The 265,464-nt window shown below is 31.9% G+C and overlaps 7 protein-coding genes, 2 long non-coding RNA genes and 1 pseudogene across 9 annotated transcripts; 2 read left to right on the top strand and 8 right to left on the bottom strand.

Moving 5' to 3' along the window:
• The first annotated feature begins 27,631 nt into the window (after positions 1 to 27,631).
• LOC143049019 (organic anion transporter 3-like) lies at positions 27,632 to 37,055 on the top strand. Its single transcript, XM_076222836.1, has 8 exons — positions 27,632 to 27,945; positions 29,813 to 30,237; positions 31,865 to 32,098; positions 32,513 to 32,644; positions 33,162 to 33,244; positions 34,638 to 34,755; positions 35,863 to 35,935; positions 36,472 to 37,055. Exons 1-8 carry the CDS (start codon positions 27,640 to 27,642, stop codon positions 36,670 to 36,672), a joined length of 1,572 nt encoding a protein of 523 aa, XP_076078951.1. The 5' UTR covers positions 27,632 to 27,639; the 3' UTR covers positions 36,673 to 37,055.
• A 16,406-nt stretch (positions 37,056 to 53,461) lies between these two features.
• LOC143048881 (uncharacterized) lies at positions 53,462 to 55,008 on the bottom strand (annotated as a pseudogene).
• Positions 55,009 to 61,246: 6,238 nt separating this feature from the next.
• Positions 61,247 to 62,578, top strand: LOC143049958 (uncharacterized). The gene is made up of 2 exons (XR_012970375.1): positions 61,247 to 61,550; positions 62,390 to 62,578. It is a non-coding gene; the product is annotated as an uncharacterized LOC143049958 (long non-coding RNA).
• LOC143049957 (uncharacterized) lies at positions 62,039 to 68,111 on the bottom strand. The gene is made up of 8 exons (XM_076223739.1): positions 67,468 to 68,111; positions 66,327 to 66,792; positions 65,284 to 65,854; positions 64,713 to 64,902; positions 64,269 to 64,514; positions 63,730 to 63,901; positions 63,200 to 63,351; positions 62,039 to 62,816 (listed from the first exon to the last, which is right to left on the bottom strand). Exons 2-8 carry the CDS (start codon positions 66,329 to 66,331, stop codon positions 62,629 to 62,631), a joined length of 1,524 nt encoding a protein of 507 aa, XP_076079854.1. The 5' UTR covers positions 66,332 to 66,792; positions 67,468 to 68,111; the 3' UTR covers positions 62,039 to 62,628.
• A 3,945-nt stretch (positions 68,112 to 72,056) lies between these two features.
• Positions 72,057 to 74,213, bottom strand: LOC143049020 (cerebellin-3-like). The gene is made up of 3 exons (XM_076222837.1): positions 74,114 to 74,213; positions 72,964 to 73,127; positions 72,057 to 72,502 (listed from the first exon to the last, which is right to left on the bottom strand). The coding sequence occupies exons 1-3, from the start codon at positions 74,116 to 74,118 to the stop codon at positions 72,108 to 72,110; spliced, it is 564 nt and encodes a 187-aa protein (XP_076078952.1). The 5' UTR covers positions 74,119 to 74,213; the 3' UTR covers positions 72,057 to 72,107.
• A 2,281-nt stretch (positions 74,214 to 76,494) lies between these two features.
• LOC143049450 (complement C1q tumor necrosis factor-related protein 3-like) lies at positions 76,495 to 78,644 on the bottom strand. Its single transcript, XM_076223079.1, has 2 exons — positions 78,563 to 78,644; positions 76,495 to 76,859 (listed from the first exon to the last, which is right to left on the bottom strand). The coding sequence occupies exons 1-2, from the start codon at positions 78,642 to 78,644 to the stop codon at positions 76,495 to 76,497; spliced, it is 447 nt and encodes a 148-aa protein (XP_076079194.1).
• A 13,086-nt stretch (positions 78,645 to 91,730) lies between these two features.
• LOC143048882 (E3 ubiquitin-protein ligase rnf213-alpha-like) lies at positions 91,731 to 179,850 on the bottom strand. The gene is made up of 80 exons (XM_076222751.1): positions 179,559 to 179,850; positions 178,609 to 178,710; positions 177,704 to 177,805; positions 176,320 to 176,512; positions 175,122 to 175,415; positions 173,903 to 174,543; positions 172,629 to 172,779; positions 171,654 to 171,874; positions 171,221 to 171,373; positions 170,764 to 170,943; positions 168,611 to 169,217; positions 168,039 to 168,192; positions 167,097 to 167,233; positions 165,905 to 165,979; positions 165,588 to 165,694; positions 164,426 to 164,567; positions 163,600 to 163,798; positions 162,590 to 162,833; positions 161,977 to 162,123; positions 161,253 to 161,527; positions 160,671 to 160,839; positions 158,637 to 158,782; positions 157,066 to 157,263; positions 155,588 to 155,710; positions 154,261 to 154,612; positions 152,575 to 152,840; positions 151,946 to 152,028; positions 151,259 to 151,392; positions 150,746 to 150,838; positions 149,476 to 149,628; positions 148,358 to 148,518; positions 147,503 to 147,725; positions 145,817 to 145,987; positions 144,937 to 144,999; positions 143,945 to 144,054; positions 142,912 to 143,049; positions 141,054 to 141,216; positions 140,706 to 140,782; positions 140,006 to 140,138; positions 139,308 to 139,415; positions 138,527 to 138,612; positions 136,213 to 136,392; positions 134,871 to 135,003; positions 134,267 to 134,440; positions 132,948 to 133,084; positions 130,479 to 130,689; positions 129,792 to 130,170; positions 129,382 to 129,523; positions 128,170 to 128,510; positions 127,022 to 127,188; positions 125,207 to 125,425; positions 124,525 to 124,733; positions 122,208 to 122,307; positions 121,726 to 121,826; positions 120,872 to 121,048; positions 119,079 to 119,336; positions 117,309 to 117,429; positions 115,846 to 116,126; positions 115,468 to 115,579; positions 114,531 to 114,647; positions 114,124 to 114,234; positions 112,455 to 112,508; positions 111,325 to 111,525; positions 110,660 to 110,783; positions 110,343 to 110,377; positions 109,566 to 109,660; positions 108,426 to 108,585; positions 107,595 to 107,784; positions 106,999 to 107,102; positions 105,977 to 106,034; positions 104,829 to 105,013; positions 102,586 to 102,727; positions 101,780 to 101,863; positions 100,493 to 100,685; positions 99,607 to 99,826; positions 98,539 to 98,613; positions 97,261 to 97,461; positions 96,579 to 96,668; positions 93,863 to 94,062; positions 91,731 to 93,454 (listed from the first exon to the last, which is right to left on the bottom strand). The coding sequence occupies exons 1-80, from the start codon at positions 179,643 to 179,645 to the stop codon at positions 93,256 to 93,258; spliced, it is 13,641 nt and encodes a 4,546-aa protein (XP_076078866.1). The 5' UTR covers positions 179,646 to 179,850; the 3' UTR covers positions 91,731 to 93,255.
• Positions 179,851 to 184,344: 4,494 nt separating this feature from the next.
• Positions 184,345 to 192,721, bottom strand: LOC143049959 (uncharacterized). The gene is made up of 3 exons (XR_012970376.1): positions 192,423 to 192,721; positions 186,053 to 186,306; positions 184,345 to 184,545 (listed from the first exon to the last, which is right to left on the bottom strand). It is a non-coding gene; the product is annotated as an uncharacterized LOC143049959 (long non-coding RNA).
• Positions 192,722 to 193,285: 564 nt separating this feature from the next.
• On the bottom strand, positions 193,286 to 197,649 carry LOC143048883 (uncharacterized). The gene is made up of 6 exons (XM_076222752.1): positions 197,201 to 197,649; positions 196,402 to 196,620; positions 195,154 to 195,404; positions 194,522 to 194,565; positions 194,018 to 194,176; positions 193,286 to 193,478 (listed from the first exon to the last, which is right to left on the bottom strand). The coding sequence occupies exons 1-6, from the start codon at positions 197,475 to 197,477 to the stop codon at positions 193,286 to 193,288; spliced, it is 1,143 nt and encodes a 380-aa protein (XP_076078867.1). The 5' UTR covers positions 197,478 to 197,649.
• An 8,538-nt stretch (positions 197,650 to 206,187) lies between these two features.
• LOC143049960 (lysine-specific histone demethylase 1A-like) lies at positions 206,188 to 233,340 on the bottom strand. Its single transcript, XM_076223740.1, has 17 exons — positions 233,183 to 233,340; positions 231,493 to 231,724; positions 229,873 to 230,006; positions 227,975 to 228,053; positions 225,130 to 225,222; positions 224,368 to 224,474; positions 223,618 to 223,699; positions 222,682 to 222,776; positions 219,900 to 220,042; positions 218,803 to 218,893; positions 217,256 to 217,390; positions 216,612 to 216,685; positions 213,129 to 213,277; positions 211,275 to 211,370; positions 209,497 to 209,699; positions 208,109 to 208,433; positions 206,188 to 206,570 (listed from the first exon to the last, which is right to left on the bottom strand). The coding sequence occupies exons 1-17, from the start codon at positions 233,267 to 233,269 to the stop codon at positions 206,356 to 206,358; spliced, it is 2,340 nt and encodes a 779-aa protein (XP_076079855.1). The 5' UTR covers positions 233,270 to 233,340; the 3' UTR covers positions 206,188 to 206,355.
• Positions 233,341 to 265,464: the final 32,124 nt, after the last annotated feature.

Genomic DNA, 265,464 nt, shown 5'->3' on the forward strand with positions numbered 1-265,464 from the left:
AAATATCATTATAAAATGCTATATTTTTTATTGAATGCAATTAGTAAGGCAATATCAATCTTCGAAACAATTTTAGCGAAAGTATAGTTCAACTGTGCATGTGAATCATGCATATTTATGATAAATTGACATTATCATAAACAGGTAAAAAAGTGATTACAGCGAAAATGTTCCGTAATTGCGTTGGAATATTCATGAGTGCGTAAAAATGCAAAAAATCCAGAATAATTCAGTAATAACAATATGTTTTTATTGCGTTATGAACTTGAAAGTACTAGATATGATTTTGATTTGAAAAAACCATCAAATCAGATACGTAAAAACATCTAACAGATGTTGCAAAAAATGGGTCATGTTTTGAAGTAAGGATAAAACTGTAACAAAAATGTTGTTTTCTCTATAAAAAAAAACCAAAAAAAACACACACATAATAATACTCGTCAGAATTGAAAATATTTCTTAACTCTGATATAATTTTTCAAAAATTGCCCCGCACGATATTTTTACGACCGGGCAAAAAATGAGGTTCAGATATTCAACTATCGCTTGTAAAATAGTCAGCTGTGTAAAAGGTGGTTGCATTACAACGAAATGTTTTCTGAAAATGTAAGAAATAGTTATTTACGCAAAAATAAATAGATCAAAGAGGTAGGGACAATTTAGTCTGTATTTGTTTTGAACAAATAATCAGATTTATAAAGTTGTCAAATCCTGTTTGAAAATGAGTATTGAAAAGTATATATCATACGATTCAAATATGGTTTGAAAAATTTACACGTATCCAGTGCTACATATTAATGTGGAAGGCATCTGGATACACATTTGTAAATCACACATGTTTTTGTCAAATTTTACATCAATGGACGTTTCTAACTTTCCAAAAGATTTTTGGTTCGGTAAACGATGTCTTTCTCATACATTTTGGGTGAGATATAAATAGATTTCCCAAACCTGGCCAAAATAGAGCTCTATTTAGGCGTTTACTGTGGGAAAACTGATGATGCAAGAGCAATTGAAAAGTATCTACACTTCTAAAATAACGAGGCCCAATTTGTTAGCCGGTATAACGTTAAATAATTCAACTTTATATATAACTTATATAGGACAATGGTGTTGTTAAAAATTACACCATTCCAGGCCTTTTTGTTTTCTACATAATCAATAATACCAATAATTAACAAGTTCCGGGTCGAATCCGATACCGATACCATTAGTATATGTCGCATGTAGTTTCCGTTACCTGTTGTCTTCTGTAAACCCTTTCTATCAGGAGAACCTGGAATTCTTCTAGCAGTTGTTTGAATTTATATTATTAAACTCTAGGACACTATTTAACAAGTCTGTTTTCTTCCACCTTTATCAGATGACAATACTAAAAATCAAGGCCAAAAATAAGGCATGGGTACTTTAATTCAGTCAGGGACCCGCGGGTGTGTTCTATAGTCTCTTATAAAAAAAAGTTGACAAAAGCAATAGCACAACAATGCCGATGACCATACTGCTTAAAAGTTATTTCTAAACAACAATCGTACGTATACATTTTAAAGAAAGTATTTGTTAAACTGTGATATTTGAAATATACAAACAAATGCACAATGTTTTAATTTCATTAATTATCTTGATATATGCATTAGAAGCTTGTTTTTTTAACTGTTAACCTTTGCAGCATATTAATAAAAAAAATGGAAAAAAATCATGTACTTACAAAATCTAAAGCTCTTTCAAGTCAACAATTTTCGGAGTGTTCCACATAATCTTTAGCATGTAATAATTTCCCAAAATATACCTATTTTACACATCTACGTTTTAGAATACGCCAATCCGCTCATTGTTACCGCGTGAACTTTCAATATAGTAATATTGTCTTTTCGTAAATACAAGATTTAAAGATGTGTCTGTGCAAATTAAGATAAAAAAGAAAATATCTTTACAAAATAGGTTATCTGTGTAATCTTACTTTATTTGACAATATTGAGAATAAGTGATCTCGTTTTTTACACATGTATTTCACAGTAGGTTTAGTCTCCGGTTGGGGTGGTTTTTATTTTCAGTCATTTTCTCTTTTTTTCGAGTGAGTATGATCAAAAATGTAAACAAACAGACTTCCTTTCTTGTAAAACGTTTAAAAAGATGTTAGAAATAAAGGCAACAGTAGTATACCGCTGTTCAAAACTCATAAATCCATGGACAAAAAACAAAATCGGGGTAACAAACTAAAAACTGATGGAAACGCATTAAATATAAGAGGAGAACAACGACACAAAATTAGAACCTTATATACATGAGCATAGAAGATAACATAGTATTTGTGATAAAAATATATTATCAACCCTCAATTATTTTATTTTATAAACGTTTAATTTAGTCTTGTGTGCTTTATACCAAAATATAGATTACAGCCATTTTTACTCACATACCAATGCAAATGTCAACGGAAATGCTTACACTGAATCTTTACATACTAAGATTACAGACACTTTACAAAAATATCTTGTTTTTTTTCATAGAAAAAGACATTTTGCATAGTAAATTCATTTTTATATGTCCGTGTTTTTTCTAGTGCGTCCGTGATTTATCGAGTGAAAAACAAAATTCCTATGGCTTAAACTTTAATATATCACTGCATTCACGTTTAAAAAACAATGAAAAAGGTTAAAATAATGCATTAAATCAGTTTGATAATGCTATATTAATACGTTCATTTCGTTAAAAGGCATCGTTTATTTGTATTCAGAGATCTTCATGTTAGCGTACAGATATGGATTCATACAGTAAATATTTCGTGATGTAAAACAAACACTTCAATTCTCAATTTTAAACTTTGTGCGAGTTCAGACATGTTGGATTGAGACGTACGTACACATATTGTGTAACGCGGGTAAATGTGTGTTTTTTTTTAACAGAAAGTACATCATAAGTGTTTCATTTACTATTTATCTTGATGGTAACATGTTTAATCGTTCTAGAAATTGAAATCTAGAATAATATTCAAATGCTCCTACGCGAAGAGGTCACACAGAAATAAAGCACCACCGTACTTCATTTTCATCATAAACACAAAGAATAAAAATTTACAATGTATATTTCATGTATTTAATAGGTGTACTCATATTATATACACATTTTTTATTTTTTTATCATTTCTAAAAGATAGTTTTAAAGCTTACAGATTGTATATTTCGTTGTTTTTTTTTTAAATACATTGGATAAGTCCCCGCGTTTAACATCAGCTCAGTAGTCAGTAATTTAGTGCTGGCATGATTTATAAAAAACCTTTTCAAAATTGTTTACCTCAAATGGGAACTGGGGAATAGAAATATGGCCATTGAGGTCCTCTTCCGACCGGTAGTAAAACTCTTGCTTCAAGTACGCAGCCACCTCTGATCAGAATGGGACGTGTAGATAGAATGTCACGCTCACTACACCACTACACGTTAAGAACCATTGCAACAGTACTTTGAGGGTTCCGTAAGGGGGTCTGTTGCAAGGCAACATTTCTGCCAATATCCAATATACCCTCGTTTTCAGTGACAGTCTAAATTTCCCAACCTTCATCCCGAACGTCCTCTGTTACGGGACCTACCCATTGGATTTATTGTTGATTTGTTCTGGTCATGAAAATGCATGAAATATTTTTCACTGCACGTTCAAGAAACCAACAATCAATAATTCAACAGTGTCGGTTTACAAATTTAAAAATTATAAAGAGCCTAAGGTTTCAAGCAAAGTTGAACTAAGATTAATTTGGCTATTTATTAGGTGCTTTTGGTTATATGTCTGCAAATATTTCGGTTCTTACACATCCTTGGTTTTCAAATATTTGACTTTGAGCGTTACGTGTGAAGGTAATCCAGATAAGCGCTTCGGACGAATGAAGTGATGTTTTCATTTTTCATTAAATATTCCATTCAATTCAAATAATATTCTTTTATTTTTCAATTTATTATTTTGTTTGGGGAGGGGGGTGTTCTTTTAATATTTGGGTTAACATTTAGTTTTTAAAATTTTTTACTGTTTTTTCTTAGTTTTCTTGCTCCTATGTCACGGTCATATATATCATTCATAAAATATTCTTGACTGTAAAAACAAAGGTAGCATGAAATGAAGTGGAAAAGATTATGAGTCCCTGTACTCGGTTCTATAGACCGTTTTAAAAAGGACACAGTGATTTCTTATATATCTTAATACTGCAAGTTATGGCAAAATGTTTTCAGAATAGTTCAGAATAGGGATATCATTAAATTGAAATGAGTTAAATTTGATCAACAAAGTAATATGCTTTTGTAACTTATTAAGAATATATAACCCGGATATTATAAACATGTTAAATAAATGTTGCTCTCGAAAAAAAAAACCACGGAAAATATAAAACACTGAATTGTAAGTAAACTACATGGAAATTGTGCGTCGTTCGTGCTCAAAACATATATAGCATTCAACCAGTAAAAAAATAATTTAGATTGATACGCGGGCAATTTATTCGCATATCAATATTAAATTTACATAAAAGTTCTATAGCCTGCTTTTCTCATTGACGAGATCCAGTTTTCAGTTTTCAAGGGAGGTAATGTTTTGTCACTAGATTACCCACTGAAAAAATAATAACTTGCGGCAAAACAACATGTACAAATAAGTATTCTTTAGCTTTGTAAAAAAAACCATGCTCTGTTATCCAATAAAATTAGTTTTCACATGCGTATATTGACTACGGCAGAAAAATGAATTTTATTAAATTGGTATGCATTTAATGTATTTCATTAACTTAAAACACTTTCAAACACTAAAATGATACACATTTTGTTACTAATACTTTTACAATGACAACAATGTGTTACAATTCGAAATTGATATGTTTGACCTAGATACCGCAACGTTCATGTTGGCTGTTCTAACTTCAAAACCCCTTTCATCTATCCTGTTAAAAAGGCATGTATATAATACTTTCATTGAAACATATGATCTGACAATAAATATAAAATAAAGTATAGGTTATTATAACTGTTGTACTGAAATGACAAAATTGTTTCATATTTATGATAAAATGGATTGACCCTAGCAGGGAATCGAACCCCATTCTCCTATTTAAAAAAATAGGCGTAATTACCAATATACCACCGAAGTTTCCAATGCATTTTACAAATACAACAAGATTGTCACTCAGTTTTAATTTTAATCATCATGTAATACAGCATTTTAAATCTTCAGATGCACAATGGCGTGCACTTTCATCAACTTTACAGGGTGTAGCTACCGCAAGTATAGTCCACATAATTATGACGTCTGGCAAGGCTATTTTATTTTTTTTTCTGGGACGCCACAAGGCTATTTTAATTTTTTTCTGGAACTCAACAATGCTATTTTATTTTTTTTCTGGGACGCCGTCTTAGGAAGGCGTCCAAGAAAAAAAAATTAAGATAGCCTTGCCAGACGTCGTAATTATTTGGACTACCGCAAGTATAAATGAATCTCTGTCAAAGGGCCCCTCCTGCCAAGTCTAGAATGTCAGCACAACTTTATCAGATATGAACATATTTACCAATGCTACCATAACCGGCGGAACATTTACGATTAATTTAGTAACTATAGACCTACCGATTCTCCTTGTGCGTCCACCGCTATTGACAACTGACTTGAAAATGTGCGTGTCAGAAATTGACTTCAAACGAAAAGACGGTTGAATTATAACTTTTCTGTTATATTGTGACACAAATATCGTTTTAGTTAATAAATTTGTTAATTTCTGTTTCAATTGTGAATTTTAGAAAAACAACTTTGCGAAATTAAACTGGTTTGAACTAGTTGGATACAAATCGACAGGGAGGTTGATGGAAGAGCCTACACATATACTGTACACTTATACACAGCGAACATACAAATTACCGTAAATGACCTAATCATAATCGAAATAATTGATTATCACTCTGGCAAAAATAATCACGAATATAATGCCTACCCATGTTAAAACTACAATAAAGTATAGCTGGCATCAATTATTTCTTAAATAAAGTACAATTCTTAAATAGGTACTGGAGTTTGAATTACGATTTTTACCCATGTCTGTGTTGTTGGGGTAAAAAGCATGATACAAAGAGAAACTATCAACAATAACAAAAGGAAAAAAAGGGAAACAAAATCAGCAGCAGTAAAAGATCAATCAACTGTAATTCTAGTCATGAATATATTCTAGCGTAATACATTGGAGCTTGGCTTTCTAATTTCCATAAAAACATACTGCATTCTATTTCAAAAAATGAAATGCCGACTAGCGGTATTTTTAAAATACATTGTACTTATTCAAGACGAGAAAAAAAAAATGAATAAATAATAATACAATGTATAATAGTGCACAAATATAACATTCATTTCCTTTTCCTGTTCTGGTAATTCAAGATATATTTGGTTGAAATGAACTAGAAATTACCAATTGAGGGGAACTAACTCCGTAATTTGCTATCATTCTAACCAAAAGTTATCTGGAGATTACTCGAATTACCAGACACACAGAAACAAAAAAGCTACCATTCCTACCTCAAGATGAACGTTACTTCAAATTGGATGATTAAGTTGGTTTGGTTTTTTTTCGGTCAAATTTGAAATTCTTCTAAATTGCCTGACGTTTACAAACACTTAAATATATATAGCACAGTTCACACAGATTATAAAAATGAATAAAACAAATTTTCATTTTTGGAAAACTGCATGGAATTTTTCAATTTCAAACAATATTCTCAAGCTTAAATTTATTAAAAATTTTCGTTTTGCCTTATTCTACATGTGTAACTTCCAAAAATTATTTTTCGAATAAAAAGAAGCAATTCACTATTCAAATTCAACATGCGTCGGTGTAAGTTATCACATCGGTGAAATATAATTGTATTTAGTACAATTAAAACATGTGTTACGTAGCCAAAACAAGGAGATGCAATATTCGGAAATAATGATAATTTCAGATATATGAGAAGGTATATTAGACATGTAATTACAATGTTTAAATTAATATTTACGGATGGACAATCAAGGTGGGTATGGTTGTCCTGCGAGAGAACGTTCTATGCTGGTGATTTGGTCCTGTCAGGTGCTGGTGGGTCCTGATTCTGTGCTGGTGGGTTTGTTTACATTGTATCAGAACGGCAATAAAACGACTGTTTTGTTGCTTAATTTTTCTCTGATACGTCTTTAGTACCATGCAAAGTATATTACAACAATATTACATTGCAAAAGTCCTGCAAGTTCGTTAAACGGGAATGTCCTGACGAGGTGCTGGTGATAAGAAAAACGGTCCTGGTTCTGTGCTCCTATGTCCTGGTTCTGTGCCTTTATATTTTAGTTAAAAGTGGCATATATTCAAGATCAGTGATGCTGTACTGTTATTGACTAATTAACTGTTGTCTGCTTTCTTGAAATTGACATTGTTGTGAATCTGTTTACTGTTATTATGAGAGAAAAAATACCCCTATTTTTTTATTTTTTTTTAAATTAACTGTAATCTTATTTATTGGCCTGTTAATGGAACCCTTCTTGCCCCCTTTTAACTTAAGATAAGAAAATATGTTTACAATTTTCGGGATTGCGATCATTTTGCAAGATCACCAAAATACGTTGTAATTTTTACAATACTTATATAAAGTAGATGATGTGTATGTTTGTTGTCAATGGACAAATTTCCATAAGAAACCAAAGGAAGTCTGTGTTAACAACCATACGTCATCGTACGACCTTCAACAATAACCCATAAAATAAAAATGTAAAAGGTTTTACATAAAAATGGAGAGCAAAAATATATAGAATTTTTTTTTTTTTTTTTTTACATAAATAAGGCCGTTAGTTTTCTCGTTTGAATTGTTTTACAGGGTCATTTCGGGGCCTTTTATAGCTGACTATGCGGTATGGGCTTTGCTCATTGTTGAAGGCCGTACGGTGACCTATAGTTGTTAATGTCTGTGTCATTATGGTCTTTTGTGGATAGTTGTCTCATTTGCAATCATACCGCATCTACTTTTTTATAAAACAATACAAATCTACACACACAAAAAAACTGGCTTAATTTCAACTGGTTATCAACCCGAATCGCTATAATTAGATCATATATAAGCTCACATGTGTCGAGGGGTTGTGTGAGGTTCATGTATTGTCTTGGCGTCCGCAATTACAAAAAGATCTTTTCTGAAATTACTTGACCAAATGTTACCAAATGATTTTTCAAGAGTGAATCTAGGAAAAACATTATTCATCAACAAACATGACCACTGTCTGTTAAAATGTATTCGAGTTTTTAGTTACAGCCGATTCCATTGAGGATGTAGGCAAAGGTAATATCTTTGGTTAGCTTGCTTGTTAGCTAAACCGTGACTTTTCTGTTCAGCAAGCAAGATAACCAAATATATTCCCTTTGTCTACACACTCTTTGAAATCGGCTTTAATATTGCAATAGTTCAAGCAATTAGGGCAAAACTTACCGAGTAAAAAAAATCAAAAGGCTAATGTCTATCTACCTTGCACATATCAGAAAATTCAGATCAGATAACGAAACTGGGTCCAGCAACATTTATAAGCAATTTAAGATTTTGACCCCACAGTTTCCATTCACCACAAATATTCTCGTTACAACGAATCATTTTAAATCCAAAAATACCAGTTGCAGCCTTTTGTTTATCTATTAATATATGTATACGGATAAAGTTATGAAAGACAGCAGGGTCACCAGGGTGAGGAGTCCATGCCATCTGAAATAAATGCTAAGCATAGATCTAGAAAGCGACAGATAATCATGACATTAAAAAAACTCTCTTCTTTTCGACTTTTTTCGAACAAATTGACACATAAAATGAAATACATAGTATTGTGGAATTTTTAACTTGTGTTCAATTCGTCGGTTACATTTTTTACTAGGATAACAATCCTGTCAAGTATGAGCTGGGTAAAATATTTCAGAAAAGAAGATGAAAATGTGAAAGTTTCCGTGCGTCAGGTGCAACAGCATACAAACAGCTAACATGCCTCGTCAGGGTGGAAGCTAAAAGTCCACGAAAATTTGATTTAAAACCTTTATTCGTTCCAACAAAGTTATTGAGATTTTGTTGAGGATTTAACCATCTACGACAACAAGAATTTTTTTTTTAGAATTTACAGCTCTTCTATAAATATATGCAAAGCAAACTATTGATCAAATTGCTTGCTATGATTGTTTGGATGTTTTTAAACGACAGGTAAGTAGTCTGTTTACTATATACTAGAATTTGTTTGGACAATAAACATTAACTTCAATTCCTGTCAGTTTATATTTGTCAAATCAAATCCCAGTATGTATTGAAACTCCGCCTACCTATTGTTTGAAAACATCCAAGCAAACATAGCAAGCAAGTCAATCAAAGTTTTTTTTGCATGCTTTTATAGAAGAGCTGTACTATATAATGCAAAGAAGCGTTTAAGTCTTTCGCCAAAAAATACTATCAATTTCTTTTTGTCCTATGTAAACTTCCGTACCATTCATGATCATTAAATTGAACTGTAAAATATTTCTTGGTACCTTCTTAATTCCTTTATAAGTCTTATGTAAATATAATTATGAAAATAACTGTTGTGAGCACAAGATTCACTGCACACTTTTAAAGTTCTGCTTCATCAAACATTAAAATGTGAACTTAAGTTTTGAGACTTTTTTAATCGACACGATTGGGATTTTTGTATATGAGAACATGGTTTATCTATTAGTTGAAAATGCGGCTTTGAACTAGCTTTCAGTACCTGCGAGCATTCGTTGTTCAATAATTTGTGTCTTTGTGTTATTTTTTTATGTGATAAATTGTTGTGTTGGTACACCACTGTAACAATGAAGGAGGAAATGAGGAGGTTTGGTTGGGTGGAAATGGGGAGGGGTATGCAGAGCGCTTACAAACATGTCTATGCGGCATGGACTTTGATCATTGTTGAAGCATCAATGTAAGGGGTATTTAATATCTTAATAACACTATTCTTATTTTAGATACAATATATTGTTATCTTATATTGACGAAAGATATTGCCCTTTTATGTAATTATGTAATACAATTTACGATCATTCGAAAACACATATTAAACAGCCAAATGCATGCACAAGAGCTAAAATAGGACTCATAGATCCTATTGACAACAATTATCTGCCCAATTTTATTGATTTTGTAACATTTGTTTCAACTATGACCAACTTCTTATCCAAAATCACCAGCACCGTATCAGGACCCACCAGCACAATGACAGGACCCACCAGCACAGTATCAGGACATGAATATATTGATAAAATGCTAAATTTTAATAAATTGCAATGTTTTTTCACAAAATAGTTTTGTCGTGTGGATTGCGGTATAGAAAGCGGACTCTATGAGCATTTTTGTTTTATTTTTTCAGTTCTAGATTTTCTGAAAATGAGCATTTTTGTGTTACACTTACTGAAACAGTGTAGATGATCAACTTTATAATGGTTTATATATGAACCCATAAGAAACAAAATTGAAAAATCTCAACTGTTTTCTCCCATTTTTTATGAGTGAAAATGTAAAAAATCATCATTTTCGACTTTGTTTACATTTTTTCATTGATCACCAGCACCCGTCAGGACCGAATCACCAGCACAGAACGTTCTCTCGCAGGACAACCATACCCACCGTGACAATAGTATCATTTTAATATAGATAGCCTAGCTATAACCTATTAGAAGATACAATCAACAACTCATGTTACTTCATTTAATTTACTGATGATTATGTATAACATATAAAAAAGATATACATACAAGTTTTTTATTTTTTTTTTTATTTTGATACAATCATCAATCTTTAAGTGTAATTATTGTCAATTTTTTAATATATCTTGTGCGTAAACAACACAACCTGTTTCGCCAATTCTTTTAAAACCTTTTTTTTCAAATTGGAAGGATAATATTAGATTGACTTCGATTGACAAATACGTACCCGAATTCGTCAATATATCTGATCAATGTACGTGTCCACACGTGGGTTTATGATTCACGACTGGGAGTTTTCATTTTCTTGCTTGTGACAGTCCTACAGACAGTAGTTGGTAAGTTGAAATTTTAAAGATGTTATGTAAATATTATCTGTATGTAGATATCCGAAAGGTTTGTTAGTTTTACTTCCTTTTTGAAATTAAATACTTTTGAAAATTTGTGCCTTTGCACTAAATGATCATATAATTATAAAATCAAAATTATTCCTAAAATAAAGGTCAAATTAGAATAGAGGATGTATAAAATTTAAACATCGGTTACGTACTATTGCATAGATCGATATTTGCTGAGTTCTAATTATTATTTGTTTTTATTCTTTACTTTGATTGTTTTATAGTTTTATTTTTGTTGGAAAAAGGGGTAAGTGTTGGGGTCGTTGTTCCAAGTAAAAAAAATATTGGTTTACAGACTAGCAGAATATGTTTCATACATATCAAGTTTATAAAAAAAATAATACATAATTTACGCAGGGTTTTTAGAGAAATATGATAAACATTAAAGACATTAAAGTCCAGCTCTCAGCTTACAGAGGATATAATGTTATGTGCACAACAAAGTGTATCATGTTGATATTACAAACAAAACTGTAACTTTCTATTCATATTTTTCTTTTCCTACTGACTGTATATTTTTGTCAAAATATATTAAAATTGTTCACAATTATCATTTTATTTTCGGAAATCAATTTTCTTTTATCTTTTACACATTAACACACACTACTTAAAACTTTTTAAGGGGTTACATGGAATAATATATAGACAAAGCAAACACTCATATATGATTCCATACATGCGCATTGCTTTCGTTTTTATATTTATTAAATGCTTTTTGCGAGTTTAAGGTTCATTATAACAAATGGACAACAATTGCTGTGTTTAGAGTACAAAAAACTACTCCGAGTACGGACTACATTCATCTTTCTTTGATGGTACATGCATACTCTATTTATAAAAAATATACTGAACATTTTATCCCATTTACGTATTAATATTAAAAGTAGTGCATTTCAGTGAAGAAAACAAATAACAATAACTTCTACTTTTTTCCGCCCTACAGACTTGACGAAGTCTAATGGCAATTGGTCACGAAGTCTTGTGGCAAGTGGTCACTTTGTCTAATGGCAAATGGTCAGTGGATCTAATTGCAAATGGTCACAAAGTCTAATTGCAAATGACCAGTGAATCTAAGTAGACATGGTAACCATTTGCCATTAGATTCACTGGCAATTCGCCATTAGACATGGTGACCATTTGCCATCAGATTCACGGGCCATTTGCCATTGGACATAGTGACCATTTGCCATTAGACATAGTGACCATTCGCCATTAGATCCACTGACCATTTGCCATTAGGTTCACTGACCATTTGCCACAAGACTTAGTGACCAATTGCCATTAGACATAGTGACCATTTGCCATTAGGTCCACTGACCATTTACCATTAGACATGGTGGCCATTTGCCATTAGATTCACTGACCATTAGACATAGTGACCATTTGCCATTAGATTCACTGGCAATTCGCCATTAGACATGGTGACTATTTGCCATCAGATTGACGGGCCATTTGCCATTGGACATAGGGATCATTTGCCATTAGCGACATAGTGACCATTTGCCATTAGACATAGTGACCATTCGCCATTAGATTCACTGGCCAAAAAAGCAAAAGTGTCGGACAAAAAGCAAAATAATTGGACAAAAAGCAAAACGGACAAAAAGCAACGGACAAAAAGCAAAAGTGTCGGACAAAAAGCGAATTGCGGACAAAAAGCAACGGACAAAAAGCAAAAGTGTCGGACAAAAAGCGAATTGCGGACAAAAAGCACCGTATCACGCGTCTGGCGTATTAAAATTTAATCCTGGTACCTTAGATAACTATTGACACAAAAATGTATACACCACTCTCAAAATTTGCACATTTCATCAAAGATCTAGACCAAAATTATCTGCTTCTTCGAAATCCAAGATGGCGGAAGACACCCGAGCCACCTTAAACGAGTCTATTACTTAAAAAAAGTAATTGTATGTTGGCGTTAAGCTAAATTTTCTTGGTGTCGAATCAACATTTAGTTTTTTAATTATTCTTGTATTGTAAAAATAATTGCGAATAACATAATCACAGATAACATGATTAAAACTTGCTCCAGACGCGCGTTTTGTCTGCAAAAGACTCATATGTGGTGCTCGAATAAAAAAGTTTAAAAAAGCCCCCAAAAAATACGACGATACCATTCTATTTGCACAAACACGTCTTTATGAAGATTCTACAATGTCAGTATATTGTGTGGACCCCTAAAATGTTAACAGCCTTTCAGTAAAATAATTTGTAACGTTGTGTTCATTTTCAATATGATAAATATCAACAAAAACATTTTAAGCAAGATTATTTCATAAGGGATAAGCTTTGAAATCTAGCTCAAACATAAAACTTGACTTCTTAATTTGTTCTGTTTTTTTCATGGTTGTTGATCCATGTATGAATACACAGTAGTTAGTATTCATAATTGTATAAATCAATTATATCAGGTATTTTCATATTTTTTTTTTGGTTAGTGCAAATCAGTAAGATCACAGGCCATCTTTGACACACTTTCTAGTTATATTGTCATTTATTGTCTTTATTCAAAATAAAGTATAGAAAACACACGGTTAATTATCACCGGATTACACATGGAAATTAAGTTGAAAAAAAATAATATCGTTTCAAGTAATGAATTACTTGAAATTATTTTTTTTACTTATAATTTTTCTACGTTTGTTTTCTTTCTTAAGTACAGTATATTTTCCTTGAGAAAAATAATAATCATCATGCATACATATTGGAGGATAACCTAAATCAGAATAGAAACTAATGAAACTTTGTAAATTAATGGAAGGTTCATGGAAAACAATTGTAAGGTACACCCACTATCACTCCCACTTCTCTATAAAACGTAATTTGCAGGAATTTATATTATTTGTTAAATTTAATTTATTCTTATTTACACAGTGATTGATATGTACAGCACATTTACTAATCTAAATCAACTTCAAGCAATGTGTATATGCTAGTTTGCAGTATTTGAGATTGTCCGTAAAAAGTAATCTATAAAACAAGACTGTTTAAAAAATTCCAGACATACGAAATAACCTTTAAAACTTACATGCACTGGCACAATCAGTGTTGCCATTTTGTGTATCGAAAATTCACTTTGTTCCAGCTGCACACGTATGGTCTGCGCATTTGCAAGCCAAGGACTGTAAAAGACAATATTTAAATCAAAGTAAAGGAAACAATATACATGTTACTTATATCTCTTTAACATTAATATTGTATTTTCATAAAAGTTTTCTATTTTTTTTTTGTCAATTATTTTTGTAACTATTTGTGTCTTAATTCACTCACAGAGATAAAAAAAAAAGTAGTTAATAGTATGCTGTTCACCGGAACGATTTAAAAAAAGTGAAAGTTAGTTTATGTAATTGATAGGCATCAAAATGATTAAATGAATCTATATATCAGACTTGAAGTTGTGAGCCATTTATAAGCATTCTTAATGTGTAACTAACATGTTATCAATATCAGATTATGCCTCTCAGAATTCGAGCATCAGAGAAATCACAATGTGATTGTTTACGAAAAATTCGACCTTTAGAAAAAAAAACCGAGTGCAATAACTTCAGAGTAACTGGGACACATTTCACGGAACAAATCTTAGATAATCCTATGTTCAGCTTACCTTATGCCAATTTGATATGTCGCTGTTGAAACATGTTGAGTCGTTATCTGTGTCGTTGTCACCGGAAGTAGAGCTTACAATGTCACATAAATTTTTGCTTGATCTGTAATTAATAGATGTGCATTCTGCCGTTAATAGACATTCCTGTCCAAATTCAAGAAGTGTCTTTTCCTGGAATCTTAAAAGAACCCCTGTTTTAGAGCATTTACCCCACTTTTGCAGTCCTACACCGGAAATGCTTGTTGTTTTACATGTATTATCATTCGTCGAGCATAAGTCATTCATACTCAAGCCTGTAATATTTCCAAAAAGCATAAATACAGTCATTGTAACAAACCGTTTCTCCGCTCCATTTTGAGCTTAAAAACCGCACCAAATATTGCTTCTCAATGCTTGGAGTACAAATAATAATGAAATTTAATAGGTCTGCTAGTAAAACAAATACATCAAACTGTTGTTTTACGTTTGCCATGCATTCTGGTGTTAAATTTTTTTTTCTAATAGTATAAAATCCCTGTAGATATAACACATAATTAAATCATGAATAAATTTCAAATTTTACAACCGTAGAAGCACATAAAAGATATCAAAATGAAAGAGGAGAAAAGTATTTAATTTACTATTGATTATTATACTTTAATTGCCTCGAGAATCGTTAAATTTCTTTGAAACATGATCATAGGATTGTTCAAATTCGTTTTAATTATTTGTAAATACCTATAACCACTGTTTGTTACTTTAGCGGTCGCTTATATCTATATTAACTCATCATAGATACATGTATCAGGACTAAATTTTGTATATACGCCACACGCGTCTACAAAAGACTCATCAGTGACGCTCGAATCCAAACAAGTTAAAAAGGTCAAATAAAGTACGAAGTTGAAGAGCATTATGGACCAAAATTCCTAAAAGTTGTGCCAAATACAGCTAAGGTAATCTATGCCTGAGGTTGAAAAGCCTTAGTTTTTCAAAATTCAAAATTTTGTTGACAGTTAATTTATAAATATAACCATATCAATGATAATTCATGTCAGCACAAAAATTGCTGACTAATTTGCTGGTGGTACCCTCGGGGAAATAAATCTCCACCAGCAGTGGCATCGACCCAGTGGTTGTAAATAAACTCATCATAGATACCAGGACTAAATTTTGTATATACGCCAGACGCGCGTTTCGTCTTCAAAAGACTCATCAGTGACGCTCGAAAACCAAAAAAGTTAAAAAGGTCAAATAAAGTACGAAGTTGAAGAGCATTATAGGACAAACGTCATTCATTTCCACTCATTTATCAGTATTTCTAAACACAAACATATATTGTAACAAAAGTGTAAGTCGTGCATAAACGACGTATCAAAATAAATCCTTCGAATGTTTTGCGCTAAACCGAGGGAAACACATCAACTATAAAATGGAAAACAACTAAGCAACAGAAACACCAAAGTGCAACAAAAAATATGAAAACAACAACACTGTAACAATTACAGAAACGAACAATTAGATAACAACTGCAATTTTCCTGACTTGGTCCAGGACATTGTAAGAACAAGTAGTGGATTGAACCTGTTTTTTTGGCTAGCCAAACCATGCGCTAGTATGGTGATGTAAAAAGAATCGATGCTTTGGTATATTTAAAAAGTGAGCTCTCCTACAATCACAATCATGATTGTGTTGTTTGTTAAAAAAGTAAAATCCCCAAAATACTGAACTCCGAGGACGTAGAGCTTACAATAGTCACATATATTTGTGCTTGATCTGTAATTAATAGATGTGCATTCTGCCGTCAATAGACGTTCCTGTCCACATTCAAGAACTGTCTTTTCCTGTAACCTAAAAGGAACCACTGTTTTAGAGCATTTACCCCACCTTTGCATTCTGGTGTCAAAATGCTTGGCGTTTTAAATGTATTATCATTTGTCGAACAAACGTTATATATATTTAAGCCTTTAATATTTCCAAATAGCATAACTACAAACATTGTAACAAAGGCATTTCTAACCTCCATTGGGGACTTAAAAACGCACCAATATTGCTTCTAAATGTTTGGAGTACAAATAATAATGAAATTTAAAAGGTCTGGTAGTAAAGCAAATAACTCAAATTGTTGTTTAACGTTTGCCAAGCATTCTGGTGTTAATTTTTTTTCTAATAGTATTGAATCCCGGAAGATTTAGAAAATAATTAAATCATGAATAAGTTACGAATTTCACAACCATAGAAGCACATAAAAGATATCAAAATAAAAGAGAAAAAAATTATTCAATTTACAATTAATTATTATTCTTTAATTGCCTCGAGAATCATTAAATTTCTTTGAAACATGAGCGTAGGATTGTTCAACTCCGTTTTCATTATTTTTAAATATCTATATCCTTACTTATGTTACTTTTACGGTCGCTTATATCTATATATGACCGTAAATATTCTTGACCTTTTACACGTAACATCGTTTTTCGGAAAAACGTCATTCACATTTCAAGTATTTACATGTATCAATATTTTCAAACAAAAACATATATTGTAACAAAAGTGTAAGTTTTGCATGAACGACGTATCAAAATAAATTCTTCGAATATGTAGCGCTAACAAGTTAGACTTAGTCTATCACAATCATATGAGTAGATAAAAGATAGAAAAATTGAAAACAAAATTCATTATAAACAAGATAAACAGATATTATATTAATCACATTTTAAGTCCCGCAGGTATCCTCTTTGAAATATGTTTGTTCAATTTCAGTTCATTTTTTTTTTAAATCTCTACAGTCGATCCTTTGTCGTCATGGTTTTTACATAATTCTGTTTGACATAGTGTCCCAATTCACGGCTCGTTTGAAGTTCAAATAGATAAAGGCATCAGTAGTAGCCTGCTGTTCTTAAGGCTTAAAGCGATTGAGAAAAAAACAAACAAATCCGGGTTATTAACTTAAACCGAGGTAAACACATCAACTATAAAAGAAAATACCTAAACAATAGAAACACTAAAGTGAAAACAAAAAACAAACGACACTGTAAGACACACATAAATAAACAATTAGATAACAACTGCCATTTTCCTGACTTGTACAGGACATTTTAAGAAAAAAGTGGGTTGAACCTGGTTTTGTGGCTAGCCAAATCTTGCGCTTTTATGGTAATGTAAATATGATCGATGCTTTGGTATATTTAATAAGGGATCTCTCCTTTTATCTAAATTATGATTGTGTTATTTGTTCAAAAAGTAGAATCACAAAATTCCTGAACTTCGAGGAAAAGTTACAACGGAAAGTTCCTAATCCTTTGGCAAAATCAACAGCTCTAGGACATTAAACGAACGGACACCAACTGTAATATTCCTGACTTGGTAAAGTCATTTTCTTTTAGTAGAAAATGGTGGATTAAATCTGGTTGTATATATACCATGAAAGTACTTTTATTCGTGGGGAACCAATTTTCGTGGTTTTTCGTGGATGACCTTATCCACGAATTTAAGTTCCAACGAAATAAAACAATCGTTATCCAAATCAAGACATGGAAAGATCCCCATGTAGGTTTTTTTTACTGATAATATGAAGTAGAGAATATATAGAATATCGCCAAATCTGAGAAGACTATAATAGTAGTCACAAGGAAAACATACCATGAACTATAACTGCAGGCAGGATTGTACCCATTTATTCTTTATAAAACTAACTGTACAACTTTTGATCTTTTGATTCTCATAAAAAATATTTTTGATCGATGAAAGTCAGATTTTGGGTATTGATATGCTATGATATACTGTTTATTTTATATCTTCATAATTCTCATACGGATGGGAAATAATAATTTCATGCTTGGCTTGCTTTTGATAAGTATTATTTTATCATTCAAGATACGTTTATAGCATTTGTTTCTGTAACTGTTTTCTTAAGGTGACATGTTTATGGCCTTATTTACACCTTTGGTGGTCTTTAATCTGTTGATCACGTTATATTTGGTAAATTAGTGTCATCACTACGATTTAAACCGGTCAATGTTTTCTTTGCAATTTCCTTCAATCCAGACAATTTGTAACCTTTGTTTCTAATGGATGTCTTCAATTTTTCGATTATTTTTTTTAGAAAAATAATATCCACGAATGTAAGAACCCACGTTCATGTTAATATTGCTAAAAAAAACGAAAATGAATACCCACGAATTAAAGTACTTTCACAGTAGCTTAACCTCCTACTTGTATGACAGTCGCATAAAATTCCATTATATTGACAACTATTGTGAACAAAACAAACAAACATAATAGGTAAACATGTCAAAAATAGGAGTACAGCAGTCAACATTGTATTATATTCTTAATCACTATAAAAACAAACAGTTACCATGGCACAACAACACAATGACGAGAAGAATATGTACAGAGCCATGCATGTAATTTGAAACATAGAAACACAGAAAGGCATATAGACAAAGCATACAGATTTTAAATCCACCACGAATCATCTTCTTGTGCGATGGTGAGTTTATCTACAGCTACTATTGATGGATGATAACTTCGCGAGGTTATCACCAACTAAGTAGTCAGCACCTCAATGTTGGCATAAATTATCATTAATATGGTCATAATTAATTATAAAGTAATTATTTACAAAAACTCTGAATATTTTCGAAATGTGAAGGATTTGTATACCAGTAGATTAATTTAGCTTTATTTTGCATACACTTTTGGAGCGTCACTAGTGAATCTTTTAGACGAAACGTGCATCTGAAGAACACAATTCTAATCCTTTTATCTATGATGAGTTTATTCGTAAAAACTTAACATATGAAGTTCAGTGAAAATGTATATGATATCAATCTACCAATTCATGAGTGACTTTTATAATCCAGGTTATTTCTTTTGTCGATCATCGTCAAACATAGTCAGCCTATTCCATAAGCAAATTATATTTACCGTTGCATAAACTTTTGTATTCAACCTCTGTTCCCACACAATGCTAGAGTGGGGGTGAATCTGTGTATGCTTATATAATACTGACTTGATCTATTCTGTACATTACCGAGTGTCTGATGCTTTCATTTTCATACATCCCAGATGCATAGGAGTAACTAATAAATCTAATAAAAAGTTGTTCACAAGATTGAAAGCAAAGTTCCTTGAAACTGTAGATTTTCGTAATAATTTTACCCACAGCTCTTTCTGTACCTTGACACTTTCTGCACACAAACTTCAGTTATCTCCACGACAATGTTATACATTATCACGATAACCCGTTCTTATTCAGGTTGCATGAAGAATGGTTAATGAAATTGATTTGGAAAAGAACATGATTTGATTGTTGAGATTTTGAAGGTGCCATTTCAGATGATCAACTTTCAAGATTTATTTCAGAGAAGCTGAACAAATACAGATGTACTGATGTACTGATGTTGGATATTCAAGACACTTAAGCTATCATAAAGAGATATAACCTGTTCTCAGTAAAAAGAATGTTTTTATGTTTAAAATCATTGACATTGGAAAAGTCACTCATTAAAATATGTTGATAATATTGAATACATTTGTTAATAAAACCATTAAACATCACGCTTCCTTCACGTTTATTTCTATTAATGAATATGCATACTTATCTATTGCTTATAAAAGCAAATTTCCATTATTGAAGAGGACAATTTATGATAGATATAAATTCTGTTTATACAAATTGCAGATTACCATATGTAGGTTTTATCAAATCCCAGTGCACTTGAAGTCATTTTCATTCAGTGCTGCTACATAGCTGAAATTTCTTACTTTCTATTACTGGACTTTTGCTCTGATTTTTTTGCTGATTATAATATATAGAAGAGGGACGCAAGATACCAGAACTTGTAGATTGAAAAAAAAAGTGACAACGCTAGAGCTAAAGATAAAAAGACAAACAGACAAATGAAAGTACAGAAAAACAACATAGAACACAACAGGTACCAGTCTTGTATTACAACTCCTGTTTCCGGTGCATGTCAAAACATGGAGGGAAACAAAATAGTCCATTTTTTTCTGATTATTTTTCTGGACTCAATTTTTTCTGTTTGAATATAGGTTTATGCTGAATTGAAACATAGATATAGTTCTTGCATCTTTAAGGGATATCAATCCAGGAAAGTGGAAGGATATCATGTTTACTGGAAGTGGTGCGGCTTAGTAAAAACAGCGAACAGAAAGTAGCAAAAAAATGTTTTGACTTCACGGTTACGTAACTTTTTATTCTTCGTGGCATAACCCACTTTTTTGGGATCAAATTTCAATTTCACATTAGTACATACATGATATGAACATGAACAAAATTCTATGTAGCATTTTTAATTATTTTATTTTCAAAGATCAGCTAGTTTGCATGTAAGCCTATGGAGCAGTCAATTACAAAACTGCAACCTATAGGTGTTATCAAATGCCACTTCTTGATATATTTATTTATCTAGTATGCTGTTTAGTTTGTTAGTATGCTATATCATTTATTGCCCCCATTCAATGCACATAGAGGTGCTTTCTGATTGAACATTGATTGTTTAGATTTAAAAATCAAAAATAATTTAATTGAATTATATTTCCCCATTTTTAAAGTTTTGTATTCATTAGTTTAATCATGAGCTGCATTTTGTTCCATATGATATTCGATTGAAGAGCTCATCAGATCTCATTATTTTCTCTGTTATTGTTTACATATTTCCGACTTTGAACACTTACTTCATTTGACATATACTATTGGTATCTGTATTAGATTCGACCCATAACTTGTTAATTATGTTGAAAACAAAAGGTCCTGGATGGTATAATTTTCAATCAACACTACTGTCCTATATTAGTTATACTGTGAGAGTACTTTTGTTTGGGGGTATCAATTTTGTTGGATTGAGCAAAAGGTACATGTTCACGTGTTCTTAAATTTATGAATTTTCATATTCTGATGAAAACAAAATATGTAAAAATCCCAACTTAAACAAATATTTTTGAAAATAATCATGTGTTGTTCATTTTTACATACATAATCGTCTTTCATATCTGATTCTTAAATAAAATAATTGCTTTCATAAATGAGCTAATTATTCATTTCTGAATAAAAATTGTCTCTTTGAAGAAAATTGCATTTTAATTGTTACACACATGTCATTAGACATTGTGACATTTATTAACCCGAGATTAAACAATCAACAGATTAACGATCATCAAAAGTATTAATTAGACCAAAATCATATAATTTAACGAAAAAGGTTTCATAAGGGTTCATTCCTCCTATTCCCACTTTTTATAGATTTGGTAAGAAAAGTTAAAATTTCATGTAGGAATAGGGGGAAAAACAAAAGATTATTAACATACTATAAAACAAACATTAATTTGCAGTCAACCCCACGCTGAAGTAGTCGATATTTTTTTTTCTTTTTTCAGGGGTTGACAGAATTTACATAATTGTTATGAATTTTAACTTCACAGTTCGTATGCAAGCAAATATGATAAACAATGATTTTATACAGTTTATTTCACATTAGATAGGCTTAATTTCTGATCTTATTTCTGTGTACATACTTCTAAAGCTACATATTTCACCTATATCAATATTAGGAAATCTGTACGAACGATTCCATATATCATTATGTTTTTTTTTTTTTATAGCTTTAGTGTCTACATTATCAGCAACGTCATTCGTCACGTCATAATGTCTGAGGAGATGTAATCAGCGACGACGTCACAATGTGTGAGGAGTCGTTATCATGCTTGCTTCCTTTTTTAACGATTTTTTTTTATAGTATGCTATAATTAAAAGATAGTTTGTAAAATGGTATAATAACTAATATGGTTACATACTTATGTTTTGTATGTGTCTGTGTCTGGGTGTATGTCTGTTGTTGAATTTTACCTAGGCTGATACAAAGACTGATGACATGTAAAAAAAGAAATTCTGGACCTTTTATAGTCTACTAAACGGTTTAAGTTTTTCTCATTGTTCAAGGCCGTATGGTTGCCTGTAATTTCTTACATTCACTTCATTTAAAATTGTTTGGATAGCTGTCTCATTGGCACTCATACCAAATCTCCTTATTTTATTTTCACATACATTCTATGCTCAAGTCGTTGTTGCTATAATTTTATGACCCACACCTGTTTGTACAGTTATGATTTTACTCCTACGCCTTCAGCAGAAACAAAAAAACAAAAGAACCTGAAATTCAATTCAAGAGCAAGTCCAACTAAAATTTTAAAAATACGGACACACATAACATACTGATGAAATGTTTTTCTAGACAGATGACTCTTTGTGTAGTATCTTGATATTTTACATTGATTCCTCCCTTAGGCAAAGTTGATCATATATAAAATTTGTTATGAAGTTCACCGCACTTTATTACCGTATCATCTGTTACAGTAATTATAATTGTCAGATCAGCAACTATTACATGTCTGCACGTTCTTAAATAAACATAATTAAATAGATCAATTGATGATCTTACACATATGTTTTCATTCTGTAGTTAGTGATCTCTTTGGCAAGGTGTTTTAAACTTAATGTATTTATTCATGATTGAAATTTTCAATATATATGATTAACAAATGCGGATGTGGGATATAGAGGGTGAAAAGTACAATCAAGGCAAAGGAGGGTAAAAAGTGGATATTAGAAAAACTTCAAAATGTTTTGTTTTCCCTTCTTTTGATTATAGACCACTTGTAAGTATAATTATCACACGTTACGAAAAAATAAAGAGGGGTTGGAAATGAGTACCAATAGTCACCCCCGGTATCTTATCCAACATCGAAAACTGTATATAACTATAAACTGATCGTTAATACCAGGATTATTTTTTACCTCAAAACATATCTTAAAATCAGTAATTTCAATGAATTTATTTGCTTCATTTGAAAATGCCTGGACCAAGTCAGGAATATGATAGCTGTTGTCCATTCGTTTGATTTGTTTTATCATTTGATTTTGCCTTTTGATTAGGGACTTTCCATTTGGAATTTTCCTCGGAGTTCAGAATTTTTGTGATTTTTCTTTTTAGTTATCTTATGAAAGACGTGATGTCAAATGGTTGTCTTAGAAAGCTGGTATACTGTTGAAATTGAAATACTGAAAACGCATGTTATTTGATTGTTTTATTTTAGATAAATGACCACTTTTTTAAAATAACACTTTTGTGTTGTATTGAAACTAAAACAAGGCTTGATACTTCTTAACTAAAAAAAGAAAAAAAAATATTAACCAAGGTGTATATGCGTTGGGGAAACTACTCCGTTTCATTAGTCATTAAGGCTAAGTTAACTTTTTATGCGTTGTTATGTTATTTTACATTACAAATGCATTCCTTTTCAAATCAGGTGTTTGTTAATCACCATTTAAAGAAGTACTGCACCCAAGATTTATCCTGTGTTTAAACGTTGTACAAGGTTACATAATTAGAAATAAGAGAGATGTTCTATTGAATAAACTAGCTTTCCCTCTTTTGTTAAATTGATAAATTCAATTTAACCTTTATCGTTCATCGAGCGAACAGAAATTTTGAAAATCTTTGATATTCAGATATTTTCCATTTTTTTGAAGCATTCATTTGTGACTAGTGTACACGTTCGATACGCATTATAAAGCAATTGAAAAAAACATATCGGGTCATCATAAAAAGATATTTATTTCAATGTCTTTCATTGTGTAACTTCCCGCACTATTTTTAAAGAACGACAACCGTCTCTCTTATATAATAAGAAGTTACATAAGTCTGGATATAAACACCAAAAACAGATCTCAGTAAGTATTTTGTTCTATCCAATTAAGAATTAATTGCATTAAGTGTACACCATATGAACAACGAAATATGCTAAGGTGTGTTTTTCTACCGCATCTACTCTTAAGGGTCATTCCATTACGGTTTTTTAACACTCAAACCTTACATGTTTCTTTTAAAAATCTAAAGAGATTTTAAAATCGGACCGGTATAAAATGAAATAAATTTATCTTTTTTGTCAGAATATGGCATACCAGTTTTTGGTGGGGTTCGTGTTGCTCAGTCGTTAATTTTCTATGTTGAGTCATGTATACTATTATTTTTCTGTTTGTCTTTTTCACTTAGCAATGGTGTTGTCAGTTTGTTTTCGAGTTTAACTGTCCCTCTGGTATCTTTCGCCTCTCCTTTAAATTTATCAAACTTGATGCCCCAGAGAGAAAAAAGCAATTTACAGGATATAGAAATATATAGAACGAACCTATCAAAATATACATACAAAGTCAGCGAAAGGTACAACAAATTAAAGTTGTCTCAATCAATGTTTTAGAAAAAATATCATCTGCTGAAAACTGATGAAATATGAAATAAATCTATAACTGGTTCAAGCATGTCTGTTTTTTTTATTAGTCTCAAACATTGTTTTGTAATGTAATTTCGAAGGGATACAAAAAATTCATCACTTTCTAAGATGTTTGGTGATTTTAATATTTGTGACTGTCTTTTAATACACGTGGCGCAAAGTCGCAAAACATGTCTTGCCGTTTATTTAGAAATTAATTAGCAGTTGTCATATTGTACTAGCAGTAAATTCCACTTACATAAAGCTTACGAATAAAATTATTCAAAATCATCCAATGTATTAACGGTGAAATTATAACTGCCAATTAGGTGTTTTGTTCTCAAACAGACCGCTATTCTACAGTTTGTAATGTGTGTAATCAATAAATTCAGATTTAATTTTACTGTGTTACTTCTTTGTATTGTTTTACTGTAAAAAAATGGTTAGAATGACATATATTAATGGCTTGGTGACTGTATTTTTTTTTTAAAGGAAAATTACTTTATTTAATTTTTACTTGACGCTTACAACACTCGATTTTTCCTTCATTCTTTAATATGCAATACAAGCCTTATCTTCGTGTTGATCAGACCCGTGATCATATATGCACAGTCAATATTTCCATGAGTTCACATGGGTACATCTTTACTTTAAATGGTGTATCTTTCTATATTAAACTTAAAAGAAGATACTTTTGATTGGACGTGGGAGTTTAAATGAATAAATTTCCATACTAATTTGCGTATTTGTCAGCTTTTATTTTTCTTTTGTAATATCTATTTAGGTCTCAAACATGATGAAGCGATTTTCACATGAAGAATTCACCAAATTGACAATGTTTCATTCGACTTCATATCTATCTTGTTCTTTTAGTTGATACAATGAAGCAAATATGAATCGTCAAGTCATTTTTTTTTTTTACAGAAATCACGATATTTAGATATTTTACATTTTTAAATCACTCGTTGATGCATCCCCTTGGCATAGATATTAAAGCAACCGTATATATTTGTGTCATCATATCAATTAAGTTAACATTTAAAATGAAGTTCATTTTATACATTTTTTTATAGACAAGTACGTGAGTACGACAAGCATGGTTAGCATATTTTATTGATATTCACGAGGTTATTCACGAGGTTAACGTTTCTATTTTTATAAATAGTACGACACGCTTGAAAAGGAATAAAAACAAAACACATTGTTAACTAGTTTTAGACAGATTGATTTTACTTTGAGATTAGTTTAAGCTTTTTATAGAACATTGAACATGTTGAATGTTATCAGCTAAATTCGTAAATACTCGTACATATATTATCATGTAAGTCCCTTTATATTACCATATTAGCTACAAACGTAGCTCTAAACGATTGTACAATAACCGCATTATTTCGACTATAAAATGTGATTTGATACAAATATTTCAAAATAAGATGAAATAATTAGGTAATGTGAACATTTTAAGAAATATTTAAGTTGAGGTAATCACAGTAAATAAGCTTTTACAGACTTTTTTTAAAAGATGTTTGCATTAACTTGGACATCCTAATCGCTGACAGAATATTTTCTTAAATCCTTTTATACTTGCTAAAATATCTATTATTAACATGGTGTGTAATCATCTTTAAATGCTTTACATTGATTTCATATAAAAGCTATAGATACCTTTTTAATATTTACTTTCATCTAAACTATGTAAACCAAGTCAATACATTTTCCCTAAAAATCTGTATTATGTATATAGAGGTTTCAGATAAAATTTAATTTAAGTTATATGTTAAAGAAGGGCGAAAGATAACAGAGTAAAATTCACTAATAGACCGAAAACAAACTAACAAATAAAACAAATAATAGAAAACAAAAGAAAATGTCAAAAGACAAATAATAGAAAACAAAAGAAAAATGTCAAAAGACAAATAATAGAAAACAGAACACAACATAGAAAACTAAAGACTGAGCAACACGAACCCCAACAAAACACTCGAGGTAATTCCAAGAAATCATTTACTAATCAAATTGTGTGTGTCATTCATCAGTTTGATGTGTACTTAATTAGCATTTAAAACAAAACAACGAATTAAGGTTATCATCATTATGTTGTAAGCTCGTATATCGTTAATACTGACACAGAAACACATTTTCTGGGATATAATTTTGATGAACCATCGGTAAGTTACTTTGTGTATGTTCTTCGGCACTTTTGTGTTACTATTATTTAAGTTCTCTTCCAATTTGAATACAGGTTCCACTTATACAAACCTCGGATGAGTTCGTTTGAAATTGGATGCCGTTTGTGTTTCGGGACTTTCGAGAAAAAAAATTAACAATTGTTCATCAGAGCCCGTTCAAGTTTGTAAAGTAATTCATAGTGATTATTGTTGTCTGAACGAGACCTTTGCCTATAACATACTTGTATTTTTGGTTAGTATCTGACGTACATTTCTACTGCAGTTATAATCTTGCGTGGGACTTCGTTCAACCATTATAATTGAAAAAAAGGATTTGTTATTGTGTGAAAAATTGTCCCATTATCAATCAAATCACATCTCCTCATCTTATAATTTTTCGCATAACGATTGAATTGTTGGTCATGAAATATCTTTTTCAACTGAGTATATATCTCTTCTTTGTTGTAGATCAGGACCCAAATGACAGACCTAAATGAATATTTAGAAGAAACTATAGACAATATTGGAGGACTTGGCCCCTTCCAATGGATAATTATAGTTCTTTTATTTGGAAGCAACATATCAGATAATTGGAGTAATTTAATGATGGCATTTGGTTCGGCTGTTCCGAACTGGAGATGTGACCTGACTACATTAGAAGACCCGAATTTTACTATAGCAGATAATTTTTCAGACTTGAAAATGTGTGAATTTAAATACAATTTTAGTTCTATAAAGTGTAAAAACCGGCTTTATGATCCCGGTATGTCCACTGTTGTCTCAGAGGTATGTCATTATACTCGGTATGGCAGAAAATTACTAATGTATAAACAGTAAAACTATAACTGACAATAATTTTTTTTCTCCTCAACATAACAGCTGTTCTACAATAAGTTATTTGTGACTTGAATGAAATTCTATTCATAGTTAACCCTACGTTGTTACTTCAGCGTATACGTAATGCTTTATTGTGTCTATAATTAGTGTAACATTTATTAATGGTCTAGTGATTGCTTTCTGGTGTGGAAATTTTTTTCATAACTTTTATTAGAAATAATTTTATTTTTTTGCAACTGGGGCTCACAGCTATTGATTTGTCTCTTCATTGCTAAATATACCCATACAAAATTTTTATCATAGAGGTAGTTGTCAAATCCCTTCTCCTATGAACATTAACTTTTTATAAGTTTAAGTGGGTACATTTCAATTTTAATGTTGGATTTTTCTATATTTAACATAAAAGAAGAAAACATATTATTATTAGACGTGGGAACTTTTAAATATATAAATTTCCATTTAATTGTACATAATTATTTTCGTATTTGTCAGCTTTAATTTTACTTTTGAAGTTTCTATTTAGTTCCAAAACATGATGGTGCCATTTCACATGTAGAATTCACCAATTGATCCTGTTTATTAGACTTTTCATATTTCTTGCTGTTTTATATTCGGTTAATAAAATCAAGCAAATCTGAATCGTTTACTCGTGTTTTTTATGTTGTAAATTCGTATATCGTTGCGATCAAGTGTTTATTCATCTTTGGTGAATCACTCTGTACCAATCAATCAGAGATCCGTCCATCTGTTCGTCAACACTTTTGTGTTACTATTCTTTGTCAGATCCCACTTCTGATTTGAATGAAGTATTCCAGTTATAAAACCTCGAATTAGTTCGTTTGAAATTGAATGCCGTTTATTTTTCGGGACTCTCGGAAAACATCATATAAATTATTGACGCCATAATAGCGTCTTTATTTGTTCATCAGAGCCCGTTCAAATTTGAAAGTAATTCATAGTGATTATTGTTGCATCGACCATACCTTTGACCATAACATATTTGTATTTTGTTAGATATGAGATGTACATTTTCTACTGCATTTGCAATCTTGCATGGTTCTTTGTTCAACTATCGAGATTGATAGAAATTATTTGAATGTTTTGTTAAAAGATGTCCCATTTTCAATCAAAACACCTCTCTCCATTTTATAATTTTTCGTAAACATTGAAGTTTTGGTCAAACATTGTAAATTTTATCTGAGTATATAACTCTCCTTTATAAATCTTCCTTAAAATTAAAGATGTTTCGTCCCCGAGGGTATCACCAGCTCAGTAGTCAACATTGCGGTGTTGACATGAATATCAATAATGTGGTCATTTTTCTAAATTTCCTGTTTACAAAACTTTGAATTTTTCGAAACACTAAGGACTTTCTTTTCCCAGGCAAAGATTACCTTAGCCGTATTTGGCACAACTGTTTGGAATTCAGTATCCTCAATGCTCTTCAACTTTTTACTTGTTTGGCTTTATAAAAATTTGGATATGAGCGTCAATGATGAGTCTTGTGTAAACGAAACGCGCGTCTGGCGTACTAAATTATAATCCTGGTACCTTTTAGGATCCCGTTTAGTATACTGTTGTCTCAGAGGTATGTCATATAGACTCTATGCGGAAGAATGATACCTTTTAAATGAAAGTTGATGTTAATCCGAAATTTTATTGCACAAGCCCCGTTATTGATATTTAATTACAGCATTTCAATTTTTTTCAGAAATGACATTTTTATATAGTTATTTCATTATTTCTTAGAGTATTAACAAACATTTTCAGAACTGTATGTTATAAATCCTGTGAGGGTGCTCTTTGTCTATTTCAGTGGGACTTGGTGTGCGATAAGAGTTGGGTTCCATCCACCATTACAACGTTACAAATGGGTGGTTTAATCACTGGTGGATTTGTTTCTGGTCACGTGGCAGACGCTATTGGGCGTAAAAGTACATATGTTTGTGCATTACTCGCAATTATATTACTCAACGCTACGGCTGCTTTTTCACCCACTTGGGAAATCTTTGCAGTATTAAGATTTTGTATTGGTTTTGCAAGTGGATTTACTACTTCCTTAAATTTTACATTTGTTATCGAGTTTTCACCACGACAATCAAGATCAATGCTTAGATTTCTACCGTGTAGAGAACTGTTTGGCATGCTTTATGCATGTCTTTGTTGGTGGCTGCATGATTGGCGATACATCCAGATAGGCATTGCTTCCGTGGTTTTTCCATTATTTCTGGGAATTATTTGGTGAGTTAACAGTATGAATTCAATACAAAGTATTTATGGAACGAGAAAATTGTAGGATTGAAAAAATATAATATATACAAAATGTACACAAGAAGCAATTGACGTTGAAAAGATGTTAAGGATTCCTCTTGCATAAATTATTATCACGTGCTATGTGAAAAGATTTATATTTCAATAGTGTGTTATTTATCCTCTAATTTGGTTTCGGTTTTAGCAATGGCGGTGCAACCTTGTTTTCGGCTGTTGCGTTAGAATGTCCCTTTTGTATCTCTCATCTCATCTATACACAAGTCTCGTCCAATTATGTATCCTCAGGCTAATCAATTTATGTAGGAATCATATAATATAATCAACACAAATTTACGATTACTGTAAACCAACTTATTTTCGCGGATACTTTATATCGCGATAATAGACCTCTTTGCGGCGATTTACTTTCGCGACTTTGAATTTAACTTCATGTAGTCAAATAGAGAAAGTGTTAGTTTTTTGCGACGATTCATATTAGCGTTATTTGCTCAGTCACGAAAGTCGCAAAAAAAAATCGCTCGCGAAAATAAGTTGGTTTACATAATTTTAACAAAGTATGCCTTTCATTACTTCAAACATATCGATATACAGATAGATATTGTTTATCGTTGAATCTGTTAAAAAGTGCATCTTTCAAATGTGAAATTTATTGTATCTTAAAATATGGCATTAAAAAAAATGGAATTTGAACATTAGATTATTTAGGCTGAATTTTCCACATTGTTTAAGATTTAGAAACACAGGTACTTTTGTGTAATGCCAGTAACATTACTAAAAGTTCTATCATTAAAGTTGAGAATGGAAATCGGGAATGATTCAAAGAGACAACAACCCGATCAAAAAGCCGATTGCCACCTATGGGTTTTCAACACAGCGATACATACCACACTCCGAAGCGTGCTTCAGCTGGCCTCTAAACAAAACAGTGCAATCGTTCAGTGATAATGGACGTCATCTCTAAACTCCGAAATATATAAAGGCTAAAATTTAAAAGCAAACAAGACTAACAAAGGCCAGATGCTCTTGACTTTAGACAGGCGCAAAAAAATCTAGACAATATTGAAAAACGATCGAACAGCAATACGCGCAGTAAAACTCAGTATATAAGATGTCAGAATAGGTAACAAAATAAACTAAGCAATATGACAATGAATATATAAATTAACTATCAGTTATTTACATGCCAGCTCCAGACCATAATTTAACGGATTGAAATTTGGTGTCTTTATCATATGAATATCACGATACGTCAGTTTTCAGTTTCATATTTCAAACTTAATTTAGGTAGTAAACAAACTTTACTGAAATTTGTTAATGAATTGGATGAATTAATGAATAATGTTTTCCCTATTTGAATGGTTTCACATTACTAATATTTGGGGCCCTTCATGTCTTGTTGTTCGGTGTGAGCCAAGTCTCCGTGTTGAAGGCCATACCTTGACCTACAATGGTTTACTTTTATAAATTGTTAATTGGATGGAGAGTTGTTTCATTGGCACTCATATCACATCTTCCTATATCTATATGCGTTTACAAAAGATGGCATAGAAATACTACTCTTTCTCTGTCTTACTCATACATGAATTATATTTTGAAGGTTTGTACCTGAAAGCTTTAGATGGTTGGTGACACATTGGAAAATACGGAAAGCATACGATGTAATTAAAACAATAGCAAGCATGAATAATAAAGAGCCACCAGAGTATGACAAATTCCACGAAGAAGTCATACAAGTAAAAGATTTGTTGTCTGAAGAGAAGAAATACAGTGTTCTAGACCTATTAGATAATCCTCGTCTTTTAAAGATAACACTTTTGCTAATGGTTGCGTGGTAATTATACAAACTCGAAAAAGAAATACACAATGAACTAATTTTCCTTGTCTTGCAAAATACAAAAAGAAAAACAAATCAGCTATTCATGTCTTTATCGACTATCATCGAAAACAAATCATGGAAAATATTTTGTTATTCCTTAAGTTTTTAATATAGTCATTCAATGCAAACTAATTTTCTATATTGTTATTTATCTTCCGATTCCTAGATATAATTCTGTAAATGACTTTAATCCCTTTTTCACTAATCATCTGTTGGATATGTTGAAAGTTTTTTTTCAAATCGTTTGGCTTGTTGCATCATTAAGGGAAGATTTATTGTCTAAATGTACATATGGAGAGTAAAGTGTATAGTGTATCATAAGTTGTATTGTCTTAATATTGGAAACATGGGCTAATATATTTCTCGTAGGTTTAGCGGTGGATACGGAACATATGGTATCTTTTTTGGAGTTCAACAGCTTGGAGGAAATATTTACTTAAATTTGATACTCCTGAACGCCATTGGTTTATTTCAATTGACTGGATGGTATTTTGCTAACTGGTAAGATACTATCAAATTGTTATCTGGAATGGTTCGGACAAATACTTTTGTGGTGATAACGAATGAATGCCCAAATGCACTTCGTTGTATTCGGCCGTCAAACATGCTGTGCGTGCAGTCCTCTACTGGCTTTTTATGTATATATATGAGTATAAAAATGCATATAGACAGTTAGTATGTAAGCGCTGTTCTGATTTACCTCCCATAGGAACACTAGAAAACAAATATTTGAAAGCAACGGATGCATATGAACCAAAATGTGTTAATACCAATATGATAAAAAGGGACGTTAAATAATAGCCTAAAATTCATTCCATTAATTTCGATGTTCTGTTTAAACCGTCCACTGATTTATAGAAATTTAATTTTTCACCATTTTCTGCACTAAACTACTTTTCACAACGAAACATCATGAACCTTTATCTGAAAAAAATATCATTTACATTCAGTTTGATTATATCAGTTTATGGATTTAATCATTATTATTATGCTATACTTGTTTCTATTATATTCTTAGTATTGGAAGAAGATGGACAACTTCAATGTTTTATATTATTGGTGGATGCTCAGGGATGATCGTAGGCATATTACAAGCCTTAGGTAATGTGAAATCATTTTAATTTACCGTTAAAAATGTAAAAAATATACAGGTGAATAATACATAAAGAGACTGTTTGCAAACGTATAAATTATTCTAATTAATAGGGATGTTCTGGTACCTAACAGAAAACCCTGGCCGTTTTTGGCATAACTTTTTTGAACTTTTGCTTTCAAACTTTTGTATCTGGGCGTCACTAGTAAGTCATGTACGGACAAAATGCAATTCTGGCGTATTAAAATTTTGTTGCCTTTTGTTAGCTATTATTCGTGTGTTTCTTTGTCAATTGTGTTCTTCTATTTATTTATATTGTAGTCCTGTAATGTTGTGTTGTCATTTTAATGTTATATTTCACATGGCCACAAAACCAGGTTCAACCCACCATTTTTTCCTTTAAAAATGTCCTGTACCAATTTAGGAATATGGCCGTTATTATATTATAGTTCGTTTCTGTGTCTGTTACATTTTAACGTTGTGTTTCCGTTGTATTGTTTGTTTTCTCTTATTTTTGAGTGTGAATTCACATTACTATAAGTCGTGTCACGGTACTTATCTATCCCAAATTCATGTTTTTGGTTTTGATGTTATATTTGTTATTCTCATAGGATTTTGTCTTATGCTTAGTCCGTTTCTGTGTGTGTTACATTTTAATCTTGTGTCGTTGTTCTCCTCTTATATTTAATGCGTTTCCCTCAGTTCGAGTTTCTTACCCCGATTTTGTTTTTTGTCCATCGACTTTTTAACAGCGGTATACTACTGTTGCCTTTATCTAAATTTGGGACACCACAACAGACCAAAACCCGATTCTTTCGAAAATGTTGGAGTTTAAATAAAGTCAGACGACAATGAAAACATGAGATCCAGATTGCCTAGGTACATACTCGCAATGTGGAGAGGTCCAACTAGTTTTACGCGCACGAATCCCGATTTTGCCTCATAACGTAAATGTTGAACACATGATCATAAATTTGTTCATCATAGATGCGCAAAATAATTACCATTACCATGAACTAGGAAATAGAAAGGATGTAATATTGAAAGTCAAATTGAATTGCAGATACTAGTATAATATATTACACTTGTACGTGTTTATTTGAATAATTTTATACATAGCTGTATAATATATAGATGCATAAAATATTATTTAGATACTACCAAAAACAAACAAAATGCGCTTTATATGTTTCTTTGCAAACACAATTGCTAATGTAAACATTTACTTTGCGTAACTGAAATTAACATCCATTCTCAACTTCGTACTTTATTTTGACTTATTATCTCTTTTTATTCGAGCGTCACTGATAAAAGTCTTTTGTAGACGAAACGGACGTTAGGCGTACAAAATTTCAATTCACGTATCTATGACAAGTTTATGCATACGTTTTGATGTTTCAGATCTAGAAAATAAGGAAATATTTGTAACAATTTTTGCACTTCCCTCAAAATCATTTGTGACTGCTGGCTGGGTATCTGTCATGCTGATAACGGCTGAAATATATCCAACTGTAGTAAGGTATGACTGATTAAATGTTAAATTTGATACAAATGTTATGTGTAATATTAAATGAAACAGTGACCCAAACAAATATTAAGATAATAACACTTGTGTAAGTTTATAACCCATCGGTATTTCGACATATTCTATGAAATATGTTAGCTAAATGACTGAACTGCTGGGAATTAAAATCCAAAATATGTTTAACAACTTTAAAATATTGATTGGTCTCCCGGTTTGCTACACAAAACCTCTGTCTAAATTATCAACATTTATGTTATCATCAATCAAAACCAGGCGTCAAAATTACATTTAAATACTTACTATGAGGTGATATGATTCAGATGTGAATGTAACAAAAAAAGACAAAATATCTAGTAAGAGTCTCTCATCTCGAACAATGATAAGAACATATAACTTTTTACAGAAGAATTCCTCGTTTTCAACACAGAAAAAAATAGTTGGAAAGATTTCGGTATGTGTATTGCTTGGTGAAATTGTTTTTCAACAGGTAATCGACATTCCTATTGGGTCTGCCTGTGGTGCTCTGAAAATCATTGCTCACTTGTTCTTTTTTCTAACAAGAAAGATTTCAAACGGGTTCTTCTGAAAAAATAAATATAAAAAGAAGCTAACATTAACCTTTGACATCCAGTTCTGCTATATATTGAGTATGTCTTTACACTGAATAATTAATAGAGGGAATGAAAGATATCAGAGGGACAGTCAAACTCATAGATTAAAAAAATAAACTGACAACGCCATGACCAAAAATAAAAATATCTCCCAATGCATTTCGCATAAACGAAACAAATGCAAAGACTGCTAGATGACAGTCTTTCTTTAACAACAGACAACTGTCCTGATACGCAGTCAATTTCGAAAATACCGTACTGTCATCTTAAATCATGTGTGCGGAATAATAAGCTACGAATACGACTTATGATAACAATGGTCAAGAACCAACAAAGTTGATGGCCATTGTTTGTTGCTTGTAGAAAATATTTCAGTGATTTTCAACCCCTACAATCTCAATAAGCAGAAAATATATTGAAATGTTACAACTATTATTTCTTTAAATCAACCTATTTTAAAAACAAAATTGTAAGATATCGTCTATTGTAGAAACATTGGTTCTGGTTTGCTGAATGCCGCGTCTGGAATAGGGATTATGGTAGCACCAATTGTTAGTTTTGCTGTAGGTAGTTTGGAGTATCATTAGAAATAAGTAAATGCTGTTTGCTGATCTTGTTATTAACTCTTTGTCCGTTATTGCTGTGTAAATGCATCTGTAAATTTCGTGTCTTTTTATCTCAAAACATTTGTTAGATTGTAAAATCTCTAGTTTTTTGTAATAGAGACTGTTTTCACTTTATCCACATCAAAATGTCGTATCGATATCTTCTTACTGAAACTAAAATAGATTTGTGAAGTCAAAGGGCAAACCACAACAAGACTAACAACAACAACATTATATAGTAAAGTGTCAACACACTTTCTCTAAACAAAAAAGGGAAGTTCCTTTAAAAATAAAGCCATTAAGAATTACATCGTCAGCCTTTAACAGTTCTATTTAGAATAATATTTAACATAAACATGCGACGAATATTTGGTTCTTTATAAATTTAGATGAGTTTCAGGTCAACATTTTGTTAGGTTTAACAATTGGTTTATTAAATTAAACGAGCAACTAACACCTCATCAAATATTTAGGGCATTTTCGTTATTTTTCAGAGCCAGAAGATTCCTGGATTGCTTTATCTAACATTTGCCGGTCTCATGTTCCTATCGGCGTTCCTTGTGATTTTGTTACCAGAAACAAACAATAAAGCTCTTGAAGACACTATTGACTTTGACCCCAACAACTCTATATCGAAGAAAATAAAAAATTCTTTTAATACAACAGTGCAAAAAGGTTATGAATATCTGAAATAGAGATATTTGACCTCAAGAACGTACTTTGTTTGTTTGAGAAAAATGTGTTCATTTTTTTTTGTATTTTACTTGTAATTTCATTATTTCTGTGTTTAATAAATTTTATTAAGATATGTTCTCAAAAAATAAAAGATACCACTCAAACCAACTACAAGTTAAAGTTGATTGAAATTAATGGGCAGTATGCGATTTTACGGACATATAACGAAAGCCGTACACTTTTAAATTTTACAATAAAGGTGTTTGCCAATATATCCAATCTAACCAGGAAGTGACATCAAAAGTCCTGCATCGTATATCCATTTATATATCATGATATTCGAAACGAAAATAAGATATATATTCTTGCACGATATATAAAGGACATACTTCCCGTCTTTGTTAGGTGATCTTCTTATTTTCCAGTAAGTTGAGTATAATCTTGTGGTAAAGATATATTATTTTTATGATACTCTTTCATGTGCTGTTGATTTAAATTTTCAAATAAAATGTCCAGCCTCTTCGAGGTCGTTCTCAATATATCATTCATATTTTCAAGTTTACCCACAGAAATTCAATTTCTGCTAACTTGTATTTTGTTTGGTCCAATAGTTAGGTGTCATGAAATGGAGTTCCTTTATAAATATCAGTTTTAAATTGAAGAAAAAATGTGGAATATTTTTTTTCCGCTGGAATAAATGTAATAGTACTTGTTCTTAACGGAATAAAGGCTACAGAATATTTTCCCAATAGGAACAGACATTTTACCTTTGTTCATAACAACGTTTTCAGGAGGAACAAATGTGTGTTGGCATTGCGTTTAACATGCAGTTACAAAAGAGTTCACCGATTCATATTGCATTGAATACTTGACAAGGACGATAAAAAGAATTGCTTTTAAAATTTTGAGGATTTCTGTCGAATGCATTCTTTTTTCTTTTATTAGTATTTCAGAACCTATTGATGGTTGAATTTAATCTTTTTATCATAAAAATGGTTTTAGTAATCAAAAAGTTTATTGAATATGCTTATATCAACTGTGACGATGTTGGTATTGACTAAAACGCTTTGATTTTTCTATTGCTTTAATTATCTTTTAAAACCGTAATCGTCAAACAAAATCATTTGTGAAAAATAAATGATACAATTTAGTACACTTAAAAAAATACAAAAACATGGACAAGTAGAAGCCAAAGAGATATTGAGCTCACAAGTCGTAGACGAAAAAATGTATATAAATAGGATGATCAACACGCACAACACTTAATACCGGGGTTGATCGCAGACCACGTGCGCTCGAAAGGTAATCAGGGCTTGATGTGACACCGTCGTGTTGGTCATCTAAGTATAAGTTCTGAGATAACTCTTATTCGGTGGTGTCACGTTCTGGTGAAGTCTGGCACTCATAAAAGAAGAAAAAAGGCTCTGTGGTTACATCTTGAGAGGAAATAACGGCCAAATTATTTTGATAGTTGAATAGTTTTTAATCCTATGATAGACAACATCCGACGACGACAACAACAAGCTCCTTGCTTGGAATTGAGACATAAAGAATGAGGTCACATGTTTGTGGCTAATGCATCCTCTTCTCAAAAGAACAATGACGAAACAGCATTGCATGTATTTACAACAAATTGTACTATAATCTATAATAAAATTCTGAACTTCCTTTTGACTTCTTGATCTCCTTTTCTTAAACTATATAAATCAGTGACAAGTGGTATATCAAATCATCAAATTGAGTTTTAGCAACTTCACCCCTTAGAAAAAATGATACGACGAAAGAAAAGAATATTCAAGACAGTGATTATTAATACACGTTTTTTTTTGGTGTAAACGCCAGCTTAAACTTTTGAAATCGGGTTCATGGTGGACGAGCGGTAATCAAATTACTGTATCACTGGCCTATTAACACTGAGGTTGTGAGTTCAAATCCCGCACGTATCCAGTGCGGTCGAATCTAATCTTGATAGACTTGAATTGTTAGTTTTCCTACAGAAACCCTAGACTTTTCTATGCAGGAACTCCGATTTCCTGCACCAAAACTGACTGCCATGAAATATCCTAACGGTGCTGAAAGTTACTTTATACTCAAATAAATCAATCGACCATCAATAGAATTATGACATTGACACGAGAAAAAATTGTCATTGTATCACTATTTGCTGTAGCTAGTTGTCAAATAAAAGACTATGGATAAAAGATTTTTGTTATCTTTTATTATGCCAAATCGAAAGTGTTTCAGTTTTTGTAGCACTCTGTACATTCTGCTCACATTTTTTTTATACCATTTGATTAAAAACCGCAAATGAGTTTCATCAAGCAAAATATACATGATACACGTAGAAAGAATGTATGTTAGACACACATGTAAAAGATTTGTCAAACTTACAGTTAATGAGCCCTCTAATGTTGTTTCTCCTAACAAAAGGTTCATTAATTTTCTTAATTGTAATTGTTCTTATTTTTTTCTTTATATATGTTATCAATAATAATTTTATTGTATGTACATACAATTTATACGTCATTCAGTCCTACAGATAGAACTATTGAAGTACATGTACATGAAAATGCAATTTGATAGGGACGAGATATAGATTATTAAATACTTGCCGTCTGTTTTTTGCTTTCCAAACAACAGCCTGGCAGATAGCTATATATAGATTGAAAGTCCCGGATGTTAGTATACGTACCGAAAATTGCGTTCGACTCAGGAATCATTGCCTTTGACATTTTAATTTTGTTCGTATTTTTTAAACTGCAATGAGGAAATACCCTTTTCAATGTATGTGTTTATGTGCCGTGTTTTAATAATTAATAATAATAAATTATAATTATCCAATGGAAAATCAAAATAAATCAAAAATGAAAAACATTTAATATATATAAATTACAAAATAAAAACACAATAAATACAAATATCAAATATTACAAATTTGGCGTTACGGGCAACATGCTTATGATTGATATGTATTTAAAAACTAAATAAAATACATACATCAATCAAGCAATTAAATTCACATTATTCGAGCATCTATCGCTGCAACTGCAATAGACGATAGAGTGTAGATGTATAAATGTGACTTCAAATAACTTAGACCATTAGGAGAAAGTTACGAGCTTGATTATACATCTATCAGAAACATAACTCGTAGGGTTTTGAATGAAACCTCAAGCAATGTGAACTTAATAGCAAAGAGAGCCTTTAAAAGAGAGTATTGACAAGAGCTTGAAGCATAATTCGAAGAACACTTGTTACTTCGAAATATTATACCTCTCTACGCGTGACATGTTGAGCGCTGGCCCATCCAATGACAAACATAGGTAACTCAGGTATATTAATACCTACTCTTAATTTTATGCCTACATGTTGAGCGCTGGCCCAGTCCATGCTTAGAGGGTATGGGCTCACTTTGCAACCTGAGATGGATAACTTCGAGTGAAAAAATTATTTGCACACTAAAACATGTATCCAAAAGAACTGTCAAATGGACAAACAAATGATTCGTTCACCCGACGAGAGGGTTGCCTAATTATCCGTTTTATTCAGGGCTGCCTGAGAACTCAGGTAATAATTTTGTGACAAGTAAATAATGGGTAAAATCCATTATTACATTGCCCAAACGAAATGTGTTACACATACATGCTGCCATTGTAACGCATTGAGTATCCCCAAAATTATTCCGAGATAGTGATTGTGCGAAAATAGTTATGTGTACGGTAAAAAACATTCGTTCTAAAAATAATTAGAGCTTGATAATAAACATACAAAAAAAATAATATATTTATAAGAAAATACTTGACATAGTAATAAATTATAAATAGCCATCTACTAATTCAATAAAGAAATAATAGACCCAATTTATGAATATGATTTCGTAACATTCAATAGATCTTGATGCCTGTTATCTTTCAATTATTATTTAACGGGTGTTCCGTCAGATGTCCGACGCACCCAAATCTGAATATGCGATTTAAAAACCATTAATAGTATCTTTAAATTAAATGTAAATGGTGTTTTATGTAAAGCTAATGCTGATGTAACCAATGAATCACATATTTATACAACTGATCTTGTAGACAAATATGATTGATAATACGTTGATGAATAATTACTCTTTGATAAAAAAAAATAAAAAAATGGCAGTCAAATAAAACAATTTAAAACTATTACTTTGACAGTCAATTAGTTTTGTCTGTATATTCGGAATAAAGCAGGTATCCGAAAACATCTCGTTATAACTGTAGTTCATTGTAAAATAAGTGCGGATAAAAAAAAACCTCTCTGTAAAAGTTAATTCATATATCGTAGCACACTCGAGTTGGTTAACACATGTCATACTATTTGCTAGATGAATAAGCAGATATCACTAGGAAATAATGCATGTCATACTGTGTTGATAGAGGTTATAGAAAACAATGTGCAACTGTTATGATACCAATTTCTTGAAGAAACGACCTTTCAATATTGTCGTGTTGTGTAAATAATCTTTGATGTATGAACGTATTATCAGGAACGATGTTGATTTCAAGCGATCTTGTTCCGTTTATATTAACTCAGTGTCTAGACTAAACAAGTTCAATTGATGTTAGTTCTTTGTTTCAAGTAAACTCGTCATTAGTATCGCAGATCTGGTAAGTTATGTGAGCACCAAACGTTTTTCTCCGTAGTCGAAATATGAAAATAAATAAAATACTGTTCAAAACAATGTATAAATAGCATATATCCTTAAACTATAAAACATTATCATAGTTAATCAAGCTACATAAATATGAATATCTATATATGTATATATATATTGCATGACTGGGACGATTATAATCAATTTTCATCCACACAACTTCTTTTCTATATACTCAATGTTGTAATTGCAGAAAACACAGAGAGACAATACAGGTGATTTTTATAAGCTAGAAATATCAACATTTGTTCACCGTATTTTATAGTCGTAGATCTGTACTCCTTAACCTTTCCCCATCTGTAATGCAATATTTAATTGTACAAGACAAAATGAAATGGATAAGGTCAATGCATGTGTTGAGAAAAGATGATGCTGTAGCTTTGTTCGTCTTTATCACTCCTCGTTCATACTTGCATGTCTATTATACCTTTCTCTATAGTTGTGATAAATGAGGTGAATAATGTTGCGTGTGGCATCGGGGAGAAAGTATAAAAAAATAATTGTGAATGGTCATGCGTATATGAACCATTAATCATAAAGCAAATATATATAACATGAGCTGTACATAAGCATACGTGAAAATGAGTTAACTTGTAGCCAAGATCCGAACATATGCTGTGAAGTGTTATTCCAAGCCATAGAATTTATGATAAGAACTTAATAAACGTTAAAGGTAAATGGATACAAATAGTGTATGACTACAGGATAAACTTCTCATATGGTAAAGGGCTTTGAAAAACAGGGAACAAAACTATAGTATACAACCTGATGCAACTCTCTGTTTCATAGTTCGTTATCTACATCGTATACAAGATCCAAATAATGTATGCCACTTCTAGGCCATGTCAATGTGTATGTATGATATATTGAGATGAAATATTAAGAATGTAATCAATAATTATGATGAGTGTTGCCTCTTACTCAAATAGTAGATACATCACTGGGGTAAAGCTGATGACCGTAACTGCATTTACGGTCATCCCAAGATGTCGGATGAAAATTTAGGTCAGAATTTGTATTGTCTTTTTAAGTGTTTTTGAAGCATTTTGTTTTACAGAGCATACCTTGGTACGATGTAAATTTGTAAAAGAATCACACGGAATCAACAAATTTCTATCAAGAAAAGTGTATGAAACAGAAAATTGAATTTGAAAAAATCGCTAAGATGACCGTAACAGGATCAGCGATTCATAACAAGAATAACCGTAATTGGCTAAAAGATGACCGTAATTTGTGAAGGATGACCGTAATTTTTAATGGATGACCGTCAATTCTAAGAAATATTCATATTTGTATTCATAACTGTTTGTTGAGTTTGTCTCAATAGGGGCTCGTTTAGCGGTTATAAAATATAAATATGTTTTATCAATTTCTTTTCAACTATTTGCCGTATTTAGAATTAATGACAATGATAGTAAATTGCATATTTCTCGTAAATAATTAAATATTTATTGATAACAACGTTAAAATTTGAATACAAACCTTTTTTTTTTATTTTTCCAATCAGGGTCCCAAAGCGGGCATTTATCTCATTGGCACTCACACCACATCTTCCTATATCTATTTACAATTATCAATAATGAAAGTATATATGCAACAAACATTGTACATTATGTAACGTGACAGATATTATAATAGACGAATGAAAATAGTATTAATAACAAAAATACATTAAAAGTTCTTTTTCCCCCTTCCATCCTTATTATCATTATTATTTCTATGTCCAGCAATGCACCAAAAAAAAAAAAACAAACATTAAAAGTAAAGTTTGAACAAACTTAAATTATTATTTATAAAGATGGGCATTTGTTTATCGGTAGGAGACACCAAGGAACGGTGCTGTAGGATATACTGTTGATTGCGATAGGCAATAACAGCAATCCTCCCCGTGTCAGAAGCAGATGAACAAAATAAATAGAGAAACTGAATCCTGTCACTTAACAAATATTTTTTTTAAATAACAACAATAGCTAATTTTGCGAAACATGGAATATAAATCTGCTATTTGCAGTGTTTAACCAGGAATATACACAACTCTTTTCATACAGCTCAGTTTTCACAAGACAGCAGCCTTAGAAAATTCTCTTGGGGAATTTAAGTTAATGAAATTGGAACATGATTCAGATGTGATATAAACGGTGTCTGTCTTCGTTATATTTTGTGCAATAAAAGAGAAAATGAACTTCATTTTCAATATTACCAGAATTACATTGCTGACATAGTCTAAAGTTTGGAGGAGTACCCTGGTATCGTTCTATTTCAATCTGCAAATGGTCAGATGACATCCTCAATTTCGTTAATGATCTCCTACGCTAAACTTTTGTTATGATATTTATAAAGATACTTTTCGAAATCATAATTATCCTTAACTTTTACATAAGTGCGGAGCTCTCCTGATTTCTTGGTCAGTTGATCCTTCCAAAATTTTTATGAACGTTTCTTTCAATATTTTTCCCATCATTTAGATTTGCAAAACCAGGAAAGAGTTTTTAAAATGTGTTGGAGAAAGCCATACCATGACGATTTATACTTAGAACATAGATATTTGAATGCTGGTAATAAAGGAAATTAGTCTAAATTTTCTAGTCTAAGCCAATAATTCAAAATAGACCTCACTAATTAAAAGTACAGTCGAAACCGACCAAGTTTCAGATAAGGCTGCACAATTTGTATTTTTTTTTGAAGAATGAATTTACAAAATTTACTAGCTTTTCACAAGTTAAATTTGAATTAATTTTATCTATGCAAATTAGTTGGTTTCCATATCTAAATTATTCCATGTAGAAGAATAAGCTTAATAGCATGATCAAAAACATGCATAAAGTACTAGTTTTTAAGGATTTAGAGATGATATGCCTATTTATATTTATGGTCTAGAGATTTTTCCAAATAGTTGGGAAGGTCATTGATGAAAATCTTGAACAGGTTAGGACTAATGTTATCTCCTTGTATAACTCCAAACTGTGTAGGTAAGAATATAATACAAATTGACAGCGGTACGACGAAAAGTTGAAGAAAACAAACATTGATTAAACATCAGATTATCCAGCAAAATCAGATTAAAATCTCAACATCTGCCTTGAAATATACAAACAGTTCCTTGACAATACCGGATACGATGGAACTAAAATTTATTCTGCATTCAGTTGGTTTGACTGAGATTAAACATTCCGACATTTAGTAACAAATGAAAAGCAATAGGTTCAGTAAATATTCCATTAGATAAGGATTTCAATACGGAAATGAAGTCTTTGTATCGCCCTATCTCTTTCAGGTTTGCTTCAATGTTTGGCAATAGTTCATAAATATAAAAAAAAATATGGTATAATTGCCAGTTAGACAACTCTCCAAAAGACAACTCTTCACTGGAGACCAAAATGACACAGAAATCAACAACTATAGGTCACCGGACGGTCTTCAACAATGAGCAAAGTACATACCGCATAGTCAGTATAAAAGGCCCCCTAAATAACAATGTAAAATAAATTCAAACGAGAAAACTAACAACCTAATAAAGTTCATTTTTAATTTCGTTGGACACCCTTCTTGGACATAATCGCCACTGACTTTAAGATTGGAGGAACATCTTTTGAATGCTATAGTTAGTTCTTCTAAATTTATAATTTTGTTTTCACTTGTATAATTTAGATTTTTTACATTACTATATACATTGTACATCGGATAGAATTAGAAATGTAAAAATTGTTGAACAATCCAACCCCCTTGTATATATAAAAGGTGCCCTCCCATAATATATATACAACACTATCATGCAAAGCAGGTGCAACATATATACACCTGTTTCCTTGAGTTATACTACAGACAGGTTAAAATGTTTACATTGTAAGCACATTGTCTACAGTATAGCTCATGTTCAAAGCTAGCAAGATTCCTCTTTCATTCGGATACGATTTAATACAGTTGGTGAACTATGTATTTGAAGCAAGTCTTATATTCATCTACCTATAGGATAATGCAGTCTTATAAATACGTTTTATACCAACACAATCAATTATTTGATACAAAAAAGGTAATACAAATACGGTTATATATTAGAATCGATGGTCATCATTTATAAATTACGGTCATCCTTTACAAATTACGGTCATCTTTTTACCAATCACGGTCATCCTTGTTTTTTGTTACGGTCATCTTGAAAATATTTTACTGACGATTTACGGTCATCTTAGCAATTTTTTCAAATCCAATTTCCTGTTTCATACACATTTCAGGGTAGTAATATGTGATTTCCGTGTGATTCTTGTATACATTTACATCGTACCAATGTATGCTTTGTAAAGAAAATGGTATAGAAACACTTAAACAGAGAATACAAATACTGACCTAATTTTTCATCCGACATCTTGGGATGACCTTGAATGCAGTTACGGTCATCAGCTTTACCCCAGTGTACATGTATGTGTACGTCCGCAACAATGAAGGGTAGCAAAATAATAAATTTATTATGCTATAGTTAATCCAAAGTAAATCATTTTAAGGTGCATACTAACGGTAATATAACGAGAGAAAATACATTCATATTTTTTGTTGAATATGATAATCCAAATATGTTACACTCATCAAGTGCACTGAAACTTTTTAACTGATTCTTGTAATCAATAAGTGAATTGTATGTTTCGATTATTAAGCAATGAATATGAGTATTTATTTAGTAACTACTAGAACACAACCGTGATATCGCGGGTCTGTGACGGAATTAAAGAATATAACTATGCGTAAGCCTTATCTTAGTATTGGTATTGTCATCTGATAAAGTCATGCCGATTATAAGATGCACAGTTTTCTCTGCTTTCAACATTTTTCTGTTTGAACCCGTCGACCTGGAACTTATCAATTATTGGTACTATTATTTATTTCGAAAACAAAATGGCCTGGAAAGGAGTATTTTTTAATCAACAGCATTGTCCTTTATGAGTTATAAATAAAGTTGAATTTTTTGATTCGCTGTTTGACGCCATTCTGGCTAACAAATTGAAAACTGTACATGCTGTACCTATACGCCTTATTTTAAGTCCAGATTTTTATTATTCGTATTGTCATCTTAGAAAGTCATACTGATTAAAATACTACAACCGGGAACAATGTGACAATGATTGAATTTAGTTGGGTCAACCCTGTGATTACGACCCGTGTATATAGCAAAATCTTAAATACAGCGTTTGGTGGTGCGCCTGTCAGACGCGGAACGTACAGATAAGTTAATAGGTAACAGGTGAATATACTATTGGTTTCGGTATCGGATTAGACCCGGAACTTCTTAATTATTGGCAATATTAATTATGTGGAAAACAAAAGGGTCTGGAGTGGTGTAATTTTTAATCAACAGCATTGTACTATATTAGTTATATATACAGTTGAATTCTTTGATTCATCGTTTTTACGTGATGACGGCTGACAAATTGGACCTCGTAATTTTAGTATTATAGATGCAAATAGCCAAGTAATATGAACCACATTTAGATTGCCTTCAGAAATTAAAAAATGTACACGTAACTGACCTGTCTTAGAAAAATAAACTTATACCAGTTTAATCATTGAACTGTTCAAAACTTCTGTATGCCTCCATCCACATCTTCAAGACTGTATCCACCTATTCTGCAGCAATAGTCGATGAGTCGACCAATAAATCGACTATGACCGGAGATCGATCCCTTACTATCCATATAACTTGTTTAATGACGAGCCGTTTTTGTATGTTACATATACTAGTACACATTGTTTATTCGTTAAATGAAAACATGTAAACGATAGTTATTGCACTAAAGATATGAATAAAAACACACACACTATCCATTTTACTTTACTAAGTATCAATAAAGGTACTTTAGAGGCATATTCAGCTGTGAATATTTGAGAATGTAAACGTCAAATGTCATATCCACAATATATTCCGCGATCTAACAGCGATATAATATAAACGTAATAAGTATTGTTGTGCAGTTCGTGTACATCTGCATAGGTTCCAGTTAAAATGTATATAGAAATAAACTTTTGAAATTAGCGCGAAAGATCAACAAAGTGTTCGTGTAACTAAGTCCATTTCTAAAAAGTAAAAACACAAAAATACTGAACTCCGAGGAAAATTCAAAAAGGAAAATCAAAAATCAAAAGGCAAAATCATAAGTCCAAACACATCAAACGAATGGATAACAACTGTCATATTCCTGACTAATGTAGAAAATGGTGGATTGAACCTGGTTTGATAGCTAGCTAAACCTCTCACTTGTATGACAGTCGCATCAAATTCCATTACATTGTCAACGATGCATGAACAAAACAAACATACTCAAAGAGTAATAAATAAATTTGGTGTTTTTACTGTCTTCTGATTGGTTACAATTATTAGTTTATTTTCAATGATGTCAATTTTGATGGCAACACGCCCACTCTGACGTTGTGTATTCATACGCCAACATGTGTGTACGTTGTTGTTGTTAATATAAATAATATAAAAAGTTCTTTGCGCCTTTTTTTTGATAGAAATTTATTTAAATCGCGGATTATTCAATGTGAAGAGTCAAAAATTAGTTTTATGGTTCAATAAAATCAAAATAAATAATAGCCATTCATTAAAAAATGTCAAAAATAGGGGTACAGCAGTCAATATTGTGTTACGATCTTAATATCAATATAAAAACAACAAATGTAACGAAGAAGCACAAAAAGGCATACATCAAATTTAACATACTCATATTGCTATTCTTCTACGACTTAATTTATCTATGTAAAGTCTACCCGTAAAGGATAAAAGGTTTTCAGTACTGGTGTAAAATTGCGCGTTTGAAATTCGCACAGATAACATAAAAATAATTTTGTCGTTCGATTGACGGCATACATAAATGCAGAGTCATAACAAAAAACAGACTTAACAGTAGAAGTAATAATAATTAAAATAAAATAATTGTGTGGTTCAAAGTATGATGGGATACATAAGAACAGTTTCACGTCAAATGTATATCATAAAAAACAGACTTAACAAAAAAAGTAGTATTATTGAATAAAATAGTTTTGTCATTCATAGTATGTCAAGATCCATAAGTAAAAGTAATATTGATAAATAAAATAATTTTGTCGTTCAAAGTATGATGTTTTATATAACCACAGAGTCACTTCAAAAGAATATCTAAAAAAAACTGACTTAACAGTACAAGTAATATTAATAAAGACAAATAAAAGAATGCTATAACACGTTATTAAGATGATAGCCAACGTCAGTACGCAAAATCTATACTTCAAGACCATCTTGTATTATTTGTGAAGTTGATACGGAATATTTATCAACAAGTTCTGGGTATCTTCCCATGCACTTTTTTAGAAAAAGGACGAGACGTTCTTTGACATACCCTGGTTCATCAACTTTCTGCTCAGACACTGGTGACGTTTTATAAAGTCTGAATAGGAGCTGCAAGCTCTTGAATACCTGATAAGTTGGGAAATGTATATTCCATATGCAGGTGAAGTTGGTATATTACTACTAAGGTGGGGGAAATTAATAATTTCAAAATTAAAATCGTCTCGTTTGTCATAGATTCTGGTAATGAGATGACTGTGTATGTCAAATTCGAGGTATAAGTCTAAAAATGAGGCGGAGGAAGCCGTGTCTGTAGTCTCTTTAATTTCTAGTTCTGGTGGGTATATTAATGGAACCCAATCAGAAAGTTCGGATTGTTAATGGAAAGAACATCGTCAATATGTCTGAAAGTGAAATTAAATAACCTGTCTTCTTAGATCTTCTTGTTTTTGACAAGTGTCTGAAGGAACTCCGATTCATATGAAAATAAAAAGAGGGCGGCAAGGAGAGGCGCACAGTTCGTTCCCATAGGAATGCAGACAATTTGTTGAAACAGTCTACCTCCAAATTCAACAAATATGTTGTCAATAAGAAACTCCAGCATACTGATCACTTGTTCCTCTGTGTAATATGTTTTACCCTTTTGTTCCTTATTAACAAAATATGGCTTATGGTATCCCAAAGTGATAAATTTATAGCGTATGCTACCATTTTTATGATGAAAAGCATATATTGTGGATTATTTCTTTTAGACGGTTTTTCAATTTCACATGGGGAATGGTTGTATACAAGGTTGAAAAATCAAAAGTTTTAATAGAACTAATTTCAGAAAAAGACCGAGATTTAAAATTATCCAGAAGTTCTTCAGAGTTTTTAAGAATCCACATATGGTTAATACCACTACGTGAGTAAACAGTTTCACAGTATATCTGAAGACCCTCTTTAACTGCGGACAGAATTTTAGTCAATCTAATGGACAATTTCTTTAGTAGAACAAGCAGATGAGCCGGCAATGCACCACTGTTTGTACGGAATTTTGTGAAGTTTAGGTATCCAATACAAACAAGGTAAGTCCTCCGATTTGTTGTTCAATGCAATGTTCATAGAAGCCATGAAGGACTTATGATTCGCCAAAATCTCATCCTTGTCAAATGATATGTTTTTGTATGTGGGATTACCTGAGTGCTCATTTATTCCTAATTCTTTTATAAGACACTCGTAGTAATACGATTTACATACAAAGACAATATTATTTGAAGCTTTGTCCGCAGGAACAACAACATACTTATCTTGAAGAGATGATATACATTTTACAGCCTCTTTGTCACTGAAAATGGACTTAGGTCGATCATTCACACGGTTTTTCAACTTATGAATGCGACGTTTTATCAGAGACCTGATTGTTTTGACCCATTCTGACAAAGTGTCCAGTTGAACTTCTTCTCGTTTAACCCATGCTCTAGCGTAGTTCTAAATGGTATTCATAGTTATTTTAAAGTTATGGTTCCAATTGATGTGTTGGGGTTCTCTAAACTTAGGACCACGAGAAATCACCTTTCGGAGATTTTCATGTTGAATTATGTTTAGATCCCCAGTAATAACATGGCCAAAGGGGCTGTAATTGTAAGGCGAGTGGGAACAGTCACATGTCAGAGGTTTTTTCGGTATTGTTCTAAATCAAGATCCTGTAATGCTTATTTATAGTTAAATATTTTGGGTGCAATGGTTTTTGTGTAACTGTAGGATACAATAGGAACAGACTGATTTTGAAAATAAATAGGAATTAATGTTAGATATTACTTCCTTTTGATGTAAAACGTTGCTGATGTTGATTGCATCAATTCCTCTATTGGTAAAGTTAACAGGAAGGCATTTCCTCTTTTCCTCATGTAAAGGTTCAGATCTTAAAGAGACGGAATAGAGCTACATCACAAATTATACTGACAAGTCTGTATATTGGAAAAAATGTATTGGTGCCTCCTTTGTCAAGTGCATAATCTCTCAAACATTTTAGAAAATTAACCGGCAGTGAAAAAAGAATAGTTCTAATGTAATGTAATCCTAACGGATGATGTAGATGAGAAAGAAGGTCATCAAAGCTTCCAGAGGCCGATCTCGATTTGGAAGATTTTTTTACATTAGGCCGATGGTAACGTTTTTGTCCATGACTACGTTGGTTTCGTAAGGTAGTATTAAATAAACTCATTACATTAACATCACTGCAGGCTGGACTTGACAAATTTCCTACTCCTTTGACATTATCATTGCACCAATATGGCATTGCAGTACCTAGTTCCCTTATCTATAAATTTCCCCTATCTTTTTGAAAAGGAGTACTAAGTACTAGACTATTTGTGTGGTGATAAATTTTCTCGATGATGCGTACTTTCATAGATAATGAAGGATCATGGTCCGGCTGGTTAAAATGGTTACAAAGAACCCTGAAATGCGGATCTTTATTATCAGACCGGTGTTGATTCATCCTTTTACGTAAAGTTTGTCGAGTTTCACCAACATAAAGTAGTCCACACAAAGTACATTACATTCCGTACACTACATTGTCCGTGAAACAGTCCAGAGATTTAGTATAATACGTTTTTCCTGTTAAGTTACTGGTGAAATCAGGAGTGATGGTACGTGTAACGTGTAGTTGAAATATTCAATAAATACAAATAAACTTGTTACAAAAATAAACATGCATATCTATCCTATACAAAGTTTCAACTGCTATTATAACAAAATTTCAACTGCTACTATAACAAAATTTCTGATAGCTAAAGACGATGCTAGGAAGGAGTAACCTCCTGTTTGACGCGTCTGATTATAAGATTACATGACAAAGTAGAATTTCAAAACACTGCGGTTAAACAATTTGCAGACATCATACATAAGACAAGAATAAGAGATAAAGATACAAATGGCAGCTGCAAGGAAATAAACACTTACATAAACTTTAATTAATGAACATTAATACACATTTATAAAAAGACTTGGAAAGGCAATTCCATGGGTGATTATGTGTGTGTAACAAATACAATCATGTGGATCTAGTAAATTAATCATTTTCGTTTTTACCAAATTATATTATGTGTTTCGTGTTGCTCCATCTTTTTTTGTCTGTGTAGCGTTTTTTTTTTACTTATCTTTTCTTTCTTGTCGTTTGTTTCTTGAACGTAGTTTTGTTTAGTTTTTTTCATCTATAATGTACTTTTTTTGATTAATTCACGCAATTAAGAATGTCCAATAGATTCAATTATTTTAATATGATACAATGTTCTATCCCTTTCTTGGCAAACACATTGACTTTAAATACTCACAACATGCACAATGTTGTTAAAAGTCGGGAGAAATGAATGACAGATCAACTTTTTTCATCGCTTCTCTGCTAGTGAGTATTGTTATAAGGAATAAGGTTTACAGAGTACAGTTTAATGGACACCGTTAAAATGCGGCGTAAAGGACATTTTCATTCATTTATTTGATAACAACAACAAATTGCCAAGGTCAGTGATAAATGGAATAATTTAATAATAAAAATGAATCTAAATGTGTATATATCTAATTGAAATCAATTAAATAAACACAATCCTCTTTAACTAAACGAATATCATGAGAAACAATACTTTTTTTTAATCGGGCTTTATATCACCAGAATCTAACGAACTTACGTTTCATGTACGTTGAAATTACCGACAACTGAGACTACTATATTTAGTATATATTTCCTCTATTCTAGAGATTTGGTGTATATGAGCAATATTTCTGCGCATTTTGCCATTTGAAAAATATAAAAAACTTTTAATGACAGGTTTTCGGCGATGAAGTATTTCATACAATTTTTCTTTGACATCTTAGCCTAAAGCACAGGCATGACAGGGGACAATTAACTACGTATAGATTTCTATTGAGCACTATTTCCTTTGTGCAACTTCAAAAAATTATGTGACATTGGCGATCATTTAAGGTTATTCTGGTCCTGTTCTTTGATTTCCAGAAATAAAAGTATGAAGAAAATGTCCAATTTGTTATAAATAACATATAAGCCTGTTAGATTATAACAATGGCCAATTTCAGCTTTCGTTGTTGAAGAACACAAATCTAGGTTGCATGCTAGCATAAGGCAGCTTGAATAAAAACTAAAATGATTACTAGGTACACTTGCATCAATATTTCCAAAACTTTAGTTTTCTCCTAAACACTCTTTGGCACAAACATATTGTATGATAATAAACCTACTTCAGTTATTAAAAAGATCAATAAAACTTTATAAAGGGCATTCATTAAAGAAAAGCCTTCAGAGAGTATCAGAAATGTTTTCTAGTGTAACTAATTATCAAAGGTACCAGGATTATAATTTAATACGCCAGACGCGCGTTTCGTCTACATAAGACTCATCAGTGACGCTCATATCAAAACAATTATAAAGCCCAACAAGAACATTATGCAGTGAACATTGCTCTATCACTGTAAATAAAGGCAACATTGGTATACCGATGTTCACAACTCATTAATCGATAGAAAACAATCCGGGTCACAAACAAAAACCGAGGTAAACGCATCAAATACAAGAGAATGACGACACAACATTAAAATGTAACACACACAGAAACGAACAAAGCATTAGACAAAATCCGATGAGAATGAAAAATATAACATCAAAACTAAATACATGAATTTGGGATAGAAAAGTAAGTACTGTTTATCTCAAATGCTGTTTAATCAGTAAATAAGAACATTATTGAGAAACAAATGTTCCTTGAACGTTTATAGAAACATAGAAAAAATAAGCTCTTCTTAAGCGTTATTATTTTTAAATTTAGATTTTGAAGCCACTAAAGGTTGACCACTTATCTCCGATCATGTCTATACCTCTGCTATGAACCCTGATAGACGCTTTGCCATTTTGCGTCATTTATAAAACAACAATTGACTAGATGGCATGTGTGTAGATATCGCTGAAGCTCCTGTATGATTTCTTGCTACAACCGTGTCATTCAGGTTAAGTTGTGTGACGAAATCCTTGGAATGGTCAACAAGACTTGTCCAGGTAAAGTAGTAAAGACCTTCTACAGTTGCAGTGAACACACTAGTTGACTTATCGTATCCTCCTCCGAGGTAATAGTGTACAAAACAACAGCGCCGTTACCAATATTCTGCAAATCTTTGGGAATAAAAAAGCTGAAAAACAACCTTTCCAAGAACTATATAAAAATTATGAGGATTACATATTAATTTTGCAGTGTCAGAACAATAACAGTGTACGTGTTTTAAATTTTGATAATCTCTAATTTAGTGAGTACTAATTTAAATATTTGCACTTTTTTTTTATTCCCGGTAGTAATTTATTTCAAGTTGAATAGTGCGTTTCGCTTAGTATTTGTACATTTGGGTTGGAACTAAAGCAGTACAAAATAAAATGAATAAGTGTCTTAACGGATATGTCAATTTCTCATTGAAAATTTGCACCAATCAACATGTGTATGCACAAGATATGTGGCTTGCAGCAAAGTAGGAATTATCCCCCCCACTCCCACCATCATTTAAAGAGTAAAGAACGTATTATGGTATTATCAAAAGTTTTCGGAGATGAAGGACTGTGGTTGCAATTACACTTTCCATCTTTATCTTCCACATGTTTTGAACTGGTACTCAATACTCTTCATCAAACTGACATTTCCCGAACATGATTTGTGGCAGTTTCCGCCTGATGTCAGGATGCATGTTAATATTGCAGTGAGGTCAGGATTAGGAAAGCTACAAAACTAGTGTTTTCAAATATAAAAATAGTTCATATTTATACGATTTTTATTTAAACAAAGTGTTAACTACTGCAGTGCCCATATTAGTTTGTAACATTTTCTGAAACTCTGTTTGTACATACCATGTAATGCTTCAATGCATAATTATGTTAGCAACATGTTTTAAAATATTTATAAATACATCCAATTTTACAAATTTTTTCCTCCAATGAGCTTTTACAAAATATACACATCGTAGGTTTTTACAGACCATGAGAGACTTTTATCATTTGAACAACAAACCATTTTTTTTCACATTAACATTAAAGGCATTTCTTATCCATACTTAAATAATTACAAAAAGTCCTATGTAAAAATCGTAAAATCCTCTTTTATGCAGTGCACATTAAATCACTTAAATTCACAAAAAGGTAAAATATTGACCTATATTTACACATTTTTAATTTAAAATTAAATCTTTTGTGTCAACTGACAAACTTGTTATAGAACGTTTATAAACACAAATCTGAGGTCAACATCGACATTTTTTTTACGTGAAGTACCCAAGTATTATCCAGCTTATTAACTTGCATACCACTCCACCCATGGACAAATTTACCTGCATTTTAACACCTGTTGACGTGTCATACCTTTTTAATGACAATAACTACTCCATTTGTAGATCTTGATCAGAGTTCAATAAATAAAACTATTGATACAAAAGATGGAAGAACATTCCACATTTCTTTTTTTAAATCCTTTAATTTTTGGCACACAGATATTGTTTAATTGACATAAACTATTCCAACTATTAGAAAAAATACATTTTGATCTCAGATTTTACATTCAATATATGAACACTCACACCACATCTTCCTATATCTCTTTAAATTTTGTAAGCTGGAAGACTATTTTTATGTCTCCAAAACACTCAACAGTGATGTCAAAAGTAAAAAAGTAAAAAAAAAAAAAAAAAAAAAGTGCCCAAATGAATTCTCCAATTGAAACACCACTATTCTCTTATCTAATACGTAATAATTATGTAACTGTAGTCAATTTCATCTTACATTTATATATAAAGCTAAATACTTATTTGTAGATTTACTCATTTATAGTTCTCAAAAAGGATTCATTTCCATCACAGTGTTTTTCGTAAGGTGATGTGATTAAAATGAAGTTGTTTACCTATTTAGTTAACGTCAAGTGGTTATTTTTTTGATGTTTTAAAACAACAAATAAATGATAAAACGTGAATGATGCAGAAACTCAACAATTCAATATATAAAGATAGAGGTTTACATAAGGTTACGACAAACCTAAATATCTTTTCAAATAGCAAGCAGTAATTCACTCGATAAATATATAATGAATATGACCATTAAGTACAGGCACAGTAAAATAACAACAAACATCGTATGATTTACGCAGCACGTTTTATTGTTTTCTCTTTTCAAGCTGTGAAATGCTAGAATAAGTTTCTGTCATTTCTATATAGTTTCGTCATCTTAAATTTCTTTTTTTATTTCAATTTTAAACAAACAAAATAATTCACTTAATGTTTGTTATGGAATTCAAGAGTTTAATTTACTTCATTTTGAATCTTTGTTCCTGTTATTTGAATATGTAAAACATATAATAAAGTAGACAGTTAATACCACCGTGATCATGCAATCTAGATATAAAAAAAGTTTATTTAAAATAAATTTTTGGCAGAGTTTACAAAAAACAAACAGCTGTTACGTTTTCCCAGAATAGCAAGTCACGACATAAAAAATAGATAAAATTACGTCTACACAATTTATAAAATATTAGGCTTATTTTGACACTGTAATTGCCAAAAATAAATATACTAAATATTTACCCTAAGTTTAGGATCTAGCTTTGTATCGCGCATTAAGGAGGGGGGCTTTCCACATTACAAAATACAATACGAAGGACGGAGTTGGAGCCATCTTTGTTATTTATGTCGATTGTAAAGTCGCCTCGTTCAGCTATAACTAACAACTCCTCTCATTCAAATTTAGTTATAGATGTTGGGTTGTTTTTCTTCTTCTTCTTTATTAGCGCAATATCAAAAAGTAGACGGAATAATGCACGATTAAATTCTAAATTGATTTAAGAAAAAGGCATTTAATTTATTACCATTGTTAAAGAAAAGCAGCGAATTCTCTTTTGGGACATGTCACATACGTCAGACAGTATGATCATACACTAGAATGAAATATAGTACATTAAAAATGGAATTGTTTAACCAATGCAATATTAGTACTAAAGACTAGATAATGTGGCTAAAGTTTGATATTCGGCGCTTTAACACTGTGTTTTGAAGATTGTGTAATTCAGGTTCACATCAATGGATATTCTTTTTATGTGAATGTGACGGTTATGACGGCTGTATGTTGAGGTTATATATATATATGTTTAAAGGCTATAGAGACGTTTCAGTCACTTAGCAAGTTCGACCATAATGATTTCGACCAATGTTAACTCTAACACACTATTACATGATGTTTATAACATTAATATCAACATTGAGAATGATTGAGTGTAACTGTTACGACCAGGATGGGGCCACTTCAATACTTTTGTGGAAGGGACGACCAGCGTAGACACAAAGTAACCCATTCTTTTTATATCTATTCATATATTTTGTGCAACAAAACATATATTCTCAAGTCTAATTGTAGTATTTGTGGGTGCCTCTGGTCCCCGTTAATTTGTATGTTTTTTGTTCATTTAAATATTTCAGACTTTAGTGGGACGTCCATTTCCACTGGAACTAGTACACATTTTATTAGGGGTAAGCTTAAGTCGCCTCTGGCTGAAGAATTGTCTTGTACGTAGAACCGAATGCAAATTTTTCGAACAACTTTATAGCAGTTAGGGAACGCGTACGACCATTTGACTTTAAAAAAAGGGAGGATGGATTTTTCTTGAAAAACATTCTGATCCCCAAATTGATGAAAAAAAGTTCTAGTCAAACAGACCATAAAAAAAAATTCTGAATCCAAAGTATTCCCATTGATTATAGTGTTTAATTTAAAAAAAAATATGTGATTGCTATCATCGAAAAAAACTTAATAAAAACGTTTGCGCGAAAAAAAAATCCCAATCAGAAAAAAAACCCTTCACCTTTTGAAGTGAAGTAGTGAAAGCCATTATGAAAGCCATTTTGATGATTTGCAGTAGTTTAAAGATGTCTCAATTACACATTAGAAAACGTAGGCAGCGTGCTTACTGACGAAGAAAAGGATTGAGATGTCCGGATTACTGCGTTTCGATCTTTTCTTTTGATTTCATATGGTATTTCTTCTCCAAGGAGTATTTGACAAAGGTAAGGGGTAATTATCTTTTTTATTACTAACTGTATTATAACGGATCTGACATGCTAGACAATGCAATACAATTAACCTCACACTTTTTAGTAATTTTAGCATTTATGAGTGAATCGTTGTTTGAGTAAAGACCAGTTGCAAATATTTATGTGTACGTCCTGTCGATTCGGGAAGATAATTTCAAATGAATTATTAGTTCGGCAATGATGATGTTTTGAGAGTTGATAAGGGGTTAATAAACTACGAACAGTTTTTTTTATAACAAATAAATATATCAATTAAGACAAATATTTCTGTAAACAACTTATAAATAATTGTTATAAATCTCAATTTTATTCAAAAATCGTTTCGTTCTTAAATAACATGGTAAAACTAAACATAATTACGTTCCCATTGATAAAACGTAATGTTTACAAGTAGTTTAAATGATTATCATGTTTTCTCTTCATGCAATCGATTGTCAATATAAGCCTTGTGTATGTTAAGTGTACACAAAACTAGGAGCTAAAAATGAAAAAGACAAACAGAAAAACAATAGTACACATGACACAACATAAAAACTAAAGAATAAACAACACGAACCCCACCAAAAACTAGGGGTGATCTCAGGTTCTTCGGAAGGGTAAGCAGATCCTGCTCCACATGTGGCACCCGTCGTGTTGCTTATGTGATAACAAATCCGGTAAATAGTCTAATTCGGTAGGTCACATTACTGAAAGGGACGGGGATGTGGTTACGACGTAAGGAACAGATCCGATATCATTTGTTAAACGGTTATTCATAACGGTCAATCAACTCGTGATAGCGTCCGTAAAATTTACGAAGGGATGATTTCAACTTCACCATTTGGAATCTTGGTTTAATAGATTCCTTGAGAGCAGCAACCCTCTATCAAGAAATTCATGATAGGAAATGCAAGCACGGGAATATCGTATCAATTGGGAGATATAATAACCTTCTTAAATATTTGCTTGAAAACATAGTGATTTGCAAAACTAGCTTCCTTAGAGAAAAGAAGTTGGATTATGTTCTTCAAGAATATTTTATCTTCTTACAGAGAAGTTGACTTATATACTTAAATTTCATATATTTGCCAATGGTTTCTGTGGCTCATTTGTTAGATGAACAATTTCACGCAAGAAAGATCGCGTGTTCAAACCTCACTGCCGGGGTGAAGAAATAATTCCCTCTATTAAAGGAGACCTGACACGATTTTCAAAATAAACAAAAATCAATTACGGTTTACTCACTATTAAACTAATTACATGTTTTGTAATCACCGCGTCCCCTGACCTATGAATTTTTATTAGAAAGGCGATCACGTGAATTGATGACGTCACTGGCACTATCTAGGTCAGACAGTGGTCAGCGGTGTCAGGTACACTAACATAAAACCGAGTTTATTTCAATGTGAACACGGCCTAAGTTTCAAAACATTTGGTTTAGACAAACATAAGCCTTTAACTTTCCTATTGGTCAATCTGACCGATAAGCGAAATTTTAAAGGAGTAGTTTGCTTGAAGTGTAGTATTGTTGACATTTTTTGACGGACAGATGTGGTTGAGGGCTCAAATCAATGTTCAGAATACCAAAAACCGGATTGTGGTGCCTGAAACCAACACCTTGCAATGCATTATGTCAATTTGCCCTGTATTGGCAAGACTATTTTTTGGGAAAACTGTTTTATTCTTACTTTTAAAAAGATTATTTTCACAGAATATCATAAAACAAATTGTTATTGTTTTTGTATTAACATGACAATTTTGATTACTATGTCGTGTTCTTTTAAAAGTCTACTATTGGAACTGTAATTAAAACCCTTACACATAGAAAAAAATCTGATTCATAGAGTATCAACACTGAAACAAACTGAAATCACACGAAAAATTCATGTTTTCTTTTGTCGGTTTTTATGGCAAAATAGATGAAAACATCAAAAATGTCTTGAAAATTGTTAGCGGAGTCGTAATAGGAGTACCACAACTTTGTTTCTTTAATTCTGATTATGAGGATGTTAGATATTATATCGCTTAGACGAAGGAATATTGACAAATCGATGAAAAACAACGAACATTTCTGAATAAAAGAGGGACGAAAGATACCAAAGGGACAGTCAAACTCATAAATAAAAATAAACTGACAACGCCATGGCTAAAATTGAAAAAAGACAAACAGACAAACAATAGTACACATGACACAACATAAAAACTAAAGAATAAACAACACGAACCCCACCAAAAACTAGGGGTGATCTCAGGTTCTTCGGAAGGGTAAGCAGATCCTGCTCCACATGTGGCACCCGTCGTGTTGCTTATGTGATAACAAATCCGGTAAATAGTCTAATTCGGTAGGTCACATTACTGAAAGGGACGGGGATGTGGTTACGACGTAAGGAACAGATCCGATATCATTTGTTAAACGGTTATTCATAACGGTCAATCAACTCGTGATAGCGTCCGTAAAATTTACGAAGGGGTGATTTCAACTTCACCATTTGGAATCTTGGTTTAATAGATTCCTTGAGAGCAGCAACCCTCTATCAAGAAATTCATGATAGGAAATGCAAGCACGGGAATATCGTATCAATTGGGAGATATAATAACCTTCTTAAATATTTGCTTGAAAACATAGTGATTTGCAAAACTAGCTTCCTTAGAGAAAAGAAGTTGGATTATGTTCTTCAAGAATATTTTATCTTCTTACAGAGAAGTTGACTTATATACTTAAATTTCATATATTTGCCAATGGTTTCTGTGGCTCATTTGTTAGATGAACAATTTCACGCAAGAAAGATCGCGTGTTCAAACCTCACTGCCGGGGTGAAGAAATAATTCCCTCTATTAAAGGAGACCTGACACGATTTTCAAAATAAACAAAAATCAATTACGGTTTACTCACTATTAAACTAATTACATGTTTTGTAATCACCGCGTCCCCTGACCTATGAATTTTAATTAGAAAGGCGATCACGTGAATTGATGACGTCACTGGCACTATCTAGGTCAGACAGTGGTCAGCGGTTGAGGTGTTTTAAGAAATTGAACGATAGGTAGTATGGACAGCTGTGACAGTGAAATTCCCGATGTTTCTAGATTGGTAGATATACGTCCGTATCAATTCGAACCAATAGGCAACGAAATTAATCCCGGAGAAGACGGTAATTCATCATCAGAGACCTCGGACATCGACGACTTGTCTCAGGCCGAAGACAGACTACTGAACACCGACTGTTCGTATTTATTCATTTTTGTCGTTTTGTTATATTATTTTTTTTTAATCCAAAGTTATAATTAAGTATTCTATTTTTATATACAAAGTAGGCATGAACTATGCGAATAATTGAACTGAAAGTCGTTTACATGTACGTGCGCCTCCCTTCTAAAATCGTACAATTTTTGTTGAAAAATAGACCGCTCTTATTTGGGTCAACTTTTAATATAATGTAGAAGATTGTAGGAATATTATGCGAGGGGGAGGCTTTAAAATATAAATGAATCTGGTCATGCAATGTCATTGTTTTGTGACTTGTCATTCTATTTCGTATCCTATCAATATTGAAGAAGTTCGGTAATGTAAGTAAAGGCCTACATGTTGTTTTCGGCTTTTATAGGTGTGACTGTGGGAATTGTGAACCCATGACAACATCTGAAGAATGTACATTTTGTTCGAATGTATCAGCAGTAAGTTTCCACATGCAACCAGAAGACCTGCAGTGTATCACAGAGCACGAAGTGTTTGTTGCTAACTGCCTCAACAGACACGTTTTACAGATTAGCATGTATGCTTACCTGGAAAATGTATAACCTTTTGATGACAACGAGCCAATAAATGAGTAAATATTTTTTTTTTTTTACTGCATTAATCTTGACCTTGCATATTCATTTTCAGCCTTTGTGATAACTTGCATATTCGTTTACAACTTTCATGATAGCTTAATTGTACATTGCTCGTGTCGTTATGCTGCTGTCTCATTTTAACTGTTCATCGCTAGCTCCATAATTTCCAAACAAGCGATCTGTCATGATGCAGAAAAAATGTTACCCACTCCTTGACTGAATCAAAGACACTAAATATTCTCAACAGTTTGGCCTTTTAATCATGCAAACTCCAAATTATTAAACCAGTAACAAGACAAAAAACTCAAAGCTCTCACATAATTTGATATAACGTAGCACCACGAACATAAGTAACTGTCAAATGTCCTAAGAAGTGACCATATGAATCTGTTGCATACTTTTAGACATCAAAGACCTTATGAACTTGGGTAGATGTTTGTCTCATTGGCATTCTTACCACATCTCGTTTTCAATTAGATGTCATTATGCATAAATCTCCATAAATAATTCATTCACCTGACAGAATCCAAGAAGACAAATTCCATCAGACTATAGAAGTACAACTCTTTAACAGTAAATTGGAAAACAATGTTTTTTTTGACAAATTTATTAACATGCGTCATAATAAAAGTTATATACAATTGATACAAATAATATTCTTATTTATGGTACAATTTTATATTTACAATGACGATAATATTTTTATTAATGCAACATTCATATATACAAATACAATCATAATTTTATTTATGCAACAATGTTATATTTACAATTATCATGCTTGAAATAAAGATTATAACAATCGTTTGTTTTAACATGAAACTTCTATCTACAGGAGGTTCCGCTTCATGGAATACAGACGTTTTGTTCAATGGATTTGGCATAGACTAGGACGACACAACAGAAAGATATTACCAGCATGTGTTGTGAAAAAAATAAGAGATACTTTCCCATCAGAGACATATTCTGGTTTTAAATATGCAATTGTATGACAAATTCATGTATTCAACTATTAAAATTTTAATACAAATTCTTTATTACTTTTCCTGCTTGGAAAAGAAAATTGGTCATTATTTACTGTGTTTGAAATCGCGATCTGTGTCTTTGAATAAGGTCGACCTTCCTGAACGGGGTGAATGTTGATGTCATGTGATCTGGATGGTGATTGTTGAAAACACGTACATCATCAGAAGCAGATGTATAAGATTTGAACTCTTCTCTTCTTCTCTCTACCACAGCCTGTTTGATGAGCGACACATAAACTGAAAAAAATAAATACTACTATGAATAAACAATAATTATTATTGTCAAATAATAAATAGAGACTACTAAGCTACAACCTATTTCTTTTATTTGTCAAAGAAGTGTTGTATGATATTCTTATACATGTATAACCAAATTACTGAATACAGTATCAAACTAACTTCCTTTATCCACAGCTTGGATTAACTGTCCTGGTTTAAAATTGCTTTTAAAATCTCATCAAATAGTGTACTACTGAAGATACTTTAAATTTACAAATAATAATAATAATTCTTTATGAAAAGAGGGGTACACAGTTAGCTATAAAGCTAATCTTCCCTGAGGCCCTCAAATGGATATTTGGTGCAGTAAAGTTTCCATAAATGATATTCTAAAATTTTACCAAATGTTGGTGCAGTCTTCTTTGGCTTGACCACTGCCTCAGTACCCTTTTTGGCCTTTGGGTAACACATACTGAAACGCTGTTCCCCAGTCTTGGTTGTTGCTTGCTGTCGCCCACTGTTCTCGTTATAATGAAGAGCAGCAATACTCAATCTGTAAATATGAATACAAAATTTAGTCAGACAATATATCTGAAATTTGCACAACTATTATATTGTGTGTATAAGATTTAGAATGGAAGTACAACATTTGTTTTAAAAATTTCTCTTAGAAATTGCACCGTTGTTTTTATCAGATTATAATCCAGGTACTGCTCATAGTATTGAACACAGTGTCGCATGCATTGGTAATACAATAAAAATTTAAAGCTTACTATACGGTACAGGTTTTGCTTATTGTTGAAGGCTGCACAGTGACATATATATATATAGATAGTTACTTTTATGTTATTTGCTTCCAGTGGGTAGTTTATTCATTGGCAATCATGCCACATCTTCTGATTTTTATCAAAATAATTTTATCAATTATTACCTTGCAAGCATTGTTGGGTAGAAGAAATGGGTGCTTTTCGGGCAGAAGTGGTTCACCAAGGAATGGAACACCTCCAATGAATATGTCTGGTAAACAGGTGATAACTTGGGTACATCTACCATAAGGTACCTGCTTTCCACAATGTCTTTTAGCCTCTTGTATGGAACTGAACCTAAAACATGAATTACCAATAAACATAACATTTCATTTCCTAATCATTTAACTATATTTACTATTCAATGTTCTTATTATTTTTAAATATGCCATTTAAAGTTTTTTGTACACATTCCTCGTTTTAATTTATGTGTATCGTATCAAATTACTTTCAAGTTTGAGATATTGCTATATTGTTTTTCATTGTCATATCGGCGTCTTTTATAGCTGACTATGCAGTATGAGGTTTGCTCATTGTTGAAGCCGTACGGTGACCGTTAGTTGTAAATGTCTGTCATTTTGGTCTCTTGTGGATAGTTGTCTCATTGACAATCATACCACATATTCTTTTTTATATTTATGAGAATAAAAAGAACAGATTTTACCTTCATTCAACCACTGCCGGTCTACTGTGATGGGCTGATGCTCACATCTTGGATAAAGTATGGAGTGGTTCTCATGTTTGTTGCTGATGTGGTTTACAATTGACCGCCATTTTGCCAACTTCAGGTCTCCGTTAGTACCGCAGGAAGACGATATCCAATAGATGTGGTTGACTATTGATTTGATCCATGGACGAATGTCCTTACTACCCGACTTCTTTGCAGCAGCTTCCAGCTTCTTAGATATTCCTGCCAAATAAACGGGATAATGTAAAAACAGATTTTGAAAAATTATTAATTTGAGTTGGTAGTTTTAAAGATACTGTACAAATTTTAAATTGAATAAATAAAATAATAACAGTTTTTCGTACATAGTATTTAAATCTTTATATAGGTATTGTTGGCGGTAAATGGCAAATAATAAGTAAACAAAAAATCAATAGTTACCTTTAGCTACATGCCACACATCAAACAGGTGGTTTGTTTTGTCTTGCTCAGTGCGCATGAACTTCTTGATTGAAGAATGCCTGTCTGTGACTAAATCATTAATTTTGATGTGCATCATGTTCTCTAGGTATCTGATGGACCTCTTCAAACCTTCCAACTCCATATGTGCAGAGCCTTTCACTTCGTTGCACTGTAAAAAAATAAGTACATTTTAAAACATGAACTGCTTTGGTTTAAAAATATGTATACAAAAATATATTTATTGGCCACAATGTAAATACAACAAACATAAACAATATTAACCAAAAAAAACCATTTTTTTTTGTACTGAAAGAATTTGTAAATTTCTCACTTAATTCATATAATGTGTATGCCCTTTATGACCCATAATTGGACATAAAATATTTTCTTCTTCTATAACAAATTTGTTTTTTCGCCTGCTCTCATTAGTTGGTGTTAACCCAGAATATGCTTTTATCAGATTCTTAGGTTATCGTCTTTTCCAAAATTAATACTAAGCGACAGCTTATTTTTTTATCCGAACTGATCATTTCATCTTTTTTCAACATACCTGTACCAATTGGAAGTCTAAAATCTTGCTGGTCTTTAAATCCATCATGGTGTATGATCCGTACTTTGCCGAATAGCCAGGAGAATCACATCTTGCATCCCCACTAACAATAACTTCTTTGTCATACAGGTCTGCGAGAAGTGCTGTCTGCTCTGCATCCCAGGCCATAGATGCAGATGGAGATATATACAAAGTCTGTAGTCTGTTGTAGGTTCTTGAAGGAATGGTCTGCATGTTGAGGTGTTGAAACATCTGTAGAACTTTACTAGAGTTTGACCCGCTACACAGGATGGCAGTCGCTGTCATCAGATTACCCCATGGTAAGTTGTCATGGCAAGACTGGCTCTTCCAGATGGATACATGCCCATTCAAACAGACTGTCTTGGTGACAACCATGGAACCTTTGGTATTCTTTATAAGGGCAACAGCTTCTCCAGAGCAGTAACGGCAAACAGACAAGAGCTCGGATAGTGCTGACTCACTCACCATAAACTCTTTTTCTTCAGCTGGGGTAGCCTTGGAGGTGAGTTTGTAGTTCATTTCAGACTCAGTATCTGAATCATCATCAGAACTGGAAAATAAAAAAAAACATATTTCTAAATAACTGTTTAGCTCATTGAATTTTTGACAATGTTAAATATGGACTGACTGGTTTTAAAATATATTGAGAAAGGATGCAGTCTGAGAACACGTTCAATATGATCTACTTATATCATATGGTACCTTGACCTTTCGACTGAGTAAATATCCTAAATTGATATATTAAATTTAAATAGTTTATTACGCAAATAGACTTCTGACTTTGTAGTGTTGGGTCTTCTTATTGTTGAAGGCTGAACTGTGACGTAAGTTCAATTATCAATTTTTACACCTTTAGGTCGCATGTATATAGAGCTGTCTCATTGGCAGTCATACTAATTAATTATATGTTTCAAGATTTAAAATAAATATTTTATACCATGCAACCATTTCATTATCATATTGAAAATATTCACTGATAGTAATACACTAAATTAATCCAACAATACAACTTATAAATATACCTCATTTCATCATCTGTTGGATTGTAGTCTGAGTCATCGCTATCTTCAGGTTCTGCAACTTCATCATCACTGTCACTATGGTTTTCTACTTCTTTGGGTGATGGTTCATCTGTGTGTGTGTTGCTGTTGTATTGAAAGTCTTCTTCTGGATTGTTTTAGCACCTGTTATCTTGCTGTCTGTCTGATGACCCCTGGATCTACGTTGTGGATGTAATTTCACTTGTAGCTTTTTGTTAACCATCCTGATTGATGTGCTAGGCTTGAATGGTGTTTCCACTGACTTGGGCTGAGGTGTTTCAACTGGCTTGGGCTGTGGCGTTTCCACTGGCGTGCGCTGTGGTATCAATTCACCTTCACTTGGAGTACATGAAAGAACCTCTGTGTCATCCAACTGAACAGATGTGGCTGTGTCTTTTTGCTTTGGAGTTGGTGTGCTCACATGACTATCATATGCCATTTGCAGAATCTATAACATAAATTTTAAAATTAGTGTTGCTAATGTATTAAATAAACATAAATGTGAACTTTAAGACAAACAAATAAGTATAATGATCATCATTTAAATTTAACATTTTATGATGTTAAAAAATTAAAAATTATAAAACTTATATTTTTTAAAAATATCTTATTATTCTTCTTTTTCATTATAATATTAATTATATCAACTTAAGAAAATTTGCCAAACTGATTTCACACAGTAATATAAATATTTGTAAATGCAGCTGTGAAATGCTGTGTCTTACAATACAAGATTCACCCGCTACCTGTTTACCTGTTAAATTGTATTTCACTGTATTAGAATTATTTTACTGTAATACACAAACCCCTATAAAAACGTGTTACTCTTTCCCAACGTGTAATGAAAAATCGAGTACCTGTAAAATATTTATCGTGAAAATTCTGTAATCAGGTAAATTTAACTAACCGCTTGACCACCTGCGAACAACGTGATCAGCTGATCAATGGCGCGTGTACACACACCTGAGGCGTGTTTACCTGAATCGAAATTAGTAGTGAAGCTGTGTGCAATGATTAAATAATTAAACACGGTCAATGCTAAATGACTTATAAATTATCTGACTTATACATATATAATAAAAACATGAAAATATAAGATGCCGCTGACAAAAATAAAACTTACCTCTGCCTTTCGGCGTTTCTCAAAAGCACCTCTCCTGATGGGCATGCTCAGCTTCTCGCCATCTTGGATACCTGTGTTAGGTACAGGTACATCGGGCTTTGCGTCGGGTAGTAGGGTTAGCTTGTATGTAATTCCAAGTTGGGCCATCAAATCGGGGTCTTTGGTAAAACTCTGTTTGGAGAAATGTGCCGAACATAATCTATGATTTGGTCCAGGTACAAAGTTCCACCTTCTGCAGAAATGTGTCCACGCCCTTCGTAGTTGAACATCAGTTGGGAAACGAAAAAAACTTATCCGTTGCCTTTTTTTGCCTCATTGTTGCACCCATAAGCTGCACAATACACCATGGCTGGTTTGCATGTATGTCAGTTTCAAACAAAAACGTAATTGGATTTTTTTTCTAAAGATGAGATGAGTGATTGATGCTGTCATTCAGAACTATCGTACAGTGCCTGTGACGTCACAGGCTCGAGAGCCTCGTTATCGCAATGAATTTTCGCATATTCAACAGGTCAACGAGATGTCAATCAAATTGACCTATAATTCCGAAATTGGTAACAGGTAGTTGAAAAAACCTTTACACAAACATATTTCAAGCCAAAATATAGAAAAAAAAGCAAAAACCCGATTTCATGTCAGGTCTCCTTTAAATGTAGCTTCCTATGTCAAATTATCTTCCTATATTAAATGTAACGTAACCTACTTTAACTTACTTAACTTTACTTTCAATTTCAATTAAGACAACTGAAATGCATGATTAAGTTGATAGAAAAATCCTCCCTCTCTTCTTTCTCCTCTCTCTCTGCTTTTATTACATTTTTAGCTTGGGTACTCAACCATACCAGATTATCATTCAATGTTCACTGAACATTCTTTCTTAAAGGTTCATTCTGTAAGCAGTTTTGAATAACACATAATTTACATAAACTTCGACCATTTATTTGACATTGACGAAAAATATTGCGACTTTTTGAGAGATATCACGTGATTAGAAAAAGCATTATTTTCCTTAAATCAAATTTTCTGGAAACTTTGATCAGTATCTGTCAGATAAGTCTAAATTGGCCTTTAAAAGAGCTTTTCATCGAAATGTACAATTGATTGAAATTAGACAGCCTTTATTCGGATAGAAAAGATAATAAAACTAGAGGCTCTCAAGAGCCTGTGTCGCTCACCTTGGTCTTTGTGTATATTAAACAATGGACACAGATAAATTCATGAAAAATTGTGTTTTGGTGATCATGATGTGTTTGTAGATCTTACTTTACTGACCATTCTTCTTGCTACAATTATCTCTATCTATAATAAACTTGGCCCAGTACAAATGTAGTTACAGTGGAAAATAAATTCTAAAAATTTACAAAAATTTATGAAAATTGTTAAAAAATGACTATAAAGGACAATAACTCCTTAATAGGTAAACTGACAATTTTGGTCATGTTGACTTATTTGTAGATCTTACTTTACTGAACAATATTGCTTATACAGTTTATCTCTATCTATCCATAATAATATTCAAGATAATAAGCAAAAACTGCAAACTTTCCTGAAAATTACTAATTCAGGGGCAGCAATCCAACAACGGGTTGACCGATTTGTCTGAAAATTTCAGAAAGAAAGATCTTGACCGAATAGATTATTATACCCCATGTCAGATTTGCTCTAAATGCTTTGGTTTCAGAGATATAAGCCAAAATCTACATTTCGCTCTATGTACTATTTTTAGCCATGGCGATCATCTTGGTTGGTTGGCAGGGTCACGCCACACATTTTTAAAACTAGATACCTAAATGATGATTGTGGCCTAGTTTGGTTAAATTTGGCCCAGTAGTTTCAGAGGAGAAGACTTTTTAAAAGAATACTAAAATTTTAGAAAAATGGTTTAAAATTGACTATAAAGGACAATAACTCCTTAATAGGTTAACTGACAATTTTGGTCATGTTGACTAATTTGTAGATCTTACTTTGCTTTATACAGTTTATCTCTATCTATAATAATATTCAAGATGATAAGCAAAAACTGCAAACTTTCCTTAAAGTTACTAGTTCAGGGGCAGTAACCCAACAACGGGTTGACCGATTTGTCTGAAAATTTCAGGGCAGATAGATCTTGACCTAATAGATTATTATACCCCATGTCAGATTTGCTCTAAATGCTTTGGTTTTAGAGTTATAAGGCAAAATCTACTTTTTACCTCTATGTCCTATTTTTAGCCATGGCGGCCATCTTGGTTGGATGGCAGTGTCACGCCACCAATTTTAAAAACTAAATACCCCAATGATGATTGTTGCCAAGTTTGGATTAATTTGGCCCAGTAGTTTCAGAGAAGGAGATTTTTGTAAATGATAACTAAGATTTACGAAAAATGGTTAACAATTGACTATAAAGGGCAATTACTCCTAAAGGGGTCACCTGACCATTTCGGTCATGTTTGACATATTTGTGAATCTTATTTTGCTGAACATTATTGCTGTTTACAGTTTATCTCTATCTATAATAATATTCAAGATAATAACCAAAAACAGTAAAATTTCCATAAAATTACCAATTTAGGGGCAGCAACCAAACAACGGGTTGTCCGATTCATCTGAAAATTTCAGGGCAGATAGATCTGATAACTAATTTTATCCCAGTCAGATTTGCTCTAAATGCTTTGGTTTTTGAGTTATTAGCCAAAAACTGCATTTTAACCCTATGTTCTATTTTTAGCCATTGCGGCCATCTTGGTTGGTTGGCCGAGTCACCGGACATATTTGTTTAACTAGATACCCCAATGATGATTGTGGCCAAGTTTGGTTTAATTTGGCCCAATAGTTTCAGAGGAGAAGATTTTTTTTAAAGTTAACGACGACGGACGACGACGACGGACGCCGGACGCAAAGTGATGGGAAGGGCCAGATTAGCTAAAAAAAGAAACAAACGATAAATGCGTTTTTTCCATTTGTATAAGGGTATTTTGTGGTAATAAGTATTGTAAATCAGTTAAAGTGACACCACCAACATTTAAAATTGATTTGTGTTTTGTGGTAATGAGCATTTTGTAACATTTGGTTGATGCAAACGAAATAAAGAGAACGGCAAAAAATTCAGCAATTTTTCCATTTGTAAAGGAGCATGACTCAAGAACGGTTAAAGTGACACAAGCAAAATTCAAACTTTATCTGTATTTGTGGTAATATGCATTGTGTACAAGTTACATAACATTTGGATGAGGCAAAATAAATTATGAGAATGTGAAAAAAATCTGCATTTTTTCCATTTGTAAAGGGGCATAACTCTAGAACAGTTAGAGTGACACAAGCAAAATATAAAATTGGTCTGTATTTTGTGGTAATAAGCATTGTGTACAAGTTTCATAACATTTGGTTGAGGCAAACTTATGTTAGAAAACGGAAACAAACTTTGACACGTACATACAGACGGACAAGGGAAAAACTGAATGCCCCCTTTGCTACTGGGAAACTTATTTGCCGGACTGATGGATGGACAGACAGGCAGACAGACTGACAGAGTGCAAACATAAGACTTAAAAATCTCATTTACTTTATTTAATTGTTGCTATCGCAGATTTTATTCCCGTAAGAAAATGTCTTTGTTTGATGGAATAATTTCCAATTCTTTAGTTTTTCCAACTTAAAACACTTTGAAGTCTAAGGAAATAAACAGTTTGAAAATCCTTTAGAATATAAATTCATGTACATTTTCATTCCCCTACACAATATTTCGAAATCTTCAAATGGTCACAAATTTTAATTTTGCACTGATCTTCTTTGCGGTTTTGGGTGGTTATAATTGTATCAAATAATAATGATAATGTGATTGTGTTTTCTGTTATGCCAGGCTTCTTCTTTAGAAAACTGTAATTACTGATCTAAATTTTGTTAACAAAATAATGTGCTCAAAAATAAACAGCACACCGGATTTCCCTGCAGAGGTCAAATCCTGAACAGTGGAGCAAGTGTAGACACAACATTTTAGCTTGAAACAGCTCTGAATTTGAATTGTGATTGAATATTTGATACAACATGGGTTTGTTATACAAAATACATGTGATGAAAGAACTGAAAAATTGGAGGTAATTGACCTATACCAATTATCCAAAATATAAGATAGTTCATTGCTGAAATCAGCATATCAAAGCACCCAAATAATTCAATTGTTAATGAAAAACTTTTTGATTAACGAATTTCTGTTCAAATGGAAACATCTCAAACTTTATTTCCATAAAGCGATGATCTAAATCTAAAATTAAATATAATTCAAATGTAAAGGGGTATGATGTTGTATTTATTTTTAGATTATAATCGATTATAATCAATTGTTTTCTAATTAACATATCAGTCAAATAATAAGTGGGTCATTGACAATTAATAGATGTCTCTGTTATCTTATCGCTTAGTGTATAAATCATAATCAAACTTTATATAAATAGTTGATAGTTCCCAATATTTTTGTTTTCATTTGTAATATACACTTATCTTATCTTAATTCAAACTTTTAAACGCCCGTCGCCTGTGCGGTTTTTTTTTATTTGGCTGAATTTTCTAGGATTCCAATATAATGGAAACAACAGTTCTTGAAATGATTATAGGTGAGAAATAAATGATATAAGTAATTCTTAACGGTCAATTCATTTTATTTAGATTTTGAAGCCGCTAAAGGTTGACCACTTATCTCCGTGCATGAATAAACCTCCGTTTTGAATCCTGATAGATACTTTGTCATTTTTCTTCATTTGTAAAACAACACTTTGACTAGATGGCATGTATGTAGACATCCCTGAAGCTCCAGCATGATTTTTTGCTACAACATTGTCATTCAGTATTAATTGTGTGTAGAAAGTCTTGCCAGGATAAGTAAGAACTGTCCAGGTAAAGTAGTAAAGACCTTCTACAGTTGCAGTGAACACACCAGTCGACTTATCATAGCCTCCGCCGAGGTTGGTAGTTACTGTGTCGTACACAACGATAGCACCATTACCAATGTTCTTCAAATTTCCCGAATTGAACACAAGAAAACCAACTTTTCCGGAACCTAATTAAAAAATTATGCGAATTATATACTCATTCAGCATTATAAGAACAATCACAAGGAACGCCTGTTTTTAAATTTATTTTAATAAATGCAGATATTAAACCGTATTTAGGGGTATTAAAATTATTTACTAGTTTATAGTATTTTGACCTTTTATATATTCCAGGTAAAATTTGTTTCTAAGTAAGTTGTGTCATCTCCTGCTTCATATTAGTACAAGACAACAAGAAAATTGCCTTCAACTCTTTTCTGCTATTTGGTCTGGTTGCTGTCTCTTTGACACATTCCCCATTTCTATTCTCAATGTTATGGAATATTAATAAGTAACTTCGAGTCAGTACAAAATTAAAGCTGTGAATTAATATAAAAATAGGAGACTATAAGTAAAGTATAGACTTTTGATATGATCCCTTCCCTATCTTATTTGAAGAGTATAGAATTTAATTTTTATATAAACTTACTCGAAGTTGAAGGACAGTCACACTTTCCATCATTGTCTTCCACAAGTTTTAACTGGTACTGAATACTTTTCATGATATTGGCATTCCTTGAACAGGATTTGTGGCAGCTCCCACCTGACATCAAGATTGAGGTCAGTATTGCAGTTAGAATGAGATTAGAAAAGCTGCAAAATAATATTTTCAGCTTTTAAAATATTTCATAAGTTTTGTCTGAACATAGTTTTTAGACCTCTGCAATACCAATGATTATGAGAATTTCTAAAACTCTGCTTATATATATAAGTTTCCACATTTGTTGTTCTCAAAAAGATGCGTCCTTCACAATGTGTTTATTGGGGTAAAGAATATTTGATTCAAATGAAATTGTTTGCCTTTTAATTTACGTCAATTTGTTTATTTTGTGTTTGAAAATAAATAACAAATAATAAAACGTCAAACAGAATTATGTATATTTTTACCATGAGCAATCTCTAAATCACTCGATACAAATATAAACAACCTCTGACGAAGCTAATCATTTAGTACAGGTACTGAACTGAAATGCCAACAAAACTACGTCTTTAAAAAAAACAGATAGTTAGATACATAGAATACACAAAAAGACTTTACAACTTCTCTTCATTTTCTGTTGTTTCTGTTGTTTCTTTCGTGTTTCCTTTTCTATTTTAAACATCGGGCGTTGGACACTTCCTGTGAGAGTGTCTTGCAACCTTTTTAAAAACTTTGGTTAAACCTATTATAACATATGGTAGTGATATATGTTATATGGACACTAATATTCAATTTTTATATTATTAAACTCCGAGCTTACAAAAATAGCTCAACACCAGATGATATTCATTTTAAACCATTAGAAACTTTCATACAAACTTTCTCGTGTTTATACTAAATACATCAACACCAAATGATGTAAAAGCAGTTGTTTCTTTAATTAAAGAGTCATTAGAAATGAGGAAAGGATACCAATAACTGTTTTTATCATATCTATTATAATAGTGTCGAGTTTTCATTATGTTTGTTTTGTCTATGCATTTACAATAACCAAAATTGATTTTTGTTTCTTTTGCAAATAAAGAATTATAATTCTATTTCAAATGCATAGAACATTCATATGTTTCATTTTCTAAGTCAGTTAACATTTGTTACTTACTGCATTTTGAATCCTTGGTATTGATGAACCGAAACAAGTGCCTTGCTCTAGTTGTTTGATTGTGTAATACACTCTATGAAGTTATAGTTCACTTGAAGACATTTTATATCACCATAATGATGCAATCTAGATATAAAAAAGGTTATTCGAAATCCATTTTTGGCAAGAGTTTTTACAAAAAAAACCAGCTGTTACCCTTTCCTAGAATTGCAAGCCACGACAAATGATCAATAAAATTTCTTCTGCTAATTTATAAAACTAAACGCTAAAATTAAGTATACTAAATATATACCCTTAGTTGGTGTCTTCCTCGAATGCCAACGTTTTATATGTAACCTATCAATTGAACGCAAACAAAGTTTTGTCAATTGATTTTTATATAACATATGGGTTTTTATAACTATTTAAATGTTTTATAAGTATTAACATGTTAAATGAATAATTATCGAACTTGATTATATTCTGATCAAATGAACAAATAAAACATAGTAATCAAACACGAGATACAAATTTTCAAGAAATTCCATTAAGTAATATGGGAGGATATTACAGCACACACAACTATGGAAAGTATTATTGTAGAAAGTGTACACAATAAAATTCCAGACAATATACACATGTTGACCTGTTCAAAATTTCATTCTAAGAGAATCCATATTTGCAGTAACAGCACAAAATTATGTTAAAAAACTTTGCAAAGAGGAACAAGATTTTTATCTACCTGTAATATTAATTTACTATCTGTTTAATTAGTATCATTGTTTTGTTATGCATGCGATAACTACTTACACTTATTCCTCGAATGCCAATAAAATTTTACAGGTAAATTATCGGTACATCAAAAAAATGTTGGCATTCAAGGAATAGTCTAATGGCTAGAATTGTAAATCGGAAAGCGAGGGGGGACTTTACACATTAAAAAGAAATGCAATGCGGGGTACTGGGGTTTTTATGTCTCTTGGTTTTTGAACTATATCTAACGCCTCCTTTTATTCAACTTCATTAATATATGTCGGGTGTTGTTTTTTTTCTCTCGTTATAAGCACAATATTAAAAGGTGAACAGAAGAATGCACGATAAAATTCTAAATAAATTTCAGAAAAAGCTATTCACCACCATTGTTCCAATAATTTCAAAGCAGCCAAATTTTTTAACGTATCACATACGTCAGACTTCACAGTACATTTAGTCCTATAGACAAAGCAGCTAAAGCTAGACACTGTTTTTCGAAGACTGTGCATTTCTGGTTTAAATCGCTGGATGATCCTATAAGGTTAATATGGCGGCTATGATGTCTGTATTCAGAATTTATATATATAAATGCTATGGAGACGTTTCTGTCATCTTACCAGCTCGACCATAATCATGTCGGCCAATTCTAACTCGACCACACTACAACATTATTTTCAAAGGTATATACTTTCCACTGCAGCTGAAGATGCAAACTTCACGACAAAATTCCGTTTCAAAAAAGATTCCTTTTCAATAAAAAAAAAACCGGGCGGGAAGGGGAGTCACCTACTTTGTTTTGAGTGCTAGCTATAGGGACGAGTCGCTTGAATATGTTATAAAATTGAGAATGAAAACTGGGACCTTGTCAAAGCGACAACAACCCGACTAAAGAGCAGAAAACATTTAACCCAAGACAACCAATAGGTTTTCAATACAGCGATACAATCATTCACCAGATGCGGGATTCAGTTGGTTCCTAAACAAAAATGTGTACTAGTTCAATGTCAAACTAAACTCCGAAACATATAAATGAACAAAAAACTTAAAAGATGGTCGAAGGCAAGAGACTTCTGCAAATGCTACAATTTCAAACCTAAGAATATATGTTTTGTTACACAAAATATTTGAAAAGATATAAAAAGAATGGGGTATCTGGTTTCTCAGCTGGTCGTCCCTACCACATGATTGAAGGATTGAAGTGACACCGTTTTGGTCGTAACACTGAATGTTAATATTAACGTGTAAGTTCTGGTGACATCATTGTGGTCTCATCAGATGCTCCTCAACAGGAGGGAACTACAAAAGAAGAAGAAGTGGCGTTGATATGCAGCTGATTTTTTTTTTATATATTCGAGCCTTTGAAAGCTTACTATAGGTTATATGTTATATGACAAAACATTCATTTGCCTTTTAAAATAATTTGTAATTTATTTATAAATGCTTTCATAAAAATTATCTTGCTTCCCATTTTCGCTTACAATCATTAAACAATCAGCTAAATAGAAATGGTGAGGACGTAAAAATTTTCATTTGCTTTTAAACAAATGTCGCTGAAATGTTTATAGATAAGAAATAAATTAAATAAGTCATTCGAAACGATCAATTCATTTTATTTACTAGTAGATTCTGAAGCCGCTAAAGGTTGACCACTAATCTCTGATCATGTATACACCTGCGTTACGAATCTTGATAGACACTTTGTCAGTTTTCTTCATTTGTAAAACAGCACTCTGACTAGATGGCATGTTCGTAGACATCCCTGAAGCTCCAGCATGATTTTTAGCTACAATAGTGTAATTCAGGTTAAGTTGTGTGTAGAAACTTATGCCAAGGTGAACAAGAATGGTCCAGGCAAAGTAGTAAAGTCCTTCTATGGGTGCATTGAAAACACCAGTTGACTTATCATAGCCTCCGCCGAGGTTTGTAGTTACTGTGTCGTACACAACGATAGCGTCATTACCAATGTTTCGCAAACTATTCGAGTAAGATACCAGAAAACCAACCTTTCCGGAACCTAATTAAAAAATTATCGGAATCATATACACATTCATCATTATCAGAACAATTACAAGGTATGTCTGTTAGGGTCTATTTACAGTAAATGGGCTATGTCGCAGACTTTGGTAAAATCTTAGACTCGTTGAACTATAACTGAAAATCAAAAAATTGGTGCATGTTTAATAATGAAAAATAACCATCGGTCACCGATCATGAGTCGACTTCGTTTTTACGGTATATATTATTTAAAATATTGTTCTATAGGTGAAAAATACCCAAAAAATTCGAAATAAGCGTACCGTCATCGCATTATATACGTCGATTTTTGACGATATTTGTTACTACTTAAATAACAGCGTGGTAAATACCACAAAAGAAGGCGTTGACGCCATGATTAATTCACATTTAATTAAAACGGATATGCATGTACCAACAAACATATAGTTTTTAAGAAAAATTCGGTGGAGTAGAAATTTAAGAATCAATGATTTGAGACTAATTTAAGAACTTTTTCATTTCTTTTATGTGCTTTCTATACAAATATTCATCTTTTTTGAAAGAATTCACTCAGTAGTATTTCAGACCATAAAAGAGATAAATGCATTTTTTTTTCAATTTTCAGTTATAATTCAAGCTGAAGTTATATGCAAAATTATTCCGAAATCTTTGACATAGCCCATTTATTGTTCCTTGACCTCAATTCAATAAATGCAGGGATTAACACTAATTTTGTATACGCATCAAGTGTTAAAGGGGCACTAGCTGTCAAATTCATGGTCACCGATTTGACTCAAATTATCATATTTGATTTATAACAATGTAAAACACTTATCCAAATTATCAAAAGTCTAAAATAAACAATTTACAGAGCATGGGGTAGATAATATATAGGTTCGTTTCGTGTGTATTTTAGTCAAGACGCCATCTAATTAACTATCGATTTGACCTCAGATGACCATATAAGCAATGTCAACATAAATAAAGATTTGAATAGATTAAACCAACACGTGCAATTGAATTTTTATAGGTCTGTTTGATTTTATTTTATAGATCAAAAATAGATGTTTCTCATTGTTTTTAACCGTATAAGAATGATTTTGTGTGCATCGAATTAGTAATCAAATGATTGACCGTAGTTTCACTTTCATTGTTGACATTTTTTTTCTTTAAATAACCAGTACACGTACAATGCATGCGTTGTCAATCTCTAGCTAGGGTTTAAATTGAAGTTCACATGAATACGGATTTAAAAAGGTCGACTCATTCACTTGCAAGTGAATTACTAATTATCAATGTTTCTTAGCTTAATTTGACAAAATTGAACCTTTTTGGCTGCAAAAAGCGGATTGTTATTTCACTTTTTCACTTTCATTATTGATTGAACAGAAAAAAATCAAACTTCAGATTTTTTATATATCTCGTAGCTAGTGCCCCTTTAACTTTTTTTCATATTCCGTGTAAAATTTTGCTTCAATGCAAGTTGTGTCAACTCCTGCTAAAATATTAGTGCTTGTGTGTTTGAATATCAATACGTAACTTCGAGGCAGTAAAAAATCCACAGATCGACAACACGAAGATGTCTATACGGTAAGGTCAATCTTGGCCCCTCTAGAAAAGCTGTAAATGAAATACCCGAGACTTATAGCAAAATATATGTTTAGGTTACAACCCCTACCCAATTCTTAGATTTGAGAAGTAATATCGTTAATTCAAACTTACTTTGAGTTGAACGAATGTGGTTACAGTCACATGTTCCGTCATTATCTTCCACAAGTTTTAACTGGTACTGAATACTCTTCATCAGACCGGCATTTCTTGAACAAGATTTTTGGCAGCCACCTCTCGATGTCAAGATGGAGGTCAGAATTGCCGCAATGACGATAACATCAGCAAAGCTAAAAAATAGAATTATTGAATTCTAAAAAAACATAGTATTTCTATAACTTTGTTGTACAAGTTCCTTTTTGGCTTACCCTCTGTTTGCATACATGTTCCAAAAGCCAGTTCTCAAAAAAGTGATTGACATGCGGGAAATTAACAAAACTGGGAGCATATGAACATTTGAAAGTGTTGGGTCGAAATAAACAATTCATGTAAACAAATTAAAGGTTAACATGATTTTACAATAAACTAATTTACAGTTTTGTCATGAACCAACCTCTAAATCGATCGATACAAATATACCAGCTGCTGACGAGGCTGCTTGTTTGATGCAGGCACATTGGAATGCTTCGTGCGTCACCTTAAAAAGTTGAAAATTACGCGCAAAAGAATAAGCAAGAAGCCTAACGTGTTAGATACTAAAATACATTTAATTCTGTCATGTCTTTACAGTTGATTTATTTTATTAAAATAAATAAACTAGAGCTCTCAAGAGCATGTGTCGCTCACCTTGGTCTATGTGCATATCAAACAATGGACACAGATAAATTCATGACAAACTTGTGTTTTGGTGAGGGTGATGTGTTTGTAGATCTGACCTTACTGAACATTCTTGTTGCTACAATTATATCTATATATAATGAACTAGGCCAAGTAATTACAGTGGAAAATCTTTTCGAAATTATTTATGAAAATTGTTAAGATTGACTATAAAGGGCAATAACTCCTTAAAGGGTCAATTGACAATTTCAGTCTTGTTGGCTTATTTGTAGATCTTATTTTGCTGAACATATTTGTCTTTTACAGTTTATCTCTATCTATAATAATATTCAAGATAATAACCAAAATCTGCAAAATTTCCTTAAAATTACTAATTTGGTTTCAGAGTTATAGGCTAAAATCTACATTTTACCCCTGTGTTTTAATTTTAGCCATGACAGCCATCTTGGTTGTTTGGCAGGGTCATCGTACACGTTTCTAAAACTAATTACCCCAATGATGATTATGGCCAAGTTTGGGTAAATTTGGCAAAGTAGTTTCAGAGGAGAAGATTTTTTAAAAAGAATACTAAAATTTTAGAATAATGGTTAAAAATTGACTATAAAGGGCAATAACTCCTAAAGGGGTCAACTGACATGTTTGGTCATGTTACTTATTTTGTCGATCCTACTTTGTTGACATTATTGCGGTTTTCACTTTATCTCTATCTATAATAATATTCAAGATAATAACCAAAAACTGCAAAATTACCTTAAAATCACTAAGTCCAAAGCCGGTAATGTCGGCAAAAATTAGTGGAGCAGAACGAAACTTAAATTTGATCTGTAACTCATCATGGTTAACTCACATACAAAAAATCAGCCAAATATCTGAAAGCGTTTGGATAAAAAGTCTGTATATATAACTGTGATTTTCAACAATTTTATTTAGGGCATTTAGAAACAAGAAAGTGTCCAAAGTACACGGATGCCCCACTCGCACTATTATTTACATGTTCAATGGACCGTGAAATTGGGTAAAAAATCTAATTTGGCATTAAATTAGAAAGATCACACCATAGGGAACATGTGTACTAAGTTTCAAGTTAATTGGACTTCAACTTCATCAAAAACTACCTTGACCAAAAACTTTAACCTGAAACTCAAACTTTCATTTTCTATGTTCAGTGGACCGTGAAATTGGGGTCAACAATTTAACTTGACTGTAAAATTAGAAAGATCATACCATAAGGAACATGTATACTAAGTTTGAAGTTGATTGGACTTCAGCTTCATCGAAAACTACCTTGACCAAAACCTTTAACCTGAAGTGGGACAGAAGGACGGACGAACGAACGGACAGACGGACAGACAGACGGACGGAAGAACGGACGCATAGACCAGAAAACATAATGCCCCTCTACTATCGTAGGTGGGACATAAAAAACTCCGTATAATGTTTTTTTTTGCGGAATGAAGGAATGACGGAATGACAGAATTTCGGAATGACGGACAAGGGTAAAACTTTTTGGCACCGACATCTTGGTTGCGGGGCCATACAAAAAAGCTGTCATTTTTGACAATTTATCAAAGTCCAAAGCCCGTAATTTCGGCAAAAATTAGCGGAGCGGAACGGAACTTTAACTTGAACTGTAACTCATCAGGATTTACTCACATACCAAAATTCAGCCCAATATCTGAAGACGTTTAGAAAAAAAACTCCAGATAATGGTTTGATGTGGAATGGTGGAATGACGGAATTACAGAATTACGGAATTTCGGACAAGTGTAAAACATTATGGTACCGACAACTTCGTTGCGGGGCCGTAAAAAATCCATATAACTGTCATTGTGAAGAAATTTTCAAAGTCTTAAGCCTGTAATAACGGCAAAAATCAGCGGATCGGAACGAAATGTTAACTTGATCTGTAACTCATCATGGAGAATTTACATTCCATAGATCAGGCCAATATCTGAAGCGGTTTAGAAAAAAAACTGTGTATAATGGTTTGTTGCGGAATTTTTCAAAGTCTTAAGCCTGTAATAACGGCAAAAATCAGCAGAGCGGAACGAAATGTAAACTTGATCTGTAACTCATCATGGAAAACTTACATTCCATAGATCAGACCAATATTTGAAGCGGTTTAGAAAAAAACTGCGTATGATGGTTTGTTGCGGAATGACGGAATGACGGACAAGGGTAAAACTATATGTCCCCGACCACTTAGTGGGGCCATAAAAATGTTTATGAGCATATTACAGATGTGTGCGGTCCTAACCTTGACAAAAGTTAACTAAGAGTTAACTTGTTGACTGCTTTTTAAGTTAACTTGAGAATTTTAGGCAGACCAGCAAGTTAACTTCGTCTACGGTGGACCAGACCTACGGTCCGCATTTTTATGACTGCTGCAGACCTATCGACGGGTCTGATCCAGACCAGACCTGTGGACAAGTCTACTTTTGACCAGACCTGTGGACATGTCTGCCCCTGACCAGACCTGTGGACAGGTCTGCTCCTAGCCAGACCTGTGGACAGGTCTGCTCCTGACCAGACCTGTGGACAGGTCTGCTTCTGACCAGATCTGTGGACAAGTCTGCTATTGACCAGACCTGGGGACATATCTGCTTATGAAATGTTATCGTTTTTACAACTTTTCATATCAGACTTGAGCTTTATTAAAATATGTATAAACAACATTCGCATTGTTCTTCCCCAGAAGGCCTCTGATAGCAAATTTCTTTACTCGCTATACTCTATACTAGACACTATCATAACAACACAATATTCTTTCTTTTTTTTATTTTATATATTCTTATATACATTAGTCAATTACATAGAGCTATCATATTTTGTTAATAAGAAGGCGAATAGAAAGGTTATCCAACGCATCGGAACAACATTCTTATATCATGGGATATCAACATCTTTGTCGACGTTACTTCATTCCCCGTTTTTTACCTGTCTCTTCCTAATTTTTACTTGACATGCTTTATGCATTTATACATGCATGGATATTTCATTGTTATTCTACTTGTTTGGATTGGATTTACTATTTTTTTTCCGCAGAATATTCTATCGAAAATTATACAGTTGTACCATGGAAGTAATATTTAAAAGGAATAACATCGACTAATTAGCATGTATTAACGGCCTGCAGAGCCCTGTACTAAAGTCATATGATTTTATCCAATTATAGTCTCAGCGGTATGACCCCTTTGGTTACTATCTGTGATACCACGGTTGTAAAATGGCATCTGGAATTTCTTATAAGTCACGTGATTTTATCGAGTCCGGTAATTATAAAGTACCTGAGTGTGTGAAATCCGAGGTTTATCAATAAGAAGGTGGCGCTGTATCATATAAAACCTGTACCTTCAGAAAGAAGTCGTATGATGTAAAAAAAAACTTGAAAAACGGCCGAGAATTGTTCAAACTACAGCAGTTTAGCATGGAAAATTGTATTTAATTCAGCATATTTTTGCTTTTTACCGTTTGTTTTAAACTTTTTAAAAGGATTTTCCGGTTAAAAGCGGATCCTGAGTTAAACAGTTAAATATCGATGAATCGATCAGGTTTCACATGATGTTTACCAAAATAATGTAGGCACATCTAGACATACTTTTTTTTACTGTTGAAATGTGCAAAGTTTATCGAGATTTAAAAAAAGGATAGTTACTTTCAAGTATTAAATTTATGTCATTACATTATTGAAACTGGACAACTAAAATGTGGATAATATTTTCGTAAATATATATATTTTTTTTAAATGCTTATTGTGGAATGCTTGTATTTATATAACAAGCTACAGCAAAATTATAACAAACCGACGAAATGGGCTCTGTCTTACGGCAAATTCACTTTTACACAATTTAGTTTATGTATCAAGAACTTAAATTGAAGGATAGAACCGTTTAGAACTGTGAATATTTTAATTGACTAATACACTAAAGACTTAGATTTTTCGTATTTAATAAAGGGGGTCCAAACGTATTTTTTTAACGATCATCTTCTTAACTTACGGAAATGGTTTTTTTAACTGTCTGTAAATATTAAAATTGAAAATGACCCAGCCTTGTTCTCCAATTTCGTATGTGATAGCTGTCGGTTTAAACTATTAATATCAAACTAACCAAAAATTGGACTAAAAAAAAGATTGAACGAATGACTCTATTCGGCAGGCTACATCAACGGAATGTAACGAATGGACTATTTGGGTTACTTCGCACGTACAGACGATAAAAACTTGCCTGTTCGTAAATCTCCATGAACACGAAAATGCCGATAAGCGTCAGTGATTTGATCGATCACATGCGGAGAATCAACTTCCATGCCAGATATTGAACCAATTAACGAGTTATCGAAAGATGGGCGGAAACGCAGATGAAACCTTTGAAGTGACGACGATGTTATTCCTTTCAATATTACTTCAATGGTTGTACAGTGTCCGGATATGTACGTTGTGGTAAAACTACCAACAATCTCGTCAAATTCGTCAGATTTGTCGAGAGATTTGTGCACATGAATGAAATAGTTGTCACTTGACGTTTAACTATAAACAAAATCAATCAACCGACATAATACATTAACAGTATACTATTCCCAGAAGAGAACCTCATATACATTTTTTTTAAAAGCACAAATGAATTCAGACATGTCAGTGTTGGTACATATACTTGGATGATGCGGCCTAATAGTTGTTTTTACACATCCTAGTGACTGTTCAATATTATGAATACAGAGATAAAACGCTGACATTCTCAATTGATGTGGAATTTTTTTTTGCATTAATTGTTTTCCTTATTGCTTACATTTACCGTCTTACTAACATGTTCACAGGAGTGCCAGGAGAAGACATAAAGGCGCCATCCCAACAGCGGTCATTTATTTTATACATTGAATCCTGACATAAAAAATATGGCTTGTTTACTTTGCGGGTATATAGATTTTTAAATTAAAGTGCACATACGCAGGTCAGTTAAATGATTTTGCTGTATAAGTTAGCATGAGGTATCAAAACGACTGAAATTTTGTTACGTATCAATATTTTGAATAAAAGGAGGACATGCTGGCATCGGAAATTTATGCAAACAAAAATTGGTTGTTCATGTTGTTATTGTATTGCAATATAGCTGTCCATTGTATTATACATTGAATCCTGGCATAACAAATTTGGCTGATTTACTATGCGGGAATAAATGGTATATAGATTAAGAAATTAAAGTGCACAAATGGTCAGTTTTAGTCAATGCGGTCAAATCATTTTGTTGTACCAGTCAACATGAGGTACCAAAACTACTGAAATTGTGGTACGTATCAATATTTTGAATAAAAGGAGGACATGCTGGCACCCTAAATTTATGCGACAAAAAATTTGTTGTTCATGTTGTTATTGTATTGCAATATAGCTGTCCATTGTATCATACATTGAATCCTGGCATAAAAAATATGGCAGATTTACTATGCGGGTATTTAGATTTACAAATTAAAGTTCTCATATGGTCAGTTTTGGTGGACACGGTCAAATTATTTTGTTGTACAAATATGGCTGAATTATTATGCGGGTATATATGGTAAAGTGATTTACAAATTTAAGTGCACATATGGTCAGTTTTGGTCAATGCGGTCAAATCATTTTGTTGTACAAGTCAACATGAGGTATCAAAACTACTGACATTTTGTTACGTATCAATATTTTGAATAAAAGGAGGACATTCTAGCACCCTAAATATATGCGAACAAAAATTTGTTGTTATTGTATTGCAATATTGCTGTCCATTGTATTATACATTGAATCCTGACATAAAAAAAATATGACTGAATTACTATTGCCTTTATGTATATATGGTATATAGATTTACAAGTTTAAGTGCACATATGGTCAGTTTTGGTCAATGCCGTCAAATAATTTTGTTGTACAAGTTATCATGAGGTATCAAAACTACTGAAAATTTGGTACGTATCATTATTTTGAATAAAAGGAGGACATGCTGGCACCCTAAATTTATGCGAACAAAAAATTGTAGTTAAAATGATGCTTTCATTTTGTATAGTAAATTCTATCCTGAAATTAAAATATTGCTGATTGTGGCTACATAGATTAAGGACATATAAATAACAAGGACGTATATAACTAACATCTAAAATATGTCCTTTTATAAATATACATATAAATAAAGTGCAAATATGGTTGAATTTGATAGGTATTGGAATATATATTCAGTGCCCGTTATCATGATAACCAAAGATCGTATTTTAATTTATAGATTGGCAGATCACAGATAAAGCAACGTTTTATGCGTACTTTATTTTCAAATATTTGTATTAAATCCTGTTTATGTAACGGAAGTATTAATTTTACTTTATTTTCTCGATGTTTATACTACGAAACAAATATTTTTAAAAAATCGATGTAGAGCGGTCCTGGTTACAAGTTAACTTAGTGTTGAGCAGACCAGTCAAAAGTTAACTTGGGAACAGGTCTGGTTTTGATCGGATTTGTCAAAGCAAAAGTTAACTTATGTTAACTTTGTGGCCGGACTGGTTTCGAAGTTAACTTATGTAACTTTACGACAGGCCTAGTTTTGAAGTTAACTTATGTCAGGAACATATATATTATGATATATATTATAGATATACTGTTCCCAGTTTATGTTAACTTTAAGATAGGACTGGTTCAAAGTTAACTTATATCAATAGCGGACCTGTATCGAAGTTAACTTTTTGGCAGACATAAAAACAGTCCTAGGACCAAGTCCGCTTTTTTATAGCATATTACACGGAACAAACTATATTCTAATAATAATAGTTATGTTATATTGTGCACACTTATATTTCATTGACTAGCATTAAACTTAAATGCTTTACTACAGGTGATATATTTTGTTTTAAATGTATTAGCGATACACTTTGAATAGGTAATTACAATGTATGTTGTGTATGCCGTGTTATCATTAACATGACCGGAAACGTTTAATTTTATTAAACGTTACATGATTTATACATGTGTGTTTAATTTGCAGAAACATAGTTTAATTAAGTTAAGCTTGGTGATAGAAGCTATCAAACGTTTTTAAAACGATGTTTATTTTGTTAAGAAAGCACACATCGTAGCTGTTTTGAGTTATGTTTTTATAATCAACTTCATTTGTTTTGATGCAGAAAAATGTATCAAAAGTTTAGTTAAGACTACGCAGTGTAAACATTTTGGTATTCAATTTATTTAAATTTGAGTAATTTATCTTATGTTAAAGTCATACATGTTTAAAAATTATCTGGACTTTAAAGACTTGATGTATGTATCTAATCTGTATTTATGATTATAATAGTTATAGCAATGCCAAGAGGTAGAGGTAGACGTCGCCGACAGGACCAGGTTAGAGGTCCGGAGCTTCGGGTTAGGAGGGCTCCCAGGGAAGTACAACAGTCACAACCAGTTGTGAGAAATGTGGGAAGGCGTCCGCCAGCTGATGTAGAGCAAGAAGCATATATAGAAAGAAGACTGCGGGTTGATGAACCCGAATTAGTTGCCATGCGACCTGTTCACATTCGAGTGAATAAGCCGCAATTGGCTGCATTAGGTGAGGTAAATGAAGTTTATGATTAACCTCTAATGTTACCGGGCTTTAATGAAGTTGACATATTTATAAGCCAAAAACTTAAGGACAAAATTTGAGATTTTGAATACATTGATTTGTCTCTTATGCACCGTAAGAATTTTAAAAGCCAAACAAATAATGAAAACACAATTAGCATCAATGAGGGTATGCTAGTTATTCAAAACAAAGTAAAAAAAAACATACTGTTAGTTCTGTTGAAGATTGGACTGATTCATTTATTACCTATGCCCAGGTCCTTATCGAAAGGTATCCTGGAAAGGCAAGTGAACTTTTTTCGTATATGTCCATAATAAGGGGTGCAGCAGCTGATCATTCTTTTGAAAAATGCTTTTCTTATGACCAACAATTCCGTTTAAGGGTATCAAGGGATCATACAAAGAAATGGTCATCCATAGATGGTTTTTTGTGGTTACGTATTTTAACTGCCAGTACTCCAAAACAACAACACGCTGATGTTAGTAATAAATGCTACGATTTTAATTTTAAAGGATTTTGCAATAAACGCTATTGTAAATACAGACATGCATGTCTCAAATGTGGTTTAGATCACTCTTTCTTAAGATGTCGTCGATTTATTGACAAGGAAATTGATACTGATCCATCTAGGTATAATATGAATGACATTGCACCTTTCCTAAACAACTCTGATAATAGACAAAACCCAAAAGGAAGTTTTAACAAAAGATGATCATATATTAGTTTGTCTTACAATTTGTTCACATTTGTATAACGAAGGTAATCTGGAGTCGTTGGAAATATTACGAGGGATTTCAACGAATTTGGGTTATCTTTTATCTGGTATATCGTATTCCTAAATTGACTTCTGTTGGTTTCTTTCGAATATTTAATAACTTGCTGTACAGGTTAGGACTGCACCCATCTGTAAATGTATTTTCATGAAAATAGTTAATAAATAACAAATGAGTTACATTTAATTTGTTTTGTGTTCATGACAATAATTAAAATATCCTTTTCCTCTGAAGGAGTAAAACATTGATAATTCGCAGCCGATTTCGACTGTTCCAGTATGCTTTGCACAAAATTTTATTTTCCAATGTTTATTCATATCTGCATGCTTTATAAGATATTGGTGAGGTTTCATGATGCTCAGTCTTAATATTATAACATAGTTCTTCAAATGTTTAAAAGAAAATGAATGCTCATAACACATTATTTGATGACTTTTTGTGGACAAAAGCATGATGACTTTCCGTAGATTTAACTTTTTCCAGTGAAAACTTTATCTGATGATGTGCGTACATCTTATGTATATTTTAACATTTCATGATCTTTAATACCAATGTAAAGACGTGTATTATGTCAAATCATAAAAGAAAAGAAATATTGTTAAGTCCCTTGTACTGTATAAATATATTTAATTTAAATAACATTTAATTGACCAGTATTTTTTGAATAGGTTATAGGTTATTTTTGTATGTATGAACTCTGTGTTTTTATTTTAAATAGATATGAAAAATAATTGAAACAAATATAGTACGTTACTTTTTTTCATATATAACACAAATTCAACAGTAGAGTAAACAAGCATTATAAAATGAAACAAACCAGACAAGTTAACAACACTTAAGCAAATCACACATAATTGTGGTAAATTAATTAGAAGTTCACTGTATACTAATAAGAGTCTACCAAAGTTTACTAATATATTCAACGTGAATAAGGTGGGAGACTGTATCGCCAAACTGTACTGTTGTGATTTCCTGGTTGAGGTATCTATCTATAAGATCTTCTTAACTGTTATTGATTTCGACATTCTTTCGTTTTTGGGCCTCTCTCTTCCCACTCTTCCCATTGGCTGGTCAGGACGTAGCTTCCTCGTGTTTCAGTAGTTTTATGAGTTTAAAAATGTTTGGACGTGGGTACTGGAATGTTTCTCCCTATAAATCATGTGTAGTTAGCTGTCCTTGTGGTGTGTAATGGTCCAATCAGTATTGTGCTACATAGTCTGTAAAAGGAGTGTATTTAATGTTAGGCCACACCAATTTAATTTCTTGTTCTACGGATTTTTGGACTCCAAAATTTGGGGCGAGCGAGCGATTTGAAAATTTTAATAAAAAAATATTTAATTTGAAAATTTTTGAGGCGAAGCTTGAAAAGTACAGGCGAGCGATTATAATTTTTTTTGTAAAGATAAAATAATAGGTTTTGACATATTAAATATCACTTGTACTTTGACATTTCTTTAATTTCTGAAGTATTTTTTCCCTGTTCACCAAGAAATAATTAAATCTGGTCTATGTATGTGTGACTGACAATGAGACAATTCTCCATCCAAATCATAATCAGTTTGGGGGCAACCCCTTAATGTTATAAATATCTCTTTTACATGTTTTATGAGGGATCAATATAAGTTATAATATATTTGTTTGTACAAAAGGGCTCATATTTTCTCATAGAACTATATATCTATCTGGTATTAAAAGGTCAAAACATGTCCAAGAATTTAGTAATATTCCTGGACTTGAACCATGTTAACACATTTACTTTTAACATTTTAATATTGTTCAAAATAAGTGGACCCCTCTTTAAGAAAAATTTGTTTAAAATATGATGCAACTCTCCTCTTTTTGAGTACAAAATTCTAAGTGTTCAAAGGTTTTGTATAGAAGAACTATACAAATCCTTGGTATTTCTATTTTTCTTTTCTACATCAGTAAAATGACCCCTTGTCTGAGGCAGGGTTGTTCGCAACCTGATAATAACAAACACAGGTCGAGTACGGCCTTTTACACAGGGCTTTGATACAGACCAAACAGGAAGCAATAAAGGACCCCAAAATTATTAGCGTACACAATTCGAACAGGAAAACCAACGATCTAATTTATATATCCAAACGGGAAAATACCAATGAACAACATCAACAAACGATAACTGCAGAACGACATGCTCCTGAATCAATCAGGACAGGTGCATAAACATGCAGCCGCTATGGATAGTTTTGTTTCGCCAGCATACAATATAATTGCAGTTGAAGGCAAATCATTCAGAAGTTCTTTGTAATTTATTCTAACAACGATCATTTTCTGATAGGGAATATAAGTAAGGGGGAAAGAAACCAATTTTTTGTTCTTCACGGAAATACCCGCTGTTATAACTTTTTATCGGAGCACTCCCAGGTTTCATGCTGAAACAAATATTTACGCAGTGTGGTGGGGTGCTTTTATGTTTAAAATCGTTATATACAGGTTAGACTGTGATAAATTTAACAAATGTTGATATCTTTTTAAAATATTTTCACAAAAAACGGTGCGGGAAATGGACATGATTACAATTCCGGATGCGGGAAGCGGGAATATAAAAAAAATAAAAAAATTCTGTTTTGAAAAAAATAGGTGCGGGCGGGTCCGTCGAACAAGGGATCAAATTGGTGTGGCCTTATTATCATAGTATCAATCAGATCTATGTCGGAGAGGACATTAAACTTTGTCCACCTCAGCCGAATAATAGCGGAACTGTGTTCTAATTGATCAACGTTGTTGCCTTTCTTGAATAAAACCTGAATCCCTGTTCATTGTGAATTTCTCCAGATGCATTCTGTTTATCCGAGAGAAAAACAGTGGTTTGCATTGATATAAGAACACACATATTATGCTGCATTTCACTGCAGTCATTGTAACAAAAGCGATTCTATCCTCAATTGTGTCCTAAAAACGCCTCAATATTGATTCAAATATGTTTGAGAACGAATTCCTTTAAGATTACAAATAATAATGAAATTTATAGGGTCTGGTAGTAAAGCAAATACGTTAAATTGTTAACGTTTGCCAAGCATTCTGGTGTTAAATTATGTTTTCACCAATAGTATTATCGATACTCCACAAATTTAAAAATAATTTAAACATGAATAAGTTACAAAATTCACAGCTGTATAAATAGATGAAAAATATTAAAATGAAAGAAAAACAACAACAACTAAATCTGCTATTGCGTAAACTAATAAGAAACTTGTTTAATGGCCTCGCGGTAATCGTTTTAATTATTTTCAAATATCTATGCAGAGGCGGATTTAGAGGGGGGGCCCAGGGGGCCCGGGCCCCCTCTTTTTGGGAAAAAATTTGGTTGCTTATATAGGGAATCATTGAAGCGTGACTGGAGCGGGCCCCCTCTTATGTCAGTCAGTGGGCCCCCACTTATGTAAATTTCTGGATCCACCACTGCTATGATTAGTTATTCTGTCCATTTTGGTATCTTTCGTCCCACTTTTATCAAATTCACCAGGCTTATAATTAAATACGCCAGACGCGCGTTTCTTCTACATAAGATTCATCAGTGACGTTCAGATCCAAATAGTTAGAAAGCCAAACAAATATGAAGTTGAAGAGCATTGCTGACCCAAAAATCCAAAATATTGTTCTAAATAATGCTATATATTCCTGGAATAAGAAAATCCTTAGTATTTAAAAACAAATACTTCATTTTTGTGACTTAAACTGAATGCTTATATTTCTAAGTGACAGTGTACATGCTTGGCGTTTTACACGTACGATCGTTTATTGACAGTTCGTCAGGCATATCTAAGCCTTTATATTTCCAAGTAGCAGCAAAACAATTTTTGCTACAAACACGTTCTCTCCTCCATCGTGACGGAACAACACATCACTATAGCTCCCGTGTGTTTTTCTTAGGGTTTAACCATAAAATCAGCAAGTAAAACCTCTTGTGTTTTTTTTTTAGAATTACAGAAAAGTTTCAAATGGTGGCGTTCGTCATACACTTTTGTGGTTATTTCCTCTCCTGAAAACTTAATCTGTTAATAAAGTACAATGATTTATCCAATCAGTGACCACACTACCTCTTTAAGTCACATTAAAGTTGACTTCATGTGATTTTTGGAATTGTGCTGAACTTTATTATAGAACTAAATGTATTCTCTTAAGAAATGAAATCACTGTCTTTATAATACTTTTATTGATTTTAAGCTATTCAAAATGATACAAACAAATGCTCAACTAATTAATTACAATTCAATTGTAACAATCCCTAATAAATTATTATTCATCTAAATATTTAGTCTCTTTAAAACTCACTATTTTGAATTTATAGATCTATAACATTATCAAAAAGAATGCGTCCATATAGTACATGGAAGTCCCAATCGCACTTTCATGATCTATGTTCAGTGGACCATGAAGTGTGGATCAAATCTTTGATTTGAAATAAAGATAAGATATTATAGGAAACATGTATACTAAATTTAAAGTTGATTGGACTTCAACTTCATTAAACACTGATATTAATATTAAATAATAAGCAAAACAAAGACAACATTTTCCCCGTTAAAATATGTTTTCCCAAAATGTCAGTTCAGTTAAACAGTCTAACTTATATCAAAAGAGAAAATATGAAACCATGGTTCCTTTGAAATCATGATATAATAAAAAAAAACAATAAACAGTACTCAATATATATATTATATAAACATGTATCTATGAAAAAAATATGAAATTTCATTTCTGGTATCAATGATGAGTTTATTTATATGGACACATAAGCATTATCATAGTCTGTCCTACGCCTAAACAAATCCCGCAAAGTTATAGGATTAAACACATTTTTCTAGGGGTTATTGGTGTGTAAACCGGGCCGATTAACTCACAAACAGAATAAAAGTCCAAAAGACTAGAAAAAATGTGTTTAATCCTTATAATTCTTAAACCAATTATTCGCGATTTTTAATTCATATTTTATTATTAACTGCCTACTATTTACCATCAAATGCACGATTGGCCTACCGTAACTAGGAGTTATGGCCGCCATATTAACTTTCTTTAATCCATAAATGTTCGATTAATGCAAAATAATCTAAACCAATGAAGCACCTACCCCCAAAAATTCATTTTAATGAGATATTATCCAAATTGGAAGCGAAATAGTCGTTCGCTTGAAAGTCTACATTCATATGACGCTAAATCATTCATGAGTTTTATTTACGTCTAAATTTTATACACTTTCTAAGCTTTAATGCATTATTTCTTTTTTTGTTACATATGCACTAGAATAGAAACAACTATTATGTATTTGGTTTTCAATCTCAATTTGCAGACAATCCCGGGATCCCTGCATGGATGGGTATCGCGGATGAATAGATCAGTGAAGGTTACGAAAGTAGTTTTGGAACATGGTTTATCGAAGTGTAAAACAAGAGAAAACGTCTTATTGGCCAGTCCAATTCACGTATTTATAGATATTAAAATCATATAAGAATTATTTAGAATTATGAATAAGACGACATATATTTTACTTTTTTTAAATCATAATTTATGCAGGTTCATTTTGATGTGCTAGAAACGAAAACAAAAATACATTTGTATCATCTGTAAAAAAAAAAGACTAATAAAATAAAATTACATATAAAAAAGTTAACAAAAAATAACAAAAAGTAGAATGTTGTATCCCTTTTCCAATTTGGCATTTTCAGTTTCTTTGATGGTGCTTTGTTATCAACATGTTGTTAATAAATGTCCAAAAATTCACCGAATGTCCAATAGTTATTTGGTTATCCTCGTTTTGATCTGTGGTTAAACTGTCGATAACCTTCAAAAGACTTATGTCTACCACTGAGCTCTCGTTATATGGCAAAGAATCTGGAAATTCTTTAAGGTAGTCACATAAACTGCAAAAATAAAACAAGTAAACATATGCTGAGTATTGATATTACATAAAGACACCCATTCCAATGCATCAAGGTCCATCTAAAAAGGGTGAAGTTTTCTTATAAATTTTGTTTGGTATGGCAGAATATATTTTCAATATTTTTTGAAGCGTGTTATGACTACAATCAGAATACTATGTATAAAGTTATCGGTACCACATTTACTGTACCCGATGCCCATTTCGACAAGTATTGTCTCCTCGGGTGTTAGGTCTACACCAAAGCAGGTCAACATTCAAATACTTACAACACCTGTTTGATTGGTATTTCTGCAACTCAGGCATTAACAAAAGATATCGACATTTTCTGTCCTATTACTAATATATACCAACCGATCATCACATGCAAAGCATTCCTAATTGCACACACCTTTTATCTGAAATGTTACAGTACGAATCATCCTCTAGGTCTATCTGAATATCTATTTTTAGAACGATGAATTCAAACATCAGTTCTACCAAACTAGATATAGCATCCAAAGGCAATGCGCTAAAGGTCTTCTCAAGAAATGACTTTTGTTTCTCCGTTAAAGGCTTAGTAAAGTTATCAGCTATTCCCTCAAAAGGTTCCTGTGATTGAAAAAAATGAATACTTCATTTGATTACCGCAATAACATCAAATAAAATACATTGACATAGGTTAACTTTTTAAATTCATCTATTGTCCTGGTTGGATAAACATAGAATATAGTGTTATATCCCGTTGTTTTAATTTAGTGACGTTTTGTTTTAAACATATTTCATTTAAATTTTTCAGTCAAATAGTTATTAATGCTCTTTATTATTTTTGCATATACCTAAATACTTCTGGATTAAAAGAACAACCACATTATGAATATTTCAACATTAATTACATAAGAAAAAATATGCTAAAGTAAGTATAACTTTCGCCTGAAAACCGAGTGACTGTCATCAAAGCTCACAACACGATATATAGTCCATGTTTCGGTAAGGAAACCCTTGAGATTAAAAAAACAGGAGGTGCACAATAGCTTCATATGGTTATGATTGTGAGACAATTTTGATAAAATGTAATATGGGGTAAAGGATATATTGCAGGAATAATGAGTACCCAAATAAGTCAATAGCAAAGTCTGTTTGGTAAGGAACTTAAAGTAATTGTGCACGTCAACTTTTCTATCCATTTTCAATTAGTGGCAAGTGCAGATAGTAGATGTAATATTCATAAAATTTGTGGTCAGAATTCATGTTTTTATATGAAAAATCTAAAATAATATTCTGATCAACAAGTTAAATAGAAGGTGTACAGTAGCATCCAAATATAAAACAAGATGTGGTATGATTGCCAATTAGACAACTCTTCACAAGAGACCAGATGACAAAGAAATTAACATTTGTAGGTCACCGTACAGCTATCAATAATGAGCAAAGCCAATATCACATAGTCGGCTATAACAGGTCCCGAAATGACAAATGTAAAACCATTCAAACGAGAAAACTAACGGCCTAAACTATGAACAAAAAATGAAAAACAAACAACTATAACACATAAACAAATGACAACCACTGATTAACAGGCGCCTGCCTTGGGACAAGCAAATATCTGCATGCTGTGGCGGGCTTAAACATGTTAGCGGGATTCAAACCCCTTTCCTAATCTAGGACAGTGGTGTAACAGTACAACATAAGAACGAACACAAAAATCAGTTGATAAAGGCTTTACTCATGCAATGGATACAAATAGAAATACATCAAACAAAATCACAGATTGGACAGGACTGGGTACTTACTTGTATATCCACACAACAAAAAGATAAAAATTACAAATCAGAGAGGAAATTTGTTTATGATCCCTATGCTGGTTTGGACAGAGTTGCGGCTGATAAATGTTAGCCCTATAGTTTAACATGGTAATGTTCATGTTGTTGTATAGGAAACTTCAGAAATGACTCCTTTCAAAAAGTAGACAGGTGTTGCACCATGACATTATTTCATGAAGATTTTGTGAAAACTTGATGAAATGGAAATGGGGAATATGACATGGAAACAATAACTAAAGAGCAGCCAACAGACAAAGGCCACCAATGGATCTTCAATGCATCGAGAAAACCCCACACGCGGAAGCGTGCTTTAGTTGGCCCCTAATCAAAAATGTATACTAGTTCAGTCATAATGAACGTCATACTAATCTCCGAAATATATAAAAGATACTCAAATACATAGTCATACAAGACTAACAAAGGCCAGATACTCCTGACCTGGGACAGTCGCAAAATGTATATTATCTGAAAATTGGTTTGTACGTGTAGAATACTTATTTCCAACGGGATAACGCAATCTAATTGCAACGCAGATGTTATTTGCAATGCTATGTCGATAGCTGTATCTTTATATTGCACTAGGTCCTATTATCTCTGATTGTTACACATTTATTTAAACTATTGGATTTTGAATGTGTACAAATTGATAATTTGGTCATTTATGTACCCTGCCACGTACACTCTGTGTTTTAATTTGATGTATTTCTGCGTTGTATAGATCTGATTGGATAAGCCCTTATCAACATATTTTTATAGTTTGTTCTTATGTTGTACTGTTAATCCACTGTCCAAGGTTAAGGGAATGGTTGGCGCCTTCAAAAATGTTTAACACCGCCACATTCTGTATTTGCCTGTCTATATTAAGAGACTGTAATTTTGTGGTTTTTGTTTGTTGATGTAAATCATATTTGTTTTTCCGTGTATTATGTTGTACATCAATCTGGCAGCTACATGTAATATACAAAAAAAAACGCTCAAAAGGTGATATACAGCAACACATGTACACGACAACTATGCAGTTACAGGCTCATGACTTAAGACAGACAAATACTGAATAAGTCGGGGTTACACATGTTTACGGGCGCATAACTGTGCCTTAAACTTGGACATTGTTCTTGTATCAATGTAACAGCACAATATAAAAAAACTATAGAACAACCAAAAAATAAAAAAAACCCACGAAGTACAGATCTCTTAGTACTTGCATATATTGAAAGCAAGATAAATACCAATGACAACTAACAAACATTTATTGTATAACAAAATGATATATTTCCATTTAGGAAAACAAACTAGAGAAATTACCTGGTTGTATTTCATCAACGATGTTGCTCGTTCAAGTGCAAGTTTCATCCACCAAGACATTGCATGACAGCACATGATAGACTGTTGTGCCTACAATACGGTAATAGCAAAATGAGGGATAACAAGTTATTAATTAATCAGACTTCTTAATATTTTGCACATATTGTCGTAATAAAAGTGTAAAATTTAAAAGGGCGTTCTTCATATGGTTTAAATATAATTAACAAACGTTCCTCCAGAAATTTTAAAAGACGGGATTTCGGTTTGATGCATGATATATATGAAAATAGATGGAATAAATAATACAATCAAACAACAATTTGTTGGTTATGTCTAATCATAGCATTAGTTGTCAGGCTTACTAGAATATGTTTTTGATATAAGATATATACTTCATATGCAACTTTTTGTAAATAACCATTGTTTTCTAGCTTAACATGTACACATTTTATATTTTGAATCTTTATTTTCAGTTAGTTATCTTCATATCAGGTTGATGGCAGATTATATGAACTTACATTTATCAATCAAACTCATGAATGGGATCATCAGTAAACAGAGCTGTAGTATAGTGCTTTTATTTTATTTTTTTCTTTAATTTACATTTTCACTACACACCTTTCATCAAAACATGCATGTTCACACTGAATAGCATTTCAAACAAGTAAAAAGGATCACGAACCTTTTGGCTAGGAAAAGACTTTTCCATCTTCAATACTTTTGTCATGAAGTTATATAGCAAAGTTTGTGGTTGCTCTGTGCCAACAGATTTGAGAAAACTGATAGCGACATCTAATCTGTCTAAACTTTCGCACAAATCTGAGAACGGAATCTTTTGTAGCTCTAACTCTATTTGACCTTGCAATACATGGGGAATTTTCTCCTGCAAAAGAAGCAGAAATACAATCTATATCACTCTAATATGTTAACGATAAATGCAAAATAATGGATTAGTTGCAACGATCTAAGTTTTTGTTAAATGTTTCAGAATATCAGTCTTTTACTAAAATAGTATAACACACTTATTAAAAACTTTAATAGAATGTGTCCACGCTGATATACCAAACTTGCTACTAGCGTCCTAATACTTGCCATGAAATGTGCGCGAATTATAAAACAAGAGTCGAATGACATAAATACTGAACTCCAAGAAAAATTTAAAACAGACTGTCCCTTAGTTTATTATAAATATTTATTTTTCTCTTATCAAATTCAAAATCTTTTCCATTCATATTATCACAGATCACTAAAAATATATCACGATACAGGAGAGTGTTGACAGAAAAGTAAAAACGACAACAGATCCTTATAACCTTAAATTTGTAATGTTAACATCAATAAAAATCTTGGTATGCGTGTATAATTTTCCTGTTTAAAAAATCATTGAATCAGCTTTGCAAATATGAATTCGAAAACAGACTTTGATGTTTAAATCAACAGACAAATACAGTTTATTTATTTTCCTCTTTTTCTTAAGATTGTAACATCATAGAATGAGACGCAACACCGGATGCTAACATACCATGTGGCTTGTGGAGCATAAGCTGTTCTCTTTAAAAGAGTACCAGATAACATCTTTGAATTTGTTTGGGTTCGTGTTGCTTGGTTTTAGTTTTCATGAAGCGTGTATCGAAATCCTTTTTTTTCATAAATGATCATTCTTCTTTTTTTAAATCGTGTATTATTTCCTTTTTCTCAAATTTTAGCGTTTTACCTTACCTTTAAAGCAACACTACTAGTTATCTTTGCCAAATGAAAAATAAACCTGAAATAGTCCTGGAAGTATAGATGCTAAACTATTTTCTTTTGAAAATGTATTTCAAATTACTGACAGACAAGTCAATAAAAGTATTATGCAATGGAAAAATAAAAGTTCATTATTTTTTATATAGATAAAAACATACTAAGATATAATCATTCAATCAATCTCTTTTTGTCTACATGAATTTAAAAAGTATACCTGTACGATTCTTTTTGATAGGGCATCCAGAACAGCTCCATTTGTGTTTTCTGCTCTGTATGTAAACACGTCTATCTGTGAATATTCTTTTTTTATTATCATTTTACATATTTTTATGAAAAACGATTGAGTTATCTACATTCAAAATTTGTATATTATGAACAAAAAAACGCGATAGTAACAACCACAATATAATTTGACTTTAAATGCTACTATACTTTTGAAAAAAAATGTTCTATTCTATATATGCTGACATGTACATTTTTGTGACGATATTTAAAAAAAAACACAGCCAATGTGTTCATAGTCATGATATGATATCTATTTTATGGATTGTTGTTTCTGTGTAAACGCAACACTAGCTATCATGCTCTTTCGTTCTTTTTTGTTTATTGGAAGATCTTTATTCTTTTAATAATCTTCCAAGTTGCAAGTATTTTAAACTCGAGCATCACCTGATTGGTTGGATTGTTGAAACACAAATCCAGTGCAAAATTTTTTTTAGGTAGAGTTTATGTAAAATTTTACCTTTACATAAAGATGTATTTCCCTATTCATGTATGACATTGTGTTTTTGGGGCCTCAGTGACTTAGTTGCCTTAGTAGTTACTACTCATATGGCAACATTTGGGGTACTTTGCCAATTTGCATACCGGCCAGTTTGCCTTATCATAACGGCAGCCATTACAATAAGATTATATATGCCCCTTAAAAAAAATGCCAATACGCCAATTCATATGTCGAACCAACAATTTGTCCGCATAAAGGTGAATTGTATAAATGTTTTCAGGGTTCTGTCCGTGTACAAATGAACAATGTCTACTTGAAAACTTTCGGACTTTTTAGCTTGAAAAATTGAAAAACCGCGAAAATCAAATCACAATCGAACCGTGTCGTGTTGCTCTGTGTTCTAAAATTAAGAAGTGTTCAATATTGACTCCCTTATCTTGGTCTGCCATTGATGATAATTCAGTTTCTGTATCCTGTTTTATGTATTTGTCGTGGTTATACTACCATATTCTGTTTTGTTTTTTAAATCAATTCGTATTCAATAAAACAAAGAATTACCTCGTTTAATCCAATTATAACAGATTTAGAGAAGAGAAACCTGTCCATCAGCTGCCTTTCAAGATTAACAAAGTTGTAGTCTATTTTTGTTCCATGACCAACTTCAAATGAATAGTTACAATTTGCCAAAATCATTGGCAATAAGTCTTTATCAGGATGGAAGCTTATCAAATGTGCTACAGAAATGTCCTTCACGTGTACTCTTGGCAAAGACCTGTATCTATATATGAAATAAATATAACAATATAGGTGTTCATTTTTATATAATGTTCTATCGTAAAATATATCACTGCTTGCTAATATTTACTTAAAAAACATTTTCAACTTCACGAAACTAAGGAAGTAAAATAAAAAAACAAAGTATCATTATGTTTCCCCTTTAAACATTACTTTAACAGATGAACACGCGTATAACATCAGTCTAACAAAATGTCACACCATGAATCATTTGCGTACCTTTTTCTCTTGATAATTTCAAAACAAAAATTATCATAATTATCATCTTTTTTATAGCCGTATTCAATACTGGGATTCATCTTTTTTGTGGGTACCAATTTTCTTGGATTGAGAAAAACTTGCATATTCGTGGATATTCAATTTCGGTGTTTCAGCAAAGTTGAGATACATTCCTTTAGACAATTTGTGATTCGTTGAACATTTAAATTCGTGGTTCCCCTGTATCCACGAAATTCACAAAAATTAGTATCCAACGAATATAAATGAATCCTCAGTAAAACCTTTCAATGGATATTATATATTCAATAATTTGAGAAGTAAGTAATAAGATAAGTGCTAGTATATATAAAATCGATGTTCTTTACTGTTCCCTTGGTTTTGTCATGAACTTACTCATTGCCAAAAAAATTAATTAGTCTTGTTTACTTACGGAATTTGTTTATGCCTGCAGTAATCATCCAAGAATGCATTTTGCTTTTCCAACAAAAATCTTAAAGTTAGATATGCACATAATCCAGTATCTTTGTAAGTTGGTAGCAGATAACAGACTGGTGTCTTGTCATCAATTGGTTTTCTGCAGTAACTTTTACCAACTCGGAGAATTCCACCATTTGCACAACAACCTTGAGATATAAATTCCAATCAAGCATTTTATTAAATACAAATTTAAGCTCTTTGACTTTTTTATAGTGTTTTCCCAAAATTATGTAATAACACAAAAATGAAAATACGATATACAAACTATTAAACTGTGAACTTTGGATACCGGATTCCCTTCTACTTGACGAAATTACAAAATATTACTGTCTGGTCCATATGGTACTGTGATAAACCTTTTGTTCTCATGAAAAACTTTGAGATTTATACTGATGATACATTTTGTCCGTCTGAAGCATTTTTCGTTTTCTACTTTGATCAGGAACGTCCGGACAGACGCATTAGGAGCTATATATGTAGATGACGATACAAGTACTATAAAGAAGAGTTTAAATACATCAAAGGTCAAAATTCTTTGAGTTGTAATCTTAGGTTCTCAAAAGCTTTTTAATTCATCATCGGAGAATTTTATAATTGTTAGCTAGCAGTTCGCTAGTAAAGGTATTGCTCATTGTATCTGTAAATATAACCATACTAGTTTATTTATTTTCTTTTGTTACATCTTCTGACATCGGACTCGGACTTCTCTTGAACTGAATTGTAATGTGCGTATTGTTATGCGTCAAGGGGCCAGCTGAAGAAGACCGCCTCCGGGTGCGGGAGTTTCTCGCTACATTGAAGACCCATTGGTGGCCTTCGGCTGTTGTCTGCTCTATGATCGGGTTGTTGTTGCTTTGACACATTCACCATTTCCTTTCTAAATTTTATTATTTAGTACACATTTTGTGCGTCTGAAGTGTTCATATAGATAAAAATTCATCAGAAAATCCTAAACTAAAAATATGAAAGCCAGGGATGTATAAGTATTTTGACACGTTAAAAGCATTATGAACAGAACATGACAGTAGGGACTTAAAAAGACTTGAATAATTTCAAGTCAACATTGATATAGAGAGTTTGAGCCATAGTTTAGTTTCTTGTTCATTTATGAATTTATCTTTGTGGAATTATCGGCTTAATACATAAGTGGTATAAGTTATTTATATATAAAACACGTTCAGATTTTCAACAAAACATGTGCGAATAATATTTGCATTCTGAAATTAAACGGTGCACATACTATAAGTTTCTAGCGATTGTCGTACTGCTTCCCAGGCTTCCGTGTAACTATCTAAATATTCTTTGAACTCATTAAGTGTTCCACCTATAACGAAAATAAACTCAATTGATGGTAATTTAAAGGCAATTTAATAGATATATTTTATAGAGGGATCTGTATAATATAAAACAAGGACTTTCATGATAACGAAATTGACAATAATAAATACGGATGTGGTTGCTTCATGAGGTATAATGGGAGTTTAAATGATACAATTTGTCATACTTTGCGGTACGGGCATTTAAGGCTTTTGCCCAAGAAAACAAAAAGTTTGATAACTATTTCAAATTGGCACATAATGTTTAGAAATGCATAGGGTCAAGAAATATATGTGATAACCATGGAGATGTTTATCGGGTGACGTCACAATTGCGTTATAATATGTACTGTTTTTACGGAAATGATGAAAAATACTAAATTTAAGCAGTTTACCATCTATATTTCCGTTGTGGAAACATCGTGCGCAGCCAAGAGACAACACAATAATCTAACAGAAGCATTATTATAACTATTGACACATTTTCACCAAATATAAAATTGTTTAAAAAAAAAATTGCTAATTTGATTAAAAATCTTGACATTGACTTGTTCTTTTTTAGAATCTAAGGTGGCAGAACAACCTTTACTGAAATTATAAATCGATTAGATACATGCATATATGAAAAGCACTATCATATTGGTTATCTTTCAAATATTTTAACATTATCATTGCAAGATGTTTTTTTATGGTTGATTAAGTTAGTTATCTAACAATAACAAAATGATACCATGATCCATTTGTTGTTTAATCTTTTCGATGGTCAAAACAGCTCCTTCAGTTCGATCTAGTTTTCTACCAAATCTCTTAGTCAACATTTTCTGTAGTCTTATGACATTTGGAATCAATCTAAGAACTCTCAGATGGTGTTCCTACATTACAAAAGAAATGTTCTATAGTGAGGTACGTTCATGTATTATATAAATTATTGAATGATTCACACATTGTTACATATATCAACTAGAGGCTCTAAAGAGCCTGTGTCGCTCACCTTGGTCTTGTGCATATTAAACAATGGACACGGATAAATTCATGACATAATTGTGTTTTGGTGATAGTGATGTGTTTGTAGATCTTACTTAACATTCTTGTTGCTACAATTATCTCTATCTATAATGAACTTGGCCCAGTAATTACAGTGGAAAATATTTTCTAAAAGATTACTAAGATTTACGAAAAAATGGTTAAAAATTGACTATAAAGGGCAATAACTCCTTCAGGGGTCAACTGACCATTTTGGTCATGCTGACTTATTTGTAAATCTTACTTTGCTGAACATTATTGCTGTTAACAGTTTATCTTTATCTATAATAATATTCAAGATAATAACCAAAAACAGCAAAATTTCCTTAAAATTACCAATTCAGGGGCAGCAACCCAACAACAGGTTGTCCGATTCATCTGAAAATTTCAGGACAGATAGATCTGGACCTGATAAACACTTTTACCGCGTCGGATTTGCTCTAAATGCTTTGGTTTTTGAGTTATAAGCCAAAAACTGCATTTTACCCCTATGTTCTATTTTTAGCCATGGCGGCCATCTTGGTTGGTTGGCCGGATCACGCCACATATTTTTTAAACAAGATATCCCAAAGATGATTGTGGCCAAGTTTGGATTAATTTGGCTCAGTAGTTTCAGAGGAAAAGATTTTTCTAAAAGATTACTAAGATTTACGAAAAATGGTTAAAAATTGACTATAAAGGTCAATAACTCCTAAAGGGGTCAACTGACCATTTTGGTCATGTTGACTTATTTGTAAATCTTACTTTGCTGAACATTATTGCTGTTTACAGTTTATCTCTATCTATTATAATATTCAAGATAATAGCCAAAAACAGCAAAAATTCCCTAAAATTACCAGTTCAGGGGCAGCAACCCAATAACGGGTTGTCGGATTCATCTGAAAATTTGAAGGCAGATAGATCTTGACCTGATAAACAATTTTACCCCGTCAGATTTGCTCTAAATGCTTTGGTTTTTGAGTTATAAGCCAAAAACTGCATTTTACCCCTATGTTCTATTTTTAGCCATGGCGGCCATCTTGGTTGGTTGGCCTGGTCACGACACACATTTTTTAAACTAGATACCCCAATGATGATTGTGGCCAAGTTTGGATTAATTTGGCCAAGTAGTTTCAGAGGAGAAGATTTTTGTAAAAGTTAACGACGACGGACGACGACGGACGACGCCGGACGCCGGACGCCAAGTGATGGGAAAAGCTCACTTGGCCCTTTGGGCCAGGTGAGCTAATAAAAACATAATATGATATATATATATGTTGGTCTGCTCCTGTCAAAAATCGCTTTAAGTAAAAATAAATGCTGTATGGAATTTTCTAATTAAAATTTGATGTGACGGCATGGAAAGTGCTCCTTTACGAGAGACAAAAAACAACTGGTTTGCAAGATATAATATCTAGTAGCGAGTATTATGTACTGTGATACAAGCCTAGATAAAGTGGACGTAGAAACGAATTACTGCGATGTCTCAGATGCAGGTTTACGAATCTTGCTATTTATTTAACGATAAAAGTCTATCGCGAAGTTGTCATATATTAACATTAAGTCACTGAAAGCTTAATTTTTAGTTCAGTATAGATGCCTGATTGGTCTACAGCGCATGATTCACTGTATGCGGTGTAGTCTCGATGTTCCAATTGCATGAGTTAAAATGTTTAATCTGCAAAGTGCGGAAGAAATTTTTTTGTTCTTCTCTCGACGGAACTCGTGCTAAGAGGATACTGTGACAACATTGTCTACACTGTGTTCAGCGTTATAGACCACTCAGCCACATTGACTGAATAAAACAAAAGCGTTCTATAGTCTATTGACACCTTTCCTAGTCAGTAAAATATATATTCTAGCTAAATGTTAATGGATATTTCCTTAAGACAATTACATTTGTTTATTTCATTCTGGGGAAGTAGTAAATATGATTGTGCGACTGAAAAAAAATAGTGCATACATAATTACCTCCTTAAGAAAGAGTTGTAACATTTTGCATGTTTCTTCCCTCGAATTCAACATCTGAGATAAATGATCTACTGTTATACGAGCTCGATATCTCCATACTTGTGGGTTTTCATACAAATTTTTAATATCAGTTTCATCTGTTGTGTGATGTTTTTCTTGTAGCAACATAATAAGTGGGTCTGATCCTAGGAAAAATATTCAACGAACATGAATTTTCTACTTTACATGTAATTAATTTATTACGCAATAATGAAATATGTATAAATGTGCTTTTTCAAGTTCTATTAAGATTATTCTATAAACCCTAAAATAATAACTGAATCATTGAAACAGTGTTCTAGCTATTCTAAACGTATTCCTAAAAATTCTCACCTCTGAGTTTTTTTTTATCATTGAAACCTTCACATGCACATTCAGGAAAAAAACAAATGCCACGTATTACGAATACACACCACATTGTACAAGACTAACAGTATGAAAATTGCTTCAACTTTTTAACTCGATAAATAATTTTTCTTCGACACACAATTCTTACTCTGATCTGTGGAGTTTTTCTATTCGGTTTTCTTCATCGTGTTTGGCGGAACAGCAACGAATTATTACAGTGTAGACTTGTATTTGCCTGATGTAGTTTAAAATGTGTGGACTGTATCGCTCTTATGTGTTTTTTAATGTATGGATTAATTACGAAAGACATCTATCAGGGTATTTTGATCAAATTCATTATCACGATGAGTTCTGAGCTTTAAGATAATATAGACAGCATCACTGTGAAGACGACAACAAAGCATAGTTCATTTTGGTGTGTGTGTTATGAAACTTATCTCTTTGTCAGCGATACATGCAGTTGAGGAATCACAATAAGAGCAGTATAAAGATGCAGTTTTCAAACTTGATCTAATTACAAACAAGGAACAAGTAAAATTGAAATTGTACATGTAGGTGGAGATGTAATGGTTGTACATTTTGTAATGCTTTTTTTTGTTTATATAAATCTGTTCGTATGCATTTTCGTCCCCATTTGAGGAATTGTGAATTATGAATGTCAATTCTTTTTTGCTAGAGAACGCTCTTTTGTATAAATATAATGGATAACTTCAAAACAGTTATCCAATCAACTTAACGAGTTATTGAACAAATACTAATACCCATTCTATTGTCATCGGTTATACTGTCATTGCACTTCTGTAATACACCATCCATATCCTAGAACATACGAGGTTTTTGTTAGCTTTACTAATAATAATTATCCTAACAAACTGCATCTAGTTTCATATGTATTAACATCAAACTTCACGTATGAAATTAGAAATAAATGCTAGATCAATAAAAATAATTAAAGGGGTATCCTCAATCTTACATTAGTTTCACGAATGAAAATAATTGTCTGGCCTCAGTCTGTGTTATTTGACATAAATTTAAAATTGTACTTCCTTACCACCTCATGTACTTACAACTTCATTTTAAACGAATGTTGAGTATATTCAATATTTAGGTCAAAGCCAAAATGTTGCATATATAAAAAAAATACCATTAAATTGATCTTTTTTACTAAGTCTTAATTTCCTGTGTTATTAATTAAGTATCAACTACCCTAAACCGTAACATTAATGTTATACGGAATCATTAAGTATCAATACGGGCAAATTTATTCGTGCAGTGTACATGTATGTTTACTTGTTGTTATATGTCTTTTGATTGAGTTAAGCCATTTTAATTAATATTTTAGTGTGTCTTTCTTTGATGTGATGTTACACTATTTTTTCAGATAAGGTTAAGATTTGGTACCATTCAAACGTTTAAACCCGCTCCAATTGTTTGCAACTGTCCAATATACATTTATATAATTATTAAAAAATTAACATTTTTATATTTGCCAATTAAAGGCAAGCACGAACAATCAATCGCATACAAATGTAAATAAGGTCCTACATATTGACGCATGTCACATATATCCTTCTTTTTATATATGAACATAATGATTGAATATTATATGTGTACGTGTGCATTTTTATGGTAGATTTTGAATACTATGACACTATAAGATAAACTATCTTGAAAAATACAAACTTTTCACCTACACACAATTATTTGATTTAAGCAAATGCGATACCATTCTAAGTAAACAAACTGAAAAAAGATTCGAGGTTAAAAGCAGAAATAACAGTACCTTAAACATTGGCAGAATAAATGTTTTGTCAAAAAGTTGTTCCCAATCAGATCTTGCTGCTCTAGTAGACAGCGTGCAGATTTCCCCAGAGTAATGTTCTCCTCCTATAGTAAATCAAAAGGAAAATATAGCATGCATATAGTATAATACATATCAAAATTCGTATTGCATGCTGTATCACCACGAGAAACCGATACCAGTCCTGAGTATATATGGTCCCAAGAGCTGAAACTGACTGGGTGGTGATACATCATTCGATACGGATTTTGCCATGTACTGATCTGTTTACCTTTTATTTTAATAGAATACGATTCATGAAATAATCTTTGTTCAAATCATTCGGAAATATAAAAGAATAAGACTTCACCTTTTATGTCATTGGATATATAACGTCACGTCCGGTATGCTATACGGCTTTAGCTATGCGACACGGGTTTGTCTATGCGATACAGGGAAAATTATTCAGATTGGAGTAAATAGCCCTTAGAAGATACACAAAATTGCTGCATTTGTACTAAATATATGATAAAAATATATAATGACCTCTTCATATACAACATTTTATTAAACAAACTATGATTATGATAAAGCATTACCTATAACATTGAATGAATGGTACTTCATTATTTCACTCAATAAATGATGTATCAGCATAAAGATATCATCTTTTCCCCTTCCTAGTATTTGATGAAGAGATTCAATGTCTAACTCGATGTGCTGTAGTATAAAGGAAGGCAAATCTGATTCTTCGATTTGAGGTTCAGTGTGAATTGATTGCAACACAGCCTAAAGAAAAATAAATAAAATACGTCTACATAGTAACTTTAACTTTAACGAAACAGAACTAACAAATGCTAATATCACTGTATTGATCAAACTACGGATTTTGTGCATTCTATATTGTATAATCATTTCAAAATAAATTGTTAAAATTGACAGTTCATTTTGTTAAATCTAATATACATATTTGGCAACATATTTTCCTAAGACATTAACCTGAGAAAATAGATTTTGGGAATAATACATTTCATTTTGGTTTCTGTATTTGGTCATTAAACTTATTGCAGTTTCGACATAGATCAGACACCTGGTAGAATAAGTTGTTCACTTCTAGATCCATGTCGTTGTTCTCTTTGTGACGTTAGTGTATGTGAACAATCAGGGTAATACTCATACAAAATGCATACGTCTTTACGATTTTAATACAGACATTTCATTTACATGTACTAGGAATTACGTATCGTAGTAAGAATTCTGCAAAGATACCAAGCTTATAAGTTTGTACGCCAGACGAGCTCGAATCAAAATAGTTTTTAGGTCAAATCAACTATGAACTTTAAAAATCCCAAAAAGTTGTGCAACAATATCAATCAACAAAAATTGATAGCCATAACAATAAATGAATCAACCATGTAACTATATTATACCTCACAATTGTACTCAGCTCCAACATACATGGACACATGAGTCAGCAATCGTAGCATGGCAAAGGAAGCCCTGTTTAATTCATTTCTTGGAATAGATATGTCTGTTATTTTCAAATTTTCAGGCCTACCTAGTACATGACCTTTTGTCAATGAGTCAGTGCTACAATAAATTTAATGATATTTCTGTTATAAATCTGCATATGAGAAGTATTTTGACAGAAAGGTTTTAGTAAATGCTAGTTACAATTTTATTTGTTTCAAATTGAACATATATACAGTTCAGGTAATGATTTATGCGAATGGTACACTATATTTATATATTTCGTGTGTAATCTAATCTATGGACACTAAAATGTATGCGTTGTCGTGTTTAGCATACCAAAATGGTCAATGGAATAATAGTATGGAACCAGACGAAGTAATTACGCTATATTTTATGATAAACAGAATACATATTTCTGAAATGAATATTGTCCATAATAAAGAGGGACAACTTGCACTTGGATAAATAAAAATTCCCATGAAATGGAAGAAAATAATGATTAAAATATTTGTTTGAAAATCTGTCTCGAAGAGTTTATGATTGTGTTTCATTTTTCAAGATATATGAAGCTAATACATATTCTTTAGCGTAATTTTGTAATTTTTGTCGTTATTTTGAAAACATTGTTATATTCAACCGAAAGGCAATGTTTCATGAAAGTACACAAATCAAAATATAATCTGATGTACAGTAGTTGTCGTTTGTTTATTTAATTTATACGTGTTTCTCGTTTCTCGTTTTTTATATAGATTAGACCGTTGGTTTTCCCGTTTGAATGGTGTAACGCTAGTAAATTTGGGGCCCTTTTTAGCTTGTTGTTCGGTGTGAGTCAAGGCTCCGTGTTGGAGGCCGTATATTGACCGATAATGGTTTACTTTTATAAATTGTTATTTAGATGGAGAGTTGTCTCATTGGCACTCACAACACATCTCCCTATATCTATTGATTTTAGAACCAATTTGACAATTGCAACACATTTTTTAATCACTTATGTTAGATAACCAGAAAGATATATGAAGCGAAAGGCTTAAATAATAGTAGTTTACAAGTCAATACAACGAGTTTGTTCGGTATGTTTATCCTAACTTTGACTTTACCTGGACGTCTGTTTATTCCCAGGAAGTAAGACGTGTCCTGATCCACCAATTTTTTCTCCGCAAAAACAGGTAATTACACTGTAGGGATTTCCGCACTACAAATAAGATATATTTCTAAAAAAAATACAGAATTGATTAATACTATCTATCATTCACGTATGTTTAAACTTTTTTAGTTTTTTTAACTCACTTCTGGAAATTTCTACCAAAAAATGTCATAGTTAAGGTCACTGCATACGGTAAAGCTGTTGCGATTTAAAGAACGGAAGACAATAATTCAAAAGCAGTACATTTCTGATAAAATAAAGTTGTTTCGTCAAAAAATATGTTTATGCACCTGCCTTTTATAATAAAAGTCAGTCATTCAGGTTTACAAAGCATATTCTACCTTTTTGTTACATTTGAAGAAATTTGTGACATTAAGGAAGACGAAAAACGAAAGTAAAAATAGGTGGAGAATGTAAGGGGTCACATTGCAGACTGTGAGCAAATAGTTAAAATATTCACAAATAATAATTGTTAGGAAAACATGGGCATAATGTACCAACTTGATGAATAACTATTGTCCACGTCGTTGTCGTCTTCATTTATTTATTGATTTCCATAGTCGTAATAAAAGAAATGCAAACTCCTATCAAGCAATATTTAAAAATAGTTCCAGTTTAATTGGGGCGACCCTCTTTTGATGTCAGTGTTTTTGTTTTGTTTAGTATCAGTCGGTTTTGTGTTACATAAGCGACAATGAGATAGAAATCAATTCCAAGTAGTTATACTTACATCTCCAATTGCATATGGATGTCCTTGGGGACATTCTGAAATTCAAATTGAAAACCTAGTGTTGCGAATATCAAATTTGAAACCTTATTATCATTATAATTAAAGTGAGTTATTTATATATTTACTATGTATTGTAACAGAGTCCTATGCATAACTATAGATTTTCGTTAATAAACATTACTGTTTCTTTTTATAAACAAAACTTTATGACACATGAAAAACAGCTACACTATACTGATTTCATTGTAATATATTTCCTTTTGAAGCATTTCGATTTTTTTTTATGTCTAACACAGTCCTGTTGAATGAAAACTCACTATAAAAAGTCGGTTTATCTTCCCCTGTGTGCCATGATTTTAGGTTATGTTCCTTAGAGAAATCTCGCATCACTGTAGTTAAAAATTCTACATCATCTTCTGGCATGGCTGGGTAATATGATTCCTGCAAAATAGTATTTTTCGACCATGATAAGAATTCCGATTTTTCACAAAACAATGTAGCAGATATCAAACCAATATTCAATGTTGTAAAAGAGAGAAGCATCATTGCTAAAATGTACAGAAGAATATCTGAACAAAAAAAACAAATAAAGGATATAAATAAACTCATCATAGATAACAGAATGGAAATTTCGTATTTGCGCAAGATGCGTGTTTCTTCTATACAAGTCATCAGTGAGGATCGAATAAAGAAAAGCGAAAACGGCCATTTAATTTGAATAGTAATGACAACATGAATATATAATTTTATCTTTATATTCGGTATTTATACATGGCTTAATCAACTAAACATGTACATTGTTCTTTAGTAAGTCTTTTTCTGAATTGATTTTAATTGCAATTTATTTGGCCTTCTTTAAAGAATTGGCAAAATATGGAGAAAGTAAACAATTTGGTGAATTTATTTTTCGTATTGAAAGGTCCAAATATTTTCGATGATATTCACGTTGCAAAATAACTGTTGATTAATACATAGTGCTTACCACCATTATTTCGGGATGAATTGCTATGTTCTTTAAAGGCATGATCAGTGTTGTTTTGCCTGGCAGAAAACTCATAAGCATCCGATAATGAAGTAGAAGGCATACAATATTTTGTTGCCCGATGTCCATAGTAGGATACACATTCATTCTTGCGTCTATTTTCCACAGGTTATTGTTTAAAATCAACATCACAGTGTCTTGCTGTTCACAGGTAAAAAGGCAGATAATTACATTTTCTTTACATGTTAAGAAAAACTTTATAATCATAAGGAAACCCGTTTGAATGGTTTTACACTAGTAATTTTCGGGGCCCTTTATATCTTTCTGTTCGGTGTGAGCCGTACCTTGCAATTGATTTATAATTGTTTACTTTTATAAATTGTTACTTGGATGGAGAGTTGTCTTATTGGCACTCATACCACATTACCTATATCTATATAATGTTTTCTTGTCTCGTTTATATAAATTTCGGATTAGCATGACAAGTGCTATAAGCGAAAAATAAAATGTATGATGTTAAATATAAATGTATTTCTTAACAACCACAAAGTCTGAAGAATGCTACACATAAGTGTCAAGTTTTATAAACGGGAAAATAAATTCAGCTCTATTTTGAGTCAGATCTCAAGTCACACTCATTGTCAATTTAAAGATTTAAATCAATATTTATGACGAACTGTATATGTGGTTTCCTTTGCGTTATGCTTCAATGAAATTGATGCTGTCGATATGTCACAGAAAATGAATTGTTCAGCGAAATGACATCAACTGTATAGTAGAACTTAAACTTGAAATCACGAATAAAGGAACAAACCAATTGGTTATAGTATGAATGCGGACTGTTTGTTGCAAAACATGTTCTTCATCAGTTACAAATTTGTAAATAAGTTCACATATATACGACATAGGGTTAACTGAACATTTATTTAGTTTGCTGACTAACAGGGTGTGAATACAATCATCATTTTGACACTTGATTACTCAGGACATTAGATATTTTTTTTTAAATTTAATCATAAACTATATTAATTTCGTATCTATTGTTTTTAGGTTTTGAGTTTAGTGTCAATATTTACTGAACGTAGTGCTGTTTAATGTGTACTTTGTAAAACAAATGCTTGATAATATACCTCATCGGCAATCAGGACAGACTCTTGAATGCATTCTATAACAAATTCGTGTCTCTAAAATTACATGATACAAACTAAATTAATGTAAATATATTCATTTAATGTCCTTTAACAATAATATCATATATGAAACATTCGGTCAAGATCTACTGTATTTCTTACAATTATTTGCACCTTTTCAACATTTGAAACTAAACTATAGAGGAGACCAAACTTCCATAAAATAGCTCACTTTGATACAATACATCTTTAATTGAACTTTTACTTTCACATATTACTGGATATTGAATAAATTACTACAACCTTTCTATGTTTTGGAATATAAGGCCAACGTCTGGGTAAAACCGTTACTTGCATTTATAACAATGTTTGTCATACAATATCATTAAATAAGCATATAACCATCATGAATTAAACACATGCATGTCACGAGTTGCCAAATCTTTTCTGACAAAATTTTTCACGAGAAATATCATATATAATAGAGATGAACTTTTTAAATAGATATAGGCTGATTTGTATATATGTGAGGTGGTAAACATCGAAAATTCCAAAAAACAATAAAACAATTATTTCAAAAAGTCTCCAAAAGAACTTTGGTCTAACATATATTATCTGTAATGGATAACATGTAAAAAATCCCCTGACATTTGAAACAAGAATGTGTCCCCAGTACACGGATGCCCCATCCACACTATCATTTTCTATGTTCAGTGGACCGTGAAAATGGCGTAAAAACTCTAATTTGGCATTACAATTAGAAAGATCATATCATAGGGAACATGTGTACTAAGTTTCAAGTTGATTAGACTTCAACTTCATCAAAAACTACCTCAACCAAAAACTTTAACCTGAAGCGGTACAGACGGACGAACGGACGAACGAACGAACGCACAGACCAGAAAACATAATGCCCATAAATGGGGCATAAAAACTTAATTAAAGCACAAAATCATTTAAAACTAAAAGTATGGTTGCTATTTGATAATATATCCGGAGTTAGCACCCGAACACGAAATAACGGACTCTGTGACTGGCAAACGTACGGACGGACTGGACCTCGGTGTCCAAGTGGTCTATGTAGTTCTACTGCTATAATCACTAGTTCACTAGTCAGTCAACTCTGATGATGCACTCCAATCTTAACTGACAAGGATTGTCAGGTTTCCTATCGAAGCTCGGAGATTTTCCTCGGGCACTCCGACCTCCTCCACCAATAAAAAATTACCACCTTGGAATAGTCCAAAACTGGCCAAAAAAATGGCGTTAAAACTCCAACAATCAATCATTTGAAACTAAATCTTTAATTAATAAAAGATACATTTTTTTGAAAACTCTCCTTAAACCTTTCCATTAAACTGTTTCCCATTGTCATCATCCAGGATTTCATTTAAACCAAATGCATAAAGATTTTAGCATCCCAACTATCAATTCAGGGTTAAAAGAAACACAGAAATCAAAGTAATAAAGAAATGTTTAAAATCTGACATCAGTCCACATAATACAACTAGCAACAAATTAACCAATTAGATGATAATGTAAAAATCATGAAGTCATGGTGTTTGTGACTATAAGTTTTTTTTCAGTGAAATGAATAAAAAAAAAACGTTTTGGAATATAGATTATATAGGGCAAGATTTGTTATCACAATTTGTTTTCTCACTTTTACCTTTTGTGCTATCTTCTTCGGTTCTTCAATGTATAAACTGTTCAGTGTTATCTCTCTATAAAGAGCTAGTCGAACATTGATGTTCGTCTGCCACTGTGATTGGGTATTTGTCTGAAACAGTAAACAAAATAGTTCCAGATACATTCCAAAATGATATTTTGGCAAAACATTTATAAAAAACATCATTTTTTTAAATATTGAGAAAAAAACATATATTTTTAAAATCTAAAATACAATAGTTTGGTATATACATGATATATATATATATATAAATTGCACAGTTATTTCAAACAAAATCATAAAAAAAAATACACTGTACAGAAGGAAAGTTCTACAAGAGTAGTTTGCTTTAGGCGTTCCTTCGGACGCATGGAATTAATAATTTGTTATTTTCATTTTTTACAAACCTGAAGAATTCGTGTCAATCTATCACTATTTTTCATAAGAATCATATCAGTCACTGCGTCCCGGATTTTAGTGTAGTCAGGTCCGTTGACGATGTATCTATCAAAACATTCCTTTACCTGTAATAAAAATAAACAAATACATTTGATGTGTTTCCCTCAGTTTTAGTTTGTAACCCGGATTTGCTTTGGTTTTTCTCAATCGATTGATGAATTTTGAACAGCGGTATACTACTGTTGCCTTAAAAAAATACGATCTAGCTATCATATACATCCCCTTTTGATGCAGGATACTCTTCGAAATTAAACTGTTGATAATGTTCAATGGTAGCATGTCAAAAGTACAAAATTTAGACTTGTCACCAAATTTGTACTTGTATAAAAAAAAACACGAGGGTGTCAATCGTAGAGTAGGACAATCTTACCTTTTCCGAACTCAGGAGATTACTTCGGTTTTTGATATGGTTTATATTGCTTGTATATTTGTTTTCTATGTTGTGTCTTGTTTGACTATTGTCGATTTTAACCTGTATTTTAATGGTGCATGCTTTAATGTAAATTTTCGAAAGATTAGCTGAGGCTGCACAGTTATCATCCGTAAACAAAAGAAATCTCAAGAATGTAATTATAAGGTGAAACTTTTGAAAGGTTAATTTTAATTCCACAAAACAGAACGTTCATAATAAAGATTATCCAAGACCTTAAGTCACTGAAGGAATGTAAATTATATATTCATAAACCGAGTTTATTTATCGAATTTAAGAATGACCATTATAGTTACAAAAAATGTTTGAAAACAAAATATGTGCAGTTTAGAACATCATCTAAAACGGTAGTGACTTTAGTATATGGAGGGTTTGGTTTTGAGAACATCATTGTAAATCAAAAGGTCAACAAATTCGACTTCAAGTGTCATTTATAAACTATTTACAAATATTACCTCGACGTCTGGGAGACGGACCCATTGGAAATCTTCAATGTCTTCTTTTTCCAGTATTGCTTGATAGCTATCAAGACCAAAGTTCCTGCAAACCTCCTTCACGAAATACAACCTTAATAAAACATCATATAAAAACAATTAAGGTTATATACTAGTAGCAGATAGTTTATCATTTTTTGTAAAGATCTACATATAATTCATAATATGAAAGTAATAACGTAACCATATAAATTAAGTTTTTTTTTAAAGTACATTTTACTTTTGAACGTGTTAAATGAAGTCATTCCTTTTGGTTCAAGTTTTTTTTTTCAAACATATATAATTTTATTTCGAAAATGATTTTTACCAGATGTATAACACAAAATCAGCTAAACAAACCTTGGCCATGCTGATCCATACTTATAACACAACTCTGCAGCTGCTTTTAACATATTTTTCATATCAGAACTAAGGGGAATGATATGAGACTGTCTACAGGTCTTCTGCATGTACCGCGCGACAACTGACAAAGCATATTTTATCGATGCAATCAATTCTATTTGATCAAGAATCCCAGATTTATCTGGTAATTGTTCACTACATTCATGAAGCATCTTTGCTGTCTGGATTAGTTCTTTCTGAGAATCTCGAAGATTTTGCTGATTTTGCTGGAGAGCATCCTGCAAAGATAATATTATGTACTAATTATATCTAATGATCAATTAACGTATACTATGTATAACAGTTCGGTCTAAAACAAGAACAGATACCAAGATGGCAATACAAATCATAACTTAAAGAAGGACAGCCTGTACTTGGGTTGGAAATAATTTACACAGCCAAAAAAAATATGCACAAATCCTTAGCAGATGAGACAATAAACAATTGGAATGTCATCTGAACAAATATAAGTCACTCACATTTTTAATGTCACACGAAGTCTTGTTTTTTGTGTTTGTTGAAGACAAACTATTTATGTGTTTTTGAACAACGAAAATGAACATTTCAAGTCATGAAGCCATAACAAAGTCACGTCATTAAAAACCTTAATAAGCGATTTGTTTCTAAAAATACAATGACTTTTTATTTTTTCATATTTTTTTATTGTTTAGTGGAAATAATGCAGTTCCAGCTATGTCAATTACCTCACGGTCCATACCAGTGTCATAAGTATGAATGTAGATTTTAAAGTCCTTCGGTCAATAAAGTATATAATGAATATGACTTAGTCAGGAAAATGGCCATTGTTAAATTATAGTTCGTTTCTGTGTGTGTAACATTTTAACGTTGTGTTACCGTTGTGTCGTTTGTTTTCTCTTATGTTTGAGTGTGAATTCACATTACTATAAGACGTGTCAAGGTACTTTTCTATCCCAAATTTATGTATTTGGTTTTGATGTTATATTTGTTATTCTCATCGGATTTTGTCTAATGCGTAGTCCGTTTCTCTGTATTCTATATTTTAATGTTGCGTCATTGTTCTCCTCTTATATTTAATGCGTTTCCCTCAGTTTTAGTTTGTTACCCCAATTTTGTTTTTTGTCCATAGATATACGAGTTTTGAACAGCGGTATACTACTGTTGCCTTTATTTAGCAATTTGGATTTTAACTACACAGATCAACCAGGTCTGATGATAGTTTAACTAAAGGCGAATTGCTTGGTTGGTTTTCAGGACCTGATAGAGAAGACTTTGCACATGTCGATTAATCCATATTACGAAATATAATTGCTGCGAAAATGTCAATCGAGTACTCTTTTAAAAATGAAAATAGGTGTTTGCCAAACTCGAATTATATATGTTACAAAATGTTCTGTCTATACAGCAAAAACCAAAGTTTATAAGCAGGTGTAAATACTGACCTCCATGCACTGCAAGATCAGCAAACACAACTCTATCATTTCGGTCTGACCACCACTACTATCTAACAGTTTGGAAGTATCAATGAAATACTTTGACAGATGTTGCTTAATATTAGATCCGCTGAAATCATGAATCAAAATATAAAGATTAATTATAGATAAGCCATGCAATTATTTTTTCGTTAAACAAAATTGACTGTTTTGTTTCTTTCACAATCAATTTTTACATATTAATGCCTTTGCAAAAAAGAAATATGATAAATGAAATAAGCAATACAAAACAAAATAAATGTGTCAAAGCGACACCAATGGCCCCGTCTCAAAAAGTTGAAAAAAAACTTCTATAACACACATGGACACAAACATGATGGTAGTCTCACATATCATAAATCAGCTGAAAATCTTGAGGCGTATAGAAAAAAAGTCTGTATAACTGTGATTTTCAACAATTTTCAAAGTTATAAACCCTTAATTTTGCCAAAATTAGCAGGGTGGAACTAAACTTAACCTTGATCTGTAACTCATCATGAGTAACTCACAAACCAAAAATCAGCCAAATATCTGAAAGCATTTAAAAAAAGGTCTGTTTTACTGTGATTTTAAACAATTAATCAAAGTCCAAAGCCCGTTATTTCGGCAAAAATTAGCAGAGTGGAACGAAACTTAAACTTGATCTGTAACTCACAATGGTTAACTCAAATACAAAATAAGCAGCCCAATATCTGAAGGCGTTTAGAAAAAAACTCCATATAACTGTGATGTTCAACAATTTATCAAAGTCCAAAGCCCGTAATTTCGGCAAAAATGAGCGGAGCTGAACGAAACTTGATCTGTAACTTACATACCAAAAATCAGCCCAATATCTGAAGGCGTTTAGAAAAAAACTCCATATAACTGTGATGTTCAACAATTTATCAAAGTCCAAAGCTCGTAATTTCGGCAAAATCAGCGGAGCTGAACGAAACTTAAACTTGATCTGTAACTTACATACCAAAAATCAGCCCAATATCTGAAGGCGTTTAGAAAAAAAATTGCGTCTAATGGTTTGTTGCGGAATGACGGAATTTCGGACAAGACTAAAACTATATGGCACCGACAACTTCGTTGCGGGGCCATACAAATCATCAAGGGACATCTGCATGCTAAAATATAGTTTTCTGCAATAGACAAGTGTATGTTCAATATGTCTAGCTGTAAGTCTTCTCAACTCTTATTGAAATGGTAAATAAATTTAATAGAAGCAATCACAGATCTGTAATTGACCCTTAATTCTGCAAATAACGCAAATTAGTCATATGTGACATACGACAACTGTCTGACAGGCTGTTGGTTGTTAGAACTAGTATTTAGAATATCAAACTGTCTAATTTAAATAAATAGATATGATATAATGTACACAAAAAAAGAAAAACCAAGCCAAGCACCTAATTTCAACATAACTGTATACCAGCAAACAAACACAACATTAATGACATTTTTTTATCATGATAAGAAGTATAAAGTATAATGGAATGATCATAATTGATGACAGAAAGTTAATTATACTGTTGTGTATAAAATGAAACATTTCAGCGGTAATATTTTAATAGTTTGTCGATAGCATCGAATATTTTGTCATTTTGGGCATTCAATTAATTCCTGATGATGTATAATTTGTCATCATTCGACTGGTGTTTAAAACCATCTATTGACACTCATATGAAAATGTCTACGAATTCATCTGAACTTTATTTCGGAAAAGTGGCAAGCATGAAAGCGAAATTAAATCACCTTGTCTGCATAATTTCTTGTAGTAAGAAAGATCTAACGACAGGATTAGGATCAATGGCATCATGAAATACTGTCAACTGCCTTGACACAATTGTTTGTCCTCTGTCACTCTGATCTATTCCAATTATATAAGATAAAAGCTTGTCCATTACAGCTTCTGATGGTAAACTTCCCTCCGAAAAGCACAACTGTGATACAACCTCCATGAAAAAACTATTGCATCTACTCCTGAAGTTCTCATATTTTTCAACATTTTCTCTGAAAACAAATTCAAACGAAAATAGCATTACTATCACGGATAGATAAAGAACAAAGATATGAAGCCCAGAAAGATTAAAGGTGTAACATCACCATTGATTTTTCCCTATTTTTCTTTGTTAAATTTGCACTTTTCAAAAATTTGTGAACGATTCATCTTTGTTTCAAATAAAGCAATATTTGGCATGAGTAAAGTTTTATCCTGTCCAGTACTATAGACAAATTTCACATAAAATTTCATTGCATAAGAAAATAACCATCACTGGAATTTAACCAGTAAAATTTTCATCCTCTTTTTCTTTTTTTTTTTTATCTATGTACAGCTTTAGTAACCATGTAATCTCAAGTTTCCGAAAATTCTATCGAAGCCCCAAATGAAAAAAAATGGTGCTTTAAAATACCAAAAATATATGTTAATGACCCAGAATTTGTTTACTCAATTAAATGTAGGATGAATAATCTACAGCTATTAGTTCATGGGAATATTTTGTTCGACCTATTTTTGTACGAAACCGGATGTGACGTTCTATGATGTTGTGACAATACACCTAAATGTCGATGTTTCTTTGGATAAAAATCTACAATCAGCCTACAGCTGCTTTGTTTAAAAACATCTAGTAAATGTGACAACAAGGGTGACTAGGGAATAGAAATATGGAACTTTGTCTTCTCCCGACCGGCAGTAAAACGCTTGCCGAAGTGGGGCGTCCGTTTGGCTGTGCAGGATGTATTAAGCTCGCTGTCACGTCCGGTCAGAATGGAGACGTTAAATCCGATGTCTCGTGTAAAGAGAGTGCCACGCTCTTTGCACGTTAAGAACCCTTACAACAACTATTTGAGGACCCGTAGGTGGTCTGTTGTAAGGCAAAATTTCTGTCCCTAACCAATATACCGTCATTTTCCAGTGGCAGTCGAAATCATCATCCCTTGTGGCCTCTATTATGACAAGACCTACCTATTGTATTTATTGTGAACTTGTTCTCGTCCTGAATATGCATGAAATATTTGCCACTGGACGTTAAGCAACCAACAATCAATCAATCAATCTTGTAGATGTGAACGATATTCTCAGAAGCATTGGGACATTTGTTTAGTTTAAACATATTCATTTATAGTGGATTGGGAAACAAGTTTTGCAACTTATATTAATCCCTTTCCACTTTGCGTGTGCGCGTGCTGTCTTGTAGCGGCATTAGCCTGCTCTTTTTCGAAATCTACAAGGCTGTCATTAACGTGCAAGAGATATGGCTCTCTCTTAACACGGGTGAGCCATTTATCGTCTCCTTCCGACGGACTATCATAGTTTCCTTAAGACCATACTCGCAAATGGTGTCAAGGGAGAGCCGAAAATTCAGTCCCTGAAATTTTCATCCCGAAACGGGAATCGAACCAGGAACCTTTGTGTTAGTAGTCCGATGCCCTAACCACTATACCACGGCTCTCTTTTTGCTATTGTAGCAGATATAATTGTAACTTTAGTATATGATGAATAATAAATTTTACTAAATAATTCCGAGATAATATTGATCGAATACCTATTGACTAAGTCTCCTTGTTTTAAATCCACTGGTATTTCTGCACCACAAACCTCGCATGTGTGCTTGTTCTTGATCAGCTGGTAGTAACATTTCTTACATATGATGTGAGAACAAGGCAACGTAAAAGGCATATTCTGTATATCAGCCTCACAAATACAACACTTCGACATTACTCTGAAATTGATCAATGAACATGTTAGTATAAGCAAGCCATTTTATTTTCAGCATCGCATACTAAACCTGTTCAATCTGATTCATTAAGCAAAGCAATTCATATGAAATTTCGATTCAATCTAACAATCTATATATTTTTAAATGAGTATTACCATGATATAAAACCAAAATAATGTCTGCTTAAGACATAGATGGATTATTTACTATGTTTCGTATATTAATTTGAATACTTAGGAGCTACCTTTACTAATTGTTGTTTGTGATGTATTATCTGATTTTAAGTGTTTGCATCTAGATGCGTACGTATTTCATAGATAAAATACTTTCTGTTACGATATCAACCTGATGAGTTTTGTTTCAGCAGTAAACCAATGATATTGAGGGAAACATTCACTCAGAAAAAATAAATGTTGACAAACAATTCGGACGATAAATATAAGTTAAAACAGTATAGTTCATGATGAAAACATTATGAACTAAAGCTATTCAATTATTTTCCTGAGTCAATTAATCAGATAAAGTACCGTTTCGAACGAATATGTATTGCATCATCTGATGTGCAATATTACATTAGATAATCGATTGACTTATATACGAATTAATCAAACAACTTTTAATATTCATCAGTGTCACTGACTGTGAAAAACAAAGTGTAAACTAACATATTTGATATTTACCCAAAGCATTTTGCAAGTACTTCTGCATTCTGCTTTATCAAATGTGCCTCAACTTTTTCGAGCGAAGATAGTTCTTTTAAATTTGTATTTTCCCCTAGTTTCTGTAAGAGGAACATAAAATAAAGCAATTGCCATTAATATATAAATTAACTAAATAGTTTATTCTGTAAACGTGAAATTAAAATATAAAATCAGACAGTTTTTGATACAATTTTGATCCGGACCATTTAAGGATTTGCACCGTATGGTCATGATCATGAGCATATATACTCGTATGGTCCGGATTTTTAAGACGATAAACATTTATCAGATATGAACCTTTAAGGTCTCATTACTTGAGGAATTCCTAAGTAAGAATTAAGGAAGTAAATAAAACAAAAGCTGCTTTTATTGTCACATGTGTCATTACAGTCACTTTATAGAAGAGGAGAAGGGGGAAGATAAAATATTTCTAGCTTATTAATACATCGTCTTCAACTCACACTCCAAAGCTTCAGGGAAGACAAAATTTCTGTTCCTATGCCACAGGTGCAAACATTCTCAATAAACAGTTTCACTACTAGCGTCCTTGTCCAATCACATCTGAAATCAATACTCTTATTCTAAGCATGATTTACGCACTAATAATGCAACATAGGTCGCAATCATATTATCAGTCTTGACATCGAAATAAAAGAAAAAAACTATAGTGGAGTTTAAGGAGGCTCGAGGGTATAAAAATTTCAGAAAAAGACAAAAATTTGTTTTTCATTACAAATTTTATTTATTTCCTTTTGTAGTTGTTACTTTATCATATGGTACAAAAATCATTCAAAACAATCAATTCGTGTTGGCCCCAGATGACTTTCAAAATGTATACATCATTGAAAAAGTTCCAAATTATCTCCCTTTGGTGGAAAAATGCCATTTTTTTGCTCTAAAATTGAAATATCTTTTTCAACTCATCGGTGACCTATCTATTTTAATATAATTTCCATATAAAATACTTTGAACGACAATTTTTTTTATTATGATATTACTTTTATTGTTAAATCTGTTTTTTCTTATATCCATTTGACGTGACTCTGTACTTATGTATCCCGTCATACTTTGAATGACAAAAATATTCTATTTTGTTAATATCACTTTTACTGTTAGTTTGTTTTATGTTATATCCATTTGACATGACTCTGTTCTTATGTATCCCGTCATACTTTGAACGAAAAAATATCTTATTTCATTAATATTACTTTTACTGTTAAGTCTGTTTTTTGCGATATCCATATGACGTGACTCTGTACTTATGTATCCTGTCATACTTTGAACGACAAAATTATTTCGAATGTAGGACAGAAAGTATCCCGTCATACTTTGAACGACAATTTTTTTATTATGATATTACTTTTATTGTTAAATCTGGGTTTTTTTCTGATATCCATTTGACATGACTCTGTACTTATGTATCCCGTCATACTTTGAACGACACAAATACCTTATTTCATTAATATTACTTTTACTGTTAAGTCTGGGTTTTTTATATCTTTTTGACATGACTCTGTACTTATGTATCTCGTCATACTTTGAATGACAAAACTATTCTATTTTGTTAATATCACTTTTACTGTTAGTCTGTTTTATGTTATATCCATTTGAGGTGACTCTGTTCTTATGTATCCCGTCATACTTTGAACGATAAAAATATCTTATTTCATAAATATTACTTTTACTGTTAAGTCTGTTTTTTGCGATATCCATATGACGTGACTCTGTACTTATGTATCCTGTCATACTTTGAACGACGAAATTATTTCGAATGTAGGACAGAAAGCCACAGGACAAAAAGTCACAGACAAAAAGTCACAGACAAAAAGTCACAGACAAAAAATCACGGAAAAGAAATCACAATTCATTTTTTCTGATTATTTTCTTTGAATAAAAAACGCTTATTTCTACAAAAATATTTTTGTATTTTTCTTGAACTATTGTATATGAACCAACTTTGTAAACAACATTTATAAAAAAAATATCAAAGATGATTAAATAATTGTTAAAAAAACAAAATGTCAAAGTGGCTTGGCACTTAAATGGCTTCATGGTGCCAAGAAATCTTTCTTTGGCACGATTAAAACTAAACAAATCTTTATTTTTCAAGTATAATGACACATTTCCTAAACTTTAATATGAATATATGTATTAAAAAGTGAATATTTCAAGATATTTCTCTTACATGTTCAAACAATTGTCAACATATTATTTGTGACTTTTTGTCCTACCACTTTTGTGACTTTATGTCCTGTGACTTTTTGTCCTGTGACTTTCTGTCCGTTTACCGTAATATCTACCTGTGTGACGTCAAACGCACGATTCTACGCCAGTACTTAAAATCTTTCAATCCGTTATCGGTGGATTTTACAAAGATAAATACAATCGTATAATAAAAAAGCAAATTGTGGATACTTAAAATTTGATGCACGCATCATTGTCACCATATTGGAATTTGATTCCACTGTCATACAAGTGAGAAGTTTAGCTAGCTATAAAACCAGGTGCAATCTGCCATACATCTACATAAAAACATGCCTGTACCAAGTAGGGAATATGAAAGTTGTTATCCGTTCGTTTCACTTGTTTGAATTTTGATTTTGCAAATTCGATTAAGGACTTGAAATTTCCTCAGAGTCCAGTATTTTTGTGATTTCCCTTTTTCATCTTAACGCTATTTAAATGGTGTTTTTGACAAAAATGTTTCATGGTCTAAATTTAAATTCCATTATACAGGCAAGAATATTAGAAACGTTTATCATTCATTACATAAAATACCTGGTCTTCAAAATAGCATGTTCACATCTTCTGTAGTAGGAATCATTTGCATTGCATGCCATATTAAAATTTGCAAAGATTCTTTCAATAACAGGTCTATATTCACAAACTTTTCGCAACCATTTTGCTCTTGCTTCAGGATTGTACAAAGAATCTCGTGAAGGCTTTATATCTTCCATTAGCAGAGTGAGGGCAAGTATGTCTATAGTCTACAATGGTGAAACATATATTTTGAATTTGACATTTAAAAACAGAAGTTATAGTGTGACGTGCAGATGAAACAGTATATGACAAATATAAAAAAGATAAATAAAAATATCACCTTTTCTTTAAACAGTCGAAGATTATTTATAACCATGGCCTTGTCAGCTCGTTTTCGACATATTAGTGTGAATATCTATTTGGTATTTTCACCTCATGTATACTGAATTAATCATGTTAATGTACTCACAGTATTCGATATATACATTTTATTTGATATTCGAGGGTTTTTGGTGGAAGAAAGATATTTAAATTCGGATAATAGTCTTTGCCGAAAACAAACATTGGAATATCAATATTCCCCCAAAAAAGGGGTTATGTATATCCTTATTTGAAATAAACTGTTAATAAGTGTGCACCTTCAATTAAATTCACGAACCATCATAAAAGCAATATAAACTAAACAAGTCTAAATACTTACTATTTCTTCTGTGGTCACAAGAATATTTTGACCCGACTTCTGAATTTGAAATATTTTCTCACAACATTCTGGCCAAACACATACCACGTGTGAAAAGTTTGTAAATTGAGCTGAATGTAATTCATACACTACATGACAAGCAACCATTGATGGCAAAATATTACCATATTCTCCTTTCAGCAACACCTTGCATCCAATTACTAAGTTTTCACAAACCAACTGAAAACGGTAATCACATTATATTTATTTGTTTTGTGTATATTTGGGTGTCAAATTCTAACTTACTGAAGAGAAATCATTAAAGTGCTTTCTTGTTAATTTGACCAGTGGATATAATTTATGATGTTTTGTTGGTATTTAATATTTATTTATTCAAATGAAAATTTTTAACGACCCTGACTGGCTATACAGCCCTTGCAGGATCGGTATTTTTACTTATTCAGGGTTATATCTAGTATATAAACTATTACTATAATTTTTCACTTCTTCGTACCATGAACATGAAAATTATTTATTTTGTAAATACATGTCCTTTTTCTTATTAAATGTATACCTAAAAACAAAATTATTTCCATTTACTTGTGTTTAATATTATGGCAAATGGCGGATTTTTGTTCAAGCATATTGTTGTTTTCCTGAAACTTGACATTTCACAGCAGTAGAATACTGTTCATGAATTATTCATTCAGTGTATGTTCACTTGTGTAAATATGTCTTTTGATTAAGATTTTCCATTTCAATTGATGTTACGTACACTATTGTTTCCGTTAAGAGTGGAGTTTTTGTACCATTAAAACGTTTAAACCCGCTGCAATTGTATGCACCTGTCCTAAGACAGAAATCTGATGTTCAGTAGTTGTCGTTTGTTGATATGGTTCATAAGTGTATCTCGATTTTCGTTTTTTTTTATAGATTAGACCTTTGGTTTTCCAGTTTTAATGGTTTTACACAAGTAATTTGTTGGGCCTTTTATATATAGCTTGCTGTTCGTTGTGAGCCAAGGCTCAGTGTTGAAGTCCGTGTTTTGACCTATAATGGTTAACTTTTATAAATTGTGACTTTGACCGGTCCTTTGAACTAAACAATGTGTTATTCTGTTATTCACAACCAAGACAATACATTAATATTACCGACAGAAATATCGTTACGACACACTAAACTTAGGGGCAGAGAATACAAACAGCAGATTAACTTAGTTTAAACAATATTTATTCAGATAAATCAACATTAAACGATATTACAAAAATGAAACAATATTGAGATTAACTTATGAATTAGAGAAACAGAAGCCAATTTTGATTCAATAAAGGCATCGTGTAACTATTTGGTGATACATGTAAGTCTTTTTCGGTGAGATCACACCCTAGAAGAGGACGTGATACGGACTTTTACAAGCTGAACAAGTAGCTTGTGATATATCATACAATACAATTTTTTTTCTCAAATGATATTAGCTTTTAAGGTAATTTAAGGATTAAAAAGTATGTGTCCATAGTTCACGGATGCCTTACTCGCACAATCATTTTCTATGTTCACTTTATGATGAAATTGGGGTAAAAAGTCTAATTTGGCATTAACATTAGCAAGATCATATCATAGAGAACATGTGTACTAAGTTTCAAGTTGATTGGAGGTCAACTTCACCAAAACCAACCTTGACCAAATACTTTAACTTTAAGCGCGACAGACGGACATACGAACGAACGGACCGAGAAACAAAAGGATGCACAGACCAGAAAACACATTATCCCTCTACTATCGTAGGTAGGGCATAAAAACATTTAATTTGTTAACGTTACATTTTAAGTAAATTACCTTGCATTCATCCTCGGAATGAAAAGGGTATACCATGTGCACAAAGTCTTCTATGTAACATTTATGAACATCGTGTATGTTTGATCCATCTGCTGAACTTAGTAAATTTCCCAAAGGAATGGACTGGAAAATTTCACTCACTTTCAAAGTTACACGAGTATGATCGTCTGTGAAAAATGTGTATTCATATTGAGAAACCAAAATTAAAATCAAAGTACATGCATATGTAAACACTAACAATTATTTTCTGAGCCCCATAGAAAATAAGATATGCGGTATGTTTTACAGTAAAAGGACTATCCAACAGAGTCAATAATATGTCAATGTCTAGCGTTCACCAATCAGCGTATACATAACGTATGATCATGAAAATAATGTCCACGGCATGACGATGTGTGAAAAAAAAACACAAAAAAGAAACTGATTTATTACAAAACAATAATCGTAAAAACATATTATTATATATTTTTCAGACGCCAACCCACATCTAACCACTGATAAACAGGCACCTCACTTGAAACAGGCAAAACAATAATGTGGCGCGCTGAAACCGTGACACATTAAAAAAAATGCCTCAACTTGTGAAATTAAAAAATATTAGTCCTTATATATGTTTGCATTTCTTGTATGTTTGTGGTGGTAATTTTTTACACAGTAGTACTAGCTGATAGGCAAAAAAAAACTATTTTCAAAGACATTTCTCACCTTCATATAATTATGAAATTAACAGGGCAAATGTTTGAACTAAAATCGCAATATGTTTATTTTTTGTACAAACGAGAAGATTTGGTAAGTTTGTCAATGAGAAAACTGTCCAATAAAGTTCAAATGGAGTGGATGTAAGCAATTATAGGCAAACAATGAGAAAAAAAGTATGAATAGATGACGGACAGTTCTTTATATGTCTCTTTGGGTTAATAGGTGCAGACATTTTTTCGTATGTTTTCCTTTGTTTTTATCGAACGGCTGATATTGAACAGTAACTATGGGAATTGGTTTCATTTTATACACTAAAATATAGTTGTCTTAATATGTTTGCATCACAAAGTAGCTGTCTTATTGACGTTAACCCATCATTTCGTTTTAATTATTTAATTCAATTTCGTCTTGTGTTGTCTTTTACGAAAGTTATGGAACGTAAATGTTACCTTTATTTTCTTCAGAGTCTATTACATTTCTCATTATATTCCTTATTTGTTCAAATGCAAGCCAAGAAAAGGGCATTTTAGCTGAAAACAATTTTCCTTCTACTGATGTTGTTTTTGTAGCCACTTCCATTACTTCTAGATGTTTTGTCGGAGAAACCATATCCTCATATCGTATCTGAGTGATATCTAGATTATTCCAAATGTCCAACCAAAGACTCACACTCCAATTCTGACTTGTGTTTTTGACGAGAATGTCTAGATTTCTGTTTGTATCAATAAACGCAAATATCCCTGTCAATATTGATAGAACTCTTGACTCTAAGCAGAGAACAATACTTTTCCTGAAAGTTGTTATTAAATTTTTATGACTTTTAATGGCATTAATTAGTTTTAATATAATAATGCAATTCTAGTATAAGAATAGACACTTCAATATTTTCAAATGTGTTTTTGAACTGGTCTTGTCTGATACTTGTAGATTATTTTCACATTGATAAATAAGGTACCATTCATCTAATTGTGTACATTTCATAAAGATCAGGAGGGCATTTTTTATATTCATTGTAGAATAATATCAGTACGAAATTACAACCTTTCTTACATTCTGCCGAAAACAATGAAGTGATATACTATTATACATCGTCAAGTATGCCAAAGAGTACAAAATAATGTAGAGAGCAACTGATGCAAACTCATACAAATGTAAAGCTTATGAATAGTACTTTCCGTGCAGTTTTAAAAAGTTTCTATGTATATATTAAATACTTACAACGCAAAGAAAGATAATAACAAAGTAAGAACGAAAGCGTAACAAGCTGAGTTATATGTATTTTGTAGCCATTTAATATTTCGGACTCTAGGCGAGCTCAGTTACACAAGACCACCAAGGTGTTAACTAGTATGAATGTCATTATACCCGATTTGAATTATTTCTAAAATAGATTGATTCGATAAGAGAAGTAGAAAATCTATTTCATTTAAAATTATAAATTCAATCATTGACTGTCTTTTCCTAAATATTAACCGTGAAATTAACTTAGAAAGATGTATTAATCCCACTGCTGCATTTATCTTTATATAATTAGATATTATTTTTTTTGCGCGGGACGCAAAGGCTATCCAAAAAAATACCGTTATGTAAACTATGATCTCAACATTTACACCTATGTCAGAATTTAAAAGTAGACTGAATTTTATATGTTGAAAACTTACCTAAATGTACCTGCTTTGTTGATATTTTCAGCCTTTGAGACTTCTAATGATAACCAATTGGATGTTGATCCAAACCGCTTTTCCTTTTCATTAATCAGATTTATAACATGCTTTTTAATCCCGGAAAAAACCAAATTGGAATCTATACAAAAATATTTTAAAATTCATTAAATGACTCAAAATTTTATTTTATCGTAGACCACAAAACTTTCGATATAAGAAATCGACACATTTGTGTGTTGTATTTTTTAAATATTTACCATTGAAATGCTGTATTTTTTTTCTCAATACCTAATCATTCAATTACTAAATAAAGGCAACCGAAGTACCGCTGTTTAAAAGACATACATCTGTAGTAGATATTTTTTAAAGATAATAATTTGTCCGATTGTTTCAAAATATAATCATACCTTCACTGTTTTCTAATAAATTCAGAGTGTTTTTCAACCTTTCTGTGGCCCTTAATTGGTCTTCCTCGGGATCCTTCAAAGATGCAAGAGCTCGCTGGATACAATTAAGAATCAAGTGATCAAGCAGTCTATTTACTTCCGTCTTCTGTGGATTTGCACAATCATAGTGATCTTCTGAGTTCAAATTATGATCTGTATTTGAAAAGTTGTTGTCCCTTCTTGTCTGTATGTTCATTCGTTCATTAGAGGAAGCTGTTATTTCACATTCCTTTGTGCTAGAGAGAACAGATGCCACAGATTTCCCAAACAGGAAAATTATAGGTGGAATACTGTTTGATGCCCGGAGATCGTCTATATGCACAGATTGCCAAATCCCGCACTGCAAACAAAAATATTTATGTATATTTTTTTATACATATAAATTGACAACAATCTTTTATTAATCTCAATTTTAATACTTACTACAAAATCCAATAATTATGACGGAAGATTCGATGAGAGTAGTGTGAACTCTGTGTTATTCTAGATCTCGAATTCTGTATTTTTTTCGGGGTAAAAGAGATTTTTTTAAGCAAGATTAAAAAAAAATTTAATTGAAAATTTATAAATTCAATACATTATTTCTACAAAATTCCGTTTCAATGATTAGTTTAAGTACATCGTTTCATAACAGACGTAATTACGTACCTGAAACCCTGAAAAATAACTTCCAGCAATTCCCGACTGCTGAATTAGGAATATAACATAAACTTTTGATATATTGTCTTCCTGAAATATTTCCTGTAGTTCTCTCTGAACAGAATATCTAGCGCACGCAATCAGTTCAGAATTTTGATCACCGCGTTCACTTTGTATTATCAGCAAATATGCTTTACAAGTCTTTTTAGCAAAACAGTTTCTGCAATATAATGATATAACTATTAACGGTAATATCATGAATAATTATATTAAATTTAGAATAACACATATACATTCATGTATATTTCTTATTAACAATCATTCCCGTATAATCAACATAGCCATTACATTACATGAATGCGTTTCTTTTTTCACCACCAAACCAAACCACAGCAGTGAGTATTTCAATTTAAATAATTGGAAAATCATGGAAAACGAAGTCAGGAACAAGGTTAATATTTGTCTCATGTAAAGAACATTTAAACTCTAATTAATTTTAAAACCCGGATTGTTTTAGAGTGTTTCATATTTATATATTTAATTTCTGTTTTTGGTTCAACCCTTTTGATTCTAATTAGCTGAAGAGTCATATGTTATTTTTCCTATATTTTTACTTGCTATTTTTTTTAATAAATTTTCATTGATAATTCTATGAAAAAGCATAAAAACGACATCGAATGTATTGAAATAGGATATGCTTTGTGTAGTTGCTATCAAAGAACATCAAATGAACACATTAAGTAATAGTTAGTGTATGAACAATAAAGAAACTTTATTTGCATCCGAAACGATTTAAGTCTGGTATAATAACCTTCCTACTCGTAATTACCTCGTTTCTAAGGTGATACCGTACTCGCCTTGAGTTGCATAAATGCGTCGGTGTAACACCTGGCATGTCACAAAAAGTCTTAGTTTTTGTAATTGTTGCTAATCTTCATGACAATAAAAGATTTTAGATTTCAATCCATAATATTTGCAACGCAAAGTACCATTACCCAAAATTGTCTCACAACAATTCATGAATAAAACCTTCAAACAATATTAATTATATAATCTAAAATCAATTCAATCAATAACAATCACCAAAGAATGCTTAAATGGTTAGCAAATGTTTCTAATATGTGTAAATGTTTTTTTACATAAATTATATTATGTTTAAAGATTTCCTTTATTAAATAAAACAGTTCCCTTTTTATATCCATGACGCACACCATAACAACACAATGTGTGTACAATTATGTGGCTTACACATAACATCAATCAAGTGTATCTCTATCATCATGTTCAGGAATATGGCAAATGTTCGAAACATTCACGATTTTATCAGTCGTTTAACCGATTTAGCAATGCAAAGCAGGGACAAAACAGCTACAAATCAAATGTACGAGTAACAAAAAGTAGTACAACAAAAGATGTCAGTTTTGATTATATACCACATACCATCATATAAATTGACAAATGTAAAATTTGCATGGGGACGATCTTTTCAATCAAACACAACTGTCTTATTTAGACGATATACAATTGACACTTTGTATTTGCTGATTTCCACTAATCATTCAGTATTTATTGGTAAAACCGAAGGTTGTTTGCCCCAATGTCATATTAATTGGTGCTGTTAAAGTATCATGTTTTCAATAAACATATTTTTTTATGAAATTTCATCCAATATTTCAAAAAGAGTCAATAGGCATTAACCATGTTAACGATCCCATGTTTTATTTCATTGCTGTTGTTGTGAAAATGAGATTCATCAGTTTGGGTTGAAAAGAATGGAAGCATTTTTGAAGCCTAATTAGCAATGAATACAAAGATCCTAGTAAAAGTGTGTCAAATTTGGTAAATAGTATATATGCATGGAGTTAAACAAGCTATTGCGTTTAACCATTTGAAGCTTAAAAGTAAAATCACAAAAATACTGAACTTAGAGGAAAATCAACTCGGAAAGTCCATAATCACATGGCAAAACCAAATAACAAAACGTATCAAAAACGAATGGACAAGAACTGTCATATTCCTGACTTGGTACAGGCATTTTCAAATGTAGAAAATGGTGGATTAAACCTGGTTCTATAGCGCTAACCCTCTCACTTTAATGACAGTCTCATCAAATTCCGTTATATTTACATTGATGCGCTAAATAAACAGACACAATAAATAAAATAGTTAAAATATGGGTACATCAGTCATCATCATATAACAATTTTAAAAGAAACAATTTAACAGAACACAAAAACATCTACTATCTACGAACACATTCATTGATTTGAGTGTCTGACGTCAGAACATTTTATACGTCACATAAATTTGTCGTTCAATGTGCATACAAACGATTTTAAAATTTTATTTAGGCAATGTAAGCATACAGGGTTAAAAAATCAAAAGTATGTAAGAATAAATTTCAGAAATGGACCGAGATTTAAACTAGTCCAAAAGTTATATATAGAAGCAAGACTATATTTCGTAAATACTACATACTTGACTTGTCTGCTGAATTGTTGTTCTGTATGGAATGATTGTAAGGTAAGCAAATGAACATTTCTCGTTGGTACCGTAATAGTATTGCAGAGATCAGCTAATTCAACAATGGACAGTATTCGTGAATTTGTTGTTATCTGTAAGTAAATGTAGTTTTCAATGAAATATGACGTTCGTGGATTCTAATAACATGTTGTAAAATCGTGTGATATTGAGAACGAATACATTGTAATGGTAATACATACATTAGTCCGTGTTTATTAGGTACATAGTTAGTTGAAAACATTAGTAGCAGTAATTACTGTCAAGTATTGAATTCAGAAAAAACATTTAAGAAATGAAGAAATAACATAGAAAAAGTGGTGCACACTCAATAACGCGCGTAGCGGGTTATTTAACAGTGTGCACCACATTTTTTTATGTTATTTCGAATAGACAGAAAAAATATTACAGTCATTTCTTATAATTTAATTCTAAATTCCATTTTAAACCGTAGAAAACCACGAAAAAACATTAATGACGTCACGGTAACATGACTTAATTATGTCTATGGGCTGATAACAAAATAACGTCAGCCAATCAGAAGACGCGTCACATCCAAAATTAAATTATTTGTAAATATCAAAACAAACTAATAAATGCACAAAAGACAAAAGTCCGATATAAACAGATTTGTAAAGTTAATAATTAATTTAAGGTGGGTTATAAAAGGAATAGCATTACAATAATTTTCAACTAAAACAAAACCCTTTTGCAATTTTCAATCCTCATAGTTCTTCAACTTCGTACTTAACTTGGTCTGTTTTACTCTTTTCATTCAGACTTCACTGGCGTACAAATTATAATCTTGCAGTTGTTAACTATCATGAGTTAAAGATAGTACCTTAACATATCCATATTTTAAAATTAGAAACAATGAACCTGAGTGTTTTCCCTGCTTGATTGTCAAATTAGGTTTTAACAACAATTATAAGTCTGTCGTTTTAAATTAAGGTGAGGGCTTACGAAATAATTTTTGTTCCTATCTAGAATTATTTGTTGTATGTCATCAAATAGAGTATAAGATATCGGCTGCAGATAATATAATTGTTCCTGCTTAATGTATTTCAAAATAAGGACCGTTAAAAAAACACTTTACTATATTGACCTCTAGACATCTGTATTTTTGTCGATTTCTTTCGTTCTTAATAACGTTTACCCAAATCTTTAAGTATGTCCATAGCAATGAGATATGTGAACAAAAGGTCTTCACGAGATAATTCAACTAAAAAAAAAAAATAACATGTGATTTTTCCTTTTCAGCAACTTGAAGTAATCACCTGAATAAACCGTGTTACTGAATAGTCTATTAACATTCTGTTGCTGATGTAATCAGCCAAGCTGTCATGGTGTTGATCTGTGAAATACTTTTTTATATCTTCGTCATTTCCGGCTTGTAGTATTGCAGCTGGTGTTGCACACCATAACATCATTGACTTTGCCTCCTGAAGAATCTAGATAGAGAAAACATAAAAATAATCTATAGTAAAAACAACCAGGGAGATGACAATTAGTTGCCATCATGTTTACATTTAAAAAAAAGATTAATAAATGAATGGAAGGTATTTCACGGGAATTAGAATTTATATGTTAAATCTTATGATTTATTTTTATATGTGTAAACAATTTTTTGTTCTCCCCTCGATTACTTTTATATCCTTTGAATATAGGCTAAACAATAACAAAAACTACCATTACATTGCATATCTGTGAATTTTACTTATGTTTTTGATTGACAAGTGTTTATCAAGCGAACGACAGTCTCTCTTGTCTTATACATCGCAGGTTATCTGTACCAACTGGTATCTGTTACAAGAAAAGAAAATAGTTATTTGGAAGTCGTGTCCTTTTTTATTTTTTTAAGCACCTACTAAACTGCATTACCTCTTCTTCATTCTTGAAAGACTCATCATCAGCATCGATTTCTGAATATTGTGTAACCTTTTTGATAATTGTAGGACAAGTGTCTGGATGATATCCTATAAAGGCTTCACCTATCTGTCTTTGTTTTTTACTTCTAAAAAGAAATACGTTTAAAAATGGATTATAAAATTCAATCTAAATCAATGAAATTTGAACGGAAATTAAGAAATGATCTAAAGTAATATCAAAGGTTCAAATTTTGAAAATATTTGAAATAATGGAGGATAAAATTCAATCTCAGTTAATTGTAATTTTGCATAACAAAAGTATCATTGAAGATGTTAGGAAAAGGTTTTATATGTTTCAAATTTGAAAATATCCGAAATTACAAAATGTAGTCCTTTTCACGCAAAACACAGGTGTTCAATACGTTCATATCATTTTCATTATAATTATTAATTAATTATCAATCATAAGAATCCATTAATGCATTGTGTACAATGAAAACTAATTGATTTTCCCTTGTTATTATAAATTGTATAAACTAAACATAGTCGAGCATGTCTACACAAAACAATTAATTTGTATTTGAATCGGATAATAGAATGAGATAAATAAGAGAAAATATCAATCCAGTCCAATAAAATCAACAACACCATAGTTTAAACAATAAAACTACAAAATGACGAAGAACGTACCAATCATAACAAACAAGCAGCAACCCGATCCCCTGTCAAGAAACATGAGTATAATCAGGATGGCCGCAGAATTAGCATTCCCGGCTAAATATGTTGCTAATGAATTAAAATGAAATAAGATTACCTTATCTAAATGCTCTCTGTTAAGAAAATAATGAATCACAAGCCATGGAATATTATATCAACTCGGAGATAAGTTCTTAAACATTTGCAGATGTTATTCAATATAAAAGGCTGTATCTGTGACAAATTTTATTTCAAATTAATTTTGTTAAATTAAGTCAATATGGTACCTATACTTTGAGTTATTTAGTGAAAGGACATGCATAACATCAAAAGCGTGAAATGGAGTTAATGTATTATTCCAGCTACTTATCATTTGTCCTGAGAAGCTTTGATGAAGTCATCATCATAATAATTGAGGTACAAATCGTCAAACAGAGGTACACAGTTGGTTACCAAGTTTCGAATTGATTGGACTTCAACTTCATCAAAAACTACCTTGATCAAAATCTTTAATTTAAAGCGGGATGAAAGGACGGACGAACGAACGAACGAACGAACGGACGAACGAACGAACGGATGGACGAACAAACGGACGCACAGACCAGAAAACATAATGCCCCTCTACTATCGTAGTTGGGGCATACAAACATATAACATACCGTTTTACAAATGATCTTTCCTCACAAAACGTTTCTGACCACTCAAGAAGCTGTCTGCTTAAATGCAATTGACGGGTTGTTAACATTGTCACCATGGACAAAAAATGTTTCTCCAGTCGATTAATCAGTGGAATTGGAAATTTTGAATATACAATTTGCTTTTCTGCCACAACTATTAGTCTGAAAAGATAAATTACTCAATGGATAATACAAACAGTCCTATCTTGCCATTTTTCATGACATTTAATAGGGATATTATATCAAGTTGCATGGTGAGTGTTTTAAAATAAAGGTGGATATTCGTATACATAACGATAAACACAACTTATACTAACGACTGAGCAAAACACAAAACTGGGGTGAAGGTTCCTTATTGAGAGTACTATCATACAATATATCTTTAAGTTGATTTTATTATTCACACAATCAACGAATCCTTTCACCTAAATTTTCTGAGTATTACTGTTAGCCAAGGTGTAATTGACCGGCCAATTTGCCATTACTAACTGTAATGACTCATTTTGATATTAAAAGAGAAAATCATCCAAAGAGATATCATAACGAATGTCCTTTATTTTAAATAAGATGCAAAATATTTTGGGTATTTAAATACATATGATACAGACACAGTAACAGGGAAGGTTATAACGTCGCCGACGTAAAAAATGTATCTACCATAGCGTCAAAATGTGACATATCGACTAAAGATGTATTTTTACAGATGTAAATCAATATCAAGAGAAGTCATGTCTTCAGTTAAATAAAAATGTAGTTTCATAGAGATATTTGCCAAGAAAAATTTTTAGTAATCTTTTTTGTCAAATTGACTTAAAACTCTACGATATCTCCTATGAATGACTATTTAACAAAATTCAGAGCAAAGATAAGAGCTGATCGTAATAATAAAACTAGATGTGTCAAAGCGTCACGAATGATCCCGTCTCAAAAAGTTGAAAAATCTGCAATTTCAATAACAAATGTGGACACAAACATGATGGTAGTCTCAAATATCAAAAATCAGCTCAAAATCTGGAAGCGTAAAGAAAAAAGTTTGTATAACTGTGATTTTGAACAACTTTTAAAATTGTAAACCCTTAATTTGGGCTAAAATTAGTGGAGCAAAACGAAAATTAAACTTGATCTGTAACTCATCATGGTTAGCTCACATACCAAAAATTATCTGAAAGCATTTAGAAAAAAATTCGTATAAATGTGATTTTCAAAAAGTTATCAAAGTCCAAAGCCTGAAATTACAGCAAAAATTAGCTGAGCTGAACAAACTTTAACTTTATCAAGTAACTCATTATGGGTAACTCACATACAAAAAATCAGCCCAATATGTGAAAGCGTTTAGAAAAAACGTCCGTATAACTGTGATTTTCAACAATTTATCAAAAGTCCATAGCTCGTAATTTTAACAAAAATTAGCCGAGCAGAACAAAACTTAAACTTGATCTGTAACTCATCTTGGTTAACTCTCATGCCAAAAATCATCACAATATCTGAAAGCGTTTAGAAAAAAAATTCCTATAACTGTGCTTTTCAACAATTTATCAAAGTCCAAAGCCCGTATTTCGGTAAAAATAAGTGGAGCTGAACGAAACTTAAACTTGATCTGTAACGCATCATGGTTAACTCACATATCAAAAATCAGCCTAATATCTGAAGGCGTTTAGAAATAAACTCCGTATAATGGTTTGTTGTGGAATGACGGAATTTCGGAATTTCGGACAAGGGTAAAACTATGTTACCGACAACTTCGTTGCGGGGCCATAAACACTTTTAATTAAATTTCATTGATAGATATAACTCCATTTAAAATGATTAGAATTAAAATCTGTAAGCTTTTATAGAACTAGGAAGATTCCCCCTTAATCTTTTTATTTGTTTACAATCTCTATCTTAACAAGCACACTCTAGTAAAAATGTTTGTAGAATTCTGAAAAAAATGAGGTTTTATGGAATTCCACTTTCAGAATGAGTCCAGACGTCATGAAGGACGCATTTTATGAAAATATGTATAAACTACAACAATTTGACATTGAACATATGTTTTCAACAAATTTGCACTACATTATCAGTGGAAAAAATATCCGATTTTAATGCGTTGGTGGACGAGTTCCTTTACTGTTCCTTGTGCATGAATATTCCTACTTCGAATGATTTGGCGTTTCTCATTTGTATTTCTACATATATTCAAAAGTGCAAATGTGAACGTTAATCCCTAAATTATATCCAATGTAAGCTAAATATTTATGCCAATATTGAGCTTATCAACATTTAAAATTACCCGTGAGTTTCTTGTTTCAATTACCTGAATTTCCGGTGTACGCGACATTTTACTCTGTGAGAGCCGAGTCCAAGATCAACATATCGTTCGTCTCCAAACTCAACATAATACTGAAATAGAAAGCAGGAAATGTTTTTTTTTAAAGGAGGCAGATCGATATTAAATAATACTTCATCGTCCATTGTTTTCTTCATTTGAATCTATAATGCATTTAGAAAATTCATATTTCATTTAAATTTACAGAGAAGTAACATATACGTCAATTATACAGATATCTACGAATAATTCTTAACAAAAAGTCTGTTATGGGACAACACACATATATTAGTTTCTTTACATTGTATCCAGTGGTAAATTTTGAGAAATATGCGAATGAATTTAGCAGAAACTTATACTGTATTCCTAATACTGATTTATATGTCAACATCTTAATACCTTCTCGATTATTTTTTATAAGTAAGGAGTTCAAATACCAGAGTAATGATTCAAGTGTACAGTTGAACATCGATAGGTCGGATTCGAAATGACCTGAAATATCTATCCAATGTATCTAAGTCGTGGATTACATTAATTTGTCCATTTATGTATTGTTCCCTGAATCACCAATCTGCATGATCTCTTCTGTTAAGGTGAAAGACGTATTATTTATTGAGACCGATCTATATTGTAAATATTTGAATATTCTTTATCAGTTCACATACTGATGTTTACAAAGATAACAAATGATAAAACACGGCTTTGTTTTTTTTATAAATAAATCGGAAGGTGTATTAATAGAGTAGAAATAATTCATATTGATACTTGCTTGATTCAATGCGTCATAAAGACTTTCATACAAGTTTTCCAAATTTAATAGAACAGCAGTACTTCCAGTCTCCATACATACTTTGATTCGATTGATATTGCGACACACCTATCAACATATTGCAATTTCAGAATGTTATCATGGTTATAACTACTTAAGTTTCAGCAATTTAAGTCAATATTTTAACAACTTTAAACAAGTACTATTCTAAGGTCATTGTTTACATGTATATGCAATGTAACGTCTCCCTCTGCTTGTACGCTTACATTCAAAGCAGCCGCCCACATTACATTTTTGTTAATGAAGATAAGTTGAAATGACACAAACGTCATCTGCTTTTTGTGTATATCTATTCAACTGTCTTTGTTTTGAATTAAATTTCCAAGAGCCCGTCTTTTTTACTTGATCACAGCATTTGATTTAAATGGTTCAAAACATGTACATGGGAGAGCGGTAACAATACAGGAAGGACGGGGCATAAATCCATAAAAATACTTGTAGTCGATCGTCACATATTCGAACATTTCAATAAAATCTATTAAGAAAAGAATGTGTGTGAACGCTTAAACATTTTTCAATCTATCAAAAGATAAGACCATTCATGTATAAAACGGCTGGCTTTTTTCTGGAATGTGTATCTTAAATAATGTAATGGGATAGGTTTATCATCTAGGTGTGATATAAATGTTTTGTCATACCTGTGTATACTCTTGGTCACTTGGGAAACTACTTCCAAAAATGACAACAACATTGTTAATGGCCAGGAGTTCCTGCTGCAAAATAGCCAGTGCTCCATAGTTTTCAACTAGCAGCAACAAATACCTACTTTCACTGTTGTAACATAAAATATCATTAATGAAAAAGGAAAACATTTTGCCTTTTCGAAAAATTATAATAATGAATAATTATCGTTTTTGCATTGTTTTCCCCCATATCTTTAAACAGATAAAAAGATACAGAAAGTTATGTTGATTCGGTTGCAATCGGGAAAATTATTAATAAAACTATCAATTTGTCTACTTTGGTATTGACATAATGATATTTCATGAATTCTGTTTTTTTGCAATACTTAGATCCATTTTGTGTAGAGGTTTGTTGAGCTGGTAATAACATATTTTTGGGGTTGTATAAATTACCCTTACAGTTGATGGCAAGAAAATACAAAACCATACAAGTTTCAAAGTGCTTCAACATGTTTCAGTGAGTACTTAAAGAGGAATACAATATTAAATATAGCGATTCAACTAATATGGTTCTAATACATCTGTGGCTTTCAAGCGTTTCAGAGATGCTGAAGTTACCGAAAGGAAAACGGTTCGGATGCATGAAATTTTTACACTATTGTAATTATTATTTGCCTTGTATAAAAATTTTGTTTTTGAATAACTTAGACCTTACCTAAATGAACTGTCGTCTCCTTTTAAACATGCTTGAATCATACCAGAAGATGAACATTCTGGATCAGTTGGTCTTTTCTGAAATTTATAAATAAACATGATTTAAAACACGTTCTGGTATAATTAAACAAAGTTATTTATTTCGAAAACAATTCTGGTAGAAAATTCAATCCGCGACAAAAAATAAAATAATATTCAAACATTTTTTTTTATTAGTTAAAATTTTTACAAATTCACATTTGTTTTAAAAACTCAAAAAGTTAAAAAGCTTTCAATTTTATATCAAAGTTATTTTAATTTCAAAGGCTTTACGAAATAATTTTAATTTCTGACAATATCTTTCACATACTTGTTCATTTCCGTCCATTTGAGAGGAAAGGTTGTTGAGAAATATTGCTACTGGATCAACTACTTCAAGACCTCCAAAATTTCGAAGTACTGAGTGCTTCAACTGAAAGAGGGTAGGTTTCTCTTTTGATCTTGACACAAAACCATACAACATCTTTATCAAACTATAGAATACAAAAAGGTCAAGTAGAAAAATATGCTTGGGTGGTGTAAACAAGTAATTTTCAAGCGGATGAGGCTTATAAGCATATTTACCTTTGTAAACGACACAGGATACGTGCATTTTTCTATAGTGTTCATGTAATTTATATTAAAACAGAGAAGAAAGATATGTAGAAAACAAAACGTACCCCCAAAAAAACTTGTGGTGATCTTTAGTTAGCTGGAAGATCCTGCCCTATACGTGGCACTCGTTGTGTCCCTCATGTTAATACAAATCCAGTAACAAGTCACATTGGTGAAAAGGGCACTATCATCTGCGAAACGGATATTCAATAATAGTCAACCAACTCGTTATGGCGTCCGAAAATTTTAGAAGCGATGATTTCAACTTTACCACTGGGACCACCTTTTTTATAACTTCCTTGTGAAAAGCAACCCTCTATCAAAAACTTGGACTGTTATTTTATCAAACAAAGTTGTACTTTTTGAACGACTTTGTGTGAATTTGGTTGGTCTGTTTTTTTGTTTTTTTTCTCCGAAATGATTCTAATTTTTGTTTAAAATGTATGGTCGGCATTTTCAAACAATATTCCTCAGTGTGGGGTTTGACTGTTGTACAATTATGACCGGCTATGAAACAAGGTTTGAATCACCATTTCTACATAAGTAAAATGTCTGTACCAAGTGATCAGGAATATGACAGTTGTTATCCATTCATTTGATGCGTTCGAGCTTTTTATTTTGTCATTTTTTAGGGACTTTCAGATTTTTTTCTTCTTCCGTGCTTCATAATAAATGTACTTCAGTCACACTTTTACACCCCAATAAATTGACAACAAGAAGCATTGAGTTCTTAAAGTGGTATTGGTGTCTTTCGCCCTCTTGGATTGTAAAAAACAGAGAACCTAATGTCAAGATGTTCAATCAAGTTAGCATAACTTGATGCAGGAAAGCAGACAACTAATGCGAGTTTTCATTTGGAAAAACAAATGTACAAGATTATAACTTATAAATTTTAATAGTTTTACAAGTGTTGATTTTATTTTACTTCATTTTTAAAGTTTTTAAATTGGCCATAAATTCCTTTGAAATAGTGCATTTTCTAAACTATTTTCATGGAATATTGAATTTTTTGTATTTAAGCCGGGGAAAAACGTACGGTGACCCAATCTTTTCTTTTAATATTATCAGAGCCATTTTATAAAAGCTATCTCCTCGTATTTTATTTTACAATACTATTAGTTAGTTTAGCTTCTAATCACATAATGGTGTTTTTTCCCTTGTATGATCCATACAAAATGTTTCATTTTGTCACAACCTGTAGGGTGAGAAAATGCGCGTTTACCTATCATTTTTTTTTATTTTTGAACATATATCACTATATTCTACGTTTTGGCAGTATGTAGAAACTTTTTCATTTTTAATTTATACGTCTATACCACCTTAAGTAAGTTTACTTGTACCTTGTATAATAAGCAAGAATCAACGTATCAGTTAAATTTTTAACTTTATTGCATACAGTAACATTATTAAAAACATTACTTTTAGTCAATCGTTTTTTTCAGATTTATATCATGTTAATAGAAATTGGCTTTTGCCTTGCTAAACGAAAACATGTATTTTGACAACACAAACTGTTGTTAACCATATCAAACAAATGATATAATGCGATATAAATGATAAAATTTTGAACTCGCCTGTAAAAATCTCTTAATCCAAAAAATTCTCGCATCTCCTTTGACGCTTCAGCAAATAACTGTAAATATGAGACAGCCATTGGAGCAATCATTGGGGCTAAAAAGGATTGGACATCCTCATCTGATGAACAAATGCCGCTATAATAAAGTAAAAAAATTCACAATATAGTGCTCTCCTTAAATAAAATTAGTTTATTTAACGTTTAAACATATTACTCCTCTGCCAGTACGGCGTCTTTGTATACAAAGCATTGGTACAAAGAATATCATGTGTCGCTTCTGAGAGAAGATTTATACTTATTTATGAAATTTGGAAATTGCGAAACTCATGTTATGGTTATATTCTTCAGTTACCAATTACAAAGACTACACTTTACATCGTAACTTTACAGAACAATTTTTTTAGAAACTGATATTAGATACTTGTTTTATCTGTTTATTGCTGTAGTAGTTTTCTATATGATATATCAACAATGTAGTTTTGATAAAAGTAATACTTCCTTTTGTGAAAAAATGTGCAAAAGCTTGATGGTTACTTCGATGGTTGCAATTTTGTTATAAATGTCACCAGTGCAGTAACAAAACAGGTTTGTTCCCGCCCAATTTTGTAGTCCATAAACTATTGATATCGACTTTAAACATCGTCCAAATACATAGAACGTTATAAAAATTTGATATTTGCAATTTTCATCAATTGTAGCAAAGTCTGCTTTGTCTTTGTTTTTGCCTAATTATGATGAATTATCTTGCATTCGATAATAATGATTGAAATTGTTTTTACATAACAAAACGAAGAAAATTACAATTTCTAAATTTGCATCAAAATAAAGTATTAGATATCAAACTCACCTGATCTTTTGGTTTTTGTGTACAACAATTATAAAATATGGTAGTAAACACATAGTTTACATTTTAGTTTGAAATTTAAAGGTCAATATTTTCGATCAGAAGCATGTCTAGAAGCCAATATCATAATATGAAATGAGAGTAATACATATACATTAATAAACTTAAGACGAAATTAAAAATTTACAAAGCAGTGTTGATCAATTCTTCTTTATCTGGAACTTCTCTCTGAACAAGAATACCTCTGTTCATTTTAGCAGGATCTAAGGCCCAGTTTGAAATTCCAATAAATGCCACCTAAAATAAGATAACAAGTAAACAAATGAATTAATAAAAAATATAATAAACTGCATTTACTTCTTACTGACTTTAATCAATTAACTATACATTTTTCACAGTGCTTTAAAACACTACTTATATACTTAGACGGCAAATAAATATGTACTTCTATTATTTTATGCGATACATCCCAAAATGGACTTTTTCGAAACAATGAAATAGCTTCCATCTTGTTTTTATATCTTCATTCAATCTGCATAAGTTGCATCGCAATCTATTAACAGAGTCTCAAGCTATCCATAAACTCGAAAACTTTATTTCAATATGAGGGCCCTTCATTTGGACCAAATGAAGTTAAATTAATCGACATTTCTCTTTACTGTGTCTTCCATCGGTATAGTATCAAATAGTATCAAATCAAGCAAGTTAGGGAGCTAAAGTAAAAATCCTTTTTTTTTGTTCATGTTTTCTTAGGTTTTTTTTACCCTTGAACTTTAACCACTAAAAAGAATCGTTATCTCCTTGTCTTTATCATCTACCTGTTTTATTCCAGTAAAGCACATGTAAAAAGTGATTCAAAGACAATCATACAAAGACATTTTTTTATATTCTCCCGGATTATTGATGGGATACCTGTAAAAATTGTGACTGTGAGTTATAACCCTGTAGTGCGTATGAGGATTAATTGTTGATACGTATCAAACTGGCTTGTGTTCTTATATTTTTTTTTAGATACGTAAGATGTTCATTGATGATATTATATTCTTGAAATTCGTTTAATGCAAACTTAATATGTTTTAATTCAAGCACAACTGATGAATCGTAAATGTATGTAGAGAATCCGCAAGTATGGAGTACGAAATTATCAAAAATTATCTTTTGATGAGATGGAATATTTACCTTCTTGTAAGCTGCTGGTTCCTCATTGTCGGAACATCCATCTTCTAACAATGGATGGAGAGTCTAAGTAAAAAAACATTAGGTTGTAAACAAAAGTACATTACATCATTCTAAAAATGTCTTTTTAGCGTGACATAATCAGATAGTGTACTTAAACCATATAATCATGTCCCTAGACAAAACGTAAGGGTCTCATAAACTTCTAGTACTTCACCAAGTCAATTAATAGAACAACATTAACAAATACAAAATGACATAATATTCTTTCATTTTTGGATTGAAGTTTAATTGTTTCAGTGCTAAAAGTCCTTGATTTGGAATTTATTTCAAGTATCTTATTAGAATTAATCACTGTTTCAAGCGTTGAACGACAATTTTCGCATCAACAACATATAGTTTTAAAAGAAAAAATAGAAATTAGAGATTTGATGATTTTAAGATAGATTTAAGAAGATTTTTTTCTTTACTGATTTTATGTGTTTTCTATACACACCTAGTTGAAAATAGTTCAATAAGCAAAATTTCAGATGATAAATAAATATGAATACATTATTTTTTCGATTTACAGTTACAGATCAACGAAAATATTTGTGGTAATGTTCAACCTGCATTTACCCGATTAATGTGAAAAGATTATTCCTTACATAGTTAAACGGATGTTTACTGATTTAAACATACCCTTTGAGTATTTCTTTACCCCAAAAAAATTAAGAATTGTTTTTGAATTTAAAATTAGTCGAATTTCAAAATACATCACCTTGACTAGAAGATCATTTGTTAATGCCACTTATTTACCATTCATTTGACCAAAGAAACAGAAGAAGCAAATAAATTCAAGTGAGCAAAGAACTCTTTAAAATAGAAATCAATGTATCATTACCTTTAACGGCATTCTTGGTGAGTCTTCTGCTAGACCTATCTCATCTAACACGACTACGGAGACAAATCTATCAAGATCTTTGTCCATCTGGTATGAAGCACACTGGTTAAAGGTTCCAACAATGCCATCTGGGGTTGACAGAGGACTGCATTGAAACGCTACCATTTGTACCTGTTGTAAATGGAAGTAATTAGGTGTTGACGAAAATCTGTCAAAAATTAATGAGCTTGAGATGAACATTTTACTTACAAACTAGGAATGCCACTTGACTATTCAATATATGCACAGTGATTTGAAGCAGAACGATGTTGTAAACGTTTCTAACATTTCATTCTAATTAACGGCCCATGAATGGAATTATATGCAAACAGATTAGTTATCTCAGAAACAGCAAATATGAGATAGTAAAATCTGACATTATATTTCTAATGTTTTAGTTACATTGAAATCATGACGGTAGTAAGTAAAATTTTAGTCGTAACATCTAATGATCTGGTGTCCTCGTGAAGAGTAACATATTTTTGCTAATACCCCAGCAGTGAATGAAAAATAGAATCATCATTGTGCCTATGCCACGGCGGTGGTGGAATGTGAACAACACGTAACGGAAAAAATTACAAAATAAATAAAGTCCTTTTTTGTAAGTATTTTCACTTTCTATTTCCATGTCTACAGAAAGACAAGTAATTTAAACTGTTATAACGGCTCGTTTCCTGTAGGTTCAGTATAATATAAAATTATGGTCATTAGAAAATATGAATATGCAAATCTGTCAACACGTAAAGTTTGTGGTTGACAATTTTAGATATTTATAGCTTTTAAAGCGCCACAATTTGTTTATTTCATCTTTTTATCATATCTAACAGAGGAAGAGCTTTTTAAACCATATCAACACAATAGTATCAGAAGAAGCCATATAAATCTGTTGGAAAGGACTTGGCTCATCTATTCAGCAAGAACTTAAATGGTAACAAATATTCGTTTGATATGAAAAATGAAAATATGATTATGTGGTATGATGGATAATGATATCACTTTTAACGAGGAATAAATGATGCAGATGTTGACACCTACAGGCTTTTGTATTGTCTTTAAAAACGGACATTACGAATCATGCATAGAAAGCTACAACTGGCCCCAACATGACAATCTAATACGGGATCAAACGTAAAGCCTGATTTGTGTAAAAACAAATATATATAACAGACGACAACTACTGTATTACCTTTTCTAATTGGAATATACATGATTCAGCTGGGATGAAAAAATTATCGGGCCCCCAATCCTCTTCTTACGATGGACAATTGTGTAACATCACAACATAAGAAAACAGATAAAAATTATTTGCATTGAAACACAAAAAGACGAAAGTGTTCATCTATAACTTGAATTTAAAATATAACAAACATACCGAAATCTAGCTTAAATTCAATGACAACTGATTAGGGAAAATCAAGTTTCAACAAGTAAATTACATTCAACACATATGCAAGGGATTTAATGTAACAAGGTCAAAATAGTATTAGAAAAACAGTTGCGCATAGAATGCAACATATACCACATATAACACATAGCATTATGAACCGTTGTATTTTAAATTACATTTTTATTTTCATTCTAATGAATTCAATATATATGCAATTATTATTTAATCATGCAAGCATGATAACTAATGTAAAAAAATACCTGTTTGAAACTTTTGAAAAACTCGTGATGAGAAGCATTTCCTTGGAGGGTGTCTGCTACAATTGTTTTTGCCAGCGACTTTGAACTTCCAGGTTTTCCAACTAGAAACATTGGTATTCTCAACTCTATACATACAATCATCATGAAGACATTTTCTCTTAATGCTTGATTTTTTGCTATATTATCTGCCAATTCAATATGGTTTAGAAATGCAGTCTGACATCTAAAAAAATACACATAATCGATAAAATCTTAAAATATAGAACGTTATTTGAACCAAAAAGGAAAGTAATGTGATCGATATTGCAAAATATATCAGACAACATAGAATTTAGTCTTACATTTTAAATCTAGAAACAGTTGAAAGATCTAAAATACAAACATTACAACAGAGTGAACAATTATCGGTTCAGAGAAGACAAAAAGTAAAATCTTTCAAGCGGGAAAACTGAAGGCCTTATTGGTGTACAAAATAAATAACGAACAAGAAATAGAATAAACAGCAACAAACGACAACCACAAAGTTGGCCCCTGACTCGAGACAGGCGCATATTGATTGTGGTTGTTGTATTTGACTAAACGTTCTTTCAAGAAGTTGACAAGTGTTGTTCTCACTATGAATTCATCTTAATTTTATATGAACTTTTATAGTATGCATATTTCGATATATTCAATATTTGTACACTAGTAAACATTTGTTTTAACTCATGTCACATAAACTAAAAAAAATAGAAGCTAACATTTGCAGCTTGAAGTAAATCATAGTTAATATACCACGCGTATAAAAATGTAATGCAAAACAACGTATGCAATCACGATATTAAATCAATAAATATAAAATCCTGAAACTAATACCTTATTATTTCTTCTTCAATTTGATTTGCACCTCCTGGTAAATTCAAAGGATTACCAAAGTATTTAGCAATCCTTTGTCTATACTCAGCTCTTTTTCTCAAACATGAATGGTAGCACACTCCTAACGCCAGAACAAGAGATCTCGTTACATGGCAAATAGGCTAAAATCATATGAAAATATATTAATTGCAACAATACAAGTTAAAAAAAATGCCACATTTTGTTTTTAAAAAGAAATGAAAAAAATAGTAATAAAATTAGATTTTCTCTAACCTTGTTATTGGAGAGGCGTGTATTTTTAACTTTTCGGCAATGAAATAAACTCTTTGTTGATGAAGAATGTATGTTTACCACTGTTTTTTTGTAGATATGTGTGTTGTTGGGTCGGTTGTGTAGCTTATGTTTGTTTACTATTCTTTTTTATATTTTTGTAAAATTTTATGAAATGTATTGCATTTTCTACAGTACATATTTTTGAAGCCATACCACTGCATGATATATGCCCATACGATATATTGCTTGTCTTTCCTATATACGTGTTGCTTACAAGGACAGTATGTACTTAAAAATCGAAATGGCAAAGTTAATTCATCTTTTATGTGTTACACAGAAGCACATTTTTTTTAGTTTCCTTCTTCGAATATCTTTATATTAAAAATGACAAATATACACTTTCCATAGCCAGAATTCTATACTCGACTCTTTCAATTTCAAACGAAAGGAACACGAACTGTCAACCCTTTTGGGATAGACATGATAGATGCGTTAATCCTTACTTTTTGTTTAGTTTGTGATCCTCAATATTTAGTATTCTTTTAATGTCATGTTGTCCTTTGTTATTATGGTGTTGTCTTCTTTTGGCTTATAGTTTTTCGTTGCCCCCTAGGTATGTTCACTTAATTTATTTAAAATTTTCAATTGGGAATGCTTTCATTGGACAAAACCATATAAGATGGACAAGACAAGACTAACCAGGAAAACATATGGTAGATTTGAGAGGTCTTGTTATTCAGATTTCGAGTATTTATTGTCAAAGAATCTGCATATTTGGTGTTTTCAAGACAACTTTACTATAAAAGAGGACAAAAACACTCAAGACATGGTTTGCTAAATCATACATTCGTTTCAATAAACATATCTTCTTCATCGCTACTGTCTTCGCTATCGCTGGACCGAAGAAAGTGGTCTTCATCGAATGTTGTTTTGTAGAACCAGCTCATTACATCTAAAACTCTTTCAACGTCACGTAGACTAACAAAACTACATTCATCCTGCAATAAATACATATGATGCGCGAGTTTATAAGAGAAGAATATAAATTTTGAAAACAAAAATAATAATTAACATTAACATGGTATCAGTATATATTGTTTTGGACGTCATGTCCTCATCTACTGTTTATTTTTCATTATTCTCCTTAACCAATATATCAATAAATGATTCCAGGAATTTTCTATGTATTTGTTGTTATAAAGTTTTGATACATGATTTTCAAATGAACAACTGTACCACAAGAACGCCGAATTTAAAACTTTTTCTGGAGAAGTTTATGATCGTATGATTTGAATAAAACCATAACATATAAAAGGATTATTAAATATTGACGCGTGCAGGAGTTAATGTTATAATGTGTACACATTGTTCTGCTATTTATCCAATAAAATTTTTGTTTTGGTCATCAGTTGAAACCACGACGTTTCGCAATTCAGATTGAAATGCTAGCAAAAGAAAAAGAACAAACGATTTGTAACAGGCCAACTGAAGAACTAAAAATACCTATTTGTGTATTCGGTTGAGTGGCAAGCTGGGTTTCTTTTGTTCTAGTCAATGAATAATTGAGCCTAAATAGAGAATTTTTCAGCAATCCAATGGTGTTCCAGATTAGATTATATTTTTAGAACTAGAATTCCAAATACTTTCTGATATTAAATGAAGTCCATATTGACGGCAATATTGATTTTACAGAGGTCGAGAAAGTAATGAACTGTGTGAATGGAAAACATAGTTATAGCAAACTTTGGTTCGACATCAATTCTTCAATTCTTCAATTAATCTTGGTAAATGTTTCACATCTCTATTTAGTAAAATTAATTTTCATACCTGCAATGCACATACACCAAAAGAACTTTTTTACACTCTTAACTTATAATTTGCAAAACGGAATTTGGACCTCCAAAGAAAGTGTATACAACGAAACCACGATGGCCATTAATTGTTGGTAAAAGCTCATAAATTTTAAGTAGAAATTTTGTTACTTGACGGGTAAAAACTTTCAATAGACAAATAAAACATGTGACAATAAAACATCTAATCTGACTTCATGCTTTCAAGATAAATATTTTTCATCATTTCTACCACTTCGCGAAAGCAAATTTGAAAAACAGCTACCTCTTGTTGTCTCATGAATTCTTGCGATACTGTTAAAATTTTGCTAATCACTCGATCGAGGTCTGTCAAGCGAGGAATCTGACGATCATTCATCTGAAAAAAAGTATTCAGCTTCATTAACATACTTTTTTCTTTATTTGAATAATCACACGATAAATTTACATAATTAACTATCCTGTTTTAAAATAACGTTAACAATTTGTTTAATTTGATGACATACATATGTAAATGAGAAGTTTTAAAAGTCAGGATTTTTTTCTCATGACATATTTAGTTTGAGTTCTCTGGTAGGTATATTTATTAAAACAAATATGCTTCAAGCATGAATGCCATCATCAAGTGCATAGTTGAAGACTCTTACAAAATCGAAGCATTCAATCGTGCTCATTAATTTGATTCACACTTTGGTACTGAGTGATTCCTATTAAGGTTTTTCAAGAAACACAAGCGATTAAAATAGAACTTAGTTAAATATATTTATATGATAACAATACTACTCATAGTCTTACTTACTTTCCTAATAACCATTTGCCTGATGTACAATTCCTCTACCACTATATTCAACTGTCCGAAGTCCCAAACCAGAGGAAGCATACTCTGTGGTAATGGCTGAACCCTGTATACTAATCGTCGCATTGGAACTCGTCCTTTAATTTAGATATGAAACAAAATATTTTTCAATTTTGGTGAATTTAAAATTATCTTTTTTTATTGAACATACTTGCATTTGTTACTTCTTTAACCTAAATAGCTTCTAATGTCAAACACTTATCATATAAATTATGATATATAATTGAAACGTAGAAGGTCTTACCAGTTGAGAGTTTTGACAAAGTGGTTCAGAAAATTATATAACCATAATTACATTGTATTCAAAACTGACGATGCCTATTCTTGAGATTACCAAGGAATCGTACTTCACAACACTGTTGAGGCTTAAATGTAAATCATCATTTTTCCAATTAGAAAATACTCTAAGTATAATTTACAAATGATAGAGAAACACGTACTTTCCTTTGTATTTCTTTTTGTGCTGTTGAAGTAAACTACCTATCCGAGATGTTATGACACATCTAATTATTTTATTAATATATTTTTCAGATAGAGATCGGTTTTAAGGTAATAATCATGTTAATATATCTCTTATCTGCCAGTCATCGCTACTACATATCCTTTAATTTCTCTCAATTAGTCTTTTACCTAATGTGTCACTTGTATTGTCGGCATCCACATGATAACCGAGGCCTGCTTGTTCTAATCTTTTTATTAACTCATCGGAATGTCTAAAATTCAAAAAACAATTTTGGAAAAAGTAATGATAATTGTAATGTTATCATTGTCCTAAAACGGTGCAATTACATAATTGACAAATGCGTGTACATGAAATTCAATCATTTTAATTCTTAGATGTTAAAAAATATACTGTTGCTTTATAAGACTAATTTAGTTATAATGACTTTAAACTGACGCAGAAGTAAGTTGCTTTGTTGTGTTTCCATTATATCAATACATCTCATTTATTTAATGGCGTTTTCAAACGATTTACCACCTTATGAAATAAATTTCATAAATAAATATTCTCATGTCTAAACAACTATAAAATAAATGTTTTCAAGTAATACATATTTTACTCATATCAACTATATGCATACTAGTTAGTTTCGTGTTGACACTTATGAGTATCTTAACAGGAACAGTATGTGAGTAATCATTTATATTACTTCTAGTAATGACCTTTGCAGCCAACACACACAAATATGACAACATATATGAAACAAACGAAAATGTCTTAAAGAAAAATACAATAAACTTCAATATTGAATACTTACTTTCGGTATGGATTGCATGCTGCAACAATTTTTAGTCTTTGATGTATTTCAATTTGTCGCCCTTTTAATGTCTTATCGCACATAATTTCCTTTATAGCACCTATAGCTTCCGTGGTATTAGCCTCATCAAAGAATAGCACAGTATCCATACGTTTAAAGGTATGCAGATTTTTGTGCTTTCGTATAATTTCAGCATTTTTTCTCGCAATATCTTCGGCTTTCTTGACTTGTCTAAATATGTCTGCTGATGTAGTGCCACCATGTACCTTTTAATACCAAGAAGAACAATTCTTGAAAATTATATTTCAAATATCAAATGACGAATTATAAAAAAAAAAAGAAAGCTTTGGATTGCTATGTATTATCATACTTTAATGTGAGATTAAGTTTATGTGCTGTTTAAGTATGGTAAAGGTGTTATTTATTTCCTTTGTTCATATTTTTATAAGCCTGTCCTAGACCCGGACGTATCATAGTAAAAATAATTTTCTCTAAAACAAATTAAATTATCTGTAACCAGGTCCCTCAAAATTCCAACGCATTATTCAGATTGAAAAAAAAATGATTGAAAACCTTTGATAATGTCACACCAGAAATTCCATTTGACTTCTAAAGTTGATGATTTGGTAAATCGTAATATTCTACAGTCCATGGACTAGATTTTATATGGTTTATCGATTCACTACAAACTTAACACTGGTGTTGGTATTTTTTAAATTTAGATTCGCTTATATTATGATTATCATAAGGTTTGCCGTTAATTTATCCTTGTCAATTTAAAATAATCTATTAGTCATAATTAATTGCCTGTATCTATTTGTCTTTATGAAACTATCACCACATTTTTGTTGCAAGGTAAAACAAGTAAAGGCAAATTGTTCAATAATCGAGTATTGGATCGTAACTTGCATACTTATATTATATTTTTGTATTCTATATCTCAGTATAGGTAATACCCTGTTGTCCTGTAAAAATCATTCATCTAAACATTTGTTCTGACGACTGACCAATATGGAGACATATGTATGTTATATCATGATATGCAAAGACACCAAAAGATGATCAAAGATCACTTAATCTTTGGGGTTCGTTGCTCAAAAAGGCTATACAGGGTATGTACCGACATCATGTCAAGCAACTGTATATTTTTTGTATGTTATGTTTTGTTGGTTTTTTGGGGTTGTCTTTTTTTTTTTGCGTTGCGCGATTTCCCTTTTGATCATAGTATTTTCAGTATACATTGTTCTGATGATTTTGTATTTGCTGTTGATACTTTCTCTCTCTGTTTTGTCTTTGTGTGTGTATGACAAGATAAAGAACTAGTGCATTGACTTTAACAGTTTTTGATATTTGTTTTTCCCGAATGGGAGGCTGTCAATGATTGTACGGAACACACTCTTGCAAGATGAGAACATCTTTCATGCATTTCTGATTTTTAAAACACTCGCTTTCCGTAATTTAAAAGTAGACAAGAGATGGATAAGAAAGAAAAGCATACAGTATCATGAGTATGACATAGTCACATGAAGTCTGATCCCACCTTGCAGTAAAATAAATATTTTTGTTCCCGACAAATTACATGGAATATACAAATAACTAAAAAGATTGATTGGTATAAAGAGGATTTCGTTGCTTTTAATCATGTCAAAAATACAACACTTACGAAGAACGGAAGAATTTGTTTACCTTCATCAAAATCATGTTCTGAATATGAAGCTTTGTCTTTTCTTCCTGTTTGTGTATTCTACCATAGCAAACTTGTATGTCATCGTCTACGTTTGGTTCATTTTGTTCTATTTCAACATTTTTGAGGTTATAATCGTCTTCATCTGGCTCATTTATTTCTATTTCAGCATTTTCGTGGTTGTCATTTTTTTCAACATTTTCGTGGTCGTCAACTTTTTCAACTTTTGTTTCCTCTTTATTGTCTATAGTGGGTAGCAAATATTCAGGCGGTCTTTGCAAGTCACACATGAATTTAATCAATCTAGTTTTTCCGCAACCAGTCTCTCCCATAATAATGACCGGTATACCACATCTGAAAATAAATAGTAAACCTTTACAAAACTGAAATAAGCAAAATGTTTTATCATGATTTAAAAGACTTTCTCTTTTGATTTTTTTGTCTTTGATTTTTCTATTCAAGGTTAACATTAATATATATTCTTGAAGATCTAAATATTTTAAATTTAATAGCATAGTTTACCGTAGAAACAAGACATTTGAAAGAGAAAAAAACAATCGTTAGTTATTTGAACTATAAAACAATAGTGAGAAAGTTTTAAATATTCATCGTCTGACAATTCAACGACATCATGAACTATGGTGTGATGTTTACCAAAAGTTGGAAATAGTATCCTGTTACAAGGAACAGAAAATCTGTGACTATACTGTTAACTGTTTACATCTTATGAATTCTTAGACGTTGAGAAATGATTTATTTTTTCTCAGTTAATTATATGGAATCATTAAAAAAAACATATTTTGACGAAACTAGAAAATGAGGTTGTACATTATGACTTTCCCTAAATATCAAATAGAACGTCTTGCCATCAAAAGTTTATTTTAGCATTGCTATATCTTATTTCTATATTTGTCCACTTCATATTTTGAATATATTTACGTGAGCAAAATAAAGGAAACAGTATTTGTATGGATCATTTACTAGTTATTAATTTAAATTGCGAGATTGGCAACTGTATAAGTATTAGTTTTACGATATTGTTGTTGAACTTGCAATTTTGTTGCTTTTAATTTGCAGAACGTAGTGAACAGCCTACACTTTACCGAGTCTAAACTTTTTGTTACCTCTGTTATATAAGCTTGTTCGTATTGATAACTTAATGAGTTCGCTTAATGTTTCATATTGCATAACAAATAAGTGATATAATTTCATAGATATGGTTTTATTGAGTTTGGTTTTCCCTGTAGAACTCTTATTTTAAACGGGTTAGCACATCCTCAATAAATAAATACAGATTATAGATTTAAAGTTAATAATTTGTACTATTACCTGAATCTCATATAGATAGCAAGGATTTTCTTAACATTGTCGGTTGTTAGTTCATATGACTCATCGGGATCGTGTGGATCATCCACGCCCATTACATCACAAAGTTTTCTAATTTTAAGATACCTACAATATGTACACGTTTGATTAAAATGTGTGATTTGTGTATCAAAAATCATATTTAGCTTAAATCATTGCTTGGTAACATAAATCAATTGGATATCAATATTTACGTCTTAAGCATTAGTTCAGACGTCAGTGCTTAATTACTTACATGATTGATAACAACATATTTTTTAGTTCTCTGTAGACAAATTGAAAAATAATAAGAATCAAAGGTTCCATATCCCTCAGAAAAAACAGACCGTTGGCTATTTGTTTTTACCGTTTGGTTGTACAGCTGTTCTAATAATGAGATATTTATCCAACATTAGTTATGAAATATTTGGGTTTTGACAATTTATAAGAAGTTACTTTCATTAATTTTTTTTATATATAAATCTATATGGAATAGTTAGGACTAGATGTGTCAAAGCGACACGAATGGCCCCGTCCCAACCAGTTGAAAAATCTGCAATTTCAATAACACATGTGAACACAAACATGATGGTAGTCTCACATAAAAAAAAATAAGCTCAAAATCTGGAGGCGTATAGAAAAAAAATCTGTATAACTGTGATTTTCAATAATTTATCAAAGTCCAAAGCCCGTAATTTCAGAAAAAAATCACAAAAATACTGAACTCAGAAAAAATCAAATCGGAAAGTCCCTAATCATGGCAAAATTCAAATGACAAAACACATCAAAAACGAATGGACAACACTTGTCATATTCCTGACTTGGTACAGGCATTTCAAATGTAGAAAATGGTGGATTAAACCTGGTTTTATAGCGCTAAACATCTTACTTTGTATGACAGTTTCATCAAATTCCGTTATATGTACAGTGATGCGTGAACTAAACGACCTAATAAATAAAATAGACAAAATATGGAAACAGCAGTCATCATCGTGTTACAATTTTGATTTCACTCCCGGTTTTTAGTGGAGTTCATGTTGTTTCTTAATTATTATTTATAACTGTTGATGTTAATGTCCTTTGGTTTTGTGAGTCTTTGTTTACTCCTTGGTTTTGATTGTTATTGTCTTTAAAAGAAACAAAATAAAATAGCTTGCATTTCATTGATAAATTGATGCGGATGAACATGAACGCGCGACGTTAATGTACTAGCCCGTGAAAAATATTGCCTTCTTTTTTGAGTATCAAGTCCTCTCCATGATCTAAACAAATATTAGGAAGTAAGGTCAAACGAACACTGTATAATTACGGATAATTGCTTTTTTATACAATGTGTATGTACTTATTACGTCAGGCCTAATGTTTTGTTTTAGTATCTGAGTACATCTGCTCCCAAATATTTGTTTCCTTTTAGTTCAACAAACATTATTCTAAATTAATAAGATATGTTATATTTTCTGTACCTTGGAAGTGTATCGAAATTTTCTGTAAGGTTGACTTTGTTTCTTCGTAAACCTTCAAAAAGATTTGTACGCATGATGCCGCTCTCTAAAATATTTCTTGTCTGTAGATCTATTAAATTGCCTGTTCTCTTGTCAATGTTGAATCCAAGAAAGGTCATACTGTGTCCATCGGGGTTAAAGAAAAGATATGGATGCGGACTGAAAAAAAAATCTATTGAGTATGACATACCAGTCTTCAATACATGTATGTATACATTATATTCAACTCGCATTCAAAACACAATTAACGTTCTTTCACTAAACAATTCAAAATTTGGTGACTATGTGGAACGCATCTATCCCATCGAATTGGAGATAAAGGATACTACAGATACAGTTAAGTCGGCTTCATATCTTGACTTACATCTAGAAATTGACAATGAGGGTCGGTTGAAAACAAAACTTTACGACAAAAGAGATGATTTCAGCTTTCCAATTGTGAACTTTCCATTTCTAAGAAGCAACATTCCAGCAGCACCTGCATACGTAGTATATATCTCCCAATTGATACGATATTCCCGTGCTTGCATTTCCTATCATGATTTTCTTGATAGAGGGTTACTGCTATGGAATAACCGTTTCACAAATGATATCGGATATGTTCCTTACGTCGTAACTACAATCCCCTTCCCTTTCATGAATGTGACCTACCAAATTAGACTTTTTACCGGTTTTGTAATCACATAAGCAACACGACGGGTGCCACATGTGGAGCAGGATCTGCTTACCCTTCCGGAGCACCTGAAATCACCCCTAGTTTTTGGTGGGGTTCGTGTTGTTTATTCTTTAGTTTTCTATGTTGTGTCATGTGTACTATTGTTTTTCTGTTTGTCTTTTTCATTTTTAGCCATGGCGTTGTCAGTTTGTTTTAGATTTATGAGTTTGACTGTCCCTTTGGTATCTTTCGTCCCTCTGTTAAATCATCAAAGCGACTATGCTTGTTTTCAGTCTTTATTTTCCCTTTCCACCCTTTTGTAATACACCACAATGCTTAATATCATGGTTCCATGGTTTCTGGTTTTCAACTATTTTGGCATTGAAGCTAACTGTAGTTTTCAAGACACGTGTATGATGCAGTAAAAATTGATACCGTTATATATTATTACTACTTGGTGGACTGTTACTCTCAATGGGTACTCAAGCACCATATCAAGTACGTCGATAGTACCAAAGTAAAATATATATAGTTTTAATTGTGTTTGCTGTTAAAATTTGGGAAATAATTTAGCATTGAGGAATGTTTCTCATGTCTTTTTTTGTATTTTACTACAAATTTGGTCAACGTTGTTATAATTAAGTCTTCAGCGTTTATATCTTAGATGTGTTTATTTCAAATATTTATGCTTCGAACATCTTTGACGGGATTTAGATTGTCGAAATGCGAATCTGATGCAGTAAAATTAGTGTTGTTTATTGTTATTTCCAATTTGTTTGCTGTAAGCGTAACATATTTGGATCCAATTACACGTCTATCAAATTCACAAAAATATAGACACAAAAGTACACCTCATATTGGTATAGACTTGTTTTACCTTGTTTCCCAGGTTCTTCGCATCGTATACAGTTCTATAAAGTTATCTACTTGTATTTCAGCCGCATTGTCAGCATCATTTGCATTTTTCTTCAACATGTCTAAGGGCGTTTCTTCGCTTATCTTCAAAGATCTTGTAGAAAAATCCTGATCAAATAAAATGATAAAAAGGATAGTTTAAGCAGAACATTTGTTTAAATTTCAGAACAAAAAGAAGGGGTTTGCCACAACCGAAAATAGTTCACTTCAAGACGCTCAGCAATTCAATATTTTATTGCAAATTTGCATTTAATATATTGAACAATATATAGTATTCGCAAACAAGAAGTATGTGTCCAGCAGATTAAGAAAATCTAAATAAACTCATCAAAGATACCAGGACTAAATTTTCTATATATACGCCAGACGCGCGTTTCGTCTACAAAAGAACACATTACATTGCATAAATGTAAAACTGCTGATTCTATTCAGTAAAAACATATACTGAAAAGATTGTTGGGTTAATAATGAACTGCTGTAGTTAACTCAATATTTGAGGAAACAATCCTTTTTTAATCAGACTGAGTTTCCAATATCAAAGTATATGTTTAATATCTTAAACGTATCGAGAAGTGCATAATCTATAGATGTAATTGTCATCATGTTGATAGTTACAAGCTGAAGGTCTGTTATGTTTGCTTTATTATATACTTAGTAGTAAGTAAAGATAAATGGTATATGTAATACATTCATTGGCAAACTTGCTGTATCAGCCACCCGTGATGATATCGATATCAGCACGGTTGCAAAAGCTTTATCACACCTTTAATCTGTATGACGTCACGTCATTACGTCATAACGCTACTTATTCAAAGATGGACGATGTTGACGGTGGTGATGTAGCAAACTTTGATATTTCATATATCAAAATTGAAGGAGATGGACTCAATTGATTTATCTTGTTGGCGCTTAATATTTGAAACGGTAGGTTTTATTATGACAACACTATAAGTAAATGAAAAAATTACAGATAAGAACTTAATAAAAATCCAATAAAAATTATGAACTGAAAACAGTTTACATTCTATACAAACAATCAAAATTAATGAAATGGCATTTGTTTAAAGTATAAAAAAAAGTGTATATGATATGGCATTTCCAATATCACACACCGTATCAACCCTCAACCAATATAATCCCTCGAGCAGAGCTCTCGTGATTATATTGGTGTCTCGGGTTGATACAGGTGTGATATTGAAAATGCCATATACTATTCTCTATTTACAACATATTTAATATGTATGTTAAATATGTAAAGAAGGGGTAAATCTGCTAATTAAACTCGTTTTATCCAATTCCTTTGTGTGCCATAAAAATCACCAGGGTTTATAGTTTATTATGCCATATTATATAAGACTCATTTGGATCCCTTGAATGTATTGTTTGTTTGTTTCTATTAGTTTGAATGTCCCTCTGGTATCTTTCGCCTCTCTTTTATAATAATACCAAAACCAAATCTAGTTCTATTCATTCATAGTTTACCTTTTATATAGTTTGTATTGAAATATATGCAGTTTTTGTTTGTCAGTAACGGGGTCAGTTTTTGCCGATGTTCAAATCTTTTAAAGCAATTAAAAAGAGACGAACAAAAAATATAAAATACAGAAAGACCGTTTTCTGTCAAAATGCAATATTGACCTCATTTGAAAGAAAATTTATTTATCTTAAATATCTGAATGAATTGCATTAAGACTTAAAAACATTCTTTCAAACATGTATGATATGCTTACAAAGGGTAGAAATAAACTCATCACAGATACCTGGATAAAATTCCTAATTTACGACAGACGCGCGTTTCGTCTAGAAATGATTCATCAGTGACGCTCGAATCTAAAAAGTTAAAAAGGCAAAATAAAGTACGAAGTTGAAGTGCATTGAGGATCAAAATTCCAAAACGTTTTGCCAATAGAGCTAATAAATACTTTTGTCTTTGCATGAACAATCTATTCGGAATAAAAACATACTATTCTTTTAAAATAATACGAGGAATACTTACACGTGACATCTGTATGAGAAATTTCAGCACAAATTTGGGAAATCCCGGTAAATCTTCGAGTACAGCAGTACCGCAAAAATTGGAAACCTCAAAATCTTGTAACTGTTTGTCTAGGAAACTAACAAAATGGTACAATTCCGCCCATGAGGGATCTTTAATCCCACAATGTCTGAAATAAAAACACAAATTCACTGGAGAAATATGACATAATATGTGATTAAGATTATAACACAATGTTGACTGCTGTACCCCTATTTTGTTTATCATTTTTACCTATATTTTCTTTTTTTGTTCACACATTGTTGTCAATATAATTGAATTTGATGCGACTGTCACACACGTGAGAGGTTTAGATAGCCATAAAACCAGGTTTATTCCACTATTTCATACTTAAGAAAATGCCTGTACCAAGTCAGGAATATGACAGTTGTTATCCATTCGTTTGATATGTTGGAGCTTTTGATTTTTCCATGAAAACATGCGCCTGTTTCATATGTAATGTTGAAACAATATTTTAGAGAATATATGCAACACATTTTATTACTGAAACAATACGTATACTTCTACCTTAATATCAAGTACCTCAATAACGTTTGCAGACAATGAATCTGATCCCCTTCCGTTAAACAAGGCTTTACATCATGTAAGGACGAATCAGAATCCAATCTTTTCAAATACTGGTAAGGTCTTTGAAAAGTTGTACTTTCAAATTCAAAGCGGTCGAAAATTCTATCCCGTTCCGTAAAACCTTTTGGTTTCTCCCTACCCTTCAAAATTGTTATTGATTCCAATGGAGAACAACATACTATGCTTGGTAAAATGTCAAGGCATTGGTGAATACTATCGTAATTTTCACCCTAGAAAAGAAATCTTCAAATTATGTACGGCATAACTTATATTATATGATAATAAATATAATTCATCACAATTTACAGCGTGCTATATGTACAGAATTGAGTCATTTAGCAAACCCCGTATCGAGGAATCTGATTCAACAAGTCTAAAAAGATATTAAGAAAACTATATTTTTAATTGTTTATTTGAATTTAAACGAAAATCTTTTTCTTATTTTTGAGCTAATCCTCTGATATTGAAACATAATTTCATTTGCTAAATCAAGGAAATAATTATCCTGCAGGTTGATATTTAGCGATTATGAACATTTGTCTTCATTTGCGTATAAAGAATTGTGTCCATGAATTTGATAATCCTGCAACATGTTCTTACGTAAAGTTGAATATATATTATGTCGATGGATTTTTCTCTTTGATTTGCACATTGAACCCATAAATAAGTTGAAAGTTACCTTGGTATCTGCTACAATTGACAACAAAGGCATTGATTCTATTATGTAGTAATCGATGTGTGATTTTCTCCAAACATAACCAGAATTGTGGTGTAAACAGCCTAATATAAGCAATTGGAATAAGAAATCATCGACACCGTCATGCACCTAAAAAAAGTCAAATACAGACGTTAGGTTTTTTCATAATTTATATCACAAATTGTGCCTCAAATATGTTATTCAAACTTTAAGATGTTATTCCTATAATTGCCCTTTGCGAATCTCTATTAAGGCAACTTAAATAAAGGACATTTTTCTTTAGAATTTAATAAAGAATTTGTAATAACCACGCTCATAGTTTGAAAACACAATTATCACTTATTGTAGATATTTGATCTTTGTCTGTCTACAAAAATTTAGTTTGTTAGATTGATAAGAGGAAATTGATGAAATGATGACAATAACATTTACAACTACAAACAAACACACTCACACTCTGTACAACATCATTGACGTGTAAAGATTTATTGTCTTTTTCTTGTAGATGTCCTTACGATTTGCTTTATTAAACTTTATAAGTATTTGAGTTTGATTTTTGCAATGTTGTTGAAGACAAATTTTACTTCATATTTACCTCATGCGCTATATCAAAGTGGAATATTCTAGGGTAACGTGTATGAGGTGGGAGTATTTCATCCAGGAGAACAGCAACGACATCGTCTATGTTTATTTTCTTCTCATGGAGTGGGATAGTTAAACAATGGGGTCTGCTTTCTGGTGTAAGTTTCAAAACCTTACTCATTTCCTTTTTCATTCTGTCTTTGAATAAGGTTTTCCCTACACCAGCCCTCGATGATCTAACAACTCTCACCGTACATCTTAAACGAGATTTAAGATTAATGAATGATTTTTCGTTAAAGAAAGGCAACATTAGTATACCGCTGTTCGAATCTCATTTCAATCTGATTAAAAAATGTGTAATGTTCCAATTATCAATATGTCTTAAATTCCATGAAATTATAGTCAATGTTATATAACTTTGATCTTGAACAGATACATGAATGACTAAGAATGACATGTCTAGAAAAATCCCCATGTTTATCAAAATTATCAGTTGTGATATTTAGGCTTCATAATTATGTATTCGAACAGTATTGAAATTAAGAAATGTGTAATGTCACAATTATCAACATGTCTTAAATTCCATGAAACTATAGAAATGTTATAGAACTTTGATCTTGAACAGATACATGAACAGTAAGATATTTTATGGACAAATATCTCGATGATCTCTTTTTTTGTTAATCTACTAAAAATAGGTTAACTACAAAACAGACTACAAAGTTCTTTCAAACAAGCTGATGTTGTTAAACTTGAATTGTAAGTGAATTAATTTATGAAAATGTCCTTGGCCTTCCAATTTAAAATTAAGTTTCGGACTAATTACAATTTCGTTGCATCCGATTTCTTGTTTCTTATTCAAAAAGTATTTATTAGAATCAATCACTGACAAATTAACAATTTACCACTAATACCTCAATTTTGTGAAACAGTAAAATAAAAGGAGTTACGTTTCGATCGGTCATAAATATGAGTTAACTATATTGTTCAAGTAAATTTAAATAAAGATGTGGCTTGTCTCACTTGTCAAAATCAACACAGCTGGCATGCTTGATATCGAAGGGTGATGTAGAAACTGAGGTCAGTTTTGTTAGAACATAAGATTGCACGTTGTTCAGGTGAATAGGCAGCTGCTGTCTCTGATATTTTGCTAATGCTCTTGAAATAACCGAATGATTTTCATTTTCAGTACTGCATATTACAACAAGTCTGAATGGATTTTCTATAATGTAAAATAAGATTTTAACAGCTGTAGTGTTGGGTAAATTGATAAACAACGAAAACTTTCTCAGGTGTTAGTTGTTATATTCCATGGCTTAAAAGTAGTTTTATTGACATTCAATATATTTAGTAGAAAGAAGTACAGTTTTTTTGTTGTTCTTCTTCTTAGGCATCTTATTCTCGATTACGACCGTACTGAATATTTTCAAATCAGAAATTACTGTGTACTTCAAAATTCATGTCAATTTCCTAAAGAATTCAACATATGTTTTAGTATAAATTCTTTTCTTTTTTGTTAATAAACCTTTAAGAAAATTGATGTGTAATTGATACTAGATCTGAATCTTTATTCCTATGGTGTTTAAAGCAATTATTTTCGAAACCTACACTTTTTAAGATAAGATAAGCAATACGTCAACTTCTCGGTACATTCAGTGCGGTGTTTTTATCCCCGCCTTATAACTTCTAATCTTTTACTTTCAAATAATAATGAACGAATATCCTGTTCCATATGTTGTTTGTTGTATTATTTGGATTTCAAGAGAAAATATTTTATATTGTTGCTTACACTCACGTCATCTAGTAGAATTATTCCATATATCTATGTTTTTCTATAAGAAATATTTACCAATGAATTCAGCATCTGTTAGTAATGCTTGCAAAACTTTCTCCGCTCTACTGCTCACTTCATAATCTAGCTGACCAACGTTTACGAGGCAATATATTTGATTGCTTGTATGATATAAAGATCTCCGTAAAAATATATCAACCTAAACAAGAGTATAATGTATCACTTTAAAGCTCAACTTAATTTACTTAAGACATGTTAACAAGAGGGAGGGTAATCTTGTATTCGTTTCATTGGTGAAAGATTAACTATTTATCTCGTTAATTTTATTGGGTTTCCTCCTTGTTTAATTTATGCTTGAATTCCGTAATTTGGTTAAACTTCGTAACCTTTTTTTATTATCCGCATATATTTACCGTTGGCGTCCTTTTTTATCATATCAAATCGATACCATTAACATAACGAGTTAATCTTTTTTAAAAAGGAAATTGGAATTGCATGAAAAAAGTAAAATCACAAAAATACTGATCTCCGAGGGAAACTCAAAACGGAAAGTCCCAAATCAAATGGCATAATCTAATGATAAATAAAGGCAACAATAGTTGATGATATATAAAACACATCAAACGAATGGACAACAATTGTCAAAATAGGGGTAAAGCAGTCATCAGTGTGTCACAATCTCAATCAGATAGAAAAAAAATATTAAACAAAGAAGTATAAAAAGCATCTATCAAGTTTAACAACTACATTCACTGCTAAGAGTCGGGAGTTTAAGTGATTTCATTCATTTCAATGTAACTTTAAGAGAGAGAAAATATCAAATGAATGTAAGTTTGTCAAATGAACAAAACTCAACGGAGTAACTGCTTACATCCACATCATTTGAACTTGGTAGATACATGTCGTTATCATACCACATTTCTTTATTTTTATGCAGGTATATAATTTTTTAAAGATTCTTATCAGAAAGGGGAAAGGCTTTTCTACGGCTACATATAATTGAAATGTCAGGATCTAGTTCGGTGTATAACAGGTAATCATACCATGTTTGTTCTAACACCTCTATATAAAGAATATTTGTTTCTGATTTGCTCAGAATTATTTCTATATTTCAGTAGATATTAAAATCGGGTAATCTTAATCAAAAGATGGCCAATGATACGTTAAATAATTTATAAGACTTGATCTTTGGTTAAAGTAAGCTAAAATTTATTTTCACCGTATCCAATGATGTCTCAGATCCGCACAGGAGAACCTCATCCGACTGTGGTAGTGGCTGATCAAATTCATGACTGTATATTGACAAAAGTGTATTATAAAGGTCACCTACAAAATATTTCAACCGTTTAGAATTTTGTCTGGTTAATCTAAAAATACACGTATCTTACGCTTTCAGTTTTCATATGTTTGATTTTAACTACTAATGCATATTGTACATGTTGTAAAAAATGAGAGAAATGTGTCAACTCCATTTTGGTAGAAACAGGTTTAATATTTATCAAAACGCATAAGTTATAGCTAATAACACGTACTTACATTGTTCACAAATAATGAGGTTTGGTTCCCCTTCTTTTAGATACGTCTGCATAGTTCTGTTCACTTCAAAAGTATCTGTAAATATAAAAAAAAAACAAGAAACGCTTAATCTGTGAAACGATTAATACTTCAGAAATCATTTGGTAGTATCGATTAATACAAAAAAAAAATAAGAATATCATTTAAACAGATTCTTGTTAGATTTTTCATACCGTGGATTCATTATTATTCGTTGCATACCAATTTTCGTGGTTTTCGTGGGTACAGGTGAACCACGAATTCAAATGTTCAACAAATTACACATTTTCTATAGGATGTGTAAACAGGGATTAGTAAAACCACGAAATTCAATACCCATGAAAATGCAACTTTTCCCCAATCCACGAAAATTGATACCCACTAAAATAAATGAATCCACAGTAGGCCAATATTTTTTAGACAGTACAGCTAACGGTATTCTGTACCCCGAAAGCAATTTTATTATCAAATTAACTTTCAGTTGTTGAGGTTAAGTCATATTGATGAATATATCATTTTCTTACATTATTATATGTTTCATGTAAATGAAAGTCCACAATCATTAGGAATTTTCAAAATGTATTATAAGCACCCTCATTATTGATGTCAATGTGTTAAGAACTCTAGATCTTCTTAATAACAAGATTGCTTTGCATGGATTACATAGGTTTCAATGTTTAATGCACTATGTTAAACTTCGCAAGGTGAAAATCTCAAAAAGAGATAAATCATTTTCAATATTTCAACAAGGTATGAATTATCAATAAGTGATAGATGGTGACCGAATTGTTCACTTGATCAAGACAAGAGGGGAATATTCATATTCAAATTGTTCCTATGTAGACGATGTTGTCTTTAGTTATGGAAATCAATCATTATAATAGATGTTGTTCAGTTTTGTTCAGTGATCTGAATGTTAAGATTGATTAAAGTGACAAGCAGAGTCCTTGGCAAACAAGGACTTTGCAAACAAAAGACATATTTAGTAATAAAATAAAATTGGGTCTTTATGATAAAGTAACACTACTAAACAATATACATATATTTGTCAGTAAACCAGTAATACATGTCCATTGTATATGGATTTATTAAATCTTAGTCCATTGAAACAGAATTTAAGAATATATGTGCGAAGATTTTTTTCAACAAAATATATCATCATCTAAGTTATTACCAAGTTCATTAAGTTTATTTAATATTATCCCGAGGTGTTCAATACTCAAATAATCTGACAAACTTGATGATATCGAGTGCAGGAATTTCTGCCACAACTTCCTCAATGCCTTCTTTAGTTTTCTAGACTCATTTTGACTAAAAATACAGGTAAAATAACAAATTATCTCAATTAAAAAAATCTATAATGTACATTTTTTTTTATTATAGTTAAACAGTTAAGTGTTAAGGGTCTATTGTGGAGAGTTGTCTCATTGGTTATCATACCACATCTACTTTTTTAAAAGGCAACTTTTACATTTCGAAAATATGAATTTCTTGATGATTAAACTTAGTTCACATAATATTTTATTTTCCATACGCTCAAATTTTTCGGTATTTGATCATTAAACAGGCGATTAAGAATATGTTCATACTGTATTAAATAAACATATTCCAGGAGACCTCAATCTTGTCCTATTTCATTTTGTTGTTGTCGTAATCAAATGTACCGAAACATATAAAATATTTTATACGAAAAACACGGCGGTTGCTACTAGTGGAACAGAAACGGTTTATCCTTTCGAACCACACGAGCTCGCTCTTTTCGTAAGGTTCGTAAGATATTTGTCTTGTTTAAAGATAAGCTTTTATACAGTCGTTGTATTTTGGTTGTGTTTTTATGTTTTCTATGTCATGTCTGTTTGTTTATGACTTATGAATTTCTCATGGTAACTTTCGCATTTTTTCTGAGGTCTACAGATTATATTTTATTTATTTTCTTCTTTAAGTAGTTGTGTTTTATGCAATGTTTCAAGTAAGTACTTTGCCTGCCACCTTTTACGTGATTTATACAGTTTGATTAACGTAGGGTTGATATGCAAATATAAATTTCAATACTATAGGCTTTCCGCCGTAAAGGTTGGTGTGTAATTTCAAACGATGATTCTAACTATAAACATACTCTTTTAAATCTATTTCTGTAACTAAACTAGAAGTTAATGTTGCCATTGTATGTTCGGTGTCAAACCATCCCGTAAATGATGTTTGAATCCTTTCACTTTGGATAACATCGGTTTCCGTATAGGTGTCATCATGATCATAACACCAATCGATTGCTACATAATAAACATCATAGATTGGTAACACATAACATTATAAATATTAAGACTGGTAAATAATTTAACACCCATGTGTTGTTCTTGGTATAGATAGAATATTCATAACCTACGAAAATATGTAACGAAAAATAACATATGCTTTCTTAAAAATACGATGTGTTATGATTGAAGTTGATGTGTTTCCCTTGGTTTAAGGTTGTATCCCGGATTTGTTTTTGGTTTTTTTTCTCAATCGATTAATGTCTTTTGAACAGGGGTATACTACTGTTGCCTTTGTTTACTTCAATATGTTTAAAGAAAATATTACCTAATGCATACCAATAGAGCTTACAAAAATAAATAAAGCAAAAGAATGGATAAAAAAAAATCACGTTGTAAAGTTAAATAAATGTATTTTGCTTTTATAAGTCCATACCATCTTCAACGCTTTTGCATTTTTTCAATGCTTCTTTAGCCAGTAATCGTGAAAAACCACATTTGATTATTTCCTGTATACTTTCATCTTCAACCTCATCAACCTGTGCATGTTTGTTTTCTTCATCGAGAGAACTACCAGAATCCAATGCAGAAATATGTATCTTTGCTGCTGTCATTGCTGCTATCAGATCATCTCTTGAACATTCTTTCTTCACAGCTGACAGTAATGGATAAATTGAGGATGGAGGATCAACACAGGTGCCCATTTTTACTAACTGCTGTTGTAATATCACAATTTGGTCGGTTGTAAAGAAATTCAATAAAGGATATTCTCGTCTCTTGTTGTTGATATAATCAAGCCACTCAAAGTGAAATTTTTCTAGGATTTTGGCTAATTTTGGAATCATTGCACTGACATCTTCAGTGTGTTTATCCGTGCGACCTTTTACTGTGAGCATGCTTTGTCCATGTCCAAAATGTAAGAAGGCACATGCAGGTCTATTCTTGTCACAAAGGAATGTGGCATGCCAGTTATTGAATAAGACGCAACCATCTGTAACTAATTTTACATATATGTTTCCAAGCCTAGCCACAGCATCAAATATCTAAAAAAAAAGTTTCAATTTGGATGAATAGCCTATTGTCTAATGAACAGATATAGGAAGATGTGGTATGAGTGCCAACTCTCCATACTAATAACAATTTATAAAAGTAAACCATTATAGGTACGCATATTTTATGTAGTTTGTTTTTCACAATTTCTATATTATAAAGTTTGTCAAGATACATGATGGCAGAGTCAAATCGGAAAATAAGGATACGGTGGTGGTCTGTTACTATCCCTTTAGATTGAGGTTAGAATGGATCTTTACGGTTAGTTAATGAAAATAACAATGTCTACATGTGATACGTGTGAAACATTTCTCTTGATATACGTTCTTTATGCACGCTAACAACGATAATTTTAGGCCAAGGATATAACTGTATTTTAACTTGATGAGGTTTGCACCCAAAAGAAATGTAGGATAGTCACACAAGCACAGTTGAATATTGTCTGAGTATTTGAGAATTTCTATCAACGAAAATGTATTAATAAATCAAAATATGAGAGAATTTTCTACTGTACTGTAACAGTTAATTAATTTGAACGGCATCGGTAACCAAGGAAAAATCAAAATGTTAATATTTGATAAATGCTAATTCTTAGTCAAGGGAAATAACAATAAAAGAGAAATTGTTATGAAGTTTAAGAACACTATAAAAATATATTCCATTTCTACCTTCAACAAGTCCACAAAATCGAGAAATGGGAAAAGCTAACGAAAACAGAATTTTATTTAAGGATATTGTTCAATTGGTAAAGCACCAACTTAATTGTATAAAATGAAACTAAATCAAAACAAAACAGTTATGATTTAACAAAAGAAAATCAATCTATAGAGTGTTGTTGCTTAGTTGTATATTTCCGTTGTTTTCCTCTAATTGTTGCTATGTTTCCCTCTGTTTTAGTTTGATTGTGGTCCGATTTTGTTTTCTCTCAATCAATTTATGACTGTTTAATAGCGGAATACTAGTGTTGCCTTTATTCATACTATTATATATATATCTATCTATATTTGTTAATCTTCTTGCTGGTAAAGTGGGTTGACAAAATCATTTAATCGTTTGGCAAAACGAATAAAAATTTAAGCGAAAGTTGTTTACTGATTTTGAAATCTCATTTATACATTTAAAGGAACATTGAAAGTGAACTAATGTCATATCGTGGTATCATACATATTTGCTTTTTCGATGTTGTAAGAGTTTTGCTGTTCTTGTAATAGTCTTCAGTTGGATCTTTCGAAACACTTCAGTACACGTTTTAATAATTTTGAATTTAAATCATGTGATGTTAATGTAATTTTTTTGCTGACAAGACACGACTCAATAAACAGCTAGAATTGAACGAATGCATATGCGTCTATGATATATCATTTGATTGACTTTTTGACTTCAAGGATAGCATAAGGTTACAGGTTACCAGTTATTACACGTGGGCTAGTATTTTTGTTTTAAATAATGACTTCTAATGACTTATAGATTCATTTAAATTGTGATGAAATATTTATCATTAATGCAGTTAACACATGAATAGGTTGAGGAAATCCGTACCAACATAAATCTGTCAACTTCATCTTTTCCCTGCTCCGCTTTTCCAGCAACAAGCATTAGTCGAGATTGTAAATCAAGTAATTGATTATATTTGTAGCGCCGAGTGTTCACTCTTAATGACTCTGCATCATCAGAATCGACATCCTGCACCACATTTAATGTTAAGACTTCTTTCAGTGCCTGAACAAATAAAGTGGCAGAGATAAATATTAAATGTATCTACGACTAAAACATGTCATTGTATGATATAAAATGCAAAAACTCATTGACTTAGAATATCCTTTTATTAGTTAAAAAAAAAATGAAGGTTTCACTTTCAAATAGCTACAACGAATCTTACACTTGTTTTTTTTTTTTTTTATTTAAAAGGAGAAATATTCCTTAATAAAATGTAATCCACTCTATCAGTTACTACTATCGTCACATAATCATTTACTATATTTCACAAAGCACTCACCGGTGTCCTGCTATGATTATTCATGTCTGAGTTTCCAACCTCATATATTCCATTTGAGTTAATAGCTTTTGTCTGTGACAAAGAGCTTATTTCAACGGATCCGTGTGATTTTTTCACTGATTTAAACCAGTCCAAATGTTGGATGGTATGTTTCTGAAATATATGGTGTACAGTTTAAAAACTGTATTTGATCATGGCATGAATGATGAGTTTATCTACTCATCCAGGCATATATGAAATATAACAAATAAAACAACAATCACATAAATAGCAACAATACGATTTATCATAGAAAGTAATAATGTTAAAGAATGCAGAGCTAATCAATGTTAATAAATGAAAATAACGCTTTATAAATTATTACATACGTCGTAAACTCTTTTACTTCAACGTGTTTTATTTATAATTTTTACTTAAAATGTACAAAACATACCAATTTTTTGGGGAGCTTCTTATCAGTTTCCAATTCCTTCCAAACAGTTTCACATAGTTCAATAAATTCCATATCATTGCAGGTCTCGTTTAATGAGAATATCAAAGGAGCATACCCAGTTGCTGCAGAATGCAGAACCTGGGCTCTGTCAACCTCTATATCAGTTTCCCCGGCTGACATGCTCGCAAGATCCACAAATACGTTGAGTTCTTTTAATCCACCTGTTAATATTAAAATTAGATTGACAAGGAATATAGTGTTTAATAATAAAAAAAAAGGTATGCTAACTATAGATGTGAAAATTAAACTCAGTTTGATACGCATTTATCCGCAAAATGTCGATAGATATCTAAATTCCATACTTTGTCGGTTTGTCCCTTATAGACATATCATAATTTCTAATGACATTTTAATCTTTGGGGGGAACAGAAGAAACACTACGAAAACTTCTTATCAAAGCCAGTCACCTTGATTATTAATTTGCAACTGCAAAAAAAAATATGTATTGGTCAGTACCGGATTCTTGGAAAGCTGCATTCAACGTGAGAAGCGAACAAATTACATTTCAACAATTACAAGTACATGTACATCAAAGCACTAAGGTCTTTATTATTGGCATTTACCGTATTAAAAGGGGATACTTAAATGAAAAGTTAAACAAAGGCGTTGTTGTAACTGAATTGCATGCAGCGTGCCATTTTATACATTTGGCGCGTTTGAAGCATCTCCTTATTTTACCCTCATAAAAAAACGTGAAGGCACTATAGCGTTCCGAAATAAAGGATGATTTAGTATCTGCACACATGAATAGCTTTACACAAAACATGAAATGATATCAAAAGATCTGCTGCACCAATCTTAAGTATTATGTTATAAAAGCACTACCATGAATTTCCGTTTTTTCGTTAATTGATATTTCGAGTACAACTTTTGTTTGTTAAATGTATCTGAGTATATGAATAATGTTTGACTTACTCATAGATGTTTTAAGCCATGTGACAAGAGGCTGACACCTTGCAAACATGACCAAACTCTCAATTTTTTTGTCATCTATGCGTCCTAGTATAGAGCACGCTTTTACTAGACTATCATCAAATGTTTTCATGGCTGCATCTTCCCCATCCGTCTGAAATAATAATTTATAATTGAATCATGTAAAAGTTGTACAAGTTGTATTTTAAAATGCTATATTTTAGGGGTTCCTTTAAAACATATTTATATATAGTTATAAGAATATTCAAACCACTTTTAAATTAAAAAAAGGCAATATTTCGGGAATAAAAAGTAAAAACAAGTCTACACAGAAAATATGTTACATTATGTTGACGCGTCACGTTAGCCATATGAGGCTATGTTCGTGAGTATGCCTGATAGAAAAAGTATTTCCTAAAAACGATAACTTAGTATTTATGTAAGCATTCGCCAATTGTTTATAAAATTATATCTCTTCGCATTCATTGCTCATGTAGTTGCAACACACAGGCCAATGTAAGCGAAAAGGGAACCCAGCATTTTTTTACTCCACTATGCTAGGTTTGAACTGCCCGCCAAATTAATCCGAAAAACGGTAGCCTAGGTAAACTTAAATGTTAAAATGTCTACGATGCCATTTTCAATCATTACACACGCAAATTATTATATTCATTGGCATACTGATTGTTCTGCACTTTCTTTAAACAATTGAAAAAAAACACAACATCTTCATTTTGGCGCTTACTTTCTTCGAGTGATATGTAGTGGAGTTAAAGGTTGCATTTCTGTAAATATAGACAATGCAATATCCCATAAGAACTCCCCTTGGAACTAAAACTGTTACACTTTTACTATGAAGTTGTGTGAAAAATTATATTCTAGAATAGAAAGTTGATATGCACTACTATTTTATTTAAAGGTTAAAACATAGGGCTGTGCAGCATATTTTAAACATTTATATATGCACTGAACTAGAGTTTAAACTTATACGAAAATAGTGTACTACCCTTACCTTTACTTTTTAACTTCTTCAGAATTAATTGTATACCGCAATATATCTCTCTTAAAAAAAGATGTGGTTTGAAAAACAGCTGTATTTACAAAATGCAATCAAAAAGGGAAATACCCACTTTCTACTGTTTTCGGCGATTTAAAAATCGTATCTTAATATGGTGGTTTACAAAAAATACACAAGCCTTTAAACCATATATAAATTGATATTTAGCAGCGATTGTAAACGAATTCTGTTTTATTTTAAAAGAATAGAAACAACTTACCATGTTTATTATTTCATTAACATGACTGAAATCACCTTTTAAGTCATATGTGTGGACAATCGCCATGATGGCTTTTGCACCTTTTAGACAGTCAAATATCATTTTGTGATTCTGAAATTGATCAAGTCGAATTTGAATCCATTGTGTATCCCCCCTTGTGCTAGAATAAGCAATCTCTTTTCGTAATATTTCTGCAATTTCAGTTTCTTCCTGGTAAAAGTAATCTTCAAATTCAGTAAAAAGCAGATCACCAGTTTTTAGTTTGTAACAAATGGAATTCCAAAAGGTATATGATGGTTTCCAGACTTCTAGGATAATTTCATTGATTCTCAATTTTTTTCCTTTGTTTTTCTTTACTTCTCTACCCGTCTTTTTCCATATTTGACTAAAAGAGTATATCTTTGTATACAGTAAGATTTGCGGAATGACGTCCATATCGAATGCTTCAAATCTCAGGACAGTTACAAACGGTTGATACTGCTGTATGTCTTCAAAATTGTTGAAGAAATATGTAGGGATGCTGTGATCTCCTGTTGGTGTCTCAATACGCTCTGCTCGTTTTAACCTGCATACTTTTTCCAACGGTATTTCATTCGCTTGTTTAAAATCTGTAAGTGCTATTTCTATATCATCTGTATTCCCTAAATTAAAGTTGATTATATTGATATACAATTATCATTGATAGAAAAAAATATTAATTGATTTGAAGAAATCAAAATGGAAATGGAGAATGTGTTCATGGGACACAGATGATGCCTTCACTTGCATATATCATTATGAAGGAATATGTCTAGAGAACTGGAGATGTTACGCAACGGAAATCAGACTTGCTTTGCGTTTCTGGTCACAATCATGAGTATAAGTCTGATAACATTTCGTTGAGGAAAAGCAAAATTATAGAAAGGAAACTTATTTTGGGACGTATGGACCGACGAACGGACATACTGACGAAAAAGGATAACACTTAACTCGCTTTACCGACGCGGATCGATGCGGCATATAAATTATGTAATTACATACTTATACTCTATTGTATGATAAAATTACGTACAGCCCTTTTTTCAATAGAAATGTACTTTCATTTAAAACAATACATGAAACTATATTAAATAAGTAGAATTAACATACAATAACAGGTATATTTAAGATGTATAACAAAACTTTAAAAATAATATTATTTTTGCAAAATTTTGTTTCATTTTCTTTGGAAGTAAAATACCTTCTATCTTTCTACATACGTAGACGAACTCCTTCACATATGCTAATGTTGTTGTAAAAGCCTCCAGTTCTTTTTCTCGAATACATAAAGTTGTTTCAATAAACTCTGTTGCAAAAGCATTTATTTCCTCTACAATGGATATGAAGTTCTGTTTGCCTGACAACAAGATCTTCAGAACATCTAATGTTATTTGCCCTTGCAGAAGTTCGTTACAAGCGTCATTCATAGCCTTGATACACACGTTCATATACTTCACACATTTCTCATGCAGTGAATTTGCAAACTCAGGGTTTTCTGTAGAAAGAAATCAATTAATTAGAATACATCTAAGCATAAAGGATAAACATAAAAAGTACATGTCGTATAACACATGATAAACAATATCAGTAGGTTCTTCGTTAACATAAGCAATAAAAAATGTCATATGTTTCGTAGAATGATATTATGTGCAAATATATAAATAACAGATAGCTGAGAGGGTGATAAAGCAGATTGGTACCTCGAGAAAACATTGTCAACCGTGGCGACTTTTTTTCCACTACATATGTACTGAATGTCCTATCATACGTGTCTTTTACAGATGAATTTCATTTAAAAGTATTTTCTATGACGTCACATACATATCAACATTAACAAATATTAGAAAAATCTACAGAAGTGAAGCAAGATGTTATATTTTTTTTAATTTTGTCAGTCAAACAATAGAATTGAGCCAAAACGTAGAACTTAAGCATTGTCTTTAATAACTTGATGTAAATTCTGTTCATTGTCCATTAAAAAAAAATGTCACCCTATTGGCTATGTGATAGAATAAATTAACACCCTCGTATTAACCAATCAAAATATGGCATTATAACGTGAAGTATAATAACATTAATTATTTCACATACATGTATTTAAGCACTTCTTAGTTGCTGTACATTAAGGTATGTTCTACATCTTCTTAAGAATACAAACAAAATGCAAAAAAGGATTTTTTTATTTGTTGTTTTTAAGACTTGTCTATCAAAAAATAACATTATAAACAGTGTCATACTTTAAATTAAAATATATAACATTCCATAACTACGAAACATGAAAAGAAATAAATTTATACATACACATTTTGTTTCAAATATTAAGTTTCTAAAATTCAAAAAGAGGTCTTACTTTCGTCTATTTGTGAAACATAAAAATTATTGTGTAAAAATCAACTTACTGCACATTCTCACAAAAACAGGAAATGGCGGCCATGCCATTGCATGTTTAAGAAAAGATTTTTTGTCTTTTAGTTCATTTTCGTTTAAATTTCTTTCAAACACATGTGACACAAGTGCCCCATAATATTTAGATTGGTTTCCTTGATACTCTTGATAACTGTCCGGCAGGTCGTGAATGCACACATAAACAGCCTAAAATTAGACAAAGCCAGCATGATGGAATTTTGAAGAGGCACTTATTGTACCTGTTCTTAATAGCAAAAGTTCTTAATTTAGTTCTATGTAATGATGATGAAATATATGGGTTTTTTTTCATTGATTCTGATAGATTTTTTAACTACAATATCTTTTGATATCCGCCATTATGTTTTTTTGTTGTTGTTAATATCTTAATTATTAATGAAAAAGTACTCCTGAAGTCTTCCAGAGGAGAAGCGCGTCATTGGTATCTGGAAACCCAGTCCCACAATTTTAAAGACGAGATCATATTCCCAGACAAAAATATGAATGACTAACATAGCGAGACTAACTGGTTTGTTTTAACTAACATCAGTGGAGATAAAGCAAGTATAGCATTGCTATCAATCCTCATTGCACATTAATTATCAGGAAAACAAGTTTAAGAAAACCAAGTCACGACGTTGAAATTGGAAAGGAATGAAAATATAGATCAAAATGAGTTTGTAGCAATCATCTCTTAATCTTCGTTAAAGTTAAAGACAGTAAGACCTGTTGGATGGCAATGTCAAGCAACATATTTCATACTTGTTTTTTATGCACTAGAAAAAAAATCCTAGCTCAACGGATATACCAAGCAAAAAATATGCACGTCTTTCCGCAAATAAGGTTATAAAATTGCGTCTATGGTTCGAATCAATCTTAGAAAGTCTGATCCAAACCAAGATCATTCAGAAGTTCCTTAATACAGGAGGTGAGTAATAAACAAATGTTAAATAGAACATTGTGCTATTACTAATTCTTCTTCGTAATAGTCGAAAGACTTAATTTCAAATACCTTCCAAAAACACTTTTGTTTTCCATTGTCATTCATAAACTACTGTCCTTCAACTTATTTAAATGTGTTATTTTTCTCCTTATTTGTTTGCCTTTAATTGGCAAGTTATTTCTTGTACTAACATATTATACGGGATTTCTGGAATAAGACGAATCGAACATTCACTATAAATGTTAAATGCATAGTTGGAGGGATGAACCTTTGATGAAAAACGATAAAGACAAATAGCAAAAACAATAAAACTTTATTACAAACCTGTGTTATAGTTTAGTATGTGTTGTCTTGCAATAGAATTGTTCTGCTATCTTTATGAGGATATATATGAAAACAAACCGCTGCTATATTGAGTGATAGGAGTTAATACATACCTCTAATGCACAAATACTGAGAATTTCTTGTAATGCTGGGTGAAAAGATTCTACTCTTGAACAGTATACGTCTATGATTTCTTTCAGTTTGTATGGTTCTTTCTGTAATAAAAGTAGTACATTATATATGAATAAGATTCTTTTTTAATAACCTGTAAAGTTGGTTTTACCTCAGGTTTCAAGTCGTAAATATGAATTCGTCACTTAATGGAATGTATACTATAACATGTAACTGTTAAGTTCCGGTGGTCGTTTGTGAGCATTTTGTACAGTTCGAAGCCACTTTGTTGTTTCCTTGACGTCAATATAAATACAGTTGACAGCAAGAAAAGACAAAATATCTATCAAAAGATAGATATACAAGATAAAACTAACATATTAATAAAAAGCAATAGCAATTCTTATCGCCTTTTAATATTCGACTTTGAGTGTTACTGATGTAGGATACATAAAAAAGCACTTTGGACACTTTAAACAATTAAGCAATGTTTTCATTTACTACTCCACTGAGTCGATACCGCTGCTATTCCGAGAAATATGCTTATATTTTGTTTGATTTTTGATACATGTAGATAATTGACGGCACTTGACGCTATTTCGTGGCTCTAGATTTTATTCGAGATACCAATGAGAACCACCGACCCCAGCAGGATAACTAGCTTTAGACCAATACATCAATTATCATAGTCTTGAAAAAAAAAACTAGCAATCCTATATTGAGCAAAATACGATATCAAAATTAAGTTCCTGATAACGTGTGCGTGATCTATAAACATATAGCATGTATCGGTGAGTGTCTATTTTCAGATTTACATAGCGTTTAATTTTCAATAGATCTACTTTTGATAAGAGGCAAGGTGATAATGGTAAAATAAATTATGTACAAATCAATTTAAAATACTAACCCATTTTTCCAGGCATGTTCTGAAACCCGTTTGCATATGCTTTAAATAATCTGTTTTTATTTTACCATCTGGAATTTTTATGTTAAATGATTCATCCCAAAGCTGCAAAACAATATTTGCATAAAAGCAAAAATCTATAAACTAATTAAATACAATCATGTTTTCACATAAGACTAAAGAATGTGTTTTGTTTTCATATCATTGTTTTACTGCACTTTATTTACTAATCTTGATGTGTCCCTTTATTCAAAATCAAATAATTTCCTAAAATTGGTCAAATTATAACGACGGTACAATTGTTCAAGTACTCATGATGAAAACTATATTGATAAACAATCCTACTAAGTTAATGGCTTTCTACGAAACAGTTTCAGAGGATTTGCATTCAAAAGGTGTTATTTTCAAAATACCGATTTAAATAACTCAAATTATAGCGGTATAACATAAGTTACTAGTTGCCCAATGATACTACTCAGAAGGAAAGCTTTATACGATACGGCCTCAGAGGAAATGTGTTTTCACAACGTGTCATTGTTAAAATACTACACAAAATTTTAAAAGTTCCAATTCTCCAATGAAAAATTTCATATCAAACTGACGATAAAAAAGTATTTATATAGAGAATATGACAATAAATATATTTTATGTAAAATGTAATCTTGAGTATTGATAAGTTTTAACGGACTGATGGAGGTCATTACCATTTCGAACTAGGTGCGATGCCACCAGTCCGTATGAAGGCATTCATGGAGCATATCAATTTCCAAATTAAAAGAATTAATATTGTTTGTTCTTGTCCACAATAACGGCAGTCATATACTCAAGAGTCAATTGGTTATCAATAGCAAAAAATCATTTGCAGATGATCTGAATGATATACAACATTGAGTGATGGCTATCATGTTGAATAAGTTCTATGGAATATAAAGGACAATTATGTAAATCATTACCTGTATCCATTTTTCTGTATCTTGCCACGTGTCAGTTTGTGCAACATCCAGTTCATATGCAAGTCCTTTTTTGAATTTTTCAAACATGTCAATTGGATCAAATTTCAATTCGTTTAGTTGTACTTCGTTCGTAGAAATTGAATTAAAAATCCAATTGGCAATAATACAAAATGTTTCTGAAACAGCGATCCAAAGTCTTGTTCTCAATTGTATGTCAACCTTGGTTGAAAAGAAGATTAAGTTCAGAACATCAGATCCAATAATGTATGCTCTTTTTGCCTCGTCAAATGAGTTCAACCTGCAATATAGTCTGACAATAGTATAGTGCTAGTAATTAAGCTGTTGATTAAACACTTATTTGAAGGAAAAAAACACCGTTACATTGTACCTTGTGTTTACAATATTTAAATAACTATTTCACTATCCATGTAGATGCTTTGAATACGTTTGGATAGCCTGATTAACATATATACTTACACTGATATTACAGTCAGGCGTTAACGAAGTAAGTGTATTACATTTCGGAAAATATATGGTAAATTACAAAACAAATATATTAATTTAATTTTTGATAATATCACCATCAGTTATTTGTCAAGAATCCAACCATATTTTTTTCATATTTTCTCTTCTCCCGATACATTTATTGTAGGAGAAAGAGAGCCGATTAATTTTGATGCATAGCTTTATTTCTAGGTCGTTTACGCAGTTGTCATAACTACATCTCAGTTATTTAAAAACAAAACAATAACCTTTAGATTGAAAGGTTTGATAAATGACAAAAAGTAGTTGTATCAAAGGCTGATGGAAGTGGAGTGTCAGCATAGGCAATATGTACATTTTTGTAGGACGTAAGAGAAAATTATGTAAGGTTAATATGCTTACTTTTGTGTATTCATTTTCAGTAACACCGACGAAACAGTGGTGAACAACTGTTTAAAACCCTATAAATAAAGATAAAAATAATTGAGAATGCTCTTCAACTTTGTACTTGTTTGACTTTATAACTATTTTGATCTTAGCGTCACTGATGAGTTTTATGAAGACGAATCGCGCGTCTGGCGTATTAAATTATAATCCTGGTACCTTTGATAATTATTTAGACCTGTTGTATTTTTTTTTATTGGCTAATCATATAAGCAAAAACTATGTTTTTGTCGTGTGTACAATTTGTTTCAAAATTGGCACTTGTAAGACGAATTCACTAAAATAGAAACAGTAAAATAATCAAGTTTGTTTATGGTCAAAAACAATAACACTTTGCAAGTTGAAAAAATAATCAAACACAGTTTTAACAATCTATTAAAAGGAATGAAAGTAACTTGTTTTTACATGTAAATTTTTTACTGAAAAGTCTTTACCCTTTAGAAACAAGACATTTATAATGGGTAAAAACTTTTCAGTAACAAAACATGCACTACAAAAAAAAGTAATCTTGAGAATCTTTTTTCCCAATTATGTATGTTCAATTATCATCATAGTCTAATCAGTTACCATCTTCAATGAATAATAAGTGCTTGCATGATTCGATTTTTGTTAACCAAAGAGCTTCGAATTACAAGCGCGGCAAAATATAGTTTTGATCGGTGTCAATTAAAGTTATATGCTTCGGATCCTTTACGAATTTGTATGGGTCAGTTGTGAACCGCATAACGGATTTATCGCACATAATACTTTCCTTCCAAGCTTACATAAGTAATATAATACAAAAAAATACATTATGATGTCACAACCAATAAAACACTTGGCTTTATGCATGAGCCCCATTTGAAATCCACTACCTCTCTACGGCTGAATAGGAGGTATGAAATGGCTTTAAACCAATTATAACGTCACTTATAGACCAAAAAGGGTCTGGTGTTCTAATAATGGTTTTTATATTTCCATGTTTTATATAATATTTGGTGAAAAACACAAGTCACTTTAATAAATTATTTACGTACTTACTTACTTTATTCACCCGAGGTACGATAAACTGTATTAGTGAATTCATAAAATGGGATATATTTACAAGTTTGTAATCAATAAACTTTGTAAAAATTTGACACACAAATATAACCGCAAATTACATGAAACCAAAATTTTAATCTACCATAAACCAAACCTTTTCCTATCTATTTCTTTGCCATGTTCATTGAAAAAAAATTTGAGACAAAACCTTTATATGACATACATATTATAGGATTAAAATCACATTTTTTCTAGAGGTTATTGATGTGTAGACCGGGTCGATTAACTAACAAACTGAATAAAAGTCCATATGATTCCTTAACCAATTATGCACGAATTTAAATTAACATTTGTTTTTGTTATGGCAACTATAAATACCATCAAATGCACAATTGATAGGTCATAATTGAGGAATTGGCCTCCATATTGAATTTCTAAAACCCATAAAGGTTCGATAAATGCAACAGAACATAAAATGAAATAGCACCTACCTCAAAAACTTCATTTTAATGAGATATTTTCCGAATTTGAAGTGTACAAGTAACGAGACAATCTTTCGTTTTAAAAATTTTATTCGTACGACGTCGTGTTTTCTTTGACGTTAATTCCGTTAATAATTCATGAAATTTCGCGGAATTTTATTTTAATTTTAATTTTATACGTTTTTGATGCTTTAATGCGTTATTTCTTTTTTTGTTATATATGAATTGGAACAACTGTTATGGATTGGTTTTTCAATTTTAATTTGCCGAAAATTCTGGGATCCCTGCATGAATGTCATATTATATAGCGCATGAATAGATCACAGTGAGAGTAACGAAGTTGATTTCAGAAAATGGTTTATCGAAGTGTAAACCAAAGAAAAATGACCAATCCAATTTAAGTATTTATAGATATGCAAATCATATAAGAATTATAATTAAATATTTCACTTCATAACGAACACTTTTATAAAGTTACAAGTGAATGTGGAAACAAACTAAAACTAAGACAAACTGGCGGTGCGACACACAGATTGGAAAACCTTTTGTCTTTTTTTATAACAGTAGATAAATTTTTATTTGAAAAATAACTAGCGTTACCTGCATTGCGTCCAAATTAAGTGTTTTAAATGTGTTCACGAAGTAATATACTGCGGCCATGATAATGTCAACAGGAATGATAGTGTCATCTTTGAGTGTTGTCAATTCCTGAAATGTCATGGACGCAACCACTGTTCTTGCTAATAAGAAGTCAAGTTCAAAGAATGGTAATAGAGATCCAATCACTTTTTGTAAAGACCTTTTCAAAATAAAAGTAAACAAATTTGCATAAGTACACTATAATAGCTTTTATCAATGCGAAGATATATTTGACATATAACAGCGTGTGTCTTAATTTGACTTTTCCCTGTATTTCAAGCTCCATAATAATACACACAAAAAAATGAGATAACAGATGTATTTATCAAAACATTTTCCTCTTCATCTGTGTTCAAATTCAAACTACCGAACTTATTAATCAAGCGTAAATATCTAGAATAACGTTAAATAACGAAGCTTATGCACACATATAATATCACATTATGCAGCAAGAACAATTGACCTATCTAAATTATTAATATTTAGTTTTCTTCAAATGTTTTCATTGTCTCTCTGTTTGTCTTCTTATTTTTTTCATTTGTTTTAGTCGTGTTGTATTTTCGAGTTTTGATATAAGTTTTCTTTCTACACGATATACCGTATGTTAAGTATAATTTAGCGACAGCAGAACCTGTGAAGTGTGTATCTTATCTTTCACTACTTGATCATAAAATATTTTGAAACTAATTATGTGTAAATAAACGTAAAACAAGACATTAAAGTATGTGTTTATTGCTGAAAATAATTCTAATAAACTTGCATCTTATTTAACAACAATTTGTTTAGGCTTCTAACGTGTTCAGGTCATTTGAAGCTTAATCCTAACATTATATGTTGTAAAAATGCATGATCTTAGATGAAACAAAATATTCAAATATCCATATCGGGAGAAATATATCATTGTCTTTTATCCAGAAATATAACACCCACAACCATATAACGAAAATATGTGTATCTTACAATTACAAACAAAAGTTGAGATGTCTAGCTGTCCTAAATAATGTTCCCGAACAGAAAAAATTAAAACGATTAATTTTTTTTTATTATTTTGAAGTTCACCCTTGGTCGATAGTTAAAAACTTTTTTGTCAATAATTTAATGTAAATAGATAAAATATATAGCTTCCTACACATTAAATCAGTTATTATTCTGATAAATAAAGTAAGTAAACTACGTATACATGGTATAAAAACATTGTATTACATGGTTCCCCCAAAAGTATGATCATGGTGGTTTCACATTCATCCTTTTGAAGATGAGGTAACGGAAACATGTAATATCTGTCTAGTAAATAATATATATCTGTTAAGGAACAAATGGTCTTATTTCACTAAACTGTATTTATATTGGGGAACTTGTTTGTAAAAGACGCCGCATTTAACACTACTTGTACCTTTATAAATTAATTTGTTATATTTTGTAGAAACCCGGCCATTTCCTTTTTATAGATATGAGGGAAATACTTTCTTCATTGTTGTATATTTTTTTCTATCTTTTCAGTGTACTAGACAGCACCAATAGTTTTATTTTTATCGCTTAATACACTGTCAGCCTTTGAATCTTTATTTACAACAGTCTACTAATGTGTCAATTTGGAGAAGGATTTTAAAAGAAACCTTATGTGGACTATTAACATTTTGATTTCTTAAGATTTGTGTTTGTATTAAATTTGTTTCAACAATAAATTTTGATATTCTAACTTTTGCTTATCTTTAAAGCAGTCCAGGTCGGCTTTAAAATGTTCAATGCCCCACCATACTGCAGATTTATCATGGTGGTTGACATCATCAGGAGCTTCTTGAAAGGGTTGGTACTTGTCTTGAAGATAATGCAACAAAGGCATACAGTACAGATAGAAAACTTGACCTGCTTTCAACAACGCTTTCACCAATTTTAAAATGAATTCACACAACTCTCTGAAAGATAAACGGCTTCAGTAAATATAAAACAAAAAACAATAAAATGTTTTGCCTAGTGTAGTCGTGTTTCCTTTAAATTAACACGTTGTATTAGTTTAGGATTCTTCCTTTTATGACAATTGACGTAGTGATTCTAAATAAAAACGACCCTCACATGTAGTGCAAAGGTCTTGCTACATCAATTGAATAGTATGTGACTAAAATACGAAATTATCACACATACGAGAAAATAAATTTAATCAGGTTACATCACACAGCTCATGCACATAAATGAACTACTGACCCATCTGGATTATAAATATCTAGTTTTTCTAAAATAAAAAAGAAGAATTGTTTCTCTGTTTGTCTTTTTTTCTTTTTTTTCCTTTTTTTGCCGTGTTGTGTTTTCAAGTTTTGATTTATTGAAGTACGTGCATGTTTCTTACTTTACCATACCATATGTTAAGTATATAAGTGACAGCAGAATCTATCCAGTATGTATATTTTTTTTAACTACATGTACTGGATCATGAAATATCTTGAAACTAACTATGTGTAAATCAGCAAAAAACATGAAATTAAATTCTTTGGTTATTGATAAATAACTCCAAAAAAATTACATCTTTTATAACAACGAGGTTTTATGCATCTAATATGTTAGTTCATTCGAAACTTAATCGAAACATTAAATAATGTGAAACATAATGTTTTTGGATAAAAAAAAATATTCAACTATTCAGAGTACTACTATATCGGTGTTTGTGTATATTGTTTGTATGCCACTTGCTGTTTTCTGTGATTCGTATGTTCCATTGAGTTAAGCAGTGTGTAACTGATTTTTCCAATTTGTTCTTATGTTGTACTGTAACACCACTGTTCCAGATTGAGGAGGGTTAAGAACTAGAAATCATATAAAACCCCGAAACATTTTTTATGTGACTGTTTCTAGTCAGATACATATAACTTAGTTGTTCTTTATCGTTTATGTACTTCATTTCGCTTTTCATTAATTGTATTGTATGAATTAGGCCTTTGGTTTTATTGTTTGATTAGTCCAATGGTTTTCATAGAAATTGCATGGCAATGCTATTGACCAAACATTTTTTTATAAAATAAATGTCTTTCTTACTTCATTAGCCTGCTCAATATCTTTTTTTGCTGAACATAATTGAATATTTTCCTATCTGTTAGTTTTTATCATTTTTTTGTTTATGATTTAGAGAAAAAACGTTTTTAATTGAATGGTTTTATATCGCATTTCGTTGTAACATATTGATCTGGATGGAAAGCCGAAGGTTCAATTGGTTAGCATAGCCTAGTCAACTGTTCGTGTCTCATTTTCAAGTCCGGCATATCATAAGTAGCTGTCTAGTGTTATACAATTGAAAATAGCGGGGCATTGTTATATATATGTCAAACTCGGTGACATGACATTTTCAAAGTTATTCCATGAAAACAAAGAGAATGCCTGCTCTAGTTAATAAAATAAACATTATTCTCAATTTGTAATAGTACTAAAACTTACTTTTTTCTCCCAGAAAAAATGTTTGTTATCTCCTTAAACACAAGACAGCAAATCTTTTTGTTAGGAATATAAGGTAGCAAAGAAGCACAGAGTTTTGACAGAGAAGAATCATCTAGTTTTACAACGTATTCCTCCTTTAAATAAACAACTGTAGCTGCTGTTGATATGTCTATGACAATAGATTCCAGATTTCTATCATGCCCTCTGTGTTTTGCCAAATCAGAAATGCATAATTCTATGTACGGCTTCAGTATCTAAAATATCATTTTCTATTGATAAATTTTATACTTACATACCCTCTATACTTACATACCCTCTATTTTCATACATTAAATAAAAAAAAATCATAACGCGAATTTGCTCAGAACAAGAAGATGCCATAAGTATAATTCAATATTTCTCTACAATTAGAAGCGCTTAGAGCTTCAATGTGTGAAAGCTGATTGTTTGAGACAAATAAAAGGGACTAATAATAAAAGTAGCCATTAAGTTACACGAATGTATGCACCTTCTTAGTTGTTATAATTACTGTTATTACTTATACTATTTTTATTCTAATAAATGTTATGGTATCGTTTATTATATTGTTTACATTATTAATAAATAAGAGAAACTAGGATATTTTTTAACTTTAGAAATTGCTCCGTTTATTCAACCACGATTCCAAGCAATGACAATGCTAGCATTTATATTTGAATTAATATTTTTTTATACAAGAAAATAAGATTAAGTGACTGAATTTGATGTCGTACGTGCAAAGGGTCAAAATTGTCATTAACTAACCATATTGGTCTTCATACGTCATAGTCATACTAATGCATTTTGATTAGCCTTCCAGGGTTTCAATTCACAACGACTAATCAGTACAACAACCTTGATTACTAAGACTTTCGGGTGACTATATGCATCAATGAATTATACGAAAGAGATGTGATATGTTTGCCAATGAGATAACTCTTCACAAGAGACCATATAACACACAAATTAACATCTATAGGTACGTATAGTCAACTTTTGTGTTTGTTTAAGTTTACCAACTAGTTACTTTTCTAGTAACCACTTAGGAAGTTGTTTATTACAATCATTTAATTCACTTCAACGCTGTCTAAATTAGTTATTTTTATTTAATGTTCAGTAAAAAATTCAAATATTTGCATTATGATTTCATAACTTCTTTTGAATCTGTTAACATTGTTTGTTTGCAATACATCTTCCTGTTCGTACATTTTTAAATATCAAGACTACATTAAACAATTCTTAAGTGGAAACAGTTCTGGGAAATAAAGGGTAAACGTAATATTCTGTTCTTTCTTCTATTAATGTCGAACATAGTATACAAAAGTTTCCATGCCTTGAATTCAGACAATAAGAAAATCTGGAAATATTCAAACAAAATGATAAATCTAATATTTAAAAAAATATTTGAATGCTTGAACTGAGCCTGATGTACGATATCAATTTTTTTGATTAGTTTTTATGTTTTGAACATCTGCAGCCTTAAGTATCGTAACTAACCCTAGTAAAGAGAATAATGTTCGATCTCTGCTTCTAAATGTGATCATTGTTTTTGTTTGTTTACTTCACTTCAAAAGAAGTAGTTAAAAGAATAAAGTTTTAATAAAGTTGACTGTATAATTCTTTTGACTGGCAGAGATAGATAATACATATAAAAAAGAAGATGTGGTATGATTGCCAATGAGGCAACTGTCCACAAGAGACCAAAATGACACGGACATTAACAACTATAGGTCACCGTACGGCCTTCAACAATGAGCAAAGCCCATACCGCATAGTCAGCTATAAAAGTCCCCGATAAGACAATGTAAAACAATTCAAACGAGAAAACTAACGGCCTTATTTATATATAAAATGAACAAAAAACAAATATGTAACGCATAAAAAAAACGACAACCACTGAATTACAGGCTCCTAATTTGGGACAGGCACATACTTAAATAATGTGGCGGGGTTAAACATGCTAGCGGGATTCCAACCCTCCCCTATCCTGGGACATTGGTATAACGGTACAACATAAGAACGAACTATAAAAATCAGTTGAAAAAGGCTTAACTCATCAGATGACAAAAATACAAGTTGACGTGGCCGGGTACTTATACATCCCGACAACACAAAGACACTAGGAACAGATCTGAGAGTACTCGCAGTTATCTGGCAGCTAGTTCAAAGCCACTAGCAACTAATTAAAAAAAAATCATGCATCTAAGACTAAACTTTCAATCCGTACACATCCAACATCCAATGGATTTAGTGTAAAGACGTCATAAACAGCCAGAGAATACCATGACATTGTACAATGCCAAGTTACAGGTATCGGCAGATTGTAGATCCATGAATGTGTATATGTATATAACCTACTAGTAATATTTAGTTTGCTTTTAATTTATTGATAACAAACTCAATATTTATACCAATAAAAACAATATTCAATGTTCTTATTACAGTATTGAATTTGTAACCTTTTAAAATAAGTTTATTTAAAGGAGCGATAAGTTTACATGGATCATTTCTAAATTTCCGGGCACGGTTAACAACATTTCCGTACAAATGAGGATGTGCTATCCCGTTTGAAGTAAGGATTCTACGGGTACAACCAAACTTCAAAACCAAATCTTTATATCTATGGAAAAATTTAGTAAAGGTTTTAAGTAATTTATGGTAACGATATCCCTGGTTTTATAATTTACCAGTAATACATAGATTGCGTTCGTTACAAACGTCACAACAAACATGGGCATAGCGAACGAGCTGTGAATTATAAACACCGTAAGATGGTGCAAAAAGAACCATCTTACGGTGCCATCTAAAAATGGAAAATTGACAATAGGGAACGATAAATCGTCCCTTTAGTCGTAAATTTAAGTGTGAAGTTTCCCGTTTAAAACCAAAATATCTAAATCCAGGAAAGGACAGTTATTACCGAATAAATTTGATTTACTTAAAGTAATTTCCTTAGGGTAAATTTCAGCAGTATATTGAGAAAATTCTTGATTATTTAACGAACAAATGTCATCAAGATAACGGTAAGTGTTGTTGAATTTATCAATTAAATGCAATTTCGACGGGTCTTTACTGAGTTTAGTCATAAACTGTGATTCGTAACAGTACAAAAACAAGTCTGCTATTAAAAGGGCACAATAAGTGCCCATGGGGATACCTACAACCTGTCGATAAATATTGTTGCCGAAACGTACATAAATATTATCAAGGAGAAAATTAACAGCTTCAATCATCTCATCACACCTCCAGTAAGTATATCTAGCATATACGTATGTTTTAATCGATCCTTATAAATTGATCACATCACTAAAGTTCACTGTGGGAAATGCATACCGGTATATACGAATGTTTGTTTTGATTCAAAACCAAATATGTTTTATATAAAAAAAAAGAAGATGTGGGGTATGATTGCCAATGAGACAACTCTCTACAACAAACCAAATGACACAGAAATTAACAACTATAGGTCACCGAACGGCCTTCAACAAGGAGCAAAGCGCATACTGCAAAATCACCTATAAAAGGCCCCGAAGTGACAAATGTAACACAATTCAAACGAGAAAACTACTGACCTTATTTATATACATATAATGAATGAAAAACAAATATGTAACACATCAACAAATAGCAACCACTGAATTACAGGCGCATGACTTGGGACAGTCACAAATACAGAATGTGGCGGGGTTTAACATGTTAGCAGTCTCCAAACCCTCTCCTTAACCTGGGACAGTGGTGTAACAGTACAACATAAGAACTAACTATAAATATCAGTTGAAAAAGGTTTACAACATCAGATGGATACAAATAGAAGTACTACACAGATTGGGCGTGGCCGGGTACTTTCATATCCCAACAACAAAAAGACACTAAGTACAGATATCAGCGTACTCGCAGTTACTGACAGGTAGTGCAAAGGAACTAATAACCAATGAAAAAAACCTCATGCATCTTAGACTAAATTATCAATCAGTACACATCCAATATCCACTGGATTTAGGGTAAAGACGTCATAAACATTCAAAGAAAAACATGGCCCTGCGCAATGTCAAGATACAGATATCGACAGATTGTAGATGCACGAATGAGTATATGTATATAATTATAATATTTAGTTTGCTTTTAATTTACTGATGAAAAAAAATCAATATTAATACCAATGAAACAATGTTCAATGATATAACTACAGTGTTGAATTGGTAACCTTTTCGAAAAAGTTTATTTAAAGGATCGACAAGTTTATCACGATCGTTTCTAAATTTCCCGTTTCAAATAAGTTTTTTTTCTACAGTTTCAACCAAACTTTAAAACCAAATCTTTATATCTTTGGAGGAATTTAGTAAAGGTTTGAAGTAACTTAAGGTAACGAAATCCCTTGCTTGATATTTTACAAGTAATATATAGATTACGTTCGTTAAAATAAAAAACGTCACTACAAACACGGGCATAGCGAAAAATTATGAAATATAAACAGCGTAAGATGGTGCCAAAGGAACACCACCATCTAAAAAGGTAAAACTAACAATAGGCAACGAAATATCTGAATCTAGGAAAGGACAGTTATTACCGTATAAATTTGATTAATTTAAAGTATGTTCCTTTGGGTAAATTTCGGCAGCATATTAAGACATTTTTTGATAATGTAACGAAAAAATATCATCAAGATACGGTAAATGTTGTTGATTTTATCAATTTAATGCAATTTAGACGGGTCTTTACTGAGTTTGGTCATAAAACTTTGATTCAACAGTACAAAAACAAAGTCTGCTACTAAAGGGGCACAATTAGTGCCTATTAGAATACCTACAACCTGGGTATACACTTTGGTGCCTATACGTAAATAAATATTATTAAGGAGAAGATTTATTTCCCCGAAGGTATCACCAGACCAGTAGTCAGCACTTTGTGTGCTGACATGAATTATCATTGATATGGTTATATTTATAAATGAACTGTTTATAAAATTTGGAAATTTTGAAATACTAAGGCTTTTCTACCTCAGGCATATATTACCTTAGCTGGATTGGGCAAAACTTTTAGGAATTTTGGTCCTTAATTCTCTTCAACTTCGTACTTTATTTGGTCTTTCAACTTTTTTGGATTCGAGCGTCACTGATGAGTCATTTGTAGATGAAATGCGCGTCTGGCGTATACACAAAATTTAGTCCTGGTATCTATGATGAGTTTATTTACAGCTTCACTCATCTAATCATACCTCCAGTATATCTAGCATATTTACATTTCACATTAGAGAAGGAGGTTTAAAATGAGTTGCAGCAAATATATTTGCATTCAGCTTTACCAAACGACCATTTAATTAAATAGGAAAACTTCTGTTTGATAAGATTGTGTGGAAGTGAAGTGTAAACAGCAAAAAAGTCAAAACTGTTAACAGAATAAAAAAATCAATGTTCAGTTTAAACCTTAAGAAAAGAGGATGTGGCATAACTCCCCACTAGAGACAGAAATTATCTAGGAGTTAGTAACTAAGCGCTAAGCCTTAAAAGGCCCGGATATAACAACTGTAAAACAATTCCATCGAGAAAACTAACGGCCTGATTTATTTACAAAACAATAAACAAAAAACAAAAAACCAATATGGTATACTGGAAAAATACCACAACCACAGAGTGTCAGGTTCCTGATTTAGAACAGGTAAGTACAGAATGTGGCGGGATTAAACAAGTAACAACCCTCTCAATCGGACAGTGGTGCAACAGAAAAACACAAGTGACAATTATGACTCAAACAACAGTATTTGGAAACCGTATAAAAACACATTTAATAATTAAATTATTCTTATTCAATTTTTCTTGGACGAGGCGATTTCTCAATTTTGTGAGTTAAATAAGTCCTGCTGATAAAAATATATGCACTGACGGTACAGGATTGGGAAATGACTGAGATTGATTTGCTAAAAGTGTAAAATTGGGAAAAGTGCTTTTATTCCCAGTCTTCATAGCCTACCTTTGTTTGGAAGAACTTTATATGACAGTTAATCGCAAGCTTTCGTATCGTCTTCTAATTTTCATTAATTTTGATATTTAATTTTCCGGGAGGTGCACGCAATGAAAATATTGTCGTTTAAGCTTACGAAAGTAACACCATTCTAATAGGGGACTGATTAGTCGAGTATCATTTTGATATTCGATACTCTGTACTACCGAGCGATACTCGAGTACTCGAATACTCGTTGACATCCTTAATATAAACACATAATCCAAATTATAAAGATTTGAAGATAATACTGATTTTAGGCAGACTAATAGATTAATGAATATCTTTCTTTTTGAATTCAAGAGATCGAGTGCGATCTCATCATTTGTGCTTGTATGAGATTAATTAATATTACCTTTGAAATATGAGTATCAAAATCGGTCCATGTCGACCATAATTTTTCTGTCGAGTAGTACATATTATTCATGCCTCTGACGATGTCTTGAACACGCAATATTAACTCTATCCCATTCATTCCACTCTCAGTTGAAATTTGCCATTTGGGTAGAAAATTTTTCAAAGCAAGCTCAACATCATCTCGTAGAATTTTCAAATAAGCATCAGATCCCATCCATGCAGACAAACGTTTAAAAACTTTTGTCAACAATGGTTTGTCTTTTTCTTGGACTGGTTTTCCCCTTACAACTCCGTCAAATTGATGATGAATATCTGTATAAAAATATATTTATTTGTTCGTCTTGTTTTCAGACTATAAAAATAGCAAATATAGAAAAGTCAGTAAATATGACTATAATAATGAATTTGACAGGACTAACATCTCTTAGTTTAAATGATAGGTTAAATCATAAAAAGAAAATATTTTTTAACGTGAAATAGATCAGTCGTTGTCTATATCAAAGAGCATATTATTTAATCCAAGCTAGTTAATAGTTTCCATTCTCAATTTTAAATGACAATGCGCATTTTTGTTTAACTGTGATTGTCCTTATAATCGGTCGTGTGATTGGATTGCTTTTCTTGAATAGTAAATACTTTTCTGACGTCAGCGGTTAAACTAACGAAGTACTTCTTTAACTCAGTCAAGTTTAAGGAGGAGATAAAGTTATTTCACTGATCATTAAACAGGATTTTTTGTCAATTCCTACAATGTATAACAGTTCTTTATCATTGGTATTTTCAATATAATCCACTTCTAGCATGTCTAAGAGAAAAGTCAGAAATCTTTTGTGGTACGTAATGCTTTATTAATGTAATATACTAACCTTTCATCGCAATTTTTTTCAAATCGATAAATCTGGTTATTGCTTCTTGATGTCCTTGGTTGTAAATAAACTCATCTACATCGTGTTTGCCACCAACTTTTACATAATAGTTATAAACTAATGATCTAGGTTGTCCCTTTTCTACGCATAACATGCCTTCATATTCGGCAAACCCGTTACCTATGACTCTGTAATTAAATTGGAAAATTCATTACAAAACATGCTGTAATGGCATAGGTTTCCAACATATAAAGTTTTACAAATATTTGGATGAGTGTACATGTACATCATATTTCAATGGAATAAAAGCTAGTGATTGCTAGATTGGGCTATGATGAAGCTAACTGTAATCAACATCTCATTCAACGTATATATACAGATCTTAATGCATATAATTTTAATCAATCTACCCTTTTAAAACTTGAGTTTAATCGCGTTCAATGTAAATATAAAGTCGGATTTTTATGTCAAACGCAACTTCTCTTAAAATTCAGTAACATATTGCCAACTTCGCTTAAAAAATAAATTCAAGTATTAGTACGTGGTATGTTTAAACATGAGTGTAAACACTTTCTTATTTTCAATCCATCTTTCTTAGTTAAACTGCTATCGTAATGTTGTCTTGTAGGCATTTATACCCACATCACCTTCTTTTTCACTAAACCGTTAAAAGCCAACTTATATGTCTGTCGAATTATAATATTCATGCAGATAACATTAAATGTACCTTTTGTATTTCATTTTTAAGTCTTGAGATTTTCCTTTGATTTTCACCAGCACTACATCTTTGTTGTGATTTGAAAGTATAGTTGGTGATAAAATTGCATGGAAGTAGATCTGAACACATTCTCCCGTCTTGTCACTGGAATTTGAGGATTCTGTTCTTCTAATCAATGAAAAAATAATAAGTCTGAGTATTTTAGTGACATTGAATGTCAATTAACGAACTTCTCTCATTATATAAAGATAACTCATAAAAAATCATTAAATCGTGTTCGTTTCTATTGGGATCATTAACTAAGCCCTTTTATGTTTTATCAACACAAGAAATACTGAATTTGATTGTGTTCGTTTAATTCTAATACATATCGTCTAGAATAATATATTATTGGTCAAAACGTTGTCTATTTTTGTACAACTGATCCTTCAAAGTTGCCATTTGATGCACCAAAAATAAGAAATGATGTGGAAAAAATGTTTAAAGCCAACTTATTTTTCTGTTTCTCCATACCTGTATATTTCATTTTCTAAATGTCTATTCGTGTTTGGGTCAATCTGAAAAAAAGTTAAAACAATTGTTTACAAAAAAATGTAATTGGAAGTTGCTGAATATTGTTTATTCGCCTCAATACATTTTGAATATCGACTGCTGAACTGCTTTGGCTTTAAAACAAATATTTTTTCTAGAAATGTCATTTCGTGTCCTTTTATTGCGGACTATGCGGCATGGGTTCTACTCATTGTAAAAAGTCGAACGGTGCACTAATAACTTCACGGTTGAGCTAGCAAACAAGATAAAACCAAAGATATTACCTTTGCATAAACACTCAATGCAATCGGCTGTTATGTAAATCTATTGTATGATATGAAGTTGGCACTCATGGGATTCCAAGCCAATCATAAAACTAAATAAACAATAACATACTTATGGTTATTTGTATTTATTAAGTAAAACACGCGTAGATAGAAATGTTTGTTGTGTAGAGCACAAAAAGGGAGGTATTGGTTTGTTTGACATTTTTTGTAAAGAGTTTGAAAACAATAAGGTTATAAAAAGTTGTTACATTTTTTGTGCATATTATATCAGTTACATGAGTTTAAAGGATGATCATCAGCACTATCATGAAGCATAATAATACTTACACTGGCAATATCTTTATGACGTTCTTTCATTCTTTTCTGTAACTCTTTTTTCTCCTGTTTCTTCTGTCTCTTTGTTTTCTTAGTACTAATCGGTTTGTCTTTGGGTGGTAAATCGTTCGATTTTGCTCCACTACCTTGTTCTTTATTAGCATGGCTCGTATTTACTAGTTTCTCACGGCCGGTAACATGTACGTCTGTACCTTCTTTGTTGACCAAAGTAGCTGTTGGCGCTACCACTTGACTTGCATCTGCTTTAATTGGAGACGCTGTTGTGTCATGTATTTGATTAATTATCCATTTTATAATTTGAAGAAAAAAGAAGAATTGTATGGGGTCCCACAGAATGTATGTCGTATATGCCGTGTATCAATGGAATTTTATCAAGACACATGTCTGTTTAACTTGAGATGGTGACACATTTGAAAGCCAAAAAAAGTGTTTTTTTTTAATAGGTCGTAATTGAATCCCATTCCATTTTTTTTCTCTTTAAATTCAAATTAATTATTAATCTATTTCAAATGATTGGTTGTTGGTTGCTGGACGTCCAGTGGCAAATGTTTCATGTATGTTCAGACCGAAAACAAATAAGAAATGCATATACAATCGGTAGCTGTTATAAAAACTTATTTTTGAGTGTAAATTGACATTGCGATAAGACGTGTCACGGTACTTGTCTATCCCAAATTCATGTACTAGTATTTGGTTTTGATGTTATATTTGTTATTCTCGTGGGATTTTGTCTGATGCTTGGTCCGTTTCTGTGTGTGTTACATTGTAGTGTTGTGTCGTTGTTCTGCTCTTATATTCAATGCGCTTCCCTCAGTTTTAGTTTGTTACCCCGATTTTGTTTTTTGTCCATGGATTTATGAGTTTGAACAGCGGTATACTACTGTTGCCTTTATTTATAGAGACCGTCCAGAATGAATGTCGGGATATTTTGGACTGACACGGGAAAGTGACAGTATATTGGATAGGGCCACCTATGGACCCCTTAAAGATTAGTTGTGTGGATTTTTAACGGACAAAGAGCATATGGAACTTTTTTACACGAGGCATTGGATTTAATGTACTGATCGGACTTATACATCCCGCACAGCCAAACGGACGCGTAACTTTGGTGAGTTGGTTTTTTTTCCGGTCGGGGAATACCAATGGTGACCATATTTCAATCCCCAGTCATCCTTTGGGATGGGGTAGGGGTGGATTTGCAAATCCTTTTAATTTCACCATCATATCAAAAGTAAATACCTTCAGGTTTTCTGTTTTCTAAAGCAGAAGTAGTCGTTTTTACATGTGTCATTTCGCTATTTTCCTCGTTTTCGCTAGATGAATCTTCACTGGAAGAACTGTTTGTTTGTCCTGCTTGACTATTGCCATATTCATCATTAGTCTCATCAATCGGATCTTCTTTGCCCTTGTCAAATGCATTGTCTGTCTCCGTTTTTAACTTATTAGCCTCGCTTACATCTTTAAGTAAAGTTATGCAATGCAAACAAAAGAATGTTACTTATAACAAAATCAAAATAATATTCAGAATGATTTCTTGTGTGCAGAGTACAAAAAGTTCAGGGTCTACTGCAAATTAAAGGATAAAGATAGCTATAATTACAGGATATTTGTCCAACACCTGATAGCCTGATAACGTAAAATGAAGTAAGCAATGCTAAGCTGCTGATTCTTTTAAATCCTCAATTCTACATAAAAAAAAGTGTGGTGCAAATGGCGTTTCATTGTGATTTCTCTATGTCGAGCACGTTATTAACTATTTTCGTAATGTGCTTCCATATTGCTTTCAGCATTGCAGGTAATGACGCATGTTTGTTTTCATATGGAAATTCACCGGAGAACAAATCACATAATGATTCCATTCCCATGTTCCCGATGATTTTACATGACATGTTTGGTGAAGAACAACGATGACAAACGAAAGCTGTGTGTTTTCCCGTCTAGAATCAGGGTGAATAAATGAATGTTCATGATAAAATTCAAATGTAGAAAAAAAATATGCTATGTTTTTGGTAAATGAGGCAAAATGTTTTACACTTACCTTCGTTATACAGTGGCACATGTTGGAGCCCTCCCACTGATTCGTCTGCAGGATCTTCTTCATGTGTGACATTTGAAGGTGACGTCTTATTTACAAATGCATTTTCTTCTACTTTCCATTTACAATTGAGGCAAAATTTCTGTGTTTCTTTTACAGTTGTAGAACACTTCGGGCATTCTATAGTCCGCACATCTTCTCCACATTCCACACAACAGTTCGCATTAGGTGATAAATCTACTCCACATTCTTTGCCGTTTACTATATTTCTACATTTCATCTTTTTCACTTGAATGCATCATTGGTATCTAAAACTTAAAATACACTATCGATACTTGTTGGTATCAATCTTATTTGATTTATCGATTGATTAATGGTGGTACTGTTCCAGACCATAAGAACATTTGGACCGTACGCGTACGGTATTGGTCGAATGCGTATACTCGTACGGTCTAGGACGGACTGGGCCATATTGGTGGTGTATTAAATTATAATCCAGGTACCATTGATAACTACCAATTAGATTAAGACAAACCGTTTATCAAAATCTGTTATTGATTTTTACAAGTTAACAGTATTGCAAAAAGTTGGATAAAGTGAAAAAGTGAACATTCGTCATTTGAAGCTATATATTTATCTTCATTGTCTATCTTAATCCCCATGTGGTACTATCACCCAGGGTGACACTTGCTGCCACAATGAACGTCAGAATTCTTTTTACATTTACATGCTTAGTTCATGCATGTTTTAAAGTGCGTATTCCTAGTCACCATGGTGTGGATATTTGCATCATTGGTAATCATACCTCATATCTTCAATCTTAAATTAGAAACAGCTTATAATTAACCTAATCCTGTTCGTACTGTCTTGGATAGTCTTCGATCATCATACGTTTTTCTTTTTATCAATATTTACATGATATCGCCTTTAGCTATCTCTTTTTTTGTTTAGGGCATGACAATAAAGATAAATATATATTTTTTTCTGGCTTAAAATGGAACAATGGCCAGTATCCATTTCACTGTCAGCTTTATTCAGATTTGTACTTCTCAGTTACCTTAATGGTAAATTTCCTTTTTTTTTATTAGATATATAAACATCGCTTCAAAAATTTGAATACCCGTTGAGTACACCAACATTTGATAGATTTTCAAATGGAATTTTGTCAATACATCTGTGTTCTGACATTCGTTTTTATGCAACAATTTCATTGACTATCTCGATCTTAAAATTTTCACAGTAGATCCATATGTCACATACTCGGTGAAAAGTGACTTACGAAACATCATCAGTGACATATTATCTAACATATTTTCATTTGCTGTTATTATCTTATTTTCAAAGGCTGATATAAGTTCTACCTGATAAACATTAGAGGCATTGTAACAGATATGTATTTACTGTTTTATTATATGATAGTGATCATTCAAACATCCAGTATCTTATCAAAACAGTTGGTAACAACTATTGTTAGAATTGGAACATTATCCATCCTCTAATTTTACCTTGACTGTATACAATTCTTTGTTACTTAGTACGTTAAAGCATACGTCATATTACTCCCGCTTCTCTGGGTCTAAGTTGACACCGATGATATTATCAAACTCGGATCACCCATTTGATCTTCTAATAAAGTACTATATATAGTATACAACAGAAAATGATAAAGCAATTTAAAAAATATATTTATCTAATATTATGTTTAAAAACCTTTGTGTGACACCTTCATAGAATCGAAATGTGTATTCATTAAACCTTAGACATGGTAGATAACAGTATTGATTTTCCTTTTAAGTAATATTCGTATTGATTTCCCTATGCATTTTTAAAAAAGTCAATATTTCGGAAGTTTATGAAAGTAAAGTGGCTTTGTGTTGTAAACTTGAATTCGGACAACTAAATGATTGAGAAAAATCCTATCAATGTCACAGATCGACTTTAAATATTCATAAAAAGGGAAGACAGTAGAATTTTATAGTTTTAACAAATATATTCGACGTTAACGTTGTTATAAACAAGATTAATATATCATAAACTCAGCTTCTAATAATATCCCCGATTCTCATATATAGGTAGGTATAAATGAAATATGTATAAATAGTATGCTGCATTGCAAATATTGTTGCTCTCAACGTCCGTAGCCAACATGCTTAATATCGGTCCTGTTCGTACATTGTTAGTAACAGCTCGTTTGTACCTAGATTGATTTGAAGGAAATTCTTTCCTTAGTTCCACGTGTATCTTAATCATTTTAATTACACAAAACAAAACGAGTGCTATAAATCTATGAAAAAATTATACGTCACACCTTTATGTATTTTTTTAACAGAAAAATACACAAAACCATAATGTTGAGATAATATATCAAATCACAATAATAATGAACGTGTACTTTGTTAAATCATATATCATTTTCCTTTTACTTCAAACACTTTTACTGAAAACTGATAGTGAAAATAGATATCAGTCCTTTGGTCCATATATAGTTAGGTAGATATACATGTACTATACAAAATGTCATGATTTAATCGTCGGGTGGATAATTTGTTGTGATATAAATGAAACATAATCTAACTAAAGTACTCTAAAGAGTCGTTCGCCTAAATCTGCATCAATGGCCATACTCGAACATTGCAGAAAGTAATTCACGAACGCCTCAATGATATATACATAAATTATTTAATATAAATGGTTATCAATTCTGCATATAGTTTAAAATTAACCGTGTATGAAATTAGTTAATTGTGTTTGAAATATCGGGGTTATATACTTTGCACAAATGCCAAAAGAATTGTTCATGCATCAATCCTTCATGATATATACCTATAAATCTTCATTGACTTCTGTTCCCATAGATATTGTTTGAAGGTTGACTTGGTTCAGAATGAATTTAAATGTCGAAAGATTGTGTGCTACTTAATATATCAAGACACATTTTTTTTAAGAACATAATGTTAGCCGACAAAATTAGAAAGTGAGTTCAGAAGTTCTGTATTCTAAAACAATACAATTTAAATCGCGACAAAGGTATATAATGCACATTCTGAAAAAGTAGGTATAAAAAGCAGAAATTGTCCTGCATAACACTTATTTAAATGAAATTCAACAGAGAGGCTGTATGGTTAACAACAAATAACGTATTTCACATGGTAATGCACATGCATGGGTAGAAAGAAAAAATAAACATACCTTCCATGATCAATAACAAGTCTGTTTATCATTTCCAAAAAGTGCATATCATACCTGTCATGCGCTTTTGATGTAGACTTTGTCCTACTTCTAATGCAAAAATGAAACTGAAACTACAATTTCGTATACTATCGATACATGTATAAGTCATGATTATTTGAACATTTATTAGAAATGTTAATTTTATTTGACGAGTGATTACTACTATTTTTATTTTCAATATCTTTAACAGATATCCGAACAAACACACACACAGTCAAACGCATGCACAACCGTGTAGTTAAACATTTACAATAATCATAATTTAGACAACAAAGGACGGTTTTGCACATGATTTGGTTTAAAATTTGGAAAAATGAATTTGTACAAACAATAGTAGTATGTTATACCAGTGCATTAAAATCGATCGCAGAACTCAGTGCAGGTGTAGTCTGGCCATACTTTTTGGACAAATAAAACAAAATTACGAAATAAAGGTCAAAACAAGAAACATATGGAAACAGAAATTTCATACAAAATTCTGGGGTCCTAGATTTGCAGAGGTAGGTAGGAAAAGGGTATTTAATGGACAAAAGATACAAGATATTTGTTTTTCATTTCATTTTCTTGTATATTTATTTTATTTTATTTTTTTATTTATTTTTTATTTCTTTTAATTCATATTTGGGGGGGGGGTGGAGGGTATTACATGTACCTGTGTTTCGGTGTCTATTTTCAAGAACTTTTGCGTTGTCATGTTCATGTAGTTTTTACCAGTGTTATTTATCTAATGTATGTCATGCAAATCATAATTAAGCAATAAAAAATAACCTTCACAAATGTTTTTGATATTATTTATCTATCAGTATACGTACAAATTTCTTAAAATTGAGGATTGAAACAGGGACTGTGTCAAAGAGACAACTCGACCGATGAGCAAAAAAAACCACCAAAAGGTAACCAACGGGTATACAGGATTTGGGATCAGTATATCTAACATAGTTTCCTGTTTTAGCACAACGAGCAAAAACATCTAGCACCCTGAGGCGGGCTTTATCTGCCCCTCAACAGGAATATGTTCTAGTTCAAGGCAAATTTAATGCAAATTGATACACATCTGAGACTATTATGTGTTAGTTGTTATCTCAGTAGAAGTGTAATACATCTTCATCGTACATGATTGTTTTTATGTTAATAACGGGTTAAAAGAAGTCACTGAAAAATGTAAGCATTTGCTGAATGAGTATACGTGACATAACTATGATAACCTTTTTATTTTTCTGTTACAAATATCTAATGTGATTAAAGGACATTGATATAATAAACTATCTTTTGAACTTTTATGCCTATTTTACATAATCTGTTATATATTTTGTTTTGACGATCGGCTATATATATGACAGTCCGCAGTTGCCTTTTCAATTTTATATAATCATTAGGAATGTATAAGATTGCTGTAATACGTTTATTATTTTCACTTTCCAGTCTTGCTATGTGTGATCGTGTACTTATTTATTACATAAAGCCAACATAATGTTCCATCTCCACAAAATATTGTGTTCAATACAAAGACAAACAAAAATCCAAATAGTGTAAATACATCGTCGAAATTTTTTATTTATTTAAATTTTTAATCGCATTGGTAAGATAGATAATTGATAAAAAGACATTTAAAAAATTGTTATGATAGGAAATTAAAAGCGCTCAGGGTTTCTATACCTCAGGTATTCTATAATAGGATGTAAGCATAATTAAAACAAAGCTCTTTTCAAAATTAGTATCATGTTGAAAATATTTCGAATTCAAGGTTGGATGTAATCATTTTGATAGGAAATAAGTTAAGACCAGACTAGTGAAATTATTACGATGAATACAATTTTTGGAACTATTTGACTTTTATTCTTAAGATTGAGCACAACATGGAATGTAATAATGCTATATATATCGCAAGTCAGGAGCCTGCAGTTCAGTGGTTGACTTTAGCTTATGTATGTCATATTTGTTTTTTGTAAATTGTTAGGACGTCAGTTTTCTCAATTGATTTGTTTCATATTTTTTAATGTTGTGGCCATTCATAGCAGACTATACAGTTTTTTTTTCATTGTTGGAGGCAGAACAGTAACATCGGATTCATTTGAACTTTGGTGGTTAACATGGGCAATCATACCACACATCTGTAAATATCTCGTTGATTTAAAAACTTATCAACATCCCAGGATTCTGTCATTCCTGGTCATCATTATTGTGTGTCCAATCTAGTTGTGATTCGGATGGATCAAACTCGGTTCATTGGATATCTTGATAATTGGAGTATATTTCATTATCATTGATTCAATTGTGAATCACTAGTTTGTAAAATACCTATATCGAGTATAATATGCACCATAAATACTGGGTTGATGTTTAACGCTCTTGACTACACAAAAGGGGTTCGCATGATGTTTTTTTTTTAAATTTATTTTTGAACTCAGTTTTCTGATTTCTCATTTAAGATAATTTGAATTGATGTTTATGGTTATCACTAATCTAAATTTATTGATATCTGTTGAGACTTAAATCAAAAGTGTTTAATCTGTAAATGGACCCTTCTTTCCCTGGGTCCCAGCCCCTAAAAACTCAACGACACCTAACAGATATGTTTGTGGAACATATTTTACCTGATACAACTATGGAACACTTGGAATGAACTTAAAACCAAATAAAGAAAATCTTTTACAGAGTAAGAAAACTTTAAATTCATAATTATCTAATAAAGTTTTATGTTAATAGATTTAGATTGATCTTAGTAAGATTGTGGCAAATGAAGAAATCTAAAATATACATCAAATTTTTATGTTCTACAAGTGTTTCCATTTTTTATATTATCTTTGTAAGCATCAGTTATCTTATGAAACAAACTATGTTCCTCTTGATTATACTACAGGTAAATATATGTTTATAAGATTCAAGCAGGAAAAAGTGGCATGATGTACCTTGGAAGACTAGAACCTTTGACAAGTCAATACTTGTGTCAGGACCTTTGACTTCATCATATGAGTGTTTGAATGTCTATATTATGTTATTCAGATTGCAGAGAGGGTATATAATATAAATTCCCAGCTGAGGGGTTTTATTCCCTTATCAGAAGTTTGTTTGGGGACTGCCCAACGTTCATAAATAGTAGCAATGGTTGAAAAAGGCAAAGGGAATATAAACCCTTAGCTGGGAATGTTAAATTATATAGCCTGTCTGAAACAGGAATTACTTTTATATATCAGACAACACCCGTCTTAATGCATTTTGCAGCACTAGGCTTTTTGTTCAGCATTCAACATGCAGTATAGATATTCAGCACATGTTTTTTTCAATTTTGTTTTTCTTGCAGTTTTGTTTTTTTGTTTGTTTTTAGATGCCTTTTTTTCGTTCTGCCTTAATTTATTTTTACGCTAAAAATAGTTTAACTAGCAAGTATTTACCTTTTATTATATTGATTATATTGAAATGCTTTGTTATATATTTCGACCACTAGATATAATAATAAAACCATTCATATATTTTTCCGCAAATGAAAAACATTTTGAAATTAATCCTTTTCTAGTGCATGCAACACTTTTCATACTTTTAGCTTTATAAATATTGGCATGTAAATATCATAATTTTAAATTCAAAATGTAACATTGCAGGATACTTTTTAATTCACCCTTTGTTGGCCAACATGTTTAACCCCGCGACATTATTTATGTATGTGCCTGTCCCAAGTCAGGATCCTGTAATTCAGTGGTTGTCGTTTGTTTATGTGTTACATATTTGTTTTTTGCTAATTTTTTTATATAAATAAGAACGTTTGTTTTCTCGTTTGAATTGTTTTACATTGTCTTATCGGTTTTTTTTATAACTGACTATACGGTAGGGGCTTTGCTCATTGTTGAAGGCCGTACGGTGACCTATAGTTGTCTCATTGGCAATCATACCACATCTTCTTTTTTATAATGTTTAAATCTTGGTGAAACAAGAACGTGTCCATAGTCCATGGTACACGGATGCCCCATCCACACTATTATTTTCTATGTTCAGTGGAATGTGAAAATAGGGAAAATCCCTCAATTGACATTAAAACTAGAGAGATCATATCGTAGGGAACATGTGCACAAGTTTCTACTTGATTAGACTTCAACTTCATCAAAAACTACCTTGACCAAAAACTTTAACCTGAAGCAGGATAGAGGGACAAACGGACAAACAGATGGAAGGATAAACAAATGGACAATTAAACAGACACACAGACCAGAAAACATAATGCCCATAAATGGGGCATAAAAACTCTGATAAACTCTTTCTTTACCAGAATATGTACTGACATATCAGTGTATCACCTTTTCTTATAGATTATCGTTGATCATCTCAATGAGATTAATTTTCTCGCTTCAGCCTGTACGCGAAAGCGAGAAAAGCAATCCACTTGAGATGACTAATGATAATCGGTTTATTGCTGTTTTACCTATGACAACGTCGTCAATTTCATGTCAATTTCATTAGCAATGCCATGTGCCTCCTTAGTTTCTAGCGACAATTTTCCATCTCATGCGAGTAGCATGAGATGAAAAATTATCTCAAAACGAGAATGTGTCCTAAGTACACAGATGACCCACTCGCACTATCATTTTCTAGGTTCAGTGGACCGCGAAATTGGGGAAAAAACTCTAATTTGGCAATAAAATTAAAAAGATCATATCATAAGGAACATGTGTACAAAGTTTCAAGTTAATTGGACTTCAACTTCATCAAAAACTACCTTGACCAAATATTTTAACCTGAAGCGGGACGAACGAACGGACGAACGAACAGACAAACCAACAGACCCACAGACCAGAAAACATAATGCCCCTCTACTATCATAGGTGGGGCATAAAAAGATCAAAGGAAAAATGCACAAAATAGCAATAAAAGAAGATTATTATGGTAAACTCATGAAGACATTAATTTAATAATCTTATGCAAAAAGAGAGGTAACCCTTTGTATATTAAATGCTCATAAAAATGTAAGAGGGGAGGAAAATATATTTTACACCAATTTTGCTATCAAAACTGAAAAAGACAATTCAAACGTAATTATTTGAATATATTTCAACAAAAAAATGTTGTTTTATCACGATATAACTAAATTTGATTGATTTTTTTTATTGTTTCAAGTTTGCTCAACGTTATAGCAAGGTCACAGTTGTACAGCATGCATCAAATGTGATTTTGAAAGTTTAAAATAACTACAGGATGACTGTTAAGTTTGATTCCCAATGGCAATACAGCTTGAAAGAAGATGTTTCAATATGATGAGTCTAATCTATCCCAACATATTTGTTTACGTTTTTATACCAAAATTAAATGTTGCACAATTACCAATGAGACAATTATCCACCAAAGTTTAAATGAAATAGATTTTCGAGCTGTCCATGTGCTGTTACACCATTTTCCCAGTTTAGGGGAGTGTTAAACACTCATAAAAATGTTTAACCCCAAAGCATTCTTTATAATCTTTTTCCAAGCCCAGAGCTTGTAATCCAATGATTGTGAGGGTTTATTTATAATTTTACATGTATATAAATTAATCCATCAGTTTTCTTCCTTTAAATTTGAAATGAACAGCTTTTTAAAGCTTTAGATTCTGAATTTTCCCTCATTTTTGAAACTGCGGTCTTTGTTGGATAGTTTTTTCATTGTCAATTGTACCACATCGCTATACTTTTATACAATTTCTACCACTGGCTGTTTATGCAAGGTAAGACAAGTACAAAAAGAGAATGAAAGAATCTGATGATATAGTAACTATATTACATAATTCATGTAGCTTGATTGTTTATCTCTTTAATCTGACATACAATAGTACATGTACAACAAACACGATAACAAATACATGATCTGTATTGCAGTGACTCACAAACATCAGATCCGTGAAACCTCATCCATGAACACATGTTGCTGCCTAATAAATCCCAAATGTTCTTTTGCTTGTTTGATCATGATTTTGCACCCTCTGTTTTCATTGATGGTAGTGTGTAAGGAGCTCCTAAGAATTGATCTGCTATCCTGCCTGCTTCTCTCAGTGCACTCATAAATGCTCCATGTACCGTTGCAGGATAATTTCGTATTGTATGTTCTCCAGCAAAGAATAGTCGAGGGAGTGTACCAGCTTGTGGGGATACAGGTGTTGCCATTAGATCATAGTCATTTCCTGAGGGAAAAATCAATAAAAAATCTTAAATTGTTAATTTTAATTTTAGGCATCAAATTTTGGAAGAATAATACATAAGTGTTGTACAATTAGTGTTTTTGTTCTAGAAAACTAGTTCTGAAATATAAGTTTAACTAAGTTCTGGAACATTGACCAATGAAGAATGATTAAAGTACTATTCAGACAGAAAGCAATAATATCTTAATTTTGTGTATTTTTCATTTTTTGTTATAACTTTTCACATATGATGATACTCCCTGAGATATAAAGCTATTGGTTAAAACTAAACATTAACCAAATCATAGGCAAAATAGCTATAAACAGATTATTAATGGTCTTTCTAATTCAGTGATGTTTCTCAGAGGCATCTCATCTCAGGCCTGTTGCCCTTCCATGAAATTTTAGCTGAGATACAACCTTTTTATTTGAAAAACCATTGATAATCTAATTGCATATGATATTCTTTTGTGAAGATAAGAACTTTTCAGCAGTTATTGTCTGAGAATTACCTTCAATAAACATGATAAACAATAGCAAATACTAAAAAATTAATCAAGTATCAATCTCATTATGTCATTTGAGGCTCTGTCTGTCATTGAAATAAAAAAAAAAGGTTACTTGATTAGGGGTCATCCATAATTGTCAACCATTTTCCAAAGTGTACAAAACGTACACTTTTTCAGACCCCCCACCCTCCCTCAAAAAGTGTACATCAACCATTTTCAGATTTCAAGACAAGAATCAATCATTCTTAATATAAAGAAGATCCTGTCTATTATAGTTTAGTTTAATATAGAAATTTGCATTGAAAATAAACTGAAACATATCTGACTGTTTTATTTGATGACATCTATCTGTGATGCTTGTGTTTCGTCAGAATAAAGAGTATAAAGATACCATTTTGTTGTTTTGATAATGTACAATTTCACGTAATTTTCAAACGCATAGATGATAAATAGCTTCATTGCTGTAATAATGCGGAAACAAAAAAAATTCCAGATATAAACAAAAAAGCTTACGGTAAAAATGTTGATTTTTTAACCCCCTCCCACAAGTGTACGTTTTGTACACTTTGGAAAATGGTTGACAATTATGGATGACCCCTTAGGCAAAAGAGAGTTTGCTCACATCTTTTTAAATGATTCGCTTCTTTCGACAACAAAATGTATAAGTAATCTCTATTCAAAATTTATTTGGATTTAAAAATGTACTTCTGATCAGTATCAGATACTTAGAAATAATTGCTGTACCCATATATTGAAAATTTTACCTATTATGTCTGTTTTGTTTATGCATCATTTTAAATATAATGGAATTTGATGCAACTGTCATACAAGTGAGAGGTTAGCTAGCCATAAAACCAGGTTCAATTGACCATTTTCTACATTTGAAAATGCCTGTACCAAGTCAGGAAAATGACAGTTGTTGTCCATACGTTTGATGTGTTTTATGATTTAATTTTGCCATTTGATTAGGGACTTTCCGTTTTGAATTTTCCTCGGAGTTCAGTATTTTTGTGATTTTACTTTTTATCTTACCAGATGAACCAGCTGCCACATAGGAATAAGATCCCCTGGACCAGGGATCAGCTCTCCATCTGGTTACCAGTGTCTCCTTTGGCTGTGGTACTGCATTATTACCAAAGATTCCCTTTAATACTGCAATAGATCTCCCTACAATGACATCATCACTGACATTTTCCATAATGGCTGCTGCTTCACCAGCAACCAAGGCTAGTAAAACTGGTGCCTTATACAGATTCCAGAACAGGAAAAGTTCTCCCCGACTGGCTGTTGTACTACCAACATGTCCAAATAAATTAGCACTAGGGTCCCAGAATACTCGATCAAAACAAAGCACCACCTATGAAATACATCAAAGATATGATTATCTTTGAGATAATTTTTTGAAGAGATTTTAAATTCTCATACATGTTTTCATAAAAGATATCAACAAAACAAATGTATCAATTTTCAACCACATTTTTTCATGTTAAGGCCATTATAGCAGTTTGTTTTGTTCATTATTGAAGGACTTACAGTGACCTGTAATAACACTTATTTGAACTCTAGGGGATAGTTGTATAATTGGCCATAATACCACATCCAGTGGCGTAGCTTGCATGTATGCTCAGATGCTCAAGCATCCACATCATTTGGACAAAAAAATATTTTTTAAAATAAATATATAATGCCAAGAGTTGGCAGCATAATTTATACACATGGTGGTATCTGAATGTAACAAGGGTGAGGATGTGAGAAAAGCGTCCAATTATTTCCGAAGCAGTATGTGTGGTTTTTCCTTCATGTAAACAAGATGGACGAATTGCATAAAAGTCATGAAAGTGTTCTCAACTCTTTCGTAAAAATCTACTTCGTAGCGCGTCGTCGACCTGCGGACAAGTTTGGTCTGAAATTGATCCAAGCGGAGCTCTGTCATAGCGATGTTACTAGTTTTAAAAAAATCTGAAACATCATATCCTGATATCGTTTCCTGTGGTACGAAAGACGATGTGATAAAAACTCTGCTTGTAATGGAGTGTTATCATTCTTGGGGTTATAATTAAATACCCTTTTCCATTTTGGTACAATAATAATGTTATTTTCAATAGGATATCAGAGTTCCAATGTCCCCTGCATCTGACATATTTTATGTATCCAAAATACAGGAGCAAAAACTAAAAGCAAGTTTGTTTTTTTTTCTTTTCTTTTTTTTATTTATATCTCGAGAGAAATAAAAGCTTCAAAACAATTACTATGGGATTTCCATTTTAATTTTCTGCATAAAAAAGTTTTAAAAAAATTTCGTCTCTGAACAATTTGTTATATTTTAGAATGTTCCTAGGCATACTTTAGTTGTTGTTCAGCATGTTAATCCTCAGGACAGAGGTATGAAAATATTCCAGATAACTATTTATCAGACTTACTTTATTTAGGTTACCGAACCCCATTCTCTGTAAAGCTGCTGATTTCCACTCTGGTAATGCTGGCTGGAACTGAACACTGTTTAGACTGTTACCCCTTAAACATTCCTTCAGTACTCCTAATGGTAGGGTACATAACACAGCATCACCTTTCAGTGTCTGAGAATTTGTGTTGTTTTTAGCATTGCTAACTGTTACTTCTACTCCTAAAATTAAAAAATAAAAATACATCAGTTAACTGCTAGTAGTCTGTTGGTATTTATGTATCATTGTCATTTTATTTATTTTCTTTTGTTACATCTTTTGACATCGGACTCAGACTTCTCATGTTTAACCCCGCTGCAATTTTGAGCCTGTTCCAAGTCAGGAGCCTCTGGCCTTTGTTAGTCTTGTATGATTTTTAATTTTAGTTTCTTGTGTATAATTCGGAGTTTAGTATGACGTCCATTATCACTGTACTAGTATACATATTATTAGGGGCCAGCTGAAGGACACCTACGGGTGCAGGAATTCTCGCTACATTGAAGACCCATTGGTGGCCTTCGGCTGTTGTCTGCTCTATGGTCGGGTTGTTGTCACTTTGACACATTCCCCATTTCCTTTCTCAATTTTATGAATGAATAAGGGTATCATCAGGGTCAGATCATAAATACCCATGCCATGTAAAACAAGTAACCTTTTGATTCTGTTTGGTCAATTAATTTTCCTTGTCAGTTTTTCAAAAAATCAAGTTGATTCATATTGTTATCATAGTTTTTATATCATTTTTTAACAAACAAACAGTTTTAACTCCATGCTTATATAAATAAACAAATTCACGAAATCCATAACTGTTTTATTAATATTAAAAATAACTGTATTAAAGTCATATGAAACCGCAAATTTAAAAAAAATGATGCATGTTTTTTAGAACTAAATGGATAGTTTTCATTAATTAAACTTATGTATATTTACTTTTTTCTTAAGAAAATTCTTTATATTTTCCTCATGTAGAAGAAGTTTACTTTTTTTAATTGCTTGCTTCCAGGAAGCTGAAATATTTTCTGTATGCAAGTGACGTTAGCCTGACCCTTCTCGTAAAACTCCAGTGATCACAATAGGCATAGATCTTTCATTGAAATTAACTATTATCTGATTGTACATGTTATACACATGCTCAATATCCATGCTTCTTTTTTGGTTGTTTACTATAAAGTGACAATTGGTAAACTTCTGCTTCAAAACACAGCAATTAATTAGCTGCCATATTTTAACAATATAACAGACAAAAAAAAAAAAATTGACGATTATACAATATGTTTGGGTAAGAAATGATAAGATCCTGCACAGAAAACTAAGTTAATGATATATACATGTATTGTTTTAAGAATTGGATAGACATTATATTTCACCAGTCACTCATTTCATATGACTTTGATATGAATTGCAATTTTATTATAAAAATTCAAATTTCAATGAATTAAATAATCTTGAGTATTATTATAATTATTGTGTAGCAGTTTCAAAATAAAAAGATTCAGCAGACATTAGATAATTTGCACTGCGTTTATTTCTTCATTTCAAATTAGTTACTAAATAGGAAAATGGAAATTTAGATAAACAATTTATTCATTTAATTAAAAGTGCAATGAATTAAGAAAATAATAAAGAAATTTAAAAAAAGATTAATAAGAAGGAGTTTAGATTTCAAATTTGTTAGTAAAATACTAGTAAAAGAATATCATATTCTCATAGGAACCTGCACATGTAACAAATTAGACATTTTTCGAGTTGATACAAACCTGAGGGTGTGTACACCACTTTCCTGACGGCTGTATTCAGTTTTATATCTAAACCTTCTGACAAAGCCACTGGAACACAGGAATATCCATTTCTCACTAAAGATAAAAAAAATTATAAATAAATGAGAAACACCAATGAAAGAAAATAACACAATCCACAAGCTTGGATTTACTGTGCTCTAAACTAATAAATAGAGAATAATACATGGCAAAATCCGTATCATATGTCGTATCATCCCGAGACATCAATATCAGCCCAAGGGCCTTTAGGCCCGAGGGATGATATTGGTCGAGGGTGATACGGCATGTGATACGGATTTTGCCATGTATTATACGCTTTATCATATATTTCAACAGAAGAGTATTATATATATGAACTGTTTTCTGATCCCGATAGATTAGCACTGGGTTACCTTCAGTTCTGCTTTTGTCTTGGTTCAAAGCCTTAAAATAACTGCTTATACAAAGCACCTGGGTTACCTTACCATTTGCCTGCTGCTGTTTTAAAAATATTTTGTTTATTATTGTATTTATTTGAGTGTTTTGTATTTTTTATAGTTGCATTTAGTGTGCCAAAAAATATGCAAACTTGATGTTCGTGACGTCACATACAATATCAAAATTTGACGTTCGTGACGTTACATACCAAACAATGACGTCATTAAAAAAATGACCTATTTTGAGGAAATTTTTTCTTAAGCAAAAAAAAAACAAAAAACTTTATGTAAAAAAAAAAAAAAAAAAAAAAAAAAGGTATGCGATACGGGTTTTACCATGCGATACGGGGTATGCGATACGGGTTTAGCTATGCGATACGGGGTATGCGATACAGGGTAGGTGATACAGACTGGAAAAACAACCTTTATTAGATATACAAAATAGCTGTATTTTGTACTAAATATATGATAAATGTCAATATCTTAATCTTTAGAAATTTGTGTCTGACATTGATCCCAACTATCTCCTTTCATTGATATCTAACAATTTCTAGACTGATTGAAACCTATAGCTAAGATGATAATTAGGTATATCAAAAATATAAAAATATATTTAATTTTCTTTAACAATTGCATGTACATGCATCAATGAATCAATTGTTTACCATAAAAAGTTTAAGTCACATTGGGATTTTTATTTTCAACTTATGATTTTTTTGTGTCCCCCTCTCTCTTCTGTCATTTTTTGTAGAATTCTTTTTTAAGTTTTTAAGTTACCCTCAAATTGTAAATTCTGAGTGAACATGTACATTCATGATATCTGACATTAGAATTTAAAATTTGAAAACACATTATATGGACCTACAATAGCCATTTCAATGTCATCATGTTTCCAATGTATGAAAGAGCTCTAGTTGGATTCAGTTTACATATGACAAGTGTAAAAGATTGAAACGCTATATTGTTATTGGACAAAAGTCTTACAATCAACCAGTTGTAGAAAACATGAATAATTGGTCAATTGAATGGCCAAAAAACTCAATATGTCTATCTGAGATAGCCCTATATTTTGATGTTATACTATTGTTTAAAAGGGAGACTGCCCTTAGTCAGGAATCTGATGTTCAGTGGTTGTCGTCTGTTTATGTGGTTCATAAGTGTTTCTCGCTTCTCATTTTTTATACAGATTACACCTTTTTTCATGTTTGAAGGGTTTTACACTAGTAATTTTTGGGGCCCTTTATAGCTTGCTGTTTGGTGTGAGCCCAGGCTCTGTGTTGAAGGCCGTACCTTGACCTATAATGGTTTACTTTTATAAATGGTGACTTGGATGGAGAGTTGTCTCATTGGCACTCATACCACATCTTCCTATATCTAAAAATATCTAAACAATATTTATTTTGTTCAAAATTTTTACCTGTTAAATGACTGCCAGAAAATTCAAAGTCATCATCTTGGTCCCAATGTTTTAAAGATAGTAATGTCAGTGGTGTAGCATTGGCAAATTCTAAATTAGCAAAATGCCAGTCTAAGATCTGTCTGTCTCTTGTTGATAAATATACATCACTGAAATAACAAATATTCATTTCAGTTTGAAACACAGTGTAGGTCAGACACAAATTCTTGCTAAATGAATGAGTTCAACAACATGGGGTGCAAATTTTGTCCTATTACCAATGTGGGACACACAATATTGGGCCATAAAAAAGAATAGGTTTGTTTGCCCAAACGCTACCTACCCAGAAAAAAACTGCCTACTCAAATTCTTTTATTGTCCTGATTTTAAGAAGTTTTTTTTAATCAGATAGGCATGAAGACTAATAAACACCCGATACTTCAATTTCTCTTTTTGAAAAAAAAAAAGAAAATGCCTACCTACCTACCCACTGTCTCAACCTTTGGGTAGGGTTTGGGCAAACCAAAATATTTTTAATTGTGGCCTTGCTTAATGCCTGTTCTTGTTTTATTTATTGATAATGCCAACAAAAAAAGTAATTGACAATATAAATACTTTTATTTTTGATTATAACAAAGTTTCTCTTCTTAATTAAGAGACCACCTTGGATATGAATGTAGAAAATAAAAATATCCTTTGAATCATGTAAAATACCTATCCCATATCACTGATTTTGCATGTACAGTACATAATTGTTCGTTTAAATAAACCTTTAGTTTAAACATATTTATTTATAGTGGATTAGGAAACAAGTTTTGCAACTTATATTAATCCCTTTCCACTTTGCGGGTGCGAGTGCTGTTTTGTAGCAGCATTAGCCTACTCTTTTTCGAAATCTACAAGGGTGTCTTTAACGTGCAAGAGATATGACTCTCTCTTAACACGGGTCCGCCATTTATCGTCCCCTTTTGACAGACTATCATCGTTTCCTGGAGACCATACTGGCAAATGGTGTCAAGGGAGAGCCGAAAATTCAGTTCCTAAAATTTTCATCCCAGACGGGAATCGAACCAGGAACCTTTGTGTTAGTAGTCCGATGCACTGACCACTACACCATGGCTAAACCTTTAAAATAGACATACTCGTTGAATACCAATTTTCATGGTTTTTCTTGTGTAAATATGAACCATGAATTCAAATGTTCAACAATTTAAATATTTTCTTTAGATTTTGTATGCAGAGATTGGCAAAACCATGAAATAAATTACCCACCAAAAAGGAAGTTTTCCTCAATCAACAAAAATTGATACCAAAAAAAATAAATGAATCCACAGTAATTAGTTTATTCATCCCTTGCATTGTCGTATTCTTAAGCAGATACAGACTTCAGACTGTAACCAGGTGCTCCGCAGGGCACAGCTTTATACGACCGCAGAGGTCGATCCCTGAACAGTTGGGGCAAGTATGGACAAAACATTCAAGTGTGATACAGCTCTGAATTTGGATTGTGATCAAATTTTTGACATTACATGGGTTTTTTACACAAAACAAATGTCAAGATTTTACAAATCAATTAAAGATTTCTTCTTCAAACTTATTTAAATCTAAAATTAAATAGTTGACACAGCAAAAGTTTCTGACACAGAATGAATGTGGTCTAATGAACTAATGAACTTAAAATTTTTTTTTTGCCTTTGAGCAATTCAATATGCTGTTGAATATTAATCCTCTCAAAAAAATGTTTTAAGAAATTTTCTTTTTATTTATGAAATCTGAAATGAGAAAAATTTAACACCCCCCAATTTTTTTCACATCCCCGTTTCCCTTTTTCCAAAACTGATATCAATTCAAATTTCTAATGGAGTTTGCAACAATAACTACACTTTTAAATACATCATAAAATATTAAAATGTAAAATAAAGTGCTTGTTATCACTGAATGGTAAAGATTGGTTGGTAGTAAAAGTGAATATACATTGTTTATTGTATAAAACAATAAAAAAAACTTCATCAGCAACATTTGATATTGGCAAATTTCCAATGAAGTTATTTACATAAAGTTATTGGCAAATAAAAATAGAAAATGACTTCATAGTCATGTCTGGCAAATGTCCAACATACATTATCTAAAAACATTTTAGATAAGATAAGGAAAAAAAGCTTCATCAGCAACATTTTATATTGGCAAATTTCCAATGAAGTTATTTACATAAAGTTATTGGCAAATAAAAATAGAAAATGACATCATAGTCATGTCTGGCAAATTTCCAACATATATTATCAACTACTATTCTATACAAAGAAAGATAACTCCAATTGAAAATTAATTGCTATTGCACAATATTGTGCAATTAGATATTTCTTGCTATTGTGCAATACTGTGCAATTGAAAATTTCTTGCTATTGCACAATACTTGATATGGAATCCTGATTTGGACCAACTTGAAAACTGGGCCCATTATCAAAAATCAAAGTACATGTTTAGATAAAGCATATCAAATAAGCCCAAGAATTTAATTTTTGTTAAAATCAAACTTAGTTTAATTTTGTACCCTTTAGACCTTAATGTAGACCAATTTGAAAACTGGACCAAAAATTAAGAATCTACATACACAGTTAGATTTGGCATATCAAAGAACCCATTTATTCAATTTTTGATGAAATCAAACAAAGTTTAATTTTGGACCCCCATTTGGACCAACTTGAAAACTAGGCCAATAATTAAAAATCTAAGTACATTTTTAAATTCAGCATATCAAAGAACCCCAAGGATTCGATTTTTGTTAAAATCCAACTAAGATTAATTTTGGACCCTTTGGACCTTAATGTAGACCAATTTGAAAACAGGACCAAAAATTAAGAATCTACATACATAGTTAGATTCAGCATATCAAAGAACCCCAATTATTCAATTTTTGATGAAATCACACAAAGTTCAATTTTGGACCCTTTGGGCCCCTTATTCCTAAACTGTTGGGACCAAAACTTCCAAAATCAAGCCCAACCTTCCTTTTATGGTCATAAACCTTGTGTTTAAATTTCATAGATTTCTATTTACTTATACTAAAGTTATGGTGCAAAAACCAAGAATAATGCTTATTTGGGCCCTTAATTCCTAAACTGTTGGAACCAAAACTCCCAAAACCAATCCCAACCGTCCTTTTGTGTTCATAAACCTTGTGTCAAAATTTCATAGATTTCTATTCACTTAAACTAAAGTTATAGTGCGAAAACCAAGAAAATGCTTATTTGGGCCCTTTTTGGCCCCTAATTCCTAAAATGTTGGGACCAAAATTCCCAAAATCAATCCCAACCTTCCTTTTGTGGTCATAAACCTTGTGTTAAAATTTCATTGATTTCTATTCACTTTTACTAAAGTTAGAGTGCGAAAACTAAAAGTATTCGGACGACGACGACGCAGGACGACGACGCCAAAGTGATAGCAATATACGACCAAAAAATTAAAATTTTTACGGTCGTATAAAAACTTGATAATAATTCATACCTAGGAGGGTTGGCTTCTAACTCATGTAGTTTATCTTCCAATTCCTTCTGTTGAGCTTGTAACTGATCATACTCCTACAAATCAATGTAAGTATGTTCATTGTATCACCTATACAAATTATATAAATAACATAAAAGCAAAAAAAATATTAAGAATGCAGACATAGTTTTATTTTTTGATATATAATCTGGTTTACTTTTCTAGTACCAGTATTTGAAATTTAGCACCAAAGATCACCCCAGGTCCTTTGTTTCGTTTTTTTTGCATTTTTTTTTATCACTAAGTCTTTAGATTACTATGTTACTGTAGGTTGTTGTTTGTCTTTTTCTCTTTTTTTGCCTTGGCATTGTCAGTTCCTTTACTACTTATGACTGAGTTCAGAGCTTGTTTGGGGGTGGACAATACATAGTATCTTTATTGTAATTTTGTATTTATCAACCTTCATTATTTCCAAAATATAGTGATCTTATCGAAACAAAATGTTTTCAGAGCTGAAAAATTTGTTCATATTAAACAAGTATCCCATTTAACATTACTCAAGAATATCTAGTCAAAGGATCAGATTTAAAAGTTCTGTGAGAACAGGTTTCCAGTTTATTAGTTCCACTTCAGACGAATTCACTATAACATCAAAATATACAAACCTTGCATGATGCATCTAAATCCCTGAGTTTACTCTTGACAAGGAATTCTGCTGTTATATCACGTGGGGGTTTAACTTCAGAAGCTTCTTTCCATTGTCTATGTAGTTCTTCTATTTTATCTTTCAGTGACAACATCTATTAAAATAGTAACATTTTTCAGTTTTGTTTTAAGATCTTTAAGCTTAAGTCAAGCACTAAGATGTAAAAAAGGCATATACAAAAAAAGTAGGTGCTCATGCATTTTTTTAAATAAATCTGAGAACTGAAATTTCATATACTGTAAAAGTACTTCAATTCGTGGGTATCAATTTTCATGGTTTGAGCAACATTGACATGTTCGTGGGCTTTTAAATTCGTGGATTATAGTTTTCTAGGAAAAAAAATTGAAAGCCATTATAATTAGAAACAAAGGTTAGAAATTGTCTGCATTTAAGGAAATTGCAAAGTTATCATTGACCTGTGTAAATCATAGTGATTACACTAATTCAGCCGAGATTGAGTGATCAACAGATTGAAGACCATCAAAGGTGTTAATTAGGCTATAAACATGTCACCTAAAGAAAACAGTATCATAAACAAATGCTTTAAACGTATTATTGTACAATAATACTACGAGGATATAAAATGAACACTTTATCAAAGCATATCAATACGGGAAATCTGCATTTTTTTATGAGAATTAAAAGATAAAAAGTTGTACAGTTTAGGTTATTAAAGATTAAATGGGTATACTCCTGTCTGAAGTTGTAGTTCATAGTGTGTTTGCCCTGTGACTACTAGTATAGTATTCTTAGATTTGGCAATATTCAATACATTCTCTACATTATCATATCATCAGTCAAACCTGCATTGTGATCTTTCCATGTCTTGATTTTGTCAACGGTTGTTATATTTCGTTGGACACTTAAATTCGTGGATAAAGTCATAAAAGTACTTTCACAGTAAATGGGTAAAAACAAACACTATTTTTTTTCTTGTTGTTTGTTGACATTTCAATAAAATATATTAAACAATTTTTCTTTCAAAACACTTAAGATTTTGTTCTTAAGGTTTTTCCGATATTTCTAGATTAATAAAAGTCAATTAAGCTAAATCTATCTTTAATGTGTCACATATTGATTTATTGTGTATGAGACACATATTTACAAAAATAAACATATTTGTAATTTTAAAATATTAATAACATAAAGTTTTCTATAGGAAAGATGAAGATGGATTGTTTGAAGGAATTAAAATTGTTACTACAAACAAGGATTTAATTCATTTTTATAATTTTGGTATTTCATTTAATCAAACCAGGTCACAATTGTGTCAAAAACAATAACTAGATGATCTGATGACAGGAATATGAAAATAAATGATATAGAATCAAAGTGTGGCAAACACCACATTCTGAAGATTTTCACCTTTGCACAATTTTAGTCTGTTGGTAGATCGCTGTCTTATTGGTAATTATACCACATGTCCTTATTTTCAAACAGATTAACCCTGTATTTTAAATGTTAACTTTGAACACTGATAATATATCCCATTAAAAAGCACTGTACCTGGTTCTGAGTCTTCTTTAACTTTTCCTGCATTTCTATGATATTTGTTTGATGTTCACACTGCTTTACTTTCACATGTTTTTCTTGCATTCTGAAAGGAAAAATAAACATTAATACACTAATAATTTTTTGGGCTCTTTATAGCCTGCTGTTCAATGTGAGTCAATGCTCTGTGTTGAAGAACGTACTTTGACGGTTATTGTTGTTCACACAATAATTTACAATAACAATATGTTTTGTTTTGCTGGCATAAATTATGTAAATATGGGATATTTATACAAGCCCACACCCTCCTTCTGAGAAAATTGCACTCCATTTTTCTTGAGGTTTTAAACAGATATATCATGTTAAGGAGGAGTATTTGCGAAAAATACCAGTCGAGAGAATGTTAAATTTCACGAGCCGTAAGGCGAGGGAAATTCATTCTCAAGACTGGTATTTTTTGCAAATACCCCTCAAGAACATGATATATCTGTTTAATTACACCGAATGTTAATGTATTAAAACGCATTGATGATCGTGACGTTACAAGCGTCCAGTCGAATAGAGTATTTTTTGGCAAATACCACGGCAAAGAGGGTAGAAAAGGCAAATCCTTTTGGCAAATACCCCGGCGGAGTTAAAAAATGAACGATATTCGTTTGATAACAGTGAATTGGTGAAAAATACACTGGCTATCAACCAATCAAAACCCAGGATTCTTACATAAGGTGTAATTATTATGAGTGGAACCCTTCATCCAAATTTGAAGGAAAACAGACAAAATTAAGGGGATATCCTGTCAACAACATTGATAAAATGAATGGCAAAAACATATTACCCCTTATTGAAGTCAACATAATACACTATAATAAATAAGACTATATTAAAAAAAATGCCACATAAAATACTGTGGATGCAGTAATATTCATTGGATACCAATTTTGTGGATTTCGTGACGACAGGGGAACCCCAAATTTAAATGTTCAACGAATTACAAATTTTGTATGCAGACTTTACCCAAACCACATGATTTAATATCCACGAAAATGCAAGTTATCCTCAATCCAAGAAAATTGATACCCACGAAGATAAATGAATCCACAGATCTAACTAACCTGATGACTACTTCTAATGCCTGTCCAAGGGATGCTGGTTTTCCATTTACCAAATTAAATTCCATCTGATGTGATAAATATGATGTAGCCTCTAAAAGTCGGTTAAATTCTCTTTCTACCATTTCATCCTTATCTTTTGGCACCTAGAAATGTACAAGGCAAATTATGTACTTATATATAAAAACTATGAAAACAGTAATTCATGTTAGAAAACTAAATCTATTTTGGCAATATCTTTCATAAGTCATATTGCAATGCTGATTTTTGCACTGATAATATTTAGTGAATATTTTTTTTTTACATCTTTCTAAAACTGTATACCATAAATGTACCAGGTGCACATAAATTCCCTGTTGCTAATGTTGTGTAAATTACAGACAAACAGGGTGACTGCCACTAAGAGACTAGAGGCTCTAAAGAGCCTGTGTCGCTCACCTTGGTCTATGTGCATATTAAACAAAGGACACAAATGGATTCATGACAAAATTGTATTTTGGTGATGGTGATGTGTTTGAAGTTCTTACTTTATTGAACGATTTTGCTTCTTACAATTATATCTATAATGAACTTTGTCCATTAGTAACAGAGAACTATATTTGGTAAAAATTTACATAAATTTACCAAATTAATGAAAATTGTTAAAAATTGACTATAAAGGGCAATAACTCCTTAAGGGGTCAATTGACCATTTAGGTCATGTTGACTTATTTGTAGATCTTACTTTGCTGAACATTATTGCTGTTTACAGTTTATCGCTATTTATAATAGTATTCAAGATAACCAAAAACAGCAAAATTTCTTTAAAAATTACCAATTGGAGGGCAGCAACCCAACAACCAGTTGTCCAATTCATCTGAAAAATTCAGAGCAGAAAGATATTGACTTGATTAACAATTTAACTCCTTGTCAGATTTGCTCTAAATGCTTTGGTTTCATAGTTATAAGCCAAAAACTGCATTTTACCCCTATGTTCTATTTTTAGCCGTGGCGGCCATCTTGGTTGAATGGCCAGGTCATCGAACACATTTTTCAAACTAGATACCCCAAAGATGATTGGGGCCTAGTAGTTTCAGTGGAGATTTTTGTAAAAGATTACTTAAGATTTATGAAAAATGGTTAAAAATTGACTATAAAGGGCAATAACTCCTAAAGGGGACAACTGACCATTTCGGTCATGTTGACTTATTTGTAAATCTAACTTGTCTGAACATTATTGCTGTTTACAGTTTATCTTTATCTATAATAATATTCAAGATAATAACCAAAAACAGCAAAATTTCCTCAAAATTACCAATTCAGGGGCAGCAACCCAACAACAGGTTGACCGATGCAACTGAAAATTTCAGGGCAGATAGAAATTGACCTGATATATTTTTTTCCCATGTCAGATTTCCTCAAAATGCTTTGGTTTTTGAGTTATAAGCCAAAAACTGCATTTTACCCCTATGTTCTATTTTTAGCCGTGGCGGCCCTTTTGGTTGGTTGACCAGGTCACGCCACACATTTTTTAAACTATGTACCCCAAAGATGATTGTGGCCAAGTTTGGATTAAATTGGCCCAGTAGTTTCACAGGAGAAGATTTTTGTAAAAGATTACTTTAATTTACGAAAAATGGTTAAAAATTGACTATAAAGGGCAATAACTCCTAAACGGGTCAACTGACCATTTTGGTCATGTTGACTTATTTGTTGATCTTACTTTGCTGAACATTATTGCTGTTTACAGTTTATCTCTATCTATAATAATATTCAAGATAATAACCAAAAACAGCAAAATTTCCTCAAAATTACCAATTCAGGGGCAGCAACCCAACAACCGATTGACCGATTCATCTGAAAATTTCAGGGCAGATAGATGTTGACCTGATAAATATTTTTACCCCATGTCGGATTTGCTCTAAATGCTTTGGTTTTTGAGTTAAAAGCCAAAAACTGCATTTTACCCCTATGTTCTATTTTTAGCCGTGGCGGCCATTTTGGTTGGTTGACGGGGTCACGCCACACATTTTTTAAACTAGATACCCCTATGATGATTTTGGCCAAGTTTGGTTAAATTTGGCCCAGTAGTTTCAGAGGAGAAGATTTTTGTAAAAGTTAACGACGCCGGACGACGACGACGACGCCGGACGCCGGACGCCAAGTGATGAGAAAAGCTCACTTGGCCCTTTGGGCCAGGTGAGCTAACAAGAAGGATAACCCTATAATGTTTACCTTGGCATGTGTTACAAATTGAATACTATATATTCAATTTGTAACACATGCCAAAGTAAACTTATATCGGTGCTGATTGTCCAACAATTAGCAAAATAAACACAATACAGGCTATTATTTCAACTTAGTATTATTTTTAATCATGGAATTTGCATAATTTCTTGTGCTTGAAAATTTTAGTAAATTCCATGTTTATTCTGTATTTCAATGATTTGTGCTGCGCATAACACTTTCTATTACATAGAAGATAGCACATTTTCAATAGAATGTACTGTGTGGCGCACAACACTATGCAACAAACATTGTATGGAAAGTGTTAAGAGCTGCTCACAACATTATTATACAGAATATACATTAAAAATTTCAAGCACAAGAATTTATGCAAGTACAGTCTTCTGAATTTACAGGATGCATTACACAGAGTAACAACTGTTTCTGTATTTTATTGACTGACTTTATCAATACATATTTTGAAAAATATCAAATGACCAGAATTAATGTCTTCTTATATGTCTTTCCTTTTTCATTACTAAACAGAAGAAAAATGTCAAAATTACTCTTGCCGACTTACAGTTCCACCACTGGTTTCATACAAAGGACATTTCTGTTTAATTTTATGTAGTTCCATGTTGATTTGTCGACTTAATACTGTAACTGGGTTACCACCTAGAAAATAAGGTTATTAAAAATTGAATAAATTTATCTAAATGGTTAAAAATAACAATCACGACAATGAAATAGCAAAAAACATTCTCCTACAAGTGCCTCTTGCTCTTGCTCAGGTGGGTTTTATTTTGGTATTTCTCTTTTGCTACTTTACTACTGATGTTTGCCTTATCTGTACATAATTAGCTCTCAGAAAAAATAAATTAAATTTCTGATTTCTTTTCCTAATTTTTCCCCTCTTGATAAATCTTAATACTTTTGTAGTTCAAATCTTTAAAAAATCACCAGTCACGATGTTGATAATTGTATCATCTTTTTTCATATCCCTATGATACTTAGGGCTATTCCAGAAAAAAATGTATGGGGGGGGTTGGGGGTTGGAAGGCACATTGTAAAATAATACATGGGTGATGGGTATCAGAGCAACTTTTCACACTATAATGCACTATAATTCTCAATTACAATTGTCTGGGTGGCGGGTGCTGACAAAAACTGCCTTCCAACCCCCCCATACATTTTTTTCTGGAATAGCCCTTACTTCAAATCAAATCTTTTAAAAGAACCTGTCACAATTAAGATTAACCACATCTTGTTCTTTTCCATATATATATAGCAGCATAAAGTTAAAGCAGCAAATTAAACTCTATGGAATTATCACCAGCATAACTTTAATACAAGATATTTGCCATGAATAAAAATTACCAAATAACTCAGGCATGTCCTGAAATCATGAACCACATTTCTTAATTATCATAAAAAAAAAATCCATATAAGTAGAAGTACCATTATACATGTACAATAAAATCTATAAATATGAACATTAACAAGAATACATAGTCACCTAGTCCAGTAACAACCATGGCCCCTAAATCAGCAACATAGTTCCCTTTACGGAATGTAGCAATTCTACCACCAACTCTATCCTACAAAAATTTCAAAATACATTTTTAATTTTGTATGAAAATATGAAGCTAACAAATCTATTTCAAAGATACAGGAACTATTTGTGTACACAATGAAAAGCATTTTTCAACACTTATATTTTTTTTACATAATCATTACAAAATTACTTTCCCAAAATTGCCTGCCTGATATGGTCATTATTAAACATTTTACAAAAAATCAAGTATTCAGGCAAGAAATATGAAGCTCCTCATATAAGTAAGAGATCATGCATACATGTAGCCTTCAGTTTATTGGTTTTTTTTTATCTGTGATAATAGTATTATAGTGTTCACTTTTATAAATTTGATGGATAATTCCTCTTTTAAAGTCACTAAATGGTATTTTAAACATATAACAATATGTGAAGATCAGAAAAATGCTTCAACGTAAGGCATGTTTGACTTTTAATAAAATTAGACCAAACAATAAATGGGTAATACATATATGACAAGAGAGTATTAATTTGTGTTATTTGCATGTCTGCAAATTAATGTTTGCTTTGCATCACATCCGTAAAATCTATTCCTCCCTACTGTATTTTTTGTTGTTAATTAGTACTCATCATAAACATGAATGAAATACTTGCTACTGGACACTACACAAAAACAGCCCATTAATGATTAAGATAAGCATAGTTTAAACCTACTCTAGCCTCTAAAACTACAACTTCCATTCCAAAGGACATTAGTTGTCTGGCAGCTGCTAAACCAGCGATGCCAGCTCCTATAATAATCACTCTTCCATGCTTCTTAGCTACAAAAAATACATATAGTTTTTTAAATACATTTTCTAAATTTATTTTAAAAATCCTATGTTATAATTGATTACGAAATCTGTACATATGTATGTGATGTACAATACTTGCTGATATACAGTACACTTCAGTACAACAGGTTAATTGCCAATTTTCTAGATGAGAGTTGTCTCCCATTTTCATTTGCAAATTTGTTGTCATATATTTCAACTTAGTTTTCATTCATTTTATTCAAGGTGGTACCTAACACTACAGGGAGATAACTCTGTAAAGTCAGCTAAATGTTTTTATTACGTTGTGCTGTATAGGGAATATTAAGTTTCTTAATGATAAAAATTGGTGTTTGTCAAACTGCTATATAACCAGTGTATTTTTTCTGACAAAACGGTTGGTTGAAAATTTTTGCAATTTTTATATTTTTGTTAAAGGGTCAAAGTAAATACTTTGTCAAAATTTAATTAAAATTAAACGAGCCAAATTAATTTTAGTGAAAGTGTTAGGTACCACCTTAAACTAAAGTAAAAAGAAACTCGCAGAATATTTTCTAGATGAATTGAATTAAGATGATTTATTTCAGACGACAATACAAATGCATAAACACCAGCATACAAAATGACAAAAAGAGTTTCATTTTTTTCAATCTTTCAAACTTACAAGGTAATGGCTTCAATCTTTTAAACACTCCAAAGTTGATGAATCCAAATCTTTCAAGGTAAGCATGTACTCTCATTACCAGTGGACCGTCACCTACAATATTTATACAAATTCAGTAAAACCTGTCTAAGCTGAACTTCATCAGGACTTAAGATTTCATTACGATTTTGGCAGGTTTCGGTTTAATCAGGTTGACAACATAACATTTGATTTGACTGGACTTATAAACTATTTTTGTCCATCTAATGAGTTAAGCCTTTTTCACTTGATTTTTATAGTTCGTTCTTATGTTGTACTGTTATACCACTGTCCCAGGTTAGGGGGAGGGTTGGGATCCCGCTAACATGTTTAACCCCGCCACATTATTTATGTATGTGCCTGTCCCAAGTCAGGAGCCTGTAATTCAGTGGTTGTCGTTTGTTTATGTGTTACATATTTGTTTTTCTTTCATTTTTTTACATAAATAAGCCCGTTAGTTTTCTCGTTTTAATTGTTTTACAATGTGTTATCGGGGCCTTTTATAGCTCACTATGCGGTATGGGCTTTGCTCATTGTTGAAAGCCGTACGGTGATCTATAGTTGCTAATGTCTGTGTCATTTTGGTCTTTTGTGGATAGTTGTCTCATTGGCAATCATACCACATCTTCTTTTTTATACTTGGTTTAGACAGGTTTTTGGTTTAAGCAAGATTCAGTTTAGACAGGTTTCACTGTATACATTAAATATGTTAAATACAAAAACATTTTTTTCTTAGTACATTGGAATACAATTCTTTTGTATGTAAACAGCAGTAAAAAAAATATTTTCATTTCAGTATTTATTTTGTTTTAACCCTTAGACTGCTACGCGCGACTATTGTCGTTCCGATAAGACAGTCCGCTACTGCTACTCGCGACTATAGTCGTTTTCCGTACTCGTTTGTTTACACAGTTACCATGGAATGGGCGGAGTCAATATTCATGAGATTGCGGCAGTTTCGACTTGTATGGATCCTGATTGGCTTAAAATCTGCGTTCTTTCGAGTGTCTCTTGACTTTTAATCAGGTATAAGCGATAAACCGAAAGTGAAAAAAGTGACAAAATGGCGGACACTGTTTGGAGAAATGGCCAACACGTTCAGAAGTATTTCAATGATAACGATTTAACAGCGGCGGACGATTAAAAGGATTTGGACGAGAACCGAAGATATAATAAACAGAAATGGAAGTATTCTATCAAAACTGCAAACAGAAGACTTTTAAAGCGAGAATTACAGGGATTCCCAGACATTGTTCAAAATGGATGACATGAAACAGGATTTGCGATGTTTATCATTTCGCCTTTCAAATGTGAATCAATATTGACTAACATAGATAGACCCGAACTTTAAGTTTGTCAAGATTATATATTGATGAAAGCTTTAAAAATGAACTTGTCGTGTAAATATATTTGTACATGGAAGTAAAAGTCGGCGCAGTGAAAGTTGGAGGAAAATACCGGAAAATATTTGCATAAAAAAGGCCCTTGGTCTGAGAAGAAACTTATTTTTTTGATAATCACAATGGAACTTAGTTCTTAAAAGAGATTTTAAACTATATTGGTTCAATTCTGAAGTCATGGATACTTTTACATTGATGGATCGTTTAATAAAACATGAAAAAATAAGTTTACCTTTGTTTACCTATTTTCGCACCTGTACAGGTAAAACATGACCAGAGACTCACACAAAAATAAAATAAATTAAAAATACAGAATCTAACAATACTTTTTTATATAACTTTTATCGATGAATATTCAATATTTACAAAGATACAGCAATTGTAAGTGAACATGTTTATTTCATCAGTGATTAAAATTTTACTCAGCATTACACAAAAGTACAATAGAAATGAATGCAGCAGTCTAAGGGTTAACAATGTCCTTTATTTTTTTGTATAGTACATTTTCAATAAGTTCAGCATACTCTGCAGTACATTACTCTTTGGAGCCTCTGCCTTTGGAAATACAGATTTGTTCTTTGTCAGATTGAAAATAATGACTATTAATGAGTTTAAAACTTGTTATGATTATAAGTAATAATCAACTGATTTCTTACAATCTCTACCTTTTCTACCTATGGCAATAAATTTACTGTTATACAGATAGTTAGGTGGTACAGTTTTGAGCTTTATGTACATTTTTGTTAGGTTGTATAATTAAAGGGTTCTCGTTAAGGATTTTTGAAGGCGAGTGCAGGGACTCGTCATTTTTAGCCATGGTGAGTCCAACAGCAAGGAGAAGATATTGTATTGCAATATAATGTAATATTTAAGTCTCAATGGCCTAACAAAGCAATGAAATGACATTAAATTCAGATTACTTTTAAACTTTTGCTATAAAATGATGATATTTGTATTTAACTGTGTTTAGTTTATACATGTTATACAAAATATTTCTATCTTGATGCATCTGTGATCTGTGGACCCACTAGTTTTGAAAATGATGAGTCCAGACATTTGATGAGTCCAGGACTCATGGACTTGCCTTAGTAAGAACCCTGAATTATCAGCTGATGTTCTATTTGCGGACATAAGGTATTCTAAATGAAGTATTTTTTTTTCCATTTCACAGTGAGGCCTTGAACCCAGTGCAATAAAAAAAAACAAAAAAAACTCTACTACAACAAGGATGTGATATGCTGCAGTAAATAAATTATTGAGAATGGAAACCAAAATGTTTCAAAGAGATAACAACCTGACCAAAGAGCAGATATGTCCTATATATAGTTTTTTTTGTGTGTGATATAACGTTGTTTTCTTGTTCAAAACACTTAAAAATAGTGAAGCCTCAAATATGGATAATTGTTAATGTATACATTATTACTTACTATTATATGGAGGTTCTATCTGAGGAAGTGCATTCTCGAATGTGACTTGTTGTTTTGGATTATCTAACCACAACTGGAGCTGTAATGGAAATGCAATATTTTTTATAAATACAACTTTAAACAGCACTTACTTTTTTTTGTAAAATTTCAATGAGGCATTTTTACCGATAAATTTATTTTCCAATAAAATGTAAATGGGGTATGTGTCCATGGGACACAGATGATGCCCACGCTTGCATAATAGGAAGTACACCACTAATTCATGGTCCCATTTCTTTCTATGTTAAATTCCTCCGTTTCAAGCAGACACACCGCTTTTGTTTTAAGTTCAAATAAAGTGGCAATCATTGCAATTCAAAGCAACAATTTATGGTGTCTTGTACCAAAAAAATCAACATACCTTTAATGGCATATAAGAAAGAACTGGTCTGGTCCCGGAACTTCGGATGTACCAAAACAGGTACTTCAGATCTGACAAACAGACAAAATGTACCCTCTTTTTAAAATTTGGTGCAGTTCTTTTAATATTCAAAATTAAAAGTCCAAAAGTGTTCTACTTCAGCTTTCATTTGATACCAAAAATACCTAAATATTCTACATATTTTGAAAGTTACACTCATGCGTAGGAACTATTTTGTGTTAAATATGTACCACTTTCTGGTGTGTGCTTTTTGGCCAGGACCGAATTAATGGTGTTACAATAAACCATTATGAAGTGACATAACATAAGAACAGTGACGGTGAAAAAACAAGTGAAACTGCGAGCTACTGCTCACTGATGATACCCCCGCCGCAAGTGGATAATATTAATAGTGTAAAAATATGCAAGTGTTCGGTAAACAGGAAGTTGTCGAGTGATGAATCTGAAAACGCATCACACGGTATAGCTGACTTATATAAATCCTGAAACCAAATTTCAGAAATCCTTGTATTGTAGTTCCTGAGAAAAATGTGACGAAAATTTACAACTCAAGGCTATCATGTGTAAAATCATACAAGTGTTCGGTAAACAGGAAGTTATCAAGTGATCAATCTGAAAACGCATTACACTGTATAGCTGACTTAGATAAACCCTGAAACCAAATTTCAGAAATCCTTGTATTGTAGTTCCTGAGAAAAATGCAACGAAAAATATTCATGGGACGGACGGACAGACAGAGGTAAAACAGTATACCCCCCTTTTTTAAAGCGGGGGTATAAACAGTGACGCTTCTCTCATTTGTGGTAATAAGAATTGTGTAAAAGTTTCATAACATTTGGTTGAGGTAAACTAAAGTTAGAAAACAGAAACCAATTTTGGGATGTATGGACAATAGCCATGACGAGAGTAAAACTTAATGCCCCCACTCCACAAACAAGTTGATCTGGAATCTATTGCTGATCATGATTTATGATAACCCACCCCATATTGGGCATATTAATGGCTACCATTTAAAACAGCATGCTTAATATTGAGAAAGTAAATTTTATTAATTGTTTAAGTTGCAATGTTAAAATAAGAATATTTAAAAAACTGTAACCTGCTAAAATTTGTGTGTTAAAAGTTTAAAACAAAAAAAAACTGTATATATGCAAACAGTACTTTGTGAATGTTTATTAATTGATTTTATTTTGTAATAAATTTTTTATTAAAATTTGATCAATATGATATTTTCAGCTCTTTTTTTCATGGAACTTTAGCTTTTGAAGTACAAAAAAAAATGTTTTAGTATACAGTGTCAAATATTTGTCATTTTTATTTTAATTTAAAATCATTGTACATGTACAAACTTACTATTCTGTTTCTTCGGTATAAGAAAACTTTCTGTGATTGTGGAGGAATTTGTACAAACTTACTATTCTGTTTCTTCGATATAAGAAAACTTTCTGTGATTGTGGAGGAATTTGTACAAACTTACTATTCTGTTTCTTAGGTATAAGAAAACTTTCTGTGATTGTGGAGGACCTTGTACAATGTCTGGAAAACATGCAGCCTCTTGTGATGTCATCTTATCAAAGGGGACACGACTCTGGAATGCTGCTCCTTCAAGACCTGTAGTAAAATTTATAGATAAATGTTTTTTAAGTTAACCATTATATATCTTAACTTGTACGATTCGCTCGTGTATGTAACAATGTTTTAGATTTTAACGAGAGAAATTTATGTATTACTGAAAAATTATTACACCAGGGTTTTCGATATATCACAAACTAGTAAAAACATTTACTAAATTTTATCATCGGTATAAAGACATCATTCGTAAATATAGCTCAACATGCAGACTTCTAATACGTTCAGGTATTTCACATCCAATTTTTTATGGAAATATTCTTTATAAAGCACAAAGGTGTCAGTATTCACCTCAGAAACTTACAAAACCTTTGAAAAGACTTCTTAAGAAGGGATATAATTACGATACTGTTGTCAAGTCATTTAAGATTGCATATTTTGGCGTTAATATTGAGTCACTGATAAGGTCTTTGCATCGGAACTAAACACATTTATTCTAAAAACAGTTGTTGGCATGACACGGGTTATGTTCTTCTCATATATGTTATGATGGTATGATACTAAACCCCTAACGGGAAGGATTGTGCCTGATGTTCATATGATGAAATCATAATCTTTCAGTCAGTTTAATTGAAGTCTGGAGCTGGCATGTCAGTTAACTGCTAGTAGTCTGTAGTTATTTATGTATTATTGTCATTTTGTTTATTTTCTTTGGTTACATCTTCTGACATCAGACTCGGATTTCTCTTGAACTGAATTTTAATGTGCGTATTGTTATACGTTTACTTTACTACATTGGTTAGGGGGTATAGGGGGAGGGTTGAGATCTCACAAACATGTTTAACCCCGCCACATTTTTGCGCCTGTCCCAAGTCAGGAGCCTCTGGCCGTTGTTAGTCTTGTATTATTTTAATTTTAGTTTCTTGTGTACAATTTGGAAATTAGTATGGCGTTCATTATCACTGGACTAGTATATATTTGTTTAGGGGCCAGCTGAAGGACGCCTCCGGGTGCGGGAATTTCTCGCTACATTGAAGACCTGTTGGTGACCCTCTGCTGTTGTTTTTTGTTTTTTATTTGGTCGGGTTGTTGTCTCTTTGACACATTCCCCATTTCCATTCTCAATTTTACCTAATATAATCTTGAGGAATTCAAGTATTTTTTATTTCAAGACAAACATGACGAAAAATTGACATTTTTGTTAGGATTTGTTAAAGAAGTAGGTTACATAAACTTATATGCAGACAATCGTTTTCACATGTTCAAGAAAAATGTTGAAATAATTTTCAGGTTTTGAAGTTACCGTACAGGGGGTTATTTTCGCTATTGGGTTGTATATAATATATTTTTGCTAATATTCGCGGATAGAATAAAATCAACAAAATAGATTCCGCCAATTTAAAAGTGTACATGCAAAGGTTATTATAAAAACTTTGAATCTGCCAAAATATTTCATTCACCTTATTCAATGAAAATTGTGAAATTTTAAACTCTCGAAACTACCTGCTATACTTAGCACTATAGTTACCTGTAGGGTCGTCATTTTCACTAACATTATCTGGAATTTCTGGATCATTTTCTGATTTAACAGGAGCAGGTTTTTCTACTTTCTCTTTAACTTCTTTCACTTCCTTTACTTCCTTCACTTCTTTCACATCTTTGACTTCTTTCTCCGTTGTTTTGTCTTTCTTTTCTTCTTCCGAGTAATATTCATCTTCTGATATATTAGCTAACTGTTCATCCATTTCTTTGTATTCAACCTAAAATCAAATTCACAAACATACAAAACCTACTAAAAATGTATTATTATCATTATATAGATCTTACATGTATATAACATTTTTGGTTCAAATTTCTCTGCACCAGATTCCCATTTCGATTAATGTCTCGATTAATGTCTCTTTAGTAGGGCTCAGGGTCAAAATATTTGAAAGTTCTAAGCTTAGGCCAAAAAAAACTATATGTCTGTTTCCTGTTTCCCGACCGACCCTGACTCAAACCCCCCGACCCTAGATCTTTTTATTCAAATCCGGAAAAAAATTGTTTCCGGTCCAATCCAGATCTGTATTTAACTATGCCCAAACAATCAAAATGGCTGCTCACAGCACAAATGTGCTACAATTAAGGTTAAAAAAATGTCAGCACTGGGAGGATTATTCAATTAAAGCTTCTTTAAAGGGATTAAATCATTTTGAGGTACAGGACCCTAACCAAACATGACATTTAACCACCTGCAAATAAAAAAAAAACAAAAAAAAACAAAAAAAATCCCGACCTACCGACCCTGATTTATTTGCCTTGGAAGCAGGAAACAGACATATATTTTTTTTTGGCCTTATAAGTTATTACAAACATTAATACCAATTATTTGTAAACATCAAAATTTTGAAAAAGAGACATTCATATCACTTTTGTCTACAGGTAATGGCATGCAAATACAATACACCTGATCGCTATTTGTCCACCATTGCAGGATATCACACAGGTTCCCGTATTAATTTGACGTCATAAAACAAAATATCGGGCGACACAATGAAAAAGTGATTGTGTATGACGTCAAAAGTTCAAGCGGCCGGGTTAGCAATAAGGTGTATTACACACGCCAGGATATTCAATCATTGTAAACAGTGAACACCTGTTGAAAACTGAAGATTGTCATTGATTTCCTTTAATCTTCAATCAATATGCATAAACCATGCAAACATAATTCTTGTCGCTTCTTGTCGCTAAAATTCTTCTTGTCGCTATTTAGTGAGACCGGTGGTATACCAGTATTGCGATCACAAACTACAGGAAAGTTTTCTAATCTGGCAGTTGACATACATGGGTAGGCCTGCTACAAATGATTCCCACAACAAATGAAGGGGTATTATAAAAGACATATGTAAGTTGTCACAAACATCCCTAATCGACCCTAAACTAAGCTTAACGCAGACATGTAAACGAAAATTAAAGGGAGATAATTTGACAGTTTCTGAGCTGATATCTGCATCCAGTTAAGTCTTCAGTACAGGTCTGCTCAATAACTGTTACTCAAGTTTCATTATTGTTTCAATGATTATTTTTGAATTTGTGACAAAGATGCCCTAAATAAGATTTATTACGGTCGGCAAGACCTGAGCGGCTACATGGGGATATGTTTTGCCGTTTTGGACGCATCGTTGCTGTTGTATAATTTACAAAGTATCCTATGCCGGTTCGAAATGTTAGACAATTACTTTTGCTTTTTTTCGTCTACTTGCTCTTCTGCTATTGTCGCTGTCTTCGTCTTCTTCTGTGTTCAATGATTTCTTTTTATCATCCATATCCCAAATGAGAGTAGATAAAAAAAAAAATGCTACAAACACAAACAACAAAAGAATCGGAACCGGAAATGAAAAATTTGCGTTCTGATAAATAACGTAGCTGACAGTTGCGTTCTAAAAAAATAGTGTAATATCTCTGTAAAGTAATTGTTCGGTACGCGATGAACAATTTTATATAAATGATAAATAATTATTTATTTTCATGAGTTTACACAGTTGTTTTTATCGTATACCAAAAAATAAAAATAAAAAATGTAATATTTAAATTAAAGCCAGATAAAAATTGTATAAATTAAAAACAAAGAAAAATTGTAAAAATTGAAAATACGAAAATATATGACCAAAAACAACTTTGAACAAGAAATATTTTGTTAATCTATGTTTTGACAAAAAAATATCCACATAAATTTATTTTGAAACATTTACCAGGCATGCGCTTGAAAGTAAACATCAGTACGTTGATGGTTTTCTGTAACAAAAGAAGGAGAAGTAGAAAGAAGAACAAAATAATTAATCCGTTTTGTGGACCATCTTTTTAAAAAATGAAAAAAACGGAATGTTTAAAAGATTATAAGGGACTCAGTTGTCATTCATAATGGCTGAAAACGGGGGAGGAAAATAAGGGGGTTAAAGTTTTAGGGCTTGGAAAAGGAGGATGTCCAGTTTTTCATTACTACATATGGGAAGGGGGGGCATCGAAATAAATTTGGGGACCCATACAAATTTTGACCGAGAAAAAGACTTTTTTTCGACTAGCTCCGCTCGGCTTAATCGTTTTGATTCCGGTAATTCTTTAGGTTCACGATCTGCTTCCAAGATTTTTTTTATCAAAAGTACTTGGACGGCCCTCATTTTCCGAACGCTGCCACAAAACCAGACTGCTTACTCTTCAAAGACCATACTCTTCAAAGCTCACAATTCTAGAAGAAGAAAAAAGGGTATTTAAGAAGGCAGGGCAGAGATTACATCTAAAACAAATGCAGGGCAACATTGTTCATCCGCCACTGACAGGATAAATTATTCTGCAAGGTTTAAAGTAAATCATGCAAAGAAATGATGATGAAATATTTTGTCCGACAGAAAGACCTTGAGAACTGACGGACGGACAGACAGAAATAAGACGAAGCGGCACACAACACTACACAAAACTTAATTATTTTCGACAAGTGAACACAGAATAACAGAGTGATATTATCATATTTTGCAGATTTAAATGGAATAATGTTTTTTTGACGTACCAAATGATATAATTATGTGAATATATTCAACAAGATAAAATGTTTTCCTAATTTGAAAGAACATCACTTAACATTTACACTTTAGTCGTATATCTTGAATTCCACAGATTATCTTTGTATAAACCGAACTGAAACAAACAATCTAATTAAAATATAGATCTCTGATTTCGTTATACAGATATGCAGTATAATGAAATCAGAGATCTATATTTTAATAAGCAGATTAAAATGCGACTTGATGCATTTCTGGAGAAAGAAAATCAAAACGTATTTTTGTTTATATGGCCAAGAAAAACTTTAAACTGGTAATTTTAACTATATACTGGATTAGTTCTTACAGTGTTGTCAAAAATCTAAACATAACCGTGCAATATCACCTTTCTATCTGCTTCTGTCAGTATACATTTGAAATTATAGTTGAACATGCTGCACCTCTTTAAAACATCGTCCTCTGGAATTCTACGAAAGTATCAATTGTCAAAATTGTAAAACCGCAAGAGTTAATTCAGACGATTACTAAACATATAACATTTTCATGGACATTAATTTTGTTTGAATTTCAACTAATATAGCTTTCACAGTGTTGTTTATAAATTCAAAAAAGGTCCGTTGATTAATCCTGATCGTTAGCGAGGGGTAGAATTAACGAAGTTTTAATTCAGGTTTCTCCTACCTGTAGACATTTGTGGAGTTTCCTACACCATGGCCAGTAATATCTATTACATGTACTAAGATGCAAAGACGTAGCTGCAATTGTTTGTAAAATTACAGTGACCATTAATGAGATTGAAAATTAGATATATAATACACCTTTCTTAGCAGGAAATGCAATTAACACTTTTTTTATGAAACAAATTGAAAAATGCATGATTGTCCACAGAAGGAGTACCAACAGCCTTCCGATATACTATATTCCGAAAAGGTACATAGGTGTTGTCGAACAGAACATTTAAAGCTTTAATAATTTAACCACAACTGCAGTATACCTTGTATATTTACCTTTTTTACTACTGATAAATGTTTTATTTGAGTTGTACATTATAGATGTCTGAAATATAAAATCTATAGTGCAGTGTACATAAGCACTATCAACTTTGTGAATTCAGCTATAAACACAATTGCAGTGCAGATCAATAAGCCATCGATATTCAAAGTTCTCATAAATGTTCAAAATTACAAATAACCTGGATTTCAAATTCAAATTTTTTTTTTTTTTTTTTATTATTATTCATTATTCTATAATGTAGAGCATGCATCTAACATAGTCCGGGGAAATGCCCTTATCCTTAAATAGCAAGGATTTACAGTTTGAGCTGTTATATAGTTGTTGTCAATGTACAACAAACTTCAGTTCAGACTAGTGAGTCACTAGTGAGACTTTGAAGTACATGTTCTTTCATATTTACACCTTTGTATATTATTATCAACACAGATATCACTACTCATGTTACTTGAACAAAACTTACAAACATTCAGGATTGTTGTGCTGAATTTTGTGCATTTTAATACGGCTACGAAGCTGCAAAAGGGTGATGTTTTTTGGTTGCTGTCCCTTTGCAATATATCTCTAACATATCGCTTAACTTTTTCTTTTACCTTGAAACAATAAACAATCTAACAGCTGCAGTATACATATCTAGTATATTTACCACTTTTATTACAGATAAATGCTTTACTTGAGTTGTACTAAATTTATATGAAGAATTGAAAGCTGTGTACTTTTGAATTTTCAGAGACTTTCTAGTCAATCTAAGCACGTACGTTCCTTCAAAAAAAGACTATGAGAAAATTAATTTACAATCTATACAGGTAAACCTCTTTCAAAAGAAATGTTTTGGTGAATTGATAGGACGAAGCAGCAATGACTAATATAAAATTATTCATGGAACAAAGAAAATCACTCAACATCATATATTCTTAATTTGTTTATGTTTTGCAGTCTCATTGACAAGTCACATATCTCGTTTTTTCTTTTACTTTCACTTTGTAACATTTATTGAAATGACGATATTTTTGAAAAATCAAAGTTCTTTGTTAAAATTGACCTGCATCAAGATATGCTTTCGGAAAAAAACCGACTGTCATTTGATCACTTAACAAGCAACCATTTAACTTCTATTAGTGGAGTGACAAATCGGGAAAAGTCGCTTAGTTAAGGAGTTTAATGGACCGAAATACCTCACGGCTGAAAATTCACATGAAGATAGAGTAAACATTATACTTTCATTTTAGCCCTGTCGTAGAGTTTTCCCACGGTGCAGTTTTTTGTAAAATCGTGTAAAAGTGAGATTTTCTGATCTTTTTCTTTTTCATTTTCAAACACGAGAACGCTTATAATAAATTCCCGAATGAAGATATCATAAACAAATTTGGTATCATATGAAAGAGTGATGTATCAGTTTTTATTTGACATCAAGCTTTAATATCAGATGAACATATAAATTGAGTGAATTGGACGATTTTCAAATGTATGTAACATTTTTGTCAATCTTACCGTCTATCAAAGTCTATTACATTTCTTATATATATCACCAATAGTAAATTTTCACAAAATATAGTGGAACAACCAATACTTAAGAAGTTTTGATATATAAAAGTTTGATAGAACATAAAAATCAACTTTTACGAGCATTTTTATAAAACTCCTCACATAGCAGTATTACCACAGTTTGACTTAATTTTCACCTCAATGATTCATGTAACGTTCCCCTTTCCTATTTACCCCTATCATATGAAATGCAATGAATTTATGCATTTTCTTAAGTTTTATAAAAAAGAATGTATATTTGTGTCAATAGTTGTGTCGATGTGCTTGAATAAGTACAGATGCTAATGTTTAATAACTTTTGAGGTGCTTTTATTCTTGTTTTTCGAAAATACTAATTTTAAATCACATTGGAACACATCCGAAAAATTCCGGAAATTATTGTCGGTGCTAATTCCATTCAATAGTGGGTCTCATTGGGGTCTAAGCGTGACGCGGGATTGCCGATTTTAAGTAAGCGTGAAACGTGAAAGTCAAATTATTGTGCCGTGAAAACGGGAAAGTTTAGCGGGACATGGGAATTTACAAAAAAAAAAAAAAGAATTGCTTAGAATACGTATATAGTGTAATTGAGCGGGATACAGGAATCTGACAAAACAGTAAGCGGGATCCGGGATCAGAACCCCCCAATGACACCCCCTTAATAGGAACTAGTAGAGTAGCTTAGATCTTGTTATTAAGCCTTTACATGTCCAAGAAGAAAACATGCGTGTAACGATGAATCAACTTTCGATAAAACACGTTTCATGGCCGCATTACAATGGCTGGTATACAATGTTTATTCTGGACACAAAAGTCATACAACAAGCTAAGCAATTAAAGTATGTTGAGTCATTTGAGCGTGCCAATATTGTTTTAAATCAGTGACCAAATTATCAGGCAGGCCATCTAGTGGTGAGTTTACTCGTAATAAATAACTTCAAGGACAAGCCGCTTCAACATTCAGCATGCATTGTTAACTATTTGATGAAATTAAAAATCATTTGCTTCTGATGTTTTAAATTAATCGGGACATGATGTTGCTTTTCAAATACTACAGTGCAGCATGTCTTCATTCATTAAGTCTACAGAATGATTTGTTAGCGAAAGAAAGAAAAAAACATGTTCGTTGTCGTATAGTTTGTGCCATTTACATTTGTTTACAGATATTGCATTTTGTGGGAAAAAAAATCTAAAAAGCTGTTTATGATCGTTCGAGATTTCAAATCATTTCTATCTTTACAATGAATTCCAACCTCTCTCAGACTGGTAAATATTTTGCCTGGTTACTAGATGACATTTTTTTCAAATGGATAATGATTACAATGCACTCTCATTTGATACTGAACGGAAATGTATACTTAGGCTGAGTGTGTGATATTCCTTTATGAAGAACCAGTACACCCCTGATTAAAATATGGTATTGGTATTGTCCAAAGTCTTTATGTAAAATGGTACAACAGTTATTGAGATTTGGCCAATGACTGCTTTAAAACCATAAAAAAAATTGTGGTATGATTGCCAATTCGAAAAATCGCCACAAAAGACAAAAAATACACATACATTTACAACTATAGGTCACCGTACATCCGTCAACAATAAGCAAAGCCCTTACCGCATAGTCGGCAATAAAGGGCCCGAATTGACAAATATAAAACAGTTCAAACGAGAATGTGGCGAGGTTCAACATGTCAGCAGGAGCCCACCCCTCCCCTTACATCGGACATTGGTGTATATGAAAAGAAGATGTGGTATGATTGCCAATGGAATAGCTCTTCACAAGAGACCAAAATGACACAGATATTTACAACTATAGGTTACTGCACGACCTTCAACAATGAGCAAATCCCATACCACATAGTCAAAGAGACAATAAGGTTTATTTCAAATGTTGGTAGATCCAAATTGTTATTCAAGTCATTGAATGCAGATCAATAAGGGATTGTATGAAATTTCTTTGTGCACCTGAAAATAAACATGGGTTGATAAGATTTGAAGGTACACTGTAACTATGCACTATCGCACTACAATGATTATGATTTGGAAGAACATGACAAAATATATATCGGGATATTTTCAAAATCTATAGACTGTGAAGCAATTTTGTGTAGGATTTGTAAGTGACTGAAGCGGCAGATAAAAGAATTATTCTGCCGCCTCTTTTTGCCAATGAACAGATATTGAAAAGTTATTCCAGGGGTTGCATCATGTTAAAATCATGACAGTTATGTTTTTTTTCTAATAAGGTCTTATTCTTTGATGTCAAACAAGATGAATTGTGATTTTAGACTGGAGACGTTTCTTCAACCAAAGCCACAAGACAGTTTTTACCTACTCACGACATATGCAACTTTTTAAAAGGATGTCTGACACACCAACAGAAACTCGCGGCGCTCTTACAGGATGCGATACGTCTTCTACAATCGAAATTGGCAAAAGAAGACAATAACACGGGGTCGGGAAAAACATGCATGTATCAAAATTTGTCATTCTAGCTGGTTCTTATATTGACACATATTTTGCAGTGAAAATCACTTCAAATCAAATGATCCCAGAAGCAATGGTCAATCAGTACATGGTGATCTGAATAAACTCATATTGTCGGCGCCATACAATGACATCTACTTTTTTTCTCTAGTATTCCGTTACCTTTTCAAATTGATGTGCATATATTGATGATCATTGATGTCTAGTGATAGTGTATTATAGTTAAACATTGACAGCACCTTTTGAAGCGTAATATCCATGTGAATATTTATTTACATATATATAGAGCTTTCAAGTCTGCGATATATTCCATTGTTTATAGATATAAGAAGATATGGTATGAGTTCCAATAAGACATCAAGGTCATTTAACCATTAAAGGTCAAAGTTCGGTCTTCAAAACGTAGCCTTGGCTCGCACCGAACAGTAAGGGCTTCAAAAATTGACTAGTGTTAAACCAATGCAATGGTATAATCTATATAAAAACGAGAAACGAGAAACATTTATGAACCACATCAACAAACGACTACCTTGTCTGTTGTTGTTTTATATAAAATTTAAAAAAAACGGGGGACACATCTTCTCAATGTGCAATTGGTCTAGAACCGATTTATTTATTAAAATAAAAACAAACTTCATGTACTATAGTTTCATGAAAATGAGGACTCATTTTTATAGTTCTTACATCCTTTTAAGTTTAAATAATCAGAAACGAATTTCATCATTTTTTTTCCATAACACTATGGACAGAGTGTAAACTTTACAGTTCTTATTTCTCCTCTGTTCTTTATGGCATTTTAACAAAACTTTCCCAAAAATATCTTTATATGTGGCCATATATTATTGCATAGCTAAATCTTAATTATGAATATTTTTTGTCGATAATTTCCGTAAATAAAGATATTTGTTTCATTTTTGTACATGTTGCAAGCGAGGGTACGTATCACTAATATCTGGTAATCAGACATAAATATAACTAGCTGTATTTGTGGAGCATTCGTAGCGCATGCTTCCATCGAAAAAAAATCTCAGTTAACATGAGAGACTACCGAGAAATTGTCCAAAATGTCTAAAATTTGCAATTTTTTTAAATCCCCCCTTTTGACCTTTGAACGCAGTTTTCAAAAATCTGCACCACTTTGGCACTATACGACATGCTTTAATCAAGGGATATTATATTTATCTACATAATAAGACCAAAATTAGCCATGAGGTATTTCGGTCCATTAAATTTTCAAATTTACCTTATTTGTCACCGTACTATATGGTGGGAAAGGGGAATGTAATGTTGTTGTTTTTTTGTCTGATTCAGAAATTTTGTTTCATTCCCCCCACCATTTCTTTACGCTTTCAATAATATGATTTTTTTTCTAGATTTAACACTTTAAATAAGATATGGTAAAAAGCTTGATTCATTGTTGTTTTTGTCATCTGCTTGACGATAATATTTGTTTTCATCAAATTTGAGATCAGATAATATTAAAAAAAAAAAAAAAAAAAAAAAAAAAACACCCTCTCTCCCCCTCTTGAAGTTAAACGGTCATTTCCTCAAGGAATTAAATCTCCATAATATATTTTCAAGAGACCAAAATGACACAGAAATTAACTTTAGGCCCCGATATGACAATGTAAAACAATTCAAACGAGAAAACTAACGGCCTTAATTATATATAAAAAAAACAAATATATAACACATAAACAAACGACAACCACTGAAATACAAACCTATATACGTTTTTATTTATTAGATAGATTTCTTCTCCTTTTATATATTATATTGGGCCGGTTTTTTTTTGTTTGTTATGTTTGTTTTTTGTTTTTTGTTTGGATTGTTTTACACAAGTAATTATTGGGTCATTTATAGCGTACTTTTCGGCATTGAACCTATGACTGCTTACTTTACTAGATTATGTCTATTTTGGAAAGATGTCTCATTTGGCACTCATACCTCATCTTCTTATTTCTATATACAAAGCACGTTTTAGAATAAAAATAGTAGGTAATATGGCACCCACTGTGATCCAGAGGCTTTAAATATTGGAGATATTTCACATATGTCAACATGACACTGCCGAACGATAGTAAACCTCTGAGGTATATTTTGTGATAAAATTAGCAACAAACGGACTTTATCGATGGATGAAGCTATACAAACTGTAATAAGCTATATACCGTACCCGCTCAGTGGCGGATCCAAGGGGGGGGGGGGTCCGAGGGTTGGACCCCCTTTTTTTTGAACGATCAATGCATTTGAATGGGGAAATGTAGTTTGAACCCCCACTCCCCCCTTTTTGTCCTGGGTAAAGACCCCCCTTTATAAAATGGCTGGATCCGCCTTGCCGCTTTCATAACACTTATTTTTAGCATACTGAATATTATGATGTTCTTACTTTCAGTTCATGTCCTGATAAAAAATGTACACATCCAGTACAGAAAGAAATGTTTCAATGAAAGTTTTCGTGTTTTTCTAGGCAGAAATGATTTTGGAATGACATATTATACAGGTTTAAAAGAGCTAAAAAAAATTAATAGTGGACAGTGGTCATTTCATCTGAAATTTCACTGTTTCAGGTCGTAAAATTATTGCACAGGTACAATGCATAACAATGGAAAAAAACCTGTTCAACCACTTTAACAAGGCGAAAAAGAAAGTCGAATAGTGAAGCTCGTAAACAATACTTTTTTAATCTGAGCATGCAAATTGAAGATTATGTTATATATTTTACAATAATCACATTCGCATAACAAAAAACATATATTTTGAGAATCCCAGACACTATATTATAGTTGACAGTTCTTCCACTAATTCCACGTGTTTTCCGGTTGTAGTAAACTCGTAGTAGACCAAAATGCATTGCAGCTCATTGAGTCGATTGGTCAGTTTTTCAAGGCCATATTGGCCTTGTGTTTGGGAAATTACTATGCAAATATATTCTGACGTAAAGAAATCTAGAGTTCTCGACCTGTTGAAACGCAAGTAAGACGTTCTTTTATTTTTACACCTTTGTATATTATCCTCAACATAGATATAACTTACTAACCTCCAGGGTTTAATTAAATTTTTGTGGCCAATTATGTGTATTTTTAGACAGCTTTGTTTTATAAGACTACGCAACTGAAAAAGGTTATTTTTTTGGTTGATATCCTTCTGAAATATATCTCTAATATCTCTGAGTCTAATATATCGCTTTATTTTCACTTTTACTTTGTAAAAATTAAAAAAAATCAACATTTTCAAAAAATGAATAAGTGGTCACCTGTATAAAGATTTATTTCTGAAAATCAAAATAACAATGAGGTCACAGTGAAATTTAATTCATATCATTTTCAAAAAATGATAAAGTGTTTACCTGTATCAAGATTTGTTTCTAGAAAATTTAAATAACATTGAGTTCACAATAAATTTGAATCATTTTATCTATATGTGAATTGAATACAAGTAAAAGTAAGATTAAACAAATGATCCACTTAGAAATATTTCTAAATAATTTCGTAATACCAAATAAATTGAAGGATTTTATCTCCCCAGATTTCAATCTTAGGTTACTAGGTAAAATCAGTGAGAAGGTTTTAAGATGTACACGCTTTTCATCAATGTTGAATTTTAAAACAAGTAAATACATTTAACAAAGGAAAAAATTACAAACAAACAAAAAAACGAAACGAAATAAGTTAAAATAATTTTTTTGTGGTTAAAAGGACATTCTTCTGGGTTTTTTTTCATTTACATAGAAGAAATGTGAGTTTTGACCATATCAAACGCTTATTTTGACGAACAAATAAATTGATAAAGAGAAAAAGTTCTGAAAAGAAAAAGAAGAAAAGAGTCTATGATACTTGAGTTATCATTGATTTGTTCATAATTATAAATTAACTGTTAACAAAACTTTTTAAAATACTAAGGCTTTTTAACCTCAGGAGTAGATTACCTTGGCTGTGTTTGGCAAAGCTTTTGGCGGTTTTTGGTCCTCGGTGCTCTTCGACTTCGTGCCTTGTTTGGCCTTTTTAACGTTTTTTTATTCGAGCGTCACTGATGGGCATTTTGTTTGCGAGGTGCGCGTCTATAGTAAATATAAAATTTCAATCCTTATATCTATGATGAGTGTAGATTCAAGATTCAATATTTTATTATAGTCTCACCACATACAAACATAAAATGAGATTCACATACATAGATTTAAAACATTAAAACATTTGCATTGCATGTACCAATCTTAAAAAGATTTATGAGAGACTTTTAAGATATACTATATACATATAAACTTATTTTTACACATTTAGAATTAAAAATTCTGACATAATATACATTTTTACTAAATGATATTAAAACATTTGTTTCTTTAAAAACTAGTGAAATAAAATACTATTTCTTCTTAATAAAATGTTGTTGCAGGTTTTGGCAACTATAGCAGCAACATTGTCATTACTAAATAAAAATATAAATTTTTCATTATCTGATAAAAGGTTAAAATGTTCATTAAAATGTAAAGCTTGATGTATCATTATTTGTCTTAGATCCACATATAATGGGCATTTTAAAATGACATGCATTTCATCTTCAACAATAGAGCTACAGTTAAAACATGTCCTCTCGTGGACTTCTTTCTTTTCATATCTTCCCGTTTCTAGTTTTAGTGGAGCTACCCCACATCTAAATTTAGCAAATGAACTTCTGTTCTTTAAAGATATAATATTTTGCAAATAATTTTCAGTACAATAGTTATTTTTAAACAATTTGTAAGTTCTTAATTTACTTCATTCTGCATATGCAGCAACTCTTGTACACCAGTTTGATTTAAAATTATCAAATACATCCTCCTCAATTTGTTTAATACAATTTTTGTTTAATACATTTGATTCAAAATTACAATATTGCTCATAATTATACAATTTTAACATTTCTATAACTCTAAAACTCCAGTTTTTAATTCTAGTATTACACTTTCGTATAGACCACTTAAAAATTTTAAAATTTATCCTGTGTGGGTCCATTATGGAACACCTAGCCCAATGTCTCAAGACACTTGACCATTGTTTAACGCATGGAGGTTTCCAGCCCATATCACCAGCTATGGCATCATTTGGTGTGTATTTGCCAACACCCATGAAAAATCTCATGGCCCTGTTTTGGACTGCATTTATGCAGGAAAAGTCTCTTGTTCCCCAAATACCTGCGCCATAACTAATAACTGACCATACCATTGTATCATACAGTTTTGAAAAAATTTTGTGCTGGAAACCACCATGCATTTTACTCTTTACAATTAATAATCCTAATGCTCTACTGGCTGACTTCGCTACTGCCTTAGCCATTAACTGATAATCTAAATATTCAGTAAGTAATAAGCCTAAATATTGATAACTTTTTACACATTCTATACTATTACCACCAATAGAAAAAATACATTTAGTTTGTAAAACAGCTGGATTTCTAAAATGTATGATCTTAGATTTATTTATATTAACTGTCAGCTCATTATTGAGACACCATGTATTAAGTACATTCAACATTTTTTGTAAATCTTCTTCATTCTCTGCCATTAAAATAACATCATCAGCATATAACAATATAGCTAATTTTTCTTCATCTATGTTAATACCAATATTCAAAGCATTAATGTCATCAACCAAATTATTTATATATATATTAAACATTATAGATGATAAAACACAACCTTGTTTCAATCCAGAATCAACATTAAACCAGTCAGTCATTTTACCATTAATACGTACACTACATTCTACATTAGAGTATAAAGCTTTTAAAGAATACATAAACTTTGAACTTATACCTAGATTTTCTAGTTTGTTGAACAAAACAACTCTATTAATTGAGTCATATGCTTTCTTAAAGTCTATAAAAGCTACATATGTTGATAATTTACACTTTTTCCTGGTTTCTATTATTGATGTTATAGTGCTTATATGATCAATTGTACTTTTGCCTTTCATAAAACCGTTTTGCTCGTCATTAATTATCTCCCTTTCATCTAACCATTTGACTAATCTTTCATTTAAAATACTACAATACATCTTGTATGTGAATGGAGCTAGAGTTATGCCCCTATAAGATAAGGGGTCTCTAGGATCTGATGTAGAACATTTTGGTATTGGGATTATAATTCCCTTATTCCATATATTTGGTACATTACCAGAACTGAAACATAAGTTAAATAATTTATGTAAAATAGAAATAATAGAGATATTTTTACAAAACTCAGCTTGAATAAGGTCAATTCCTGCACTTTTACAATTTTTTGCATTCATTACAACTTTATGAACCTCATCAATAGTAATTTCCTTATCTAAATCAATACAAATAATATTTTCTTTAAGAATACAATTATCAACCTTATTATAATCTGCATTTACATTTGGGTTTAATAAACTGTGAAAACTGTTTTTCCATTTACTTAAAACAGTTTCTAAATTGTTAGATATAGTTCCATCATCCAAAGTAACTTCATTCGGAATACGCATCTGTCTCTCGTTACCAATACCAATTTGACCAATTCTACGCCAAAACTGATTCGTATCATTGTCACTAAAATTAACCAGTTCTTCCTGACAGCGGTACCAATACTGACGTTTATATTTTTGTGTAAGCTTGTCAAAGTCTTTGCGTTTATCAACAAAGTCTTTTCGTAATTGTTGTTTTAAGCTACCCTGTTTACAAGTTACATAGTCTCTTTCTGCCGTGCAAACAATGTTCCATTTATTTGTTAGTTTGTCATTCCACCATGGTTTCTTTATTCGTCTTTTTCGATTGTTTGTACTGTTCAGAACTTTGACCTTAGTTTCTAATTTATCATTCATTTCAGAGTGAAGAATTTCAACAAAGTTATTATATAAGTTATCAACCTCAAATTGTCTCCCTTTAGAACATTGTATATTATCTATACACATATTAATTTTATCCAATATATCATTATTTGTCATCCAATCACTTGGTATGTTTTTCACATCATATGAAACATATGTATTATTTTGTTGTTTCAAGCTATTTTGAGCACTATGTGATAAATCAATAGAACAAATTTCATTTATGTTATCAAAATTGGTTTCAAATTCCCAACATAATACAGAATGATCAGGTATATGATTTGCTCTAAATGAACCTGGTTGAGCACTTTTATTACATAAAACACTTGCTCTAATAACTTTAAAATTTTTATAATGACACAAACTTTCATATGGAACAACACAGTAATCGACAACCGATAATCCTTTAGTAGAGACATATGTATAATCATCATGGATAGGATATCGCCCATTTAAAACACAACAATTCACTGTTGATAAGAATTCACTAAATATTTCACCATAACTATTGGTTGTAAAATCGGTGATATTACGTTCAGATAATTGGTCTATTCCCTGAATGAAATCGGTATAATTACCTAATCGACTATTAAAGTCTCCACATAAATAGAACGAATTTCCTTTAGGAATTGAATAAATTTGCTCCATTAGAACATCAAAGAAGTTGTGCGCATTTACAGACCTTGCTGAGAATTCTGGGGGTAGATAGACAACACATACATAAAACATATTTGAAGAATTTTCCATATCTGTAAATTTGACCCATAAAATTCCATCTTCCGAATCATTTTCTATTGTTACCTTAAGCATGTTTAGTATTTCCTTTTTGATTAGTATGCCTACTCCTCCTGAGCCGGTTTTTGCACGTACATGTATCTGTTTGCGGTTGTTTCCAAGCCATATATAATTGTTCATACATACATCATTATCATTTATCAAGTGTGTTTCAGCTATGCCGATTATATGTAGATCAAGTTCATTGATACATTCTTCAATTAAAATATTCTTTTCATTGTTAAAATTGCGAGTCCATCCATTGATGTTCCAAAACCCACATCTGTACTATAACGGTCGTTTATTGCTATGGAAACCACCTCGTCCCCGTACATGTCCTCTTCCATGTCCATTATTCATACCTCTTTTGTTGGTATTTCCATTAAAAGATCCACCATTTCCTTTAAAATTATCATTTTGCTGTGTTCCTATTGTGTCGTCCCTATATTTTGATGGAGTTTGGTTTTGTAGACGAGTAATTTTTCCACCGACTGTTCTATATTCTTTGTCCTTACCCATTGCACGAAGAATGGTTCTGTTATTAAAATCTAACATTCTTTTTTCACGGGGTATATTGTTTTCTACATATACATCTCTGTATTTATTAGAGCTTCTCAATGTAGCTTTTGCTTTAAGTATCGCCCGTTTATTGTCCAGATTGTCAACTTCTACAAAAATTATATCTGGTTTTCTGTCATTTTTCACATCCCTATGTTGGCTCACCTTACGAACTGCCTTATTTACCTTTACATTTGTCAATTTAAGCCCATCCTTGATTAATGTTTCTACTTTCGCTTTTAACACTGCACCGGTGTTGCATGAATTTTCTCTGGGATCAACTACTAGATTTTTAATAACTATATTATGAGTCTGTGAGCTCTGCTCTCTTTCTTTAGTATTACCATTATTTGCTACAATTTCTGCATATGATTTATCAAGTTTATTAAAGTTGTCCTTTAATGAATCTATTTCTGACCGTATCTCGTCCTTGACTTTGCTTACCTCCCCTTTCACTCTGTCTGTTATCACCGTGTTGAATTTTGCGGTTAATTTTCTTTCTACGTTACTTTCAATGTCAGTAATTCTTTTCTCTAATCTGAAAGCAACGTTTTCTAAATTGTCTGATAGTTTGCTTATCATGCTGATTAGAATATTGTCTTTGTGTGTTTCAAGAGGGGGGTCATTTTCACCTCGGCTTTTTTTACGTAGTGTGTCACTCTCATCATCATGTTCAGATAATTGTCTTTTACGGGGAGTATTTTCAATGATTTTATTGTGCACTATTGCTTTTGTAGCAGTGACGGGTAAAAAATGCTCCTCGTGTTCAATTTTATCATATACGGGTATAAGGGGGGTGTTTGCCGCCATTACCTCTTTTACGTATTCTGTTGCGAAGTTTGTACCGAGTGGGTCAGCCACCTCTATTAAATCAGGATTTGTGAACCCAAGTCTACTCCAATGCATTCTATATATATTAAATTCGTATTGCCTTCAATGTATAGTCAATGTATATATTGTAAACTCAATAAACTTTTGTAAACAACAGGAGCTCAAAATTTTCCAGCTACCATAACTAAGGGCAGACAACCACCAGTGTATCTAAATAAAGACGTTGTACAGACGCTTTTGTATATACTGTAAACATGGTAAATTAACAAAATAATTTTCGCGAATACTTTAATCCTTTAATCCTTAAAACATGTAAAAAGCATTAATTATAAAAGGCAATTGAAGTGATTACGATTGAGGGTATTTGTTTATCTACCTTTTTATTTACAGATCCATGTGATTACTCAGTGCAATTCATAGGGCAAAGTTTATAATGATTTAATACAAATAACTTATTGAGATAACAAAAAATATTTTTAGCATCTGAAATACCCTTTTTCTAAAAATAACGTAACATTTTAGTTTTATTACATAAATGCTATTAACTGCAAATCCCGTAATTTCCAATTCTAAAAATAGATGCAATTTTCAGTTTAAAGTACATATTTTTGGTGTCAAAGGTTTTGCAATTTAGTGGAGACCAATGAAGTTTCCTTTATTTATAGTTCATGTAAATACCCACATCTTTAATCAGCGGGAATTTTCAATTTGAACTTCTATATGTTCCGAACATGCTCTGCACTATTCTTTAGCACGAACTTCAGTGCAGACTAGTGAGACTTTGAAGCGCAGGTAAGCAATAAAAACAACACGTTATAAATGTAATGCGTCGAAACGATTTTCTTATTCCACCTTCATTGGGACCGCGAAAAGTCTAAGATTTTGAAGTCAGAAACATTTAAAACTGAAACAGTTGAAAAGCTATATAATCAAAAATAATTCAAAAAGGTAAGCCGATTTCTAATAACCAAATTTTTGTATTATCCTTAAATCAGGCCTAATTACTTGAAGGAACTTTTAAAATAGTCTCAAGGTTTAATGGGACCAAGGAGGTCATTTTTTTTGCATTTTGTTTGACCTTTAAAGTGTAGGCCATTTCTTTAAGTCTTGAGGTGTCTCTTCTTATTTGATTGATGATTTTTATCATGTTTTATATAATTTATGATATTTTATGAAAACTGGTGCCATTTAGAAAAAAATAAATTTAAATATGATATTTATACAGATATGATGCCAAACAATAATCTGAATATATATTTCACACGTTAAGATATGATTCCAATGTCTAAAAATATAACTTTTTTGGATAAGACTAAGAAGCTGATATCATAAGAAGTTGGATTAAATGCAAAATCAACAGTTAAAATATTCCTCTATAATAGTTCTGAAAATCAAATAAAAGATTTGACGTTTACTCCCCACTTTTCTTTTCAAATTTATTAATACGGAGATAAATCAATCATAACGTGAGCTTTAAATGTTTACATTTCCTTTGAAAACACACTATTACATCAACAAAACTCAAAACGATATAATAAAAACATGTTAAAATAATTCAATATTGAGTGGTTAAAACATTCTTAAAAGTATTTTCTATGTAAAATAAATGTTTTGAAAATATCTGCTTATCTACTTTCTAATATATTTACCAATCACAACGTTTTCTCCAAACTGGTGGGGTGGGGATGGGTGGGTCAGTGAAAAATCTGTGTGAATTAAGTCTTTTTTTTCATATAAAACTTTTGATGTCGTCCCTAAGAGTATGGGTATGTTTTTTAATATACGTATCATAATGATTACTCAATAAGCATAAAGACTCATTTCGTATTGATTAAAATAGATGATTAAAAAGCACTATTTATATCATGTGGAAATACCCATTTGTATTAATAACGAGCATTTCAGCTATATTTCATAAATGCTCACCTAGCTAATTGTAAATTATTTTATAGGTCACGTAAATTCAAATTCTAAAAACAGAGGCGATTTTCAATTTTGATGTCAATGATCATTGGTATTAAATGGGACCAATGAAATTGCTTTTATTTATAAAATACATAAATACCCACATTTATAATCAGCGGGATTTTCAAGTTAAGCTTTCATGTGATCACATTGCGCAGTACACATTAGCATGATCAGTACTGCTGACTTAAGCGATAACGGTGCAGATCGATGACGCCACCGATATTCAAAGTTCACATAAATGTTCAAAATTACAAATAACCTGGATTTTCAATTCTGATTTCTGATTTATTGTTCCTTTGTCTATCATGTACTCGAGATTATGTAGAGCATGCATCTGTCATAGTCGGCGCAAATACCCTAATCTTTAAATAGCAGAGACTTTCAGTTGAGTTACTATATATTTGTTGTCAATATATAATGAACTTCAGAACTGGTTGAGACTTTGAAACGCAGGTAAGACGTTCTTTTATGCTTGCACCTTTGTATATTATCCTCAACACATACATGACATATATAGATTATTTACCTCCAGGGTTTGTTTCCATTTTTGTGCTCAATCATGTGTTTTTTAGACAGCTGTGTTTTATAAGACTACGCAACTGAAATAGGTGATGTTTTTTGGTTGAAGTATTTTTGAAATATATCTCTAATATATCGCCTTATTTTTACTTTCACTTTGTACCTATTATTGACAATCAACATTTTCAAAAAATGATAAAGTGGTCACCTGTTTAAAGATTTATTTCTGAAAATCAAAATAACATTGAGGTCACAATAAAATTAATTTTATTTTATCTATATACGTTTTCAAAAAATGATTAAGGGTTTACCTGTACAAAGATTTGTTTCTAGAAAACTTAAATAATATTGAGGTCACAATAAATTTGATTCATTTTATCCAGATATCAATTGAATTCATGTTTAAGTAAGATTAAACAATGATCCACTTAGAAATATTTCTAAATAAGTTCTTAATACCAAATGAATTGAATGATTTTATATCCCAAGGTGTTTGCTTTAAGGCTATTAGATTAAATCAGTGATAACCTGAAATCAAAGGTTCTAAGATGTACACGCTTTTCATCCTTGTTACATATTAAAACAAGTAAATACATTTATAAAAGGAAATATATTACAAACATACACGAAATAAGTTAAAATATTTTAACTTTGTGTGGTTAAAAAGGACATTCTTCTGCTATTTTGTTTTATTTTCATAGAAGGAATATTAGTTTTGCCATATCAAACTCTTATTTTGATGAAAAAAAAAAGTAACTTGATACAGAGAAGACGTTCTAAAACAAACAAAAAGAGTCTAGCTATGATCTAAATAAAGATGTTGTATCGACACATTTGTATACTAATATACTGTTAGTTAACAAAATAATTTTCGCGAATACTTTAATCCTTAAAACATGTAAAAAGCATTAGTTAAAGGCAATTAAAGCAATAAAGATTGAGGGTATTTGTTTATCTACCTTTTAATTTACAAATTCAACTGATTACTCTGTGCATAGTGCAAAGTTTATAATGATTTAATTTAAATAACAAATGGAGATAACAGAAATTATTTTTAACATCGGATATACCCTTTTCTAAAAATAACGTAACATTTCAGTTTTATTACATAAATGCTATTAACTGCAGATCATGGAAATTCCAATTCTAAAAATAGATGCCATCTTCAGTTTAAAGTACTTATTTCTGGGGTCAAAGGTTTGCAATTCAGGAAGACCAATGAAATTTCCTTTATTTATAGTTCACGTACATAGTTACCCACATCTATAATCAGCGGGAATTTCAATTTAAACTTCTATATGTTCGGAACGCTCTCTGCACTGTTCTTTAGCATGAACTTCAGTGCAGACTGGTGAGACCTTCATCCGAACCGAACAAAGTCTAAAATGTTAACGTCTGAAACATTTAAAACCGAAACAGTTGAATAGCTATATAATCAAAAGTTGTTAATTAAAAGTAAGCCGTGCTCTTATTAGCAAATCTTTGTACCATCGCCAATCAGCCATTATTACTTGAAGAGAACTTTTTAAATAGTCTCCAGGGTTTAATGGGATTAATGAGGTCAATTCTTTATATTTTTTTGCATGTTGTTTGACCTTACAAGAGGTCGCTCTTTCTTTAAGTCTTGAGTTGTCTCTTTTTATTTGATTGATGTCTTTATCATGTAGAGATTCCTAATTCCATCGATCCTTAGATCAGATTACGTACCAATCAAAGTCCGATGAAATACCATAAAGCGGGGATCATCAGTTTTGACTGCTATAAATGTTATCACTTTAGAAGTGATCAATGACGTTGAAGTTATTTATAATGTACGTAAATACCCACATCTGTAATTAGCGGGGTTTTTCAATTTTGAATTATCATATTTTTTGTCCTTGATCTTTAATTCAGATAACACACCTATTAAAGACCATGGAAATAACCTAATCCTTAAATAACGGGGATTTACAGTTTTGACTGTTATGGATGTTGCCAATTTTGAAATGACCAATGAAGTTGAAGTTATTTATAAATTATGTAAATACCCGCTTCTGTAATTAGCGTGGTTTTTCAATTTTGAATTATCATTGATGTTGTCCTTGATCTTCAACTCAGATAACGCACCTAGTAAAGACCATGGAAATAACCTAATCCTTAAATACCGTGGATTTACAGTTTTGACTGCTATAAATGTTGACACTTTAGTACTGACCAATGAAGTTGAAGGTTTTTTTTATAAACTACGTAAATACCCACATCTGAAATTAGCGGGGATTTTCAATTTTAAATTATCATCTATGTCCTTAATCTGCAGTTTAGATAACGCACCTATTAAAGACCATGGAAATACCCAAGTCCATAAATGCCGGGGATTTACAATCTTGACTCCTTCCTATAGATAGTGTCACTTTAGTACTAGACCAATGAATTTGCCGTTATTGATAGTTCACATGAATAATTAACCTTTTCAAAAACTATGTACATAAATGTTGAAAATGTTAAATGAACTTCAGTGCATACCAGACTGAAGCACAGGTAAGACGTTATTTGACTTATGGTTTTTGTTTTTTACCTTTTACATTTTGTTATGAAATTTCAATCACATATTGTCATACATATTGGAATACTATATATTTTCGTATTAACCATAATGAATCTGTATCCTTATGTACAAAATCATTTCTTGTCATATGAAATAATGCTATTAAACCATATGAAGTGATGTTATTAAACCATATAAATTGATGCTATTTCCAAAACGAGCATAACTTCAGATAAATATTGTGAGACCACGAAACCTTTTTGCTCAAATCTTAGCAAAACAAATTGAATATATTATCAATTCGCAAAATACTAGCAAAACGATGGGCCAAATTTTGTGACAACCATTTGCTTGGTGTTGAAGACTTGATTTGACAATTGATTTACATTCACGGAACACACATGAAACGAGACATGGACCAACAAAGACAATAAATAAACCATTTCATTAGTTTGCATAGCCCACTTTATCATCTACTGGTTAGAACTTTCTATACATTTGTAATGCTACATTAAACCCTAGTGTGATTTTATGCTTCGCTTCCATAATGATTGTGCAGATAGCAGGCAAATTTATCACTCACAACATCGACCTGTATATCAATTGCTGAAATGGTAAGTATGAAGTATTATCGTGTTATCATCATCTGGAAATGAACAGAGGTAGGTGTCTTCAACTATACTTTTTTTTTAAAGTTTAAAAAGTCTGAAAGTCTGTCATCGAAATGTGGTGTTTAAATGTCTTAAATTTCAGTCCATCAAGGACTATCAAAGAAAGTTTGAGGCAGTCTCGTGTAAGATATTGGCGTACTGGTATAGGGCGATGTCACTGATTACAATGGAGGGGGATCGTAGGTGACATGTCCCCGTTATTACCAGAAAGACCTCTCCAGCTTACATCTTACATACCTGTCATAGGTGCAGCTCCGTTTCTAGTGATAGAAATGTTGAGGGGCGTTGACTGCTTTGGAATTAACATCCTTTGTCAAACTTTCAATGATAACGACCAGATGTAATTGATATGTGTATCAATGCTGGGAACCCATTAGTTTGGTAGGTTGAGGAACTATTTTGCCAAACTAGGGGCGAGTACCAGTTGCGATAAGTTCCTTACATATCAATTATACCTGGTTGCCTTGCTGGACCGTAACTTTCAGACAAGGGCTATATGCTTACAGGTGCTCTTAAAGTTATGCAAATAGGGACTGCTAATACTGACAATGGTAAATGAATTCTTCCGTCTCTTTTTTTTTTTCATTTATTGGCTTACACACTTATTCCTATTTTCAGTTGTAAATATAAAAAATCAATCTAATTGTGTTGCCTGTTTCAAAATTTTTTTTTCGGGAAAACGTTTTTCGACGAAATATTGGCAACAGTATATAGTACTGCAACTGACATCGAAAAAGACGCTTAGTTAAAGAGTTTAATGGTCCGGAATAACACACGGCTGCAAATTGTTTTAAATGATAGAATAATATCTATATTTTAATTTCCGTCGGGTCGTAAAAAGTTTCTATGGTCACATTTTTGTATTTTATCCCTTTAATGGGGGTACCCCTCAATTTACGGTTTTGGGTAGTTACCTTAAAATCCAAAAATATATTTTTTGGTTAAATTTCCCGCTATTTTTGTAAATATTTTCTATGCACATATTATCAAGGATCATCAGAATGATGAAGGCATAAATATTATACCATCTCCAAGTAAAACTTTCAAACTTAAAGTTGGCTGTTTTTTAGATAGAAATTTAACGCGTTTTTCTTTGAAAACGAGAAAACATATGATTCAAAAACAGTATTTGACATTTGAGAGGACATAACATATTATTGCGATACTGCATGCAAATTTTGTTGGGCAAATTCCAAACAATTTTGTCAAAAACTCAAAAATGAAAACATCATTTGTACCTTTTTTAATTACGGAAATTTCCTATCCGTCAATCAGCTCCACCATTTATTTTTTCATTCACAATCAATTTGATAGTTTCGATGTGATTATGTAGATTTTGTAGGAGAAGTTAATTTATTTTTTGTGTGATTTGAATATATATAGTAGTTCTTGCGTGTATTTTCTGTAAATAAGTTATATTTTTGTTAATAAAATTTTGACTTCATATAAAAGTTAACCAAATCCTTCGGATAAGAGGTTTTTCCGGATAATGACTATAGTTGACATTGTGTGAAAATACATTGTCAATGTTTAACCTCAGAGCAATTAATATGCATGCAAGTGGTCGGGGGAAAAATACTATTGTAGTTTCGCAGAGATTTTGTGTGTGACAAGGTAATGCTAAAACCAACTTCTCTTGATATTCTGCTTTCCGTGGGCGAATCATCAGTGATGTTATTAGACTTGCACCAGAAGGCAAAATTGGTGCGTCTTTAAATTAAATTGATTGATTGATTGTTGGTTGCTTAAAGTCCAGTGGCAAATATTTCATGCATGTTCAGGACGAGAACAAGCTAACAATAAAAACAATAGGTAGGTTTTGTCATAATAGAGGCCATTCGGGATGATGATCGGGAAAATTTAGACTGCCACTGGAAAATGATGGGATATTGGATTGGGACAGAAATTTTCCATTGTAACATGCCACCTACGGACCCCCTAAAGAGTTGATGCAAAGGTTTTTAACGTGCAAAGAATGTGACACTCCCTTTACACGAGGCAGCGGATTTAACGTCCCTATTCTGACCGGACGTGACTGCGAACTTGATACATTCCGCACAGCCAAACGGACGCCCAACATCGTTTTACTGTCGGTCGGGGGAAGACCAAGTGACCATATTTCGTTTCCCCAGTCACCCTTGGGGAACTTTAAATTAGAAACAACAGAAATTCATATATGTGATCAAACTGATCGACATTTAACCTCACAACCTGACACTTTTATACGATCTCGCGCTCAGTTTCTTCTTTGTAGTTTGGATATGAAAACAGGGTTTTTGTGTAAAAGAAAAACCTTTAAAAAAACCCAGAAAACTACGCAAAACTGAGTCCTATAAACGTGTTAACAGTCTTTTAAGTTGTGCTTATTAATGTGAGTAATCATTTATCCATGCATAACCAAGTACTTATTAAAGTCAACACCTGTGCAATTAAGTAAAACAGTCACTGAAAAAATAGAATTTGAACTTGCTGTCAGTTCATTAATTACGATTGTTAGTGATGTGATTTGTTTTTCCATAAGAAAAAGCCTTTCTCATGTAGCACATCCTCTATATATACCGATCAATTTTACCCAAGATTGTCTCTGATGCTTACCAAACTGCCAAATTCCAGAACTAACTAGATATTGTGACACCTTACAATTCAGACACAGTGGGGCCAAGGGATATGAATTATAGAGTTTAGCTCTGAACTCAATTTAGGGGATGCCATATCTGCTGCAGGAAAATTGAAGTCGATATTAAGATTTTCAGAATTACACCAAGGTGTGTCTGAAAATATCAAGGATACATTAAAAGAAGAACAATTACTTCATCCTGCCACCAGTGGTCTTATGAGCTATGTCCTCGTTTTTGTATTTCTATGGAAATGATGCCCGCATAGCTTGTTAATAGATATAGGAAGATGTGGTATGAGTGCCAATGATACAGCACACCATCCAAGTCACAATTTATAAAAGTAAACCAGTATAGGTCACGGTCCGGTCTTCAACACAGAGCCTAGGCTCAAAAGTTCATTTGATAGTTAATCGATGAAAAATAACACAAAGGCGCTTCTGAACCGTATATTGTCCCTAAAGATAACAAAAATTCGTAAATGTATGGCTATTACAAAATCAATCGTTTCTGTAGCAACATTCGCCCCTTTACATTTGGGACTGGCAGTGCAGATACATCATGCATATGCATATGGGAATATGGGTCAGGAACATTGATCGAAACTTTGTACTCACATTTCTTTTGTGTTTCCTATGCAAAGAGTAGACTATATCTGGCGAGTTTGACCAAATCATGACGGTATTTACGCTCCAGAAAGCATTTGTTCTATAAAAAAAAACTGTGTTTGCTTTGAACAAACTCTGTCCTGTGCCGAACTTGTTCTTATAAAAAAGGGAAGTGTCTTGTAATGCTAATACGCGTACTGAATCCGCATATGATGACTAAGAGATTGATTCATGTTCCTATTTTATGAATACTTGAGCTATTGTGTGTCGCTTTTAAAAGTTATATAAGGATCATAACTGAATTTGAATTACAACATTAGAAAATTGGCATTGCATTGTATAATTTTTCATCCTTCCCTTAAAAAATCAATGAGTTAACTTTTTTACCAGGATTATCCTACTGAAAAAATGTTCATGCACCAAACTGACTTTGTTTTACACTCAATTTATTTTTAAACCTCGCATTCGCCTCGGGTGACTATAGTATATTTTGTGTTATTACTGCTCTGTCCAGACTTTGTAAATACACAATATGTATTTATCTATAACTAGATACTAATTTTCACAAAATACACAACATTTAAGATGCAAAATTAAAAACACTGTTTCAGCGCTTGAATTTTGTTTTTTTCAAAGATAGAAAAAATATTGAAATAATTTGATAAACTGGTGTTTTATTACTTTAGAAAATAATTTTGTAATATACTATAGTGAAATACTATACAAAATAGGAAAGTTTATGGATGTGAAAAGGTCAAGGCCACTTCTTCTTTTGCTATGTCTTAAATGGAAAAAAATCAGAAGGTTCCAAATCAACGCAATTTTGTAATGACAGCTCTTCATATAATTAGTCAAATTTGTCGTTTTAACATCGTTTATAGCATATGCTTATGATTGAATCGTTTTTGTAGCATTCTATTGAATAAATATCAGAATATTTCTCCTTTTTGTTCTTGTGTTTGAAATATTGATATTTTAAGGTCTGACCTTTGACCTCAATTTCACAAAATTGTGACCACTCTGGATTTTTACGACCCAACTTTTCTTATTGTACACGTTGTCCTCTTTCCATCGATATATAATTTAGGTGTGTGTTCTTCTGGACCATTAAAGTTTTAAAAAATGAACTCTGGTTGCAGTACTAATAATGGTTAGGCGATTGTTGCGTTACAAATTTATCGAAAACTTTTTTATACAAAATTTTGCCGACTGTGTAATGGTTAGGCGAATTCTCATCGTCGTTTTTTGTCCGATGCCATTTGGTTTCCAGGACACTAACTTTAGTATAAGTGTATGAATCTCTATAAAATTGAACCACAAATGCTCCTTACCGTATCTTGACATACTTGACTTAATCCACGTCGTCCCAAGGGGGACATAAGGCTACTACAGTTTCTCTCCAGTTCTTCCTGTCCATTACTTCGTTATGTTTCTTTCCAGGTCTTCCCAATTTTTCTCAGCTCAGTTGTTAGTCCCCTGCGCAAGGTTTTTTGGCCTCATCCTTTTCAATGTGCTTGGGTGTCCAATTCTAGGGCTTGCTTGGATATGGTTGTGTCTTTTTTTTTTTTTTTGTGTCTGAGGGTATGCCCGATCCACTTTCACTTTCTTGTTCCTATTATATGAGTTGTTGGCTGTTGCTTAGTTCTTCTCAATAACTCATTGTTGGATATTTTGTTTGACCATCTGATGTTCTGGATGTTTCTCAAACATTTATTGACAAAAGATGCGATTGATTTGATATATGCTGCTGTTTCTCTTCAGGTTTCAGATCTGTATAAGAGTATATATTTGACATTGGTGGTAAATATCCCTTTACTTTGTGCTAGAAGCATTACTCCTCCCAACCGACCGTGCAAGGGCTGTATAGCAAGTTAAGGTCGTTAAAAACTTCCATTTGTTGTCCTCCAAAACAAGTTTAAGCATGGACTACACCTGCTGTGCTTCCTTTTTTCGCCTCCTGATGTACTGACATTGTTGTACATCTTCAACAGTAAAATCGTCGATCTTAAGACAATTTTGCTGGTTTGTATTTAGCCTCGTTGATTTAGATTTCTGTGCGTTGATGTAAAGGCCTGCTTGTTTTGTTACTATTTCAAGACTTATGGTCTGATGTTGTGCATCTTGGAAGCGATGAGATAGTGTACAAATGTCATCAGCAAATTCTAGGTCTGTCCATACAATGCCTTTAGGATTTCTGTAGACTGATTTACTAACCAAATCAACTACTATTAGGAAAAAGATCAGAGTGAGCAAGCAACCTTGACGTACACCAGATGTAACGGTAAATGGTTCGGTCATAGTTCCACAGTGTAACATTTGACAGGAAAATTGGTCATATAGCAGTTTAATCATTTTGATTATCTTTTGTGGAATTCTATAGTGTCCTGGAAGGTTCCTTAGGATCTGATGTTCAATGTTATTAAAAGCTCTTTTGTAATCCGCAAAAAAGTGGATTAAGTGCCGCCTGCCATTCTATTGTCTGATCAATAACAATTCTCAATGTGGCTGTTTGGTCTGCACATGATCTTTATTGTCTGAAGCCAGCTTGTTCATCTCTTATTATCTTGTCGGCATCATTTTCATTCTTGCTAAGGATGGTGCTACAGAGCAGTTTTCCCGGTATGGACAATACAATGATACCTCTCCAGTTGTTGCAAAGTGACTTGTTACCTTTTGGGGGGATTTTCACTAAAAGTCCTTTACTCCAATCATCTGATATTTCTTCTTTTTCCATCTCTTATTTAGTAGTTGTAACATGCTAATGACAGATGTATCATTCAAGATTTTAACAGTTTCTGGTGGTATGTTATCAATGCCGCCTTTCTTTCACATTTTTTGGACTTTTAATAGCTTTGGTTACTTCGGCTTTTGGTGTTTTGTTGATTTTTTGTGTTCATCGTTGGATTGTTTTGTAGTTCATGTGGATCTGTAGGCGGCAGTCAGTTAAGAACCTGATCGAAATGCTCTTTCCGCCTTTCAAGTTGTTCTTCAAATTGGGTGAGGGTCTTGTTGTCGTTATCTTTGTGTATTTGAGGTTGGTGGTTTACCACTTAATTGCTTTGTAATGTTGTATAGGGTTTTGATGTCTCCTTTGCTACAGGCGGCTTCAGCTTCTTCGGCTAGTTGTTCTACGAAGTTCCTTTTATCTTGTTTGCAGCTTTTCTTCACCTCTTTATTTATTTGCTATTCTGTTCTTGTGTCTGTTTTTTCTGCTGTCTAGTTATAGTAGTCAGAACTTTTCTTTTACTTGTCGTCTTTCGTTGACTATTTTCCATGCATTTTCTGACATCCTTTGCTTGCGGTTATGTTGGAGGTATCCGACAGTTTCTTAACATGATTGATCAAAAGACTCTCTTGTCATTTCTTATGCTGTGTTGATGTTAGTTTCGTCATCATGTAGGTTTTTAAATGCACTAAATTTGTTTTGGAGGAGAATTTGATAGTCTTGAACAACTTTAAGGTCTTTGATTAAATCACCATTAAATTTCTTTCTTCTAGACTTTTTGTTTTTCATTGAAAGTAGTTTTAGTTGTATCTTTGCAATGATTAGGCGTTGATCTGAAGCTATATCTGCTTCTCACGTGTTTCGCATATCTTGTAGAGAGTCCATCTTTGCGATAAAGCGATACGGTCATTTTGATTTTCTGTCATTCCATTTGGCGAAACCCAAGTAACTTTGTGAAAGTTTATATGGGGGGGGGGGGGGGGGGGGTAACACCTATTACAAGACTGTTAACAGCACAGAAATCAGCAAATATTTCACCGTTCACATTCATTTCACCAATACCATTTGGTCCCATTTCTTTTTCTCTCCCTGTCCTGTCCTTACCCACTTTTGCATTGATGTCTTCTATTATCATAAGGATGTATTGTTTTGGAACAGAATTTAAAATGATTTGCAGAGAGTTGTAAAAGTCATTTTTCTCTTCTTGATCTGCATTCTTCGTTGGTGAGGAAACCTTGATTATGGTTGTTTTCTAAAATTTATTATCAAAACTATTCTAGATGACACAGAGTTTCATTCTAAGAGATATTGTTTTGCCTTTTTGTAAGCACGAATCCAACACCTTTATCATGAGCGTCAGTGGCGTTTGTATAACCCGTATAGATGTGATGGTATGACCAATGTTTAGCGTTGTCATGCCAGATGTATTCCATCTTACTTCAAAAGATCAATACTGTATTTGTCCATTCATTGGCTGTCTGCAAGCTATTTCCACTTTGATACAGTGCTCGTACATTCCAAGTCCCAATTTTGTGTTTGTGTTTACCTCTATCTAAAGCCGTTAACGAGTAAGAGTTTTTTTTCTGTAGTTGTTTTTGTAACGTAATTGCTTTACAAATAAGGGGTGTTGGCCCTCAGCTTAACCTTTTACGTGAATGGACTGGTTGTTCTGTAGGGGGTTTCCATTCCTGAGACGATTGCTGTTGCTAACGAGTTCAATTTTCTATTTGGATTAACTTTCATAGCATTACCCTATTCCAAAGTCACCCAAGGCAATAAGGAATTTACCTCATAGATGGGACAAGGTTGATGAGAGCCAGGGCGTATGCACTCGCGGCAGCCCTGCACTGTGCATCTCTACGACCCTTGCTACCCTGAGATCCCTTGCAATTTATCCTTGAGATACTCGACCCCAGTATCCTTGTATTGCCGCGGGAAGGCATTGCAAGAGTCTTGATATTATAGAGGCTTTGTACCACATAAGAAAGATTGGAAATAATTTGAGGGTTTTATTCTTAATTGTTAATGAAATAAAATCCAAAAATTCTCAATGTGGCTATTTGGTCTGCACATGACCTTTCTTGTCTGTAGCCAGCTTTTTCATCCTTTATTATCTTGTCGACTTTTCTTCGTGAGACTGTTTTGTCTTTTTAAGTCAGCATGAATCCAACACCCTTATCATGAGCGTCAGTGGCGCTTGTGTTACCCACATAGATGATGGTATGGCCAATGTTTAGCGTTGTCATGCCAGATGTATTCCAGCTAACTTCACTGACTCCTAAAGTATCAATACTGTATATGTCTATTTCTTTGGCTGTCTGCAAGCTCTTTCCACTTTGATACAGTGCTCGTACATTCCAAGTTCCAATTTAGTTTTTGTGTTTACCTGTATCTCAAGCCGTTGACGAGTAAGATGGTTTTCTTCTATAGTCGTTTTTGTAACGTAATTTCTTTACAAGGTAGCTTAACCTTCTACCTGAAGGGTCTGGTTGATCTGTAGGGGTTTTCCATCTCTTAGACGATTGCTGTTACTTGCGAGTTTCATCTACCCAGAGTTTTGCTGCTCTTAGATCTCTTGCAATTTTGCCTTAGTTACTCGACCCCAGTATCCGTGTATTGTCGCGGGAAGGATTGCAAGAGTCTTGATGTTATAGGGGCTTTGTACCACATAATTAAAATTGGGATTAATTTTGAGGGTTGTTATCTTAACTGTTTATGAATTAAAATCCAAAAAGGGGCCCCAAAAGAGATTTTCTGATTTCCGGACACTTAAGTATAAGACAATGGATTTCTATGAAATTGTAGCACAAGTTTCCATACCAAAGAAGACACCTTTTGAATAATTAGTGTGTTATGGTCCTAACCTGTCAGGGTAAAGCGGATATAGTAAATCTAAACATGTACATATGTATTTAGATTTTTAATTTTGAGCCAAGTTTTCAAGTTGAGTGAAATCGGTGTCTAAAACTAAACTGTGCTTGATTTCATCAAACATTAAGTGTTGAGTGTTTTTGATATGCGGAATATAACCGTATATTTAGATATTGGATCGCGGAAGCGGTTATCAAATAAGTCCACATTCAGGTCCAAAGGGTCAGTATTTAACTTTGTATGAATTGTTGAAAACCTATGCTGTGTTTAATGTTGATTCACAGTCCAAATTAGAGCTGTATTAGGCTTGCATGTTGTGTTTAAACCTGTCTCAAATATTGAAGGTTCGACCTCTGAAGTCGTATCAAGCTGCCCCCTTCGGAGCATTTTATCTATGAATTTATAAAATTAACTATTAAAAAATCTTGGAATTTTTCGAAATACTAAACAGTTCCGTATTTGATTTGGCCTCTTGAGATTTTTTGATTCGTGTGTTACTAACGAATATTTTGTATGGAGTACAACATGATACGCCCATTGTCTTTGATGACGTTTTTTTCTCTTATAGGCAGCAAGGATATATTCTTATATATTTCATTTGACACTGAATCTTTCTTCTGATAATTAAATCTTAGATATAATAACTTTTTTTTAAAGAACTACCGAAGTGTAGTAAAACACAATAGGACAACACCCCACAAGAGACCAAATGACACATAAATTGACAATTATATGCCACATTACGGCCTTCATAAATGAGCAAAGCCCATACCGCATAGTCAGCTAAAAAGGTCCTGAAATGACAATGTAAAACAATTCAAACGAGAAAACTAATGGTCTTATTTATGTACAAAAAATGAACAAAAAACAAATATGTAACACAGAAACAAACGACAAACACTAAATTACAGGCTCGTGACTTGGGACAGCACATACATACAGAATATGGCGGGGTTAAACATGTTAACGGATTCAAATCCTTCCCTAACATGGGACAGTAGTGTAATAGTACAACATAGGAACGAACTGTAAAAATCAGTTGAAAAAGGCTTAACGCATCAGATGGATACAATAATAAAAATACAAGTGGACGTGGCCGGGTACTTGTACATCCCAACAACAAAAAGGCACTAAGTACATATCTGAGAGTACTCGCAGTTACTAACAGCTAGTTCAAAGCAAATAACAATTATACCTCATGATGAGGTTTATCGATGGTCCATGTTTGGTCTTGATAACTTCAAAAGAAACATGGGGAGGCCATGCCAAAAAAATGTTGGAAGAAAAAAAAGAAAAAACATTAGAAAAACAATAAGGTCTTTCCTCACGTAGGGGAAATGCCTTAACTAATAAAAGAAATTCATGCATCTACGATTAAATTATTAATCAGTACACATCCAACATCCGATGGATTTAGAGTAAACACATCATTAACAGTCAGATAAAAACGTGACCTTGTGCAATGCCACAATACAGGTATCGACAGATTGTAGACCTATGAAGGTGTATATGTATCCAACAATAATACTTAGTTTGCTTTTAATATACTGATAACAAAATCAATATTAAAACAAATAAAATCAATATTCAATGATCTAATTACAGTGTTGTATTAGAAACCTTTTAAGAATCATTTTATTTAAAGGATCGATAAATTTACCAGGATCGTTTCTAAAATGTGTGTCCATAATTCAGCTCGTCTTGTTACTCCTGATTTCGTCCAAATCATTGCTCGAATCTTAAATCTTCGAATACTTTCGATTAAATAATCCTGACACATGTTCCGCACATGTAAATTTACTTTCTACATGGTAAATGTTTAGTTCCCCACTTGAGGTTTGCACTCCGTCCATATGTCTGTCTGTCAGTCAGTTTTCCACAGTGTTTTTTTTTTACGTTTGAAGATGTTGATTTGATATTTGATGTATTGTTTTATCATGACAAGTTACAGATCAAGTTTTAATTTTCATATTTGAAATGTTGTTCCGGTCTGATAATTTTGTGCAGAGTTATGGTCCTTTGACTTAGAATATTCCCTAAACTAATCAGTTTTCTGCATTTTTGTGTCATTCTTGAAGATATTAATTCGATATTTGATAAATAGTTTTATCATGACAAGTTACAGTCCAAGTTTGAATTTTGTTCCAATCTGATAATTTTGAACAGAGTCTTTGGACTAGAAAACTTACTTAAATGATAAGTTTTCCGAATTTTATTTGTCATGCTTGAAGTTGTTGGTTTGGATTTTGGTATATAGCTTAATCATGACAAGTTACAGATCAAGTTAGAATTTTGTTCCGGTCTTTTGATTGTGTGCAAAGTTATGGTCCTTGAAACTGATACTTTTCAAGATGCTCGATTTCTTGACGGCATATTTGTTACGTTTGGAGGACGTGTTTTTTAACAGACTGTCTGCATTCAAATGGGAACCAATTGTGCCACACTTCTTGCCGAATTATTT

The sequence above is a fragment of the Mytilus galloprovincialis genome, chromosome 10 (genome assembly GCF_965363235.1).
Source record: "Mytilus galloprovincialis chromosome 10, xbMytGall1.hap1.1, whole genome shotgun sequence".
Taxonomy (NCBI): Eukaryota; Metazoa; Mollusca; class Bivalvia; order Mytilida; family Mytilidae; genus Mytilus; species Mytilus galloprovincialis.

Bases quoted from the DNA above. Each gene is read 5' to 3' on its own strand.
- LOC143049450 (XM_076223079.1), bottom strand. From the start codon at position 78,644: ATGAAGAGTATTCAGTACCAGTTAAAACTTGTGGAAGATAATGACGGA. The intron at 76,860-78,562 runs GTAAGTTTGAAT...TTTTTTAATTAG, and splicing joins CCACATTCGTTCAACTCAAA to GTTCCGGAAAGGTTGGTTTT.
- LOC143048882 (XM_076222751.1), bottom strand. From the start codon at position 179,645: ATGTTTGAAAAATTCAAAAAAGGACTTGCATATGAACTGGATGTTGCA. The intron at 172,780-173,902 runs GTAAGTTGTTTC...TTATTATTTCAG, and splicing joins TTAATGAAATAATAAACATG to ACGGATGGGGAAGATGCAGC. The intron at 106,035-106,998 runs GTACTGTTATTT...CGTATGTTCTAG, and splicing joins TTATTCTGCCAATGTTTAAG to GATATGGATGGTGTATTACA.
- LOC143049020 (XM_076222837.1), bottom strand. The intron at 72,503-72,963 runs GTAAGTTTATAT...TTTTTTAATTAG, and splicing joins TGACTGTCCTTCAACTTCGA to GTTCCGGAAAAGTTGGTTTT.
- LOC143048883 (XM_076222752.1), bottom strand. From the start codon at position 197,477: ATGAAATGTAGAAATATAGTAAACGGCAAAGAATGTGGAGTAGATTTA. The intron at 194,177-194,521 runs GTATGGAGAAAC...TTCATTGATTAG, and splicing joins TTAGAAAATGAAATATACAG to AAGAACAGAATCCTCAAATT. The intron at 193,479-194,017 runs GTACATTTAATG...ATTTAATTACAG, and splicing joins TTAAAAATGAAATACAAAAG to AGTCATAGGTAACGGGTTTG.
- LOC143049957 (XM_076223739.1), bottom strand. The intron at 64,515-64,712 runs GTAACTATTGAT...TTTATTTGGCAG, and splicing joins TGTGTGGCATGTAGCTAAAG to GAATATCTAAGAAGCTGGAA. The intron at 62,817-63,199 runs GTAAAATTTTAG...TATTTTTTTCAG, and splicing joins GAAGACTGCACCAACATTTG to TTTATGTGTCGCTCATCAAA.
- LOC143049019 (XM_076222836.1), top strand. From the start codon at position 27,640: ATGACAGACCTAAATGAATATTTAGAAGAAACTATAGACAATATTGGA. The intron at 34,756-35,862 runs GTATGACTGATT...CGTCTATTGTAG, and splicing joins ATATATCCAACTGTAGTAAG to AAACATTGGTTCTGGTTTGC. The intron at 35,936-36,471 runs GTAGGTAGTTTG...GTTATTTTTCAG, and splicing joins CACCAATTGTTAGTTTTGCT to AGCCAGAAGATTCCTGGATT.
- LOC143049960 (XM_076223740.1), bottom strand. From the start codon at position 233,269: ATGGATGATAAAAAGAAATCATTGAACACAGAAGAAGACGAAGACAGC. The intron at 231,725-233,182 runs GTAATTGTCTAA...ATTTGATTTTAG, and splicing joins GTAGACGAAAAAAAGCAAAA to GTTGAATACAAAGAAATGGA. The intron at 223,700-224,367 runs GTAGGTTTAAAC...AAATTTTTGTAG, and splicing joins TTGTAGTTTTAGAGGCTAGA to GATAGAGTTGGTGGTAGAAT.